The 251,609-nt window shown below is 41.8% G+C and overlaps 1 protein-coding gene and 1 long non-coding RNA gene across 2 annotated transcripts; both read right to left on the bottom strand.

The window, feature by feature from the left end:
• Positions 1-8,146: 8,146 nt before the first annotated feature.
• Positions 8,147-75,135, bottom strand: LOC308669745 (dedicator of cytokinesis protein 4-like; the record flags this gene model as incomplete). Its single annotated transcript, XM_081330620.1, has 15 exons — positions 75,110-75,135; positions 55,705-55,846; positions 54,573-54,739; positions 53,257-53,343; positions 51,239-51,415; positions 47,586-47,669; positions 45,427-45,546; positions 45,076-45,194; positions 44,112-44,232; positions 34,180-34,261; positions 33,864-33,973; positions 19,000-19,072; positions 18,642-18,749; positions 9,217-9,278; positions 8,147-8,206 (listed from the first exon to the last, which is right to left on the bottom strand). The coding sequence occupies exons 2-15, from the start codon at positions 55,784-55,786 to the stop codon at positions 8,147-8,149; spliced, it is 1,452 nt and encodes a 483-aa protein (XP_081186746.1). The 5' UTR covers positions 55,787-55,846; positions 75,110-75,135.
• An 8-nt stretch (positions 75,136-75,143) lies between these two features.
• On the bottom strand, positions 75,144-142,469 carry LOC308670003. Its single transcript, XR_014026904.1, has 5 exons — positions 142,390-142,469; positions 132,930-133,025; positions 107,416-107,509; positions 105,695-105,843; positions 75,144-75,214 (listed from the first exon to the last, which is right to left on the bottom strand). It is a non-coding gene; the product is annotated as an uncharacterized lncRNA (long non-coding RNA).
• Positions 142,470-251,609: the final 109,140 nt, after the last annotated feature.

Here is a 251,609-nt window from a genome sequence, read left to right as displayed (position 1 = left end):
AGGACTCTCGTTTCTAGGGTCCACTGTTTCTTAACCCTAACAATCCCCAACTGTTCTACCCTAATCTCTTTTTTTCTCTCTGCACCAGACGATAATCATCTACCAAATCTTTCAAGCTGTCAAAATTAACCTTATTGCTATTACTGCAGTTTAGTGTGATTCCCTTCACCTTTAGCACTGCTTGGACAAAGCATAAGCATACGTTTTGGGACCGGCCGCAACAAACTCTGTTATCGTAGTGTTTGGAGGAATCTCACTTGTCAGTTGACCTAAATAATCACCCAAAGGTGGTGTCCACGCCCCCTCTCTACTTATAAAAGTGAATGAATCGGTGTCATGGTACAGGCACCTATCGCCCAGTCCGTCCTGTAGCCTGTATAATTCCAGCCATGCATAAGCTGTTGTAAAGCTGGCAATGAATACATTAGTGCATGTGTTTCTGGTGGGGTGGTTCTTGGCTGTTTTCCATGTCACAACGGCTGTCTCCGTATCCACAAACTCGCATGAGGAAACATCATAATAGGGTACAAAAAGCATTAGCAGGATTCATTCTGAAAAGGTTCTTCTTAGCAGATCAAATGGCTCTGAAGGTATGGGTATGACAGAAGCCAGCAGACGTGACTGTCCCAGTAAGGGACATGCTTTTATACAGGCTGTTGATGTCACAAATTAATCCCATCAGAGTTAGTGAGTTCTTCTCACCTTTTGCAAAACTGCCCCCCCTTACCTCATCAGGAAAACTTGATTGGATAATATCACATGAGCTTTGATTAAATTGTATGTTTATGTTTAACACCTAACAAGTTTAAACAGAGGGCCACCAAAAGAAAAGCATAATACATCTTTCATGTGATTTGTAAAGCACATTTTATTACAAATTTAATAGCGTTAACAGTTTCTTGTAATCAATTTCTGTTATATGAACCTCTTCAGAGACAATGGCAATTAGGCTTCAATCTTTGACATTAATGACAGCGGATTACGCATAAGTGCTATACAACGTATAAATTTCTTGAGCTCACCAAGGGAATCCCTGGTGAAATATAAGTTATTCACATTGCCAGAAATACTGATGATGACCCAGAGAACATGAGGCATAGAAAGTCTAAAGCATAAGCTGCTAATAAGCTCTATTTCACTGGTTCCATCCACATGGTCTTCATCTGATTGTAGACACCCCATTAAACAATGGTGTAATATTTTAATGATACACGCTTTCAGAATCTGAGGCATGCTGACATTTTGAGATTCCACCGTTTCTAAAACAGGAAATAAGGTAGAATTAGTCTAGCTGTTTCAACTAATCAAAATACTGTTTTCTTAATTTTTATATTTACTTACCTTTTGATGTTTTGCAGAATCTGCAACAACAAGGCTTTATAAGTTTGTTGTCTTCAATGAAGCCATATAGCTCAGGTCCTTTTCTTATTCTACGCCCACGCTTGGGAGGTTTGAGGGTCAAATTTATATCAAACAAATCTCCATCAGTATTTGCCATCTTCAAAAGACTGGTGGAATTAAATCGCTAGCTGTTCAGACCTGCCTGTACAATCTCCCCCCGCGCATGCTATGAGACGTCCTTGAGCCTTGCGCCTGTCCAGAATCATGGGGTATGACATGCCCAGGCATGTCCCGAACAAGGCCTAACCCCCTTTTTTACTATCAGGCACAAACACGCATACCCGGATCCACAGCCCTAACATGCCCAAACAAGTCTACCTCCCACCTGGCTAGTTGCCTCTTGCGCGCATTTTAATTCCTGTTAATATTCCTTGTCTTTTTGCTGTAGGGGTGCAGAATAAATTTTATTAAGGCCGTGCTTTGTACGGTTACATGTACATGTGGATTTGAGGGCTCAATTGACAAAATATGTGACACTAGATTTTTACAAAGGTAAAAACAGCTGCAGGTTTTAAATGGTTTTTTTCCCCACCCTGCATTCAAGAAAATGATTTAAAAACCTCCTAGAAATAAATACCTTTTAGAAAAAGGGCCTTTTAGGGCCTCCTTTTTCCCTGCTTTTGAGGCACTGATTTTTAAAACTCCACAAAAAGTAAAAGTATTATTAGGCTAGAATGATTAGAAATAAAAAGCATTTTTATTATTATTTCCCATCTCCCCAAAGTAGGGGTTGTATTCCAAATGCACAGGCCTCTATTAATTATTTACTTTATTTAGCTTATTCTGTTTGTTTTGAATGTTCATAGAATTAGTCTGGGGTTAAGCTAATCATGTACCCAGAGGGTTGCCTGCCTTGACATTGATGGAGTTAGGTTCAAGACGCCTTATCTGAAAATAGGGCTGCTAAAAAGCATTTTATTATTATTTCCCAGCTCCCCAAAGTTTTTGTTTCACAAAAGCAGAGCCCTCTGTTAATTATTTACTTTATTTAGCTTATTCTGTTTGTTTTGAATGTCCATAGAATTAGTCTAGGGTTAAGCTAATCAATGACTGCCTTGACATTGATGGGGTTAGGTTCAAGACGCCTTATCTGAAAATAGGGTTGCTAGGGTTACTCTTGCTTATCCTGATGGGCTTAGGGCTACACGTCACTTTTGCTCACCTTATCTGAAAATAGGCTGGTTACTTCCCGCATAGGGCCATGATCTGCTGACATAATCAATACCACGTGGGTTTGTTTACTTTGATGACGTCACTGATCAAAAGTGGTGATAATTTTCATTTAAAAAAGGTATACACTATAACTACTTAGATGGTTGCAGATGGGCCGACATGCACACCTCCCAAATCTCAACTATGTATTGTGTGGAGATATGTGTCTTGCCTACAGATTGATTGATTTGACTTCCTGCTTTATAGTTTGAGTAATATTTGCAGAAGTATAAGTACAACTTTGCAATCATTTCCAAATAATTTAATAATTTAATTTAATAATTTGATTTCTATACCGCCCTTCTCCCGAAGGACTCAGGGCAGTGAACAGGGCAATACACAATAAAAATCGAATACAAAAATTAAAAAGCCATTAAACATCATGCCCATAAAATCAATACATATTAAAGTTAAAACTAGTTTTAAAAACCCAACCCCATCCCGTCAGACCAGGCCAGCTTGTTCAAAAAAGAATGTTTTGAGATCGCGCCGGAAGGAGCGAAGGTCGGGGGCCATCCGGAGCTCAACCGGTAAGCGGTTCCAAAGGTCTGGCGCGCCCACAGAGAACGCTCTCCCCCTGGGGGTCACCAATCAGCATTCTTTGATCGGCGGCACCCTGAGGAGGCCCTCTCTGTGGGAGCGCACTGGACGGAGGGAAGTTGACGCCAGTCGCAGGTGTTGCCGTAGGTAATCCGGACCCATGCCATGAAGGGCTTTGTAAGTCATAACTAACACCTTGAACCTCACCCGGAGAGCAACCGGTAGCCAATGCAGCTCGCGGAGCAAAGGTGTAACATGGGAGTATCGGGAAACTCCCAAGACAACTCGCGCGGCTGCATTCTGCACCAGTTGGAGTCTCCGGGTGGACCTCAAGGGGAGCCCCATGTAGAGCGCATTACAGTAGTCTAGATGAGAGGTCACGAGCGCATGAGTGACTGTGCGCAAGGCATCCCGGTCTAGATAGGGCCGCAACTGGCGCACCAGGCGAACCTGGGCAAAGGCCCCCCTAGTCACAGCTCCAATATGTTCTTCCAAAGAGAGCTGTGAGTCTAGAAGGACCCCCAAGTTGCGGGCCCTATCTACGGGGGGTAATAGCTCACCCCCCATGGCCAATGATAGAATAATCGGAATTTCCCGGGATGCCGGCACGAACAGCCACTCAGTCTTGTCAGGGTTGAGTCGAAGCCTGTTTCTCCCCATCCAGACCCGGACCGCCTCCAGGCAATGGGACATCATGTCGAGGGCATCGCTGGGGTGGTTTGGGGTCGAAATGAAAAGCTGAGTATCATCAGCATATTGGTGATACCCAACTCCAAAACCACGAATGATCTCACCCAGCGGCTTCATATAGATGTTGAACAGGAGAGGCGAGAGAACCGATCCCTGAGGGACTGCACAAATGAGAGGTCTCAAGGTCGATCTCTGCCCCCCTGCCAACACCGACTGCGAACGTCCCAGAAGGTAAGAGGAGAACCACTGGAGAACTGTGCCTCCCACTCCTAACCCTCTGAGACGTCGCAGCAGGATACCATGGTCGATGGTATCAAAAGCCGCTGAGAGGAGCAACCTCTGTCCCAAGCCCGCCAGAGATCATTCACCAGCACGACCAATGCCGTGTCCGTGCTGTACCCGGGCCTGAAACCCGATTGGTACGGGTCTAGGTAATCAGCTTCATCCAAGAACAAAGGGAGCTGCTGCGCCACTACGCTTTCAACAACCTTAGCTAAAAAGCGAAGGTTGGAGACCGGACGATAGTTGTTTAAAATTGCTGGGTCCAAGGCAGGCTTCTTGAGGAGGGGTCTCACCACCGCCTCCTTCAAGGTGGCGGGAAAGCTACCCTGACTCAAAGAGGCCGTAATCACTGCCTGGAGCCAGCCTCGTGTCCCATCCCGGGCTGCATAAGTCAGCCAGGAGGGGCACGGGTCCAATAAACACGTGGTGGAGCTCAGCTTCCCCATGATCTTGTCCACTTCTTCAGGAGTCACAGGATCGAACTCTTCCCAGATTAAATCGACAAGGCCGCCCGTATCCTCTTCGTCAGACTCTGCCCAGTTGGAGTCCAAACCGATCCGAGCGATTTTGTCCGACAGAAATCGACTAAACTCCTCGGCTCGACCCTGCAAGGGTTCCTCCCTCACCTCCTGATTAAGAAGGGAGCGAGTTACCCTAAACAGGGCGGCCGGGCGATTATCTGCGGACGCGATGAGGGTGGCAAAGTGGTTAGACCTAGCCACCCTCAACGCTGCGAGATAAGTTCTCGTAAACGACCTTAGTCGTAACCGGTTGGATTCGGATCGGCTGGACCTCCAACAGCTCTCTAGGCCCCGTCTCCGACGCGTCATCTCGCGGAGCTCCATGGAGAACCATGGGGCCCGTTGAGATCTGCGTCGGGTCAAGGGCCGCATGGGTACAACTTGGTCGAGTGCCTCTGTGGCTGCCCTTTCCCAGGCTTCCACTAGGGCATCGACCGAGCTGTGAGCAAAGGAGGCAGGTGGGGGCCCAAGCGCCATTTGGAACCGCTCAGGGTCCATAAGGCGTCTAGGGCGGAACCATCTTGTTGGCTCACACATACTGTATGTTCCCTGACATTCAGTGACACAGAAGTCTAATGCAGCCTTCAGCTGTCAAGTTTCTTCTTCCCAGAATTGTCATTTCATTGTTTTATATAACCAAATGCTTTTCTGTATTTGAAATATTCTCATCCAAATTGAATTATGCAATTATTTCACAGAATAACAGCAAGAGGATCTTTAAGAGGTGAAATCATTTTTACAAGTATTGTACTGACCGATAGTTTTCTGATCTCAATTCAAAATGCCAGACATAAATTCCTAAATACCATGGTAACCAACCATATCAAAAGATACAGCCTGTGCAGCTGGATTATCCAGAGCCCCTGCTTAATATACCAGCCTGACATAAGGTACATTCGAGGAAGCAGGCCTTCTTGGTTGTACCCCTGATGATACATATGATGCTCCTGGTCCTCAGATGCTAAATACATACATTGGTGGGTTTTCATTTATTTCACACTTAGTGACAATAGAAACATGCTACTTGATTTTATGTGGTTTTCTTGTTATTTATTGCAGTTTTGGACAGAGTTTATCACCCAGACTCATTTGACTAGGGTATCATGAAAATGTTAATAAATAAGATAAATTATGGAATTGTGCTGGAGAGAGGAAACAAAAAAGATATTGGACTTTATCTCTGTTTCTTAAAATCATATATGAAGCTTAATAAAAAATAACTGTCTATTTTAACTTCCTCACAAATGGAGTTATAATGCACCACTCAGCAGAAAATAAAACTGGACAATGAATTTCAATCAATTTTATTTTGTATTTACGGTTTCTCAACAACCAATATCATTATCTGTAAACAAACATTAAAATGTTTTGCTGCTAAGCAGACGTCAGTAATATGTACACATGAGTAAAAATTTTGCTTACTGTCAAATATATTTTTAAAATAGACAAGCAAAATATAATACTGATTCAGTCTAAGCTGAAGCACCAGGCAAACACTGATTTAATTCTAAATATAATATAGGAAGGGATCAAAGTAGATCTGTTATCCAGTTTATGACAGTTTATTTAAATTGCAACATATTTTAAAAGCATAAATATGTAATTAACGATTCCAAAAATGTAGTTATGCAGACAAAAAAAACGTTATGATCAAGCAAGTTCAGAAATCTCAGACCTCAAAATCAGCCACCTATAAACCTAAATTTTATCCCTTTTTCCCAGTTGTAAACACTTTTGCTAAACATAGATTATTTTTGACATTCAAAGTTATAGAATCAATATGGCAGAATTATTGTTAAAAACATATATGTACAAATATTACTCCCTGTGTCCCTGTTCCCCCAATTACATAAAGTATTTGGCATAATTATAACAATCTTACTGCATACACAACCATTTGCTTTCCTCCCCCAAACATAATTGTTCTTCTTATTAAAATTAACCAGTTATGTATAAAAATACTTGAACATTTATTATATAAAACTTCTATAGCTACCGTTAACAGCATATACTTGCTGAGAGTTTCTCATTGAGGGAATAAAAAAATGGTCAATAATGTTCCAGTTAAGCTATCAATAAGGTAAACTGATAAAATCAACACAAGTTTCCCAACAAAACAGGGAGGTAACTTTAATGGTACGATTTAATTTTGTGGGGGGGAGGGGGAAATAAGAAAGAAAAATTGCCTATACGCTTGTTTTTATGTTTAGTTTATACAATTATAGAAGTAAGTGTGAGCTTTCAAAAAACAGGAGCTTTCTAGCAAAATGCCAATTAGGGCTCCATATGAGAGATGAGTAAAAGCACTTTTCAGAAAAAAACATTTGCAGGGTTGGGGCTGAAATCTGGATTACTTTTAGTTGCCAGCAAGTTTTCAGTTTGTGCCCTAAAAAGTTCTCTCTTCCCACCATCTAAACCACTATCCCTTAAATTACTTATTTACTCCACATTTTTCCAGTGGAATATACAGCAACAGAATGGAAGAACTTCTATTCAGAAAGTTTATATATAATTAAAAAACAAGTCTGAATCTTGTCTTTAAATATTTGCTGCTTCAATTAATTCTAGTTGTAAATAGCCTTATTCTCCTGAACCATTTGCTTGCACTCAATTGCTTTCAGCATTTTCATCTTTGAGTCTGACAGTGTTTTTTTTCTTGATTCACAATTAAAATAATGTATTCATTTTGGCCATTAAAATAATCCACAGACTCAGTTTTTGTGTCTGAAATCATGTCTATTTAAAAAAATAACTTTATATTTTGTTACATTTTCTATAATACAATAATTATTAACGTTTATTATCTTCAGGGAAGTGTAAATTGCACCTATCTAAAATAAAATAAAAGGGAGGGGGGAAATTCTACAAGTATGTAAACTAACCATTATCAGAATGCTAGAAAAAAGGTCTCTAAGAGACAAGTATACATATAAATATTGAATAAGATACAGTAACATGACAGTAAAAAGAAAGCAAGCCAAACATTTTTTTTCTGGAAATTCAGCTACAACATCCTTGTAATAGGGTCTTTTCCAGTGCAACGTCATCACAAACCACAAGAGCTTTATTGGATTCATTAACTTCAAACCAAATTTTATTCTATCAGAAAGTACACTGTTGCACTAATATGAGACTGTCAAGGGGAAGTATACTTTGATTTTGTTTAAACAGCTAGGCTCCAGGTTCAAATTTAAATGCAGAATCACATTTGCTGTATGCTATTCTAAATATAGTATTTTCAGTCTCATTGCCTCTAGGTTCTGGCTTTTTAAGCTAGTACCGGTACTTAAAATTAAATACTTAAAGTTAAGAAGTTTTTAAAAATCACCAGAAAGAAAATTTGTGACAAATATTAAAGTGCCTATATTAGATATGTTTTTCATTTTAAACATTCAAAAACTGACTTTTTGACTTTTATTTATAACTGAGAGACTTTTCGTGGAAGAGGTTTAGGTCGAGGGACCTGTTCCATTCTCTTGCTATTCTCCAAATTGCTTGGTCTAACCAACAAAGGTTTTGGGGGTAACGCTGGTGGATCTGTAGGAATGGGAATGGAAAGGCTGTGAGGTAGTGGGACAGGACGCCTCAGAGTCCGCTCATAAACACTATAAGGCGGAGGAGTCTTGCTCTCTTTTCTTATTGGCTCTTCAGAAATGTTGCAATTAGAAAGAGGAACTGGATGTTCATTGATGTGACTTTCAAAACCAGATGTTTCAGATGTGCTACATCGACTAAGTGAAGAAATGCCACTGCTGTAACTTCCAGACAAGACTGGAGAGTTGGAAATGAGCCCTGACAAATGGTAGTCCATAGAAGATGGTGAAAATGATTGAACAGAACCCTGCATTTAGAAAAGAAAAAATCAGTCTGGAAATAGAAAGAAGGGACTAAGAGGGAAAAGTAGAGGAACATACCTTTACATTAGTTCTGGGTCCCTGTTATTGTCCCTGTTATAACAATACTTATAACATAACAGTTCTGTGGCTTGAACATCAAAAATTAAATGGTGCTCATTCACTGATACTATAAAACCTTGAATTACTGTGGTTTGTATCTACTTTTAAATTACAACCTCCCATCTATATTTGTGTTATTTAGTATATCAGACCACAGAAAGCTAATATAATAGACAAGTTAACTATGCAATATTGCTGGTGCCTTCAAAAAGAAAGAAAGAAAGAAAGAAAGAAAGAAAGAAAGAAAGAAAGAAAGAAAGAAAGAAAGAAAGAAAGAAAGAAAGAAAGAAAGAAAGAAAGAAAGAAAGAAAGAAAGAAAGAAAGAAAGAAAGAATCCCACCACTGGATATACTGTTATGTTACATTATAGTGTAGAGTGAGAGAAATTAAGATTAAGATTCAGCCTATTGTCTTTTATGGACCTTTACATGATCTGTTCATTTATCACAACAGAAATGACTAAAAAGCTTAATTCTTTAATCCCATCACACAGCACAAATTGGGAAGGCATAAATACATTATGTTTTGAAGCTGAAAAGTGAGCCACTTAATGTAAATCATGAGAAATAAACAGTGTAGTTCTGCTTCTAAATGTATTGAAGGCAAAACAGTACCTTCAATGGAGATCTTCCAGCAGAAGAAAGGGAAACTGAGGTTATGTGTCGAGCTGGTGATGCTGTAGAGAAAATCATTTTCACATGAATTAACATAGTTTAGAGTAAGTGAGGGCTGTGATGGCTTGATAGAAATGAACAACCTAGCCAAAATGAAGAAAAATGTGTGTGAGAGAGAAGGGGGGGAAGGAAAAAATGCATATGCATTTTACACTCAGAGAGATTTATAAAATACATATCTTATAATATGTTGATAAAGATCTAGAGTGTAAAATTGCAACAGGATTAAAAACATATAGCTTCCCATTAAACCAGTATAGATAACCAGAAAAAATGTCCTGGACAAAATAAACATGAAGCACTGAATCTGAAAATACTTTATAATAATAGAAATATAATCATAATCATAATCATAATGATGATGATGATGATATTGTTGTTGTTGGAAGGGATCTTGGAGGTCATCTAGTCCAACCCCCTGCTCAGGCAGGAAACCCTATACGATTTCAGACAAATGGCTGTCCAATCTCTTCTTAAAAACTTCCAGTGTTGGAGCATTCACAGCTTCTAGAGGCAGGATGTTGCACTGGTTAATTGTTCTAACTGTCAGGAAGTTTCTCCTTAGTTCTAGGTTGCTTCTCTCCTTGATTGGTTTCCATCCGTTGCTTCTTGTCCTGCCTGCAGACACTTTGGAGAATAGCTTGACTCTCTCTTCTTTGTGGCAGCCCCTGAGATATTGGAACACTGCTATCATGTCCCCCCTCATCCTTCTCTTCATTAAACTAGACATACCTAATTCCAGCAACCATTCCTTATATGTTTTAGCTTCCAGTCCTCTAATCATCTTTGTTGCTCTTCTCTGTACTCTTTCTAGAGTCTCAACATTTTTTTTTACATTGTGGTGACCAAAACTGGATGCAGTATTCCAAGTGTGGCCTTACCAAGGCCTTGTAAAGTGGTATTAATACTTCACATGATCTTGTTTCTATCCCTCTGTTAATGCAGCCTAACACTGTGTTGGCTTTTTTGGCAGCTGCAGCACACTGCTGGCTCATATCTAAGTGATTGTCCCTCTCACAGTTGCTACTATTGAGCAAGGTACCACCTATACTATACCTGTACATTTGGTTTTTCTTGCCTAAATGTAGAACCTTACTAATTTCATCATTGAATGTCATTTTGTTAGATAGCGCCCAGTGTTCAAGTCTGTCCAGATCCTCCTGTATCTTAAACCTATCTTCCTGCCAGCTTGGTGTCATCTGCAAATTTGATGAGTTCCCCATCTCTCCCCTCATCCCCTCATTCCCCATCTCTCCCCTCATCCAAATCATTAATTAAAAAAGTTGAAGAGCCCAGAACAGAGCCCCGGGGCACCCCACTACAGACTTCCCTCCATGTAGATAAACATGAAAATAAACATGAACTGAGAGTATCCAGTAGAGTTAATATCTCTATTGGGGGATCTTAGTTAAGATAAGTTCATTCCATTTACTTCTCCCTCATATAAATCTCAAGTAAGAAATAGTATAAGGTAATAATATGAATTATCAAACTAGGGCCAGATTGGTTTGAATTAACCACATAGTTAAAAAAAGAAACCTGTGGAAACTACTTCAGTACTGTAATATTTTAGAAGGTTGAAAAATAGTAATTAGGGGTATATTTCCATCTTATCATAAAATGTAAAATACATTCTATTTCATAACCACTAAAATGTCTTTCCTGAAAATCAGAAGCTAGTAACAGAACTAAATTTAAAAGTGTTATTGGAAAATTAATCATTATAAGGTCTTTCTTCTCATTTCTCTAAAGAAGCTTGGACCACCAGGCCTATTAATAATTAAATTGCACTGGCTTTGCCACCCAATTGCTGAGATTCACAGCAAAATAATAACATCCCAAAGCACTCCTCTCAATCTTTCCCTCAGTTTACTCTCCATGACAGGCAAAGCCAAAAGTATAGCAAAAGCAATAACATACTTATAATGAATGCCAGATCAACTATTTTCCAAATAAAACTGCACAATCTAGGGATCCCAAATCCTTTCAAAGTTGCTTCCCAGAATTATCACAAAACTACAATTTTTAAATGTGGCAGAAAAGAAAGATACTAAAAATCTGAGAAATAATTAAATTCATTGTACTTAATCACTCCCCTTCATGGATTACTGCCTTGTCGTGGTGAAGGAGCTTGCATAATTCAATGAAGCTATGAGCTATGCCGTGCAGGGCCACCCAAGACGGAAAGGTCATAGCAGAGAGTTCTGACAAAACGTGATCCACTGGAGAAGGAAATGGCAACCCACTCCAGTATCTTTGCTATGAAAACCCTATGGACAGTACCAAAAGGCAAAACAATATGACGCTGGAAGATGAGCCCTCAGGTCGGAAGGCGTCCAATATGCTACTGGGGAAGAGCAGAGGGCTAGTACTAGTAGTGCCAGAAAGAATGAAGCGACTGGGCCAAAGCTGAAAGGATGCTCAGCTGTGGATGTATCTGGTGGTGAAAGGAAAGTCCAATGCTGTAAAGATTTTTTCTCCATAGGAACCTGGAATGTAAGATCCATGAATCAAGGAAAGCTGGACATGGTCAAACAAGAGATGACAAGACTGAACATTGACATCTTAGGTATCAGCGAACTAAAATGGACAGGAATGGGTGAATTTAATTCAGATGACCACCAGGTATACTACTGCGGGCAAGAATCCCTCAGAAGAAATGGAGTAGTCTTCATAGTCAATAAAAGAGTAAGAAAAGCAATACTGGGATACAATCCCCAAAATGACAGACATTGCTTTATCCTAAAAGTGGTACTCTGAGACTGTTCCCCCTCAGACGCTCACTCCGACCTGCTCACATTTAGATCACAGAGTGATAGATAAGGAACCGCCACCTCTCCTGCCGCCGAGTACTGTATTTTTCAGACCATAAGACGCACCTGACCATAAGACGCACCCAGTTTTTAGAGCAGGAAAACAAGAAAAAAATTATTCTGAACCAAATAGTACTGGTATACTAAAACAGGGCTTTTCAACCTTTTCATCCATTGTACCACTTTTAGGACAAGGCAATGTCTGAGTACCACCAGTCGCCCAGCAAGGTGTCAAAAACTTGACACACAAACCCCAAAAAAGGAAAAAAAGTGATAAAGTACAGGTAGTCCTCGACTTACAACAATTCACTTAGTGACTGTTCAAAGTTACGACGGCGCTGTAAAAAGTGACTTATGACCATTGCAGCATCCCCAGGGTCGTGTGATTTACATTCGGATGCTTGGAAATCGATTCATATTTATGATGGTCACATTGTTCCAGGGTCATGTGATCGCCTTTTGCAACCTTCTGACAAGCAAAGTTAGTGGGGAAACCAGATTCACTTAACAACCATGTTACCAATTTAATTTCTCTCTCTCTCTCCCTTTCTCTCCCTCTCCCTCTTTCTCTCCCTATTTTTCTCTTTCCCTCTATTTCTCCCTCTTTCTCTCTCTCCCTCTATTTCCCTCCCTTTTTTTCTCCTTCTCTCTCTCCCTCTCTATTTTTCTCTTTCCCTCTATTTCTCCCTCTTTCTCTCTCTCTATTTCCCTCCCTTTGTTTCTCCTTTTCTCTCTCCCTCTTTGTCTCCCTTTTTCTCTTTCCCTCTATTTCTCCCTCTTTCTCTCTCTATTTCCCTCCCTTCTTTCTCTTTCTCTCTCTCCCTCTATCCCCCTTTCTCTTTCCCTCTATTTCTCCCTCTTTCTCTCTCTCTATTTCCATCCCTTTCTTTCTCCTTCTCTCTCTCCCTCTTTCTCTCCCTCTCTATTTCTCATTCCCTCTATTTCTCCCTCTTTCTCTCTCCCCCTCTATTTTCCTCCCTTTCTTTCTCCTTCTCTCTCTCCCCCTTTTTCTCTTTCCCTCAATTTCTCCCTCTCTCTCTCTATTTCCCTCCCTTTCTTTCTCCTTCTCTCTCTCCCTCTTTCTATCCCCCTTTCTCTTTCCCTCTATTTCTCCCTCTTTCTCTCTCTCCCTCTATTTCTCTCCCTTTCTTTCTCCTTCTCTCTCCCTCTTTCTCTCCCTCCCTATTTCTTTCTCCTTCTCTCTCTCCCTCTCTTTCTCTCCCTCTCTCTCTCTCTTTCTCTCTCTCTCTCTCTCTCTCTCTCAGGGCTTGCGAAAAGCGGGGTGGGTGGCTGCTCCTGGCAAATAGGGCAAGGCCGCTCCTGCTTGAAAGCCAGGGTTTGGCAGCCAGCCTCCCCCTGGTGCCTCCAAACCTCCGCATTTGATGAAGGCAGCAGGTCTCCAAACGGGGTGGCGGAGGTTTGGAGAGCTGTGCAGCTCTCCAAACTTCTGCCTCCCCATTTGGAGACCTGCTGCCTTCGTCTGCGTTTGAGAAAAACACAGACAAAGGCAGCAGCTCTCCACCCCGTTTGGAGAGCTGCTGCCTTCGTCCGTGCATTTGAAAGAAACGCTGCCTTCGTCCGTGTTTCTTTCAAATGCATGGACGAAGGCAGCAGCTCTCCAAATGGGGCGGAGAGCTGCTGCCTTCGTCCGTGTTTCTTTCAAATGCAGATGAAGGCAGCAGCTCTCCAAATGGGGCAGAGAGCTGCTGCCTTCATCTGTGTTTCTTTCAAATGCGCGGAGGAAGGCAGCAGCTCTCCAAATGGGGCGGAGAGCTGCTGCCTTCATCCGTGTTTCTTTCAAATGCAGGGATGAAGGCCGCAGCTCTCCAAACGGGGTGGAGAGCTGCTGCCTTCACCCGTGTTTCTTTCAAACGCGCGGACGAAGGCAGCAGCTCTCCAAACGGACTGCTCCTGCTTGAAAGCCAGGGTTTGGCGGCCGGTGACACGCTTGCGCAGGGCACTCCTGGGGCTGGTGGGCCGAATGGGTACTGGCCTCTCTCCGCGTTAGAGCAGTACCCGCAGAGGCGCCCTGCAGCCCGGCTTTCTCTTCCAGAAAGCAAGCTGAAACGGAGCGAGGGAGATTGCCAGGAACGCGAATCGGCCAATCTCGCGCTCCTGCAATCTCCCTCGCTCGCTTTCAGCTTCCCTTGCTACAAGAGAAAGCAGGCTGAAATGGAGCGAGGGAGATTTCCAGGAACGCAAATCGGCTAATGTCGCGTTCCTGGCAATCTCCCTCGCTCTGTTTCAGCCTGCTTTCTCTTGTAGTAAGGGAAGATGAAACGGAGCGAGGGAGATTGCAGGAGCGCAAGATCGGCATTTCTCAGGACGTGCCGATTCGTGCTCTTAGTAATCTCCCTTGCTTTCCACTTGCGGAAGTTGGGGCTGGCCATACGGATCACCTTCAGACCATAAGACGCACCCTCGTTTTCCCCCCACATTTTTTGGGGGAACGTGCGTCATGGTCCGCAAAATACGGTAAATGCCCCTCCCTCTGACCCGCTCACATTTAGATCACATTCAGCATGCAGCAGGTAGAAAAAGGGCCTACTCACCTTTGCAGTCTTCCCATCTCTTCCTCCATTGCCGCCAAGTGCAGTCAGAAGAAACAGAGGTTTGTGTGCAGTCCCACAAACGGCTTGTGGGCGGTCTCACAGACCAAAGTTTAACCAATCAATTTAAACTTTGCAAAAAAAATTTGGTGAGAAGTTTGAATTGATTGGTTTAACTTTTTTAGTCCCATTGGTTGTTGTTTTTTTGGACTGCACATGGCGGAGGACTGGAAGCCGCAGGAGACGGCTGAAAGAGCCACATGTGGCTCCGGAGCAATGGGTTGCCAACCCATGGCTTAAACTGAAGAAAGTAGGGAAAAGCACTAGACCACCCAAGTATGAATTAAATCATATACCTGTTGAATATACAGTAGAGGTGACAAATAGATTTAAGGAATTAGATCTGACAGAGTGCCTGAAGAACTATGGACAGAGGTTCGCAACACTGTACAACAGGTAGCAACCAAAACCATCCCAAAGGAAAAGAAATGCAAGAAAGCAAAATGGCTGTCTGAGGAAGCTTTGCAAATAGCTGACGAAAGGAGGGAAGTGAAAGGCAAGGGAGAAAAAGAAAGATACCGCCCAATTGAATGCAGAATTCCAGAGAATAGCTAAAAGAGATAAGAATGCCTTCTTAAATGAACAGTGCAAAGAAATAGAAGAAAACAATAGAATAGCGAGGACCAGAGATCTTTTCAAGAAAATTGGAGAGATGAAGGGAACGTTTAATGCAATCATGGGCATGATAAAGGACCAAAATACAAGAATGAGCTTAACATCCCTGATAATCACAATGAGGTGGTCACTGACCTCGAGCCAGACATCCTAGAATGTGAAGTGAAGAGGGCCTTAGAAAAGCTGAGCAACAACAAAGCTAGTGGAGGTGACAGTATTCTAGCTGAGCTATTCAAAATCTTAAAAGACGATGCAGTAAAAGTGCTACGCTCAATTTGCCAGCAAATTTGGAAAATTCAACAGTGGCTACAGGATTGGAAAAGATCAGTTTACATTCCAATTCCAAAGAAAGGCAGTGCCAAAGAATGTTCAAACTATCGGACCATTGCACTCATTTCTCATGCTAGTAAAGTTCTTCTTAAAATCCTACAAGCTAGGCTCCAGCAGTATGTGGATCAAGAACTACCAGAAGTACAGGCAGGATTTCGAAGAAGCAGAGGAACTAGAGATCAAATTGCCAACGTACGCTGGATCATGGAGAAAGCTAGGGAGTTCCAGAAAAACATCTACTTCTGCTTCATTGACTATGCTAAAGTCTTTGATTGTGTGGATCATAACAAACTGTGGCAAGTTCTTAAAGAGATGGGAGTACCAGACCATCTTGTCCACTTCCTGAAGAAGTGGACAAGATCATGGGGAAGCTGAGCTCCACCACGTGTTTGTTGGACCCGTGCCCCTCCTGGCTGACTTATGCAGCCCGGGATGGGACACGAGGCTGGCTCCAGGCAGTGATTACTGCTTCTTTGAGTCAGGGTAGTTTTCCCGCCGCCTTGAAGGAGGCGGTGGTGAGACCCCTCCTCAAGAAGCCTGCCTTGGACCCAGCAATTTTAAACAACTATCGTCCGGTCTCCAACCTTCGCTTTTTGGCGAAGGTTGTTGAGAGCGTGGTGGCGCAGCAGCTCCCTTTGTTCTTGGATGAAGCTGACTACCTAGACCCGTACCAATCGGGTTTCAGGCCCGGGTACAGCACGGAGACGGCATTGGTCGCGCTGGTGAATGATCTCTGGCGGGCTCGGGACAGGGGTTGTTCCTCTGTCCTAGTCCTTTTAGACCTCTCAGCGGCTTTTGATACCATCGACCATGGTATCCTGCTGCAACGTCTCAGGGGGTTAGGAGTGGGAGGCACAGTTCTCCAGTGGTTCTCCTCTTACCTTCTGGGATGTTCGCAGTCGGTGTTGGCAGGGGGGCAGAGATCGACCCTGAGACCTCTCATTTGTGGAGTTCCTCAGGGATCGGTTCTCTCGCCTCTCCTGTTCAACATCTATATGAAGCCGCTGGGTGAGATCATTCGTGGTTTTGGAGTTGGGTATCACCAATATGCTGATGACACCCAGCTTTTTATTTCGACCCCAAACCACCCCAGTGATGCCCTCGACGTGATGTCCCGTTGCCTGGAGGCGGTCCGGGTCTGGATGGGGGGGAACAGGCTTCGACTCAACCCTGACAAGACTGAGTGGCTGTTCGTGCTGGCATCCCGGGAAATTCCGATTATTCCATCATTGGCCATGGGGGGTGAGCTATTACCCCCCGTAGATAGGGCCCGCAACTTGGGGGTCCTTCTAGACTCACAGCTCTCTTTGGAAGAGCATATTGGAGCTGTGACTAGGTGGGCCTTTGCCCAGGTTCACCTGGTGCGCCAGTTGCGGCCCTATCTAGACCGGGATGCTTTGCGCACAGTCACTCATGCGCTCGTGACCTCTCGTCTAGACTACTGTAATGCTCTCTACATGGGGCTGCCCTTGAGGTCCACCCGGAGACTCCAACTGGTGCAGAATGCAGCCGCGTGAGTTGTCTTCGGAGTTTCCCGATACTCCCATGTTACACCTTTGCTCCGCGAGCTGCATTGGCTACCAGTTGCTCTCCGGGTGAGGTTCAAGGTGTTAGTTATGATTTACAAAGCCCTTCATGGCATGGGTCCGGATTACCTATGGCAACACCTGCGACCGGCGTCAACTTCCCTCCGTCCAGTGCGCTCCCACAGAGAGGGCCTCCTCAGGGTGCCACCGATCAAAGAATGCTGATTGGTGACCCCCAGGGGGAGAGCATTCTCTGTGGGTGCGCCAGACCTTTGGAACTGCTTACCGGTTGAGCTCCGGATGGCCCCCGACCTTCGCTCCTTCCGGCGTGATCTCAAAACATTCTTTTTCGAACAAGCTGGCCTGGTCTGACGGGATGGGGTTGGGTTTTTAAAACTAGTTTTAACTTTAATATGTATTGATTTTATGGGCATGATGTTTAATGGCTTTTTAATTTTTGTATTCGATTTTTATTGTGTATTGCCCTGTTCACCGCCCTGAGTCCTTCGGGAGAAGGGCGGTATAGAAATCAAATTATTAAATTAAATTAAATTATTTGTCTCTTGAGAAACCTATATGTGGGCCAAGAAGCAACAGTGAGAACTGGACACAGAACCACTGATTGGTTCAAAATTGGGAAAGGAGTCCGGCAAGGCTGTGTACTGTTGCCCTGCCTATTTAACTTATATGCAGAGCACATCATGAGAAAGGGGACAACAGAGAATGAGGTGGCTGGATGGAGTCACTGAAGCAGTAGGCGTGAGCTTAAATGGACTCCAGAAGATGGTAGAGGACAGGAAGGCCTAGAGGAACATTGTCCATAGGGTTGCGATGGGTCAGATATGACTTCGCAGCTAACAACAACAACTTAATCACTGCTGCGATTGTTTCTATCCCATATTCACTGTTTGATTGCAGATCTCAGCAAGTCCCTTCAGTTTTGTTGACAAGTTTTCCAGAAGTGGCTTGACATTGCTTGCTTCCTAGGGCTAAGAGAGAGTGACTGGACCAAAGTCTCCTAGCTAGCTTTGTGCTTAAGGGAAGACTAAACCTCAGTCTCCCAATTTCTAGCCTGGTTCCTTAACCATTACAACGAACTATCGGGTTGCTCATGGGCATGCAGAACTAAGGACCATTACAGACAAAGCTCCACACCGAAAGCTGTGCCATCTCTTTATTCCAGAATTCAGAAATATAATTTCCCTGGCTTTGTTGTTTCAACATGAAACATTAATTGTCCTCCTCAATATTTGTTCCACTTGCAGCATTTTCTCCAAAATTAATTTTTCCTTTCTATGTTACCTCAATCCTCCTTTCTGGTTTCCTGTTCCTATTCTAAAATCATCTGGTATTCTTCTGGTATGTAATAGGAAGCCAAAATCACATCCAAGCAGGATCCAGGGTTAGTTACAATATGTGTAGAGCTACTGTAGTTGCATTAAAAAAAGAAGACTTATGAAATACAAACATACCAGTGGGACGGGGTGGCACAGAAGGAAATTTGAGCTTTCCACTCTCTGACATGTTTTTGGCTTCTTTTCCACTGTCCAGGCTCCAACTACTGGGAGTGCTATTTACAGCTGTTAAGCCATGACAACATAGATATTAATTGTTAAAACTTTTGAGAATTAACATAAATATCAGAAATATATGCAGCATATTTGAGATCACTTAATATATGTTTGGTATTTGAGATACAATATCAATTGTGGCATTAATGGGGAACATAGAAATTACTACATGAATAAATACTGCTTTACATTTGATTGTTAACAGTCTTTTGTACTTTACAAAAAGATAAGGTAGAATATTAAAATAAATGATGCTTACCTTTCTCAGAGGCAGACAAAATAGGGTCACTTCGAGGCAAAGCACCATCACCATTATGATTGAACACAGTTCTCTAAAAATCCAGAATAGTGTTTTTTATGATAGTTAACTTAATTTGAGTTACAGGTTTAGAAACAATAAAAAAGATTAGCTATTTCAGCAGAAAAGTCTCTTCAAAATAAAAAATACAAGAGAGAGAGTCCCATTAGACATAGGAAATGAAATGCTTTAAGAGGACTAATATTCATTCAACTTCAACTGCAAAAATACAGAGACTTTAAAGATGGGTGTTGATGAAAAAAAAAATCTCCTTTTTCCCTTCCTTCCAGAGGACTGAATCTGGATATATCCTGATTTGCAAGTCATGCAGCCATACATGACTCAAAGTAAAATGATGTTTTTCTAAGTGCTCAACAAAACCTGATGCTTCCTTTGACAGCTTATAGAAAGAGTCACACAGCAGTTAATTAATTTTACTAACTTCTTTTAAAATTGTTTCATAGATATATCTGAAAAACAAATTACCAATTTACAGTGAGGGAAAGAAGTATTTGATCCCCTGCTGATTTTGTACGTTTGCCCACTGACAAAGAAATTTTCAGTCTATAATTTTAATAGTAGGTTTATTTTAACAGTGAGAGACAGAATAACAACAAAAAAATCCAGAAAAATGCATTTCAAACAAGTTATAAATTGATTTGGATTTTAATGAGTGAAATAAATATTTGACCCCTTCACAAAACATGACTTAGTACTTAGTGGCAAAACCCTTGTTGGCAATCACAGAAGTCAGACGTTTCTTGTAGTTGGCTACCAGGTTTGCACACATCTCAGGAGGGATTTTGTCCCGCTCCTCTTTGCAGATCCTCTCCAAGTCATTAAGGTTTCTAGGCTGACATTTGGCAGCTCAAACCTTCAGCTACCTCCACAGATTTTCTATGGGATTAAGGTCTGGAGACAGGCTAGGCCACTCCAGGGCCTTAATGTACTTCTTCTTGAGCCACTCCTTTGTTGCCTTGGCCATATGTTTTGGGTCATTGCCATGCTGGAATACCCACCCATGACCCACCATGTTTGATGGTGGGGATGGGGGTCACAGGCAGCATTCCTGCTCCTCCTAACACGGTGATTTGAATTGATGCCAAAGAGCTCGATTTTGCTCTCATCAGACCACAGCACTTTCACTCAGTTCTCTTCTGAATCATTCAGATGTTCATTGGCAAACTTCAGATGGACCTGTACATGTGCTTTCTTGAGCAGGTGGACCTAGCGGGCACTGCAGGATTTCAGTCCTTCATGGCATAGTGTGTTACCAATTGTTTTCTTGGTGACTATGTGTCACTGTGATTTTAGTTTTTGTCAGTAAGCTCGTTGCAGTCTGTTTCTTTGCAAGTTGAATTGTTATCTTATCATTGTAACCATGGTGAGTGTCACATGTTCAGCCATGTATTTTGTTTGGTTTTATATTTATTACTGTGTGCGCATGTCCAAAACAAAAGTTACTTTCTTTTTCCTTTTCTTTGTGCTCTCTGGTGAGATAGACATGTAGTCATGAGTCTTTCTGTGTTTTTATAATTTTCTTTGTAATTAAAAGGTTAATAGTAGAATATATGCTTTGGGTTTTCTTTCTTTTACCTGTTGTTTATCATGCATCAAATGAACCACGGTTCATCACCCTCTGATAGAGTTTTGTTTGATTTACTCTTCTGACATGGTAGCAGAGTTTGGTTGGTTGTTGTTTTTTATGCTGATAAATCAGTTAGTAAGTTCGGTGACTGAGGAATGCTGTGCTCAATTTACTGAAAATGCCGAGACCAAAGAAAGACAGAAAGGAGTCTGACGAAGAACAGACTTTACTTGCTTCTGCCACGCGTCTTGGAGAAGAAGATTTAAGGTCAGTTACACCATCTTCTGATTTTACAGAAAGATTTCACACATGCTGAATATGAGTGGTTTGGTGCCAGACCAGTGTAGGATGTAATTTATTATTCTCCTTGTACCCCTGAACAAACTCTGCCTGAGAAGGCTGTTCAAAGTTATTTTGATCAAATTGAGGTTTTTGAACAGAGGCTGCAACAGGCAAAAGCATATGCCTCAAGGATTAAGCAGCATGAGAGGGACTCTGCTGTTATTCAAAGCCCAGATTTGGCCATATTGCCTTCTTCTTCCAAGACAAAGCAACTCCCACCAGTGGGTGTTATGTTAGACGAAGGGGAACAGAAAGATCAAATGGCACACAAGGCTACAGTGATGCCTGAATCTAATGTTATAACACCATCTGCTGATGAATCCGTTTTACAAGATAGAAATGAATTACTATATGGAATACAGGAGCAAATACAAAGAATGCAATCTGCGTTTACACAGATGTCTATTCATCAATCATTGCTCCAAGCTGATGGTGCTAGAATTCCTATTAATACTGCTACTGTTCAGGTTCCTGTCCCAGATAGAGCACAGCAACAGTCAGCCCAAGTGCAGTTACCACTGAGTTCTCAAATACAAAGGCCAGTGCCAACTGCAGGCCGACTTAATGTTGTAGCTCAAGCGCCAGTGCCTCCTGCTGGCCAGGGCAGAATTGTGGCTCAAGTTCAGCCACAGCCAGCACCGGTACCAGCGGCAGTCCCAATGCATCTGCCCCAATTTTTGGCACAGGCGCCACCGGTGCCTCCTGCAGGTGAAGTCCGGATTGCACAACCTGCACAGCCAGTACCTCAAATGCATGTTCCTCAACAGGCATCTCCTATTGTACCAATGGCTGGTGATTCAAAATTGAAGAGATCAGGACAAAATTACAGGGCATGGGTCAGTGAAGTTGGACTTTTGCTTCGCAGAGAAGGTACCCATTGCATGGTATTTAAGCCTCCTAACCAGCCATGGACTCCTGATATATGGGACTTGAATAATAAAGCATGCACAACATTATTGATGTCAGTGGACACTGAATTGCAGCTTACGTTTTCACAAGATGCAACTGCTCAACAAATTTGGACTCAATTAGAAGCATGTTATCGGCCTACGTCAATTGAGTCTACATGTTTGCTTTTGTCTGAGTTCCATGGCTCTAGATTAAAACCTGGTGAACATATTGGAGAACACTTAACTAAAATGAAAGGAATTAGAAAAGAACTGGGTGAAAAAGGCTATCCTATTGATGATTTTCAAATGATCAGCATTATCATCAATTCTTTGAATCATGAGTGGAAAGATGCTATTACCAAGATTAATCAAGTGCTCGTTGCTCAACACACAGTGGATCATGTATGCAGAATTTTAACTGAAGAAGAGGCACTTATGCAAGCCGCGCCACATTTGAGAGGACCACCTGCATCAAGAGCTCCAGAGAGGCATCCCTTCCATGAAAGTGCCTACGTTCCAAGGATGCCAAGATGTTACATCTGCAATCATGTGGGACATGCCACCCGGGATTGTCCCCAACAATTTCCAGCGCCTGCCATGTACCAGCCCAGAGGAACAGATTCCAGAGGAGGCAGAGGTAGAGGTGGACGACAAGGTCATGGTCGTAGTCCCAGGTGTGATCCGCAAGCTCCACTTGCCACATTGGCTTTAACCAATGATCCACAACTTCAACCAGAGTATGACAGACGACTTCTTTGGACTTTGGACAGTGGAGCAGCATTACATGTTACCTATAGAAAAGAGCTTTATACAGAGATGCACGAGCCTGAACCTGAACTTCGTGAGCTTTACTCTTTTTCAAATCATTCTGTTCAGGTCATGGGAAAAGGAACTGTTTATATTGAAGAGCTTGATGCATTTATTCCTGATGTTTATTATATACCACCAGCTAAGAGTAATTTGCTTAGTCAGAGTCACTTGTCTAGGGTATCAAAATTCCAGGTTCATCATCTTGAAAAAGCAAGTTATGTAGTTAAAGACGGAGATATTGTTGCTGAAACCATGTTGATTGGTGGTGTTTATTACTTAAAGCCAAAGTCTAAGCTGCAAGAGCAGGCAAGTATACAAGATCCAAAAAGGGAAACCGCAGGCCCAGTGAAAGACGTCCCAGAGAGAGATCCTGTTACTATTTCCAAGGCTCCTAAAGCTAACAGGAAGACAAATAAAACACAGGTTGCTCACGGCAAGCCTGAGGTTCCTAATAAACATGCTAATGTTGAGAATTCACTAACAGGTAAACCTTTGCATTACAGGTGTATTCATAAGTGGCATAGAAGATTGGGTCATGCCAGTTTCCATGTTCTGAAGAAGATGCCAGAGTTCGCAAGAGGTTTGGATCTAAAGGGGTGTAAGGTGTTCTTGGATTGTGCTGTCTGCAAAAAATCGAAATCCAAAGCAGCAGCAATTCCAAAGTGTGCTACACGCCTGTCAACACGCATTTTTGATTTGGTACACACTGATATAGTGGGTCCTTTTACACCAACAATTGGTGGTAAGATATTTCTTGACAATTGTTGATAATTACTCTAGATGTGGATATGTATTTCCTATGAAAGAAAAATATGAGACCTTTCAGATCTTTAAAGACTTTGCCGCTTTTTTTATTGAAAAGTTTTACAATACAGTTTTGAATACAAAAACCCCCTCCTCCCCTCCCCCCTCCCCAACCCCCCTCCCCCTCCCCTCTCCCCAACCCCCCCTCCCCTCCCCTCCCCCCTCCCCGACTTCCCAGAGCTGAATACAGGGTATAATAATACAAACAAGCATAATCTAAAATATGCTAACAACAATAATAAAACATTAAATTCTATCACACTAACTCTCCATAGTCAAAATATTAATAAAATAACTACTAACTAATTATACGTCATAAAAATCCGCTACTTATTCAAATGCTAAATGATACTTTTTAGTCCCATATTTATTCTGAATATATTCAATCCATCTTCTCCATTCCACAATGTATCTCTGTTGCGACTGATCTTTCAAATATGCTGAAATCTTTGCCATTTCCGCCAAGTTAGAAACTTTCAAAGTCCACTCTTCTATAGTTGGCAGTTCTTACTTCTTTCAATATTGTGCTACTAAAAGTCTCGCTGCCGTAATTAAATGCAACATCAACTTTGTATCTATAACAGTAGTATCTGTAATAATACCCAATAAAAACAATTGCGGAGAAAACTTTATCCTTTTCTTAAATATCTTTTACATATTCCACCAAATTTTAATCCAAAAAGCTTTAACCTTTTTACAAGTCCACCATATATGAAAATATGTTGCATCCTCACAACCACACCTCCAACATTTGGGCTGGCAGTTCGGATACATACTTGCTAATTTTTTAGGATCTAAGTGCCACCTATAAAACATTTTATAAAAATTCTCTCTTAAATTTTGGGCCTGTGTAAATTTTACATTTCTAACCCAAATCTTTTCCCAAGTGTCCATTGTTATAACTTCTTGAAAATTCTGGGCCCACTTTATCATACAATCTTTAACAAGTTCCATTTCTGAATCAATTTCTATCAATGCATTATATCAAGTTCCCTTCGTCCAGTGCGCTCCCACAGGGAGGGTCTTCTCAGGGTGCCACCGGTAAGAGATTGCCGACGGGTAACACCCAGGGATAGGGCCTTCTCAGTGGGGGCGCCTGCCCTTTGGAACCAGCTGCCAGTGGAGCTGAGGACTGCCCCCGATCTCCGTTCATTCCACCGGGGCCTGAAGACCTGGCTCTTCGAGCTCTCTGGCCCAGGCTGAGGATTAATCTTATTTTAACTGGGGTTTTATTTAGACAGGGACACATATAATTTCTTTTAAAATTTGTTTTTAACTTTTGTATTTTGGTTTTTTAATCACCCTGTAAACCGCCCTGAGTCCTTCGGGAAAGGGCGGTATATAAATGTAATAAAATAAATAAATAAATAAATAAATAAATAAATAAATAAATAAATAAATAAATAGATAAATAAATAAATAAATATCCTTTTTATATGTGCTTGACCTTGATCTCTAATTTGTTTTACCAAATTTTCATCAATCATCGAGAAACCAACTTTCTGGTCCTCTTTCCATCTTGCCTGTAATTGCCCATACTGGAACCAAGTTTGTACAATCTTTTCCTCTTTTAAAATATTATATGGCTTTAATTGCCATACATTCCTTTCTAAACTTAAGATTTCCTTATATGTAGTCTCATCATGTTTAAATCCCACATTTATATTTTCTATTGCATGTTTAGGTATTGCCCAAATTGGTATCTTGTAATTTAACTTATGTCTATACTTTTTCCAAACTCGCAACAGAGCATACCTTAAAATATGTATCTTAAACACATTATCCACCTTCTTATCATACAATAAATATGCATGCCAACCAAATAACAAATCATGACCCTCAAGATTTAATAATCTCCCTTGTGTTAAATTAAACCAGTCACTTATCGATGACAGAGCAGCAGCCTCATAATATAATTTAAAATTAGGCATTTTAAGACCGCCTCTTTCACGCGTACTGTATCTTGCATTATCTTAAATTTAACTCGTGGCTTTTTCCTTGCCCAAACAAATTTATTAATTCCTTTTTGCCATTCCTCCAGATTTAAATCCTTTTTAAGTATAGGTATCATTTGAAATAAAAATAAACATTTTGGCAAAACATTCATTTTCACTGCTGCAATTCTTCCCAATAAAGATAAATGTAATTTTTTCCAACTATCTAATTCTTTTTGTATTTTTCCCCATAACATTTCATAATTATTTTTATATAACTTCACATTTGAGGCTGACAGATATATCCCCAAATATTTAATCTTTTTAACTATTTCAAATCCCGTTAGCTCTTCTAAAACAGCCTTTTGTAATACAGTCATATTCTTAGACAATATTTTGGTTTTTTGTATGTTTATCTTAAATCCAGAAACTTTCCCATATAACATTATTATCTCCATCAATTCTACAACTGAATAATCGGGCTGAGTTACTGTAATAACCAGGTCATCCGCAAACGCCCTCAGTCTATAATCCTGATCTCTTATTTGGATTCCCCTGATTTTATTCGAATCTCGTATTTAAGACTTTGCCGCTTTTGTATATACCCAACACGAAGTCAGCATCGCTATGATGAATATTCCTTTAGCTCAAAGAAGGAAAGGGGGTCCTGCAGCAAAAAGAATCAGATTTATGGGTATTGATGATAATTCAAAATGGAGCAAATACATCGACTCTTCTCATGTAATAGTGATTTCACAATCCGCTACTTTTGAGGAAGATGCTGATTGGTCCAGGATTTATTCTAATGATCCTGGAGTTTATTTTCCTAGAGATGCTGCTGCTAATGCCACACAGCCTGATGGTCAAGACTCACAGCTGAACGTTCCTTCCATGAGTTCTTCTCAACCTACTGTTTTGTCTTTGCAAGCTGCTGATGCTGCCACTGGCGACGATGATGAAGACGAGGACGAAACGGAAGAAGAATGGACGGTTGTTCCGAGATGTTCCAAGAGGATCACAAAGGGAATCCCTCCAAAACAGTATTCGTGGCAAGTAACGAAAGCACCTTTACCTTTGATTTGTAATGTTACACTTCCTCCTGAGAAGTTCACACAAATCAAACATCTTCCTGAATCAGAGCAAGATAAATGGTTTGAGGCAATGCAGGCTGAAATGGACAGTCTAAAGAAACTTCAAATGTTTACGCCTGCAAGCCCTCCAGCAAACAAGAAAGTTCTAGGCACTCGATGATTCTACAGAATTAAAAAGAAGCCAAATGGTGAGTTGTTGTATAAGGCCAGACTTGTAGCTCAGAGTTTTTCTCAACGTTATCCTGAGGACTATACAAATACTTATTCACCCACAGTGTGGACTGAGAGTGTGAAAATTGCCTTAGGCACTGCAACTATCCTTGGTTTAGAGGTTTGCCAGTTTGATGTTGAAACGGCTTATCTACACAATGATCTTGATGAAGAAATTTATGTGAAAGGTCCTCCAGGTTTCCGACAACAAGAAGGGGATACCTGGATTCTACACAAAAGTCTTTATGGTCTGAAACAGTCTGGTTTAATGTGGTACTTATGTCTTTCTGACAAACTAAATTCAATGGGCTTTATTAAGTACGAAACAGACGAATGTGTGTTTACTAAAAGATCTGATAATGGGTATGAGATAGTTCTTGTTTATTTTATTTTTATTTATTTTATTTTAATCCCATTTATATCCCGCCCTTCTCCGAAGACTCAGGGCGGCTTACAATTTAAGCACAAACCAATGTGCTTAGCAATAGCCTTCATTCTATGTATATGCCTGCTTATTAGGGCTTTCGGCCCCCGCCTAGTGGCATTATTACAAAGTCAGCTTATTGCCCCCAACAATCTGGGTCCTCATTTTACCTACCTCGGAAAGATGGAAGGCTGAGTCAACCTTGAGCCTGGTGGGATGCGAACCTGCACTAATTGCAGGTAGCTGGTGTTACTTAAGGAGGCATTAGCCCACTGCTCCACCAAGGCTCTTTATGTTGATGATATTGCTTATATTGGTCCAAATAAGGAGATGAGTGAGATTTTTGCTAAAGCTTTACAAAAGTTTTTCACATTGAAGTCTTTAGACTATATTAACACTTATTTGGGTGTTCAAGTTGTCAAAACTCAGAAGGGGTTCAGTCTCACACCTGAAGATAAAATTGAACAACTATTACATCACTGCAACATGAAGGATGCTAAAACAGTGAGTATTTTCACAACTTGGCACATGAACCAAGTCCTGAGTTCGAAGATCAAACACTTTATCACTCAGTCATTGGGTCGCTGCTGTATATTAGTAGTTGGACTAGACCCAACATTGCACTTAGTGTTAATCTCCTATCACGACACGTAGGCAAGGCAAAACAGTTTCATTGGACATGTGCTAAGAAATTATTGAGATACCTAAAGCACACTAAAAACATGAAGTTATTATTAGAACCTACACATACTATGCAGAGTTATGTTGTTATGCAGATTCTGATTGGGCGAGCGATAAGAAATCACGTAAAAGTACTTCAGGTTATATGATGTTTTTAAATGGATGTCCTGTGTACTGGCATGTGCACAAACAGAATTTTGTTTCTTGTTCATCTACTGAAGCTGAATATGCTTGTGTGTCAGATGCATGTAATTCTCTAATGTGGTTTGATGCTTTAGTCACAGATATCTGGACACAGCCGATTCGACCGATCACTGTGATGGAAGACAATGAATCTGTGGTTTGCATATCTGAAACACGATTTACAGGTTCTAGGTCTAGACAGATTGACATCCATTATCAAAATATAAGACAAGTAGTTAAACAAAGTTTTGTAAAATTGCAGTATGTGCCTACACATGATCAGATTGCTGATATGCTGAACAAGCCACTTCCTGCAGCCCAGCACGAGCATCTGCGTAAGAAAATGTGTCTCATCTGAGTTCTGCCTTACTGACAAAACAAGGGGATGTCACTGCGTTTTTTAGTTTTTGTCAGTAAGCTCATTGCAGTCTGTTTCTTTGCAAGTTGAATTGTTATCTTATCATTGTAACCATGGTGAGTGTCACATGTTCAGCCATGTATTTTGTTTGGTTTTATATTTATTACTCTGTGCGCATGTCCAAAACAAAAGTTACTTTTGTTTTGGACATGCGCACAGAGATGGATGGCGCCCGATCTTCGCTCCTTTCGTCGCGATCTCAAGACGTTTTTGTTTGTACAAGCCGGCCTAGCCTGATGGGGGATTGGTGGGGTTTTTTATTTTTGTATTCTTAATATTATTTTTGGGATTTTATAATTGTAATATATCAATTGTTTTAAAATCGGGCAATTATTTAATTTCTTTTTAATATTTGTAACTTTGTATTTTATTCTTGCCCTGTGAACCGCCCTGAGTCCTCAGGGAGAAGGGCGGTATAGAAATATTATTAAATTAAATTAAATTAAATTACTTTCTTTTTCCTTTCCTTTGTGCTCTCTGGTGAGATAGACATGTAGTCATGAGTCTTTCTGTGTTTTTATAAGTTTCTTTGTAATTAAAAGGTTAATAGTAGAATATATGCTTCAGGTTTTCTTTCTTTTACCTGTTGTTTATCATGCATCAAATGAACCACGGTTAATCGCCCTCTGATAGAGTTTTGTTTGATTTACTCTTCTGACACTATGGTCCCAGCTGCCTTGGGTTCATTGACAAGATCCTCCCATGTAGTTCTAGGCTGATTCCTTACTGTTCTCATGATTATTGGAACTCCAGACCAAGGGAGATTGACAGTTATTTTGTGTTTCTTCCATTTGCGAAAAGCTGCACCAACTGTTCTCACCTTCTCACCAAGCTGCTTGGTGATAGTCTTGTAGCCCATTCCAGCCTTGTCCTTGGACAGCTCTTCGGTCTTGGCCATAATGGAGAATGTGGAATCTGATTGATTGCTTTTGTGTACAGATGTCTTTTATACAGGTAACAAGCTGAGATTAGGAGTATTCCCTTTAAGAGAGTGCTCCTAATCTCCTCTTGTTACCTGTATAAACCTGGGAGCCAGAAATCTTGCTGATTGATAGGGGATCAAATACTTATTTCACTCATTAAAATGCAAATCAGTTTATAACTTTTTTGAAATGCGTTAATTCTGTCTCTCACTGTTAAAATAAACCTACCATTAAAATTATAGACTGACAATTTCTTTGTCAGTGGGCAAACATACAAAATCAGCAAGGGATCAATTACTTTTTTCCTCACTGTAAGCCAAGTTTATTAAGAAAACTAAAAATTTGCATGTGCTAAAAAAATAAAATTTAGCAGAAAGAAGGAAGAATGCTGAGAGAATACTGTAAATTCATTGGTTGCATATGCTAAACTACCCACCTAGGACTCTAATTACTCAGAGTTGATAAATCATATGCAACATTCACAAGAATAAAATGTAACAGCTTTTCAGTGAGAAAATATATAGGACTCAGCCAAAAGAAGTGAAGTCAGTGATAAAACAGTAGAAGCAAATCAACATGTAAAATTGTGAGATATCTAAAGCAAGCAATATATTTATGAGAAGTAATATATTTATGAACTCTTGCTGTACTAAGGAGAAAAAAAGATGTGCAAAGTACATGAAAATGCAGTCAGTAAATGTAAGCATAATTTCACCACAAGGAGAAAACATGCAGGGTTTCAGCATAGAGAATAAACACAAGACAGATTTTGATGATTCAGCCATCTTACCATTTTAAAAAATGTGAATTATGGTTGGTCACACAGTCAACCAGATGTTTAGACTGGATTTGGCATTTTTGTCCACCTATTGAGAGCTTCCCAAGGACCTGGGATAGGTACACATTGTTGTTTATTAATATTAAAGCATTGTCAATCAGAAGGTCAGCAGTTTGGTGGGTCGAATCCCGAGTGCCGCGTAACAGAGTGAGCACCTGTTACTCATCCCAGTTTCTGCCAACCTAGAAGTTCGAAAGCACGTAAAAATGCAAGTAGAAAAATAGGGACCACTACGGTGGGAAGGTAACAGTGTTCCGTGCGCCTTTGGCGTCTAGTCATGCCGGCCACATGACCACGGAGACATCCTTGGACAAGCACTGGCTCTTCGGCTTTGAAATGGAGATGAGCACCGGCCCCTAGAGTCGGAAACAACTAGCACGCATGTGTGGGGGAACCTTTACCTTATTGTCACAGGATGGAAGCTGTTTCAAGTGAAACTGCCTTTTGCAATTGACTGATGGTGTTTTTGTAAATGCCAGTTCTGTTCAAATAGTGCTCTAGATGTTTTGGAATTGCATCAAAGGCAATTATTGGTACTACTTTTGCTTTCTTTTGCCACAGCTGTTCTACTTCTAATTGCAGGTCTTTGTATGTTGTGTTTTTTTTCTAATTCTTTCTCTTCTGCCATCTCCGGGTATTGCAATGTCTACTTCCCAGTCTTGTCTTTCTTATCAACAATTTTCTTTCTTTTCCCCCTTTACCCTACACTTTTCCCTTCCCTTTTTCATTTCCCACTGTTTTCATTTTCTTTTGTATTTTATATGCTGATAAACTTAATTTTTTTAAAAAAAACAGCAACCCAAAACCACCAGTTGTTGTATTGGGAGATTCTTGTCTATTTGAAACCTAAAGTTCCACAGCACTTTACCTTCTTCATTTTCTATTATTTTTCCTGTTTTGTGGTCCCACTAGTTCTTGCTTGCAGGCAAAAGATATTTCTTGCAGATATTCCAGCACACCATTTTTGCTACTTTGTTGTGCTGTTGTTTGTAGTCAGCCTGTGATCTTCTTGCGGTGCTAGCTAGATGGTCCATTATTTCTTCAGCTTGTTTGTGGAGATGACATTTGCTGTCTGGTGCTGTTTCTCAATTCTGGCTTTCTATGTATTTCTTCTGTTTTGTGCAGTCAGAATTAGTCCCTTTGTCTCTTTCTTCAATTTTACTGTTCTTAGCCATTGCCACGCACTGTTGTTCTCTTTGCTTGCTCTTTTTTTTAACGTACTGGCCATGTCTCTTTATTCTTCATTTGATGTTTCTTATAGGCCAGTTTATTATTATTATGGTTGGTCACACTATCAGCCAACACATCTGCCTATCCCAAGTCCTTTAGAAGGACTCAATAGGTGCATACAAATGCTAAATCCAGTCTAAATATCTGGCTGTATGTGATGAACAAGAACAACAACAACAAGAACAACGATAATAATAGTTTTGTGATTAACCATACTCAATAGTATAACATCCCAGCGCATGAATTCAGAGCATAATTAAGTCATACAATATAATATATGGCATCTGGGCAACTAAAGCTGATGCCATATTTTACATATATATCCTTAACAAAAGCTGTGATGTGATTTGATCCTTGTTTTGTGACATGCAAAGTACAACAATAAAAGGTTAGCATGGAAAAAAGAATGACAGAGTTTGATGGATAGATTACTGATCCAAACACAAAAAAGCTGACAGGACAGATGTGTGGCCAAGTCTTGCTCACCATTTTAGCATTCTGGTAGGAATGACTTATCTAACTTTTTTCTTGCAGTGAAATAACTACATTGATCTTGTGTCAGAACTCTAAGAAAACTATATTTCCAAGCAATATCTATGCCACCTTTGACAAAGATATATGCAATTTCAACAGTGTCTCTACTGTAGGTTAACCCAAAAGACCCCATTCAAGTGCTATTTTTAAGAAAGGGACTTCATATAAATTATCCTCATCTCTTAGTTTAAGGTATTAAGGCAAAAATGAACTATTCAAGGCCTAATTCATAAGGCTTGCATGAGAAAAATATTTTGTATTATTTATCCTCCTGGGGGCTACTGAAGATGTTGACACATTGAGAGATTTTCCTGCTGAATGAGCCTGTGGAAGAGCACCCACTGGGTCTACCTGCTCCTCAGGTTCTCTTGGTGAATCTCTTGGTGATACATTGCAGAATGGAACCTTCATTTCACTTGGCAAAGAATTTGCAGGCTGGGAGCAAAAAGTGCACAGTACTTTGTGTGGCATGTCTTAAAAGCCACCACATAGAGATTTTTCTGTGCTATTTCATATTCTAGCTGCTCCAGAGGATGATTTAAAAAGTTCAGGAAGAATTTGGAATTAGTATTTGCCAAGACATAACTGTTACTGAGTAAAAACCCTATTACAGTAACATGTCAAGACTACAAGTAAACATGAAATAAAGCCACAAAACCAACTATAAACCAGTATTTTCTGCCTTGAAAAATGAATTCCTGATATTTAAGTAGGTTTAAGAACAGTACACATTTTTTTAAAATTAAGATCCTCTGCAAGGACATTTTTATATAAACCAACCTAGGATTCCAGAGGTCAAGAGGAAGTGGATCATATCTGATCCAAGTATCAGTATCAGGAATACATTGCTAATTATGTGATAAAATGGAAAGAACTGCAGAGGTCTTAAACATGTGTTAGATTAAAAATAATGTCTTTACTTAGTGATGAGATATGTAAGTGAAAAATGGCCATTCATGCCCAATGTCAGAATCCAATTATATCACATTTCATAATTGTATAGGTAGAACAACGTGCTATTTCTGGGGATTCTGCCATCTCTCCGGGGGGGGGGGGGAGAGGATGGTTACTAAAGCGATTTTCAAACAACAGGGGATGTTTTACTGGGGAAGGGAGGGGGGACAGACAGGTCTGGATTGTATCTTCATTTACAACTGAAAAGGAAAGCAATAACCATAAAACCAAGGAGAGTTCCCTTTCCCATGGAAGGACCTGACACCTAGCAACTGACGACAGCCTGACCAAATGGATGAGGGGAGGGGCTGGAATGGGAATGGTTTATATAGGATTGAAATGTAACTTTTCTCAGATTCCGTCTTGTATTCCCACAATCGATTCCATCCTAGTAAACATTTTCCTTTTGGACTAACTTGCATCCAAGAGTTCTTATTTCCTAAGATGTGGATTGAGGTGGGTCCTGACACCCTTACTTCATTCAGACTGCCTACTTTAAAATAAAAGGTGATTTTATTAACAAAAGAAAGGACATCTTTATTTGATATCCTTAAAGAAAGGACTCAAAAGTTGGTATAGGTAGCCAGAAGTAGACAACCTAGAGGTTTTCATTTTTTCTGAATCTGTATAGCAATCAACAATCAGGGCATCAAAATGAATTTCCTGAAATTACCACTTACTTTATTCGTAAATCCAAAAAGGTTTACTCCTCAGAAGTTTATGAATGTTTGCATGTAGGGTTTTAACAGCAGTATGGACATGGTTTGTTTTTGTTTTAAGTTCCCGCTATAACATGGTACAGCCCCACAAGCCTCCCATCCAAGCACTAATCAGGCCAGACCCTCCTTATACATTGAGATTATAGAACTTTAAAATAATAAGAATCAATAAGACGATCTAAATCATTTGTCTACTACAACAGTTCATTTTCAGAAATGTAGCCCTTTTACTGCATCCTGAATAATGCCTACCTGTGAAGGCTCAGCAGGATTAAGGTAAATAGCACTACAGGGCCTCTCCCTTGGAGATAGGCAAGAATTTTCTCTGGAATGTTTAAGCTTGTCTGATAACAGAGGTGAGCCTGAAATACAAGACAAACTTCGAGAATCAAAGCAATTCTTCAGTCTGCAATATGATGGATTATTTGGGTGGGAGACATATATTGGATAAAGAATTTACAGAGGCCTATATCCAATATAAAATTTCCATATAATATGATTCAGACCTAGTAGTATAGTTTTGATCCAGAAAGATTCCATAAGGATCTTTGTGTAATAAAACACTAACCTCTGGCACTGGATGGAACAGAGCTGGTCACATTAGGTGAAGCAGAATGAGTAGAACTCAGACTTGAGGTAGATGGGCTTGGCTGGAAATACATAAAAGCCACAAACTCTCAGTATCGTGCAAGATGATGAAAAAACAGCAGCAACATGTACTGACTAATGATATGGTACATTATGACAGCAGCTCAATACAAAAACTCTTAGGCTCATGGAAAATGTAATATTTGAAGCAACAATATGGTTGGGTGACACTTAAATGTTTGAGAATACAACCTGATGCTTGTCTATTGCTTATAAGAACAATGGCACAGAAGAACATGTTTATATGATTGCAACCTAAATTCAATTCAGATTATTCCATAATAACCAGGTCAGATTTTGTCTAATTTATTTTCTTTAGTGACCATTGATTGGATTTATAAAATAACTGTAAATCTTATAAAATAACAAAATACTTTTCTCTTTTTCTAAGATTCTTTAGCAATGTTCCTCCTTTGTAACTCTTTCAGAAGAGTATCTGCTATTTTCAGTTAGGTTCTATTCCTAGCTATTAAAAATGGAGGGTAAAAAATGCCACATCCTTTTATTTTGGAGGAATTGTAAGACAGAAGTACTGTCTTACTCAAGAGAAACTAAAGATGCATTAATATTAATTCCAAAAATAAAAACAATATTTTAGAGTATTTGCAGATATTTGAATTTTGCTTCTTTCAAGAATAATTTTTGTCTTTGTTTGTTGTATGCATAACTAGGGCCAGTCAAACATCCTTGTTGTTAGACACATATCCCAAATAATGCTTAATCAGATTTTTATTGAAAGAATTAAAAAAAGGTACCAGCTTAGATGAAAAAGAACTAAATGTTTACATTTCTGTTCACATTCAAAATCCATGGGGTTGTCACAGTGGCTGTGGATTAAGCATTCCTTTAGAGCAGGGGTTCCCAACTCCAGGCCACGGCCCACTATCGGGCTGTGGCCTACTCGCAACCAAGCCATGGGCCAGCACACACATGCGTGCACAGCTCAATTTGTGCGAATAGCGGGCTGGCACACATATGCAAGCATATGCAGCTCCACTTGCAGTTGAGCTGTATGTGCATGCACATATGCAGCAACCCGACACTTATGTGAGTCAAGCTATACACACAGCATGCGTGCCAGCCCACCACTCACACGGCATGGTACCCCTCTCCCCTACAGTTGAGCTGCCAAACCACAAAGATTGGGGACCACTGCATTAGAGAAGCATGTGTGAATCTCACAAAACACAGACTACAATAGGAAAATTATTTTTTAATGCAATCCTATAATGAGGAATCCCAGGGTTAATATATTAAAACTTCACACTTTTTTTTGTTTGACTGATAATCTTATATAAGATTTTTTATTTTTATTTTTTATTTTATTTTAATTCCATTTATATCCCGCCCTTCTCCGAAGACTCAGGGCGGCTTACAAGCTTAGCAGTAGCCTTCATTCTATGTATATGCTGCTTATTAGGGCTTTCACACACACCCCAAGCGGCATTATTACAAAGTCAGCTTAATTGCCCCCAACAATCTGGGTCCTCATTTTACCTACCTCAGAAGGATGGAAGGCTGAGTCAACCTTGAGCCTGGTGGGATGTGAACCTGCACTAATTGCAGGCAGCTGGTGTTACTTAAGGAGGCATTAGCCCACTGCTCCACCAAGGCTCTATAAGATATATACGCTTCCCTGGACTTGGTTTTTCTTGTTGATACATCACTGAAAAATCCTGGCACCTTACTCATTTTTAAATTGTTTCAAAAGATGCATATGTCAGTGTTCTGATTAAAGAGACATATCAAAGAGCACTGCATGATTATTTATTCTAAAAAAGTCTATAATGAGCAGAATGGAGCATCGGCACTCATGGATGGATGCCAGAATCTGAATTCTCCTCCCCTTGACACATCATATCCTACAGAATCTCCCTCCCTTAATTACATGTCATGAATCACATTCACCAATTAGTTTAACACATGAAGTTTCACTTCCCTTGAAGCGCGCTATTTCTTATCTTCTTAAAACGTCTAGGTTGAATCCCTCCCACGCTTTAGTGATTCAAAGCCAAACAGTTAAAGCAAAAGGCTGTCTCTTATATTGTCAGTGCAAAAACATGTCAATGTTTGCAGCATTGACAGCATATTTATACATAAATAGGAATTTAAGCCTGGCAAAACTCTACACTAAGTCTCCAGAGATTCTTGCCTTACATATCAACAAAATCTAAATGCCACATGGAAATTGGTCTATTGTTACAACTCTTAGCAGTATAAAAATAAATAAGGCTTAACCTTTTTCTTCCACCTTCATGGGCATTTACCCATGTCAAGAAGTAATAATCTAATAATTACAGTACTACAGAAACATATCACAAGACTATGACTACATGTCAGGTTTCATACAATCAAAAGAAAAATATATTTAAACTGGCATTAATAATATTATGTCATTGTATATAAAAGTTTTAAAATACTTAATACTCTACAGAGAGTTAGGACCAAATCTCTCACACATATCTGTGGAAACAGGATCCTTGGTGCTCTCTGAGCTTGCTTCTTTTCTTCCAGATATTCCCATTGCCCAAACTAGGTAATATCATCAGTGCTAGTAAGGAGTGATGTTTGCTGTCGGTGTCAGAATCCATTTATATTTCATTTTTAACTATCTCTTCTGTGCAAAACCCAAATCTCATCCTCTCCTGGATTCTGCCATTCCCAAGGAGGAGAGGGAAAAAGCATGGGGTTTTATTGCTTTCACTCCCTTAAATGTAACCTTTTGTTTATTCCGTCTGCCTGCTATCGATCACAATATAATCAATTGCTTTCTCACTAGGCATTCCCTCTCATCTTACAGACAACTAAGAAAGGGGGTGGAAAAGGGAGGAATGAAACTCTCCGAATCTGGTTTGTTTCTCCGAATGAAGTATGAGGGGGGTGGAAATGATCCTGCTGCAAACAGACTGTTATCTCTCCTCTCCCACAATGGGTTTATCACCTGGAGCTTGGCTGATCCAGAACTGAATGAATGAACTGTGGGGTGGGGTTTGCTTGGGGACACTTTAAAAATATTGATCTGTGAGGGGATTCCTCAGATCCTCTATATTATGCCTGCTATCTCCTATTTTTTAATAAAAGTTCCTGCTTGGAAAACCTTGTCCTTCTTTCTTAAGATGTGGGCTGAAGTGGGTTCTGACAGTCAGTTTATATTCTGGTGTCTCACCTGTCTGCTTGGGTGGGGGCAGTCTTAGAGATTCTTTGGTTGGGCTGTTTACTAATGGCTCTTTGGCAGTTTTTTTGCTAAATTGAATGTTGGACTGAAGTTGACTACGGAGTTAATCTATGCTGATCTGAATGCTGATTACTGGTGGAGAGGTGCTGGAGTCTTTTTCTCTTTTGAGCTGATTGTCTTTTTTGCATAGTCTATAGATGTTGTTAATGTCTATGTGTCTATTGATGGTTGATTTGTCAGAGTGCCAGGCTTCCAGAAATTCCCTGGCATTTTTGCATTTGACCTGGTCTAGGATTTTCATACTTTCCCAATTGTAACAATGGGTAAATCTGTCTATATCTTGTGAAATTAAAGAATTTACATCATGCCTGGTACTCTGACAAATCAGCCATCAATAGATATATAGACATTAACTGTCAGAACCCACTCCAAACCACATCTGCAGGAACTTTTACTAAGACATAGATGACAGAGGGTATAATAGACAGGATCTGAAAAATCCCCTCACAGATCGATATTTTTAAAGTGTCCCTAAGCAAAACCCCACCCCTCAGTTCATTTGGTCAGTTCTGGACCAGTCAAGTTTCAGGTGGCAAGCCCCTCATGGGAAAGGCAGAACCATCAGTCCATTTGTAGCACAATCACTCCCTCCCCTTCACATTCCATCTGGAGAAACAAACCAGAATCCCACCACCCACTTTCTTAGTTGCTCATAAGATCAGAGAGAGAGAAAATGCCTTATTGTGATGGGTAACAGGCAGGCTAGATAAACAAAAAGTTACACCTAAGGAGAGGAAATGGAGGCAATAAACTCCCATGTTTATTCCCTTTCCTCTGTGGGAATGGCAGAATCCAAGGGGGGTGGTGAGATTTAGGTTTGCACAGAAAGAGAGTTAGAAATGAAATATAAATGGATTCTGACATCCTGCTCTCCTTTAAAAAAAGGAGAGGTCCACCTATAGAGGAACAAAAATATAGATGTTAGCTCGGTTTGCTGGGATATTCTGTATGAAACTTTGTTAGCAACTTAGGTATTCTAATGTGACATTTATTGGCCCACTCATTTTCTGAGGATGGGAGGTGTTTCCAAGATACTAAGTATTGAATTGGTCCGTGGTGTTTCCTAGAATCTAGCATTTCTTTTACCTTGAAGTGTTGTTCTCATTCAACCATGATAGGAGGTGAAGGGGGTTGGTCGTAGGGGTGACTGTTGTTCCCTTTTTAGTAAACTGCAGTGAAAAATTGGGTGTATCTGTCTAAGATTTTGGGGTAGTTCTAATTCTACTGTTATTGGGTTTATGATTCTTTTAATTGAAAAAGGTCCAATATATTTTGGTCCTAGTTTTTTACAGGGTTGTAGGGATTTTAGGTATTTTGTGGATAAATATACCATCTCTCCCACCCTGAATGGTGTGGGATCAACTCTCTTTTTGTCTGCCTGTGCTTTGTATGCTTGTCTAGCTTCGTCTAAAGTTTTCCTAACAATTGGCCAGGTGTTTTGTAATTGTGCAATCCATTCTTTCAGCAATGGGATTTCCAGTTCGTTTGGGATTAGTTCTGGTATAGGGTTGAAACTTTGACCAGTGGCTATTTTAAAAGGAGTGTAGCCTGTGCTGAAGTGGACTGCATTATTGTAAGCAACTTCTGCGAAAGGGAGTAGGTCCATCCAATTTGTTTGCTGAAAATTAATAAAGCATCTTAAATATTGCTCAAGTACAGAGTTCCCCCGTTCCGTTTGACCATTTCCCTGAGGATGGTGACTAGACGTCAGTCCCTGAGTGGTTCCTAAGAGGGATAAAAATTCCTTCCAAAACTTTGACATAAATTTTACTCCCCTATCAGATATGATGCATTGGGGTGCTCCATGCAGTCTGTAAATGTGCTGCACAAATATTTTTGCTAAGGATTTTGTGGTGGGAATCTTTTGACATGGGATAAAGTGCACCTGTTTGGAAAACAAATCTGTAACCACCCAGATGACACTGTTCCCGTTGCTTTCTGGTAATTCCACTATAAAAACCATGGCTATTTCTTTCTAGGGGCAGAGGGTTTTGCCACTAGTTGTAACAGTCTGGGCAACTTTCGTTGCAGCCTCTTAGCTGTTGCGCACATTTGACAGCTGGCCACGTAGCTTTCTATGTCCTTTTCATGGATGGCCACCAAAATTGCCTTTTAGTTAAGTGTAAGTTGAAGGGACACGGTGGCTCAGTGGGTTAGGATGCTGAGCTTGTTGATCAGAAGGTCGGCAGTTTGGCGGGTCGAATCCCGAGTGCTGTGTAACAGAGTGAGCACCTGTTACTCGTCCTAGCTTCTGCCAACCTAGCAGTTCAAAAGCACGTAAAAATGCAAGTAGAAAAATAGGGACCACTACGGTGGGAAGGTAACAGCTTTCTGTGCGCCTTTGGCATCTAGTCATGCTGGCCACATGACCACAGAGATGTCCTCGGACAAGCACTGGCTCTTTGGCTTTGAAACGGAGATGAGCACCGGCCCCTAGTGTCGGAAACGACTAGCACGCATGTGCGGGGGAACCTTTACCTTTACCTTTTAAAGTTTTTTACAAACCCGAAATGTCCTGCTGATTTTGTATCATGGCACAGTTGCATGAAATTGATCCTCTGGGTGGCAGGTATGTATAATTTCTCACCCATGCAGGGTAGTCCATCTTTGATTGTGCACACATATCTATTTTTCTGGAACCATTCATCAGTTTCCAAAGACTTTCGGAATTCTATTTCAGTTTGGCTATCCACCTGCAGCTTTATTTTAGCTTGGGCCCTGGTGGTTACTGGTGCTGCCAGTTGTTGTTCGGGCATAAGTGGTTTAGAGTCAGTGGCCCGTGTGCTGTTATATTGGGGCATGCGAGATAATGCATCCACTAGGAAATTCTCCCCCCCCCCCGGTAAGTGTTTGAGAGTGAAATGGAATTGGTAGAAATGTTGAGACCAGCGGGCTTGCTTAGGAGTGAGTTTCCTGGGTGTTTTTAGTGCTTCCAAATTTTTGTGGTCTGTCCAGACCTGGAAGGGGATTTTATTTCAAGGAAATGACGCCATGTAAGTAATGACCACCTCACAGCGTAAGCCTCCTTCTCCCACACGACCCAACGTTGTTCTGTCTCCGTGAGTTTCCTGGATGTATATTCACATGATTGCAATGCCCCTCGTCATTTTCCTGTAATAATACAGCTCCCACCATCACATCGCTCACGTCTGCCTGTATTAAGAAAGATTTATCAGGATCTGGGTATCTCAGTACAGATTCAGCAGAAAAAAAATCTCTTTAGCCTCTCAAATGCTGCTTGACATTCCATTGTCCACTTCAGGGGCTGGCTGGGTTTCACTGCCCTCCCCTCATTTTGAACAGGTTTGTGAGGGGCAGGGCTATTTGGGCAAACAAAGGGATGAATTCCTCCGGGAAAGGGCGGTATATAAATGTAATAAAATAAAATAAAATAAAATAAATAAAGTTTGCAAACCGCAGGAAACTTTGCAATTGCTTCCTTGTGCAGCGTGGTGCCCATTCTAATACTGCCGTGACTTTCTCGTGGTCCATTTCGATGCCCTGTGGGGATATGCGATACTCCAGGTAGTCTATTCTTTCCTGGTGGAATTCACATTTCGATAATTTTGCATCAAGGTGGGCGGCCCGCAATTTTTCCAGAAATGCTTTGACTAGATTAATATGCTCCTCTTTGGTCTCAGTGAAGATGAGGATGTCATCTAGGTAAACCAGGACCCCCTTATATAGGTGCTCTCTTAGCACTTCATTAATTAATTGCATAAAAAATGCAGGGGCCCCTTGCAGTCCAAACAGCAGGACTTTGAACTGGTAGCAACCCATTGGACAATTGAATGTGGTCTTCCATTTGTCCCCTTAATGTGGTAGTATGCTTTTCTTAGGTCTGGTTTGGTAAAAATCCTTCCTTTTGATAGGTGGGATAGCATATCCTTCATTAGTGGTAGGGGATACAGATTACTTTCACTTTGTCTAGGATCCAGTCTGCATGTGGTGCATAACTTTATTTATTTTATTTATTTATTTATTTTTATTCCATTTATATCCCGCCCTTCTCCGAAGACTCAGGGCGGCTTACAAGCTTAGCAGTAGCTCCCATCCTCTTCGCTGACGGGCGGCTTACAAGCTTAGCAATAACTCCCATCCTCTTCGCTGACGTGCAGGGAGCTCTCCATCTCTTGCTTCCATTCGGGTTGGTGACCGCCCCGCCTCAGGGTCACGTTCCTCGATGCCTTTTCCCACTCGTTTTTCCTTCCAATCCCCATTGACCACCGCAGTTTGTGTTCGTGTGTCTCCACCACCTCTTCCCTGGAGGAATAATACACTTCAGCTTCCGATAGTTGGTGGGATTTCGGTCAGGGGGAAAGTTCCCTTTCCATGGGGCTTCCCTCCTTGTTGTTAGACATTGTATTTTTTGCAAAGTTCCCTGGTAAGGTTCTTCCTTCCAGGTTGACTCTTAATCCAGATCCTGTCTAATGTCAGAACCCACTCCAATCCACATCTTAAGAAAGAAAGATTCTTAGAGACAAGATTGTCTAAGCAGGAACTTTTACTAAGACATAGATGATAGAGGGTATAATAGACAGGAACTGAAAAATCCCCTCACAGATCGATATTTTTAAAGTGTCCCCAAGCAAAACCCCACCCCTCAGTTCATTTGGTCAGTTCCGGATCAGAGTCAAGTTTCAGGTGGCAAGCCCCTCATGGGAAAGGGAGAACCATCAGTCTATTTGTAGCACAATCACTGCCTCCCCTTCACATTCCATCTGGAGAAACAAACCAGAATCCCCCCACCCCCTTTCTTAGTTGCTCGAAAGATCAGAGAGAGAGAATGCCTCTCATCGATCTTATTGTGATGGGTAACAGGCAGGCTAGATAAATAAAAAGTTACACCTAAGGAGAGGAAATAGAGGTAATAAACTCCCATGTTTATTCCCTTTCCTCCTTGGGAATGGCAGAATCTAAGGGGGGTGGTGAGATTTGGGTTTGCACAGAGAGAGAGTTAGAAATGAAATATAAATGGATTCTGACACTAACAACAATCAGATCAACAATCAAGACCGGCCACCACGCAGACAGGCAAGACACCAGTATATAAACTGACAGGAAACAGCACTCCTTACTGATGATGTTACCTAGTTAAGATAATGAAATATCTGCAAGAAAACAAGGTCAGAGAGCACCAAGGACCCCTCATTTCAACCCTGAGCTACAAATATGCTCCTTCATTGGTACCACAAACAGTTTTGTTCTAATTTTTTGGTGGCAATCATATTTAGTAGATGAGTTTTTGCCCTTTTTTAATCTAATATTTTTGTTTGTTAGAGTTTTTGAATGTTTTGGTGGCAGAGTCACTGAATGTCACATATCAGTTTATGAGCTGTGATGGCACAATGGTTAGAATGCAGTATTGCAGGCTAATTCCGCTCACTGCCAGGAGTTCATTCCTCACTGCCTCAAGATTGACTCTGCCTTCCATCCTTCCGAGGTCAGTAAAATGAGGACTCAGATAGTTGGTTGACTCTGTAACCATTTAGAGTGCTGTAAAGTACTATGAAGCAGTATATAAGTCTAAATGAGGGTGAAGGATCAAGAATACTGGCTGGCAGTCAAATGCCACAATCCCAAATCCTTAATCTTTACTCATACCAACACCAAACAACACCAGATCAATTGGAGCAACACAAAAATCATTGGCCGTGCTACTACCTGCCATACTCTTGAGTTCATTGAAGCCTGGCACTCCACAAGCAATTTCATCAATAGACACATCAATAGCCTATGAACCCCTCAGAATCAGAATCAACTGCACAGCTAACCAGAGACACAGCACCAACCCTCAACCATTCCACACAACCCCCCTCTGCAACCAGCCCTTCACCTCCCAATGACTCTCACCTGATGTAACCTACCCATCACAAGACTCCCACTGATGACTCACATCTGATCCATCACAAACCCATTACAAGACCTTCACTTGACACACCTATACCTGACCCATCACAAGACCCATGACCACACAAAGCCCTTATAAACAGAACACTGACAATGACATCCCCTAAACTCTGCTGAAGATGTTATCTAGCCTGGTAATTAAAGTTCGGAAAACACCTCCCAAGCTTGGAGAATGAACTGTCAACTTCATCCTACACCCAAGCTACAGATATTTGCCAGTATATAAGTGTAAGTGCTGTTGCTATTGGTATTAGTTATCACTGCTTCCTTTGTGGATATTTAAGAATAAGTAGTAGAGCAATTGCCTACATGTTAAAAGTCAGGTTATTTAGTAAAGCAACCATACACTAGACATGCTTGATAAAGATACAGATTGTATCTTTGGGCCTTTACCATAAAAAAGAAACTACTTTCCTCTGGAGATGAATGAAAGAGTTAACTTTTTCCTCCTGATGTATTCATTAATTAGCTTTTGGTTACTGGAACTATGTTTTAAAGATGCATTGTTTTAAACATGCTATTATATAATGACTTACAAGTTAATTTCTGCTTTACATTGTTTACTTTACATTGTTTCAACTATCAGTATTAAATCCAAATCCTCACAGTCCCTTTTGGATTTGCTGCTTTCTCACACAACTTCCCATCCTATATAAAGCCTTAGAAGATGTACATATACCCATCTCAGATGAGGTATCATTTGGTACCTGCATGTTGAAAACTTCGTCTGAGCTCTCAGATTGTCCAGTTATATTGCTGACCTCTGCAGATGCTTGAGAGGACAATGATGAAGAAGAGTATCTGTTGATAGCTGGGTAACTTAATGGACTATTGCAAACAAAGAACAGAACAAATTTCATTAATCCTGACTCTATTTTTAGTTTATCATGTCCTACTTTTAATAGTTTAATTCCACAGGATCCATGTATAAAATATACATCCACAAATAGTGCTCAACTAACTGTTTGAATTTAGAATTTAGAACAGCACTGAAAAAAGTGACTTATGACCATTTTTCACACTAACAGTTATTGCAGCATCTCCATGGTCATGTGATAAACATTCATACACTTGACAACTGACTCATATTTATGACAACTGCAGTATCCCAGGGCCATGTCATCACACTTTGCAACATTCTGACAAGCAAAGTCAATGTAGAAACCAGATTCACTTAACAATTGTGTTATTAACTTAATAGCTGGAGTGATTCATTTAACAACTGTGGCAAGATAGGACATAAAATGGGGCAAAATACACTTAACAACTGTCTCACTTAGCAACAGAAATTTTGAATTCAATAGTGGTTGTAAGTCAAGGACTACCTCTATTGATATTTTTAAACTGATTGTGAAAGATTATGTATGAATGGGTAGTATTAGTTCATTTCAGAATGTTTTCTGACATATCAAAACAAGAGAATAGTCTATTTCCAAATTCTGCAATACAACTGTTTTTTCCCTACATTACCCCTTCCATCACAGTGACCTATCCAATCCTTTTGTGAATACTTCATAACTTCTCTTGGCAGTTATATACAATCATTTTAGAAGATCAGAACTGTTTTAAGTTTTTTGAATACTATCCCATCCCTGTTATACCCTTTATAGAAGATATACCTAAATTAGAACCACAGGAAGCTTTTTTTATTTGTTTGTAGCTTTAACTTACCCACGTCTAGGAATTATGCCCACCTCTGGACTCATGGAAATAGGGACTGAATTTCTAGAAACATATTGGCTTCCATTTGGAAAGTGACCTGGACTGGACTGGATGCATGCAGCAAATTCCTAAATTCAAATTTGACAATAAGAATTACTGTTTTAAAGATATTTTTACATCTTAATATTTTGTGAGAAAAGTTGAAGTCACAAAGTTTTAAGAAAAGCAATATAGCCATGCAGCCAGAAGATGTCATTGTTTATTGCTTAATAAAAATGTTATTTTAGATGCAGACATTTCTGTATTTGGCTTCAAATATATTATGTATTTGGGAGACCTGGCAGCATAAATCTCACATACCTGTATTCCTAAACTAGATTTCATCACGAAAAACTGATCCACCAGTTTTTTATGTAAAGGTCTCATATCCTGTGGGACAAACTTCTCATGTACAGCTAAGCCAAATTCAAGAATCTGAGCCTTAGAACAAAAACCAAAACAAATTATTTGAATACACAGAGAGAGAGAGAGGGGGGTGGGTGGGGTGGGATGGGGGGGAGAGTTCAATTCTACAGTAATACAACTCAGGAATTTGTACTATTAATGCTATATACTCAGTTCATACTGAGACAGTATGGATGACTCATGATTTAGTGATGGGACTAAAAACCAATTAATGTCAGACACTCATTAATCAAATATTAGTACTTCATCTGAACCCTAATTATATTTTTCCTCCAAGAAGGAACTACAAAGTTTTGATGAAACAAGCCAGCTTCCAATGCCAATTGCTAACCAAATCTTACTTCAAATATATAACAGTTAAAATTAACAATAAAGCTTGCTTGATTTGGGCAAGATAATAAGCTATAAATCAAACTGAAAACTTCCAAGATCAGACTTTTTAATACATTAACTCTAATACAGGTAGGCCTCGCTTAACGACCATTTGTTCAGTGACTGTATGAAGTTATAATGATGCTGAATGAGTGGTAGTTAGGACCAGTCCTTAAAATGATGGCCACTACACTGCCTCCCACAAACACAAGATCCAATTTTGGGCTCTTGGTGCCCACCTGCATTTATAACAGCTGCAGGCACTTTCAATCCGCCCCCCCACAACTGCCTATCTCTCCCATCTCTGCTCTTTTGGCCTTCCTGCCCTCCCCGCCCTTGCACCCTGCTTACCTTCACTGATTTCTTCCTCCTGCTGCTGACAAGGTGCACCTGACCTAGGAAGCTGCTGGCCTTCATTATGGCTCAGGGAGGTCTTGCGCAGTGTTCTTGAAGCCCCCCCCAAGCCTCCGGAAGGACTAGGTGTGCCTCAGCAGCAGCAGGAAGTCAGCTGGAGTAGTGGGGACTAGCAGGCTAGATGGCAGTGGAGTACAGGACAGCCAAAACGGCAGTCAGTGGAAATAGCTGGGTGGGGAAAACCAAAGCAAGCACTGCAAGGAAGCATGAGGTCCTTGTCTAATGATGAGATGGTCCTATCCTAACAACCACAACTAGGGCTACCAGAACTGCTGTTGCTAAGTAATGCAATCACATGTTTTTTTTGCTTCATTTTAACAATGGAAATTCTGGTGTCAGTTAGGATCATTAAACAATGTATTATGAGATTTAATCAGAATTCTATCTATTTAATTGCTTCACTTTTGATAGCAGTGTTCAAAGAAGTGCTACTGGCTATTCTGAGCTTCATACAAAGACAATGACCAGATAAGAAACCCAGCACAATTTAGTAAACAGAATAATACATTCCAACAATTGTATAGTACTTTAAACATTTCATTATCAATTTTAGAGGAAGAGAAAATTAAAATTACAAGATAATATTGGAAATTACTTAAATTCACAGCTTTATTTGTTCTTTCCTATCTTCACTAAGCCAGATGGAATTTATTTGCTCTTTATCCATACTTCCTTACAATTGATTATTATTGCAAAGTATATACAGATATTAAGAACAAAACCCTGTCTCTTTAGCCACTTCTTAACATCGCTCTTAGGTTAGTAAATTAGTAAATTGTTAATAGATAGAAGGGACCTTGGAGGTTTTCTAATCCAACCCCCTGCTCAAGTAGAAAACCCTATACTGTTTCAGACAAATGCTGGTTCAATTTCTTCTTTAAAATGTGCAGTGTTATAGCACTCACAACTTCCATAGGCAAAGTCATTCCACTGATTAATTGTCTTCACTGTCAAGAAATTTCTCCTTAGTTCCAGGTTGCTTCTCTCCTTGATTAGTTCCCATCTGTTGCTTCTTGTCCTGCCTTCAGGTGCTTTGGAGAATAGGTTGACTCCCCCCCTCTTCTCTCAAGTCTCTCAAGTATTGGAAGAAGTTATCATATCATCCCTTTGCTAATTAATAACAAGGTTGCTTGTTCTTCCCTGTTCAGTCCTTCTAAATACTTGAAAGATCCTCAATAAAGGATTAGAATGGAAAATTGCTACAATGTAATGCTTTTTCCTAGGTATATGCCATTGATTAAAAGCAGCTTGCTTGAATTTTCTTTTACCTGCTCAAGCATCAGTTCTTTTAAGCATGTGATCTTTTCTCCATCCTCTGGGTGGTTCAGACCATATTCCTTCACAAAGAATGCCTGAGAAGAACACAACCATTGCACAAAGTCATCCATATTACTTCAAAGTTGTGCATATAGTATGGGTATTACAGAAAAATCCTGTTTCTCTAACATTACCTTGACTACTAATTTAGACCATCTATGTCTTGTCTAAATGCACTGAGTTCTATCAGTACCTGTTTAAGATACTTGAATTATACAAAAATTTGCAAACATTCTTATTACATGGAATCACATTCTATGATCTATTTTGAAATCTAGCTACAAGTCTCTTACATCAGAGTTATATATCATGAATTGATAAAATGTATTCATTGATAAAATAGTAAACATGGTAGGTTAATATGGTAACAAAATCTATATCAAAGGGGAAGACTTTCACATTTTGGAATTCTCAAAATCAATGCATTTTTAAAATATCACCCCTATTCTTTCTTTTTATTAAACTAAACGTACCCAATTCCTACAATTGTTCTTCATATGTTTTGACCTCCAGTGATGAATCATCTTTGTTGCTCTTCTCTGCAGACTTTCATTCAATACTATGGGAACTGCAAATTCATGGTCCCATATCCGTAGCAGAAATTAATATTTACCTGCCAGAAGATGAGGACTCCACATTGTCCTTCAGTTTATCTTCCCCAACCCTGACATTTGATTTTGTCCTAAGCAGCATGGTTAATAAAAATTAAAGACAGCTGAGTGACATTGCCCCAGTATTGTCTCTCAATCCAACCCACCTCACAGGTTTTTTTATTGTGGGGAAAATGGGAGGTGTTGAATGTGTTCATCACATTGAGTAATTTGTAAAAATAATAAAGGTGACATATAAATAAATTTTAAAAAATGTTGCCAGTGCATGCATCATAGTACATTGCATGATGACATAGCAAAAATGTATTCTCACAATGTTATTTTACACACAGAAAAAGCTAAAACAATAGTAAGAAAAGAATAGTGCAGGGCTTTTCAACCTTTTCACCCATTGTGCCACTTTTAGGATATGACAACATCCAAGTATCACCAGCCACCTAGCAAGGTGTCAAAAACTTGACCAAAAAAAAAGGAAAAAAGTGATGAAGTACAGGTAGTCCTCAACTTACAACAGTTTGCTTAGTGACTGTTCAAAGTTACAATGGCACTGAAAAAAGTGCCCCCCAAGCCACAGCCGAGCAAGACACCTGCCTGCCCGCCCGGCAGTGCTCTTCCTTCTGTCCAAAGTTTTCATTGTTGTGAGCATTTCTGTTGAGGATTGGCAGTGGGGGTGGGGTGGGGGGTGTTTGGTTTGTATTCCCCCCCCCATCTGCTGAGTGGTTGCAGCAGGTTTTGGTCACTTCTAATGACCCTGGGACACTGTGACCATCATAAATATGAATCAGTTGCCAAGCATCTGAATGTAAATCACAAGAGCCTGGAGGTGCTGCAACATTCCAGCTGATTGGTGCTTTTTCTGGGCTCAGCAAAAGCACCAGGATCAGCGCCAAGCTCCAGCTGGAGCCTGGCACTGATCCTGGTGCTTCCACTGAGCCCTGACAGCACTGAAGAAGCATTGATCCTGGCACTTCCGCTGAGCCTTGACAGCCCTGCAGTTCCAGCCATCTCGCTCAGGCTTGTGCGGTGCTGCCACTGGTTCAGCTCATTTCCCTCCCCTGCTACCACTTTTCTAGGATGGTCATGTACCACCTGCCAGGTGCCAATGTGCCACAGGTGATACCCGTACCACTGGTTGAAAAGCCCTGGAATAGTGTAATAATGAGAATACTATACTAGATAGAAAAATATTCAAATCTGATATACATAGAAATTCACAACTTTCTCAGAATTGTTTTGATAATAATGATGAGGAAACAGAAGCATAATATACTATACTTGTTCTGAGTCTCTTGAAGAAAGAAAGCATACAGGTCATCCTCATTGAACAATGAGTCAAATTGTGGCCTATAAAGCACTTTCAAGCATTGCAAAACATTACACCATTCCCCACAGTCACAGGATCATGATCTGGATGCTCGGTGATTGGTCTGCACTTATGACAGGTTGCCAAGCCTCCCTCCCCCCATGATTGTGATCGCCATTTGAAATCTTCTCTGCTGACTTGCCCAGAAAATCAATGGGGAAGTCAGCAGGAAAATTGCAGGAGATCAAAGAGGTGAGTTGAAATCTTTTGAGGGCTATAGCAATGGAACTAAAATCTTCAGAATTTCAGGTCTGTTCTGACTGCCCCACAAAAGATTTCCCTCTATGCTCAGACAGGATGGAAAATACTTTGGTGGGCTGCAGGAATATTTGAGATCAAAAGGCTATTTTCTAGGAACTGAAGTCTCCAGCAGGCAGACCTTTCACTCTCAGAGCTGTGTCCAAGGAGGATTTCAGCTTTGTATGCAGTTGAAATCCTTTAGCAGGCAGCTTTTTCCCGACCAAAGAGATCACTTAATAACTGTGTCAGAACCCATTCTTTCCCTGGTGGGGGATCTATCTCATTTCTTTCCTAATTCATTTCTTTCTGAGGGTTCTGCCATTCTCCTGAGTGGGAGGGGAGAAGGCTCTGTGGTATGTTATTCTGCTTTGCTACAATGTATCCTTTCTACTGTTCCTACATACTTACTCTTTGAACTGTCTCTCCCTTGATGTTACCTTGAGGTGAGAAAAGGAATGTGCCTCTGGCCATCTGGAAGGGAAGGTGCAAAGACCCAACAACATCTTCACAAGCATGGGAAAGTACCCCATTATCAGCTCCTTTCCCAAAGTGGACTTAACACATGAGGATTGGCCCATTGAAACTGACCAGATGAACTATTGGGGTGGGTTTATGCTTGGGACTTTTAATCTATTGATCTGAGCAGGAAACCCTCAGATCCTGCCTATCATGCCTGCTATCAGCTTCTCCTAATAAAAGTTCCATTTGGAAAGAAACTGTTCCAAGAGTCTTGCTTTCTTGGTATGAGGTTTTGAAGTGGGCCCTGACAAACTGCAATCAGGAGAGCCAGGATTGCAATCATTGAGCACAGCAGTCACATGGGCATCTTATTTAATGACTGCTTCACTCAGTGAATGAGATTCCAATCCCATTTATGATTATTAAACAAAGACTACTTGTATAATAAATATTGCAGATTTGAAAATAAATCGAAATATTAGCCATTCAGATTTTAAGTATTTGTAATTAACCTTTGGCATCTAGTCATGCCAGCCACATGACCACGGAGACGTCCTCGGACAAGCGCTGGCTCTTCGGCTTTGAAACGGAGATGAGCACCGGCCCCTAGAGTCAGAAACAACTAGCACGCATGTGCAGGGGAACCTTTACCTTTTAATTAATATATCAATAAATGTAAATAAAACATTTGCATTTATTTAAATTAGATTTAGTGAATTGGGAGATTAAGAGAACAAAAAAAGTTTTGGCAAGGATGAAGACGCATATAATACTTAATAATATAGTATTCTATAGAACCTAATGGACATCTTAAGGTACCTGAAAGCTATAAAACTACAACTCTTTCCTACTATTACTCCTTAGCAACTAGTATTTGGAGTACTGTAACAAGAATACAATCTAACCCCAACATATATGGAACCACACTTACTTCTTGATACCTGGCAACTCCTCCATTAACTGCTGCATCAATTACACCATTCAAACACATTGTAAGTGGATTGATATTCTGCATCTGTCGAGTTTGGCACTGACTGATCAATGTTCTTAACTGCTGGTTTTTATTTTCCAATACCTCAATAGCATTCTCCAATGGGCTCATTTCCACCTACATATCATTACAAAAATGGCAAAAATAAAAACAAGATAGGTTGATTTGCACCTGAAAGTCACAACAAAACATGATTTTCCAGCTATTTCATAGCCCATCATTCTGAGATTTTCATGTTGAAAATACTAGTATTATTAAATTATCCAAATTCTGGCATTCTTTATGGTTTTTAGAATTATGGATGTAATTTATGATTACCAATTGGCATGTTCTTAAAACCAATATTTGGGGGATTACAAATTACCAAATTATTATTTCAAAGTACTTGATTATTCATAAATGTTACAGTGAATATTTTTTTCCAATCCAGTGTATTTAAACACTGCTATTGTCTTTTTTCCTTTTCTGAATAAATTGTTCACAAATCAGTTCCAATGATATCAATAAATTTTAAGTGGTAGCATATAAATCTGATTTTGGAAAAGTTCACACTTTAGCTTCTAATGTAAGAGGATGAAAGTTACATAGAACTAGAAATGGGTTGATAGCTTTGAAACTTAATTGTATTTATACATCACATGAAGCACATAGTTCATTTTAATCTCATTTTATGAACAAGCCGTTTATTAAATTGTATTTTTATTTATAACATTTGGCTGATCTATTTATTTACTTACTGCAGTAGTTTTATAAAGCCATCCAACTCAAATATGTGACTCTGGACAACATACTGTATCAAAGAAATAAATTAAATCCCATTCCACCCCACATTTAAAATATAAATGTGAAGTACAGAACATCAAATGGTGACCAAGCACCATCATAAAAACAATCAAAAGGGAATTCCACTCAACTGGCTCCAAATGCTCAGGGGAAAAGTCAAATCTCAACCTCTCAAGCAAGGATGAGGCTGTTAGGTCTGTTTCCACATATAAACCCTAACCACAAACTGAAGGATTGTTAGAGAAGCCTTTCTCCAAGTTAAGTTATTCACAAGTCTCATCATTATAACCATATGGCCATGTTAAAGTACAGAAGTATACTATTGAACATTTAACTGTAGCCAAAGTTTATAAAAATAATTCTGACATTTTAATTAGAACATCCAGATGTTATGAATACGTTTTGTTATTTATTCTCACAATTTGTTTCAATAGCTACTCGTAAGCATTCAATCAGCCATACTAAGAAATATAATTACCGGTATATCAGTCATAGTTACATAATTACAATTAAAGTGCCAATTCATCACACTTCTAAAATAGTGATTGTTATTAAATAAATGCCTTAAAAAGGAATTCCAAATACCATAAAACTCTGCAAAAATGGCAAGGTCTGACGAAAAACCCATGAAACAATATATTAAAAACAATATTCAATACACCCCCACCCAGAGTCCCAGTGTTCATTTGAATTCCAGCCAATCCACAGGTGGCATATTGTTTTGGTAATTGGGTTCTTTGGCTCGTTCTTTCAAGATCTCTCTTGCTTTCATTTCCTTCTGGCTCCAAGCACAACCGTCTCTCAGATAAGGGTGATACATTCCATCCCCTGGGGAAAGGGCATAATAGCAAGACAGTGCAAAGCATCCCCAAAGCATCCCCCCTCCCAACAGAATGACAGACCCCAAAGAAAGGTTACAGACACATGAATAGGCATAGGGAAACAATGTATTTCTTTGGGGACCTGACAGCATTAATAATTCTATAAACAAATTTCTTCCTTTCCTTTTCTCTTTGACTTCTTAGAGTAAGTTCAAAATCAGATTTGAACTTTATTGTTATTTGCTGTTTGTTATTCTAATGTAAGCAATTTAAAGCAACATGCAAAATTATTTGGCATCCAATATTTTATGGTAACAATGGAGGGTCATCTATTTTTCCCATTTTTGTACTCACAATTTCACGTTTTTCCACTTCAAACCATTGGGAAATTCCTGGCAAGCTCTGCACCAAGATCAATGTTGTTCTCTCTACCCATAAACTCTGAAATAAAAAATAAAATGCCAATTATGTATTCTATTTCTGGAGTGAGGCATGAAGTAGGTGTCATAAAGTTGGGTCCTGGGACATGTATCTACAATAATTTATGTATTTAACTTTGAATAATAAAGAGGTAGGGGGAATATTTATCAGTTCATTTAAATAAAATGGGATAGTAATTTTCTTGGCAACAACTCAAAAGTCATTTGGCACTGCTTTTTTCCAACAATTTCCCCCCCCCCCAACATTTTGGTATAACCTACAGTATTAGCTAATGGACTCACAGCCAAGGACTAACAAGTCCCAACACTGCTTAAATTCCAAGCCCATTCAATGTTCTTAAAGACAGAAATAAAATTTTAAATCTTGATAAATTAAAAAACCACCAAAAATAACAGAATTCAAGGAATGACAAAGATGTTGGGGATTCATTCTTTGAAGAAAGCTTGAAGGAACTGGAAGTGCTTAGCATAATAAAGATTCAAGGAGTGATGGAAATTCTTGGTCTCAGAAAATTCATGATCCACTTTCTTCTAAACATGGCAAAGTTCATTTGCTTAAGTTTGAGACAACACATACTCAAGTCTCTAGATCAGAGGTCCTCAAGTCCCAGTCTTTGGACTGGCACTAGTCCATGGCATGCCAGAAACCCACCCAAACACAAACAAGCGAAGACCCATCCATGGGATTCAGGCAGCACACGAAACCATGCCTCCTGCAGTCCGTGGAAAAACCTCTCTCCACGGAACTGGTCCCTGGTGCCCAAAAGATTGGGGCCGCTGCTCTAGATGACCCTGCTGCTAGTCAGTTTGACAGAACTGTGTGCCTCTGGCCTCTATTTGGCAACTTAGCTTTAAGTCTTTCATCTTTGCTGGGTTCCTAGGTTCCTTTTCTTTCTTAATAAGCAATCCTCGTTATTATCTCTTGTTTCCATATAAGCTTCTTTAGATATGGCAGATGGCATTATTAGGAATGATTTGTATCCACAAACCCCCAATTTCATACCCTGTTTCTAATCTATGCCATGTGAATTTGGCATATATTAATTCCCTCTATATGATGTGAAGAAAATTAATCTTCATTTTCTAAATAACAAGAAAATTAAAACATGTATTTAATATATACCAAACCCCAGTGAGTCATCTAGTTTTACTTTTCATTTCTATGAATTCTTCTTGGAAACTCTGAAATGAATCAAATACTTGTAAATAAGAATTGAAATGATAATATACCTTAAATTCATTGTCTTTGTCTTTGGTCCCTTTGTGAAATGGCCTGTCATACCGGAATCGCCAAATATGATTTACTTTATAAAAACTTTTGATATTATCTGGAATGCCTTCTCTTTGCAGTACATCCTGGCTTTCAGGAATTGGTGTCACAGCATAGATTTGCAGATCTATGTATAAAATGTTAAGTACTAAGTAAACACAAGAAGCTGCATTTGCTAGATAAAGAAAGCAAGTAAAGTGCATAACAGTTAAACAAGCAATTTGGAATTTGCCAGAGCAAATCTGGAAAACAAAAGAGTTCACCTAATATTTCAGTCCCACTGTTATCTACATAACAGACTGGGAGACCTTGACTTCGCTGTGAAAGAACTACTACTATTCTATGCACCTGACCACAAACTAAGATGTTAAGAACGGAATCTGCCAGACAAATTATCCTGTGTCACTCCTTCATCTTAAGAGTTCATGCAACCTATTTTCTTTTTGCTTTAGAATATCCATGAGAACAATATTCAATCATTAGCCAAGCATTTAAAGTCCAATGATATTATTTTTTGTATATACTACATTTTTTATTTTAAACTGTAAGCTACCTTGAATTTCCATTTTAATCAGGAGGAAATCTGTAATTCAAGTAAATATTTTTGTTGCTATTATTTTTCCTCTTTTCTTTTAGTCCATTTTTCTGTTAGCATGATCATGCTGATCAGTGATTTATTATGTCCCATCAAGTAATTTTCATCTCCTAGATACCACACAGATACCGTGCTTGACAATCTGTCCCTAACTCGCTTTTTAAGGTTTAGTCATCCAATATTGCATCCATTGCTTCTGTAACTGTCCATTCACCTTGCTGCTGGTCATCCTCTTCTTCTCTTTCCTTCCACCTTTCCTTGCATTAGTGTTCTTTTCTGAAAAAACATGCTGATACTATATCACTATTCCTGTATCTCCATTTTCTTTGTAACATCATGACACAGCTTTTGCATGTGCTATCAATACATTTAATTTCCTTTTTCCATTACTACTTTTAAAGTAAATCCATGTATTTTTAATTTGGATTTAACACACACTGCTCCATTTAAAGTTAATCTAGTAGATGTGCATGGCTTTAAAACAATAATAGGGATACACTGTGCCTCTCCTTGAAAGATGGTTTCATCCGGTTGATTGGCATATTGCATAGCAATGGCATGTGGGAACTCATTTAACATCCGCTGTTGAAACGCCTCCAGACGTTCATAATCATGTCCTCGGCAAACAAATTCTTTGTTCTGCATAATAAAGAAAATAAAGCTCTTTCTATAAATAAATGTGGACATTTTCCTCTTGTTCTAAGATTCTTAAACAATGTTCCTCACTTGTAACTCTTTCAGAAGAGAATTTTGTCTGCTATTTTCAATTACTTTCTATTAAAAATGTAGGGTAAAAACTATTCCACCCTTTTATTTTGGAGGAATTGTAAGACAGAAGTACTCTTGAGAAAGAATTCAAGAGAAACTAAAAATGCATTAATATTAATTCCAAAAATAAAAACAATATTTTAGATTACTTGCAGATATTTGAATTTTGTTTCTTTCAGGAATAATTTTTATCTTTGTTTGCTGTATGATAACTAGGGCCAGTCAAATATCTTTTTTATTAGACATATCCCCCAAATAATGCTTAATCAGATTTTTATTGAAAGAATTAAAAACTGAAAAGTACCAACTTAGATGAAAAAGAACTAAATGTTTACATTTGTGTTCATATTCAAAATCCATGGGGTTTTCAAAGTAGCTCTGAATTAATCATTCCATTACAGCAGGGCTCCCCAACTCCTGGGCAATGGCCCACTACCGGACCGTGGCCTATTTACAACCAAGCCGCAGGCCAGCACACACACACATACACATGCAGCTCAACTTGTGCAAACAGCAGGCTGGCATACACAAGAATTTGTGTGCAGCTCCACTTGCAGTCGAGCTGTATGTGTATGTGCACGTGCACGACTGTGCACAGCAACCTGCCGCTTACACAAGTCAAGCTGTGCATGCAGCATGTGCACCAGCCTGCCACTCATCAGCCTGGTACCCCTCTCTCCCCCATCAGATCACCAATCTGCAAAGGTTGGAGACCACTGCATTAGAGAAGCAGATGTGAATCTCACAAAACACAGACAATAGGAAAATGATTTTTAATGTAATCCTATTGTAAAGTTTTACACTTTGCCTTACAATTTCCCCAGCATTACTCAGGAATTTAAAAGAGCCAAAAGAAACCCCTGAGCTGAGGTTTCAGCAAGCAAACAACTTTTATTTTGATCAAAATAGAGTTGGGTGGCCACATCTCTCTTTGTGGCTGGTAGAGAGATGAAGGCAACAACTAGGAAAGATATCTTCCACCTTTTATACCTTTCCAGAACAAAGAGATCTGGTCTTGGTACTAGGAACAAAAAGGTACAGAAAAATAATTCCTAGATGATGACTCATACACAACAACCCAGGTTCCACCATAACTCCTTTTCCCCCTCCCTTTACCATGCTCTTTTCATGTAAGCAATCACCTGTACCTAAAGTATGAAACATTTGCTTTTATATAACTAATTTCCCAATATAAAGCACCTACAAAGTTGCTTGCACATAAACAAATATATATATATATATATATATATATATATATATATATATATATATATATATATATATATATATATATATATATATATATATGATTACAAAGTATCACTACTAATATCAATATTACTAACATCAACCTTAAGCATAATAAAATCCCTTCACTATAATGAGGAATCCCAGGGTTAATATATTAAAACTTTGTACTTTTTGTATGTTTGACTGATAATCTCAGTGGGAAAAGCAAAACAGACACAGATACAGTAGTTCTCTACTTATGACAATTTCTGTCGCTAAGCAATACAGTAGTTAAGCCGGTTGCATCCAATTTTATGAGCTTTTTCACCATGGTCTTCAAGGGAATCCTGCTTCTGATCACATAACTGCTGGCATGCTGCAATGGTTATGAATCACTCTTTCCAGCACCAACATAACTTTGAATAGTTATTAAATGAATGGTCATAAATTGAAGACAACCTGTAGTGTGTTTTCAGGTCTCTCACCCCAGTTCATATATAAAAACAAAACTATGATAAAATTTGAGAGATATTTTACTTATATTAAAGTTGATAGAGCAAATCAATTAGTAAAACATATTTAATCACACAAATAAATTATTCTCAAGTGATTTTACTTATGACCACTTACAAGAATATTGCTAAATCCCACTTTTATTTCAATGCCCATTTATGAATTATTTTTTAAAAAATCAATCCAATAATATATGCTTCACTTGAAGTGTGGTTTTTTATTTACCATTTCTACTACTGTAGGAACATAAATTTGTGCAGTCATAAATAAGATTTCTGCATCTTTGATGTATTGTATTTTTTAAATTGATCACTGTCTGTGTCATGGTTCCAATAAATGAGACAGTTCAAAATATGAGCTATCATGAAATCATAAAGAAAAACACTGAACATGCATGAGGAGAGTAGTTTTGATAAAAGAAAGTGTGCAAGGAAATACCAATAGCACATTTTAATGTCAAGGTTTCGACTGATGAACCCAACCATGTAAACACCTCCAAAGCTTTCTGAACTCTTAATGTAAAACTTTATTGAGTACATCATTTTGGCACACATGTAAGCAAAACCAGCTCTGGCAAAACCCCACCCAATCCCATATAATAAAAGTATAGAATTCTCCCTCACATTGCCCAATTAGGAGGAAAAATATTGTTATGAGAAAAATGTCTCTGGATCTGGCCAGACACCTGGTGAGCTACACATAGTAAGGCCATTCTTCTACCTCTGCTTTCTACTTAGGGGGCCCTGGTTTCTGGGGATGCTTTGAATGAAATCTATTTATTAGGCATTCTGTTCTGATGTTATGGGGTTTGATCCACCTTGCCTTTGCTATTGGAGGGGTTCTTATTTCCCTCTAAGAACTGTCTCCACATCAGTAGTGCCCATTGTACAGCAAAGGCTTCCTTTTCCCATACTCATGTAGATTTCTGGAGGTGAAACCACAATGGCTGCAGGTACCCCTCTCCATTCTTTTGAAGTAGCACTCCCTCCACCGCCACATTCCTGGCATAGGCTTGAATCACAAAAGAAACCTTGGGGTCAGGATGCTTTAGGACTGGCTCAGCTACAAACAGTCTCTTAATAGATAGAATAATAGGAGGTGTTGAAGCCATAGGAACCTTGGGGGGGGGCAGTGATCATGCAATATTGGAATTCAACTATGCAAGCACAAGCAATAGAACATAGTCAAACTAGAGTCTTGGACTTCAATAGAGCTAATTTCAATAAACTTGGAGAGAGGTTGGGAAGGATTCCATGGATGAGAATCCTCAAGGGGAAAACAACTCAAGAAGCTTGGGAAATTTTGAAAAGTGAGATAATAAAAGTCCAATCTAATACAATACCAATGAAGAAGAAAAATAACAGCACTCAAAAGAAACCAGCATGGCTGCATAAAGAACTCTCTGATATGATAACTTTATTGTCACTTTGAATGTACACCAATCGGCATACATCAAAATGAAATTTCGTTGCATACAGCTCTCAAAGGGTCACCACCTCCGATATATACTCCTTGTTCGGGGCCCACTCAAATTTCACATTGTCCATTTTAGTCTCTAGGGAGTGAATGATGGCAAACAGGACAGATGGAAATGGGGCTCCATGTGGATTAGCCCTCAAATTCGCTTGTATTCTGACAACCTCGCCTTCTTTCCTTTTTCTGATCCTGACTCTTCCACCCTTTCCTTAAAGAGGCCTTGCTTCTTTTCGCCCCTGGAGCACACTGCTGCCGCCGCCACCAACTCCTCCAAAAGCCTCTCTCTCTTCCTCTGGGCCTGCCGACAGCCTCATCCAGTTCCTTCGCTCCATAAGCTCCAGGTCCTCTCCTCCTCTGCCTCCTCTGGAAACAGCCCTGATTTGCAGTAGAATCCATCACTGGGCCAGCAGTCAGATCTTGCTGCTGGTAGAACAAATTCAAACAGCGCCAACGACTTTTAATGGTCTCACCAACAGTTCCAAAACAACTAGAAACTCGCCATGCCAGCAAAGATTGTCGGTCATATGTCATACGTTACCTTAGTTCCACCATGTTGCTCAAACACATTAAAATCTTCCTGATCATGTGGCCTATAGCCCTTACTATCCCTCCCAAAACTATTCAACTGAAAGATAAAAAGGACAAGTATAACACCTGGAAAGAGGGGCACATAACTAAGTCAGAATATCAGCAATTAGCCCGAGCCTGCAAAGATGAAGTGAGGAAAGCTAAGGCTAAAAAGGAACTAAGGCTTGTGACAAAAGTAAAAAATAACAAAAAAAAGCTTCTTTCAACATGTAAAAAACAAGAAAAAAGTCAAGGAAATGATTGGCCCATTAGTGGGAGAAAGTGGAAAGAAGGTGACAAGCAACAGGGAGAAAGCAGAACTATTTAACTCAATTTTTTGCATCCATCTTTGCACAAAGGGAAAAAAACAGCCAAACCTATTAAAAACAGTACCGTAAAAAACAGATTAGAAATACAAGTTAAGATAGGCAAGAAAATGGTGAGTATCTTTCCAGCCTAGATGAGTTCAAATCACCAGGACCAGATGGATTACACCCCAAGGTTCTCAAGGAACTGGCAGATGTGATCTCAGAACCACTGAACTATACCTTTCAAAGGTACTGGAGCACTGGGGAACTACCAGAGGACTGACAAAGAGCTGATGTAGTTCCCATCTTCAAAAAAGGGGGAAAAATGGATCCAGGAAATTACAGACTTATCAGCCTGACCTCAATACCTGGGAAGATTCTGGAAAAGATAATCCAACAATGAATCAGTGAACACCTAGAGGCAAACAAAGTCATTACCAAAAGTCAACATGGGTTTGTCAAAAACAGATCATGCCAGACAAATATTATTGCATTCTTTGACCAAGTGACAAAATTAGTGGACCAGAAGAATACTGTAGATATAATTTATTTGGACTTCAGTAAGGCATTTGATAAAGTAGATCACAACATACTACTTGATAAGATAGAAAAATGTGGATTAGACAGCATCACCACCAGATGGATTTGTGGCTGGCTGACTGGCCATACTCAATGTGTACTCCTCAATGGAACCACATCTACATGGAAGGAAGTGAGTAGTGGGGTGCCCCAGGGCTCTGTTCTGGGCCTAGTGCTCTTCAACATCTTCATCAATTATTTGGATGAGGGAATAGATGGGGAACTCATCAAATGTGCAGACGACACCAAGCTGGCAGGAATAGCCAACACTCCAGAAAGACAGGCTCAAGATACAGAAAGATCTTGACAGACTTGAATATTGGGCACTATCTAACAAAATGAAATTCAGTGGTGAAAAAAGTAAGGTTCTACGTTTAGGCAAGAAAAACCAAATGCACAGGTATAGTTTAGGAGGTACCTTGCTCAACAGTAGTAACTGTGAGAGGGATCTTGGAGTCCTAGTGGACAAACACATATGAGCCAGCAGCTGCCAAAAAAGCCAACACAGTGCTAGGCTGCATTAACAGAGGAATAGAATCAAGATCACGTGAAGTATTAATACCACTTTACAATGCCTTGGTAAGGCCACACTTGGAATACTGCATCCAGTTTTGGTCACCACGATGTAAAAAGGATGTTGAGACTCTAGAAAGAGTACAGAGAAGAGCAACAAAGATGATTAGAGGACTGGAGGCTAAAACATATAAGGAACGGTTGCTGGAATTAGGTATGTCTAGTTTAATGAAGAGAAGGACGAGGGGGGACATGATAGCAGTGTTCCAATATCTCAGGGGCTGCCACAAAGAAGAGGGAATCAAGCTATTCTCCAAAATGCCTGAAGGCAGGACAAGAAGCAACGGATGGAAACTAATCAAGGAGAGAAGCAATCTAGAACTAAGGAGAAACTTCTTGACAGTTAGAACAATTAACCAGTGGAACATCCTGCCTCTAGAAGTTGTGAATGCTCCAACACTGGAAGTTTTTAAGAAGAGATTGGACACCCATTTGTCTGAAATGGTATAGGGTTTCCTGCCTGAGCAGGGGGTTGGACTAGATGACCTTCCTGGTCCCTTCCAACTTTATTATCATTATTTTAATCTGTGTCAAACCAGAGTCTTTTTTGGTATTAGAGTAATATTTGCTTCCATCCATGTAGATGGGAATTTAGCTTCTAATAAAAGTCCATTACAAACATCTTTCATCGGTTCACTTATGTCTTGCAGATTTTTGTATAACTCCGCGGGAAGCCCATCTGAACTCGGTGTTTTTCCATTTTTTTGTCTTTTTATGGCCTCTTATATTTCCATCATTGTAATCCTTTCTTCTAACATAGTTTTAAATGTCTCTGGGATTTTTAGAAGATTATTTTCTTCCAGATATTTAACAATTCTCTCTCTTGAAGTTTCCTCTTTATCGTACAGTTCCTTGTAGTATTCCTTGATTATCTTTTTTATTTCTTCATTTTTAAATTGAAAATGGCCTTTCCCATCTAGTAAGTTATGTATCGTTTTCTTCTCTTTCTGTTTTTTTAAGTTTATAAGCTAACCATCTTCCTGGTTTATTTGCATTTTCAAAAAAAATCTGTTTTGCTCTCTTTATCTGTTCTGCCACTTTTTCTGAGTCCAAGAGCTTTAATTTATGTTTTATTATGTCAATTTCTCTTCTCAAAGTCTTTTTTGTGGTTTTCTTTGCAATTCTGATTTTAACTTTCCAAATTTTGTTTTAGTAGTACATATTGCTGTCTTCTCTGTTTATTTTTCTTTGCCATGTAGCTATGCCTCTAAAGCAGGGGTGGTGAACCTATGGCACGCATGCCACAGGTGGCACGTGGAGCCGTCCCTGTGGGCACACATGCCATCACCCAGGAAGGAGGCTGGGCCAGGCTCCTCCCCTCCGCTTCTCCACATGCGCCTGCGCTCTTTTTCTCTCTCTCTGCACTCTTGAGTTGGAACAGATGCAAGAGCTGGGCAGATCAGGGCTGGATGGTCGAAGCAGCTGCCAGCGTGAGTCCAGGTAAGACTGCAGAGTGATTTTGCAGGGGCCCCCCACGGCCAATCTGGGCGGGAGAGGCCTTTTACAAGCCTCTGGAACTTGGATCAGGCCACTGGGGTGCTGCAAAATTGCCCCGTGGCCGTGGATTCGAGCTCAGGAAGGAAGGAAGGGTGATCCATGCAGGGGGTGGAGGTGAGAAAATGGTGGCGGTGGCACAGCGATCCATGCGGGGGAAAGAAATGGTGGTGCCGGTGGTGGCAAGGAGATCCATGCGGTGGGGGAGAACAGCAGCAGTGGCATGGTGATTCGTGTGAGGGGGGGAATGGTGGTGGGGGAAAGGATATCCGTGTGGCAGGGGGGACAGCGGCAGCACAGCAATCTGTGCGGCAGCTTGGGGCAAAAATCTTCCCTCCCCCTGCCATGGCAGGTGGCTACTCACTGCGCTGTGGGCCATGCTTGGAACCCCCAGACAGCCACCGGCTGGTGGTGAGGAGACAGCCCAGCTTCCCCTCATTGCTGCTGGCCGCCTGGGGTCTGTGGCCCAGCACTCACCCTCCCCCCATAGGAGAAAGAGCCTGGAGGGAATGGAAGAGAGAGCTTGGAGTGAACGGGGGAAATGTGCAAATGTACAGAGGAGAAAGAGCCTGGAAGGAACAGAAGAACTTGGAGCAAATGGGGGAATGTGCGAATGCATGGAGGAGAAAGAGCCTGGAGGAAAAGGAAGAGAGAGCTTGGAGTGAATGGGGGGAATGTGTGAATGCACAGAGGAGGAAGAGCCTGGAGGGAACCACAGAGAGAGCTTGGAGCTAGGGGGGGGATGTACAGAGCAGAAAGTATTCATTCACACTTCCCACCCATCCCCTCCCCTTTGCTCCAAGCTCTTTCTGCTCCCTTCATTCACACTTCTTGGGCACAGAGGGGGAGGGAAGGAAGGAAGGAAGGAAGGAAGGAAGGAAGGAAGGAAGGAAAGGAGGGAGGGAGGGAGGAAGGAAGAAAGGAAGGGACAATGGGAGGGAGGAAGGAAGAAAGGAAGGGACAATGGGAGGGAGGAAGGAAGGAAGAGACAATGAAAAGGAAGGAAGGAGATGGGAATGAGAAAGGGTGGCAGGCAAGGAAGGAGGGGACGGGGAAGGAAGGAAAGTGATGGGATTGAGAAGGAGAGAGGCACATGACCCCTGTGGATGCTGCAATGGTCATAAGTGAAAATGGTCATAAGCCACTTTATCCACTGCTTTTGTAACTTCAAACAGTCCCTGTTGTAAGTCAGGGACTACTGTACTTTATCACTTTTTTTCCTTTTTGGGGGGGGGTCATCAAGTTTTTGACACCTTGCTAGGCAACTGGAAAAACCCTGAGTTAGAGTACTCAGATTGCAGCTGCTTTCTTGCAAGTATGTGGAATGGTGTGGGACCCACAGGTTTTGAAAGTTAAGTGAGGAACTTGGTTACAACTTATTAGGAAAGATAAAATAGACAACCAAGAATGCTTGATCGACCATTCTTCATCCAGATTTTATATCAGTTGCATCTGCTAGTACAGGCATTCTGCTTCAGATTTCTGTTATTTTCAGCATCTGGTAAAATGAATGAGTACTTTTCCAACAACCTGTAAAATCCAAGACACTGTGCTTTCATTGTTTAATTCCCCCCTCATATAGTAGTCGCCAAATTGTGGAAACCTTTGGGGAAAAGTGTACAGTAGAAATGCCACCTTTGGTTAAGTTTCCACCAATTTTTCTTGTAATTTCTTTATAACTGTAGCCTTGTTCACTTAATAATACTATTTTACATCGCTTTCTGGGCAACCAGTCAACTCTCTGCACCATTACTTTAATTTTATTACATTTTACAAACTCAATGAAGGAACACAAAAAACACAACCAAATTTATAGTGATCACATAACACACTGACAAAAGTCCTCCTCTCAGCTTCCATACATGACAATAATTGAATCCTACTGTGATCTGATTGGCTTATTGCCAAAACAAGATGAGGAGCCTCCTGCCCACTGTCCCACCTGCCAGAGACCCCCTGGATCTCCCCCAACCATGCCCGGCCCCACAGGCATCCCTCCTCAGGAGCAACATCGAGGTGGCCATGCCCACCCATGCTGCCATGACTACCATAGCCATGCCCACTCAGTGGGCCATGCCCACCTGGCACCCGGCGATGCATAAGTAGATTTTGGGTTGCAGTTTGGGCACTCGGTCTCTAAAAGGTTCGCCATCACTGCTCTAAAGTATGCTTTAGCTGTATCCCATACATTTTGTAATGTTGTATCTTCTTTTTTATTTTCTTTGAAAAAAAATCCATTTCTTTTTTTGCTAGCTCTATAAATTCTCTTTCTTTTAATATAGATTGATTTAAAGTATTCCTTTCCATGTCATTTTCAGGAGATTATGGTATGGCCACATGCCTATCTCTATCTCAATATCCTGTATATTCACCCTCACGTCAGAGGTCATCCAAATCATATCGATTCTTGACCAATATTTTTGGCTGTTTGAGTAAAAGTGTATTGTAATTTTTGGGGTTGATTTCCCTCCAGACATCTTGGATTCCAATTTCCTCTGCCATATCAAAAAATGTCCTAGGTAGTCTTCTTCTTCCGGTCTTTCCTGTTTTATTGTTTTTATAATCAATTTTTCTGTCTACTATCGCATTAAAATCTCCTACTAAACAAATATTTTGGTACTTCATTTCTATTATTTTTTTGTGTAGGTTTTTATAAAATTCTTCTTGATTGTTGTTTGGTGCATAAATTGCCACTAGCAGTGTTTGCTTTTGGTGCAGATATATTTCTACCATTACGATTCTTCCTTCTTTATCCGAATATACCAATTTAGAATCTATTGTCTCTTTAATGTATACAGAGACCCCTCTTTTTTTCTGATGTGCTGATGTGTGATAAAGTTTCCCAATTTTTGGATATTCCAATAATTTATAGTGCTGTTCTTTTATATGTGTTTCTTGCAGGCAAATTATATCTATGTTCAATTTCTGTAATTTCCTAAAAACTTTATTTCTTTTTGATATGGAGTTTAGTCCATTTACATTCACTGAGAAAATTCAATTTTCTTTCTCCATTTCCATTATTTATATTTAGGTCTAGTCAATCTAGTAATCCTCTGTTCTCTGGCAAGTCCTTCGCCCTCTTGTTCATCTTTCTATTTCTCTACTCCTGTCTGTGCAGTTGCTCCTTGGGTCATCTCTTCCATTTGCTTCTGCTCCTTACTCTTCCCTTGTCTTTGTTTCACTCCTTCATCTAGGATTGCTCTATTCCTTACTTCAAAGTCTTCTGCTTTCCAGGCTGAATCCAATCGATATCTTGTATTATTCCAATTTATTAAAATGCCTTCTGGCATCAGCCATCTGAAGTTTATGCCTTTGGCAATCAGCTTTGTAGTTAAGAAATAGTAGTGTCTTTCAGTATCTCTTACTCTCTTAGGTATCTGCTTTAAAACCATGATTTCTTTATTTTTATATTGTATTGTCTCATCTCTGACTTTTCTCAGTACTTCATCTCTTGTTGTTTTCTTTATGAACCTTACTTCTCTTGCCACTTAGTTTCTTTTTGTGTAGCTTGACTTCATGTGAAATATTTCATCGACCTCCATTTGAATTTCTCCTATATCTGCCTTTAGAGCCTCTTCCAGGATATCAATAATCACCACTGCTATATTTTCTTCTCTGTCCTCAGGGTTATTTTGAAATCTCAAATAGTGTTCCGCTTTTTCCATTTCTAGGATCTTAATTGCCCCCTCTAGGTATGATTTACTTGTTCTAATTTTTCAATTTCTTGTAATAACATTTCCATCTGATTTATCTTCCACTTTTTGAATTCTTTGCTCATTTTTAATTATCATTTGATTTTGGGCTTCAAATTGTGCCTTTATATACAGGATTTTTTGACTTACTTTCTCAAGTTTACTTTGTGTCTCTTCATGATTTTTTTTTGTGTCTTCATGATTTCTTTGGATCATCTCTTGAATCAGTTTTAATGAGGTCTGTGTTTCGCTTTGGGCAGTGCTTATTTTCTCACGTTGCAACATTGTTTCTAGATTGTCCTACAAAGGGTGCAGAAGAGGTTTTCTTGATAAGTCTAGTGATGTTTGATGAATCATTTTACAGCTCACAGTATAAAACCAAAATAGTATCTGTTTGGGTTTAGCCAACAGATATAACTAAGTCAACAGATATAACTATGAAAAGTCTTTTCTCTTAAAATCTCACAACAAGGCACTTTTGTTATTTGCAGGTGTCTCTTCAAGGTCATTGTTATGAAAACATTTTTTTCCATTTCCTTCTTTTTTTCCTCATTATTTATTGTTGCTGTTGTTTCTTCTTTCACCACTAGATGTCCTCCTCAGCTTATTTATCAATGTCCAATAATCTTAAAAAACACGTTCCCCTTTTGTAATTGCCTGTTGCTTTTAAATTAATCCTTCTAGGGGTCTTTGCTTTTCAGCTCTTTCCCATCAGGGGTTCAATGTTTTATAATCCACAAGGAGAAGGAAAGAAAATTCTGGTTCACCTAGCCTCAGTATACTGTTGACAGTCAGCTGTTTTGTGGTGCTTCCCTTCTGGCTGGAGACAACTTGGGCTGCCTTGACTCACCCGGCAGACTTTCTTCCACCCTTTCAGAGGGGTTCTTCAGTCCGCTCTGATCAGCCGCCACCTGATCTGAGCTCCTGAAGTGTCCCTCCTTCTTCATTCTCCAGGGCAACTTTCCGACCCTTTTAGGGTTGCTGGGCAAAACAAAACCAGACTGGAAAGCTGGAGTGCCAGCTTCTTTCAACTGTCCCGTCAGCGACCAAACCAGAAGCCAATCTTTATTATTATTATTATTATTATTATTATTATTATTATTATTATTATTATTATTATTATTATTATTATTATTATTATTATTATTATTATTATTATCTTCTCAAACACCACTTGGCATTCCATTGTCCAGTTCAGTGGCTAGCTAGGTCATGGTTTCCTTCCCCCTAGGCCTGTCTTTAATAGCTCCGTGATTGGGAGGGCAATTTTTGTGAGGGATGGAATAAACTGCCAGTAGAAATTAGCGAATCCCAAAAAGCTTTGTAACTGCTTGTTGTCAATGCTGCTAAATCTAGCAATGTAAAAGCTGACAGACTCATTAATAGATTCTATAAGAAATACCCTAACAAACCTAGAGGCAGCCCTTAACCTATGATTTTGTTTGCATTACAGGATTTGTCCTTTTTGTAAGATGTAACACCGGATGTTTTTGCTTTGACAACAGATGGAAATGCAGCCATTTTCTCTATTGCTTTTAGAATTAGTTGCTGCTGGGAGGGGAAATAGGGATGAGGGTCCAGATAGTCATAACAATAATAACTTAGTCGTGGGAACCCAAGGACATTGGGCCCAGAGCTGATAGTGTTTTGGCAGGCTGGAGACTGGGGAGAAAACCTGCGCTTCAAGCTAATTGGGGTGTGTGATTTATGACTGTTTATTGGAGGAGGGAATTGTACTTTGTTACTTTGTATCCAGGGGAGGGGAATTTAGTTTCTGGTTTCAACTATGTAGTGCCGATACTTTGTTTCTCTAATAAAAGATTCTTTAAGGTAAACAATGCCTCAAAGTTCCTTTGAAGAGTTTCATCTGTCAGAACCATGACACTTGTGAGTTCGGGGAGCTTGCCATTCCGGGATGGACTTCACTTTCCCCTGATCCATTTCTACCCCCTTGCAAGACACCCTATAGCCTAGATAGTCTAGACTGGTCTTGTGAAATTCACATTTTGACAACTTGGCATACAGTTTAGCATCCAAAAGCTATTTCAGTACCTGCCATACTAACATCACGTGCTCCTCCATTCTCTTGGAGTAGATGAGGACACCATCACTAGGACAGAGGTCCCCAACCTTTTGAGCACCAGAGACCGGTTCTGTGGACAGAGGTTTTTCTGTGGACCAGAGGGGGCGTAGTTTCATGTATTACCTGCATCCCACAGATGGGGCTTTGCTTGTTTGTGCAGACAGGTTTCTGGCATGCCGCAGCCCGGTACTGGTCCATGGACCAGGGGTTGGGGACCCCTACACTAGGACCTCTTTGTATAGGTGCTCATGCAGCAGTGCATTAATCAGTTGCATAAATACAGCAGAGGCCCCTTGTAGCGTGAAAGGCATCACTTTAAACTGATAGCAACCCAGTGGACAATTAAAGACTGTCTTCCATTCGTTACCTTCTTTGAACCTCACCCAGTAATACGCCTCCCTCAGGTTCAACTTCGTAAACACTTTCCCCTTAGCTAGACGGCCCAGCATGTCCTTCATGAGTGGGAGGGGATACATGTTTTTTCACACACAACGTTTATCCTATGAAAATTGACACACATCTCAGCAAGCCATCTTTCTTCTTTTTGAACAGCACTGGGGCTGCCACTTAGGATTTTGTGGGTTAGATGAACCCCCTAGCTAAGTTTCTGTCAATGTAGTCTCTCAGCTTCTTCATTTCTTTTGGAGTCATCAAGTACATTTTTGGCTTGGAGAGTTTTGCCCCAGGTAAGATTTCAATTGTACTGTCTGTGGGATATGTGTGTGTTTGGGGGGGGGGAAACATCTCATTCTTTTTCACTGAACACCTCTGATAAGTCCCAATATTTTGGGGGGATAGCTGGAGCTTCTGACTTTCATTCCAAACCCCCTTTGTGTTCTTGGGCTTCTTTCTTGCCTCCTCCTGATGCTTAGTTTTGGGGCGCTTTTCCCCTGGGAGTGAGTGGGACAAATCTTTGCCATCACTATACATCTCCTGTCCTTCCCCCAATGCACAGTTGGGTTCCACTTCGCTAACTGGGCTAGCCCAATATCATGGCTTCAGCCATCTTTGGTGCCACCATGAATCGAATAATTTCTTCATGGTTTCCTAACTTCAGGAGCACTGGCTCAGTTAATTTTTAATTTTTTTAAAATTTTTAATTCCATTTATATCCCGCCCTTCTCCGAAGACTCAGGGTGGCTTACAAGTTTAGCAGTAGCCTTCATTCTATGTATATGCCTGCTTATTAGGGCTTTCACACACACCCTAAGTGGCATTATTACAAAGTCAGCTTAATTGCCCCCAACAATCTGGGTCCTCATTTTACCTACCTCGGAAGGATGGAAGGCTGAGTCAACCTTGAGCCTGGTGGGATGCGAACCTGCACTAATTGCAGGCAGTTGGTGTTACTTAAGGAGGCATTAGCCCACTGCTCCACCAAGGCTCTTTAGTTAGACAGTTAGACAGGAGGCAGGCAACCCTGCCCACCCCCCCACTATGGAGCAGTCAACTTGTTTAAATTTCAGATGTTGGTACAGCTTCTGCAGGTTGCGTTCCTATCTGCAGGCTGACCAAACATCTGGTGCACCTGGAGTCTATCAGGGCCTTCCCTTCATTCTCGAGATAGGCACTACAATCTCCATCTGGGCTGATAAGGGGCTGATGGTCTCACTTACTATTGGGTCATCTTCCCCCTCACTCTCACTGTCATAGAGGTTTAGCTGCAGATCCTCCCTAGGCAGAGGTCTTTCCCCTTCACTGCTCAGGGGGTGGAGACTTCAATGACCTGGCATGCTGTGGGAAGTCAGCTCCCCAGAGAAGGAAATATTAAAAGGGCAGGAAAATATATTTCCTAAAAGGATCTTAAAAAGGCAGAAAAGCATGCCCAGTTTTTCTTAATAGCCCCAAGTCTCCCTCCCCCAGGCGGAAACCAACTCTATAGAACTGCAGATGTAAACCATTCAGGGAGGTTGAAGCTAAGAAGACTTCTAAAATCTACATACCCCTGCCCCAGGGAGGTGGGCTGGGACAGACAACCAGCAAGAATCCTAGAGTGGCACACCTAGGCTCAGGACAGAATATGTGACAAAGCTTGAAACAGGAAATAACTCCAGACAATAGAGTCCAGGGGGTATAAAAACCCACTACCTACGTGTGCTCAGTCCTTCCCTTCTTTTCCTGTTGGATCCATCTTTCTGTCTGCCTTTCCTCTGCAATAAACTACAACCTTCTTCCCATAAACATGGTAATATAATATCCAGGGGAATAAACATGGTAAGCCATGTTTATTCCCCGCTTGGAGGAACAATGATGAAGACTTTTCTTCCAACAATTTGGCACCCCAGATGGGACTCCAAGCTAACCTCTCCAATGGACTGAGACTGGTAAGCCCATCCTGCCGGCAGCAGACCCCTTTGTGTCTGTGGATGGATTTTCCAGGCCCTGCCCATGTGGAGTCAGGGTAGTAAAGGGAGTTTTGGCTTTGAGCTCAAGGGCTGCTTTGGAAAGAAGGTGAAGGTGAGTACCTCTAAATTTTAACTTTAAAGCCCAGGGTGGTAAAAGAAATGTGTGTATGTTTCTCTGTGTGTGAGTGAGAACAATGCCATTCATGATTTCTCTTTCCCCTTTTTGGGTGGATTTTTTGGGTTCTGTGAAGTCAGGGCTCCTGAGGTTGCCTTTGGGGTGGGTGCCAGGCAAATGGCTGCTTAATGGCCCTCCTGGCTGCATCAGAAGCAGGGTCCAGGTGTGCACCTTGGAATTTTGGTAGGGCTGGCAGCCAGCATGGCAGGAGGTTTCTGCCCTAACAGAAGTCTCCCTTGGCTCTTCTTTGAGTGGCTTTCAATTCCTCTGTGCCTTCTGTATTCCATTAGGCCTAGCTCCACATTTGTCTCCAGCTGGTACCAGTCTTGGATCCAATCCGGCAGCCCTTGAGGCAATCACATGTGGTGCAGCTCTTCAGGCTGTCCCTGAAGAAATGGACCAAGAGTCGCTCTAGTCAGTGTCTCAGCTTCCCCGCCAGCCTCCAGAACTCTCAAATGTATTCTGCTGCTGGTCTACTTCCCTCTCTGATGGTGTGGATTTCAGATTCTCTCGCCGAACGTGGATGTTGTTTCTGAAGCAGTCCCTGAGCTTCCTTAAGAACATGTAAGGGTCTCTTAATTTGGTGGCTCCCTGGTCATGGCGTCCCATCACCCATTCCACTGCTTCTCCCTCAAAGTTGCACACAATGGCATTCATGCAGGCCACATCGACGGCATACACTGGCCCATACCAGTCCAGGTGTGCCCACACCTGGTTCAGGAAAAACACCAACTTCTCTAGATTCCTGTCAAATGTAACTCTGATCAGTGGGGGTCCCAGAGGTTCTGGTGCACCCCAGTATCCCAGTAGCTACTCTGCCCCCTATGAATAAGGCCAGGGTTGGGCACCTGTGGCCACCAGCTGGGGAGGTGGCTGTCCGGTGGCCCCTTGTTGCTAGGTCGCTGCTTGTAGGAGCCTGGCAGCCCCTTGGACTGGGGCCAGACTGGGTTGGGGGATTGTGATTCTCCAGGGCTGGCTGCTCCCACAACCACCATAGGTCTTATGCTCTGTCGGGGTTGAGGCAGTGGAACTGTGGCGGTCAGCAAGGGTTGGCTGGACCCTGTTCCGTGGAGCACTCTATCTTCCATGCCGGTTCCCCTCCTCACTGTTCAGCCCAAGGAATCTTTCTCTCAGCTGTTCGACCGATGGACTGTGATAGGCCATCAGATATCTCCACTGCACCTGTTCCTCCCATTCTGGTGGTCTCTTTCCTTTCCACCTCAGGACCTGGGCAGATGCTCCCCCAGGGGAGATCCGTGGGAATTCAGCTTCAGCAGCCCTTGGCACCACCATCCATAGCTCCTTCCTTATCTGGCTGTGGCTACCTGCTGTTATGGCCCCATCTCATGCTGTCAGCTGTTTTTTCAGATGGGTTCCCAGCACCTGGGCTTTCTTTCACTGGTTCCACTCTGGCCATCTTTCCCAAGTCTTCACAGCTCTTCCAGAGGCAACCAGACAGGATGCAGGAGCTCGGGACTCCTTGAAAAAGTTTTTTTTAAAGAGTACCGGTTTAATATCAAAGTTCCAACTGATAAACCCAACCAAGTAAACACCTCTGAGGCTTTCCAAACTCTTAATGTAAAACTTTATTGAGTATATCATTTTGGCACACATGGAAGCAAAACCAGCTCTGGCAAAACCCAATCCCATATAGTAAAAGTATAGAATTCCTCCTCCTTCTTCTTGGTCAAATCACATTGCCCAATCAGGAGGAAAAATATACAAATTCCAAGGAGGAGGTAACCAGGCCCCCTCAGGCGATTTGCAATTTATATGCTGTCACTGAGGAGGTAGCAGGAAAGAGATCTCCAAAACCCAAGCCTTGAATATGTTGCACTGGTGGATTCACTATGTGCAATTTTAAAAAAATATTAATAGCCTGGCTTGCATACTGGCTAATCTCAATTGGTCATCACAAACCTGGATGCACTGAACTAAGAACTAAGGCAGGAAACAACTCTTGAAAATGGGCAGTCAGTGGTAAGGTACTGAGGCAAACCATGGCTGTGAAGAATTTTGGAGGAATGTGCAAACCTGATCAGAAGCTCAAAGTAGCATCGAACATCTAAAATAATTGGCACAGAATATTGGACAGTATAAATTTCGTTTCTAGCTAACAGAACTTTTGCCCTGACTTTTAGACCTTTATGGGTTGGAAGCTCCCCTTTTTGGGAGCCACTGCAGGGATCTTTTCTGCTGCCTCTATTAGTGCCTTCCCTTTTTGCATTAAGAGTTTAAAAGTTTATTTATCTGGTCTCCCTGAGCAGATCAATTTTTAATCTTGTACCAGTAAAAGTGTGTCACTCACACTCTTATGGCACAAAAGAGGGACTATTGTAGGAAGAATCCAGAGAAAGTAATATTTTGGGGAATATTAAAAAGGCAGAATATATTTCCCCAAAGAAATAATGGAGAAGATCTTTAAAAAGACAGAAACCAGCCCCCAGAAACCAGCCCCAGCCTTTCTCCCCTGAGTAGAAACTAGGCAAAGGGCAGCTTTTAGAAATGCAGATGTAATAATCCATTAAGGAATGTTGGATCCAGGAAGCTGTTAGAAAGACAAAGACACCTAAAATTTACATACCCACACCCAAATTCTAAGGACACGAGACATAATAGGATTAACCCACCAAAAGGACACACTCAGACTCAGGTTAAAGTACATGACACAGGAAATACAAAGCCTTAAACAGGAACAGGAAAAACCTCAAGAGCCTCAGAAGATAGAAAAGCCCACCACTCCCTGCTACATGAAGTCAGTTTTTCCAGAGCTATCTTTCTGTCTATCTCGCCTCTTCAATAAACTACAACCTTCTTTCTAAAGCAGTCTCCATTTTGATTATTCCTGGCTTGGACTGGACCCTGATGAAGATTTTTCCTTCAACAGTATAATGAGGTAAGGCCAGATTTTTTTTTCATATACTTCATACATTTCAATCAAAACAGCATATTGCAAAAGATTGAATGAAAAAACAGGTATCAGAATCCAGCTTTCTTTTATTAAGCCAGAGATTTGCAAAAATGTAAAACATTTTTATTTTGGAAAATATAATTATTTTTCATTTAAAATATGTTATTTATATTAACATGTAATGGGCTTATTGTTATTTTAAAATGAATACATTTTTTACAAAATTGCTCAATTTCTAATTTGGAATTTATCAATAGATATAACCCACAGAAACAAAATCTTTTTGATGTTCCCAATAATTTTTAAGAATGTAAAGGAGTCCTGAAGCCAAACGATTTGAGGCCTAGGCTGCCTTATTATTCCTGTAGTTATCACAGAACTGTGGAATTCAAAGAGACAATGAGGATTATCTAATCCTATTCTCATCAATTCACAGGAAAATCAATTAAACTGATTATGTGCCATCAAATCATTTTCAATTCTTAGGGAGCACATAGATAGCTTTTCTCCAAGATATCTGTCCCTAACTTGTTTTTTCAAGTCTCCTAACAATTGCACATATAGCTACTGTAAGAGAATCCATCCACCTTGCTACAGGCCATCCTCTTCTCTTTTCTTTCATCTTTCCCAGAGAGGTGGGAATTTGAGCCTGGCCATTTGTGCCTTATGTGGGAACTCTGGGTTGATTTGTTTGATGATCCATTGGCTTGTTTTCTGACTATCTAATTATTCTCAGGAGTCTTCTCCAACACTAATGAACTCAAGGTGTCAATACAATGTACAATAAAACTTCTTTCTTTTCTGGAACTGGAGAACAACAACCTACCTAGGCAGACTTTTCTATGATTTTACAGGCGTTACCAGCAGCATGTTTTTCAGCATGCTGCAACTTTTTCCCAATTTGGGGGGCTAGTCTCTGTGACAATGGAAAATAGTTCCTAGCCAACTTTTTGTCATTCATGAAAAGCCTGTATGAAACAGCATTAATCTTGACAAGGAACAATATAAAGTAGAACAGTATAAGCAACAGAATACTAGAAAATAGATGAAAATTTCAAAGTATATTTAAATACTACACACAATTTTATTAAAGTGCTGTACCTAGTTTTTAATCTGTAAATGTTCTAACAGTATTGGCCTAACATTGTCATGCATGTTAATTTTTGTATAAAAAAAATCTATACTCACACGTAAGAAAAATGGAAACTTCTTTCCATAAAATCCAACTCTGAAAAACTCAGGCTCCAAACGTTGCTGATCCATAATTTTATCATATAAAGAAGCTTCCATCAACTATGTGGATTTACATAAACAAACAAACAAACAAACAAACAAATGAAAAAGAAGGACATTTTGTGTATTTTTGTGTACTAATCAAAAGAGCAAAACAAATAATTCAATTTGATATCCTACACATATAAAAAAATGATTTCAGTCCAATGGTACTAAAAATGGTACTAGAGAGAGTTTTAAATTTATCAAAAGAAACAGCACTTGTTTGGCTCCTTCATTCTTTTCTCTTTTGATTTGTACTATGGTGTTGTGCGGATTCAAAGGTTCAGTTAAGGTACTCCTTCAAAGCTATTTCACAAACTGCAACCCAAACCCCACTTATTTATTGTTGTGTGCCGGATGGGCATGCCCCACTGGGTGGGCATGGCCTACTGGGTGGGTGTGAACTTCCTTCCTTTTCATTCCCATCTCCTTCCTTCTTTCCTTTTCCTTCTTTCTTCCTGTTTTCCTCCCCTCCTTCCTTTCTTCCCTTCCTCCCTCTGTGCCCAGGAAGGAACGAGGGGAAGGGGAGAGGTTGGCAGCGCTTCTCTCAAAGAGTAAGAAATCTTTTGAGATCTTTTGTCTAAGCCCATGCTCAAGCAAGGGCTGTATACCATTCCAGACAATGAAATAATCCAATCTCTACTTAAAAGCCTCCAGTGATGGAGCATCCACAACTTCTGAAGGCAAGCCTTTTCACTGGTTAGTTGTTTTCACAAGTCCTTAGTTCTAGGCTGGTTTTCTTTTTGATTAGTTTCTATCTATTATTGCCTTCTGATGCTTTGGAAAATAGGTTGACCCCTTCTTCTTGGTGGCAGCCATCAAATATTGCTATCACGTCACCACCCCTAGTCCTTTTCACTAAGCTAGACACATCCAATTCCCACAAACATTTGTCATATGTTTTAACCTCCAGCCCCCTAATCAATGTTTACCATTCATTTAGACCAGATGGTCCCCCTGCTTTGGTTATAGAACAGTGGCTATGAACAGAACCTTCTCAGAGACAGCACCCCAATTATGGAATTTTCTTCCAAGGAAAATATGACAATACATCCCTCACCTGTTTAGAGGCAACTCCAAACACTGTGCAGCCAGGCATATGTAGAACAACACCACATTTTATGGTCAAACAGCACTAAGTAAATTACTAATAATATTTTTCTTTTTTAAAATACACACTTTTAATTTTGTAACCCACCCTGGTTTAGATGTTGATTTAATAAATTAGGCAGAAGAAAGAAATGTTTAAATACATCTAAATCCCACAGACCTACGGCCTCCTAGGCGCATACTGCAGAGAAAATAAGGCATTGCATTTATAGCCAGCATAGCCACAGGATTATGGGAACTGTGGTCCATGACACTCAAAAGACATTAGTTTGGGTAAGGCTGGATTAAATTGTAAAAGAGCAGATGAGAGGAAGTAGAAACAAGAAACACTTTACATGTCTCCTGTTATGTACTGGGCTTTTGGAATATCACCAGACAGGACATCTCTGGTCCTGCAATTGTCAACTTTGGGTGGCAAACATGGCTTCAATCCGATTGGTTAATACCATAGGGCCTGGCTATATATTGAAGCAGGGTGACTCCAATCTGTCAGTACAGTTTCTGTTTAAATAAAGTATGAGTTTTTCTGTACTCATCTGCGTGTTCTTGTTCCTGCTCACGAGAGCCCACGACATAATAGTGGTGATGAGGATGGGATCCTGCTTCACCGCCTGAGGGCTGAAGTCACGAGGGGACGGCATTACTCGCTGGAGGGAAGAGGCAACTTCCCCCCCTCTCTCTAGCTGGCTAGTAAACTACACTAGCGGCCGCATGCTCAGAGGACACGTTCCCTAAGTCTAGAAGCAGGATTCAACAGCAGCGCAGGAATTGAGGAAAGATGCCAAAGGTTGGCAAACTCAGAGAATTTGACATTAAACATCCAGAAGATTGGCCGTCTTACCTCTCACAAGTAGAGAATTACCTACGAGCTAACCAGATAGCAGAGGAAGGCCTAAGAGCTGCGACGTTGCTGTGTGTGTGTGGGCCAGTGACTTTCGATCTAGCAGAAAACCTCTTTGCGCCAACGCCCATCGAAGCAGTATCTTTTGCTGACCTTAAGAAGAAGCTGACCGGGCATTTCCAGTCAAAAATGTCGGAGATGGCATGACAGTTTAAATTCGACCAACGAGTGCAGCTTCCTGGTGAGACAGCATCTGAGTTTATCGCGGGCCTAAGGCAGGCCGCTCGTCTCTGCAAATTTTCGAATTTAGAGGAGCGTCTGAGAGACCGACTCGTCTGTGGACTGAGAGATAGAACCCTGCAGCAGAGATTGTTTGCTAGACCAAATCTCACATTCGCTGAAGCACAAGATGAGCTCATGGCTGACAAAGCAGCTGGAGGTGCAGTACAAAGAGTACAGCCCATTAAATCTCCAAAGACAGAAGATTCCGTCCACCACAAGGTCGCCATATGCGGTGGAGAATTATCAGAAGATGAAGAACCCGAAATAAACAAGCTCCAGAGACAGCCAAGCCTGTTCTGTTCCAGCCTACTACCGGCCCTGCAGAAATGTCAGGGACAACCCCTTTTCAATAGTCAATAGGCTGAAAGTAAGCCAACCAAATTTATTTACACAAATGAAATGAAACAGATCCAAAAAAGAGCAAAACAAATACTAACCATGACTAAATCAGAAGCTGTTCAAACAGTTGCCTTCAGCAACCAGCACCTCCCACACATTCCCCTTTTAAACACAGTTTCAAGGCGTGGCTTCACTTTGCCTCCTCCCGAGGTGCCTCATTGCCCTCCTTTGTTCACTACTGCTTGTCTGCCTCCTGCTTCGAGCGTCCTTGAACAAAGCCAGCTGTGAATTATCTTCGTCCAAGCTTTCAGGCTCACACAGCTGGGTCTGAGGAGGAACAAGACAGGAAGGGCCTGGCTGAGAGCTCTGCGATGCCTCAGAACTTTCCTCTGCAGGCTCTCCAATCCCCTCCTCCTCCTCCTCAGAATTGTCCGATTCAGCTGCCGAACCCACAGGCTAACAGTGAATCACAACAAAGCCAATCAGCAAACAGAGAACAATTACAAGGCAGTTCTCTTACCTAGATGTAAGGGGTGTGGAGGCAACCACTCCTACGCAAATTGCAGATTCTGTTCAGCCATGTGTAGAGCTTGTGGGAGGACCAGGCACATCGCGGTGGTGCGCAGAGCTCTCCAGAGAGACAGGCCACCCAAGCACCAGTCAGAGGAACCGACTAGGAAAGGTACTAGGGCCCTGTGTCCAGTCAGTGTGGGGTTCTTCAAGAGCCAGAGAAGCATTTGTCGCACCAGGGCTCATCGCCCCCTTAAGCCTAAACTTAAGCTCTCGGTGGAGCTACAAGGAATTCCATGCAAAATGGAATTGGACTCCGGCTCGGTGGTCTCAATTATTTCACAGAACACATTCAACCTTGTGTGCAGATGCAACAACCAGTGGGCTAAACTAAGACCGTCAGCTATTATTTTAACATATTTTCAGAATGCTCGGGTTAAAGTTAAGGTGAACCCACCTTATTGGTGAAATTTAAAGGGTTTTTGGAGCACCTGGATGTCATAGTAGTAGAGGGCCCAAGAACAAGTCTTATAGGACTTGATTGGTTTGAGGCTTTGGGCATTTAAATAACAGGCATTAACCAGACACAGACAGCAGACCTCAAGGCTGTTTGTGAGGAATTCGCAGATGTTTTTGAGTCAAAACTAAAAACTTATACTGGGTCACCAATTTCCTTTAAATTAGATCCTAACGTTTTTCCGATAAGGGTCAAGCCTCGCAGAGTTCCTTTCACCTTAAAACACAAAATCGACTCTGAAATTGGTAAGTTAGTAGAACAGGGTGTATTTCAGCCTGTTGATGGGGGGAGTGGAAAACTCCTATTATCACCCCACTAAAGTCTAACAGGGAGGTTTGCATTTGAGCAGACTACAAATGCACGTTAAATAAAGCCTTAAATCAACATGCATACTCGGTCCCGATAGTCAGCCATATTCTAGCCTCTTTACAAGGGGGAACCATTTTTGCTAAACTTGATTTAGTGCAGGCGTATCAGCAGCTGCCGGTAGATGAGGCCACAGCCACGGCTCAAACAATTGTGACTCATAAAGGGGCATTCAAAGTCAAACGCTTACAGTTTGGAGTTAGCGTTGCACTGGATATTTTCCAAGGGATTATGGAATGCACACTTAAAGGAATTCAGGGTGTCTGTCCTTATTTTGATGATGTTCTCATTGCCGGGGAATCCCCATAAGTATTGGCCAACAGGCTTAGGGCTGTGTTACAAAGGCTTCGCGATGCAGGCCTCAAGTTAAAGAAAAACAAATGTAGTATTGGGGTTTCTTCAACAGAATTCTTAGGTTTCCATATCGATGCTAGTGGGTCAAAAGTTAAGGCCATCAAAATGGCTGCTAGGCCAAAATCAAAAGCAGAGCTGCAAGCATTTTTGGGCCTCCTGAATTTTTATCACACATTTCTACCTCATAAGGCTGCAATAGCTGAGCCTCTCCACAGGCTACTTGATAAAAAAGCTCCTTGGAAGTGGACTGAATTACATGAAAAAAGTTTCCAGGATCTAAAGGCCCTTCTGTCAGAAAAGTCCACTGTAACTCATTACATTGAGTCTAAACTTGTATGTCTTGCATGTGTTGCATCTCCCTATGGGGTGGGGGCAGTCTTAAGCCACATAAAGAAGAATAGGAAACAAGTTCCTATTACATTCTATTCCAGAACCTTATCTGCTGCTGAGCGTAATTATGCTCAAATTGATAAAGAAGCCTTAGCCATAGTGGCTGGAGTCAAAAAATTTCATGATTATTTATATGGCAGAGATTTCACTGTCTTCACTGACCACAAACCCCTTTTGGGCCTATTCACCACAGATAAGCAAACTCCCCACATACTATCTCCAAGAATGCTGAGATGGTCTATATTTTTGTCTGCATACAAATTTAAGTTAGTTCACAAACCTGGAAAGGAAATGGGCCATGCAGATGGCCTCAGCCGACTACCACTGCCACTAATGGATCCTGATCCAGCTCCTGCTGCTAAAATATTGTCCATTCAGGACTTGCCTGAGTTTCCCCTCCACGCTGGGGATATTGCTGCTGAGACTGCTACAGATAAAATTCTGAGCAGAGTACTGTCATGGGTTCACATGGGCTGGTTGGAAAAAAGTCCAGGCCCTGAGTTCCAAAGTTATTTTGTGAGAAGATACAGTATGAATTGTCTGCACATAAGGGCTGCATATTATGGGGCAACAGAGTCATTATCCCCACATCATTGAGGGACAAAGTCTTACATTCCTTACATGAAGGATATCCAGGCATTGTACAGATGAAAGCCTTAGCTAGAAGGTACCTGTGGTGGCCTGGCCTGGATAAGGCTGTAGAGGATCAAGTCCATGGTTGCTATACCTGTCAGAGGTCTAGGCCTGAAATGCCTCAGGCCCGTTCATAGGTTGGAAGAAACACATACCCCCTGGTCTAGGGTTCATATAGACTACGCTGGGCCTTTCCAAGGACAGCTTTTTATGGTAGTAGTGGATAGCCACTCAAAATGGCTGGAAGTAGTTCCAGTCCCTAATGTGACTACTGCTAGGACCATCCAGGTGCTGAGAAAACTCTTTGCAACACATGGGTTGCCTGATGTTTTGGTTTCTGATAATGGGGCTCAATTCACTGCTGCTGAGTTTCAGGCTTTTCTCAGGGCTAACCTCATCAGACATGCTACGTCTGCACCATTTCACCCCGCTACGAATGGACAAGCCAAATGCATGGTGAGGACAACAAAGGAGGCACTCAAGCACATCATCACAGGTGACTGGCATCATAGACTGGCAGATTTCTTGCTCTGTCAACACACTACACCCTGTACAGCTACAGGAAAAAGTCCTGCTGAGCTTCATTGGGGTAGGCGCTTAATTACTAAACTGGACAGGTTGCATCCAGATAGAGTGGCATCCAAAGCCTCTAAACCAAAACCCCTGAGGGGGCTGCAAAAAGGTGATTGGGTTTGGGCCAGGAACTATGGACCTGGAAACTTGTGGGTTCCTGGTCAGGTGATCAAAGAATCCGGACCCCTATCTTATAAAGTGGGGTTGGAGGGAGGGCGATTGGTCAGAAGACATATTGACCAACTTAGGAAAAGATTCCCAGAACGGTCATTAAGTGAGGACTATGACACAAGTCCCTCCTGAGTTCCTCAAGCTGGCACCCAAGCCAGCTCACACCAGAACCACCAGGGTTTTCCTTCCTCAGTGGAACTTGATTCAGAAGAGTAATATGGCAGCTCAGAAGTGCAACATGGAACCCCTGACTAGGCGAACCAGCCGAATCTCAGTGACCGCTGTGCCTACTCTGCTAAACAGTCAAACTCTGGAGTGGGCCCACTGAGAGAAGCCAGTCAGAGCAATTCAACACCCCTGGACACGGGAGCAGAAGGGGACATGGGTCTACCCAGCCCACCGGGTAAGCTGGTAGACCAAAAAGTGACTGGAACCCCAAGGCGTTCATCCAGACCACATAAACCCCCAACATATCTTACAGACTATGTTGTAAAATAAAGTGATGTGTAATGTATGACACTGTACCACTACCTACAGAAGTTGGGGGTAAAATGTAACTGCTGTCAAGCATGTTCACTTAGATGTTGTTTTATCTCTTTGTAGTTATTGCATTGACAAGCTATTCTTTAATCTCTTTGTAGTCCACTCTACAAGGCACATCTGTAAAGGTTGCGTGATATCATTCTAACTACCTTGGATAAACAAAGCATTACAATTATTATTGTTATTTATTATTTTACTATTTTGGTTGTTGGGAGTGATTAATATGCCTTGACTATTGTCAAGGGTATTATAGCCTGATCTTAGGAGGGAGGGGTGTTATGTACTGGGCTTTTGGAATATCTCCATGTGCGTTGCTGGAGAACGCAACTCAGACAGGACGTCTCCGGTCCTGCAATTGGTCAACTTTGGGTGGCAAACATGGCTTCAATCCGATTGGTTAATACCATAGGGCTTGGCTATATACTGAAGCAGGGTGAAAAAGTATGAGTTTTTCTGTACTCATTTGCGTGTTCTCATTCCTGCTCATCAGAGCCCATGATATAATATCTCTGACAAAATAATTGAGCGGGGGGGGGAGTTGACTCGGTCTTTTAATTTCAACTCACGCCAATTCCTCTTAACTTCCAATTCAATGCAAAGAGTTCCATGATTTTAGGGAGGGGAGGTGGCAAGAATAGACCAGAAAGCCAATATGCGAGTTTGCTCTCTTGCCTGCCTGCACACTACCTCCCTGACACAGCACATGTGTGTGTGTCTCTGTGTGTGAGAGACAGAGAGAGAGATCCCCTTTTTGTAAGTTTGCTTACTCTGCAACACTTTCCTTTCCCCACACTTTTGCTTCCCTGCTGTCTCAATCACTCTCTCTCTCTCTCACCCTCACAAACAAAAACTCTCCCTGCTTTCTCCCCCTTTTGGCCCTTTACCTCCAGCTGCACCTGAACAGAGTGGTAGGAGGTTAAAAAAAAAAGAAGAGGGGAAGAAAGGGGGAAGCTCTCCTTTTTTGTAACACCTCGGCTTCCTTCTCCTCCTCTTCTCCTCCTGGCATTCTCTCTCTCTCTCTCTCCCTCTCTCTCTCTTTCTCTCTCTCTCTCTCTCTCTCTCTCTCTCTCTCTCACACACACACACACACACACACACAGAGACACACACACACAGAGACACACACACACACACACACACAGAGAGAGAGAGAGAGAGAGAGAGAGAGAAACCCTTCCTGCTTTCTCCTCCTTCTCACCCTTTCTCTCCAGCTGCCACACATTGCTGGCCGCCAGCAGTTCCAGGCTGCAGCTCTGCATGACTGCTGCATTCCCCTCTCCGGCCCTACAACGTGGCGGAGAGGGTGAATGGGAGCCAGCCAATGCTTGGCTTGTGCCACTGTGTGCTCCCATCTCTGTGCCTTTCATCCCACAGGCCGGGCATGCCCTGGAGCGCTAGGCTTACAGAACACCAAGGCCCAAGCGAGGAAAGGCATGGTGCAGCAAAGTAGAGCTGGACAAGGAGAGTCCCGGCAAAGCGGGGAATGGCCGGGCCTGACGGGCAGGGGTGGGGTGGGGTGAGGCAAATGAGCTGCACCTGCTGCTGCAAACCACCAGCCCCTGAGTGCTCACCGATTCCTGTGTATGTGCCAGTAGGGAACCCAGCTGGGTTGGGATGGGCCAGGGCTGGGACAGCGGGAGTCAATTCCCTTGCCATTTCTGGGACAGCCCGAGGGGGGTGGGAGTTTGGGCCCTCCCCGGCCCAGCCCCAGCCCACAGGGATTGTGTTTGACATGTCTGAGCTACAGCTTTGGTGGCTCTGTAGGCCATCTTCGTGATGCAAAATGTTATATCATGTTAATTTAACTTTATTTTTTTTTTGCTTTGCACAGCTACAGGAAAAATTAAGGAAGTGCTGATCTACTCCAGACTGTTTGCCAAAAGGTTTAGTGAATTGCCTAAGCATTGAATGTTGCATCCTCTGGTATGCTTGCCAAAGAAGGAAGAAAAATGGTGCCATCGTTGCAATCTTTGACAAGAGTTACAGAGGTCATCTAGTCACTTCCTCCAGGTTGCTTATGCAGAAAAATTGAGCAAGTACTGCAGAAGATGTGCCATTCACCTTCTCCAAACCATTAACTGAAATATTTTGGTGAACATTATAGAAGACATAGCCCACAGCTCCTCCAACATAGTTTGCATCAATTTTTAGGAAGCTGTATAAGAAAACACATTAGTCTGCCTTCTTTGGTTTGTGTTTAGGTGCAATGCCTGAAAAAAAACAACCCTTTCTTCTATATTTGGCAAATGACAGATAGGATGTGGTGAGCAATTTTTTAATCAAAGTAACTCGGATTGATTTTGTCACTGTGGTCTAGACCTCAGATTTCCTAGCTCTAAAGTCACTGATTATCAGATCACTTGTGTATAAAGACAGGAGCCCAGTAAGGTGCTGATCAGTTGCCTATATTTTGTATAGCAAACCACCTTGCCTCTGAAGATGCCAGCCATATTTGTTGGTGAAACATCAGAATTTATGTTAATGAGACAACAGTTGCTAAATCCTGAAGCCCAACACTGCCCAACAGATATCAGCCATGAAAGCCTACACCCATACAGTATAATCCTAGATTCACTTGCACAATCCTAGTTAGTTTATTCATTACATTTTTAAAACCACCCAATAGCTGAAACTCATACAATACTCATAGATACTAAACCTTAAAACAAAAGTCACTATTACATTCTTAGTTTCAATCACAGAAGATGAATAAATTTTATATCTCTATTTGATTATCAAGTATCTGATTCAGCTGGAACCGACAACCCAAAATTAATAAGATAGGCACATTGGGCATCACACAATATTTTTGCCTTTTTTAGGTTGTTATTGTTCTTTTTATCTACTTTTGCTTTAAGGGATTATCTTAAATCAGGGCTGTCCTCGCTGTGGGTAAAAATCTTAGTCTAATTGTGAAAGACTGTACTGTGTGAATAATATTTATATTTAAGAAATTCAATTTCATTACCCGCATCTTGCTGAGATTTCTGTAGTCATAATAATTTTCATATTGCTCAGCAATCTTCCTGCATAAAATAATACCATTTTCCCAGCACTGTAGACAAATAAGAAAGAAAAATTTTTACCAGAGAGAAAAATCTGAAGATTTTTATCTGTTCCAAACAAATTTTCAGTTGTCTCCTGTTAGAAGTTCAATCTCTACCTTAACAATCACTAATATTATCCCAAAGGAAGATGACAGCTGCTTATGAAAATTGATGATACATTAAATATGATTAAATTTCACTCACAGATGCTCAGAACAACTGACTTGCCAGGTACCTACACTGTCTCATTCATGTACTACTGAATATCATTGGCAGAACTGTGCACATAGCCTTATTCAAATATCTGATATATGTAGCATACCACTAATGCTGGTTTAAATCACTTTGCTGCCTATTAGGGCCAAAATTTTAATACACTTTGCTTGATTAGTGTTTGCAACAAGCTGTGTCAACTTCTCTGTCTACATTAGGTTGATTAAAATATGCATGTTTAAGCAGGGGAGTATAGGCTAGGTCCATATGATCAATATTTCTCACAAGACCCAATTCACTGCAAAGGCAGAGTAATTCAATTCTCCTCTACATATAGGGTTTTTAAAAAAGATTCTCATTTTAAAACACCCCAAACAGAGTTTAATATAAAAATAATATTTTTCTAAAGAGCATACTACTAGTAAAGAGGAACCACTTCTACAGAACAAAGAATCTCAAGATCCATCCCACTCTTTGCATCAGTGTGACTGTTAGGGAAGCATAAAATTGCACAATGGTCCAAGAACTGGGAACAGCTGACACAGAAGACTGAGTGTTAGCAGGAAATGGCAAATGACATTACATGTATCATGACATTGTACAAATATATAATAATAAAGGTGGAAGGGACCCTAGATGACCTCCAAGGCCCCTTCCAACTTTATTATTATTATTATATTTGAGTCATGTGATGCAAGTCTGTAACTCACTTATTTGCAAAATGATGGTGTCGTGTTGACACCATTGTGGCTTCTACCAGATCCCTATGCATGGAAAACTATAATATGAAACTGGTATTCATTTATCAATATATTTGTAATAAAGCCTCTACTTATCTACCTATCTCTTCCATGGGAAGAGGGAGGAAGGAAAAAAAAATCAAAGATATGGTCCCACAAACTCTTTCTTATCCTTCACACTGAAAGAGGCCAGAGCCTAGCAATTAACTGTGTAAATTTTATAAAACAAAACTAGATCCCAAGAAAAGGCTTTTAGTTGCAAAAGGTGTAGGAATAACTACAGGGGTTTTCAAACAATTTTGCTATGAATTGCTTCTATAAGATTGTTTAGTTTCAAAAGTAATTCCAAATTAAATTGCACATACTGGCATCAGTTATGTACAAGCCCAAACCACTTGTAGAAGTAATGTGTGACTATTCAATCCCCATTCATCAAGAGCTTAGAATATAGCAGAAATTAAACAACCAATAAAAATATATTAAATCTGTTGTGTACTGGGTTCTTTGCAGCAAGGAGGAGGCGAGACGAGAGAGTTCAGGCAGAAACATGCTTTATTGAATGCAGGAACTGAACTGTTAACCAGGGCTTCTACACAGCTATTTATACTCTGGAACCTATTGCCGCCCTAGAGCCAACCAATGGTGGTCCTGGAGATGGCCTGTCTGAGGAGCCGGCGACCATTACCCAACTCCCTGCTTAAGCAACCTCACAGCATTCAAAACCTATGCGGTACAGTTCAAGTTAAACTAGGCCCAATACATTACATCCCTCCCCCCTAGAATGTACACACATTATAATAAACAATAGTAGAAAATAAAACACAGCAGTGTACAATGTTTGCAATAGTACAAAACAATAGTAGGAAATAAATACAGCAGTGTACAAATGTTTTCAATAGTACAGATACTTTTCCTGAACAGGAGACAAGTACAGTAGTCACACAGCACTTACAATAGTGCAATTACTTAAGGACAAAATCCTGCAAATAAGCTGGAGGCTTACGTGATGTTGTAGATCGCCTGGGGGATCCAGGCAACTCCCGGTCTACCAGCTTGCCTGCCGGGCTGGGTAGACCAGGACCCATGATTCCATGAGAGTCAGACTGACTCGAGTCCCTCTGGCTGGCCATTCCAGGTTGGCCCAAGCCAAAGTCCATCATTGGAGCAGAGTTAGCACAGCGGCTGTCTTGGTTGGGTTGACTTTCCCCACTGGGGGACCGATGTTGCACTCCCGGGCTTTGCCCATCTACGACCACCTCCCCGTTGTTCTGACTGGTAGAGTCTGAGGGCATGTGAATTGCCCCACTTGGCTGCCAGTTTCTGGCTCCAGGAACAGACCCGTCATGAGGTCCTCGCTTTGTGGCCATTCTGGGAACCGCTTCCACAGCTGATCAATATGGCGGTGGACACTCGCCCACCATCCAGAGCCACCTCGTATGAGAGGGGGCCCGAGACCTTAGTAATTTTACCTGGCACCCACAAGTTCCCATGCCCCTAGTTCTGGGCCCACACCCCATCACCCACTTGCAACCCCCTCGGAGGCTTTGGGCGAGAGGCGTCTGCTACCTCCCAGTCTGGGTGCAGCCTGTCCAGTTTAGTGATGAGCCTTCTTCCCCAGCGAAGCTCTGCTGGGCTCTTGCCTGTTGCTGTGCAAGGCGTGGTGTGCTGGCAAAGCAAAAAATCAGTCAGCCTGTGGTGCCAATCCCCAGTCACTATACGCTTGAGTGACTCCTTTGTAGTGCACACCATCCATTCGGCCTGCCTGTTACTTGAAGGGTGAAAGCGAGGCAATGTAGCATGCCTTTTGAGGTTGGTCCTCAAAAAGCTCTGCCGCTGTGAACTGGGCCCCGTTATCGGACACTACGATGTCCGGCAGCCCGTGTGTTTCAAAAAGCTTTCTAGGCACCTGGATGGTCCTAGGAGTAGTCATACTGGAGATTGGAATAACTTCCAGCCATTTTGAGTGGCTGTCGACCACTATCAAAAATTGCTGTCCCTGAAAGGGCCCAGTGAAGTCGATGTGAATCCTCAACCAAGGAGTGTGTATCTCCTTCCATCTGTGAACAGGAGCATGTGGCATTTCTGGCCTGGACTGTTGACACGTGTAACACCCGTGTACTTGAGCCTCAATAGCCTTATCTAACACAGGCCACCATAGGTAGCTTCATGCCAATCCCTTCATCCAGACGATGTCTGGATATCCTTCATGCAAAGATTGAAGTACCCTGTCTCTTCATGAACTGGGGACAATGACCCTGCTCCCCCATAAAATACAACCCTTGTGAGCTGAAAGCTCATGTCTATGTGTAAAGTAGCTCTGGAACTCAGATCCAGGACTGTTTTCTAGCCACCCTGTGAGAATCCAGGATAGCACCCTGCTTAAAACCTTCTCTGCAGCAGTTTCTGCAGTCATATACCTAACATGGAGGGGAAACTCAGGTAAATCCTGAATGGACAAAATGCAAGCTGCTGGAGCTGGAGCTGGATTGATCTGTGGCAATGGCAACTGACTAAGGCCATCTGCGTGGCCCATGTCTTTGCCAGGTTTGTGAACCAGCCTGAAGCTGTAGGCTGACAAGAAGATGGACGATCTTAACATTCTCAGGGACAGGATTTGGGGTGTCTGCCTATCTGTAGTAAATAACCCCAACAGTGGCTTATGATCTGTGAAGACTGTGAATTCCCTGCCATACAAATAATCATGGAATTTCTTCACCCCAGCCACAATGGCCAAGGCCTCTTTGTCAATTTGCGCGTAATGGCGCTCAGCAGAGGACAATGTCCTAGAGCACGGGTCGGCAACCCGCGGCTCCAGAGCCGCATGCGGCTCTTTGAGCCGTCTCCTGCGGCTCCCAGTCGCCCGGTGCGCGCGCACCTCTTCGAACGGGCAGTGCTGCGCGCGCACCTCTCCAAATGGAGAGTGGCACCGCCCGTTCCGAGGTGCGTGCGCACCTTTCCGAAGGGTGGAGGTGCGCGCTCACCTCTCCAAACCGCCGCCGTCCCGTTTGGAGACCTGCCGTGTTCGCCTGGTGCGTTCCCCCCCTCCCCGGGCCTAGACGGGGCTCGGATGTCTGTGCGCGCGCGATAGTCCCCGCAGGCAGGCTGCGCTGAGCATTACCCAGTTCCCCTAGAAACCAGCAAAAAAGAGGTTGGCGGCCCGGCCGGTTGGAGAAGGAGGAGGGGTGGGAGAGGGGAGCGATTTGCCCGCAGTCTTTGCGAACTAGCAGCTTTAGCTGCAGCTTCGCCGGAAGAAACCGACGGGCCCGCTAAAGCGCTTGGCGACCTTTGAGTGCGGGGAGGTGGGGTGAAGAAACCCGACACCGCCTCTGGTCCGGCTTCTCGGGCTCTCTCTCTCTCTTGAGGGGGGGACGATCTCGCTGTGCCTCCCACTCTAAGGACCAGCCGGGCAGAGCCACACAGGTAAGCCCTTCTCCCTCCCTGGTAAAAAAAAAAGAAATGCAGCAAGGAGGTGCCAGGGGCGGACCTTCGGCATCTTCCCTCTCGTTCCTCCCCCCCGACCGTCCCCCGCTCCCGGTGGATTGAGGCTGGAAAGGAGGGAGCCAAAGTCTGGATGTTGTGTAAGGAATAAAGGCGCGTCTCTTGAGGAGAAATTGCATCGCTTTTTTATGGTGGTTCGGAGACCTGCTGCGTTCGTCAAACATGGACGAACGTGGCAGGTCTCCGGACGGGACGGCGGCGGCTTGGGAGAGGTGCGCGCGCACTCTCCAAACCGCCACCGTCTCGTTTGCACAGCTGCCATGTTCGTCCATGTTTGACGAACGCGGCAAGTCTCCGGATGGGACGGCGGCGGCTTGGGAGAGGTGCGCGTGCACTCTCCAAACCGCCGCCATCCTGTTTGCACAGCTGCCGCGTTCGTCCATGTTTGACGAACGCGGCAGGTCTCCGGACGGGACAGCGGCGGCTTGGGAGAGGTGCGCGCGCACTCTCCAAACCGCCGCCATCTCGTTTGCACAGCTGCCGCGTTTGTCCATGTTTGACGAACGCGGCAGGTCTCTGGACGGGATGGCGGCGGCTTGGGAGAGGTGCACGTGCACTCTCCAAACCACCGCCGTCCTGTTTGCACAGCTGACGCGTTCGTCCATGTTTGACAAACGCGGCAGGTCTCCGAATGGGACGGCGCGCACCTCTCCAAAGGGGAGACCCGTCGCCGCGCAGGTGCCTCCCATTTTGCGCATGCGCAAAATGTTTTTTGCGCATGCGCGTGAGTGGACACACACGCGCACACTTTTTGCGGCTCCCACTTTTTTGTTTGTGTGATGGAACCGGTTCTGAGTGGCTCTTTTCCTTTTTCCGGTTGCCGACCCCTGTCCTAGAGTAATATGCAATTGGGACTTGAGTCTCATCAATTCCAAATGACTTAAAACAGCCCCTACCCCATAAGGGGATGCATCACATGCAAGGCATACAGGCAATGACTCTTTAAAGTGAGCGAGCACTGAATTGGAAGACAATAGTGACTTTACTGCCTTAAAACTGTTTTTGTGGACCCTGGTCCACTTCCATGGGGTGTTTTTGTCTAAGAGCCGGTGTAACGGCTCTGCCACTGTGGCCTTGTTAGGAAGGAATGCATAGTAAAAATTGAAGAGGCCCAGGAATGCCTGAAGCTCTCCCTTTGACTTGGGGCTAGGTGCCAGCTGAATGGCCTTCAGCTTGGACTCGGCAGGGTGGATGCCTTCGGCATCAATACGGAAACCCAGGAACTCAGTAGAGGGGACCCCAATGCTACACTTATTCTTTTTAAGTTTAAGGCCCGCTTCGTGGAACCGTTGAAGGACGGCCTTAAGCCTCCTTGCAAGCACCTCAGTGGACTCACCGGTGATGAGCACATCGTCGAAGTAAGGGCAGACACCTGGAATGCCCTTGAGTGTACGCTCCATAACACCTTGAAAAATGCCAGGGGCTACACTAACCCCGAATTGAAGGCACTTTACTTTAAAAGCCCCCCTGTGTGTTAAAATGGTCTGTGCAGTGGCTGTGGCCTCGTCCACAGGGAGCTGTTGATAAGCCTGTGCCAAATCTAACTTTGTGAAAAACATACCCCCTTGCAGTGATACCAAGATGTGGTTAACGACTGGCACCGGGTACGCATGCTGCTTAAGTGCCCGATTAATGGTGCACCTGTAATCAGCACAGATCCTGACCTCCCCATTGGCCTTAAGTGGCGTGACAATTGAGGTTTATTTATTTTATTTATTTATTATATTTTTATACTGCCCTTCTCCCGAAGGACTCAGGGCGGTGTATAGGGCAATAAATATAAAAAACAGAATATAAAAGTTAAAATACAATTAAATATAATGCCCAAATTTAAAATTTAAAACAATAATTAAGAACATGTTTAAAACCCCAACCCTAACCCATCAGACCAGGTCAGATTGTTCAAATAAATACGTTTTTAGATCGCGCCGGAAGGAGCGAAGGTCGGGGACCATCCGGAGCTCCACCGGCAAGTGGTTCCACAGAGAACGCCCTCCCCCTGGGGGCCACCAATCGGCATTCTTTGATCGGAGGCACCCTGAGGAGGCCCTCTCTGTGGGAGCGCACTGGACGGAGGGAGGTTGACGCCGGCCGCAGGTGTTGCCGTAGGTAATCTGGGCCCATGCCATGTAGGACTTTGTAAGTCATTACCAACACCTGGAATTTCACCCGGAGGGCAACCGGCAGCCAATGCAGCTCGCGGAGCAAAGGTGTAACATGGGAGTATTGGGAAACTACCAGTAAAACTTGCGCGGCTGCATTCTGCACCAGTTGAAGCCTCCGAGTGGACCTCAAGGGCAGCCCCATGTAGAAAGCATTACAGTAGTCTAGACGAGAGGTCACGAGCGCATGAGTGACTGTACGCAAGGCATCCCGGTCCAGATAGGGTCGCAACTGGCACACCAGGCGAACCTGGGCAAAGGCCCCCCTAGTCACAGCTCCAATATGCTCTTCTAAAGAGAGCTGTGAGTCTAGAAGGACCCCCAAGTTGCGCGCCCTATCTACGAGGGGTAATAGCTCACCCCCCATGGCCAGAGATGGAATAATCGGAATTTCCCGGGATGCCGGCATGAACAGCCACTCAGTCTTGTCAGGGTTGAGCCGAAGCCTGTTCCTCCCCATCCAGACCCGGACCGCCTCCAGGCAGCGGGACATCACGTCGAGGGCATCACTGGGGTGGTTTGGGGTGGAAATAAAAACTCCAAAACCACGAATGATCTCGCCCAGCGGCTTCATGTAGATGTTGAACAGGAGAGGCGAGAGGACCGACCCCTGAGGGACTCCACAAATGAGAGGCCTCGAGGCCGACCTCTGTCCTCCTGCCAACACCGACTGCGAATGTCCCAGGAGGTAGGAGGAGAAGCACCGTAAGACGGTGCCTCCCACTCCCAATCCCCGAAGACGCCACAGTAAGATACCATGGTCGATGGTATCAAAAGTCGCTGAGAGGTCTAACAGGACTAGGACAGAGGAGCAACCCCTGTCCCGAGCCCGCCAGAGAACATTCACCAGCGCGACCAATGCCGTCTCTGTGCTGTACCCGGGTCTGAAGCCCAATTGGTACGGGTCTAGATAATCAGCTTCGTCCAGGAACAAAGGAAGCTGCTGTGCCACCACACTCTCGACAACCTTCGCAAGAAAGCGAAGATTGGAGACCGGACGATAGTTGTTTAACACAGCTGGGTCCAGGGCAGGCTTCTTGAGGAGGGGTCTCACCACCGCCTCCTTCAAGGTGGCGGGAAAACTACCCTCGCTCAAAGAAGCAGTTATCACTGCCTGGAGCCAGCCTCGTGTCCCCTCCCGAGCCGAATATACCAGCCAGGAGGGGCACGGGTCCAATAAACACGTGGTGGAGCTCAGCCTCCCCATAATCCTGTCCACCTCTTCTGGAGTCACAAGATCGAACTCCTCCCAGATGACATCGACAAGACCACCCATGTTCTCACCGTCAGACTCTGCCCAGTCGGAGTCCAAACCGGTCCGGATCCGAGCGATTTTGTCCGACAGATGCTGGCTAAACTCCTCGGCACAACCCTGCAAGGGCTCCTCCCTCACCTCCCGATTCAGGAGGGAGCGAGTCACCCTGAACAGGGCGGCCGGGCGATTCTCTGCGGACGTGATGAGGGTGGCAAAGTAGTTAGACCTCGCCATCCTCATCGCCACAGGATAAATCTCGTGAAGGATCTTAATTGCAATCGGTCGGATTCAGACCGGCTGGACCTCCAACAGCTCTCTAGGCCCCGTCTCCGACACTTCATTTCCCGGAGCTCCGTGGAAAACCACGGAGCCCACTGGGATCTGCACCGGGTCAGGGGCCGCATGGGTACAACTTGGTTGAGTGCCTCCATGGCAGCCTTTTCCCAGGCCTGCACTAAGGCCTTGGCCGAGCTGTGAACTAGGGTGGCAGGTGGGGGCCCAAGCACCACCTGGAACTGCTCAGGGTCCATTAAGCGCCTGGGATGGAACCATCTAGTTGGTTCAACAACCCCACGATGGGGATTGGCAAAATGGAAGACCAGCCGCAGGAGATGATGATCGGTCCATGACAGGAGCGTAACAGTTGGAGAACCGCCACCCAGATCATTTAACCACCGGCCAGATAGAAAAATCAAATCGAGCGTGTGACCCCCCCATGAGTCGGGTCCTGAATTACTTGCGTCAGGTCCATGGCCTTCATGGAAGCCATGAACTCCCGAGCTAACTCAGATGATCCCCCCAGGGATGGTAGATTAAAGTCACCCAAAATTATAAATCTGGGGAACTCAATCACCAACCCCGAGAGGATGTCGAGAAGCTCAGGCAGGGCTGCTGCTATGCGACTAGGCCAGGGGTCAGCAACCTGAAACAGTGAAAGAGCCACTCAGAACCGGTTCCCTCACAAAAGGAAAAACTGGGAGCCGCAAAAAATGTGTGCACATGCGCATACATGCGCGCATGCGCAGAACAGGGTTTGACTGAAGAGTGGAGCCAAGGCGAGATATGCACCTACCCTGCATATTTGAATTGATTGGTCGAACTTTTTTAGTCCCCCCCTTTTTTTTTGACAGCACATGGCAGAAGACTGGGAGCTGCAGGAGATGGCTGAAAGAGCCACATGTGGCTCCGGAGCCGCGGGTTGCAGACCTGTGGACTAGGCAAAAGGTACAGCAGCAGCAAGCCCAACTGAGCATTAGGGCCACATCTCATGAGGAGAGACTCACACCCGGCTATTTGGACAATGCTGGCCTCCCGCGGACATAAGGTCTCCCTCACTACTACCGCCACACCCCCGCCCCTACCCTGAGCCCGAGGCCGGTGAAGCACCCGGAAACCCAGAGGGCAAATGTCAACCAGAGGGACACCTCCCTCTGGGCCCAACCAGGTCTCCGTAATGCAAGCCAGGTCCGCACGCTCCTCCTCAACCAAATCACGGATGAGAGGAGCCTTATTAACTACGGACCTGGCATTAAAATACACCAGCCTGAGCTCAGGTGGCTGCACATCCCTGTTCCCGGGACCACGGAACGAAACCAGAGGGTCGGAGCGCATCACCGCTTGGATACAGTGGGGATGCACTCCCGAATGTTGATACGGCCCTCTGTTCGAACACCTGCTGCCATTCCCTAACGTCGTGGGAATAGGTAGTCCCACACCCCGCTCCGGGGCCCCAGAGGCAACCCGCCCAAGCCCTGTCCGACCGTGATCTATTCCAGGCCTGGCCTGACCAGCGGATGGTGGACACCCCCAAGAATCCAACCAAAACTGTAAACCCTCCCCCCTCCCTAACCCTATAAAATATTTCGATAAAAAACAAACCAGGAACCTCTTCTTAAATTTATAGAAGAGGTTCCTATCCCTACCCAACCATCTCTCAGGGTCCCAACAATTGGGCCCGTCATCAAGAGGAGAAATCAAAAAACAGGCGGGTAACTCCCAGGAAGGGGGGGGCACCCCGAGAGCAAATAAATCTGTGCTGGAGTAGTGTAAATGAGCCATAGTTGTCTATGAGAGTCCAGCAGAGGCAGACCCATGATTAATAGGAGGATCTTGAATCAGAAGAGGATAGATGTCCAGACCGCCAAGCCAACTCCACTGCCACTAGAGTTGGATAACCTCTGAGCAGGCCGGCCACCATCCTCTCATGACGGTCGCAGGCCTGAACCAGGAAGCGGAATGGAGAATACATCCAGGGTAAGGCCTACCCCCCATAGAGCTCACACCTCAAGGGGGATAGCAGATGGTAGTTCCGAGCCACTCTCTCACAGTGGCTCAGCACCTGGGTCCTTCTGAGTCTTTAAAGGGGACGGAAGTCAAAGAGACAGTTACTGGCATAGATATAAAAGCCTGCTGGATGGTAAAATAAGCAGGTGTCCTGAGTACAAAAGGTCCAGAGAAATTGGGCGATAGGTGGGTACAGCACTGGCTGATAGAGTACAAAGGAGCTATAAAGCCCTCTCTGCCAGTCACAATAGATATTATTGCTGTTCCTCACCATTCCGCCATTCCGCAAGTCGCTCTACACACCGGTTTTCCACACACCGTACCAAGCCGCAGCTCCACCGGCTCCGAAAGTAGCTGGTCGAAGCCATTACATGCCAAAACCAGCTGGTCGGAGCCGTTACAAGCCGCGGCTCTTCTGGGGTCTTCCGGGCCCAACCAGGCCCCTTCGAAGGTCGCCGGAGCTCAGGGAGACAACTTCAGGCTCCACCGCCACTCTGCTGTTCCAAAACACTCCACACGCCGTTCTTCCGTGTGTCACTCCGAGCCGCAGCTCCAACGGCTCCGAAAAATCACCGGTCAGAGCCATTACAGGCCCAAAACCAGCAGGTTGGAACCGCTAAAGCCTCAGCTCTTCCGGGATCTTCCGGGCCCAACCAAGGCCCCTCCAAGGGTCATTGGAACTCACAGGGACGAACCTCAGGAACCTCCGCCGCTCATCAGCTCTAAACGCTCCGAAATGCTCCTTCTCACACTGTTTCTCCAGAACACTCCTCCCTGCGTCGTTCCAAGCCACGGCTCCATCGGCTCCGAAAATCAGCTGGTCGGGCTGTTGGCAGCCGAAAACCAGCTGGTTGGAGCCAACCCAAGCCGCGGCTCTTCCGGGGTCCTCCGGGCCGAACCAACGATCTCACGGAACCAATTTCAGGTATGGAAAGTCATTATCAAACACTCTGCAGGGTTTGATCCTGATAGGCATTACGGCAGGATCAAGTTTAAAGGCTATCGGAGGGCCGGCTTCCGGTGGTGATGCGACGCTGAAGACAGCCATCTCTGGGCTGTCCGCTGCGCAGCTTTGTTGAATCACTGAAAAACAGCGCCGATCAGCTGTTTTGGTGATTCGGAAGCCCCCTCCCCGGGAGAAGAGGAGGGGGTGAGGCCCCAGGTAGGGGTTGAGCTCTCCGGGGCTGCCTGAGCTTTAAGTTTGGGCAGCTGAAGGATTGAGCCCCCCCGAAGCCTGGGTTTGCTCCGGGCTGTGCAGCGTCTCTGCTCTGTGATTTTTGGAGCAGAGCCAAGCGTTAGCAACCACCCCTGACTCTTGAGTATCAAGACGCAGGCAGAGCGGTACAGGAGGTCAAGGTGAAGTGGACTTTTATCTTTACTCTCTAGCTCAACGGATTTTATGGATTAAAAGTGAAAGTGCGCAACAAGTGAAAGTGGGGGAAGATGGCGACGAAAGCCTCTAAAGTTCTTCGGAGTGTGGGGGCTTCCCCGGTGCAACAGACTTCGTTGCAAGCTTTGCTCCCTCCCACACCTGCTCCGGCACTGACTCTTAAAGATTTACAGGATGCCTTTGAAAAGCAAACACAATTAATGTCAGATATGATGGAAAAGCTGGAGGAGAAAATGGAAGAGAAGCTGGAAGAGAAGTTTAGAGCAATGAGGGCAGACATCTTGTCTACAATTGAAAATGTGGTTGTATGTGTGCAAAGCTTGGATGAAAAAGTGGAGGATCTTAGTCAAAAGAACTCTATATTAGAAGTAAAAGTATTAGAGAATGAAAATATAAGGGATAAAATGGATGGAGACTTGAGTCTGGTCCAGTGCCATCAGATGGAGTTTGCTATCAGAATCAGGGGCTTAAAAGAGAATCCTAAAGAAGATTTAAAGCAGCTGATCTCCGAGGCTTTGGAAGTGATACTGGGCCAATCAGCAGCTGAAATTGAGGGAAGTATAGATAAAATCTTTCGTGTGAACTCCTGGATTGCAAGGCAGAGGAAGTTACCTAGAGATGTGGTTGTTTACTTTACAAAGAGAGCAATTAGGGATGAAGTTATTCAAGTTGCTTATGATACTACATTTGTGGTTGCTGAGCAAGAAGTTTTGGTTTTAAAAGAGATTCCTCCAAAGATTTTAAGGAGAAGGAAAGATTTTGCCTTCCTAGCACAGGAACTTAAGAAATGTGACATCAAGTTTAGATGGGAGATTCCAGTGGGCATGGTGGTGATGCATGAAGGTAAAAGATACCGTCTGGTTACAGTGACTCAGGCACGTGATTTTTACAGCAAAGTTTTAAAAGCAACCCCTCTATCACTTCTGGAAGCTGTAAAGGGATATGGCGAGGGAAAGCCTCAAGATGCTGATGGAACACAGACAGAGGAGAATGGTGCTGGAGGGGATCAAATTACAGTTTCATCGGCAGCTGCTGGAGAGCAGAGGATGACACGTGCCGCTTTAAGACGAGTGAGACAAGAGCAAGAACAAGATCAGCAGAAAGTTATGGAACCTCCAAAGTGTACTTACAGTGAAGCTGTGGGAGGGGCGCGGCCTAAGGAAGTTACAGGGGTCCTGGCAGACGTGCTCCAGAAGCTTCGGGATGCCAAGAATGGTGACTAAGTTCCTAACCTGGAATGTTAATGGATTAAATTCACCACAGAAGAGAAAGAAAGTTTTTCAATATTTAAATCAATTTAAGACTGACGTTATTTGCTTGCAAGAAACGCATATTAGGGTTATGGACCAAAAGTACTTGTTGAATTCAAGGTTGGGTACGCAATTTATTGCTTCTGCAATGAATAAGAAAAATGGAGTGGTTATTTATGTTAAGAATACTCTGACAGCGGAACTAATTGAAGTAGATAAGCAAGGAAGATATGTTATGATAGATTTGCTGTTAGAAGGCAAAAAACGCTTTTAGTTGGACTGTATGCTCCAAATCAACAACAAGCTGACTTTTATAGCTCACTACATACAAAGATTACCCAGTTGGATTATAAATCTTTTATTTTTATGGGAGATTGGAATGGTGTCTTGGATGTACAGCTGGACAAATCGGGTTTTTTTAAACATGCCCCGAGTCATGCTAGACTGCCTAAATCTTTTTTTGAAATGAAGGATGATCTGGAATTACGAGACATTTGGCGTGAAACGCATTTACATGAAAAGGATTATACTTTTTTTTCTGATAGACACCAATCTTTTTCTAGGATTGATTTTATATTACTGACTAATGATTTTTTTTCTAGGATTAAGAAGATAAAGATCTGTGCAAGAACTATATCTGACCATAGTCCAGTCTGGTTAGAGATCAATAAGGACAATAGAGATAGGCGCTCCTGGTGTCTAAATGAGAATTTGTTTAGAAATCAGAGAAATGTGGAAGAATGTAAAAAGCAGATGAAAGACTTTTTTGAAATTAATATGAACAAGGATACTTCTATGGACATGGTTTGGGATGCTAGCAAAGCTTATATGAGAGGGGTGTTAATATATATGAATAATAAATACAGACGTAATATGGAAATTAGGAGGAAAGAACTGGAGAATGAAATTAGGGAAAAAGAAAAGGCCCTAATTTTGAATCCATCGGATGTGGCAACTAACTTACGGTTTGCTAGGCATAACACTTTTTGCAATGCCAATAAACCAGGTAGGTGGCTAGCCTACAGGTTAAGGAAAAAACAAAGGGCCTCTAACATAGATAAAATTGAATACAAAGGAAAGGTTGTGTTTCAACAGGATCTTATCAAGGAAGCCTTTGTGGATTTTTATTCTAAACTATATGTTAAGGAGAAGATTAATGAAACAGATATTGATGTATATTTGAAGAATGCTAGCATCCCGGTTCTTACACAGGAACAAAAGGAGGAGATTAATCAATTGATAACAGAAGAAGAAATTTTTATAGCAATTAAGGAATTGAAGTTGGATAAAGCGCCAGTTACGAATGGTCTGACGGCGGTCTACTACAAACATCTACAATTGGAGCTGATAAAGCCATTAAGGGAATTGTTTCAGACAATTCAGAAGGGGGGAAAGGTGCCTCCGTCTTGGAGAACTGCTTTTATTTCTTTGATTCCGAAGGAAGATCAAGATGCTACTCAAGTAAAAAACTACAGACCAATATCACTTTTAAATACAGACTACAAGATATTTGCTAAGGTATTAGCTAATAGATTGATGAGGGTTTTGCAACAGATGATTCATGGGGATCAAACCGGGTTTATTAGTGGTAGACAAATGAAAAATAATGTGAGGCATATAGTTGATGTGGTGGAGTTTTTGGAAAGGAACAACCAGATCCCTGCGGCGCTAATTTTCTTAGATGCTGAAAAAGCTTTTGATCAATTGAATTGGCAATTTTTGATGAAAGTTTTAGATAAAATGAATTTTGGGGATAAATTTTTACAACCAATTAGGGCATTATATCAAAAACAAACTGCCCGAATAATAGTTAACAATAGTCTGACTGAAGTATGCAATATTGAGAAGGGCACAAGACAAGGGTGTCCGTTATCACCTTTATTATTTGTTTTAACATTGGAGATATTATTGATAAAAATACGGAATTCAGAAAAAATTAAGGGTATTCAAATTAGAGATCAGGATTATAGATTGAGGGCGTTTGCAGACGATCTGGTTGTTACGGTGACTCAGCCAGAAAGCTCTGTTGTGGACCTGATGGAGATAATAATGCAATATGGGAAGGTTTCTGGATTTAAGGTTAATGTACAAAAAACAAAAATTTTGGCCAAAAATATGACAATACCGCAAAAGGCCCTTTTAGAAGGATTAACTGGATTTGAGATTGTTAAAAGGGTTAAATATTTGGGGGTGTATTTGTCACCCTCAAATGCAAAGTTATATAAAAATAATTATGAAAAGTTATGGGGAAAAATTCAAAAAGAATTGGAGAGTTGGGAAAAATTGCAATTGTCTTTACTGGGAAGAATTGCAGCAGTGAAAATGAATGTCCTGCCTAAATTTTTATTTTTATTCCAAATGATACCGATTCTTAAAAAAGATTCTAATTTGGAAGAATGGCAACGGGGTATCAATAAATTTGTGTGGGCAGGGAAAAGGCCACGAATTAAACTTAAGATTATGCAGGATACTCGTGAAAGAGGTGGTCTTAAAATGCCTAATCTTAAATTATATTATGAAGCTGCTGCATTGTCAGGAATAAGTGATTGGATTAATTTGACACAAGGGAGATTATTAAATCTTGAGGGCCACGACTTGTTATTTGGCTGGCATGCATATTTGTTGTATGATAAGAAGGTAGATAATGTATTTAAAGTGCATATTTTAAGACAGGCATTGTTGAGAGTTTGGAAGAAGTATAGACATAAGTTAGACTGCAAGATGCCGTTGTGGGCAATCCCGAAACATGCAATAGAAAACATAAATGTAGGCTTCAAACATGATGTGACTACGTATAAGGAGATCTTAAGTTTGGAAAGGAACGTCTGGTGTTTGAAGCCGTACAATCTCTTGCGAGATGAGAAGATTGTCCAAACTTGGTTCCAATATACTCAATTACGTGCCAGGTGGAAAGAAGACCAGAAAATTGGTTTCTCAATGACTGATGAAAATTTGATAAAGCAAATTAGAAATCAGGGTCCAGCACATATTAAACGGATTTATCTCGCATTGATAGATATTGACTCAGAAACAGAACTTGTTAAAGACTCTATGATAAAATGGGCCCAGAATATCCAAGAAGTTATTACAATGGATATTTGGGAAAAGATCTGGGTGAGGAACGTAAAATTCACGCAAGCCCAAAACCTAAGAGAGAACTTTTATAAAATGTTTTATAGATGGCATTTAGATCCTAAAAAGCTTGCAAGTATGTATCTGAATTATCACCCTAAATGTTGGAGATGTGGTGGTGAAGATGCAACGTATTTTCATATATGGTGGACCTGCAAAAAGGTTAAGGCTTTTTGGATAAAAATTTGGTGGAATATGCAGAAGATCTTTAAGCAAAGGATAAAGTTTTGTCCGCAATTGTTTTTGCTGGGCATAATTACAGACGCTACTGTTGTGGACATTAAATTGATGTTGAATTTAATTACAGCAGCAAGACTATTAATAGGTCAATATTGGAAAAAGGAGGAACTGCCGACTATAGAAGAATGGACTCTAAAGGTTTCTGACCTGGCGGAAATGGCAAAGATTTCGGCTTACTTGAAAGATCATTCGCAAGAACGTTATACTATGGAGTGGAAAAAGTGGATTGATTATATTCAGAACAAATATGGGACTAAAAAGTTTCATTTAGCATTTGAATAAGTTTCCTTTTCTTTTTTCTTTTTTTTTCTTTTTATATGTAACATTAGTATTGCTTGTAGCCATTTTATATGAGCTAGAGGGCGATAGAGTTAATAGTTTATTGTTTTTAGCATATGGATGTTTATGATTGTTCTTTGTTTTTATACCTTGTACTTAGCTCTGGGAAGTCAGGGGGGGAGGGGGAATGGGGGGGAGGGATAGGGAGGGTTAGGTAGGGGTGGTGGGAGGGGGGATTGTTAAAGATAAAATGTACTGTAAAACTTTTCAATAAAAAAAAGGCTATCGGAGGGCCCTTGTATGTTCCAAGGCTAGTGTCAAAAACATCTGCGAACTCCTCGCATACTGAAGCTAAGTTTACCATTTGTGTCCGGTTGATTCCGGTGACCTGGATGCCCAAAGCATCAAACCAATCAAATCCTATCAGGCTCATTCGTTGACTCTCCAGTACAATAATGTCCAGGGGCCCTGAAAACCCCTTGAATTTGACGGCCAGTGTGGCCTTGCCCTTGATGGTGACTCAATTCTGGAAGTCGGTCAGGATAATGTCAGATGGCCTGAGCTTGGCCCACCTCTTGCTGCACTTGCAGATTAACCGGAATGTTTCAAATGAAATGATGGACACGGCTGACCCAGTGTCCAGTTCCATCCTGCAAGGGATGCCTTGCAGCTCAACTTGAAGTCAGAATTTGGGCTTAAGGGGACGGCAAGCTCCCGTGCAGCAAATGCTCCAGTGGCTGGAGCAAAACCCTATGCTAAACTGCCCCGGGGCCCCAGTAACTGTTGTGATTCAGGGTCAGCCTGTGGGTTCGGCGGTTGGGTTGGACGACTCAGAGGAAGAGGAGGGGGGTGTTGAAGACCTTGCTGAGGGGGTTGAAGATCTTGCTGATGAGAGCCCTCAGCCAGGCCCCTCCCACTTGGTCACCACGGAGACCCAGCTGTGTGAGCCTGACAGCGTGGATGAAGATGACCCACAGCTGGCCCTGTTCAAGGATGCCCGACGCAGGAGGCAGTCAATTAGGAGTAAACAGAGGAAGGCAATGGGGCTTCTCGGAAGGAGGCAGAGAGAAGCCACGCCCTGAACTCTATATAAGGGGAATGTGTGGGGAGGGCTGGTTTGCTGAAGGCAACCGCTTGGATAGTTCGTGTTTCTTAAAGTTCCTGTTTCTTGGTTCGTGTCTTGTTTGTTTTTGTAGCTATAAATTTGGCAGGCGTAATTCCAGCCTTTTGCCGTTTGTAAAGGGGTTGTCCCTGCCTTTTCTGCAGGGCCGGTAGCAGGCTGGTACAGAACAGTAACTCTCCTGATCGGAATGTCCGATTGGTGGCCCTTCTGGCAATCTCTGCAGACTAAAGCAATATGGCCGGTCTTCCCGCAGGCCTGACATGTGGCTGTCCAGAACCTGCAGTCCATGTGTTGGTGGCGGCCGCCACAACCTGGACATCGAGAGAAGGGACTTGCCTTGTAAGTAGTCCCTTGTTGTTGGTCGTTGTGCCATTGTTGGTTGTTGTGCTGTTGAAGTTTGTCCACTTCGTGGTTGCTTTTGGTGTCTTCTGTGAGTTCAGCGTCCTCGTGGTGGACGGCCTCCTCATGCTGAGTGCTTTTGGCAGTCTGCATGGCTTTCATGGCCCTGCCAGCAGCTTCGTTCACCATGATCTCCTTCAATGCTTCCTGGAGTGAAAGAGTATCTTTGGCAAAGAGTTTCTGCTGCAGCTCTCTGCTCCGAAGTCCACAGACAAGTCGGTCTTGAAGCCTTTCTTCTAAATCGGTGAATTGGCACAGACGTGGAGCTTGTCTTAATGCCGCAATGAATTCTGTGGCTGTTTCACCCAGCTGCTGAACTCTCTTTTTGAATGTGTGCCTCCAAGCTATTACTGAAAGCTTGGGGTGGAAATGGTCGCCGAGCCGTTTCTTCAAGTCTGCAAACGTTACGGACTACAGCTGCACCAGTGCAACCAAATTCTCCACGATGTTGAATGTTGCAGGCCCACAGACGCACAGGAGTGTTGTGGTCTTCAGGCCATCTTTGGCGACTTGGTTGGCGCAAACGTATTTTCGATCCTTGAGATATAAGACAACCATCTCTCTGGGTGAGTGACATCAAATTCTTCCAGCTTTCCGACCTTCGCCATCTCGGGAAGTCTTAGCGTCTGGGGCTCATCTTCTTCCTTGTCCTGATCCTTTGTAGGCCCATGGACTGGTCCGCAGGGCTGGTGGTCACTAGCATGGCTGTGCTAGGCCAACCAAGGGGGGGAACGCTTTCCCTGCCAGGCGCTTTGGTTGGCCTCACCCCCTAGTGACTTTCAGCTCTTCTGAAGGAGCAAGATCCCACCTTCATTGCCAGTGTTGTGTATTCGGTTCTTTGCAGCAAGGAGGAGACAAGGCGAGAGAGTTCAGGCAGGAACATGCTTTATTGAATGCAGGAACTGAACTGTTAACCAGGGCTATTTATACTCTGGCCACTATGCAGTGGCCAAAAGGTTTAAAGGAACCTATTGCCACCCTAGAGCCAACCAATGGTGGTCCTGGAGATGGCCTGTCTGAGGAGCCAGCGACCATTACCCAATTTCCTGCTTAAGCAATCTCACAGCATTCAAAACCCACGTGATACAGCTCAAGTTAAACTAGGCCCAATACATTACAAAATCCATAATCAAAACCTTATATTTTAGCATTACAATTGGAGTTCACAAGCTTTTTAGCTAAGATAGTCAAACCTGAAATAGACTTGGTTTTTATTGATGTAGGCCAGGTGTCAAACTTGCAATGTCACGTGGCATGTTGCGACATATTGTGACTTTTTTTGCCATTGCCAGCAATGGGATGGGTGTGTTTTCGTCATGACGCATCTCGCCCACAGACCAGCAGTTTGACACCCCTGTTGTAAACCCTGTCATTTTAAGAATATCATAGAATTTAAAAATATATAATTCAGCTCATAAATCAGTACAACAGGGCACAGTAGGTACAAATACAGGTAGTCCTTTAGTTACAAGTGTAATGAAGTCTGCCCATTCCACTTGTAACTCGAAAACTTGTGGGAGTGAATCTCGTACCTCGAATGAATTCATTCCATTGCTCTTTAAGACCCACATGGCTTGTTAAGTGAACATGAGGTATTTCAGGGTGGGGAAGGCAATGAAGAGCCTAGTGATGGAACAGACCCCCAAGGCCTTCCTGACCTCATGCTTCCCCCTCCCTTCCTGCCATGCTGGATTTACCTGGAAAAGATCCATCTCCCCTCTGCCATGGTTCCTGCTACCATCCAGATCTAAGGGGAGGGAATGCTTCTACGGCCCTCCAGCAGCCCAATCCAGGCACTGGACACCTTCTCCAGGCTACTGCCACCAAAATCAGATTCCTGAAGATGCTTCTGCAGTCCTCCGGTGGCCTGATCCAGGCATCAGAGGCCTTTTCCAGGCTGCTGGAAACGGGCTGCCGGAAGGTCGTGGAAGCATTCCCCAGCCTCAGATCTGAGTGCAGTGGCCTGGAGAAGGCATCCGGCATCCAGAATGGGCCACCAGAAGGCCATGGAATCACCCCCTGCCTCAGTTCCATTCTCTGTTGCAGAGAGCAGAGGCCTAAAGTACCATGAGATCATGAGAGATCAGTAGTGTGAGATCTTGCCCCACTGATCTCATGTGATCTTGTGTTACTTTAGGCCTCCATTCTCTGTGAATGCACCTAAGGCCTGGAACAGCCAAGAAAGTGAAGGATCTCAATCTTCGCAGGGTGAATATTGAAGGCCTGGTGCCTAGGGAGACCTGGGGTGGGGTGGGGAGAGAGGGAATAACCAGGATGAATGTAGCAGTGCCACTGCGGTCACTTGTAAGGGTGAATGACTGCTGTGGTGCTGCAATATTCGTAATTTCAGAACTTGTTTGTAAGCATTAGGGGGCGCTTATCACGTAACTTCAAAGAAGCGTTAAGTGAACACTCATAACTTGGGGATTACCTCTATTGAATCAAAGATGAATCATCCTTGTTTTAAAAAACAATATTACAATCTGAACTATTTGAACTTATCTGAAAGATATATATTAAATGACAGTGCTTTTTTTGTAAAAGAAAAAGGTGCGGAACTCACACATGTCATACAACCCGCCTTGCCTACCCTACAAGGTTCCATCCAAAAAAGGTGCCGGAACTCCGTTCTGAGCGTTCTATGAGAAAAAAAGTCCTGTGAAATATGTGTATGGGTTACAGGTTGAAATTTTCCCTAAACAGCCAACTTCGGATTTCATACTGTATGAGTATGTGCAATTTAATTTGCATATCAAATATGATGTACCTCAAAGAACAGATGGCAAGCAATATTAATAATTAATTGTTCAAAAGAAGGCAGTAGCAAATAAGAAAAATAGCAACCAAAACTCTCTTACTTTTCCTCTGTCAAAATTCTGGATGATCGTGAGATGAAGAAATTCTTTGCGCTGCCATTCTGTCTGCATGGGATAGTTCAGAAATTCCCGCAATGGTCTGTCAGACCATTCCAACAGTTCATCATATAGTAAGAGTGTATAGGCAGCCTCTGTCGAGTTTTACAAATAAACATGAAACAATTTTAATATATACACAGTAACAGAAAAATATATATTCCAGAAACAATTGATATGTTACTAAATAATTTGCTACTTGATGTTAAGACTGCAACTGCATTTAAATGTCAGGATAAAATAATGAGAATGAAACAAGCTTTGCCTATTCATGTTTCTCTCATTTTCTTTTTTTCTGCAGGAGACTGGATCTTTTGCTTCTGATTTTATTTAACTGTTATTTAGTACTACAAACACTAAACTATTATTAATCCTGATACTGGATTATAGAACCAGAACAGTTTCATGAACTACTGTTTTAAGACAGCTTGTTTCAGATAAATTATAGTTAAGCTTAGGCATATTTTGCAGAGCTTGAGTAACAGTCAATCGAAAGTAGAATTTCTGAACTACAACTCAAAATAGGGATAGCAGGAAGGGAGAAAAAAATGGGTGAGGAAGATGGATGGTTAAAAAGTTTGATATATGAATAAATTAAATATAATATGCTAAATGCAGATGGAGGTTAGTGTAATGGAATATAGGTCAGAGTTGCAAAAGGAGGGCTCTTTCCCAGGAAGCAATGAGACAAAAAAGCTTGGAATCTTTGATATGTAGAAAGGTGTAGCATATATATCTGATAGTTATGCACATAGGTGCTTTAGTCTGGCAAGGTTTCTTTCTGTAGGTGAGCAACAATAAGGAAACTACTCAGAAGTCACTCCTTGTGTCATTCTTCGTTCCTTGGTTCCTAACAGGTAGACTCATTTGCCCCCCAATAAATTATTCTTTTCTGACATAGTTGAAGGCAACATTCATATTTACATATTTATTTGCAGTAAGGATTCTTAACTGTAATGTTATAACCATCATTTACACATCATTTACTCTTCTGGGATGGCATCACATGGTCTCCACTATATAGGGAGGTCAAGGAGCATAGCAAAGAACCAGAAGCTACGTTTGGGAAGGATAGCTGGCCACTCCACCCCTCAGCCTCCCTATATAGTGGCAGTCATGTGGCACCATCCAAGAAGTGGGTGTTATTTCTGAGCAGCCACAATTTATTGCTACTGCTTTCAAAACTGGCACTCATTTCCAGGATAGCGCCACATAGCCTCTGTGTAGGAAGGCCTTGCAGTAGAAAGGCTGCTTCTTGAAGGATATCTACTGAAAAGTGGGAGGTGCTGCAAATGCAGGCCTGGGCCAGCACAAGGCCTCCTAAGATTTTCCCCATTTTGAGGCACCCATGCTCTGCTTAACAACCACAACATGGAGAAGAGGGATTGGAGTTATTAAGCAAGGCTATTACCATCATAACTTGCAACCATAATGGGCAGTCTCCATTACAGTCATAAGTCAAGGACAACCTGTATCATAATGGTCTACAGTAAGACCAACCAACTTATTTTGGTACCTGAAGAATAAAATGTGCTTCTCCCACTTCCTGAGATTAAAAATAGAATAATATATTATCATCCCACTTTTCTAATAACGAGATCTAGGTAATATATGTTTAGAATATTTTCAAAACTATTTTGTCCAGGTTATGTGAAAAAAATATTTACCTGTAAAGTTTTGTGCTTTTAGGTGCAGATCATATAGTTTATGTATGTACCTAATATACATCTCTTCTTTATTCAGTTCTGTTTTATAGAAATTCTGGAACCAAAGGAAATTATGAATAGCATTACAACAGCTAATTTAACTATATTCTACAAATCACTCAGGTCTCTGTCTTGAAAATGATGTGAATGTTTTGTTCACAAATCTTAAACAATTATTTTATATTTTAAAAATTAAATAAAAAAAGAAAGGAATACATTGTATGACTGACATGTACAAAACATATTAAACTCAGAAAGTGAATAAAATACATGTTTAAAAATTTCAGAAGTTTTATCTAAATCTTAATTGATAAATAGGCTACTTTCCTAAGCTTAGGTATTACAACATATTCACACAAACTAGAAACATGCTAATGATATTATCAGAAGTAGTGGAGCTGTTGTTTGCTTGTTGTTCTTCCTTACTTGTCAGCATTTTTAAAGTGTAGCAATGGGAACAGAATAGCCTAGGGAAGGAAGGGAAAAAACCCTGTCTTTCAAAATCATGCCATCTAAATTCAGGAGCAGATGGCTATTTGAATGAGAGGTCAAAGACAGATTGTTAGATGCCTCCCCTCCCTTAACCACCTTTTAAAAAGCAAAAACAATATTTTTGTTCCCAAAAAAAAATCTGCCAAATATGATATTAATGATTGGGAATTCAGGGGACTGAATGCTTTGTCAAACTTTTTGACAATTTTACTGCAGTACTGGACTAAAGCTAATGTTCCAGTTTTAAACAAATTGATTGCTCTTGCAATAAACAACCTATATAGATTTTTGGGAATTTATTTTGTTTAATTATTTGAATAATGAAGCATATATTAAAAGTGCGTGGCATAGAAAGTTCAGCGTATGACTATGCCTACCAAAAGAACTTTTGTTGATATTAGAAACATGTATATCTTGTGTGATGATGATGGATTTATTCCTATCTCTCTACTAGATATAACTTTTATATTTGTCCTAGCAAGGAGATGGATTTTTCAAATAAGAGTCATATTGTAACTAGGAATGAAATCTCCTGCTTGTGGATTGTTCTAGTGCTATTTCCTTTGTGTGTTTTGCATTCTAGATTAGAAGCACACTTATAACTAACTAACGACTGAAATCTATGTTTTTTTCTATCACTTAATGACTGCATAACAATGATTTGCATATATGAATATGCATCATAGAAAAACATATTTCTAAACAAAGTGCTACACATAATTAAATTAAACCTTTGAGCATTATAGCCTTGACTCAATTTCTGTCCATTATAAATAGCTATTTTAAATAATAATGCTATTTTTAGATATGGAATTGTGCTAAAATTATATGTAAAAAATTCTTGAAGCCAAATTTGTCTTTTTGAACTGAGCTGTGTAAAAAGTGATAGAAATAAAGGAAAAGTCTTAAAATTGTAAGAGAATGTAGCTGTAAGAGGAAATTGGATAACAGGAAAAGTAGCTGAATTTGATCATAGGCAAGCCTAAAACTGAAAAACAGGAAAGAATCTATTGTTGTAAGAAGCCATAAAACATCCCAGAACTCAAAACAGACAATTCAGCATGCCTAATATCTTACTGAATATTATTTGACACACCTTACATATCTTACCTCCTATTTTTAATGTACATGTGATGTATGATTTAGTATGTAGGAGGCAGTCGGGAAGAGTGTAACTTCATAGTACCTCAGCCAATGGAGAACAAGGAGGGATGTGGCAGCTGGGACAGGGTTATATAAAAAAGAGAATATTTTGGGCTGAAACTTTGGAGAGAACCAAGCTTTGATAGCTTCTCTCCCCATTTGTTGAAATAAATGAAACAAAAGGCCTTCGCTGTGCCTTGGGTGGTTACTGGTCAGGCAATCTTGCCACTGGTTCCAAAGGAAAGTAGCCAGGAGCACATAACAGAAGGAAATGTAGAAATGTGATTATAAAATTGGACCATAAGATTTAAAGTCAAATAGAATTGTGCATTGAAATGTTATTTGTCCCTGTGATCATTCCAAAGATATTATTCTGACTTTCCCATCACTTCAGCCTATAATATTTATAAAAAATCCACTTCCATGCAGCATCCCTGTGGGCCACAAGCATTGCTGCAATGGATAAAAAATATTCTTGTGGATAGTCAGAAAAGACTATATTAAATAATGTAGGTTAAATAGAATTGCAGAAGAATACTGCAAGCTAAAACTAGCATTTTTACCTTTTAATTTCATGAGCTGAAATACTGGAATTGTCTTTCAAGGGAATAGGCAGGATTGTAAGTCATGTAGAAGGCATGTTCTTCTACATCAGAAATCTAAGGTAAAGTATTTATCAAATGCTGAGTCCATATTGAAAAGAGTAATGAAAGAAAAGAGCAGTGGGAGTCCATGCCTTAGGTAAAAAAAATACCCTGCAATTAAAATGTCACCATGGATTCAGACTCTGGCAAGCTCTTGCTGTTAACAACTATTTGGTTCTTGAAATAAATGGCACAAGTTTGAATGTTTCTAGCCTTTTCTTGTTTTCTTTTAAGAACGAAGGCATTCCAGTTTAGCCACAGCATTTATGGGCTTCCAGCAATCAAATAGCTCTTAGCATAGGTTGGTCACAAAGACATTGGTAGAACAGTTGGCTATTTTTATATATTTAGATGAGGTTTGTCACATTATAAAAATATTCCTCGTATCTAGTTAAAATAAGGACAACTGATTTCAGTTGGGCTTACTTCCATGTAAATTTGTATATTACATATTTATAAGTTTTAAAAGATTTGTTAGTTTCCAATCTAAAGTTAGTTGATATTACAACAAGACCCCTCTCCTAAATGACAGATACCCTGGCCTTTTACCTCTCATTATGATACCAACACGACAACTGATAATCCCATGTACTTGAATAATGTAAAAACTATTACTGTTTCACTATTGTATGTATGGCAGGTATATAAAATATGATACTTTAACTTCTTGAACTTGATATTATTTATTCTTAGGATTCCTTTTGTGTATTTTTAATATAGTATCATATTCTATAAACTGTGTCTCAATAATAGTATAACTGATATACTTAAGGTAGAGTGTGATATATAGTGAGGAAAAAAATTATTTGATCCCCTGCTGATTTTGTATGTTTGCCCACTGACAAAGAACTGATCAGTCTATAATTTTAATGGTAGACTTATTTTAACAGTGAGAGACAGAATAAGAACAAAAAAATCCAGAATAAGCATTTCAAAAAAAGATATAAGTTGATTTGCATTTTAATGAATGAAATAAGTATTTGATCCCTTATCAATCAGCAAGATTTCTGGCTCCCAGGTAACAAGCTGAGATTAGGAGCACTCTCTGTATAAAAGACACCTGCCCACATAACCAATCAATCAGATTCCAAACTCTCCACTATGGCGAAGACCAAAGAGCTGTCCAAGGATGTCCAGGACAGGATTGTAGACCTACACAAGGCTGGAATGGGCTACAAGACTATCGCCAAGCAGCTTGGTGAGAAGGGGACAACATTTGGTGCAGTTATTTGCAAATGGAAGAAACACAAAATAACTGTCAATCTCCCTCGGTCTGGGGCTCCATGCAAGATCTCACCTCATGGAGGAATCAGCCCAAAACTATACAGGAGGATCTTGTCAATGATCTCAAGGCAGCTGGAACTATAGCCACCAAGAAAACAATTGGTAACACACTACGTCGTGAAGGACTGAAATCCTGCAGTGCACACAAAGTCCCCCTGCTCAAAAAAGCATATGTACAGGCTCATCTGAACTTTGCCAATGAACATCTGAATGATTAAGAGGAGTACTGGGTGAAAGTGTTGTGGTCAGGTGAGACCAAAATCAAACTCTTTGGCATCAACTCAACTTGCCATGTTAGGAGGAACAGGAATGCTGCCTATGACCCTAAGAACACCATTTCCACCATCAAACATGGTGGGTCATGAATGAATATTCCAGCATGGCAATGACCCAAAACATATGGCCAAGGCAACAAAGGAGTGGCTCAAGAAGAAGTACATTAAGGCCCTGGAGTGGCCTAGCCTGTCTCCAGACCTTAATTCCCATAGAAAATCTGTGGAGGGAGCTGAAGGTTTGAGCTGCCAAACGTCAGCCTAGAAACCTTAATGACTTGGAGAGGATCTGCAAACAGGAGTGGGACAAAATCCCTCCTGAGATGTGTGCAAACCTGGTGGCCAACGACAAGAAACATCTACCCTTTGTAATTGCCAACAAGGGTTTTGCCACCAAGTACTAAGTCATGTTTTGTGAAGGGATCAAATACTTATTTCATTTAGTTTCATTTTCATTTATTATATTTGTATACCACCCTTCTCCCGAAGGACTCAGGGCGGTGAACAGGGCACATATAAAAATACAGAATACAAAAATTAAAAAAAGAATTAAATAAGAGCCCGAGCTAAAACAATAGAATCATATAAAAATCCACAATAAAAACCCCAGCACATCCCCCATCAGGCCAGGCCGGCTTGTTCAAATAGGTAGGTCTTCAGACCGCGTCGGAAGGAGCGAAGGTCAGGTGCCATCCGGAGCTCAACCGGCAGCTGATTCCATAAAGCCGGGGCGCCCACAGAGAAGGCCCTCCCCCTGGGGGCCACCAGCCGACATTCTCTGACCGGTGGCACCCTGAAGAGGCCCTCTCTGTGGGAACGCACAGGGCGGAGGGAAGTTGACGCAGGCAGCAGGTGATCCCCGAGGTACTCCGGACCCATGCCATGTAGGGCCTTGAAAACCATTACCAAAACCTTGAACCTCACCCGGAAGACAACTGGTAGCCAATGCAGCTCGCGGAGCAAAGGTGTAACATGGGAGTACCGGGAAACTCCCAAGACAACTCTCGCGGCTGCATTCTGTACCAGCTGGAGCCTCCGAGTGGTCTTCAAGGGAATCTATTTCACTCATTAAAATCCAAATCAATTTATAACTTTTTTGAAATGCATTTTTCTGGATTTCTTTTGTTGTTATTCTGTCTCTCACTGTTAAAATAAATCTACCATTAAAATTATAGACTGATCATTTCTTTGTCAGTGGACAAACGTACAAAATCAGCAGGTGATCAAATAATTTTTTCCCTCACTGTAGCAGTTAGTATTGAAGTAGAACTAGGATTGGATTGGGAAAAGTAGATTCAGATCCTAGCAGTGCCATGAAGCTCTCTGAAAGATGGTAAGTTTGGCTAGTAGAATAATCTCTGTTCTCATTTCCATCCTTTAGAAAAGTCTAGTAGCATATACTAAGCTCTCACATATCCCTTTATTCCTAGATTTGCACTTTTTCTCCCGCATACTTCCAAAGACATTGACTAGGTAACTATTAATATATATTCAATATAGCATAAATATTTCAATATTTTAAAATAGGCTTTAAATTTATTGCTGTACATCACTTGTGCAGTAGAATTTGCACTTCTAATTTTTCTGGAAAGTAGGCTGTTAAAGAATATGCTTCTCAACTAATCTTTGATATTTTTAATATGGAATAGCAAAATATCCAGAATCAAAGAGATACACACCAACAAACTGACAGTACATCCAATCTTTTTGCCATCCACTTCTCCCATTTTCATGCAGTCCCTGGACAAGGGGAAAACATTTGAATGAAAAATTATGCAGAAAATCTAGTTTTGCACATCAATTTAAATAATCTATCAAGATAAATTTTATTAAGAGATTCATACACACTACTTAGCTACTGCTAAGCTTGTAAGCCGCCCTGAGTCTTCGGAGAAGGGCGGGATATAAATGGAATTAAAATAAATAAATAAAATAAATACAAAATGAATTTAAAAACTAAAGGAATATATAGCTGCATTCTTTTATCATGCAGTCTTTCCTTATATATTCCAACTTTCATTCTCTCTCTTTCTTTTGCTATTTTGTATATTGCAGACCCTCAAAGCAGTAATGTTTAGTGCCATTTTATGTAATACAATGTATACAAGGAGAACATTCATCATCCACTAAAATCAGAGAACTGTTGGCCACAAAGTAATAAACATATTAAAAATATTTCAATATAATAGAAATCAAATAATCTCACATTAAAATAATAATAATTTTAATGTCTGATTAAAATTGCTTATGCACATTTCTCCCATCACAGATTTGGCCTCTGTATGACAATATAGAGCAGGATTCAAACATTACATTAGATTTTATGCATGTTAGGACTAATATTCTACCTAAAAAAGACTGCTTCTGTAGTATAGATGACGTTCAAAATTTAGTTGTGATATATAGCAAAGAATTCTGCTTAAAGGATGAAATGGACTATTAAATCTATCAAGCATTCCTAATTCCTTGGATGTGCTTCAAGATATAGAACTTTAATAATTTAATTACATTCTAAACATAAAACAGTACAGGAACATTTAATCATCTTACACAGATACAGTGAGGGGGTCAGAACTCAGATTATCAGAACTCAGTTTCAATCTATAGACATAAGTAACCTCAAATAAAACACTGAGAGCAATGCTAAGCAACTGGGCTCAGATATTTAACTGAATACAAGAATGGTACTTCAAAGTAAATGTTTAGAAGATTGCAGTCAGTGTTAGTCATGCCATCTTTGGCTTGATGCGTTGCTGGGATCCTGCCATCAAATGTTAGAAGGGAGGGGGCAAGGGGAATAAGAGGACAAATGGGTAATAAACATTTATAAGGATGTGATGGGAAACAGGGAGTGGGGATGACAGCTTGATGAAGACCAGGAAAGCACAGGTACCAGCTCTCAAGGCCATGTACCCTTAGATTGGAATGTGGACTAGCCCAAACATCTCAGCGTTCTCAAAACACCTATGTGGCTCTTCATTGGCTGAAAATGAACTGGTCATGGGAGGAGGGCTGGGATGAAGAGGAAAATCTGTAACTTTTTTGTGAGGGAAATTTAGTTCTATCCTGACTTTACTGCATCCAGCAGCCTTTAGTAAAAGAACCTATTGCTTCAACCAAATTCAGTCAAGTGTGTTTATTTCCTAAGGGACCTGACTGGGGCAGGTCTGACAGAACTACAATAGCAGCCCACCTGGACAGTTACCTCTACTGTGTGGGCTGTGCAAAGTGTGTCGACTCACAAGAGTGACCAGGAGGATGTTGAAGCCTGGGGGGAAGCAGCATCCTCGAGACCCCATGGCAGTGGCTGGGTGAGATGGAAGCCTGCAGTGACAAGCCAAGACCCCGATAGTCTCTGGAGGTCAGAAAGAAAGAAGACTGGGAGGCAAAGCCATCCAAGGTGACATTAATGTGCCTGAGAGAGCCACACATGGAGATTGAGGAGGAGGCAAACCAGGGCAAAGTAGATCAGGAAGACATGATGCTGGAATGTGTATTAGAGTACCTACAGGGTGCCTTTGGCAACCTCAAGTCATGGGAAGCCCTGGGACAGATGGCACAGCCAGCCACCCAACCAGCACAAGCCATGGGCAATGATGGTGTGAACATACCCACCATGCCCCAGCAGCTCAGACACAGGGTGTCAGAAACCCTTTCCTCTCTTTTTCCTATTCCCTTCTTCTCTTTTTCAGGTTCTGCTTGTATCACCCGGGGAGTCCCTGCCTGCTTTCACAATTGGTGCATCCTGGCCGAGCAGGCAGAGATCGACCAAGCCCAAAACCAGCATTGTTTCGGTTGATCATGGAGATGCTCCCCACCAGAGAGGAAAAGGGAGACAATGAAAATCTCTGCAGAGGTGCCACATTCAATTGCTTGCTTCAAGTGTGGCAAAGAAGGCCATTGAGCTGCAGAATACTGTTTGAAGACCCCAGTCAGGAAGCCAGACCAGCCGGGGGGGGGGAACCTGGGAAAACCCCTCAACACCCAAAGGAAACTGCGATAAAAAGCACTGAGGTCATCAAGTTCCAACCTTCTGAAAAATTGGGAGGGGGAACTCCGACCCTGCAAGAGAAGTGAGTGGAGGCATCTGAAAATGACTCCAATGATGAACCCCTGGTAAGTGGACCCATAGCACCCTTCACCAGGCCCATAGAACTACTAAGCCCAGGGATGGAGGAGAAGGTAGCCCTGAAGGCTTTATTGGACTCGGGCTGCACCAGATGCTTAATGAGGAGACTGAAGAAGCCTATTTGTTTGGCTAGCTAGATGGGTCCATTGCAGGGGGAGTCCCAGCAACTCTTGCCACGAGGCCAGTAGAACTACCATGGGAGACTACACTGTGAGTTTGACTTTTATAGTGGTCCCCGGCATGGAGTGGCCTCTGATCATAGGAATGGTGTGGCTAAGGAAGTGGAATCCCTGGGTGAATTGGAGGACAGGAGAACTGAGATTCCCAGAAGGGAGGCCCCACATGTAAGGTGAGCACTGCAGGGTCAGAGGGAAAAGAAAATCCAAAGTAGTGGTGGCTGTCAATGATCAGGGATTGGAAGCCACGCACAGGGAATACCAGGACCTAGCTGAAGTGTTCAGCGAGGAACAATCCAATAAGTTTCCACCTCACTGCCCCACAGACTTCACCATTGAGAATATTCCAGGGGCTAAGCTGCCCAAGCCCAAATTCTACTCAATGACCCCCTGGGAGTTAGAGGAGCTGTAGAAGTTCATAGAGAAAAATTTGATGCAAGGTTTCATTCAGTGAACGAGGCCAAAAGTGGCCGTCCTGGTGCTGTTCCATGAAAAAAAAGATGGGTCTCTGCGCCTCTGTGTGGATTATAGATTTCTGAATGCAGTGGGCATAAACAATATCTATCCCTTGCCACTCATGAAAGACACACTAGTCCAGCTTTTAAAGGGGAAGATTTTCTCTAAACTGGGCTTGCAGGAGGCATACTACCAGATTAGAATCAAGGAGGAGGATGAGTAGAAGACTGCATTTAACTGTCCCCTAGGATGCTTCCAGTTCAAAGTGCTCCCCTTTGGGCTGCAAGGGGCGCTCACTGTTTTCATGCAGCTGATTAATGAGGTCCTTCATGAGCACTTATACAAGGGGCTTTTGGTATATTTGGATGACATTCTAATTTACATCGAAATGAAAGAGGAGCATGTCAAATTAGTCAGGGCAGTACAGCCCAACTCTATGCCAAACTTACAAAATGCAAAATGCAAGTTCCATAAAGAAAAGATTGACTATCTGGGGTACCAAATTTCCCATAAGAGGGTGGAGATGGATCCAGAGAAAGTGCAGGCTGTGCTGGAATGGGCACCACCATGAACCAAGAGGCAATCGAAAATTTTCCTGGGTTTTGCTAACTTCTATTGATAATTCTAGACTTCCGGGTGGCAAGGCGTCTCCGGAGGCAGCCATTCTTAGGCTGTCAGCCCCGCGGCTCCGTAGAGCCGCCAAAAACAGCACCGATCAGCTGTTTTGGTGGCTTGGAAGCCCCCTCCTTGGGAGAAGAGGAGGGGGTGAGCGCCCAGGTAGGGGTAGAGCTCTCCGGGGCCACCAGAGCTAATAGTTTTGGCGGCTGAAGGATTGAGCCCCCCCGAAGCCTGGGTATGCTCCGGACTGCGGGGCGCCTCTGCTCCAGGTTTTTTGGAGCAGAGCAGGGCGTCAGCAACCATCCCTGCCAGCAAGAGAGAACCTTTGAGAACCGGGATGCAGGCAGAGCGACACAGGACATCTAGGTGAAAGGGAATTTATGATCTTTAACTCAATGGATTTTGTGGAGTTTGAAAGTGAAAGTGCGTAGCAGGCAATAGTGGGTGAAAATGGCTACCAAATCCTCTAAAGCTCTTAGAAGCGCGGGGGCTTCTCCGGTGCAGCAGTTTTCGTTACAAGCTTTATTGCCCCCTCCTCCTGCATCTGTACCTGTACTTGCATCAACTTTTACAGTTAAAGACTTACAGAATGTATTGCAAGAGGCTATGGAAAAGCAATCGAAACAATTAGTTGAGCTTATGGATAAAAAGTTAACAGAAATAAGGGCAGACATCTTATCTGCATTTCAAGGCATGGCTATGTGTATTGAGCGTTTGGATGAAAGAGTGGAAGATCTCAGCCAAAATAATATCAGAATAGATGTAAAAATGACAGAAACTGAAAATGTGGTGGAGGAAATTGATAGTGATTTGACCTTGGTACAGTATCATGAGATGGAGTTTGCTGTGAGAATTAGAGGCTTAAAAGAGGTTCCTAAAGAAAATTTGAAGAAAATAGTTTCTGAGGCTCTGGAAGGGGCGCTGGGGCGACCAGCAGATGAAATTATGGAAGATATAGACAAAATTTTCCGTGTTAATTCGTGGATTGCAAGACAAAGGAAATTACCCAGAGATGTGGTGGCTTACTTTACAAAGAGAGCGATTAGAAATGAGGTTATTCAAGCCTCTTACAATACTAAATTTGTAATTGCTGAGCAAGAAGTCTTGATTTTAAAAGAGATCTCTCCAAGAATCTTAAGGAGAAGGAAGGAATTTGCTTTTTTGGCGCAAGAATTAAGACGACATGATATTAAGTTCAGATGGGAGATACCAGTGGGTATGGTGGTGACGTATGAAGGTATGAGACATCGTCTTACTACAGTGTTGCAGGCACGTGATTTTTATAGTAATGTTTTAAAAGCAGCCCCCATACCACTTTTGGAATCTACAAAGAAGAATGGTGAGGGAGAGTCTCAACGATGCAGAGAGAATTTACAAGGTGCTGAAGGAACAATGCAAATAGATGAGAAAGTTACAGGAGTGGATCAAATTTCAGTTTCATCGGAGGAGGCCAGAAACCAGAGGATGACACGCGCTGCTTCTAGACGAATGAGACGAGCCTGAAGATTTAGTTGTAGAACTGAAGGAGATAATAATGCAATAAGGGAAAGTTTCTGGATTTAAGGTTAACATACAAAAAACTAAAATGTTGTTTAAGAATATGATAGTATCATAAAAGGCTGTTTTAGAAGAGCTAACGGGATTTGAAATTGCTAAAAGGGTTAAATATTTGGGGATATATTTGTCACCCTTAAATGTAAAGTTATATAAAAATAATTATGTTTTGTAATACTTTATGTTGCTTTACTTTAAAAATAATTATGAAAAGTTAACTGGGTAGAATTGTAGTAGTGAAAATGAATGTCTTGCTGAAATTTTGAAGGTCATGATTTGCTATCTGGGTGGTATGTATATTTATTGTGTGATAAGAAGGTGGATAATGTGTCTAAGGTATATATTTTAAGACATGCTCTGTTGCGAGTTTGGAAACAGTATAGACACAAGTTAACTTGTAAGATACCTATATGGGCAATAATGAAACACGCAATAGAAAATATAAACATGATGTGACTACATATAAGGAAATTTTAAGTTTGGAAAGGAATGTATGGCATTTGAAGTTGTATAATATCTTAAGAGAAGGAAAGATTGTATAAACTTGGTTTTAGTATGGAAAATTACAGGCCAGGTGGAAACAAGATCAGAAAATTGGTTTTTTAATGACTGATGTAAATTTGGTAAAGTAAATTAGAGATCGTTTTGTCTGTAATTGTTTTTATTTGGCATTATTATTGACATTACTGTTGTGGACATTAAGCTGATGTTGAATTTAATTACGGCAGCAAGACTTTTAGTAGGGCAATATTGGAAGAAGGAAGAACTGCCGACTATAGAAGAATGGACTGTAAAAGCCTCAAACCTGGCGGAAATGGCAAAGATCTCAGCGTACTTGAAAGACTATTTGCAACAGAGATATATTGTGGAGTAAATATGGGACTAAAAAGTTTCATCTAGCATTTGAATAATTATTGATGTGATATTTATACTGCTTGTAGTTATTTTATAAGAGTTAAAGTGCGATAGATTTAATAGCTTATGGTTGTTTGCATAAGGTAGATTATGATTGTTTGTATTTTTATACCCTGTATCTAGCTCTGGGAAGTCGGGGAGGGGGGAGGGGGAAGGGAGGGAGGGGTGGGGGAGGGCTGGGGAGTGGGAAGGGGGTTGGGAGGGGTTGTGTTTTGTTAAAAATAAAATGTATTGTAAAACTTTTCAATAAAAAAAATAAAAAAATAAAAAGATAATTCTGGTGGCCATCCCTAAAAATGGACATAGAAAGCTATGTAGCCAGCTATCCCATTTGTGCTGCAGCAAAGCGGAGGCAAGGAAAAATGCCTGGCTTTTTGCAGGCGATAGCAAGCCCTTCAGCACTCTGGAGAGAGATTTCAATGGATTTTGAGCTCCGGATGGCGCCCGATCTTCGCTCCTTTCGTCGCGATCTCAAGACGTTTTTGTTTGTACAAGCCGGCCTAGCCTGATGGGGATTGGTGGGGTTTTTATTTTTTTTGTACTCTTAATTTTATTTTTGGGGTTTTATTATTGTATTAATTGTTTTAACTTGGGCAATTATTTAATCTCTTTTTAATGTTTGTACTTTGTATTTGACTTTTGCCCTGTGAACCGCCCTGAGTCCTCAGGGAGAAGGGCGGTATATAAATATTATTAAATTAAATTATTATTATTAAATTTATCATAGAACTGCCAGAGAGCACTAGAAATTCTATCATTTGGGTATTCACAGATCTGTTCTCCAAGCAGGTCCACTTTATACTGTGTCAAAAGATCCCCACTGCTAAAGCTTTAGCCAAGCTGTTTGTGCAGCACATATACAGGCTGCATGGAGCCCTACAGCACATAATATCAGATAGGGGGGTCCAATTCACTTCAGAGTTCTGGAAGGCTTTTTTGGGTCTGCTAGGTACTGGTCAGGGCTTGTCATCTAGTCATCATCCACAAACAAATGGGGGAATAGAACAAACGAACTCAGTACTAGAACAATACTTGAAATGCTTTATAAACTACCAACAAGATAATTGGACTGACCTATTGCCTTTTGCTGAGGTGGCCTACAACAATGCAGTGCACTCCAGTACTGGCTACACCCCATTCTAGGTGGCTATATGACAGAGTTTCAACCTGATGCCTGAATTGCCAGCCAATGAACCAACCATCCCATCCCTAAAGGAGTGTTTCACACAACAACAAAATACATGGCTAGTGGTTAGAAAAGCATTATATGAGGCTAGAGAAGCTTATACAGTGCAGGCAGATAAAAAATGGGTGGAACCAAGGTCTTTCAAAGCAGGGGACAGGGTATGCATTTCTACAAGGTTCCTGAAATTCTTACAACTCTCAAAGAAATTAGGGCCAAAGTTTGTGGGACCCTTCCCCATCAAACACATCATTAACCCAGTCACAGTAGAATTGGAGCTCCCAAAAACATTAAGACAGGTTCTTCCGATGTTTCACTGTAGCCTATTAAAACCAGAGCTGAATTCATCTTTAAGACCAGCTGTGTCTTCCCCACCACTGCCTATTATGGTGAAAGGACAGCAACACTTCAAAATTAAAGAAATTTTAAACTCCAGGAAACACCATGTATCAACCCAATATTTAGTGGCCTGGAAAGACCTCCCAGCCTCCCAGAATGACTGGCTCCATAAAAAACATGTCAGACCCCATTTCCCTCTTTCTCCTATTCCCTTCTTCCCTTTTTCAGGTTCTGCCATTCTATTGGGGGGAGGGGGGCTATAGGTATTCTTTTGCTTTGTTCTTTCCTCTTTGAAGTACAGTATCTCTTTCTCGGGGTGAGAATGGAATGTGCCTCCAGCCATCTGCTTATCTTCAGAGCGGTGCCTTATTGGTTCTTTCCCACAACCATTTCACACCTTTGGATTGGCTCTGTTTGAACTAGCCGGATGGACAGTTGGAGTGGGGTTCGGATTGCAACTTTGAAAGTACTGTTTTGTGCAGGAAACCTTCAGATCCTGCCTTAGTTTTCTTTAGTCAGCATCTCCCAATAAATGTTCCTGTTGAAATGATGCACATTTCAAGAGTTCTGCTTTCTTGAGAGGTTTAACTGAGGCAGGTCCTTACACATGGTCCAGTTCCACAATCAACTGCCACCGCAGCCACTCAGCCAGCAGCACCGGCTTGGGTTGTGCTGCCAAGGAGAGGCCAAAGACCACCAGCTCTTGGGGTGATATACGATGGAGTCCCTAAGCAACTAGGTTCTTCCTGAATCAGGTCTGGATCTACACGCAGGAGGGGTTGGTGTACAACCATGGCACTGGAGGAGACACAGCCAAATGAATGGTTAGCCTCCACAATGGTGATGCCCAAGAACTGCACAACTTTGACCACTTCATAGGGGCACTTGGCTGATCACAAAGTCAGAATCAGGATCAAGACCATATGTCAGGACCCATTTCAATCCCACTTCTTAAGAAAGTAGAATTCTTGGAAACAATTTCTTCCACCAGGAACTTTTATTAAGACTAGTTGATAGCAGGCATAATAGACAGGATCTGAGATTTCCCACGCAGAATGATAGGTTAAGGTATCCCCAAGCAAGACCTCACCCCATAGTTCATCCAGCCAGTGGGGGACAGCCAATTCCCAGATGTTAGGTCCATCATGGGAAAAGGGGAGATAACGTCGGCCCATCTCCGGTTCACACAGAGTGTAGAAATAAACCAGGCATGGAGGTTACATTCCTTATTCCCTCCCTTATTCTAGCTGACAGTTTTGTTGTTGTTAGTTGCGAAGTTGTGTCCGCCCCATCGCGACCCTATGGACAATGTTCCTCCAGGCCTTCCTGTCCTCTACCATCTTCTGGAGTCCATTTAAGCTCATGCCTACTGCTTCAGTGACTCAATACAGCCACCTCATTCTCTGTCGTCCCCTTCTTCTATTGCCCTCCACCTTTCCCAGCATTAGGCTCTTCTCTAGTGAGTCCTTCCTTCTCATTAGGTGGCCAAAGTATTTGAGTTTTAGCTTCAGGATCTGGCCTTCTAAAGAGCAGTCAGGGTTAGTCTCCGCTAGGACTGACCGGTTTGATCGCCTTGCAGTCCAAGGGACTCGCAGGAGTCTTCTCCAGCACCAGAGTTCAAAGGCTTCAATTCTTTGGCGCTCAGCCTTTCTTATGGTCCAGCTTTCACTGCCATACATTGCAACTGGGAAGACCATAGCCTTGACTATACGCACTTTTGTTGACAGGGTGATGTCTCTGCTTTTTAGTGTGCTGTCTAGATTTGCCATGGCTTTCCTCCCAAGGAGCAAGCGTCTTTTAATTTCTTGGCTGCATTCCCCATCTGCAGTGATCTTGGAGCCCAGGAAAATAAAATCTGTCACTACCTCCATTTCTTCCCCATCTATTTGCCAGGAATTGAGAGGGCCAGATGCCATGATCTTGGTTTTCTTAATGTTTAGTTTCAACCCAAGTTTTGCACTCTCCTTCTTCACTCGAAACAAGAGGCTCTTTAGTTCCTCTTCACTTTCTGCCATTAGAGTGGTATCATCTGCATATCTTAGGTTGTTGATGTTTCTTCCGGCAATCTTAATTCCAACTTTTGATTCATCTAGCCCTGCCTTTCTCATGATGTGCTCTGCATATAAGTTAAATAGCAAGATGACAGTATACAGCCTTGCCGGACTCCTTTCCCAATTTTGAACCAATCAGTGGTTACGTGTCCAGTTCTCACTGTTGCTTCTTGGCCCGCATATAGGTTTCTCAAGAGACAAATAAGATGGTCTGGTATGCCCATCTCTTTAAGGACTTGCCACAGTTTGTTATGATCCACACAATCAAAGGCTTTAGCAGAAGTAGATGTTTTTCTGGAACTCTCTAGCTTTCTCCATAATTCAGCGTATGTTAGCAACTTGATCTCTAGTTCCTCTGCCTCTTCGAAATCCTGCCTGTACTTCTGGTAGTTCTCGATCCACATACTGCTGGAGTCTAGCTTGTAGAATTTTAAGCATAACTCTACTAGCATGAGAAATGAGTGCAATGGTGCAATAGTTTGAACATTCTTTGGCACTGCCTTTCTTTGGAATTGGAATGTAAACTGATCTTTTCCAATCCTGTGGCCACTGTTGAGTTTTCCAAATTTGCTGGCAAATTGAGTGTAGCACTTTTACTGCATCCTCTTTTAAGATTTTGAATAGCTCAGCTGGAATACTGTCACCTCCACTAGCTTTGTTGTTGCTCAGCTTTCCTAAGGCCCACTTCACTTCACATTCTAGGATGTCTGGCTCGAGGTCAGTGACCACCTCATTGTGATTATCAGGGACGTTAAGCTCATTCTTGTATAGTTCTTCTGTGTAATTTTGCCACCTCTTCTTAATCTCTTCTGCCTCTGTTAGGTCCCTGCCATTTTGGTCCTTTATCATGCCCATTTTTGCATGAAACGTTCCTTTCATCTCTCCAATTTTCTTGAAAAGATCTCTGGTCCTCCCTATTCTATTGTTTTCTTCTATTTCTTTGCATTGTTCATTTAAGAAGGCATTCTTAATTCTTCTAACTATTCTTTGGAATTCTGCATTTAATTGGGCGTATCTTTCTTTTTCTCCCTTGCCTTTCGCTTCCCTCCTTTCCTCAGCTATTTGCAAAGCTTCCTCAGACAGCCATTTTGCTTTCTTGCATTTATTTTTCTTTGGGATGGTTTTGGTTTCTACCTCTTGTACAATGTTGCAAACCTCTGTCCATAGTTCTTCAGGCACTCTGTCTATCAGATCTAATTCCTTAAATCTATTTGTCACCTCTACGGTATATTGAACAGGGATATGATTTAATTCATACCTGACTGGCCTAGCGCTTTTGCCTACTTTCTTTAATTTAAGCCTAAACTTTGCAACAAGAAGCTCATGGTCTGAGCCACAGTCAGCTCCTGGTCTTGTTTTTACTGACTGTATAGAGCTTCTCCATCTTTGGCTGCAGAGCATATAGTCAATCTGATTTCTGTGTTGACCGTCTGGTGATGTCCATGTGTAAAGCCGTCTCTTGGGTTGTTGGAAAAGAGTGTTTGCTATGACCATCATATTCTCTTGACAAAATTCTATCAGCCTGTGCCCTGCATTTTGTACTCCAGGGCCAAACTTGCCTGTTATTCCGGTTATCTTTTGGCTTCCTACTTTAGCATTCCAATCCCCCATGATGATAAGGACATCATTTTTTTGTGTTAGTTTTATAAGGTGCTGTAGGGCTTCATAGAACCGGTCAATTTCATTCTCTTCAGTACTGGTGGTTGGGGCATAGACTTGGACTACTGTAATATTGAATGGTTTGCCTTGGATTCGAACTGAGATCATTCTGTCATTTTGAGGATTGTATCCCAGTATTGCTTTTCCTACTTTTTTATTGACTATGAAGGCTTCTCCATTTCTTCTGAGGGATTCTTGCCCACAGTAGTATACCTGATGGTCATCTGAATTAAATTCACCCATTCCTGTCCATTTTAGTTCGCTGATACCTAAGATGTCGATGTTTAGTCTTGTCATCTCTTGTTTGACCACGTCCAGCTTTCCTTACATTCCAGGTTCCTATGGACAAAAAATCTTTACAGCATCGGACTTTCCTTTCACCACCAGACATATCCACAGCTGAGCGTCCTTTCGGCTTTGGCCCAGTCGCTTCATTCTTTCTGGCGCTACTAGTACTAGCCCTCTGCTCTTCCCCAGTAGCATATTGGACGCCTTCCGACCTGAGGGGCTCATCTTCCAGCGTCATATCGTTTTGCCTTTTAGTACTGTCCATAGGGTTTTCATGGCAAAGATACTGGAGTGGTTTGCCATTTCCTTCTCCAGTGGATCACGTTTTGTCAGAACTCTCTGCTATGACCTTTCCGTCTTGGGTGGCCCTGCACGGCATAGCTCATAGCTTCATTGAATTACGCAAGCCCCTTCGCCACGTCAAGGCAGTAATCCATGAATGGGAGCTGACAATTTAGGGAGAGAGTTTTGAGAGAGAGATATAACGCAGCAAAGCAAAATGTTACATTGTAGCAGATAGAGGAAGCAGAGGCAATAAACCTGTGGGCACATCCTGCCTCCCCCTTGGGAGTATGGCAGAACCCAGGGAAAGGTGAGATTTGATTTTGGGTCAGAGGGAATAGATAGAAATGAAATAGGAGTGGGTTCTGACATCTTGCCCCCTTAAAAATAGGAGAGATCCACATCTGAAGAAACAAAACAGGTATAGAAGTTATTCACGTTTGTTGGGATATTCTATATGAAACTTTTTTAAAGTTTGGGTGCTCTAATGTGACGTTTGTGGACCCACTCATTTTGTGAGGAGGGAAGGTGTTTCCACGCTACTAGGTATTGGGTTGCCCCATGGTATTTTTTAGAATCTAGGATTTCTTTTGAACCATGATTGGAGGTGGTGGTGGTGGGGATTTTTGGCCATAAGGGCGACTGTTGTTCTCATTTCAGCAGGCTGCAGTGAAAGATTGGGTGTATTTGTCTGAGACTCTTTGGTAATTCTAATTCTACTCTTACTGGATTTATAATTCTTTTAATTGGGAAAGGTCTTATATATTTTGGATCAAGTTATTTAGAGGGTTGTAGGGATTTTAGGTATTTTGTAGACAAATACACCATTTCTCCTACAGCAAAAGGTTTAGATTTGACTCTTTTTTTATTCACTTGTGTTTTGTGTATTTGTCTAACTTTGTCTAAGGCTTTCCTAACCACTGGCCAGGTGTTTTGTAACTGGGATATCCATTCTTTCAGTGATGGGATTTCTGGTTCATTTGGGGTTAGTTCTGGCATATAGTTGAAACTTTGGCCGGTGGCTACTTGAAAGGGAGTGTAGCCTGTGCTGGAGTGGACTGCGTTGTTCTAGGCAACTTTTGCGAAAGGAAGTAGGTCCGTCCAATTCGTTTGCTGGAAATTAATAAGGTAAAGGTAAAGGTAAAGTTTCCCCTGCACATGTGTGCTAGTCATTTCCAACTCCAGGGGCCGGTGCTCATCTCCGTTTCAAAGCCGAAGAGCCAGCGCTTGTCCGAGGACGTCTCCATGGTCATGTGGCCGGCATGACTAGATGCTAAAGGCGCATGGAACGCTGTTACCTTCCCACTGTAGTGGTCCCTAGTTTTCTACTTGCATTTTTACGTGCTTTCAAACTGCTAGGTTGGCAGAAGCTGGGACGAGTAACAGGCGCTCACTCTGTTAAATTAATAAAGCACCTTAAATATTGCTCAAGTACTGAGTTCCAATACAGTATTCAGTTGATCCATTAGTCTGAGGATGATGATTAGATGACACTCCTTGGGTGGTTCCTAAGAGGGACAGAAATTCTTTCCAAAATTCTGATGTGAATTGCACCCCCCTATCTGATATGATGTGTTGGGGTGCCCCATGCAGTCTGTAGATGTGCTGCACAAATAGTTTTGCTAAGACTTTCGCAGTGGGGATTTTTTGGCAAGGGATAAAGTGCACTTACTTTGAAAACAGGTCCATAACCGCCCAGATGACAGTGTTTCCATTGCTTTCTGGTAACTCTGCTATAAAATCCATGGATATTTCTTTCCATGTGGCCGAGAGATTCACCACTGGTTGTAGCAGTCTGGGAGATTTCCCTTGCAACCTCTTAGCAGCTGTGCAAGTTGGGCAGATGGCCACATAGCTTTCTATGTCCTTTATCATGGATGGCCACCAAAATTGTCTTTTGATTAAATGTAGTGTTTTTACAAATCCAAAGTGCCCTGCTGATTTTGTATCATGGCACAGCTGCATGAAAGTGACTCTCTAGGTGGTTGGTATATATAACATCTCCCCTACAATCTTTGATCATGCATATGTGCTTATTCTTCTAGAATCATTCATCTGTTTCTAAGGTTTTCCAGAATTCGATTCCAGTTTGGCTACCCATTTGCAGCTTTACCTTAGCTTGGGCCCTGGTAGTTACTGGTGCTGCTAATTGTGGTTGGGGCATGAATGGTTTAGAACCGGTGGCTCACATGTTGTTATATTGGGGCATGTGAGACAGGGCATCTACCAGGAAGATTCCCCCCTCCCCTGGCAAGCATTTGAGCGTGAAGCGAAATTGGTGAAAATGCTGAGACCAGCGGGCTTGCTTAGGGGTCAGTTTTCTGGGCATTTTTAGTGTTTCCAAATTTTTGTGATCTGTCCAGACCTGAAAAGGGATTTTGTTCCTTTCAAGGAAGTGGCGCCACGTGAGCAATGACCACCTCACAGCATATGCTTCTTTCTCCCACACCGCTCAGTGTTGCTCTGTTTCAGAGTTTTCTGGATGTGTATGCACACAGTTGCAGTGCCTCTTCATCATTTTCTTGTAATAGTACAGCCCACACTGCCACATCGCTTGCGTCTACCTGTATTATTAAAAGTTTATCTGGATCCAGGTGCCTCAGTAAGGGTTCGGCAGAAAAGAGTCTTTTTAAACTTTCGAACACTGCTTGGCATTCTATTTCCATTTCAGTGGTTGGCTGGGTTTCATTGAGTTTCCCCACCTCATTTTTAACAAGTTCGTGATGGGCAGGGCTATTTGTGCGAACGAAGGGATGAATTGGCAGTAAAAATTTGCGAAACCCAGGAAGCTTTGCAATTGCTTCCTTGTGCGGTGTGGTGCCCATTCTAACAGTGCCCTGACCTTCTCGGGGTCCATTTCGATGCCTTGTGGGGATAGACAATAACCCAGGTAGTCTATTTTTTCCTGGTGGAATTCTCATTTCAATAGTTTGGCATATAGGCGGGCAGCTTGCAGCTTTTTAAAAACTGCTCTGACCAGTTTGACATGCTCTTCTTTGGTTTCGGTGAAGATAAGGATGTCATCTAAATAAACCAGGACCCCCTTGAATAGGTGCTCCCTTAGCAACTTGTTGATTAATAGCATAAATACTGCGGGGGGCCCTTGTAGTCCAAACGGCAAAACTTTGAATTGGTAGCATCCCATCGGGCAATTAAATGCAGTTTTCCACTTGTCCCCTTCCCTAATCCTAATGTGGTAGTACGCTTCACTTAGGTGTAGTTTGGTGAAATTTCTTCCTTTCGATAGGTGGGATAACATGTCCTTCACGAGGGGTAGGGGGTACAGGTTGTTCTCACTGATTGCATTCAGGCAGTGGTAATCCACGCACATACGCAAAGTGCCATCCTTCTTTTCTCTGAAAAGGACTGGGGTGGCTATTTGGGGCTTGGCAGTTTTGATAAATCCCCTCTACAGGTTTTTGTCTATGAATTTTTTCATCTCCTCCTGTTCTTTAGGGCTCATGGAGTACAATCTGGGCTTTGGGAGTTTTGCCCTGGGTTTGATTTCTATGACACAGTCCGTGGGTTGGTGAGGAGGGAGCTCATCCGACCATTCTTTGCTGAAAACATCAGCACGGTCTCGGTATTCCTCCGGTATTTCGGGTAACCCCTTGTCCTCTCCCATTGATGCTTTCTCCACTCCTGGGTTTGATAGGGCTCCTTGGGGTGTCGAGTTCATGCGATACCCTTTTGGGAATCTGAGCTCTGCCATTCTCCAATCTACCCAGGGGTTCCACTTCTTTAGCCATGCCAGACCTAGGATCACTGGGCATTCCATGCCTGGGGTTACTACAAAGGTTATGTCTTCCTCGTGGTCCCCCAGAGATAGGTGGATTGGTAAAGTGGCTAGAGTAGCTGGCACCACCCTTCTATGGACCCATCTAGCTGGCTGAACGAAATGGTCTCTTTCAGCCTCCTCACCAGGATGCCCAAGTTCCCCACTAGCGTGGGCCTAATAAGGCAGCAGGTGCAGCAAGAGTCTATTAGGGCTTTCACTTTGACAGGTTCGGGCATGGAAGGGGCTAATATAGTCACTGTCTTGAGGATAGGTGTGATGGGTCAATTTACCAGGAGTTTGTCCTCCAAGTTGTCGTCCAAGGAATCCAGCACTCCTACGGTGTAGGCCGGAGTTCCCTGCCCATGCTGGGCAGAAGGTGGGAACTCTATAGCCTCTGTTGCTTTCATGGTGGGTTCTTGTGGCTTGGCTGGGGACTTCCCTGCTTTTCTAGCGGTTGATCTGGGTTTTGTTGAGGGCTTTTGAGCAGCACTCCACAGTGCGATGCTGCTCTCTCCCACATTTGAAACAGCCTATTGACTTCTTGGCTGTGGCTGGTGGTTTTGCTGGTTCATGCGACGGTTCAGGGGTGAGCGGACCCACAGTAGGTCAATCTCTGCTTCCTCCACCAGTGACATACCATTCATTTAGTCAGTATGGGTCCCCTTGGGGTAGGCAAGCATCATACAGATCATAGTTTAGGCCATCCTTGACGTGGCTAAGGAGGATGTCTTCCAGCCAGTTCTGTTTGCTGGCGATGGCCCGGAATTCTTGCATATATTCGACTACTGGGCGTCTGCCTTGCTTCATGGTTTTGATCTTCTTATGGGCTTTTCGGTCAGCCAGGGGGTCCTCAAATTGCCTCCTCAGTGAGGACATGAAGTGATTGAAGTTGTGGAGCTCTGAGGCATTGAAATCATGCAGGTCCACCATCCAGTCTGCGGCCACCCCTACCAGAGCGGATTGCACAATCCGGATACGGGCTTTGTTGTTGGAGATGTCTCGTCCATATTCTTCCATGTAGCTGAGGACTTGGGTTAGGAACAACCCGAAGCATCGCGATTCTCCCCCGAATTTCATGTCCAGCAGCGGGAATGATTGGATGAATCGGTGCCTTCATCATCAGTGATGTCTCCCATCTCAATCAGCAGCTTCGGATCAATGGGGAGTGGGGGCTGCTGAAGCGGTGGCTGATGTCTCGGTGGTCTCAGTGGACGTTCACAGGACTTCAGCTTCATATTCTCCCTCAGTGTCTCTCTGGCTGCAGCCCAAGGTAATGATGCGGCTGCGGGGTTCAGGTTTCTCATCCCCAAGAGAGCCGAGGATTCTTTTCATCAGGTCAATGGTGGCGCAGTGGGCTAATGCCTCCTTAAGTAACACCAGCTGCCTGCAATTAGTGCAGGTTCGCATCCCACCAGGGTCAAGGTTGACTCAGCCTTCCATCCTTCCAAGGTAGGTAAAATGAGGACCCAGATTGTTGGGGGCAATTAAGCTGACTTTGTAATAATGCCGCTTGGGTGTGTGTGTGTGTGAAAGCCCTAATAAGCAGGCATATACATAGAATGAAGGCTACTGCTAAGCTTGTAAGCCGCCCTGAGTCTTTGGAGAAGGGCGGGATATAAATGGAATAAAAATAAAATAAATAAAAAATAAATATCTTTCTCCAAGATCCTGTTCAAGTGCTTCACATGATCTCCTTCCTCTTTGCTAAGGTGAAGGGATCTCTCCATTTCTTGCTTCAATCTGGGTTGATGCCTGCCTCGTCTCACAGTTAACTTTCTCGACCTTTTCTCCCATTCGGTTTTCTTTCCAATGGCTATTGACCACCGAGGTTTGTGGCTGTGCGTCTCCACCACTTCTTCTTCCTAGGAGTAGGATGTCTCGGATCCTAGCTGGCAGGGTCCCAGCCGGAGAGGGCTCCCCCTTTGCGGCTGGTTCTTCCTTTCCTGCCCTGTTGTCCGACATTGTGGATTTTGCAAAATTCCCCAGTAAGGGTCTTCCTTCCAGGTGGACTGACTGTGAAACTTGAATTACCAAACACCCTCAGAAGCATTCATCGAGTATTTCACTGCAGCCTTCCTACACCCAAAAATGCTACCGCCTCCTGATCCCATCATGATCAAATGAGAGCAACATTTTGAGGTCAAGAACAGTGGACTCTCACACACATCAGGGAAAATCCAGTATTTAGTAGTGAGGAAGGACTTCCCTCCCTCTGAAACTGAATGGGTGGATTCCAAAAATATTATAGCATCCAAACTGCTTAAAAAAGTTCTGTGAACAATACCCAGAGAAACCTAGATAACCAAATAATTAATTATGCATTTTGTGTGTGTCTCCCCTCTGGTTTCTGGTTTCCTCTGCAGAACTGACATCTCTGTCTAGAGGACAGTATGTCAGGTCTGCCTTACTGGCATCCTGCCATCAAAGGTTAGGAGGAAGGGGGCAAAAAGGGGAGGAGGACAAATAGGCAATACAGTAAACATGTATGGGGATGTGATGGGAAATAGGGAGGGGGGTTGACAGCTTGATGAAGACCAGGAAAGCATGGAACCGGTTTGTGCCAGCTCTCAAGGCCACGCACCCCAAGATTGGAATGTGGACTACCCCAAATATCTCAGTGTTCTCAAAACACATATGCAGCTCTTCATTGGCTGAAGACGAACTTTAATAAAAGAACCTATCACTTCAATCAAATGTCTTTCTTTCCCAAGGGACTTGACTGAGGCAGGTCTGACAGTGAGAATCTCTGTGCTTAGAACACTAACAGAACCAGAGTATAGCATGTACATTATCAACCTCACAATAAAGAGACTGAATTAGTAAATCCCAACTTTGGATCTTGTCTCTGCCTTGGACTGACTGTGAAACTTGAATTACCAAACACCCCATTGATCCTTAGGAAACCATCTATTCAGCATCACCATCCACATTTGCAACAAGAATATTTTTGTGACATATTACATGATTTTTAAAATTATAGCTAGCTATTATATTAACATCACTGGAAATGCAAATTAAATTCTTTATCTGTTGTTAAATGTAGGCCTTTCAAGTGCTGCCCAATAACTATTTGGAATCTCTATCAAAAGATTATTGGTAGTAATGAAGCACAGCTTGAAAGATGTAAGAATATAAAAACTATTCCTGTTCTTAGAATTCAGATTTATTCCCATTAGTTGCATGAAGAAATGAAATTTGGGGCCCTTGCAAGAATAAATGGAAGCCAATAGCTTTTAGAGATCAGCAAAGATGTACTATGCCCAGAATTTAGAGCAATCTTCTTACATGGTGTCCTTCATATATGTGGTACAATCCTGTTACTCATTTTAGAAAGCATAGTTAACTGCAACTGGAGAGCATCAGACATGTGAAGAGTCTAAGATGATTCATTTTCTAGATTTCTGCCAGTTGTAGAACTTCATACAGCAAAAATAAAGATAACACTGAATACTTTCTTTATGTGATAAAGGAGCTATCTGACATTGAATTCATTCTTGACATAGGATGATCAAGGATAGGGGAAAACCTTTTTCTTGTCTAAGATAGAAGAGCAAATATCACCTCATTCCCAGTCCCTGCCAATTTCATGTTAATATGCACTGTATCTAATGCCAATCAACTTATTTTCTCATCATAGACAGAAAATTGCACGGGCATTCTTCTCCTAACACTAAAATATAATAATAATAATAATACATTAACTCACTAATTTTCTGCCCTTTCATGATACCCCAAATCAAGTACCACTGATTTTAATGGTACTAAAAGGAAGTCTAGCTTTTCTTGAAATGCAACTGGTATCAAACTCATCTAACAGATTTACATTACTATATGACTTCTGATTACAACTGGTTATACATTAGGAATAATTAGTTTCCATAAATATTTCCTGAATATGCCACTCCAAAATTGGAGGGAAGGGAAGAACTTCCTGAACACAGAAAGATTGCATGTCATTCTGATTCTGCTATACATGTGATATGTAAGGTTTCAACAGATAAGGAGTCGAAGATGTGGGGCACTATTGAAACATAAATTCATCAAGACTTATATGATTACATTTTGTAATGTACAAAATCTACTTTTCTTAATATGCAAAACCTGACAACTTGATTGATATGTGCATTTTTATATTCTTCCCAAAGCGATTCATTTTAGAAAAATGCAGACAACACAATATTTCTTGCTGTAAAGCATGCATCTATTGCTCACCTGTAGTCCAGCAGTCTCTCCATAAGACGGGTTACAGTGGCAATTAATGAAACACCACTTTCTCTCCATGTTTCACGTTCAATTTTCTTCAGCAGGCTAGAAGGAATGAACCCAGAGCAAAATATCAGCATTTATTTTACCAGTCTCCATAACAACCAATTTATACTCAAAGGTACCTAAAATGCAATATCTGTTCATTTTAATATCTGTTATTTTATACAAAACACAACTGCAAATATTGTCTTACCTGGGATAAGGACCAAATAGTGGAATTCTACTCCAGGAAGCATTGACAAGGCAAATTGATTTTTTAAGGTTAGCCAACTTCAATTAAACATACACAGAAATATGTTTATACATACGTGTATGCCTATATGTGTGTTTGCAGGCAAGTATGCATATACAGACTCACACATACAGAAAAAAATCTTATCTATCTATCTATCTATCTATCTATCTATCTATCTATCTATCTATCTATCTATCTATCTATCTATCATCTACAGAGAAAGAGAGGGAGAGATCACACTCTAAAGAGCCAGGATTTTATTATATACCAATCTACTGTACTTCATTAAACCTGCATTTTGACATCAAGGGGGAAAAAATTAACGTTTTATTACCTAGAAGACAGCATTTCCCATCTCACTGCTCCTGTTCGATGAGATTTCAAATCTCAATGTAAGATTCCCCCCTCCCCATATTTCAACCAACAGTAGTTCTGCACCCACTCAATTTACTGCATTATAACTGCCACAGGAAAAGCCTTTTCCTGGGATTTTTTTAAAAATATACTTCCCTGGTATTATTTATGCATATTAATTTCATTTATTTAACCATTAAATAATTGACAGGTTCTTGGTGGTATACATTATCCCAATTACCCTATTTCCCCATTCTCCAGAACAAAGAATAAATACAAAGTTGGTAGAGCCATAACCAATACCCACACATTTATTCAATAATTAAATAATAGATATCAGAATACGCTTTCCCCAAATGTTCATCCCCAAATCTATATGCATGCATGTTTAGCTAATATACAGTACATTCTGCATATATCTTCTTGATTATTGCTTTCCATTTTACAAGATAGAACCCTGAATTTTTAAGTTATCAGACAACAAATGTTTTTAAGCATGAAACAGGGTCATTCACTCAACCAGCTACACTTTTTGAAGAAATTGTATGGAAAAGCTTTAAAATACTGTACTAATAGGTATATGTTTTGTGCAAAAGAAATCCTGGTATACTGGATCAGGGAGAAATGTCCATTGTTTTGCTCATCTCAAGTTACATAAAAGGTACATAAAGGTACATAAAAGACAAATCATCCAACTTTCAATCCAATTATTATAAGGCTTATATTTATCCATCAGGTTCCTTTCAAGTAGTGATAATGGTAAAAACAGGCAAAAATTCCAGATTCAGTTGCAGGGTATAGTAAGGGGGAAAAAAACCAAGGAAAAAACAAAGCATCTCCATATGCTTATATGTAGTTCTACATATGTAGTCCCATATGTAGTTCTTCAGCGCTGCTAAAATAGCATCCAGGAGGCAAGAGATATATATGTCAAGCATATCATAGTTTAGTAATTACTTTTCACAGGCTTTTTCTAGATAGCAGATATCCCGAAGCTGCTAAATAGCTTTCAGGTGATCCAAAGATGTCTTGGGTTTTGTTGTATTTAAACCCCTGAAGCGTCAGCAGCCAGTAACGTAGTTTAACTCTAATCTAGTAAACATCCCAAGTCTGCTTCTATGAATGAATTTCACAGTTATACCCTAAATCAGAGGTCCCCAACCTTTTGGGCACCAGGGACTGGTTCTGTGGAGAGAGGTTTTTCCATGGACCGGAGGGTGCATGGTTTTGTATGCTGCCTGCATCCCATGGATGGGGCTTTGCTTGTTTGTGCGGACTGGTTGCTGGCATGACACAGCCCGGTACTGGTCCATGGACCAGGGGTTGGGGACCCATGCCCTAAATAAAGGAGTGAAAATATTTAGGTGTTGAACATAGACTTACTGTTTCCCTTCCTGCAGCTAAACCAGTAGGCCTGTTTCTTGGAAGAGAGGAATTAAAGACTGCACAGTTGACTGAATTCCAGGATTTGTTTAAAGAATGAAGTAGGACTATTGGAAGTTGCTTCACATTTTATATCTCAAATTGTTTTCCAGGTTCCTATTTCTCTGACTTTTAAGCTACTGAATAATTTTTCAGGTGCAGGAGTACATTTAGACTATTGAGATTATGTAGTAAGTGCTCCCATGAGATTATTATGAAGCATAGCATAAACACAAAAGAAAGCTTTAAATCTGTTCTTTTCATAATACTATGTACATCATCCTCTGGTCTCGGTCCTTTTTACAAACCCTAATTATCTTTTTCTCCTTTATCTTAGCAACTTGACACTGTAATCATCCATTATCTTTATTTTTTTTTAAAAATGCCTGAGATTAACTTCAATAGCAATAGCATTTAGATTTATATACTGCTTCATAGTGCTTTACAACACTCTCTACCCAATATGTCAGCATATTGCCCCAGGCAATTTGGGTCCTCATTTTACTGACTTTGGAAGGATGGAAGGCTGAGTCAACCTTGAGCTAGTCAGGATCAAACTCCTGGCAGTGGGCAGAGTTAGCCTGCAATACTGCATTCTAACCACTGTACCACCAAGACTCTAGATCTTATGGCTTGTTTTCCATTATGCCTTCTTTTCTTTAAAGATTATTTTAAAAAAACTAGGGGAAAGAAAGCCAAGAGGAATCTATGTGAACACTATTGCTCTTGGGTACTGTTTGTTTGCACCTGATTTAGCCTAAAATATTTGAAGGCCTATAGATTAAGAAAAATCATGGAAATATTAATATTAGGAATAAATCCTAGGAAATATATCCTCTAGTCCAGAGGTACCCAACCTTTTGGGCACCAGGAACCAGTTCCATGGAGAAAGGTATTTTTGTGGACTGGGGAGCATGGTTTTGCCTGTTGCCTGCATCTGTAGGTGGGGCTCCACCTGTATGCATGGACCAGTTTCTGGCATGCTGTGGACCGGTGCCAGTCCATGGACCAGGGGTTGGGGACCCCTGCTCTAGTCTTTATAAATATGCCTGGGGAACTTCAGAAAATACATATGGGCCATGAAAAATGGATATAAGGCACTATATTTTTGTGGAAATGATCAGGAATTAGGAAACCACCATAAAAACATTTTCAGGTCTCAAAATTTCTCTATGACAAAATATTAAAAATTACTCAAAGAGATTATAAGGGGGGAAGGAGAGAGAGAGAGAGAGAGAGGGAGGGAGAGAGAGAGAGAGAGGGAGGGAGGGAGGGAGGAAGGAAGGAAGGAAGGAAGGAAGATGGTGAATGAGTGAGTAAATTTATTCAAGGCAGTGGCATTCATCCAGCAACCTTTCAAAGATAATACTTAAAGTAAATATTCATAACAAAAATCTCAAACACTAACCTTAGCTACCCAATATCTAGACAGGTCAGAGAATGGCATATTCCAGCTTTTTTAGCATTCTGCTATGCATATCATGAGGGAAAACCTCTATTGCATGTTTCATTATAATATGATTTATTATATATTTCTCTAAACCTGTTTCTGAAGATTGTTTGCTTTCTAAATACCATTCCTTGCCTTTAGCACTAATCCTCTTAGCATTCAGAGCACACATACAGCATATTGTACAAAAAACTACAGTTTAAACAATTAGGAATTTATTCTAATGTTGGTACAGAAACCAAAGGAGGGTTGAGTGCATTTCTTTTTATTTTCCTTTTTTTAAATACATACAAATAATAAAAAGGATGAACATTTAATCCTTTTTTTAACAAGAAAATTGATATCCAATTGTACCACTATTTGCTTGGATGTAAGTTTCTGATGCTAGTTTTGTTTTCTTTTTCTTAAGCTCTTTCTTCTTCATAGGGGCAACTCTAATCTACATTGGGGTTCATCTAAGTCAGACATGTCAAACACAAGACTCACGGGCCAGATCTGGCCTGATATGTGCTTCCGTCCAGCTCAAGGACCTGCTCTGGAAAGAGCAAAGGACCGGCTCGCTGCATATAAAGAACATATAAAGAAATTCTTAGATTGGAAAAGAATGAATGGCAATTGAAGTCTTTCAATATTCTAAAAGAAGAAAAAATAGTACAAACTTGGTTTCAGTATGGGCAGTTACAGGCCAGATGAAAAGAAGATCAGAAAATTGGCATTTCAATATCAGTTGGGAATTTGGTAAAGCAAATTAGAGATCACAGTCGAGTGCATATAAGAAGGATATATAATACATTGATAGAAATTGACTCAGAAGCGGAACTGGTTAAGGATTGTATGATAAAATGGGCCCAGAATTTTCAAGAACCAATAATAATGGATACTTGGGAGAAAATATGGGTTAGGAATGTTAAATTTACACAGGCACAAAACTTAAGGGAGAATTTTTACAAAATGTTTTATAGATGGCATTTAGATCCCAAAAAATTAGCATGTATGTATCCAAATTGTCAGCCAAAATGTTGGGCTGTAGGGATTTTAGGTATTTTGTGGATAAATATACCATCTCTCCTACCCTGAATGGTGTGGGATCGACTCTCTTTTTGTCTCCCTGTGCTTTGTATGCTTGTCTAGCTTTGTCTAATGATTGGCCAGGTGTTTAGCAATTGTGCAATCCATTCTTTCAGTGATGGGATTTCTGGTTCATTTGGGATTAGTTCTGGCTTAGAGTTAAAACTTGGACCGGTAGCTATTTGTAGCCTGTGCTGGAGTGGACTGCGTTATTGTAAACAACTTCTGTGAAAGGGAGTACATCCGTCCAATTTGTTTGGTGGAAATTAATAAAGCATCTTAAATATTGCTCCAGTACTGAGTTCCTGTGTTCCAATTGACCGTTCCCTTGAGGATGGTGACTAGATGTCAGTCCCTGAGTAGTTCCTAAGAGGGATAAAAATTCCTTCCAAAACTTTGACATAAATTGTACTCCCCTGTCAGATATGATGCATTGGGGTGCTCCATGTAGTCTCTAAATGTGCTGCATGAATAGTTTCATTAAGGCTTTTGAAGTGGGAATCTTTTGGCACAGGATAAAGTGCACTTGTTTGGAAAACAAATCTGTGACCTCACAGATTTCCCATTGCTTTCTTTCCAGGGGGCTGAGGGGTTTTGCCACTGGTTGTAACAGTCCGGGTGACTTCCTCTGCAGGGTCTTAGCTGTTGCGCACGTTTGGCAGCTGGCCACTATGTTCTTTTTCATGGATGGCCACCAAAATTGTCTTTTACTTAAATGTAAAGTTTTTACAAACACAAAATGTCCTGCTGATTTTGTATATGGCACAACTGCATGAAATTGATCCCCTGGGTGGCAGGGGTAGTCACCCACACAGGGTAGTCCGTCTTTGATTGTGCACACATGTCTATTTTTCTGGAACCAGTCATCAGTTTCCAAAGACTTTCCGAATTTGATTCCAGTTTGGCTATCCACCTGTGGCTTTATTTTAGCTTGGGCCCTGGTGGTTACTGGTGCTGCCAGTTGTTGTTCGAGCATAAGTGGATTAGAGTCAGTGGCTCATGTGCTGTTATATTGGGGCATGCGAGATAATGCATCCACCAGGAAATTCTTTCCCCCTGGTAAGTGAGTGTGAAACGGAATCGGTGAAAATGTTGAGACCAGCAGGCTTGCTTAGGAGTGAGTTTCCTGGGTGTTTTTAGTGCTTCTAAATTTTTGTGGTCTGTCCAGACCTGGAAGGGGATTTTATTTCCCTCAAGGAAATGATGCCATGTAAGTAATGACCACCTCACAGCGTATGCCTCCTTTGCCCACACGGCCCAACGTTGTTCAGTCTCTGTGAGTTTCCTGGACGTATATGCACACGGTTGCAATTCCCCCTCATCATTTTCCTGTAATAATACAGCTCCCACCATCACATCACTCGCATCTGCCTGTATTACAAAGGTTTTATCGGGATCTGGGTGTCTCAGTATGGATTCGGCAGAAAAAAGTCTCTTTAACCTCTCAAATACCACTTGACATTTCATTGTCCACTTCAGGGGCTGGCTGGGTTTCACTGAGTTTCCCCCTCCTCATTTTTAACAAGTTCGTGAGGGTCAGGGCTATTTGAGCAAACGAAAGAATGAATTGGCGGTAGAAGTTTGCAAACCCCAGGAAACTTTGCAATTGCTTCCTTGTGCGGGATAATGCCCATTCTAATACTGCCCTGACTTTCTCGGGGTCCATTTCAATTCCCTGTGGAGATATGTGATACCCCAGGTAGTCTATTCTTTCCTGGTGGAATTCACATTTCGATAATTTTGCATATAGGTGGGCAGCCCACAATTTTTTCAGAACTAATCTACTAGATTAATATGCTCCTTTTTGGTCTCAGTGAAGATAAGGATGTCATCTAAGTAAACCAGGACCCCCTTATATAGGTGCTCTCTTAGCACTTCATTAATTAATTGCATAAAAACTGTGGGGGCCCCTTGCAGTCCAAATGGCAGAACTTTGAACTGGTAGCAACCCATTGGACAATTGGATGCAGTCTTCCATTCATCCCTTTCCTTGATCCTAATGCAGTAGTATGCTTCTCTTAGGTCTAGTTTGGTAAAAAAAAATCCTTCCTTTTGATAGATGGGATAGCATATCCTTCATTAGTGGTAGGGGATACAGATTACTTTCACTAATTATGTTTAGGGCCCAGTAACCCACGCAAAAGCACATAGTGCCGTCCTTCTCCCTGAACAGGACCGAAGTGGCCACTTTGGGTTTGGCAGGCTCAATAAATCCCCTTTCTAAGTTTTTATTTATGAATCTTTCCATCTCTGCCATCTCTTTAGGGCTAATGGACTACAGCCTGGGCTTCAGGAGTTTTGCCCCAGGTTTGAATTCTATAGCACAGTCTGTGGGTCAGTGAGGGGGGAACACATCCACCCGTTCCTCACTGAAAACTTCAGCAAGGTCCCGGTATTCTTCCGGTATTTCTCTTCTCCCACTGATGCTGTCTCCACTCCTCAGGTTTGGGGGGGTGCTTTGAGGTTTTAAGTTCATATACTCCCCCTCTGGGAAGTTGAGTTCTGCTGTCCTCCAATTTACCCAGGGGTTCAATTTCTTTAACCATTCCATCCCTAAAATCATTGGGCATTCCATGCCTGAGGTCACTACAAATGTTATGTCTTCCTCATGGGTCCCCAGGGACAGGTGAACTGGTAAGGTGGCTAGGGTAGCTGGTACCCCCCATGCTATGGACCCATCTAAGTGGCCAAAGGAGATTGGTTGCTTTAGTCTCCTCACCGGAATGCCCAAATTCCCCACTAGTGGTGGATTAATGAGGCAGCGGGTGCAGCCAGAGTCTATTAGGGCTTTTACTTTGACAGCTTCAGGCATGGAGGAAGCTAATATAGTCACTGTCTTAAGGATGGGTGGAATGGATCCACTTACCAGGGTTTCACCCTCCAAGCTGTCCTCCGAGGTGTCCACTACCCCTGCGGTGTAGGCTGGAGTCCCCTCCCAGTCCTTGGCAGGGGTTGGGGACTCTAGACCCTCTATCCCCCTCATGGCTGGTTCTTTTGGTTTGGTTGGGGACTTCCCTGATCTCCTGGCTCGTGATGGGTCTGATTTGCACTGAGGGGCTTTTGAGCACCATTCTGGGCTGTGGTGGCCCTCTCTCCTGCATTTGAAACAACCCGTTGATTTCTTAGCCGTAGCCTGTGGTTTCGCTGGTGCTATAGTTCCAGATTTCCCCCCCCCACTGTCTCTCCAGCTGCAGCTCCAGGTGCTGGTGCAGCTGCGGGACTCAGGTGAGCCAAGGGTTTTTTTCATTGAGTCAATAACTTTGTCTAGGATCCAGTCTGCATGTGGTGCATAACTCCCATCCTCTTCGCTGACGTGCAGGGAACTCTTCATCTCTTGCTTCCATTTGGGTTGGTGGCCATCCCGCCTCAGGGTCACTTTCCTCGATGCCTTTTGCCACTTCCTTTTCCTTCCAATCCCCATTGACCACCGCAGTTTGTGGTCGTGTGTCTCCACCACCTCTTCCCCGGAGGAATAATACACTTCAGCTTCCAATAGTTAGTGGGATTTCGGTCAGGGGGAAAGTTCCCTTTCCATGGGGATTCCCTCCTTCCTTGCCTCATTGTTAGACATTGTATTTTTTGCAAAGTCCCCCGGTAAGGTTCTTCCTTCCAGGGTGACTCTTAATGCAGATCCTGTCTAATGTCAGAACCCACTTTAATTCACATCTTAAGAAAGAGTCTTGGAGACAAGATTATCCAAGCAGGAACTTTTACTAAAATATAGATGACAGAGGGTATAATAGACAGGATCTGAAGAATTCCCTCACAGATCAATATTTTTAAACTGTCCCCAAGCAAACCCCACCCCTCAGTTCATTCGGTCAGTTCTGGATCAGCCAAGCTCCAGGTGGTAAGCCCCTCATGGGACAAACAGGATCATTCCCACCCCTCACATTTCATCCGGAGAAACAATCCAGATTCCTGATGTATTCCTTCCTCACTTACCACCCCCTTTCTTAGCTGTCTGCAAGATAAGAGGGGAATGCCTGGTAATTGTTTATATTGTGATGGATAGCAGGTAGGGGAATACACAAAGGTTAAAATTAAGGAACGAAGTGAAAGTAATAAAATCCCATGCTTGTTCCCTCTTCTCCTTGGGAATGGCAGAATCCAGGGAAGGGTGAGATTAGGGTTTTGCACAGAAGAGACAGTTAGAAATGAAATATAAATGGATTCTGACATGGCATTTGTTTTTCGTTGGCATGCTAATATTGTCAAGGTTCCAATGAATGAGACAAATCAAACAAATTGCTGGCATAATTATTTATCTAAAAAGTCTTAGTAATGAAACAAAACATCGGCACTCATGGAAGGATGCCAGAATCTGAAATCTCCTCCCCCCAAACCCATCATAACACACACACAATCCCCACCCTTATCTACACATCATAAATCACATTATCCAATTAGTTTCACATATGAGGTCTATCCTCCCATTCTGTACGGGGCCTTCTTATCTTCTCAAAATAGCTGTTAGAAAATTCCCTCCCTACAAGATTCATAGTGAAGCAGTTTAAACAAAAGGCTGTCTCTTACATTGTCAGTGCAAAAACATGTCAATGTTTGCAGCATTGACAAATACTTTTTTAATGTAACTAAAAAAATGCATAAAAACTGATAATAACTTTATTCCACTGAGAAATGTTCTGAAAAATGCTGTCTTGAAAATAAACATTTCACTTTAAAATATTAGTAATTATTTATGATCTTAATAAGTAGTGTATATTCTAGTTCTAACAATTAAAAAATACCATAATTACTGCTGTAAAAAACATTATACTGCATACATGGGGGCTATACTTCTTTACTCATTCAGACAAATATTCTTTGATAAAAAAACTAAGTCAAAGAATTTTAAAAATACATTTATTACTCACATACTGTTGAAGAGCTCTCTGTAAGTTTCATCACCTTTTCCTTCTGACATCAAGCTATCCAATTTGTCAATCAGTTTTGCTTCCACCTGTAATATATATGTACTCACAAAAATGTTTAGAGGTTTTAAATCAAACTCAAGATAAAATCTACAGAGGAACAAGTATTTTCTAGAAATATGTTCCTTTCATAATGGCTAGATTAAGAGTTAAAAAAGCTAAGGGAATAGATTACTACATTATTTTGTCTCTTTGTACAATTGAAATAATTTCATAGTAATAATTATATATATAACACATACACAATAATATAAATAATATAAGCTGGCTGTAAAATAAATAAAAACAGATTATCTAAGCCCTCTGCTTGGAATCTTCCCCACATCTACAGTACTAATAAAAAGACACATTGTATATGCCTCAGCATAAAACTTTTCCCATTGCTCCCATCATTCTCTCAAGTAGTACATTGCATTATTATAACTTGTATTCCCATTTATGCTATTTAACAGTCTGATTCTATCATCTAACCCCATTCTCCAAAAAGCTTGGTGAGAATAACAGAACAACAGAATGACAAAGTTGAAGGAACCTTGGAGGCCTTCTATTTCAACTCCTCCTCAGGCAGGAAACCCTATACCATTTCAGACAAATGGTTGTTCAATCTCTTATTTAAAACTTCCAGGGTTGGAGTACCCACAACTTTGCGAGACAAATCATTCCATTGATTAATTGTTCTAACAGTCAGGAAATTTCTCTTCAGTTCTAGATTAGTTCTCTCCTTGATTAGTTTCCATCTATTGCTTCTTGTCCTGTCTTCAAGTGCTTTGGAAAGTAGGTTGACTCCCTCTTCTTTGTGGCAGCCCCTTAGATATTGGAACACTGCTATCATGTCCTTTTTTTCATTAAACTAGAGATATCCAATTCAAGCAACTGTTCTTCACATGTTTTACCCTCATGTCCTCTGATGATCTTTGTTTCTCTTCTCTGTACTCTCTCTAGTGTCTCAAGATCTTTTTTACATTGTCGCGACCAAAACTGGATGCAGTATTCCAAGTATGGTCTTACCAAGGCATTATAAAGTGATATTAACACCTCATGTGATCTTGATTCTATCTCTCTGTTAATGCAGCCTAGGACTGTGCTAGCTTTTTTGGGCTGCCACCGCCATACACTATTAGCTCATATTTAAGTGATTGTCCACTAGGACTCCAAGATCCTTCTCACAGTTACTACTATTGAGCCAGGTGCTACCTATTCTATATATGTGTTTTTGGTTTTTCTTGCCTAAATGTAGAACCTTACTTTTTTCAATTTTATTTTCTCATTGAATTTCATTCAGATATGCAATTAATTTGTTAGATAGATAGATAGATAGATAGATAGATAGATAGATAGATAGATAGATAGATAGATAGATAGATAGATAGATAGATAGATAGATAGAATCAATCTAGGAAAGATAAACAGCTACAGAATGTAAATTTGGTAGTTTGATAGCTAATGATAGTTGATTAAATAAGTGTGTAAAAACTGTAACAAATTGTTCTTGTATGACTAACGTTACCCTGGAAAATTCTTTTTTATGAAGTATTGGTAAATATGAAACTTGGGAGAAGGTTTCTTGAAGTGTTATTGGAAAATAAATGGTATGTGAACTCTGTGTCCCTAAAGGCCAAGATGGTTTTCTCCCATCTCCTCAATCCACTGGAGACCATTATCTTGTGATCTCCTTGTGAAAAGCAACTATCTGGAAAACTTTTTACTGATTTCCAATTCTTTCCTTCTCAGGAGAGGAATCGCAAAGAGCCAGTCCATTTACCAGGTCTATCTACAGCTTGCAATCTCAGCAGATTCAGCTTCAGTTTCCTATCACCAACTTAAGATAACAAACTGAGACAACTATGACCTGAATGACCGAGAATCTCCATAGACACTTCAGTTTGCTCTTTCTTCCCCAGTAGTACTTTTCTAATCATTTTTGAGAATTGCTTCTTAATTGCTTTTCATTTAATAGGAACTTTTGGAATGACAGGTTTTACAGCAGTAGGTGAGTCTCCTTCAATCCTTCACAAAAGAAAATTTAAATACAGTTTTAAGGATTTTTTTTAAAAAATAAACAGAAAAGATTAATTAGCATTGATTTTGGAAAATTACAAATGGACTAAATGTCCAGGTTAATTTGAAATAGGATTTCTTAAAAAACTGATAGAATCAAACTTTGAAAATTGGACCCTAGAGGCAACCTAAACAAAATAGTTTGCAGTTAAAGGAAAAGAACACTTAAATTTGACTTACTAATACAAAAGGAGCAAAATACTTTAACTTTGGCCATACTGAAGAATATTTGTGAATCCTGAAAAGTTAATTTTAAGAGTGTCTATCATGTATTTTAAAAAATGTTATAGAAGAGGGAATATATTTTACCAGACTAGACTGATCTGAAAGTAGACTTTAAAATGATAGGTTACAAGCAGGGCTTTTTTTCTCATAGAACGCTCAGAACGGAGTTCCAGCACCTTTTTTGGATGGAACCTTGTAGGGTAGGCAAGGCGGGTTGTATGACATGTGTGAGTTCCGGCACCTTTTTCTTTTACAAAAAAAGCACTGGTTACAAGAATGATATGGAATAAGATGTTAGACTGAATATATAAATGAAACTAGCTAATATCTTAATAATTACAAGGGATATACCAATAACAAACCAAAAGAACAGCATGGGTAACTTTCTTATATTGTTATAAAATAGACTTGCTGAAGTTTGGAAGAATTTTGTGAGAAGGAACACGATAGTTGTTATGATGAATAGGAGAGTAATTTATATATTTCTTTTATTTTTCTTTACTATATTTTTATTTTTATTTTCTATTTTTCTTTTTCTTTTATATTCTTAATGTTCTGCACTTTCTATTATATATTTTTATTCTTTTATTTTTCTTAGTTTGTATTAATTTTTATCTTTCTGATTATAATGTTTAATAAAATTACTATAAAAAGGGAAAATAAATGATAGCTGTCAACTTTTATGGTAATAAATTATGCAGAGAGAAATCATAATGTATGAATACTATATACATGGAAAATAGTCCATATAAAATAATTGTGAATCTACTTGTACAGTGCTGTATATACTTAGCCCTCATAAAAATAACAGTGAATCTACAGAATCTACTAATATTGCACATTCATATGCACATGAACCCTTTCTCCCTGCCCCCCTAATATTGTTGCAAATTTGAGTCCTTTTATTCTGCTATTTCACTTCAACAATTCAGTGCTTTTGCTTTGCTACATTTGAAACAGCAGGAAAAGGAACATGCAGAATACTTTGACACCAAGAAGTAGAATACAAATTGCAATTGCAGATGGCACATTTAATACTTCCTTGCTTGGCATCTCAAAGAGATTAAAATGAATTGGATTTTGGTACAACTTGGCAAACTATAAGGGTCAGATTTGAAAATATGAATATTGCAGCATATTATAATAGATTCTTACTAAAACACTATTGTTATCTATTAGGCTTATGAAACACCTTAAGCACTTGCATAGCAGCCACCACCAGGAGGCACTGAACTGTAACTGTTTTGGCGGGAATCAGTTTCAGTGGGAAAGAGAGGTTCAAACCGATTGGTTGGTTGTGTACCTGGCCAGGTACTGGCCAGGTACACTCCTTATATACCTATATAAGGAGTGCAGGTAACCCCTATTCCCCAGTACGGTCACTTCCACTATTAAAGAGCTGTTATGCTGTACTCATCGGCCTGGCATCCTTCCTACTCTACAGAACCCACTACACAACAACTATATTTCAAGCAATATGTTTCTCAAGGAGTATTTCTTATATTCCAAGTAATCCTGAAATAGGAAATTTCTATACAATTATTTTTTAAAATCAAAAACAGTATTTGTTGAGTAAGAGCCAAATATTTATTTCAGGTTAAATCTTTAGTTGCAGACATCATTCCATGGTATTTACTGTTACTTGAACTTCATTATATGCTGTGAGCATCTTTCAGGAAGAAAAGAAAGAAAGCAGCTTCCAGCTAATAATGTGGGAAAAGATTTTGAGACCAGACAAGACCATTATCAAAGGTCTATAGAGGTAGCATCAGTTGTTGTTGTTAGCTGCGAAGTCGTGTCCGACCCATCGCGACCCTATGGACAACATTCCTCCAGGCCTTCCTGTCCTCTACCATCTTCTGGAGTCCATTTAAGCTCGCGCCTACTGCTTCAGTGACTCCATCCAGCCACCTCATTCTCTGTCGTCCCCTTCTTCTATTGCCCTCAATCTTTCCCAGCATTAGGCTCTTCTCCAGTGAGTCCTTCCTTCTCATTAGGTGGCCAAAGTACTTGAGTTTTAGCTTCAGAATCTGGCCTTCTAAAGAGCAGTCAGGATTGATCTCCTCTAGGACTGACCGGTTTGATCGCCTTGCAGTCCAAGGGACTCGCAGGAGTCTTCTCCAGCACCACAGTTCAAAGGCCTCAATTCTTTGGCGCTCAGCCTTTCTTATGGTCCAACTTTCACTGCCATACATTGCAACTGGGAAGACCATAGCCTTGACTATACGCACTTTTGTTGACAGGGTGATGTCTCTGCTTTTTAATGTGCTGTCTAGATTTGCCATGGCTTTCCTCCCCAGGAGCAAGCGTCTTTTAATTTCTTGGCTACAGTCCCCGTCTGCAGTGATCTTGGAGCCCAGGAAAATAAAATCTGTCACTACCTCCATTTCTTCCCCATCTATTTGCCAGGAATTGAGAGGGCCAGATGCCATGATCTTGGTTTTCTTAATGTTAAGTTTCAACCCAAGTTTTGCACTCTCCTTCTTCACCTGCAACAAGAGGCTCTTTAGTTCTTCTTCACTTTCTGCCATTAGAGTGGTATCATCTGCGTATCTTAGGTTGTTGATATTTCTTCCGGCAATCTTAATTCCAACTTTTGATTCATCTAGCCCTGCCTTTGTCATGATGTGCTCTGCATATAAGTTAAATAGGCAAGGCGACAGTATACAGCCTTGCCGGACTCCTTTCCCAATTTTGAACCAATCAGTGGTTCCGTGTCCAGTTCTCACTGTTGCTTCTTGACCCGCATATAGGTTTCTCAAGAGACAAATAAGATGGTCTGGTACTCCCATCTCTTTAAGAACTTGCCACAGTTTGTTGTGATCCACACAATCAAAGGCTTTAGCATAGTCAATGAAGCAGAAGTAGATGTTTTTCTGGAACTCCCTAGCTTTCTCCATGATCCAGCGTATGTTGGCAATTTGATCTCTAGTTCCTCTGCCTCTTCAAAATCCTGCCTGTACTTCTGGTAGTTCTCGATCCACATACTGCTGGAGTCTAGCTTGTAGAATTTTAAGCATGACTTTACTAGCATGAGAAATGAGTGCAATGGTGCGATAGTTTGAACATTCTTTGGCACTGCCTTTCTTTGGAATTGGAATGTAAACTGATCTTTTCCAATCCTGTGGCCACTGTTGAGTTTTCCAAATTTGCTGGCAAATTGAGTGTAGCACTTTTACTGCATTGTCTTTTAAGATTTTGAATAGCTCAGCTGGAATACTGTCACTTCCACTAGCTTTGTTGTTGCTCAGCTTTTCTAAGGCCCACTTCACTTCACATTCTAGGATGTCTGGCTCGAGGTCAGTGACCACCTCATTGTGATTATCAGGGACGTTAAGCTCATTCTTGTATAGTTCTTCTGTGTAATTTTGCCACCTCTTCTTAATCTCTTCTGCCTCTGTTAGGTCCCTGCCATTTTGGTCCTTTATCATGCCCATTTTTGCATTAAACGTTCCCTTCATTTCTCCAATTTTCTTGAAAAGATCTCTGGTCCTCCCTATTCTATTGTTTTCTTCTATTTCTTTGCACTGTTCATTTAAGAAGGCATTCTTATCTCTTCTAGCTATTCTCTGGAATTCTGCATTCAATTGGGCGTATCTTTCTTTTTCTCCCTTGCCTTTCGCTTCCCTCCTTTCCTCAGCTATTTGCAAAGCTTCCTCAGACAGCCATTTTGCTTTCTTGCATTTCTTTTTCTTTGGGATGGTTTTGGTTGCTACCTGTTGTACAATGTCGCGAACCTCTGTCCATAGTTCTTCAGGCACTCTGTCTATCAGATCTAATTCCTTAAATCTATTTGTCACCTCTACTGTATATTCAACAGGGATATGATTTAATTCATACCTGAGTGGCCTAGTGCTTTTCCCTACTTTCTTCAGTTTAAGCCTAAACTTTGCAAGGAGAAGCTCATGATCTGAGCCACAGTCAGCTCCTGGTCTTGTTTTTACTGACTGTATAGAGCTTCTCCATCTTTGGCTGCAGAGCATATAGTCAATCTGATTTCTGTGTTGACCATCTGGTGATGTCCATGTGTAGAGCCGTCTCTTGGGTTGTTGGAAAAGAGTGTTTGCTATGACCATCGCATTCTCTTGACAGAATTCTATCAGCCTGTGCCCTGCTTCATTTTGCACTCCAAGGCCAAACTTGCCTGTTATTCCAGTTATCTTTTGGCTTCCTACTTTAGCATTCCAATCCCCCATGATGATAAGAACATCATTTTTTGGTGTTAGTTCTATAAGGTGCTGTAGTGCTTCATAGAACTGGTCAATTTCATCCTCTTCAGCACTGGTGGTTGGGGCATAGACTTGGACTACTGTGATATTGAATGGTTTGCCTTGGATTCGAACTGAGATCATTCTGTCATTTTGAGGATTCTATCCCAGTATTGCTTTTCCTACTCTTTTATTGACTATGAAGGCTACTCCATTTCTTCTGAAGGATTCTTGCCCACAGTAGTATACCTGATGGTCATCTGAATTAAATTCACCCATTCCTGTCCATTTTAGTTCGCTGATACCTAAGATGTCAATGTTCAGTCTTGTCATCTCTTGTTTGACCACGTCCAGCTTTCCTTGATTCATGGATCTTACATTCCAGGTTCCTATGGAGAAAAAATCTTTACAGCATTGGACTTTCCTTTCACCACCAGACACATCCACAGCTGAGCGTCCTTTCGGCTTTGGGCCAGTCGCTTCATTCTTTCTGGCGCTACTAGTACTAGCCCTCTGCTCTTCCCCAGTAGCATATTGGACGCCTTCCGACCTGAGGGGCTCATCTTCCAGCGTCATATCGTTTTGCCTTTTGGTACTGTCCATAGGGTTTTCATGGCAAAGATACTGTAGTGGGTTGCCATTTCCTTCTCCAGTGGATCACGTTTTGTCAGATCTCTCTGCTATGACCTGTCCGTCTTGGGTGGCCCTGCACGGCATAGCTCATAGCTTCATTGAATTACGCAAGCCCCTTCGCCACGACAAGGCAGTAATCCATCAGTATCCAGGGCTTAAAAAGCAAGTAGCAGAAAGTTTATAGTGTAAAATCCTACTGTTTTGTATAGATCTGCCTTGGTAAGGCCCTGCCCTCCTTCAAAAGGAGCAACGAAGGTTGCACTTGTGGAGAAGGGGTTTATTTTGCAATGAGTTGCCCTATATGCGGAAAGTATTTCAGGAGATGATTCAGCTGAAATCTCAAATGGTACAATGAAAGGAAATCCAATAAATTAATTTTAAGTGACCAAGAAAATGACCATGAAAAGGGATCCAGTAGCCATTAGGACAGACCTGGGTATTTTACAGCCATAGTCCACATCTGGCCCTTTGGCTGTCCCTGTCTAGCCCACATGATATTAATTGGAAATAAGAAATCAAATGTAAATACATGTGTCAGAGGATGAAGCCAAGCTGGGTCTGCTCTGTGAGTCACTATGTGCTCCTTCAGTCAGCTGGTGGCCATGGGAGGATGAGGAGAGAACGTATTTTTCTGCACTTGTCAGTGTGTAAGAATTTATGAACTGGAATAACCATAGCAATGAACCAACCAATTGGAACTGTTATTTAACTCAGACACGGGATTGGCTGTGAAAAGTATGTGATCCAGCCTAGGTCTCGGTGTGTCTTAGTCTCTCCCTGTGTCCTTATCTTCTGGGTTAGTTGTTGTTGTTCTCTATCATGTTGCCAAGAACTGAACGAAACTGTATGTATCATGTTTATATATATTTTATAAAAAAAAATTCTAAACTATGCCTCCTGCTCATTTTGAATGTGTGCTTATTTTGGGGGCTTATTTTTGCACTGGAAATCTGTAAACTTTAGCAGCACCTATGTAGCACTTCCCCTTCATGGATTACTGCCTTGTCGTGGCGAAGGGGCTTGCGTAATTCAATGAAGCTATGAGCTATGCCGTGCAGGGCCACCCAAGACGGAAAGGTCATAGCAGAGAGTTCTGACAAAACGTGATCCACTGGAGAAGGAAATGGCAAACCACTCCAGTATCTTTGCCATGAAAACCCTATGGACAGTACTAAAAGGCAAAACGATATGACGCTGGAAGATGAGCCCCTCAGGTCGGAAGGCGTCCAATATGCTACTGGGGAAAAGCAGAGGGCTAGTACTAGTAGCGCCAGAAAGAATGAAGCGACTGGGCCAAAGCCGAAAGGACGCTCAGCTGTGGATATGTCTGGTGGTGAAAGGAAAGTCCGATGCTGTAAAGATTTTTTCTCCATAGGAACCTGGAATGTAAGATCCATGAATCAAGGAAAGCTGGACGTGGTCAAACAAGAGATGACAAGACTAAACATTGACATCTTAGGTATCAGCGAACTAAAATGGACAGGAATGGGTGAATTTAATTCAGATGACCATCAGGTATACTACTGCGGGCAAGAATCCCTCAGAAGAAATGGAGTAGCCTTCATAGTCAATAAAAAAATAGGAAAAGCAATACTGGGATACAATCCTCAAAATGACAGAATGATCTCAGTTCGAATCCAAGGCAAACCATTCAATATCACAGTAGTCCAAGTCTATGCCCCAACCACCAGTGCTGAAGAGGATGAAATTGACCGGTTCTATGAAGCCCTACAGCACCTTATAGAACTAACACCCAAAAATGATGTCCTTATCATCATGGGGGATTGGAATGCTAAAGTAGGAAGCCAAAAGATAACGGGAATAACAGGCAAGTTTGGCCTTGGAGTACAAAATGAAGCAGGGCACAGGCTGATAGAATTCTGTCAAGAGAATACGATGGTCATAGCAAACACTCTTTTCCAACAACCCAAGAGACGGCTTTACACATGGACATCACCAGACGGTCAACACAGAAATCAGATTGACTATATGCTCTGCAGCCAAAGATGGAGAAGCTCTATACAGTCAGTAAAAACAAGACCAGGAGCTGACTGTGGCTCAGACCATCAGCTTCTTGTTGCAAAGTTTAGGCTTAAATTAAAGAAAGTAGGGAAAAGCGCTAGGCCAGTCAGGTATGAATTAAATCATATCCCTGTTGAATATACAGTTGAGGTGACAAATAGATTTAAGGAATTGGATCTGATAGACAGAGTGCCTGAAGAACTATGGACAGAGGTTCGCAACATTGTACAACAGGTAGCAACCAAAACCATCCCAAAGAAAAAGAAATGCAAGAAAGCAAAATGGCTGTCTGAGGAAGCTTTGCAAATAGCTGAGGAAAGGAGGAAAGCGAAAGGCAAGGGAGAAAAAGAAAGATATGCCCAATTAAATGCAGAATTCCAAAGAATAGCTAGAAGAGATAAGAATGCCTTCTTAAATGAACAGTGCAAAGAAATAGAAGAAAACAATAGAATAGGGAGGACCAGAGATCTTTTCAAGAAAATTGGAGAGATGAAAGGAACGTTTCATGCAAAAATGGGCATGATAAAGGACCAAAATGGCAGGGACCTAACAGAGGCAGAAGAGATTAAGAAGAGGTGGCAAAATTACACAGAAGAACTATACAAGAACGAGCTTAACGTCCCTGATAATCACAATGAGGTGGTCACTGACCTCGAGCCAGACATCCTAGAATGTGAAGTGAAGTGGGCCTTAGAAAAGCTGAGCAACAACAAAGCTAGTGGAGGTGACAGTATTCCAGCTGAGCTATTCAAAATCTTAAAAGACGATGCAGTAAAAGTGCTACACTCAATTTGCCAGCAAATTTGGAAAACTCAACAGTGGCCACAGGATTGGAAAAGATCAGTTTACATTCCAATTCCAAAGAAAGGCAGTGCCAAAGAATTTTCAAACTATCGCACCATTGCACTCATTTCTCATGCTAGTAAAGTTATGCTTAAAATTCTACAAGCTAGACTCCAGCAGTATGTGGATCGAGAACTACCAGAAGTACAGGCAGGATTTCGAAGAGGCAGAGGAACTAGAGATCAAATTGCTAACTTACGCTGGATCATGGAGAAAGCTAGAGAGTTCCAGAAAAACATCTACTTCTGCTTCATTGACTATGCTAAAGCCTTTGATTGTGTGGATCATAACAAACTCTGGCAAGTCCTTAAAGAGATGGGCATACCAGACCATCTTATTTGTCTCTTGAGAAATCTATATGCGGGCCAAGAAGCAACAGTGAGAACTGGACACGGAACCACTGATTGGTTCAAAATTGGGAAAGGAGTCCGGCAAGGCTGTATACTGTCGCCTTGCCTGTTTAACTTATATGCAGAGCACATCATGAGAAAGGCAGGGCTAGATGAATCAAAAGTTGGAATTAAGATTGCCGGAAGAAACATCAACAACCTAAGATATGCAGATGATACCACTCTAATGGCAGAAAGTGAAGATGAACTAAAGAGCCTCTTGTTGCGGGTGAAGAAGGAGAGTGCAAAACTTGGATTGAAATTAAACATTAAGAAAACCAAGATCATGGCATCTGGCCCTCTCAATTCCTGGCAAATAGATGGGTGTTGTGACTCAGGGCCAGCCTGTGGGTCCGGCAGCCGGCTCAGATGTCTCGGATGACTCAGATGAGGGGGAGGAGGAGTGTGTGGAAGACGAACCGGCTGATGATGGTTTGGAGGCTTCGCAGAGCCCCCAGCCGGGGCCCTCTTCTCAGCTGCGTGAGCCCGATAGTGCGGAGGATGATGACCCACAGCTGGCCCTGTTCAAGGACGCCCGACGCAGGAGGCAGTCGAGCAGGACCAAACAGAGAAAGGCTGTGGGACTCCTCGGGAGGAGGCACAGGAAGGCCACGCCCTGATCTCTAAATAAAAGGAGTGTTTGGGGAAGGGCTGGTTGCTGAAAGCAACCCTTCCGTTTGAGGATTCAAGTTCCAGTGTTTTTGTTTCTTGTTCTGTTATTTGAGTAATAAATCTTGGCAGACGCTTTCCAGCCTTAGACGCTCTCCAGTCTCTACTGTTTGAACAGGGGTTTGCCTTATTGCAAGGCCGGTAGCAGGCTGGTTCAGAACAATGGGGAAGAAATGGAGGTAGTGACAGATTTTATTTTCCTGGGCTCCAAGATCACTGCAGATGGGGACTGTAGCCAAGAAATTAAAAGACGCTTGCTCCTTGGGAGGAAAGCCATGGCAAATCTAGACAGCACACTAAAAAGCAGAGACATCACCCTGTCAACAAATGTGCATATAGTCAAGGCTATGGTCTTCCCAGTTGCAATGTATGGCAGTGAAAGCTGGACCATAAGAAAGGCTGAGCACCAAAGAATTGAAGCCTTTGAACTATGGTGCTGGAGAAGACTCCTGCGAGTTCCTTGGACTGCAAGGCGATCAAACCGGTCAGTCCTAGAGGAGATCAACCCTGACTGCTCTTTAGAAGGCCAGATCCTGAAGCTAAAACTCAAATACTTTGGCCACCTAATGAGAAGGAAGGACTCACTGGAGAAGAGCCTAATGCTGGGAAAGATTGAGGGCAATAGAAGAAGGGGACGACAGAGAATGAGGTGGCTGGCTGGAGTCACTGAAGCAGTAGGCGTGAGCTTAAATGGACTCCAGAAGATAATAGAGGACAGGAAGGCCTGGAGGAACATTGTCCATAGGGTCGCGATGGGTCGGACACGACTTCGCAACTAACAACAACAATGTAGCCCTTGCCCCTTTTCTGGAGTACCCTGAGAGCAGTGGTGGGATTCAAATGTGTGAACAACCAGTTCTCTTTGTGGATGCTGCTTCCGGAAGTACATTCTGGGCCTGGGCAACAAAAAATTAGCTACCGGTTCTGCTGAAGTGGTGTGAACTGGCTGAATCCCACCATGACCCAGGCTCGTCCAGCCACCATTGCCTTTGTTGAAGCACAGCTTGCAGGTGAGTGGGCAGAGGGCAGCTAGGAGCTAGTGAGTAAGCAGATGCACTGTGGTGGCAACCTAACTGTGACTAGGCCTGGACATTCGGTCCTGTGCAGCAGCGCAACAGTTGAGGGGTTCGTGACTCCGTGACCTTCGGCTAAGTTTCTTCCTGTTAGGGGACCCTAAATGGGCGAGAAGCCACCCCAAAGAGGTGGCAAAAAAGGAATAAGGTCCCAGGGACCACGGAGAGATGGCGGTCGACCTGATTGGTCCAGGAGAAGCCTTCTAGAAACCAACAGGAGAAAGGCTAGCCTAACTTCAGAGTCTAGCCCAAGCTGCAAGCAACCAAAGTCAGAAACACTACTTTAACCTGATTGTAAATAGCGTGTTTGAATCTGGGTAAGAACATCGATTTTCTATATCCTACTTATCAACTTTCCTGAAGAAGAAAAAAATCCCAACAAGCAAAAAATCTCCGAGGGGGATTTTTGCCCCACCCTTTGCTAATGGAAGTGGTGAATTAAATCTTATATGGAGGACCAAAACATATTGAAATGAAATGAAATGACTATAAAACCTAAATTTGAATAAGTTTGAAATTACTGAATGATTAAAATTCTCATTTTAAAGGCAAATTGTTCATTTTGAAAATTAAAAAAATAAAACAGTGCTGACATCTAGTGGTGGATAAAGACTATGACAGCTATGGCTTTCATGCAGGACTTGGCAAAATCTGGAAAAAACTAATCTCTACTTGTGACCTTCAAAGCTCTAACAATAAAGAACAGTTGTGACAAAAAAGAAAACAATCTGGGCTGCAGTCAAAGTGAGACTTACAAACTTCAGGGAACAAAAACAAACAAACCCTTTTTTGAACTTTCTGGATTACAAGCATTGATTTAACTCTGACCCCAAAGCTATTTGCAGAGAAAAGAAAATTTTGATTCTTGGTCATCATGGAAATCCCTATAGAAAGAAACTATCAAGAAAAAACAAATACTTTTCAAGAGGAGACATATGATATGTTGCAACTACTTCAAATAACAATGATTTCAAACCACAAAGAAATCCAAAATAAGTTTGAAAATATAAACCAATTCATCTCCAATTTAACTTTAAAATAACAAAAAAAATCCCAGGAAACAACAGAGAAGGAACAGATAAAACAGACAACTGAATACAAATGTGAGGATAGAGACTTAAAGATGGAACCTAACAAAACAAAGAAGTATGCTTTCCAAGTGGCAAAAAAATTACAAGAAATACTGGACTTGGAAAAGACAACTTATACTTTAACACCACAAAACAAATTTGAGGATAAGAAAAAAGATTGGACAAAATGGACTGCAGAGATGCTAGGAAAAGCACTAGACAAAAAATGATAAGAGAAGGAGAAAGAAAAAGAAAAAAAAGATTTTCAACAAAAATGAATGGGTAAAGATATTGTACTTGACTTACATTTATATCTACAGTAACACCTACAAGAATCTGGAAAGATTCTTTGATTCAGCAGAACATATTGATTAAGAAATAAACTGGGCAAAAGAAAAAGGCTAAAGTAAAAGTTAAGAAAATAGACGATGGGGCCTATCAGAGAGAATAATTAAAAAAGAAACCTGTTTCAATATGGTTAAAGAAATAGTATGAATTTGATTTTAAGAGGGAAGAGACTCTCAAGTAACATAGTACTTTTTTCCCTTCTTTCTTTTTATTTTATTTCTTGACATAAGTGGCTTATATTAAGGAAATGTTTTAGATATTTAAAGGTGATTGACTTTAAGAAAATTACAATAGATTAAAAAATCTTTTGAATATGGGTTAAAAGACTAGATGACTAGATTTATTAAATGGAATATTTAAAGATTAAATATATTTTTAATTATGGTAAAAAAGAACAATTTTTTTGGAAATAGATATGTATTAGCTTATAGGAAATAGGGATTTTAAGTAGCATACTATCTTTTTATTTTTTATTCTTACTCTTATTTTTTTCTTTTTTTAGTCTTATTTATTCCTTAAGAAAGGTAAAGGTATTGGGCTGGCTTACATGAGAAAAAATAGACTTAAATATTTAAATGTAATTAACTTTGAGAAAATCTTAACCAGTAAGAATGCTTTGAACAGTGTGGGAAAAACAAATGTAAACAAGAACTGTAAACAGGATCTATATGAGACAACCAGAAAAGGAATATTATATTGATGTGATTATTATCTGTAGAAATATTAAAAAAACTTTTATACTCAATCGTCATTCAATAAAATAACAAGAATTGTATTATCTTAAGGTTGGTAAAAGAGAATATTATGGGAAAAAGAGGAGATCAAGTAAAGTTATTATGTGGATTATAGATTATAGAAATCAACTGTTAGTAAATGTTTCTTAAATGTGAACCCAGACAACACACTGTTTACTGAATATTAAGGTGATTATATTAAAAAATTAATAAAACATATTTTTTTAAAAAGAACTGTAACTAGGCCTGGCCAGTTTCAAATGAGAAAAAGCAAGGCTCTCTGCTCCCTGCTCTCTCAACATGTCAGCACCAACAGCCACGTCTCCAAGGAGCTCAATCCAGCCAAAATAGGGTCAATGAGATCTCTGACAAAGAGCAACAGAAAGCAATTAACCTATTTATTTTTATTTATTTTATTTTTATTCCATTTATATCCCGCCCTTCTCCGAAGACTCAGGGCGGCTTACAAGCTTAGCAATAGCCTTCATTCTATGTATATGCCTACTTATTAGGGCTTTTGATGAAGTACAATATGGACAGATTGAATGAACAAGCTATTGAGGAAATTTTGAAGGTAGAACAGAAATACAACAAACTCCTCCAACCATTCTTCCAGCACAAGTCAAAATTGATCATCAAAATTGCCAACTTTTGGATAACAGCACTTGTCAAACACCTACAAGTATCTGTACTGCTGAGAGAGGAAGATGAAGAAGCATTGCATTATTTGATCAGAATTAGGGTGATGAAGTTTGAGGACATCAAATCAGGTTACTGTACATTGGTTCAGCCCTCCAAATCAATCCCAGTTTCTCATGTGGCTCCTTGGGAAATTTAATTGACCATCCCTGAATTAGGACAACAGGTACAGGAAAAGCTTTTGCTAAGCCAAGGAAAGCAGGGAAGTATTAAAGATCAGAAAGTCTCCAATTCACAATGATAAGTTAAAAAGTATTTATTGAGCTGGCTGAGCCCAAGTATACAGTCCCCAGCAGTTGAATAAAAAAGCCCACACACACCCTCTAAGTTCCACTGGGAGTTCTAAGGAGCCGGCAAAGCCAGGCAGAAGCCAAAACAAAGGCATTCAACAAAGCAAGAGTTTCAAAGGCTTGAATAAGTCCACAAGGCAAGGCACTAGGTCAAGGCACAAACCAGAGGTCCAAAGTTCAACACAAATTCAATGGCAAAACAGGAAACATGGAGCAAGGAATCCATACATGTTATTCCAGCAACATCTCTTTGGGTAGGATTAAATAGGCAAAACTGGTATGGCCCTTCACGATGGGTGAGATTGTCCCCTCATTGTTGTGATTCAGGGTCAGCCTGTGGGTTCGGCAGTTGGGTCAGATGATTCAGAGGAGGAGGAGGGGGGTGTTGAAGAGCTTGCTGAGAATAATATTGAGGCTCCACAGAGCCCTCAGCCAGGCCCCTCCCATCTGGTCACGACGCAGACCCAGCTGTGTGAGCCTGACAGCATGGATGAAGATGACCCACAGCTGGCCCTGTTCAAGGATGCCCGACGCAGGAGGCAGTCAATCAGGAGTAAACAAAGGAAGGCAATGGGGCACCTCGGAAGGAGGCAGAGAGAAGCCACGCCCTGAACTGTTTAAAAGGGGAATGTGTGGGAGGGCTGGTTTGCTGAAGGAAACCGTTTGAATAGCCTGTTTCATGGTTCGTGTTTGCTCTGTTTGCTCTCTTTGCTCTGTTTATGTTTTTATGTTAATAAATTTGGCAGGCTTAGTTCCAGCCTCTTGCCTTCTTGTAAAAGGGGTTGTCCCTGCCGGTAGCAGGCTGGTACAGAACACTCACAAATAACCTGGCTGACCGGCATTGTGCCTGTTGCCTCTCCACCCTGCATGTACCTGGATCAGGAGGAGGTGTGGACTCCACCTCCTCATCTCACTGACTGCAAGGAGCTGCTCCTGTTATTCACCTGAAGCTTCCAAGCTAACTTGAGGCAGCTGTAGTTCCCTCTGCTTGGGATCAGTCTGCTGCCCATCTGGTCATTCTGGCTGTGACTGCTCTGTCAAGCTGAAGCCCTCTGTTCCCTGATCCATGTCTCCACGAACCCCGTACTCGCTTCCCCAGAGGTGCCAAGACCCAGCTCATCCTCCTCCACCTCCTCCTAACTAGCATCTGGAGAGGAGGCTGGAGGCAACTCCATGATACTCACAGGGGGAAGGAAGGGAAGGAAGAGAAAAAGTGGGAAAACTTCTGTTATTATAACTTATCTCAATAAAAAATACTATATGTCATAGTCCCATTCATGGATTACTGCCTTGTTGTGGTGAAGGGGCTTGTGTAATTCAATGAAGCTATGAGCTATGCCATGCAGGGCCACCCAGGACGGACAGGTCATAGCAGAGAGTTATGACAAAATGTGGTCCAGTGGAGAAGGAAATGGCAACCCACTCCAGTATCTTTGCCATGAAAACCCCATGGACAGTACCAAAAGGCAAAAAGATATAATGCTAGAAGATGAGCCCCTCAGGTCGGAAGGCATCCAATATGCTACTGGGGAAGACCAGAGGGCTAGTACTAGTAGCACCAGAAAGAATGAAGCGACTGGGCCAAAGACAAAAGGATGCTCAGCTGTGGATGTATCTGGTGGTGAAAGGAAAGTCCAATTCTGTAAAGATTTTTTCTCCATAGGAACCTGGAATGTAAGATGCATGAATCAAGGAAAGCTGGAAGTGGTCAAATAAGAGATGAAAAGAATGAACATCGACATCTTAGGAAACAGTGAACTAAAATGGACAGGAATGGGTGAATTTAATTCAGATGACCATCAGGTATACTACTGTGGGCAAAAATCCCCCAGAAGAAATGGAGAAGCCTTCATAGTCAATAAAAAAGTAGGAAAAGCAATACTGGGATAGAATCCTCAAAATGACAGAATGATCTCAGTTCGAATCCAAGGCAAACCATTCAATATCACAGTAGTCCAAGTCTATGCCCCAACCACCAGTGTTGAAGAGGATGAAATTGACTGGTTCTATGAAGTCCTACAGCACCTTATAGAACTAACCCCCCAAAAATGATGTCCTTATCATCATGGGGGATTGGAATGCTAAAGTAGGAAGCCAAAAGATAACCGGAATAACAGGCAAGTTTGGCCTTGGAGTACCAAGTGAAGCAGGGCACAGGCTGACAGAATTTTGACAAGAGAATACGATGGTCATAGCAAACACTCTTTTTCATCAACCCAAGAGACGGCTCTACACATGCACATCACCAGACAGTCAACACAGAAATCAGACTATGTGCTCTGCAGCCAAAGATGGAGAAGCTCTATACAGTCAGTAAAAACAAGACCAGGAGCTGACTGTGGCTCAGACCATGAGCTTCTTGTTGCAAAATTTAGGCTTAAACTGGAGAAAGTAGGGAAAAGCACTAGGCCACTCAGGTATGAACTAAATCATATCCCTGACAAATATACAGTAGAGGTGACAAATAGATTTAAGGAATTAGATCTGATAGACTGAGTGCCTGAAGAACTATGGATGGTGGTTCACAACATTGTACAACAAGTAGCAACTAAAACCATCCCAAAGAAAAAGAAATGCAAGAAAGTAAAATGGCTGTCTGAGGAAGCTTTGCAAATAGCTGAGAACAGGAGGCAAGTGAAAGGCAAGGGAGAAAAAGAAAAATACACCCAATTGAATGCAGAATTCCAGAGAATAGCTAGAAGAGATAAGAATGCGTTCTTAAATGAACAGTGCAAAGAAATAGAAGAAAACAATAGAATAGGGAGGACTAGAGATCTCTTCAAGAAAATTGGAGAGATGAAGGGAACGTTTCATGCAAAGATGGGCATGATAAAGGACCAAAATGGCAGGGACCTAACAGAGGCAGAAGAGATTAAAAAGAGGTGACAAAATTACACAGAAGAACTATACAAGAACGAGCTTAACATCCCAGATAACTATGATTGGGTGGTTACTGACCTCGAGCCAGACATCCTAGAATGTGAAGTGAAGTGGGCCTTAGAAAAGCTGAGCAACAACAAAGCTAGTGGAGGTGACAGTATTCCAGCTGAGCTATTCAAAATCTTAAAAGAGGATGCAGTAAAAGTGCTACACTCAATTTGCCAGCAAATTTGGAAAACTCAACAGTGGCCACAGGATTGGAAAAGATCAGGAAAAAGAAAGGAGGGTGGATACAGTGAAAGGGGAAATGGGCAAGCAGCACCCAAACTTACGAGTATGTATTTATGTATTGCGGTATATGTGTTGATTTGTTTGTGGAAGAAATGGAAAAATAAAAATAAATAAATGAAAAAAAGGATTGGAAAAGATCAGTTTACATTCCTATTCCAAAGAAAGGCAGTGTCAAAGAATGTTCTAACTATCGCACCATTGCACTCATTTCAGATGCTAGTAAAGTTATGCTTAAAATCCTACAAGCTAGACTCCAGCAGTATGTGGATCAAGAAGTACCAGAAGTACAGGCAGGATTTCAAAGAGGCAGAGGAACTAGAGATCAAATTGCCAACATACACTGGATCATGGAGAAAGCTAGGGAGTTCCAGAAAAACATCTACTTATGCTTAATTGACTATGCTAAAGCATTTGACTGTGTGGATCACAACAAACTGTGGCAAGTTCTTAAAGAGATGGGAGTACCAGACCATCTTATTTGTCTCTTGAGAAACCTATATGCGGGTCAAGAAGCAACAGTGAGAACTGGACACGAAATCACTGATTGGTTCAAAATTGGGAAACGAGTCCGGCAAGGCTGTATACTGTCGCCCTGCCTATTTAACTTATACGCAGAGCACATCATGAGAAAGGCAGGGCTAACTAAGGCTTGCGACCAAAGTCAACAATAACAAAAAAAAGCTTCTTTCAACATGTAAAAAACAAGAAAAAAGTGAAGGAAATGATTGGTCCATTAGTGGGTGAAAGTGGGTGAAAGTGGGTGAAAGTGGCAAGAAGGTGACAACCAACAGGGAGAAAGCAGAACTATTTAACTAGTTTTTTGCATTTGTCTTTACACAAAGGGAAAAAACAGACCAACCTATCAAAAATAGTGCTATAAAAAACAAAATAGAAACACATTAAGATAGGCAAGAAAATGGTAAGTGAGCACCTGTCCAGCCTAGACGAGTTCAAATCACCAGGACCAGATGGATTACACCCCAAGATTCTCAAGCAACTGGCAGATGTGATCTCAGAACCACTGAACTATATTTTCTAAAGATCCTGGAGCACTGGGGAACTACCAGAGGATTGGAAAAGAGCTGATGTAGTTCCCATCTTCAAAAAAGGAAAAAAATGGATCCAGGAAATTACAGACCTATCAGCCTGACCTCAATACCTGGGAAGATTCTGGAAAAGATAATCAAACAATGAATCAGCGAGCATCTAGAGGCAAACAAAGTCATTACTAAAAGCCAACATGGGTTTGTCAAAAACAGATCATGCCAGACAAATTTTATTGTATTCTTTGACCAAGTGACAAAATTAGTGGATCAGAGGAATGCTGTGGATATAATTTACTTGGACTTCAATAAGGCATTTGATAAAGAAGATCACAACCTTCAGCTTGATAAGATAGAAAATTGTGGGTTAGACAGAATCAGCACCAGATGGATTCGTAGCTGGCTAACCAGCCGTACTCAGTGTGTGGTCCTCAATGGAACCGCATCTACATGAAGTATGTAATGGGATGCCCCAGGGCTCTGTTCTGGGCCCAGTGCTCTTCAACATCTTCATCAATGATTTGGACGAAGGGATAAATGGGGAACTCATCAAATTTGCAGATGACACCAAGCTGGCAGGAATAGCCAACACTCCAGAAGACAGGCTTAAGATACAGGAGGATCTGGACAGACTTGAACACTGGGTGCTATCTAAAAAAATGAAATTCAATGGTGAAAAAAGTAAGGTTCTACATTTAGGCAAGAAAAACCCAATGTACAGGTATAGTATAGTAGTAACTTGCTCAATAGTAGTAACTGTGAGAGGGATCTCAGAGTCCTAGTGGACAATCACTTAAATATGAGCCAGCAGTGTGCTGCAGCTGCCAAAAAAGCCAACACAGTGCAAGGCTGCATTAACAGAGGAATAGAATCAAGATCACGTGAAGTATTAATACCACTTTACAATGCCTTGGTAAGGCCACACTTGGAATACTGCATCCAGTTTTGGTCACCACGATGTAAAAAAGATGTTGAGACTCTAGAAAGAGTACAGAGCAGAGCAAAAAAGATGATTAGGGGACTGGAGACTAAAACATATAAGGAACAGCTGCTAGAATTGGGTATGTCTAGTTTAATGAAGAGAAGGACGAGGGGGGACATGATAGCAGTGTTCCAATATTTCAGGGGCTGCCACAAAGAGGAGGGACTCAAGCTATTCTCCAAAGTGCCCAAAGGCAGGATAAGAAGCAATGGATGAAAACTAATCAAGGAGAGAAACAACGTAGAACTAAGGAGAAACTGCCTGACAGTTAGAACAATTAACCAGTGGAACACCTTGCCTCCAGAAGCAAGTTGTTGTTGTTGTTGTTGTTGTTGTTGTGATGATGATGATGATGATGATGATGATGATGTCCAGATGAATCAAAAATTGGAATTAAGATTGCTGGGGAAAATATCAACAACCTAAGATATGCAGATGATACCACTCTAATGGCAGAAAGTGAACAGAAACTAAAGTGCCTCTTGTTGCGGGTGAAGAAGGAGAAGGCAAAAGTTGGCTTGAAACTTAACATTAAGAAAACAAAGATCATGGCATCCGGCCCTCTCAATTCCTGGCAAATAGATGGGGAAGAAATGGAGGTAGTGACAGATTTTATTTTCCTGGGCTCCACGATTACCGCAGATGGGGACTGCAACCAAGAAATTAAAAGACACTTGCTCCTGGGGAGGAAGGCCATGGCAAATCTAGACAGCACACTAAAAAGCAGAGACATCACCCTGCCAACAAAAGTGCGTATAGTCAAGGCTATGGTCTTCCCGGTTGCAATGTATGGCTGTGAAAGTTGGACCATAAGAAAGGCTGAGCACCAAAGAATTGAGCCCTTTGAACTATGGTGCTGGAGAAGACTTCTGCGAGTCCCTTGGACTTTAAGTTGATCAAACCGGTCAGTCCTAGAAAAGATCAACCCTGACTGCTCTTTAGAAGGCCAAATCCTGAAGTTGAAACTCAAATTCTTTGGCCACCTAATGAGAAGGAAGTACTCACTTGAGAAGAGCCTAATGCTGGGAAAGATTGAGGGCTATAGAAGAAGGGGATGACAGAGAATGAGGTGGCTGGATGGAGTCACTGAAGCAGTAGGCGTGAGCTTAAATGGACTCCAGAAGATGGTAGAGGACAGGAAGGCCTGGAGGAATGTTGTCCATGGAGTCGTGATGGGTCAGACACGACTTCGCAACTAACAACAAATATGTCAGGACATCCGGGTGGCAAGGCTCCGTCGACGGCAGCCATTTCGGCTGCCAGCCACGCTGTCTCCGTAGAGCCGCCAAAAACAGCGACGATCAGCTGTTTGGTGGCTCGGAAGCCCGCTCCTTGGGAGAAGAGGAGGGGGTGAGCATCCAGGCAGGGGTAGAGCTCCCTTAGACCGCCAGAGTTGAAACTCTGGTGGTTGAAGGGTTGAGCCCCCCCGAAGCCTGAGTTTGCTCCAGACTCCGGGACGCCTCTGCTCCACGTTTTTCGAGCACAGCAGGATGCTGCAACCATCCCTGCCAGTGAGAGTGAACTTTGGATTAATTGGATGCAGGCAGAGCGGTGCAGGAGAATTCTGTCAGAGCAAGTATTTTAACTTTAACTCAGTAAACTTTCTTGAGACTTTTAAAAGTGAAAGTGTGCAACAGATTTAAGTGGGTGAAAATGGCTGCCAAATCAACTAAAGTTCCTAGAAGCATGGGGGCTTCGCCATTTCAGCAATCTTCATTACAGGCTTTAATGCCCCCACCTTTAGCGCCCGTACCCGCACCACCTTTAACAATAAAAGATCTGCAGGATGTTTTGCAAGAGGCTTTGAAAAAGCAGTCCCAGCAATTGACCCAGCAATTAGCTGAGCTCATTGAGGAGAAGAATACAGAAGTGAGGGCAGACATCTTATTAGCATTTCAAGGAATGGCTGTTTGTATTGAATGTCTGGACGAGAGAGTGGAAGAAATTAGTCAAAATAATATGAAATTGGATGCCAAAATGACGGATGCTGAAATGGTGATGGAAAAGATGGACGACGATTTATTATTGGTTCAGCATAGAGAGATGGAGTTTGCTGTGAGAATTAGAGGGTTGAAGGAAGATTCTAAGGAAAATTTGAAAAAAGTAGTCTCAGAAGCCCTTGAACAGGTTTTGGGGCGCTCAGCAGAAGAGATCATGGTGGATATAGACAAAATATTTTGTGTTAATTCCTGGATTGCAAGACAAAGGAAGCTACCTAGAGATGTGGTGGTGTACTTTACAAAGAGAGCAATCAGAAATGAGGTTATTCAAGCCTTTTATAATAATAAATTTCCAGTTGCAGAGCAAGAAGTTTCAATTTTAAAAGAGATCCCTCCAAGAATTTTGAGGAGAAGGAAAGAATTTGCTTTCTTGGCAGAAGAATTAAGAAGATGGGACATCCAGTTCAGATGGGAGATCCCAGTAGGCATGGTGGTGATGTATGCAGGCACGAGATATCGGCTTCTCACAGTTTTACAGGCACGTGATTTCTATGCCAATATTTTAAAAGCAGGCCCCATACCACTTCTGGAATCCAAAAGGAAGAATGGGGAAGGACAGCGTCAACCACAAAGTGAGAGTTTGCAAGGTGCTGAAGGAGCTACGCAGTTGAAAGATGGAGAATTCCAGAAAGTTACTGGAGTGGATCAGATTTCAGTACCAACGGAGGAGGTCAGAGACAAGAGCAAGATCAGCAGAGAGCTATGACTGAATCGCAAAAACTTACTTATAGTGAAGCAGTGGGAGGAGCAAGGCCAAAGAGAGTGCAGGTGATTTTGGAAGAGGCGCTCCAAAAGCTTCAGGTCACAAAAGATGGCAACAAAGCTTCTAACCTGGAATGTTAATGGTTTGAATTCACCACATAAGAGAAAGAAAGTATTTCACTATCTAAAGCAATTTAAAAACAATGTTATTTGTTTGCAGGAAACACATATTCGAGTGGCTGATCAAAAATACTTGGTAAACTCTAGGTTGGGCACAGTTTATTGCTTCTGTGCCTGACAAGAAAAATGGAGTGGTTATTTATGTTAAGAATACTTTTACAGCGAGTTTAATTGAAGCAGATAAACAAGGAAGATATGTTATAATTAAATTATTAATAGAAGGCAAGAAAACATTTTTGGTTGGATTATATGCACCAAATCAACAGCAAGGAGACTTTTACAATTTATTACACAGCAAGATTATTCAATGGGATTATAAATCTTGTATTTTTATGGGAGATTGGAATGGCATTTTGGATGTACAAATGGATAAGGGAGGTTTCTTTAAAAGCACACCAAGTCATGCCAAACTGCCTAAATCTTTTTTTGAGATGAAGGATGACTTGGAATTGAGAGATGTATGGAGAGGAAGGAACTTACAAGAAAAAGACTTTACTTTTTTCTCCGACAGGCATCAATCTTTTTCCAGGATTGACTTTAGATTAATAACCAATGATTTTTTTTCTAGGATTAAGAAGATCAAGATTTGTCCAAGAACTATATCTGACCATAGTCCAGTGTGGTTGGAGATAGAAAAAGATAATGGAGGTAGACGGTCTTGGCGTTTAAATGAAAATTTGTTTAGATACCAGGAAAATGTGGAAGAGTGTAAGAAACAGATGAAGGAATTTTTTGAAATTAATATGTATAAAGGTACTTCTATTGAGATGGTTTGGGATGCAAGTAAAGCCTATATGAGAGGTGTATTAATATATTTGAACAATAAACATAGACATAAATTGGAATTTAAGAGGATGAAATTAAGGAAAAAGAAAAGGCTTTAATTCTGAATCCATCTGATGGGAAGATTAAAGAGGTAATTACCTTATTAAGGGGCCAGTTTGATATGTTAATGGCAGATCAAGTGGCAACTAACTTACGGTATGCTAGACATAATACTTTCTGTAATGCTAACAAACCGGGTAGGTGGTTAGCTTATTTGCTAAGGAAGAAGCAGAGAGCTTGTAATATAGACAGAATAGAACATAAGGGTAAAGTAGTGTATCAGCAGGATCTTATTAAAAAGACTTTTGTTGATTTTTATTCTAAGCTGTATGCTAGAGATAAGATTAGAAATGTAGATATAGATGGATATTTGATAAATGTTAACATTCCTGTCCTTACGCAAGAACAAAAAGAGGGGATGAATCAATTGATAACGGATGAAGAAATTTTTCTAGCAATTAAACAATTAAAAGTGGGTAAAGCACCGGGAACAGACAGTTTGACTGCCGTTTATTATAAAAACTTCCAGTTAGAAATGGTGGAACCTCTAAGAGAATTGTTTAAGACAATTCAATTGGGAGGAGGAGTGCCCCCATCATGGAAAACGGCCTTTATTTTGCTGATCCCAAAGGAAGATCAGGATGCTACCCAAGCCAAGAATTATAGACCAATATCGCTTTTAAATACTGACTATAAGATATTTGCAAAAATTTTAGCCAATAGATTAATGAAGGTAATGCAACAAGTGATTCATAGTGAACAAACTGGATTTATAAGTGGTAGACAGATGAAGAATAATGTGAGGCATATTGTGGACCTATTGGAATTTTTGGAAAGAAATAACCAGATCCCAGCAGTGCTGATCTTTTTGGATGCTGAGATAGCTTTTGACCAATTGGACTGGCAATTTTTAATGAAGGTATTAGAGAAAATGGAATTTGGGGAAAGATTTCTACAACCTATTAGGGCAATATATCAGAAACAAACAGCTCGTATAATAGTAAATAACAGTTTGACAGAATCTTGCAATATTGAAAAGGGTACAAGACAGGGGTGTACGCTGTCACCTTTGCTGTTGGAAACTAACATTGGAAATATTACTGATTAAAATACGAGATTCAGATAAAATTAAGGGAATTCAAATAAGGGATCAGGATTACAGATTGAGGGCATTTGCGGACGATCTGGTTATTACAGTAACTCAGCCGGATTACTCAGTTGTAGAATTGATGGAGATAATAATGTCATATGGATTTAAGATAAACATACAAAAAACTAAAATATTGTCTAAGAATATGACTGTATCACAAAAGGTTACTTTAGAAGAGCTAACGGGATTTGAAATAGTTAAGAGGATTAAATATTTGGGGATCTATCTGTCAGCCTCTAATGTAAAGTTATATAAAAATAATTATGAACTCTTATGGGGGAAAATACAAAAAGAATTAGACAGTTGGAAAAAATTACAATTTTCTTTACTGGGAAGAATTGCAGCAGTGAAGATGAATGTTTTGCCAAAATTTTTGTTTCTGTTTCAAATGATACCTATACTTAAAAAGGACTTAAATTTGGAGGAATGGCAAAAAGGGATTAACAAATTTATCTGGGCAGGGAAAAAGCCACGAGTTAAATTTAAAATAATGCAAGATCCGCGTAAAAGAGGTGGTCTCAGAATGCCTAATTTTAAATTATATTATGTGGCTGCTGCTTTGTCATCGATAAGTCGAGATCGACCCCGAGGCCTCTCATTTATGGAGTTCCTCAGGGGTCGGTCCTCTCACCTCTCTTGTTTAACATCTATATGAAGCCGCTAGGTGAGATCATCCGTGGTTTTGGAGTGGGTTATCATCAGTATGCTGATGACACCCAGCTTTTCATCTCGACCCCAAACCACATCAGTGATGCCCTCGACGTGATGTCCCGTTGCCTGGAAGCGGTCCGGGAATGGATGGGGAGGAACAGGGTTCAACTCAACCTGGACAAGACTGAATGGCTGTACATACCGGCATGTCAGGATATTCAGATTATTCCATCTCTTAATATCGGGGGCGGGTTATTACCCCCCGTAGATAAGGCTCGCAATCTGGGTGTCCTCTTAGATTCACAGCTCTCCTTAGAAGATCATATAGGAGCTGTGACTAGAGGGGCCTTCGCCCAGGTTCGTCTGGTGCACCAGCTGCGACCCTATCTGGACCTGGATGCCTTGCGTACAGTCACCCATGCACTTGTGACCTCTCGTCTTGACTACTGCAACGCTCTTTACATGGGGCTGCCCTTGAGAACCACTCGGAAGCTTCAGCTGGTGCAGAGTGCAGCTGCACAAGTGCTTTTGGGGGTCTCCCGATACTCCCATATTACACCTCTGCTCCGTGAGCTGCACTGGCTTCCAGTTGCCTTCCGGGTGAAATTCAAGGTGCTAGTGATGACATACAAAGCCCTACATGGCGTGGGTCCGGATTACCTACGGGAGCACCTACTGCCAGCGTCAACATCCCTCCATCCTGTGCAGAGAGGGCCTCCTCAGGGTGCCACCGGTCAGAGAATGTCGGCTGGTGACCCCCAGGGGGAGAGCATTCTCGGTGGGTGCACCAATCCTTTGGAACCGCTTACCAGCTGAAATCCGGATGGCCCCCGACCTTCGCTCCTTCCGGCGTGATCTAAAAACTTATCTATTCCAACAAGCCGGCCTGGCCTGATGGATTTGGGTTTTAAAATTTTCTCACTTTATTGCTTTATTGTATTCTTACTTTATTGCTCTGTACACCGCCCTGAGTTCTCCGGGAGAAGGGCAGTATATAAAACAAATAAATAAATAAATAAAATAAATAAGTAATTGGTTTAATTTAACTCAAGGGAGATTATTAAATCTTGAGGGTCATGATTTGTTATTTGGATGGCATGCATATTTATTGTATAATAAGAAGGTGGATAATGTTTTTAAGATACATATTTTAAGGTATGCTCTGTTGCGAGTTTGGAAAAAGTATAGACATAAGTTAAATTATAAGATACCACTTTGGGCAATACCTAAACACACAATAGAAAATATAAATGTGGGATTTAAACATGATGAGATTACATATAAGGAAATCTTAAGTTTAGAAAGGAATGGCAATTAAAGCCATATAATATTTTAAAAGAAGAAAAGATATTTCAAACTTGGTTCCAGTATGGGCAATTACAGGCAAGATGGAAAGAGGATCAGAAAGCTGGCTTCTCGATCACTGATGAAAATTTGGTAAAACAAATTAGAGATCAAGGCCAAGCACATATTAAAAGGATATATAATGTATTGATAGATATTGATTCAGAAATGGAACTTGTTAAAGATTGTATGATAAAATGGGCCTAGAACTTTCAAGACGTTATAACAATGGATACCTGGGAAAAGATTTGGGTTAGAAATGTAAAATTTACCCAGGCCCAAAATTTAAGAGAGAATTTCTATAAAATGTTTTATAGGTGGCACTTAGACCCTAAAAAATTAGCAAGTATGTATCCGAACTGCCAGCCTAAATGTTGGAGGTGTGGCTGTGAGGATGCAACATATTTTCATATATGGTGGACTTGTAAAAAAGTTAAAGTTTTTTGGATTAAAATTTGGTGGAACATGCAAAAGATATTTAAGAAAAAGATAAGGTTTTCTCCACAGTTGTTTTTGTTGGGTATTGTTACAGATTTTACTGTTATAGAGATTAAATTGATGTTGAATTTAATTACGGCGGCGAGACTTTTAGTAGCACAATATTGGAAGAAGGAGGAATTGCCGACTATAGAAGAATGGACTTTGAAAGTTTCTAACTTGGCGGAAATGGCAAAGATTTCTGCATATTTGAAAGAACAATCGCAACAGAGATATATTGTGGAATGGAGAAGGTGGATTGAATATATTCAGAATAAATATGGGACTAAAAAGTTTCATTTAGTATTTGAATAGTTAGTGGATTTTTATGATGTATTATTAGTTAGTTATTATTTTATTAATATGATTATGGAGAGTTAAAGTGGGAAAAAATAATTTCATGTTTTATTTTTGTTGTTAGCATATTCTAGCTTATGTTTGCATTGTTATACCCTGTATTCAGCTCTGGGAAGTCCGGGAGGGGGAGGGGAGGGGAGGGGAGGGGGGGAGAGGGGAGGGGAGGGGGAGGAGGGAGTTTTTTTCTTGTACTGTATGTGAAAATGTATTTTAAAACTTTTAAATAAAAAAATAACAACAAATATGTCACAGTTCCAATAGATGAAAAACCATTTAAAAGAACTTCAAGGAAAAACTTTCTTCTTTAGAGAACATTTTATTTAGGAAACAAAATATCAGCATGTACACAGGTGAACCCAAGACTAAAAATCCCCTCCCCTTGGTTACAAAGTTATTATTGCAATTCTCATCCCAAATTGCTATAATAAATTACATTCACCAATTGTTACAAAATGTGGGCTCTCCTCCCAGCTCTTTAGCCTGCCAAATGTTATCAGCACTGACCTTGATTCTCACACATATGAATTGTTTTGGCTAACTGAGAACTACACATCCCCCTCCCCTCTTCCTTCATCTAATATCTCTAAACTAAAATGTGGCAACGAAGGCAAAATGAAAATGGCTTCACTTTGGTTTGTCACAACACTGACATATGACTTCCCTTAAAAGAAAGGAGAAATCCTGCAAATCAAACAAGAACAATAGTTAAGAATCTCCCCTTGGTTTGTTATGATGTTTATCATAAAATTTACGTATAGGTCTGTCAGCTTTCACATCAATACACTTCACCCAGGTGGCTTCTGATAATGGATATCCCTTCCACTGCCCTTCCCTTTATACAATCTTGCATCAAGAATACGCTTCACTTCGTAATGAGTCTCTCCAGCCCCCACAAGCAGACCAGGTGCTTTCTTGGGAGGGTGTTTCAGAGCTGAACCTCTAAAAGGCTTCAACAAACTACAGTGAAATACTGGGTGGATCTTTCCCAACAAACGAGGGAGTTTCAGTTCTACAGTAACTGGGTTTAAGATCTGTACTATGGGAAAAGGTCCCAAGTATTTCTATCCCAATTTTTTACTAGGTAACTTAAGTCTTAAATACTTTGTAGAAAGATAAACCTTTTCCCCCACATGGAAAGACTTTTGCGGTGCCCTTTTCTTATCAGCTTGCTTTTTGTAAGTTTCTCAGGCTTTTTTCAAAGCTTTCTTTCATTGTCCCAAACATCTCTCCAAATGGATACCCATTGATCTAAAGTCTGAGAGGCAGGAGGGTCCTGGGGATAGTCAGGGATCAGAATGAAATCCCTCCCTATGGCCATCTTGAATGGCATAAAACTGGTGCTGCTGTGTACAGTGTTGTGTACACTGTGTACAGTGCTGTGTACAGCCGCCCCATTCATAGAGAGATGAAAAGCCAATGATAGTCCTTGTGTAGAACCAATCAATTTGAGAAAATCTCTCCAGAATCTGGCCGTAAATTGAACCCCCATGTCAGAAATTATCCATTTTGGTGCTCCGTATAATCTGTAAATAAGCTTGAGGAACAACTTAGCCAATTTCTGGGCAGATGGGAGCCCTGAGCAGGCAATAAAGTGAGCCTGCTTTGAAAAAAGATCAATCACCGTCCATATTACCATATTTCCTCTACTTTCTGGTAATTCGACAATAAATCTATAGCGATCTCTTCCCATGGTTGGGAAGGATCTGCAACAGGCTGTAAAAGCCCAGGAGGCTTTCCTGGGATTCTTTTCATGGTAGCACAGACTGTACAGCTTTTTACATAGTTCTCCACATCTTTCTTTAAACCTGGCCACCAAAATTGCCTCGGAATTAAATGTAGTGTCTTTAAGTAACCAAAATGACCAGCTTTTTTAACATCATGGCTGTGTTGGAGCACTTGGAGTCTGATTCAGGCAAATATATTTTACCCCCTTTCCAAGCCAATCCATCCTTATAGGACAGGATGGTTTGATTGTCTTTGAACCATTGATAATTTATCAATTCTTGTTTTAACTTCTCTGTTAAAGGTTTGTTTGGGCTAGGGGTTTTTGTGTGTTGTTGTCTCTGAGGGGTTATTTGAGAAATAACTTGAGATGGTCGCATAAGAGAATCTATGACTTGTTTGTGTTGGCTTTTGTATTGGGGCAATCTAGAGAGGGCATCAGCTAAGAAATTTTTTCCTCTTGGTAGGTATTTTAAGGTGAAGTTAAAGCGATTAAAATATTGCACCCAGAGTATTTGTTTGGGAGATAGCTTACAGGGAGTTTTCAATGCTTCTAAGTTTTTGTGATCACTCAAAAGGCACATTACTCCCCTCTAAGAAATGATGCCAGGTCAGCAAAGCCCATCTAATTGCAAAGGCTTCCTTCTCCCAAACAGCACACCTCCACTCTGTGTCAGTGAGCTTTTTTGAAGTGTAAGTGCAAGGCTGTAAAATTCCCTCATGGTTTTTCTGTAACAGCACTGTTCCCACAGCCACATCACTGGCATCAGCTTGAATAACAAATTGCTCCTTGGGATGAGGGTGTTTTAGAACTGGTTCAGCTGCAAACAGTCTTTTTAAATTCTCAAAAGTGGTTTGGCATTTTAACGACCAGTTTTATCTTTTTATCTTTTCCAGTTTTTAATAGCTCTGTAAGGGTAAGGCAATCTCAGCAAATGAAGGAATGAACTGGCGATAGAAATTAGCAAATCCCAAAAATCTTTGGAGCTGTTTTCAGTTCTGTGGGGGATGCCATTCTATCACTGCTTTCACCTTAGCTGGATCCATTTTAATGCCTTCATTGAAAATTCTGTAGCCCAAATAATCCAAATATGTCTGATGGAATTCGCATTTTGAAAGTTTGGCATAGAGCTTTGTGTTCAGTAATTTCTTTAGTACCTTTTGCACTAAGCTTAAGTGTTCTGTCATAGTGTCTGTATAGATTAGGATGTCATCAAGATACACCAAACCCCTTTGTACAAATGATCATGCAGCAGCTGGTTGATTAGCTGCATGAAAATGGCCAGAGTTCCTTGTAATCCAAATGGCATAACTTTGAACTGATAGCTACCCAGAGGGCTGTTGAAAACAGTTTTTCACTCATCTCCTTATCTTCACACGGTAGTATGAGTCTCTTAGGTCTAATTTGGTAAAAATTTGTCCCTTCAACAGGTCTGTTAGCAAGTCCTTCATTAAAGGGAGAGGGTACATATTCTCCATGCTCACCACATTCAGATCTTTAAAATTAATGCAGAGCCTAAGTGATCCATCTTTTTTCTCCCTAAAAAGTACAGGGGCAACCACTTTGGACTTGGTGGGTTCAATAAAACCCCTCACTAAATTTTTTTCAATGTACTGCCTCAATTCTTCCACTTTGAGGGAGGTCATGGCATACATCTTTGGCTTAGGTAACTTAACTCCTGGTAGAATCTCAATTGCACAGTCATTGGGTCTATGGGGCAGCAGGAGGTCACATTCTGCCTCATTAAATATTTCTGCCAAGTCTCTCTATTCACTGGTGTCATGGAAAACCCCAATGAAAAAGACAAGAGACAGCAATACAAAACAAAAATTCTTACTTTAAGATTCAGAGGTTTATTTTGCTAATAATTTGGAACATAGCATAATAACATAACATCACTTACATTAAAAACTATTGCAATGAGGGCTATATGGTATAGCAAACTCCAATAGGATAGCTATAGGCCAATGGCAAATCAATCAGATCCAGTCCCAACCCTTTCTACCCTTTCTTGTTCTAAGACTGTAGTCAGATGGTCTGCTGATTTTTGCTGACTTCTGCTGACTTTTGCTAACTTTTTACTGACTGCTGACCTCCTGCTGAACATAACTTTCCACATATACCTGTGTACATTGGAACCCACATACATCAGCTACTTTCAGTTCCTCTTCTCCCACGGTTACAATAGTCATGTTCCAAATATACATAGAACTATCTACTTTGCAATTTCATATTGCACAAAGCTCAGCAGATTACAAATAGTACGTTTGTATTGTGAAATAATATAAAATTCAAGTCAAAGCTGTGGGGCCTATCTCAGGTTTGCTCCAGCCTCATTTTGTTATATGAGGAGGGGACTAGATTTTCATCTCCCACACTGGGAATGAGAGGCACTCCTGGCAGGGTGTTTGTCACTGCTTTTAATGTCTCAGATGATGGTTTTGCTGCTCTGCTAGTGTTGTGGGAGGAGTTGGGGGGGGTGATGGTCCTATGGGTAACCTCAGGGTTCTCATTCTTTCCTTCCACCATATCAGGGGTTTCCACTTGTCCAACGAAGCTAAACCTAAAATCACTGTTTCAGTCATTTTTGGGGCCATCACAAATCAGATAAATTTCCAATGTTTCCCCCACCTCTAGCTGCATCGGCTCCATCAGGTGGGTTATTAAGGTTCTGCCCATTAAAGACCCACCTGCCTGCTCAAACTTCATTTTTTTAAAATTCCATTTATATCCCGCCCTTCTCCGAAGACTCAGGGCGGCTTACAAGCTTAGCAGTAGCCTTCATTCTATGTATATGCCTGCTTATTAGGGCTTTCACACACACACCCAAGCGGCATTATTACAAAGTCAGCTTAATTGCCCCCAACAATCTGGGTCCTCATTTTACCTACCTCGGAAGGATGGAAGGCTGAGTCAACCTTGAGCCTGGTGGGATGTGAACCTGCACTAATTGCAGGCAGCTGGTGTTACTTAAGGAGGCATTAGCCCACTGCTCCACCAAGGCTCAATGGGGGTGGAAAGCTGTCTTGCCCTGATGCCTAACTTGAGGACAGTTGGGAGGCTGTTTAGGCATCACGAACACCCAGTCTACTAACACCCGTAAGTCTATTTGGGTGCCCGTCTTGGGGACTATAAGTTTGGCAGAGAGGGAAAAAGGTGGAACAGGCTGACTCATCATTGGGTTATTCTCTCCCTCATCATCACTGTCATATTGAGCAGGTGAGATGGCAGCTTCAGCTGGGGCCTCGACCCTCTTTCGAGTAGCTGACGTGACTTGAATAGCTTGTTCCTGAATAATCCAATTTGATTTCTCTCTAGTGGGTGGTTGGCTTCCTTTTTTCCTTTCTGGTGGAGCTGAGGTGCTTTTTTGCTGAGGGAAAGGGACTGGACAAACTGCCACCTGGTGGCCCGGCTGGCTACATCTGAAACACTTGATCAGCAGTCCCAAAGGTACTTTTGAAGGTTCGGTTGTCCCTGTTGCTGCAGTTCATCGGGCAGATGGACGTCTTGTCTGGTCTGGTCTTGGTCCAGGTCCAGGTCCAGAAGTTGGTGTTTTTTTGTAGCGGGTTAGCTCGATGTCTAAATGCACAGCCAAGTGATACCACTTCTGGAGTTGATCAGGATCCTCCGGTAGACACAAGCCTGGAATAAATCTGGGTCCAGCCATTCTTGAAATGATGAACCAGGGATCGTTCAGGCCACTGCTCAATTCTGCCAGCCATTCTTCAGAATTTACGCATGTATTATTTTGCTGGCTGACCTCTCTGCTTTACATCATGGATATCCTTTTCAGCCTGTAAATCTATAGGTCCGTCCTCAAATCTGGTTCTTAAACTTTGGATGAACAGATTATAGTCCCATAGCTCAGGTGCTTGCTCGTTATACAAACTGTTAAGCCATTCTGCTGCCTCCCCCTCTAGGTTTGCTACTATCATGTTGACAATGGCAGCAAGGTTGGGATAGGCATTGAGATTTCTGTTCATGTGAGAGTGCACTTGGTTCAATAAGAAAGTTAACTTCTTGGGGGCACCATCAAATGTAGGTTTGAATGGAGGGGTTGCTGTGGGCTGCTGTCTGTCTAAGAGAGCATGCAGTCACCCATACTTGCAGGGATCTGGAACCTGCAACACGGGAGCCATCCGCTGGACCAGGAGCTGCCACCTTAGCAGCACCCCCCCCGCCAAACCACAGACAGGGATCAGGATGGGGGCAATACCGCCCACTGCACAGACACTGATCCATTCTAAGACTACTGTCCCTGGAAGCGAAATTCAGGGGAGAGCCACCACGCTTGGGGTTTTTTCATAACCCAAGTCCTCAGCTATATGAAAGAATACAGACGGGATATCTCCAGTGACAAAGCCCACATCCGTATTGTGCAATCCGCCCTGGACAGACTGGCTGCACACTAGGTGGTGAACCTGCATGACTCCAACGCCCCAGAACTCAACGGCTTCAACTGATTCATGTCATCCTTGAGGAGGTGGTTTGAGGGCCCTTTGGCTGATTGTAATGCCCGGGAGAGAATAAAAATGGTGAGGCAGGGCAGACAGCCGGTGGCTGAATATACCCAAGAATTCTGAGCCATTGCCAGGAAGCTGAACTGGCTGGAAGACATCCTCCTTAGCCATTTCAAAGACAGGCTAAAGTAGGACCTGTATGACACTTGCCTGCCTCGAGGAGACCCACACCATCTCAATGACTGGTATGTCCTGGCAGAGGAGGCGGAGATAGACCTACTAAAAAGGCACCACCGGGGAAAACTATGGGGCCGCCCACCACTCGAGCAAACACACAAGCTAGCGAAGGCAACCCAAAAGAACCTGCCATGAGGGGGACAGAGGCTGTAAAGTCCCCAAACCCTGCCAAGGACTGGGATGGGATTCCTGCCTACACCGCAGGGGCGGTGGACACCTCGGAAGACAGCTCGGAGGGAGAAACATTGGTAAGTGGATCCATTCCACCCATCCTTAAGATAGTGACTATATTAGCTTCCTCCATGCCCGAAGCCATCAAAGTAAAAGCCCTAATAGACTCTCCTATTTCTTAGTAAAAGTTCCTGCTTGGAAAATCTTGTTTCCAAGAGTCCTTCTTTCTTAAGATGTGGGCTGAAGTGGGTTTTGACAGGTGAGGAATCAGCCCAGAACTACACAGGAGGATCTTGTCAGTGATCTCAAGGCAGCTGTGACCATAGTTATCAAGAAAACAATTGGTAACACATTACACTGTGAAGGACTGAAATCCTGCAGTGCCTGCAAGGTCCCCCTGCTCAAGAAAGCACATGTACTGGCCCGTCTGAAGTTTGCCAATGAACATCTGAATGATTCAGAAGAGAACTGTGTGAAAGTGTTGTGGTCAGATGAGACCAAAATTGAGCTCTTTGGCATCAACTCAACTCGCTGTGTTTGGAGGAGAAGGAATGCTGCTATGATCTGAAGAACACCATCCCTACCATCAAATATGGAAGTGGAAATATTATCATTTGGGGGTGTTTTTCTGCTAAGACAACAGGATAACTTCACCACATCAAAGGGATGATGGACAGGGCCATGTACCATCAAATCTTGGGTAAGAACCTCCTTCCCTCACCCAGGGCATTGAAAATGGGTCGTGGATGGATATTCCAGCATGGCAGTCAAGGCAACAAAGGAATGGCTCAAGAAGGAGCACATTAAGGTCCTGGAGTGGCCTAGCCTGTCTCCAGACCTTAATCCCATAGAAAATCTGTGGAGGTTCGAACTGCCAAACCTTAATGACTTGGAGAGGATCTGCAAAGAGGAGTGGGACAAAATCCCTCCTGAGATATGTGCAAACTTGGTGGCCAACTATAAGAAATGTCTGACCTATGTGATTGCCAGCAACAGTTTTGCCACCAACTACTAAGTCATGTATTGCGAAGGTGTCAAAAACTTATTTCACTGATTAAAAAGCAAATGAATTCATAACTTTTTTGAAATTCATTTTTCTGGATTTTTTTTTGTTATTCTGTCTCTCATTGTAAAAATAAACCTACCATTAAAATTATAGACTGATCATTTTTTGTTAGTGGGCAAACATATAAAATTAGCAGGGGATCAATAATTTTTTCCCCTCACTATATGACTGTAAGGGAGCCTGGAATTACATTCATAAGTTGTGCCAGTCATTAAATGGGTCACCATGTGATCTATCCAATTTTACGACTTTTTGGGCTGTAGTTGTTAAGTGAGTCACTATGATCATTAAACAAATCCATGTCCTGTGCCAAATCTAATTTGGCGAACACGTGGCCTCCCTGCAAAGACACCAAAATATGGCTGACAACTGGCACTGGGTACACATGCTGTTGAAGTGCCCAGTTAATGGTGCACTTATAGTCAGCACATATGCGTACTTCTCCATTGGCCTTAAGTGGCGTAACTATGGGGGTCTCCTACACCCCACTATCTACAGGCTGCAATACCCACTAACTGACCAGCTTATCCAGCTCTGCATTGATTTTGGGCTTTAAAGCGAAAGGCAATAGATGAGGCTTGACCCAGATTGGCGTTACTAGGGGATCAAGCTTGAAAGCTATCGGAGGGCCCTTTTACTCTCCTAGGCTTGAACTGAAAACATCCGCAAACTCTTGGCATGTTGCTGTTCAGAATCAGCATTCCATGCGTTGATGGCGGCCTCCACAGCCCATGCATCTAAGGCACAGAACTGCCTTGTCAACTGGCCACAGTCCCTTCTCCTGGTGCTTCTGTAGCTTGTCGACCTCGTAGTCAGAGTCAATGTCTTCCATCCATTTGGCATCCTTGTGGTGGACGGCTTCGGTGCTTGAAGTGCTTTTGGAGGGCTGCAGCGCTTTAACGGCAGCTTTGTTTGCCATGACCACCTTCAACGCCTCTTGTAGCAAGAGAGTCTCCTTGGTGAACAATTTCTGTTGGAGCTCTCGGTTCTGGAGTCCACAGACTGAACAATCTCTTAGTCTCTCTTCCAAATTGCTAGCGTCTGCCTGTATTACAAAGGGTTTATCAGGATCTGGGTGTCTCAGTACAGGTTCGGCAGAAAAAAGTCTCTTTAGCCTCTCAAATGCTGGTTGACATTCCATTGTCCACTTCAAGGGCTGGCTGGGTTGCACTGGGGACACTCCCCCCCTTCGTTTTCAACAAGTTTCTGAGGGGCAGGGCTATTTGGGCAAACAAAAGAATGAATTGGTGGTAGAAGTTTGCAATTGCTTCCATGTGCTGGGGGGGCAGTGCCTATTCTAATACTGCCCTGACTTTCTCAGGGTCCATTTCGATGCCCTGTGGGGATATGTGATACCCCAGGTAGTCTATTCTTTCCTAGTGGAATTCACATTTCGATAATTTCACATATAGGTGGGCGGCCTGCAATTTTTTCAAAACTGCTCTGACTAGGTTAACATGCTCCTCTTTGGTCTCAGTGAAGATAAGGATGTCATCTAGGTAAACCAGGACCCCCTTATATAGGTGCTCTCTTACCACTTCATTGCATAAAAACTGTGGGGGGCCCTTGCAGTCCAAATGGCTGGACTTTGAACTGGTAGCAACCCATTGGGCAATTGAACGCAGTCTTCCATTCATCTCCTTCCTTAATCCTAATGCGGTAGTATGCTTCTCTCAGATCAAGTTTGGTAAAAATCCTCCCTTTTGATAGATGGGATAGCATATTCTTCATTAGGGGTAGGGGATACAGATTACATTCACTAATTGTGTTAAGAGATCTATAATCTATGCACAAAGAATGCCATCCTTCTCCCTGAACAGGACAGCCACTTTGGGTTTGGCAGGTTCCATTAATCCCCTTTCTAGGGTTTTTTTAAATGAATCTTTCCATCTCCACCATTTCTTTTGGGCTCATGGCATACATCCTGGGCTTTGGGAGTTTTGCCCCGGGTTTGAATTCTATAGCATAGTCTGTGGGTTGATGAGGGGGAAGTTCATCCACCTGTTCCTCACTGAAAATTTCAGCAAGGTCCCGGTATTCTTCCGGTATTTCTGGTAGCTCTTCTCTTCCCCCACTGATGCTGTCTCCTCTCTTTGGGTTGGGGGGGTGCTTTGGGGTTTTATGTTCCTATTCTCCCCCTCTGGGAAGTTGAATTCTGCTGTCCTCTAATTTACCCAGGGGTTCCATTTGTTTAACCATTCCAACCCTAAAATCATTGGACATTCCATGCCTGGTGTCACTGCAAACATTATGTCTTCCTCATGAGCCCCCAGGGACAGGTGAACTGGTAAGGTGGCTAGGGTATCTGGGACCCCCCCTGCTATGGACTCATCTAACTAGCCAAAGGAGATTGCTTGTTTTAGTCTCTTCACTGGAATGCCCAAATTCCCCACCAGTGTCAGGCTGATGAGGCAGTGGGTGCAGCAGGCATAATAGACAGGATCTGAGGAATCCCCTCACAGATCGATATTTTTAAAGTGTCCCCACGCAAACCCCACCCCACAGTTCATTTGGTCAGTTCCAGATCAGCCAAGCACCAGGTGGTAAGCCCCTCATGGGAAAAGAGAGACAACAGTCCATTCATAGCAGGATCATTTCCACCCCCTCACATTTCATCCAGAGAAACAACCCAGATTCTGGAGGCTTTCATTCCTACCTTTCCAACCCCTTTCCTAACTGCCCGCAAGATAAGAGGGAGAGAGTAATTGATTATATTGTGATAGATAGCAGGCAGGTGGAATAAACAAAAGGTTACATTTAAGGAAGGAAGTGAAAGCAATAAAACCCCATGCTTGTTCCCTCTCCTTCTTGAGAATGGCAGAATCCAGAGGAAGGTGGGATTTGGGTTTTGCACAGAAGAGATAGTTAGAAATGAAATGGATTCTGACATCACCATTCTCATGATCATTGAAACTCCATGAGGTGAGATCTTGCATGAAGCCCCAGACTGAAGGAGATTGACAGTTATTTTATGCTTCTTCCATTTGTGAATAATCACACCAATTATTGTCACCTTCTCACCAAGCTGCTTGGTGATAGTCTTGTAGACCATTCCAGCGTTGTGTAGGTTTACAGTCCCTGACATCCTTGGACAGCTCTTTGATCTTGACAATGGTGGAGAGTTTGGAATCTGATTGATTGAGTGCTTCTGTGGAAAGGTATCTTTTATAAAGGTAAGAAGCTGAGATTAGGAGCACTCCCTTTAAGAGAGTGCTCCTAATCTCAGCTCGTTACCTGTATAAAAGACACCTGGGAGCCAAAAATCTTGCTGATTGATAAGGTATCAGATACTTATTTCACTCATTAAAATGCAAATCAATTTATAACTTTTTTGAAATGTGTTTTTCTGGATTTTTTTGTTGTTATTCTCTCTCTGTTAAAATAAACTTAACATTAAAATTAAAATTATAGACTAATCATTTCTTTGTCAGTGGAAAAACATACAAAATCAGCAGGGGATCAAATAACTTTTTCATTTGATTTGCATTTTAATGAGTGAAATAAATATTTGATCTCCTATCAATCAGCAAGCTTTCTGGCTCCCAGTTGTCTTTTATACAGGCAATGAGCTGAGATTAGGAGCACTCTCTTAAAGGGAGTGTAACTCTAAGACTACCTATAAAGTGAAGTTAGGCCAGGCAAACATTTATAAAATTCACAAACAACTAGGCTATTTTGTAAAACCCATAAATTGGAAACTGATCAAAGAGAGAAGCAACCTGGAATTAAGGGGGAACTTCCTAACAGTGAGGACAATTAACCAGTGGAACAACTTGCCTTCAGAAATCATGGGCACTCCATTACTGGAGGTTTTTAAGAAAAGACTGGACAGTCACTTATCTGAGATGGTATAGGTTCTCCTGCTTGATCAGGGGGCTGGATTAGAAGACCTCTAAGGTCCCTTCCAGCTCTATTCTATTCTATTCTATTCTATTCTATTCTATTCTATTCTATTCTATTCTATTCTATTCTATTCTATTCTATTCTATTCTATTCTATTCTATTCTAGTCTAGTCTAGTCTAGTCTAGTCTAGTCTAGTCTAGTCTAGTCTAGTCTAGTGCTGGTAGTAAATTATGTGTTTGATGATCATAAATAACCTTATTCACTTGTCAAGCTCACACACTTTTTTCCTTTTAACTATTTATAAAATTAAAATATACTAACTCAGGAAAATAATTGATTAGATTATAATTTTAATTGAAACAAGTAAGCAAGCATAACTTAATGATGTATTGTTGTCTAAGAATGATTAGTTTGAAAAATTAATTTATCTTCCCCTAAAATACCTGTTTAAAGTTACCACTGTGTCTTTGCTCCCAGTCCATCATATCATGAAAAATAGGAATCATAACATTCCGCAGGTCAGGCTGAGGTATCAGTGTCACTTCTAAGAAAGGGCCAATAAGTGCTGGGATGAAGTGGATTTTGTGTTCTCCTAAAAGGTAAGGAGATAAATTGAATGAAACTATTCTCAAGAACAAAATACTAGTGAAAAAAACCCTGTAGTTTGATGAAGATTTATGTTTGAAATTATGCTAAGAATGTACAGTCTGTTTTGCTCAGTAGTTTTTCCAACAGTTTTTTCTATAAATGAATACAAATAAAACAACAAATAAGAAAGATGCAAATTAGCTCAACTTACATAGTTATAATAGAAAATGAAAAGTAAAGATTATTCTGTCCATATAATTTCTAGTAGTTTTTGAAATTTCAACTGCACATGTTGCATTAATGTGAAATCTATCTAACTACTTAAAACCATCCCTTACCCAGAATGCATTTCTGTTCACCCTGGGGAAGTTGGGAGATGGAAGCTAGGAGAGATCCTGCTCAATAAAGCTCAGGGGCTGAGAGAAGCAGAACAACAAATAAGTAGGATGGACAGAATTGCTGGAACACTTTTGGTGCTTGGTTACCAGCCTTTAATTACCATGTTTTCTCCAAAATAAGACCTATCCCAAAAATAATATCTATCCCCAAAATATGACCTAGCTTGAAATTTACGTGTGCGCCTAATATAAGTTTTGGGGTGAGGCACACATGTAAAAATCAAGCTAGGGTGGGGAGGGGGGAGTGAAACTGCCCCACATGCCCCACAACCGCTTACCTTAGGACCGCTGCAGTCAGGCCTCCCACACCCCGACACCTGTCACGCTGCTGTCCAAGTTCTTCTGTGACCACTTCTGGCTGCAAGCCATGTGGCACATTGTGTTGGTGCTGCTTGTAGAAAGAGGCCACATGGCTTGCCGCGACAATCATGCCATTTCCACCACTCGCAGCAGCAGGCCACATGAGTTGTCATGCTGATTACGCTGCTATCACCTCTCATGGCAGGAGGACGCATGGCTCGTCATGCTGATTGCACCGCTGCCGCTGATCACAGCACCATCCTGCTGAGAGTGGCGGCAGCGGCATGAGTGGTGCGATGAGGCAGCTGGCTGCAGAAGAACTCGGGCAGAGGCGCAACAGCTGTTGGGGAGTGGCTGCAGCAGTCCTAAGATAAGTGTGTAAGACATCCCCCGAAAATAAGACCTGGTGCCTCTTTTGGAGGCAAAAAAATTATAAGACCAGGTCTTATTTTGGGGGAAACACAGTATACTCATGTAATATGCCAAATTCCCATGTAAGTACACAATACCAATCAGTTTTGGCACATTTTGGCCACTGTGCCTTAGGAATCACTAAAGCCCAGTTTTTGTAGGAGAGAGACTGCCCAGGCCAAGGGAAGAATTCAAAGGAGGAACAAGAGGGCGAAGTCCAACCTTCTTTGAATGCTGTTGAACTTTATCTAGTTTCAACTAGGTGCAAGACATCAATCTGAGGAGATTCCTATATATATAGGCTTCAGCAATGAAACAGCTAATTAAACTCTTCACATGTGAGTTTAGCTATTTGCACCTGACAATTTTATGCCAAACTTCTGAAACTATTGCATATAAGCTAGTATTTCTAATTCATAGGCTGCTTTGCCCACATCCAATGAACTAGGCGACATGAACAGTACTGACCTTTTTAGTGTACTGAATGAACATTTTTGCATAAAACATTTTCTAAACACACATATTGAAAGTCAAACATTTATGCAAATTTAAAACTTAAGCCACATAATTAATCTTACCTATATTTTGCCACATGCTGAAGATTTCACATCCCATTGTCACCCGCATATCACCATATCTGTTACATTTTTTAAAAATCAGATTAGATAATTAATAATCTCACTCTATCATGAAACATACGTTTTGTATGTTAGCAGCAGTTATTATAGAGAAAACAATCCAACAGAACTTTTCATAAATGAAATGAAAAGCAGCTAGAAAACCACAACACATCACAAAAAGAACATTTCTTGAACTATTCAAACACTGTGCCTGCATCCAGTAACAGACAAGCATTTGTGGTAGACAGCTGCAGATATTATTACAGATGGTTTGATGTTGCTCCTTATATGTTCTTACTGGTAAAGAATCAAAGTGATATCAGTTATAAACACCTTTTGTCTATAATGTGGGAATCATTGATGCAAACAAAGCAAAGATTTAATTACATACGTCATCATTTCGAACAAGTACATTCTTCTTAGGGTTTGAATTGATATTTTCAGTGCTTTTTTTCTAAAAAAAAAAAAAAAGGTGCCGGAACTCTCATCTTGTTAATATTTTATTTGTATATTTTTATTTAAATATTTATTTATATAATTAAAAAAATATATATTCAATTCTTAACATAAATTTAATTTATTGTATTTAAGGCAAATGTTCATAGTAAATTCCAAAGTTTTGTCCAATTCTCATCCAGCAAATTTTTGAGCTTTGAGCCAAGTTTAGTTCATAATTGCCTTTAGTTTTTTCATCTGTTTTTGGCTTAGATGAAGTAATGCATCTTTCAGGCATTCACCAAATAAACTAGAATTTGTTGTGAGCATCTCCTTAAATACAAAAAGCTCATAAGCCGGAACTACCTATATTAGCAACCACATTATTGATGGTTTGCACATACCATTTTAAAGATATGATCACATTGGTTCAAGTGAATGAGATGCTCCTATAATCCAAAATGCATGCTATTAATTCATCCCTGTCAAAATAGTTATTTTCATCAGACTTAGTTCATGATGAACTTAGAACACTAAGTTCTGTTTTATCAAATTTATCATGAAGACAGCATAGTAGGCTGCTATAGGGGTGAAAAATTGTGGGATAGCTTTATATACTGCAGGTGGGCATAGTAAAGATGGAATATTATTTTTTTTGTCTACTTGGAAAATGATGTGTTGCACTTTAATTGAGGAGACAACTTTTGCATATATAGTATGACATATATTGATTTCCTTTTGGAAGCACTAGCAGTGGGAGATAATAGAAGTCTAATACAAATGCATATGCTGCCTTCAACATATATGTGTTTAATTGATGGAGTCAATTACTGACAAGATAATGAATTGTAAAGAAATTGTTGTTAATATATAAGTTAAACATTTTGTTTCTATTTCTTTACAACTGCTGATAAAAAATGGCCTGGCTATGTTCAAATTATACACACAAGAGAACAGGCTTAGGTGAGGGGGAAAGTGTTACAATTCAATCTATTTATGAATATGAATAAATATGTCCATAATTGCCCAGTGTATTTTAACAATGATATAGAACTGTGCTATGAGGAGCTTACAATTTACATACCGTATTTTCCGGCGTATAAGACGACTGGGCGTATAAGACGACCCCCGACTTTTGAGAAGATTTTCAAGATTTTTCGTCTTATATGCCGGAAAATACTTACATGCCAGTTGCCAAGTGTCCGACACAAGCCTGATTCAGCCCCGTCTGATGCAGATGGTACAAAGCCTCCCTTCTGAAGCCCAAAGGGGCTTTTCCTTCCACCAACTCTTTGGAATAAACGTAAGAGCTTCATTCACACTCTTCCAGGCCAGACTCTGCAAACGGCATGCCAGACGCCGCAACCACCGTGGGAACTCCGAGTCCCCGCCTTTCGGCAGCCTGCACAGCCAAGCGCAATCTGGCTTTGAGAGCACATTTGCAGATGGAGCAGCCGCCGCATCTGGAGCCAAGCCCCGCCCAGGAGGCGGTTGGCCAGGCGGACCCGGAAGACGCGCTGGAGAGCCGGGCTTGGGGCAGCCATGCCGAGGCTGGCTGGTGAGGGCCACTGCGTGGTCTGTGGGTGAGAGGGGCGCCAGGCTGCCAAGTACCGCTGTCCAGACTGCCGGGAGAGATAGCGGGTAGCAGGGCGTGCTCTGCTTATGCTCAGATGCCGCTTGGGCGAGGGAGAGGGGCTTCCTGCCGCTCCCAGGTTCTGGCGTTTGCAAGGGGGAGGGGAAGGAGCTTAGAGGCTCTTGGGGGTGGGAAGGGAGAGTCATGTTGGAGGGGGGACTGGACTAAGGAGGCTTGAAGTTGCTTTGCAAGAACGGGGGTGCTTGATTGATTTATGTACTATTTTCCGGCGTATAAGACGACTGGGCATATAAGACGAACCCCCAACTTTTGAGAAGATTTTCATGGGTTAAAAAGTCATCTTATAAGGCTGGAAAATAAGGTATCTTATTCTTGGGGAATTAATGACAGAAAGAAAATGGATTGAAAAAAGTAGATGCAAAAGTAACATTAGATAAATATGAGAAAATATAGTTGCATATCCTTAAGTAATTTATGAAAAAAATGCTTAAGATTACCACTTCAGATATATGTACAAAATCTGCAAGAATCCAGATAACCACTAAAATAGTAGCCATGAGACACAGTTCCTGGCTGAGGGAGGGGACCCCCAGCCCTCCAGGCCACACGGGACAATGTGGTCAAACCAGGTTAAGTCAGTGCAGCAGTTCAGGGACAATCTGTGGGAGGTGATATGTCTCCCGCAATGCAAACTGATGGTACAGAGCTTGCAGTCACCGAGCCAGATACCGGTACGGGGTGGTAGGAGGGTGAAGGCGGTGGGCAGGGCAAGGCGGTGGCAGGCATCATGGGCCAGGTGCTCCAGGGTAGCCATGTAGGCATGCAGGGCGAGGAGACGGTGGCGCAGGTCCAGCACCGGATAGGCCACCAGCTGGCCCGGCCCATGGAAGGTCAGCTGCCCACCATGCCCCATGCGTGCCACCTCAACACCCAGCACACCCAGCTACCCCACTAGCACCACCTCTGCCCACCCCATGCAGCCCCATGTAGAGCGGGACCCGCGGCTCCCACAGCACCAGCCGCAATGCACACCGATGGGGCAGAGCTTGCAGTCACTGAGCTAGATGCTGGTGCAGGGCGGCAGGAGGGCATGGGTGGCAGGCAGGCCAAGGTGGCAGCAGGCATTGCAGGCCAGGTGCTCCAGGGTGACCACGTTGGTGCACAGGGCAAGGCAGTGGTGGCGCAGGTCCAGCACCGGGTAGGCCACCAGCTGGCCTGGCCCATGGAAGGTCAGCTGTCCGCTGCACCCTAGGTATGCCACCTCTGCACCAAGCACCTGCAGCTGCCCCACTAGCGCCGCCTCTGCCCCACCGCCTGCCCCATGCAGTCCCGCCATGTAGAGTGGGCCCCGCGGCTCCCACAGCACCATGGTGTTGCCTCTCCCATCTCCAGGTATCTTCAGGACTACCATTAAAAAGAGGTGGAGAAGGAAATCGTGTTCGCCAGGCCTCACCTCCCCATTGGGCCAAGGGTCTCACAGAGGGCAGGGTGGACTTGACAAATGTGAGTTATTTGAGGAGCGGGTTTCTTTGCCACTGTGTTTTCTCCTTCTGACTTTTGGTCAGCCTGGCTGACACGAGGTGAGCACAAGGCAGGTGCACATGTTTTCCGTGCTTCGGTGCCAGGCTCTCCATGCTGGCTGACACGGGTGAGCACAAGACAGGAGTGCACATGGACTCTGCTTTTTTGGCAGGGCAGAATTAAGTGCTGCTCCCCACTTCCCACTCCTGGTCCTCTCTTACTTACAATTAGGAGCTTGTGTAGTTGGGCAGCAGGGAGGGGTGCAAAGTTCCTGCCAACTCCCCTTCGTTGCAGACAACTTGCATGTGCAACGTTTGCCGGCCGGGTCTTTTGGCGCGCTCAGCAGCAATTCCTATTGGCTTTTGAAAGCCAATAGAGGGAGTAGAACAGCTTGTGCAAAAGTTGAAAAAAAGCCATCAAAAAAAGATGCTGGAACTCCGTTCTGAGCGTTCTACAAGAAAAAAACCCCTGGATATTTTCCTACAAGTTATCTCCATTAATTTCAGTGAGCTATAATCATTGGTATGATTATGGCATATAGTCAACATACTGTAAACTAGATAAGATTTATTCAAGAGTGGACTTCCAGTTTGCCGCGCAGCCACCAGGAAGACGAGCTCCGTCTCCCCCCATCCAGTTTCGGATTGCTGGGGGACCCTGAATAGGGTCAAAAGTCACCCCGTAGAGGTGACCAGCAAGGTGGCGCCATTGCTGAATTGTAGGAGAGTGGCAACTCTTCTGCTAGAGCCAGCAAATCCTTCCAGACCGGCAGATGAAAGGCCAACCATAGAGATATGGTCCACCACAAGGCTGCAGACAGCCGAAGTCACAGCTACCACCTGACATTCTTAAAGCAGCATGGAAGAGACTGGGTGAGATCTAACCCTCTTGTATCCTAATTACTTATTTACCTGCATATGCTGCTAAAGTATTCCCCCCCCGTAGTGAGAGAAGTGGATTTTAACCCTCCCTCCAGAAATAGCAGTGATCAATTACCCAGGAGTGTTTAAAACATTGAAAAAATACTAGGATCCTAATTGGAACTCTATTTCCTAAAAATGGTGGATTATAAGATTTTTAATTTTCTATTTTTTACTGCTCTCTGATTTTTATTACTGTTTTTACTGAAGATTTGGGCGTTTTTTCCTTTAAAAAAGAAGAAAAAACTGAAAAGATCAAAATAGCTCTTGTTGTGATTCAGCGTCAGCCTGTGATACTGGCAGCTGAGTCTGATGATTCTGAAGAGGAGGAGGAGGAGGGGTTTGGAGAGCCTTTGGTGTCAGAGGGAGGCTCTGATGCACTGCAGGACTCTCAGCCTGGCCCCTCCCGTCATGTTCCTCATTAGACTCGGCTGTGTGAGCACGAGGTACTGGACGTAGATGATTCACAGCTGGATCTATTCAGGGACGCTAGGAGCAGGAGGCAATCCAGCAGAGTAGAACAGAGAAAGGCAATGAGGCAACTTGGTGAGAGGAGGAGAAGGCAACGAGAAGCCTTGGGACTGCTGATAAAAGGGGAAGGTGTGGGAGGTGCTGGTTGCTGAAGGCAACTGGTTGAAGATCTTCTGCTAGAGTCCTGGTCTGTTATTCCTGTTTAACTCTTGTTTGAACTTTTGGTTTAACTCTTGTTTGAACTTTTGATTTCTTTGTAAATAAATTTGGTTGGGTTTTTCCAGCCTGTTGACTATAAAAAGGGGTTGTCCCTGACATTCAAACAGGGCCAGTCGTAGGCTGGAACAGAACAGCTCTGGGGTGACATCTGCTGGCTGAATTTGAAATTTTAACCTGTTATTGTCAGGGACTTGTCAAACAGGGGCTTGTTGACAGCTTAGAGAAGAGGTAAGATATATTCAACCTTGAAACACCAGCTGGAAGAAATTCAGCTCTGTTTTTCATTTAGTGGACTTTCTGACTGTAAGCTTTCAGATTTAATATACTATAATGGAAGAAAAACAGTAATGGATCTCTCCCACAGAAGAAGAACAGCAACAATCTCTTTGTATCCTAAAAGCAATTTTTCAAACTCTCCTCACAGCTGGAGATGAAATAAGAAATGGCAGGAAAAACAAGAAAGCAGCTTGGACACTCACACTCAAACTATGATTTCAACTAAAGAATCATCTATACAGAAGTCTACAGGAGACTTCCGGTGCGGCGCGGTGCTGGAGACAGCCGTTTCGGGCTGCCCGCTGCTCAGCTGAGTTGTTTTCACCCGAAACAGCGCCGATCAGCTGTTCGGGTGGATTTGAAGCCCCCTCCTCGGGAGAAGAGGAGGGGGTGAGGCCCCAGGTAGGGGTTGAGTTCTCCGGGGCCGCCTGAGCTTAAAGCTTGGGCGGCTGAAGGATTGAACTCCCCCGTAGCCTGGGTTGCTCCCAGCTGTTCAGCATCTCTGCTCTGGGATTTTTGGAGCAGAGCCAGGCGTTTGCGACCACCCCTGCCAGAAGGGAAGACCTTGGAATAAAAAGGAGCAGGCAGAGCGGTACAGGAGGTCAAGGTGAAGAGGACTTTTATTCTTATTCTCTAGCTTAATGGACTTTATAAACCTAAAGTGAAAGTGCGCAACAAGTGAAAGTGAAAAGATATTGACATATATTTGGAGAATGCTAGCATCCCGGTTCTTACGCAGGCACAAAAAGAGCAGATTAACCAATTGATAACAGAAGAAGAAATTCTTACAGCAATTAAGGAATTGAAGTTGGATAAAGCACCAGGTACGGATGGTTTGACTGCGGTTTACTACAAAAATCTACAAATGGAGTTGATAAAGCCGTTAAAGGAGCTGTTTCAGATAATTCAGAGAGGGGGAAAGGTGCCTCCGTCTTGGAGAACTGCTTTTATCTCTTTGATACCGAAGGAAGATCAAGATGCTACTCAAGTTAAAAACTATAGACCGATATCACTTTTAAATACAGATTATAAGATATTTGCTAAGGTATTGGCTAATAGACTGATGAGGGTTCTGCAACAGGTGATTCATGGGGATCAAACTGGGTTTATTAGTGGTAGGCAAATGAAAAATAATGTGAGGCATATAGTTGATGTGTTAGAGTTTTTGGAAAGGAACAACCAGATCCCTGCGGCGCTAATTTTTTTAGATGCTGAAAAAGCCTTTGATCAATTGAATTGGCAATTTTTGATGAAAGTTCTAGATAAAATGAATTTTGGGGATAAATTTTTGCAACCAATTAGGGCATTATATCAAAAACAAACTGCCCGAATAATAGTTAATAATAGCTTGACTGAAGCTTGTTATATTGAGAAGGGCACAAGGCAAGGGTGTCCGTTATCGCCTTTGTTATTTGTGTTAACACTGGAGATATTATTGGTAAAAATACGGAATTCGGAAAGAATTAAGGGTATACAAATTAGAGATCAGGATTATAAATTGAGAGCGTTCGCAGATGATCTGGTTGTTATGGTGACCCAGCCGGAGAACTCTGTTGTGGACCTGATGGAGATAATAATACAATATGGGAAGGTTTCTGGATTTAAAGTTAATGTACAAAAAACTAAAATTCTGGCCAAAAATATGACAGTATCGCAAAAGGCCCTTTTAGAAGGATTAACTGGATTTGAGATTGTTAAAAGGGTCAAATATTTGGGGGTGTTTTTGTCACCCTCTAATACAAAGTTATATAAAAATAACTATGAAAAGTTATGGGGAAAAATTCAAAAAGAATTGGAGAGCTGGGAAAAACTGCAATTGTCTTTGCTGGGAAGAATTGCAGCAGTGAAAATGAATGTCCTGCCTAAATTTTTATTTTTATTTCAAATGATACCGGTTCTTAAGAAAGATTCTAATCTGGAGGAATGGCAGCGAGGTATCAATAAATTTGTTTGGGCAGGGAAAAGGCCACGAGTTAAACTTAAGATTATGCAGGATACTCGTGAGAGAGGTGGCCTTAAAATGCCCAATCTTAAATTATATTATGAAGCTGCTGCGTTAGCAGGAATAAGTGATTGGATTAATTTGACGCAAGAGAGATTATTAAATCTTGAGGGCCACGACTTGTTATTTGGCTGGCATGCATATTTGTTGTATGATAAGAAGGTAGATAATGTGTTCAAAGTGCATATTTTAAGACAGGCATTGTTGAGAGTCTGGAAGAAGTATAGACATAAGTTAGATTGTAAGATACCATTGTGGGCAATTCCAAAACACGCAATAGAAAATATAAATGTTGGTTTTAAACATGATGTGACTACGTATAAGGAGATTTTAAGTCTGGAAAGAAATGTCTGGTGTCTGAAACCATACGATCTCTTGAGAGATGAGAAGATTATTCAAACTTGGTTTCAATATATTCAGCTACGGGCCAGGTGGAAAGAAGATCTGAAAATTGGTTTTACAATGACTGATGAAAATCTGATAAAGCAAATTAGAAATCAGGGTCCTGCACATATTAAACGGATATATCTTGCATTGATAGAAATTGATTCAGAAACAGAACTTGTTAAAGATTGCATGATAAAATGGGCCCAAAATATCCAAGAAGTTATTACAATGGACATGTGGGAAAAGATCTGGGTGAGGAATGTAAAATTTACACAAGCTCAAAATTTAAGAGAGAACTTTTATAAAATGTTTTATAGATGGCATTTAGATCCTAAAAAGCTTGCAAGTATGTATCCGAATTATCAGCCCAAATGCTGGAGGTGTGGTGAGGAAGATGCAACATATTTTCACATATGGTGGACTTGCAAAAAGGTTAAGGCCTTTTGGATAAAAATTTGGTGGAATATGCAGAAGATCTTCAAGCAAAAGATAAAGTTTTGTCCGCAATTCTTTCTGTTGGGTATAATTACAGAAGCTACTGTTGTGGACACTAAGTTGATGTTGAATTTAATTACGGCAACAAGACTCTTAATAGGTCAGTATTGGAAGAAGGAGGAACTGCCGACTATAGAAGAATGGACTTTAAAGGTTTCAGACCTGGCAGAGATGGCAAAGATATCGGCTTACTTGAAAGATCACTCGCAAGAACGTTACATTATGGAGTGGAGAAAATGGATTGAGTATATCCAGAACAAATACGGGACTAAAAAGTTTCATGTAGCATTTGAATAAGTCTTCCTTTTTTTCTTTTTTCTTTTTTCTTTTTTTATATATTTAATAGTAATAGTGTTTGTAGTTATCCTATATGAGCTAGAGAGTGATAGATTTTAGAGTTTGTGGTTGTTAGCATTTGGATGTTTATGACTGTTTTTTTTTCTTGTTTTTATACCCTGTACTTAGCTCTGGGAAGTCGGGGGGGGGGAGGGGGGAGGGGTAGGGAGGGATGGGTATGGGAGGGGGAGGGGGGATTGTTAAAGATAAAATTAAAACTTTTCAATAAAAAAAAAAGAAGAAGTCTACAGAAAAAGTGGAACAATTAAATGCCACAACAAAAGATTCAACTATTCAATAAATACAGATAATGGAAGATACAGAAAAGAAATTGATAATAGAGAAAAAAAGAAAGGACTTTTCTTATAAATCAGAAGGAATCTGAAGATTCAAAAGAAAAACAGATGAAAGAGAAGATAAATACTTTAGGACAACTACGTCCAGATGGGAAAACAAGGAGACAACCTGCCAGATCAGCTAGTCCTCTTAAAAAAATGGCAAGTGGATGGTCCTTTCAACACCAAACAATAGCTACAACAACACAACACAAAACAAGGAGATCTGCTTGACGACTTAAAAGCAAAGACACGGAAGATGATTTGGCAAAAAAAGAGAGCTAGAATTAGACTGAAAAGAAATAGGGTTTTGATTTACACATGAGATCAAAAGTAGAATATATACAAATAAATAAAATATATATTCTGAACATAAAACATTGTAATGGTGTGAGATAAAGAAAATTTGGGCTATGCAAAATTCAGAAGTATAAATATTAAAATAAGAATTTTATATTGTTTTATTAATTTGTTAAGGTAGATGATAAGAGCCTATATATTAGATGTGTATCTTAAATACTAGATTTTGTGAGGAATGGAGATAAAGGAATTATGGATAATTAAAATTTAAATATCAAGGGAAAATTAAAACTGGGAAAGGCTTATTAGGTCACTGATGGGTTAAAAGATTGACTGTTAAAAACAATTAAGATTTGAATATAAGATATTGTGATGAAATAAGTGTGGCAAAAGTAATCTTGGCTATTAATATTGGAGATTTTAAGAAACCTGAGAATTATTAGAAAATAAGAATATCATCTGTATTATTAATTAGTTGATGGTGAGTAGTTTGTATAGATAAGAAGTGTATTCAGAACTTCAAACTCTGGGGGAATTGTGATAAAAATTGGGGTCACTTAAAACTTGGAAATGATGAAGAATAATAATAAAGGGGGAAACAGAGGGAATTAGTTATTGTAATATTTTGAGATTTGTATTGATGAAACTTAAATGTAATGGAATTATTGTACCCAGTCGCCACGTTTCTTTTCAAATATGTTAATTGTAATATTAGAAAATTAATAAAATATTTTAAAAAGAGATTTATTCAAGAGCACTGTGCATGTTGTCAGGTACATCCCATTAAAACATACTTAAGAAATCAATTGTACTTCAAACAATTCTGCCTTGAAAAACAACATTCTGTCTCTCAGTAATAATCAACAGCAAATCTCACATAGTTTTGACAACTTTCAATCTTAATAAAATTTTGCATAGAAAAGATAAGTGATACAAAGATTTTCTCTATTTTTTAAAAAAGCCAACAATTATACTTACTTTTCTAGTACTTTTTTCTTTTTAGAACGTGTGAACATTTCTAACTGTAGACACAACTGATTTATAAATATGACAGCAAGGTAAAAATAGGAATCCCAAATCTGCAAATAGACAATAATTTAATCATTGTGTTTCTTTTAAAGATACTATTAGTATATAGCTAAATCAAGGCTTTTCAACCAGTGGTACGCGTACCACCAATGGTACATGGGCACCTGGCAGGTGGTACATGACCCTGCCTAGCCTAGACAAGAGTAGCGGGAGAGGAAACAAGCCAAAGCGGTGCAGCACAGGACTTGCCTTGAGAGAGTACTTGGGAGCTGCAGGGCCAAGACAAAGGCCCCAGGATCAGCACTTCTGGCACACCCGGGAGAGAAAGGAGGAGGAGGGAGGGTAGAGACTGAAGAGGCTATAAAAGGAGGCAGTTTTGGCTGGAAAGGTAGGGGGGGAAAGACTCCAGAGAAAGAGACAGAAGAGAAAAGGCTTTTGTTAGAGAAGTGGTGAGGAGAAAGAGAGAGGGGGGGAATGCTTTCTGGGAGAAGTGTGTGTGTGTGAGAGAGAGAGACGGGGGCTTTTGCGAGCGAAGGGTGAAAGAAAAAAGGAAAAAAGTGAGGGGGAGAAGAGAAAAAGAAAAGGCATTGACTTCTGACTTTCTCTATTGCAGTAGAAGGAAGCATTAATATTGAACCTCAACTTTGTACTTTTTCATATTGTAAACTAGCCATTTCTATAACAACAAATGAATCTAAGAGTACAACCAAAAATCCCCCCTTTTTTAGTCATGTTTTTGACCCCTTGCTAAGCACTGGTGGTACTTGAATATTGTCATGTCCTAAAAGTGGTACAATCTCTGAAAAGGGTGAAAAGCCCTGAGCTAGATAACAGATATTTATCTTACATACCCAAGATCATTTATAAGTTGAAAGATGGAATTAAATAGAATTCAAAAAACCTACCACACAAAATTCAAATATTTATTTTGACTTATCTATGTTGGTTAAATATGATTCATCAAGTGATATCAGGAACAAACCACCAGTCCCCCACATGCAGAGTTTGATCTAACTACTTTTTTATGTTTTGCCTATGATTCTGAAATTTCCCCAATCTGACTTCCAACTCCTGGGAACAGCCGACTTCTAGATAAGGCTCCAAGAATGGGGCATGTCACTCCTAGCCCTTTTGCATTTGTTCAGTGACTACAAGCTAACTCTACACTTGATCCCTCCTCTGTGCCAGGCTGGGTGCTTCCCAAAAAGTAAGTAAGTTAAGAACTGCATTATCAAAGGAATAGCAGTTCTTAAATTACTTAATGAATCATATTTAACCAACTTATAGATAAGTCAAAATAATATTTGAACAGAACAACTGAAAAGCGTTAATGAAATAATGAGAATATCAATGAAAGAAGAAACACCAGATTTACATTTATACTCAGAGAAAATTGGTACAAGATATTTTACTTGGTGTATTACTCTAGTAATTATTGCCAAAATAGATAATTCATTTTCTAAAATTTGTTAAAACTGCAAAAACTAGTTTGGATCATTCTTTCACGTTTGGTATCAATGTTCTAAGGACCAATAATTCTGGTAAATATTATTGCATTGTATGTATTGTGTTGTGTTGTGTTGTGTTGTATTGCATTGCACTGTGTTGCATTGAATTACATCACATCACATTACATATAATAGTTTTGTCTTGTATCCAAATTTGAATTTCTCCAAGGTTATAGAATCTAACTTTTAACTTCTCACTTTTTTCTGATTTGTTAAATTTATTAAAATTTTCAAGTTAGACACAACTTCATTTCTAATCTAAGTTCATCATGTATAAATGAAATCATATTATAAATAGCTGTCAATGATTATACAATAATCAGATTATTTTTAATACTGATTCCAATTTTGAAACTGTCATAAAATATATTGATATGTAAATTTATATCAATGTCATTTTGATTTTTTCTAATAAATGTTACTGTGTCTGAAAACAATTTGCTAATTTTTGCTTTTTATTTCTTTCACTTATTATATTTGTAAATGTTATTTTATTTGTTTATATTTCTCAGTGTGCTTCAAAAATGACTGGTGAATATTTATTTGTTAGAATTTTATCCCACCATTATTATTTTCTGTAAATAACTCAAAGCAGTGAATATATATCCTCCTCGTATTTCCTGCAGAAAACATCTCTGATGGATTGAGAGAGAGTGACTAGTCCAAAATTAATCAGCCAGTTTTCATGCCCAAAACATAACTAGAATTCATAATAACCTGGTTTCCATGTCAGCATCTTTACCACTACAGAAAACTTGCTCTCTTATTATAAACATTAAATTATATTATTATAAATATATTATGTTGTATGGTATTGTATGGAACAGAACAGAACAGAATAGAATAGAACTGGAAGGGACTTTGGAGGTCTTCTAGTCCAGCCCCCTATACCGTTTCAGACAAGTAACTGTCTAGTCTCTTCTTAAAAATCTCCAGTGATTGAGATTTCTGGAGTAATTTCTGAAGGCAAGCTGTTCCACTGGTTAATTTTCCTAACTGTTAGGAAGTTTCTGCTTAATTCCAGGTTGCTTCTCTCTTTGATCAGTTTCCAACCATTGTTTCTTGTCCTGCCTTCTGGTGCTTTAGAGAATAATTTGACCCCCTCTTCTTTGTGGCAGCCCCTCAAATACTGGAATACTGCTATCATGTCACCCCGTTTCTTCTTTTCTTTAGACTAGCCAAACCCAATTCCTACAGCCATTTTTCATATCCTTTAGTCTCCAGGCCTTTGATCAACTTAGTTGCTCTTCTCTGTATTGTATATGACCATATTATAAAGACCATATCTTATTATAAAAGCAGAGCTTAGGACCAATATTATTTCCAGTTAAAAGGAATTAGATGATGTAAAGACAAATATTCAATAAAATCAATTGGGAGCTCCCCAGAGTTTGGTATAAACTTTTATTATATAAATGTTTTAAAATATATAAATAATAAATTTTCTACAACCAGAATTTTCCAGATGTCTGTCTCTTATTATATCATACAAGTCTGGAGAACTGTTTTAAAGTACAAGTCCAAATCAAAATTAATTCTAATTCATCATCACTCAAATATAAAATATTAAATGCAAAGCCCATTTTAATCAAATGTTAGATATATCGAGATATTTTCTAATCTCTGTTGTAGAATAGCTGCTACTGCTGACACATAAACTGGGGTAAGATGCTTAAACTGGAGAAACAATTTTAAAAAGCATTTGACAAGAAAGAGCTTCATAATTGATTGTAAGGCATCTAGAATTTGGTTTAAGATGGGAGACTATAAAAATGCTTTAACTAAAAACATGCATAAAATAATGCAAACCAACTGCCAGCTTACCTTGTAATCAAAATTTTCATTTAAAAAGTTTTTGCGAAGGGCATCAGAAAGATATAACACTGTTGTAATAATAACACTAGTATAAAAACAAAAGATAGATTATATATTTAATTGTTCACATACCAATATACATATTATTTTATATATTTGTTCTGATTTTTTTATTAATATAAGAAACCGTTTACAGAGTACAAGCTACACAAATATGAATATTTAAAATATTTAAAATGGTGTGAAATAGGAGTCTATACATTTTATAATACCTACTTTGAACCTCACTCTGTAAAGATTATGAAATATTCTCAATATATTTCTTAAACTCACAAAATGTATTAGGGAGAACAATGGAATAGAATTAGTTAACACATAGTGTGTATTGCTAGGTTTGTTTGTCCCAACTGTTTTTTTCTTCTTCTTTGGCATGAAATTGCTCTCTCTAATGCTCTCTAATGCTCTCTCTCTCCCTCTCTCTGTCTCTCTCTCTCTTTTGTTCAAAATCACTGACTGCTATTAATATCATCAGAGCTTTTGCATAATTGAATTAAAGTTTAAATACCTGGGCATTCTCAGGCAAATCCATTTTTTGCAAAGATTTTTTCTTGTGCTTACCCAAATATTAACTCTGTCTTGCTCCCTGAACTGGATTATTCTGCAAATACACTACATGATCAAAATACCAGAGGATTTGTGGAGATGGGGTAGGGATCGGGGAGAAGTAGACCCAGGAATAATAAATATGCTTTACTAACACATTGGAAAGACAATTAATTGCAGTGGTATAATATAATTGAACTAACATCTAATTAGCATGAAAGTATGATGAGTATTATTCAATGGTGGCATACAGAACCAGTCAGAATTAAAGCAGCCATTTTTGCTACAATCCCAAAGGTTGATCATTTCATTCAGAAAACATTGTTTGTAACTTGCATTGCAGTATTATTTTGTTATTGTTGTTGATTAGAAAAATGCCCCACTGCTTGCCCCAGGCTTTAACAGAATAGCAGCAGGAACTGGTCATAGCCTATTGCTAATGGGGAAAAAACAATAGATATTTAAAATAATTTGACTCAATGAAAAAAAGGGAAGTCGGAATGATTTTGCTGAAAAAATGAATAGCTGAAGCTGTCTAGGCATCTCCCCACTCCATAGCAGATTTATTTCAAATTATAACAAGATCTTGGTTTCAATTTGGATGTCACCTAGATTGCACCTCTGTCATCTTGAGTGCTTTTTTTGCAATCATACTATTTGTTTGTTGTGTTATATTGTCAAAGAATAGTTAGGCAACAGTGTTAAAAAAAATCTAGTTTGTTGATGACCCTGAGGAAACAGACAGGCATTTCATTCTGTCTAAATACACAATATTCAAAGTTTTGACTCATGAGAATGCTGCCAACTTGAAACTTATTGATGGGACAGTTTTATGCTGATTTTAAAAACACTTTCAGTTTAATGCACGTCTTTTGTTATTCACTAGAGGATGGGAAATATTTAAAGTTTAACTAGAATAATATAGAGGTCTCATTGGTAGTCTCATTAATCATCAATTATAAGCACAATAGATGATAGATAGACAGAAAATAAAATAGTTATATTCAAATAAGATCATAAGGTTAGAAAAAGCTGTGAGGTTCCTTGGCTGTATTATAAGGAAATGAAATTTGTTGGCATTTTGTAAACAGAAAGTAATAAGCACACAATCTCAATAAAAAATAGACCCATATTATGATTATATTTGTGTTTAAGAAATCTTACTTGTTAGCAACTAAACGCATCACTGTCCAATCTTTTGGAAACATTTCTGGCTGTATTAATATTCGAAAAACAGTAAATATCTGTAACAAGAAATCCTAAGAGAAACAAAAAGCCTAAATTATTTTTTAAGATAAAAATATATACTTTTAGCAAATTTCTTTAGCAAAAACATTAGAAAAATTTCAAATCAAGAGAAAATTATATTCTAAATGGAAAAAAGACAATTCCTTTTGCCATTCTAAAACAAATTCAAATAATATCACAGTGATTTAGCTGCTTTTAATGAGATGGAGAATGGAGAAAAAGAAACAAACTTTGATTCAAAGATCTATTTAAAAAATCTTTAAATTCATGATAACAGATTGGTCTCAAGCACTACTACCAGAGTGGTTTCTTGCACTAATTGAATTATGTTAAGTACAAATGCTTTTAAAAGTCAATGAGGATAATTTCTATTGGATTTCTTACCTACTATAATCCTCATCAAATTACATCACTGGAAAATTCTACATAATAGATTCAAATGAGAACAAGTTCTATCTGGAATCATATGAGTAATAATCACCTCCACTTCAGCAGTTTGCATTTTAAGTAGCATGCTCATTCCAGAATGCACAGCATCTGCTTTTTTCCTAAGCAGGGCACTTCAGATGAGAAGCGAAATGTCTTCAAGCAAAAACAAAGAAAGTCTAGTTGCCTGTTCAAAAAGCACCTTTGGACTATTGAAAATAATATTAAACCATGGGGTCAATCAGATTTACTGTCACACTGCTTATAATTCTTCACACCACTAAATATGAGCCAAGATGGCAGCAGCGTAAAAAGCAGTATCAGATCACGGGGAGAGAAGTTACTAAGCTAAGTAGGAAGGTACAAGGAGAGGGGAAAAAAGGGAGGAAAAAGGAGCAGAAAGTTAGATAAGTAAGATAGAAAGGATAAAGGAAAAGTAGAAATTGGGGTAAGGAGAAAAGCACCAGCAAAACAGCAGCGCAGCAAATGAATGGCTACACGTGGAGCCAGAGGCAGCCGGCAACAGAGAATGACAGATCCAGCTAAGGAGCCCAACTAAGCAGCCCAATGCTGGAAAAGAGGTAACTGAGAGCAGCAAACCGGCAGCTGAACAGCAGACAAGATGGGTAGCACAGCAGCAGCAACAGAGGAACATCGAGTTAGAGAGCTCTGATCTACAAAGCTGAGTGGCCGGCTAAGCAGAGCAGACCAGACAGCAGAGGTGAGCTGACTGGAAAGCTGAACGGCAGGCCTGACCAGAGCAGAGATGAGGCTGAAAAGACCAGAGCACAGAAAGACAGAATGGGGCTGGCAGAGAAAATGACAAGAGGCCAGAGCAGTGAACAACAAAAGTGAAGACAACAATTAAGTTTGAGATCCCAATAGGAAGGGAAGGAAGACCCCAGTAAAGAATAAAAATAAATACAGGACAGAAAATAAAAAAATAAAAGGCAAATAATAAGGACAAGACTGGAGCGTTAGAAATCAAGGAAAAATAGGACTAATAAAGAGGCAAATCTTAAGGCAAATCTTAAATAAGGGAGGAATTGGAGATCAAAAAATTTTAAAAAATAGAGGAAAGATAAGGATAAATAAAACTAACATAATAGTAAGAAGGCTAAATAAATAACAAGGAAGAAAAACAAGCACAAACAGGCAGAAAAAAGGTTAGGAAAAAAATAGACATAATTACCTAGAACAGAGAAAGTTGAAAGAAGGCTAACAGCAAAGCACATCCACCAACCAAAAAAGAAGGATTTTCAAACAACAAACTCCTGGAACAGATGACTGATACTATTGTGGCATGCAATACATGTTCCTTATATGTGGTTATGCCCAAAGAACACTCAAATTACACATGCATTTAATGTAAACTATGTGAATTATTAGAGGAAAAAGTAAGGGATTTAGAGGCAACTCCAGCCAAACTCCAACCTACACAAGAAAGCTATACCCAAACCGAACCAAATAAAGAACAAATAATTCCCAGAGAATTTGACCCTATTGATAAACCCGTGAGGAAGAAAAAATGGAGGTATGTCACTCATAAAAGGAAACACAATAATCAAAGAAAGAAGCAACATAGATCTAATAAACCCCTACTGCCAACTTTAACCCACCCAGAAGAAGACCCATTAAAATGAGCAATCAATTTCTCCCCTAGATGGAAATATACAGACCCACAACCTCCCCCTCAAAGAAAACATGCAGACACCTAGCAAAGAAACATCACCAAATATCCCTAAAAAAGTCACATCAACAAATACACCTGAACTAAACAGAAAAGCACTCCAGGCTGCACGCCCCCAAAAAAGGAAGACGGGTATTGATAATACAATATTCTATCCTTAAAGGAACAGAATCAGCCATCTGCAGACCAGACATAAATCCAGGGAGGTACGTTGTCTCCCTGGAGCAACAATCAAAAAATGTGGCTGAGAACCTAACCAAAATAATTACGCCCACAGATTACTACATTTTCCTCCTCCTTCACATTGGGATGAATGACACATCAAAGAATCTGAGTACAGTATTAAGAGATTATTAAGCAACTAGGCAATAAATTACTGTTAAATCTACTGTTGGAAGAAAAGTCTTCATTGTTGTGTACTGGGTTCTGTGCTTGATTGAAGAGATGAGGCGAGTGAGTTCAGTAAGAAGCATTCTTTATTTGCTTGCAGGAACTGAACTGGGGAACAGGGCTGCGAATGCAGCTATTTATACCCTGGCCTCTAGATTGCGGCCAATAGGTTTAAAGCAACCTATTGCCGCCCTAGAAGCAGCCAATGGCGGCGCTGGAGACAGGTTGTCTGAAAAGTTGGGAGCCGTTAGCCAGCTTCCCTGCTTAAGCAACCTTCCAGCAATTAACCCCACATGATACACTTAGTAAGACAAAACCCAATACATTACACCCCTCCCCCCTAGAATGTACACGCATTATAGCAACAAAAGGAATGATTACATCAATTACAGAGTTTGCAGGAATACAAATAGTAGTATGCATAAGTACACATTGTTCCATATTTTGCTAATACAGAGGCTCTCCTGGCTAGCAACAATTCAGTGACAAACACAACATTACAGCTCAATTATTTTGGAACAAAATCCTGGAAGTACGCAGGAGGTTTGCGAATCCTTGTAGAATGCCTGGGAGAGCCAGGAATCTCCCTGTCTACCAGCTTGCCTGCCGGGCTGGGTAGACCAGGGTCCTTGAGTCCAAGAGAGTCTGGCTGAGTCGAGTTTCTCTGGCTGGCCATTCCAGGTCGGCCCACCCCACAGTCCATTTCTTCCACAGAGTTGGCTGTAGTGGCTGTAGTGTTCTGGTTGACTTTCTCCATCTGGGGACCCATGTTGCACTCCCGGGCTTTGCCCCTCTATGACCACCTCCCCATTGCTCTGACTGCTAGGGACCACAGAGCATGTGGATTGTTCGGCCTGGCTGCCGGTTTGAGGTCTGTTGATGGGACCTGGGACAAAGTCCTCGTTTTGTGGCCGTTCTGGAAAATGCTTCCTCAGCTGATCGATATGGTGGCGAACGACTCACCCACCATCTAGGCCTATTTCATATGAGAGAGGGCCCAATGTTTTGGTGATTTTCCCTGGCACCCACAAGTTCCCATGCCCATAGTTCCGGGCCCACACCCCATCACCCACTTGCAACCCCCTTGGGCTTACTACTGGTACCGGGTACGCATGTTGCTTGAGTGCACAATTAATTGTGCACTTGTAATCAGCACAGATTCTGACCTCTCCATTGGCTTTTAGTGGCGTGACAATTGGGGTTTCCCATTCACCCCCATCTACAGGCTGAAGTACCCCCTGTTCTACGAGTTTGTCTAACTCAGTGTCTATCTCGTGTTTAAGAGCAAATGGCATTCTACGAGGTTTAATCCTGACCAGCACTACAGTAGGATCTAGTTTAAATGTTATTGGCAGGCCCGTGTAAGTCCCAAGACCTGAGTCAAACACATCTGCGAATTCCTTGTATACTGTTGCTAGACTTGCAACTTGCGTCCAGTTGATTCCGGTTACTTGGATGCCTAGTGCATCAAACCAATTGAGCCTGATCAGGCTCGTTCGCTGACCCCCTACTATGAAAACATCCAGGTGCCCAGAAAACCCCTTAAATTTGACAGCCAGTGTGGTCTCACCCTTGACTGCGACTCTGGCATTCTGGAAGTCAGTCAGTATAATGTCAGATGGCCTGAGCTTGGCCCATCTCTTGTTGCAATTGCAGATGAAATTAAATGTCTCAAGTGATATAATGGATATGGCTGAGCCCGTGTCCAGCTCCTTCTTGCAAGGGACCCTTTGCAGCTCAACCTGAAGTCTAAACTTCGTCTTAATAGGGCGACGAGCTCCCGTGCGGCAAATGCTTTTGTGGCTGGAGCAAAACCATATGCTAAACTGCCCTAGGGTCCCGGTACCTCTCCTAATTGGAATGTCTGATTGGTGATTCAATTGCTGGTCCCTCTGGAGACCTCTGCAGACAGTCTTCCCGCAGGCCTGGCACGTGGCTGTCCGGAACCTACAGTTCATGTGTTGGTGGTGGCCACCATACCCTGGGCACCTAAGGAAGGGATCTGCCTTGTAAGTCACCCCTTGTTGCTTGTCACTTGACGTTGTTGGTTGTTGTGCCTTTGTAGTTTGTCATCTTCTGTGTTGTCTTCGGGATCTTCAGCATGTTCGGCATCCTCGTGGTGGACAGCTTCCTCATCCTGTGCTGTTTTGGCAGGTCACATGGCTCATACGGCCCCACTGGCAGCTTCATCTACCATGATCTCTTTCAGTGCATCTGGGAACAACAGAGTCTCTTTGGAGAAGAGTTTTTGCTGTAACTCGATTCCGGAGGCTGCAGACAAGCCACTCCCAGAGCCTCTCCTCTATGTCGGAGAACTGGCACAGGCATGCAGCCTGCCTCAACGCCGCAATGAATTCCGATGCTGTTTCACCTTGCTGCTGAACCCTCTGTTCGAATGCATGGCGCCAAGCGATTACTGATAGCTTGGGCTGGAAATGGTCACCGAGCCGTTTCTTCAAGTCCATGAACGTTACGGACTCCAATGGCGTCAGTGCGAACAAGTTCTCTGCAATGTCGAACATGGCTGGGCCGCAAACACAGGAGCGTAGCAGCCATCAGGCCATCCTCAATGACTTGATTGGTGCAGAGAGTTCTCTATCCTGGATAGATACGAAGACCATCTTTCCGGGTGATTCTTCCAGCTTTCCGACCTTCACCATCTTGATTGGTCTTCATGGCTGGGGCTCGTCTTCTTATCCTGTTCCTCTTTATGCCCAGGGAGTGGTCCTCTGGGCACGTGGTTGCTAGCGTGGCTGTGCTAGGCCGACTGTAGGGGAGGGGAATTGCTTTTCCTGCCAGGTGCATTCTGGCCTCACCCCTAGTGACTCTCAGCTCTGTTGGAGAAGCAGGATCCTCATCGCCAGTGTTGTATACTGGGTTCTGTGCTTGACTGAAGAGACAAGGCAAGTGAGTTCAGTAAGAAGCATTCTTTATTTGCTTGCAGGAACTGAACTGGGGAACAGGGCTGCAAATGCAGCTATTTATACCCTGGCCTCTAGGTGGCAGCCAATAGGTTTAAAGCAACCTATTGCCGCCCTAGAAGCAGCCAACTGGAGATGGGTTGTCTGAGGAGTTAAGAACCGTTAGCCAGCTTCCCTGCTTAAGCTTCCCTGCTTAAGCAACCTTCCAGCAATTAACCCCACGTGATACACTTAGTAAGACAAAACCCAATACATTACATTCATCATAGTTCCATCCAAGCCGGGGATAAACATGGTGACTGCTTTGGGAAGAGGGTTACAGTTTATTGCAGAGGAAAGCCAGACAGGAAGATGGATCCAGAAAAAAAAAGACTGAACACATGTGGGTAGTGGGTTTTTATACCCCCTGGACTCTATTGTTCGGAGTTATTTCCTGTTTCAGGCTTTGTATTTCCTGTGTCACGTATTCTATCCTGAGTCTAGGTGTGACTTTCTAGGAATCTTGCTGGTTGTGGGTATGGTATGTCTTTGTCTACCTAAGCTCCTGGCTCCAACCTTGATGGTTCACATTTGCATGTCTATAGAACTGGTTTTCTGCTTGGGGGGGAAGGAGACCTGAAACTATTAAGAAAACTCAGCATGCTTTCCTGGTTCTTCAATTTCTTTTTAGGAAATATATTTTTCTGCCCTTTTAATATTTCCTTCTCTGGGGAGCTGACTTCCCTCACTACAAAACTATTTTTGGTTACAGCCATCTTTCTTCTGTTTCTTTGGCTTGCCACAGCTATTGGGGGGGGGGGAAATGCATTCTTCCAGTTCAGTCAAAACAATAACTGTCTTTTGGGAACCAAGGTCAAATTGTTCAAATATTTGGCAGGCTAGAATTACTGTTAGAGAATCCGCCATAGGTGTTAATTGGTGAATGTAATTTATTACATATTTAATGGATGGGGAGTTTACTTTTACTTTGTAACCTTTTTTGGGGGGGACTTCCAGTCTTGGTTTCACCTTTGTTCATGTTGATATTATATAGCCATTAAAATTGTTCTTTGAGGAAAACAAATGCCTCAGAGTTCTTATTTCTTCTGGTCTCATGTATTGGAACTATGACAGTTACGAAGCTAGGAGCACAAGTAATGTTCTCATCAGTACTCCCAACGAAAGGCCAATACCCATTGAGGGGAAAAAGAACTCTAGAAATAAATCACTGGCTAAAGGGTTGATGTTGGCAAGAAAACTGTGGTTTCCTGGACCATGGACTACATTTCCTATGCAAAAGACTCTTGGCAAGGGATGGGCTGCATCTCACAAAAACAGGGAGAAATGTACTTGGAAAAAGACTGGCCCAACTCATCAGAATGGCTTTAAACTAAAATTGAGGGGGGAAGGGTGTCCAATCTTTAGAATCTCTAGAACACAAAACATGCTGGGGATATTGCTACTGAGACTGCTACAGATAAAATTCTGAGCAGAGTACTGTCATGGGTATACACGGGCTGGTTGGAAAAAAAAGTCCAGGCCCTTAGTTCCAAAGTTATTTTGTCAGAAGACATTAATTGTCTGCACATAAGGGCTATATATTATGGGGCAACAGAGTCATTATCCCTACATCATTAAGTGACAGTCTTACATTCCTTACATGAAGGCCATCCAGGCATTGTACAGATGAAAGCCTTAGCTAGAAGCTACCTTTGGTGGCCTGGCCTGGATAAGGCTGTAGAGGATCAAGTCCATTGTTGCTATACCTGCCAGAGGTCTAGGCCTGAAATGCCTCAGGCCCCAGTTCATAGGTGGGAAGAAACACATACCCCCTGGTCTAGGGTTCATATAGACTACGCTGGGCCTTTCCAAGGACAGCTTTTTATGGTAGTAGTGGATAGCCACTCAAAATGGCTGGAAGTAGTTCCAGTCCCTATTATGACTACTGCTAGGACCATCCAGGTGCTGAGAAAACTCTTTGCAACACGTGGGTTGCCTGATGTTTTGGTTTCTGATAATGGGGCTCAATTCACTGCTGCTGAGTTTCAGGCTTTTCTCAGGGCTAACCTCATCAAACATGCTACGTCTGCACCATTTCACCCCGCTACGAATGGACAAGCCAAATGCATGGTGAGGACAACAAAGGAGGCGCTCAAGCGCATCATCACAGGTGACTGGCATCATAAACTGGCAGATTTCTTGCTCTGTCAACACACTACACCCTGCACAGCTACAGGTAAAAGTCCTGCTGAGCTTTGTTGGGGAAGGCGCTTAATTACTAAACTGGACAGGTTGCATCCAGACAGAGTGGCATCCAAAGCCTCTAAACCAAAACCCCTGAAGGGGCTGCATATAGGTGATTGGGTTTGGGCCAGGAACTATGGGCCTGGAAACCTGTGGGTTCCTGGTCAGGTAATCAAAGAATCTGGACCCCTATCTTATAAAGTGGGGTTGGAGGAAGGGCGACTGGTCAGAAGACATATTGACCAACTTAGGAAAAGGTTTCCAGAACGGTCACTAAGTGAGGACTATGACACAAGTCCCTCCTGAGGTCCTCAAGCTGGCGCCCAAGCCAGTTCACACCAGAACCACCAGGGTTTTCCTTTCTCAGTGGAACGTGATTCAGAAGAGGAACATGGCAGCTCAGAAGTGCAACATGGAACCCCTGACCAGGCGAACCAGCCAAATCTCAGCGACCGCTGTGCCTACTCTGCTAAACAGTCAGACTCCGGGGTGGGCCAACCTGGAGAGGCCAGCCAGAGCAATTCAACTCCCCTGGACACAGGAGCACAAGGGGACATGGGTCTACCCAGCCCACCGGGTAAGCTGGTAGACCACAAAGTGACTGGAACCCCAAGGCGTTCCTCCAGACCACATAAACCCCCAGCATATCTTACAGACTATGTTGTAAAATAAAGTGATGTGTAATGTATGACACTGTACCACTACCTACAGAAATTGGGGGGTAAACTGTAACTGCCATCAAGCATGTTCACTGAGATGTTGTTTTATCTCCTTGTAGTATATTGCATTGACAAGCTATTCTTTAATCTCTTTGTAGTACACTCTACAAGGCATGTCTGTAAAGGTCGCGTAATATCATTTTAACTACCTTGGAATAACAAAGCATTACATTTTTTGTTTATTATTATTTTTGTATTTTGGTTGTTGGGAGTGATTATTAAGCCTTGAGTATTGTCAAGGGTATTATAGCCTGATCTTAGGAGGGAGGGGTGTTATGTACTGGGCTTTTGGAATATCACCATGTGCGTTGCTGGAGAACTAACGGTTCTTCAGCAACTCAGACAGGTTGTCTCCGATCCTGCAATTGGTCAACTTTGGGCGGCAAACATGGGTTCAATCCTATTGGTTGCTACCATAGGGTCTGGCTATATATTGAGGCAGGGTGACTCCAATTTCTCAGTACAGTTTCTGCTTAAATAAAGAATGAGTTTTTCTGTACTCATCTGCGTGTCTTCGTTCCTGCTCATCAGAGCCCACAACATAATACCAGCCTTACAGGAATTGTTTGAAATAAAAAAAGTATTTTTGGTAAGATATTCATTTTCACTGTTGCTATTCTCCCCAGCATTGAAAGTTGTAAGTTTTTCCACTTTTCCAAATCCAATTTTATTTGTTTTAGAATCTTACATAATTATCTTTTATTGTTATGCATCTTGCTGTTAGATAAATTCCCAAGTATTTAAGTTTTTTATTTGAAGATTTGTTTTTTTTTACTAGTTGGTTTTTTTGTTTTTTTGTTAGCACTTTAGTCTTTTCTCTGTTTATTTTCAACCCTGCCACTTCTCCAAAATTTTCTATTTTCTCCATAAGTTTAGTGCTTGTTTCAAGTGGATTTTCCAATATAAAACCCAAGTCAACTCCAAATGCTTGTAGTTTATATTTTTCATCTTTTATCTCCAGTCCTTTAACTTCTATATCTTGTCTGATGTTTCTATTCAATAATTCCAGTGTTAGTATAAATAATAATAGAGATAGTGGGCATCCCTGTCTTGTGCCTTTTTTAATGTTAAAGTTTTCTGTAAAATCTCCATTTACAATTATTTTGACTGTTTGTTTACAATAAATTGTTTTAATTACATTTATAAAGTTTTCTCCAAAGTCCATTTCTGCTAGCTGCTGAAACATAAAGTGCCAGTTTACATTGTCAAACGCTTTCTGTGCATCAAGAAATATTAAAGCCATCTGTTTCCCTGGATGAATTTCATAGTACTCTAACACATCAAGAATTATTCTTAAATTATTTTTTTATCTGTCTTTTAGGTAGAAAACCATTTTGGTCTGTATGTATAAATTCGGTCAAAATTTCTTTAGTCTTTCTACTATTATTAAGGCGAAAATTTTATAATGCCCATTTAATAGCAATATTGGTCTATAGTTTTTTTTTTATTTGCATTAGATCAGAGTCTTCTTTGGGTATTAAGATAATATTGGCTTCAATCCATGTATTTGGTATTTTAGCTTCCCAAAGTATTTCATTACACAGTTCTTTCAAACTAGGACTTAGTATATCTTGTAATGATTTATAAAGCTCTGCAGGTAATCCATTTGGACCTGGAGTCTTTTTATTTCTGCCTTTTTGTAGCCTCTCTAATCTCCATCACTGACATTTTTCTATTTAATATATTTTGAATATTCTCGGAAATTTTTGCTAAGTCTGCTTTTTTAAATACTGCTGTATTTTTTCTTTTGGAATTTCCCCTGCATTGTAAAGTATCTCGTAATAGTCTTTGATAATTTTTTTAATTGTATCATTTTGAAACTGTAATTCGCCTTTTGAATCTTGCAGCTTATTTATCAGTTCTCTTTTTCATTTTTCAATCTATATGCTAACCATCTCCCCGGTTTGTTGGCATTTTCAAAAAAGTTCTGTTTAGCCCTTTTAATCTGTTGAGCCATTATTTCCCTCTCAGCTAGATTTAATTTGTGTTTTATTATCTCCATTTGTTTCTTTTGTGGGTCTATTTGTAATTCTGATTCTAACTTTCTGAATTCTTCCTTCAACTTTAACTGTTGTTTCTTTTCTTTATTCTTTTTAGCAGTATAGGTTATAACCAACCCTCTGAAATATGCTTTAGCCGTATCCCACACATTTTGAAGTGATGTTTCTTCTTTCTTGTTTAGTTTGAAAAAAAATCTATTTCCTTTGTTGCTAGTTGTATAAATTCTTTTTCTTTCAATATAGATTTGTTCAAGGACCATCTTATTTTTTTCTTGGTTCCTCTCCAAGTCATCTTTATTGGGTTATGATCTGCCCAAACATTAGTTTCTATCTCAATTTCTTGTATCATCGTATTAAGTTCCAGAGATGTCCATATCATATCAATTCTAGACCATGATTTATGTCTATTTGAGTAAAATGTGTATTGTAATTTCTTTGGATTTTTCTCTCTCCATATATCTTGGATACAGAGTTCTTCTGTCATTTTTGAAAACATTTTAGGTAATATATTTCCTCCTTTCCTCCCTTGATTAGCACTTTTATAGTCCAAAGTTATTGCATTAAAGTCTCCCATTGAATGTTATTGCTTGACATCCCATTATACAGAGATTTTGATAGTTCAATTCTAATATTTATTAAAGTATTTTTTTGTAAAATTGTTCTTATCATTTGGTGCATATATTGCTACCATCAGTATCTGTTTTTGATCTATCATTATTTCCACCATTAATATTCTTGCCTTGGGGCGCTAGGCTTACAGAATGCCAAGGCCCAAGCGAGGAAAGGCATGGTGCAGCAAAGCAGAGCTACCAAAGCAGCAGATGGAGCGCTGGAGGGTCTGGGAGGGAGGGTGCTAAGTGGGCAGGTGTGCCATTGGCAAGAGCAACACGTCAAACAGAAAGCAGCCTCGGAACAAGTGGGACAGGTAAGGAAAGAAATCCTTGCTTCCCCCAGAAATTGCCTTTCTTTTCTTACCTGACTCCCAGCCCTGTGCTGTTTCTCCTTCGCGATCTTTCCTTGCCATGTTCAAGGAAACAAAGGAAATTTTTTTTGGGGGGGAAACAGTCAATCAATCAATTCCAACTTCTTGTGAAAGATCACAAAGCTGGAATTGATTGATTGACCTTTCCCCCCCAAAAAAACACCTTCCTTTGTTTCCTTGCATACGGTGGGGGCAGATCGTGAAGGAGAAATGGCATGGGGCTGGGAGTCAGGTGAGTCAGGAATGAAAGGCAGTTTCTGGGAGGAGGAAGGATTTCTTTTTCTTAACTGCCCCACTTGTTCCAAGGCCACTTTCTGCTCATATGCATTGCACTTCTCACAAGATCTCAAGAAGTTAGAAAGTCTGATGGAACTTTTTTTAAAACCAATAGTCCCACAAACATGCAGCGAAGGCTGAGAAACAAAAGGAGAAACGGAATGCAGCTGAAAGGCAGTTTAGTAAAAAAAGCACTTGGGGGAGGTGAGGGCATCTGGGCGGGGGAGGGGGCGGCAACCTTGCCATGTGCAGCTTTGGCAGGTGTCTGGCAAGGAAGGGAGGCAACTGGTCTACCACCATGCTAGTGCTGCATTGCTTCTCCACCCCATGCACAGGCCCTGCCTCACCCCTCGCACAGAGTGCCCTGCTCCCACAGCTCTGCTCCACCCCCACGCAGCACCTTCTTTCCAGCTCAAATGCGTCACTTCCTCCGCTGCTATGTGGGACTAAAAATAAAGTTCAATCAATCAATTCCAACTTTGCGAGATCTTTTTTTCCCATGAGAAGTTGAAATTGATTAATTGAACTTTCTTTTTTTTGCACATGGCAGTGGAGGCCTAAAGCAAAAAGGTTTTATAAAACCCATCTTAAAAAGCCACTTGCCCAGGAAGATTTTGATGCAGGTTGCTCATGGATGGGACTGAAGGCCTAGGACTGGGGCGATGGCATGCATGCCCACAGAGAGGGCTCTGCCTGCCACCTGTGGCACCCATGCCATAGGTTCGCCACCATGGTAGTAGACAGTTATTCCTAGTGTTTGGAAGTGGCACCAATCTCATCGATGCCAACAACCAGGGTCATCCAAGAGTTGCACCAGCTGTTCGCCACACATGGTCTGCCAGATGCAATCGTGTCCGACAATGGGGCACAATTCACAGCAGGAGAGTTTCAATCTTTCCTCAATGCCAACATGATTCGCCACATAACATCTCCATTCCACCCCGCAACCAACGGTCAGGACCACAAAGGAGGTGCTCAAGCAGATGGGGACTGGAATCACCACCTGGCAAACTTCCTCCTGTGTCAACACACAACTCCCAATACAGCAATAGTTCACAGCCCAGTGGAGCTGAGGTGGGGCCGTCGGCTCACCATGAAGCTCGACTGACTTCACCCAGACAAAGTAGCGGCAGAGACAGCTCAACCAAAGCCCCCTAGGAACTTACAGATGGGTGAATTGGTCTGGGCCAGGAAATATGGAAGTGGGGCACCTTGGGTGGCAGCTAGGGTAACTAAGATAACGGGGCCCTTGTCATACAAGGTTATTCTGGAAAATGATCGTATGGTCAGACGCCACATTGATCAGCTATGGCGTTGGCAGGCTGGGCCAGTCCTGGGTGAGGATCCTGAGGTTTTATCAGACACACAAGAGAACTGTTTTCCTCCAAGTTTGCCTACATCACCCATGGGCCACCTCCAGGAAAATGGAGGTATCAAGGGCCATTGAGCCACCACCACTCACGGGTGACCTAAACAGCCATCATGACTGTTCAACTAGAGATGGATAATATTCCACTTGAACAGGACTGTCCAATAACATTGCGGCAGTCCACCAGGATCCATAGGCCCCTGGACTATCTCAAAGACTATTAATATTGAACAGACTGAGGATGATAACTATCCTAGGGGAAAGGGGTGTTATGTATTGAATATATATAACGTGTTAATCCCTACTAAAGTGAAACTAACTTAACTCCAACTGCTTGTGAAGCTAAAATGAAACTAACCTTTAGATGACCCTGACTGTTAACTAAAACTGTTTTGGAGGGAAACTTTGAACATTCATATTTGGGCAGGTTTTTCAAGTATTCTGATTGGTTAAGGCCTTGTGGGTTCAGAGTATAAATTACAGGCAATTGCCTGCAGTTCTCCAGTTTTACTTTGAGTCAATAAATGTTATAACTATGCTGGTCTGCTCCTTGCCTACTGAAGCCCACTACTCAATAGCCGCAATGTGAGTAGCGATTGCCTCTTGAATTGCTTGTAACATCGCTTGAGTTTCCTATTGAAAGTTATTAGCCTTTTCTTGTTGGAGCAAGAAAAAAAACCTGGGGTTTGGGTTGGAGTGTGGCACTCAGTCTCTAAAAGGTTTGCCATCACTGTTTTAAAATAAATTGAATCCTCTTTCTCTTTAATCTCTAAAGTTAATCTGTCCATTTCTGCACACTCTAAAATTGTCTTGATTAAAATCTCCTCAGTTGGTAGTTTTTCATTTTTCCAGTATTGGGCAAATGCTATTTTTGCTGCTGTCAATACATCCAATATTAGATACTCATTCTCCTTCTCATACATAGCTCCTAATATTCCTAACAGAAACAATTCTGGTTTAAATTCAGCCTGTATTTTAGTCATCTTTTCCAACCATGTATGTATCTTAAGCCAGAACCTTTTTGCTTTAGGGCATACCCACCAGATATGGTAGTAGGAAATTGGCCTTTGTTTACAGCAATTATTCAAAGTATTTTTAAACATTTTAGCTAATCTTACTGGTGTCATATGCCATCTATAAAACATTTTATACACATTTTCTTTATATGAAACTGCTTTAGTCAATTTAATATTTCTATCCCATAATTTTTGCCAGTCTTCCAAAACTATGGAATATTCAAAGTTTTTTGCCCATGTTATCATTGTATCTTTTATTTGTTCTTCTTCCATCTTCAAGTTTAGCAGAAATCTGTAAAGTTTCTTAATCAGGTTTTCGTCTGTTTTTAATAATATTTGATCAAATTCTGTCTTTTCTTTATAAAATCCCATTGTCTTTGCATCTTTTCTATATCTTTTCTATATCTTGTTTGAATTTGCAAATATGGCCACCATGCTAAGTCAATACCTTGTCAATGTAAGTCTTGTCTGTCTGTCAATTTTCCTTCCTTATCTAGAATATCTTTGTAGGTAACGACTTTGTCATAGTTAATTAAATTTGGGTAAGCAAAAGCTTCCATTGTTGAAAGTCACTCAGGTAGTTTAATATAGATTTTCTGCTTTATTCTTTCCCATTCTAAAAGAAGTACATTCCTTATAAAGTGATTTTGGAAGTATCTATGTGTTTTACTTTTCTCGTACCATAGAAAGGCATCCCAACCAATTTGTAAGTCATGCCCCTCTAGGTACAATAGTCTTTTATTTCTCAACGTAATCCATTCTTTAAGCCATGGTAAAATGGCTGCTTGATAATATAGTCTTCAGTCCAGGAGTCCAACTCCTCCACTATTTTTAGCTTCTTGTAACATTTTCACTTTAATTCATGCTTTCTTCCCTTGCCAGATAAATTTCAATATTGTTGCATTTAGGTCATCAAAGAAAACTTTTCCCAATTTTACAGGGATCATTTGAAATAGGGAGAGTACTTGCGGTAAAATATTCATTTTAACTGTAGCTATTCTTCCTAACAGCGACAGTTGAAGATTTTCTACTTTTCCAAGTCCAGTTTTATTTGTTTCAACAATCTTTCATAGTTATCTTCTTTTAATGTTATACATCTTGCTGTTAGGTGAATTCCTAGATACTTAACTTTTTTAGTTATTTGTAGGTTTGTCTTTTTTGTAAGTTGAGTTTTCTGTTTGTCTGTTAGGTTTTTTGTTAATACTTTAGTCTTATCTCTATTTATTTTCAAATCTGCCAGTTCTCCAAACTTTTCTATTTTCTCCAATAGTTTAGTAGCTGTTTCAAGTGGCTCCTCCAAAATAAAAACCAAGTCATCCACAAAGGCTTGTAATTTATATTTTTGTTCTTTTATCTCCAATCCTTTAATTTCTATGTTTAAGTTTAAGTTTAAGTTTATTAAATTTTTATACCGCCCTTCTCCCGAAGGACTCAGGGCGGTGAACAGGGCATATGAATAAAAATACAAAAATACAAAAGTTAAAAAAGGATTAAATTATTGCCCAAATTAAAACAATCAAAATATAAAAATATTAAAACCCTAACTCCCCATCAGGCCAGGCCAGCTTGTTCAAATAAATGGGTCTTTAACCCGCGCCGGAAGGAGCGAAGATCTGGTGCCATCCGGAGCTCAACCGGCAGTTGATTCCACAAAGCCGGGGCGCCCACAGAGAAGGCCCTCCCCCTGGGGGCCACCAGCCGGCATTCTCTGACCGGAGGCACCCTGAGGAGGCCCTCTCTGTGGGAACGCACAGGGCGGAGGGGAGTCGACGCCGGCAGCAGGTGGTCCCCGAGGTATTCTGGACCCATGCCATGTAAGGACTTAAAAACCATCACCAAGACCTTGAACCTCACCCGGAAGACAACTGGTAACCAATGCAGCTCGCGGAGCAAAGGTGTAACATGGGAGTACCGGGAAACTTCCAAGACAACTCTCGCGGCCGCATTCTGTACCAGTTGGAGCCTCCGAGTGGTCTTCAAGGGAAGCCCCATGTAGAGAGCATTGCAATAGTCAAGACGAGAGGTCACGAGCGCATGAGTGACCGTACACAGGGCATCCCGGTCCAGATAGGGCTGCAACTGACGCACCAGGCGAACCTGAGCGAAAGCCCCCCTAGTCACGGCTACTATGTGGTCTTCTAAGGTAAGCCGTGAATCTAGGAGGACTCCCAAGTTGCGGGTCCTATCCACGGGGGGTAAAAACTCACCCCCCATAGAAAGCGATGGAACATTTTGAATGTCCCGGGATGCCGGAATGTACAGCCACTCAGTCTTGTCATGGTTGAGCTGAAGTCTGTTTCTCCCCATCCAGACCCGAACTGCCTCCAGGCAACGGGACATCACAGCGAGGGCATCACTGGGGTGGTTTGGGGTCAATATAAATGTTAATATAAATGGCAGTGGAGATAATGGACATCCCTGCCTTGTTCCTTTTTTGATATCAAAGTTTTGTGTATAGTCTCTGTTTAGGATTATTCTAGCCTTTTGTTTATGGTAAATTGCTTGAATTGCATTTTTAAAGTTTTCCCCAAAATCCATTTCCATCAACTGCTGGAACATAAATTGCCTGTTTAAGTTGTCAAAAGCTTTTTGCGCATCAAGAAATATTAATGCCATCTGTTTTCCTGGATGATTTTCATAGTACTCTAAGACATCCAAAATCATTCTTAAGTTGTTTTTTATCTGTCTTTTAGGTAGAAAGCCATTTTGATCTACAGTATATGTATGAATTCAGTCAGGAATTTCTTAATTCTTTCTGCCACTATTGAAGCAAAAATTTTATAGTCCACATTTAATAATGATATTGGTCTATAGTTTTTTATATGTGTCAGATCAGTATCTTCTTTAGGTATCGAAGTGATATTAGCTTCAGTCCACAACTTTGGTATTTTAGTCTCCAAAAGGATTTCATTGCACAGTTCTTTCAACCTCGGACCTAATACATCTTGTAATGCTACGTAAAATACTGCAGGAAGTCCATCTGGCCCTGGAGTCTTATATTTCTTTTGTCTTTTTATGGCTTCAGTAATCTCCATCATTGATATTTTCCCATTTAATATATTTCTGATTTTTTGGCAAGTCTGATTCTTTTAAATATGACTGTATTTTCTCTTTGGGAACTTCCTCTGCCCAAACATTAGTTTCTATCTCCACCTCTTGTATTATCATTTTCAAGTCAAAAGATGTCCATATCATATCAATTCTAGGCCACGATTTATGCCTATTTGAATAAAATGCATATTGTGGTTTTTCTGGATTTCTCTCTCTCCATATGTCTTGAATACACAATTCTTCTTTCATTTTTGAAAGCGCTTAGGTAGTATATTTCTTCCTTTTCTTCTTTGTTTATGGCTTTTGTAGTCCAGAGTCACATCTACTATTGCATTAAAATCTCCCATTATACAAAGATTTGGGTAATTTAACTCCAATATTTTCTTGTGCAGTTTTTGGTAAAATCGCTCTTGCTTAACATTAGGCACATATATTGCTACCAACAATATGTTTTTGATCCATCATGATTTCCACCATTAATATTCTCCCCTCTTCATCTACATAAATTTGTTTGGAATTCATCTTTTCTTTAATATAAAGGGCTATTCCCCTTTTCTTTTGAGATACGAGTGTAAAGTTTGCCCATTTTCAGTTGTTCTAGGATTTTAAAGTGTTGTCTCTTAATATGTATCTCTTGGATGCAAATTATATCCATTTTTAATTTCTGTAGTCTTGTAAAAAAAATTCTCCTTTTTAAAGGAGAGTTCAGTCCTTTTATATTTATTGATAAAATTCCAATCTCCTCCATAATTTTCAATTATATCTCAGTCTCAGTCTTCTAGTCGATCTAATCTGTCTCTGGTCTCCTGGTCTTGCACCTTCTTCTAAGCATGTGTTTTTATCTTCTTTCTCCTCTGTTTGTTTGGCCGCTACTTCAACTACCATTTCCTCTTGTTTCTTGGGTTCAGAATTGCCTTTTTTGAAGAATGTTCTGTGAGTGTCAAAAAATTCCATTCCTTTAAGCAGGGTGTCCAGTCTATATCTTTTCGTATCCCAATAGATTAGGATCCCTTCTGGGATCAACCATCTAAAATTGACTCCTTTTTCAACCAGTTTCCTGGTTAAGAACTGATAATCTCTTCGAGCCTCTCTTATCCTTCTAGGGATTTGTTTGAGCACAACTTTCTTTATCTTTCTATTTTAATGGTTGATCTCTTACTTTTCTCAGAATCTCATCTCTTATGGATCTTTTAAGAAATCTAACATGGACTTCTCTAGGCACTTTATTCCTTCCAGCATAGTTTAACTCTGCGGACCTGATCCAATTCTCCTTCCATTTGGGTCTTCCCAATTCCTAGAACATCCGCAAGTAACTCAGTTATCTGGTCTAGGTCTTCCTTGGCTTCCATTAAATTTTGAAATCTTAAAAAGTACGATACCCACTCCATCTCTATCACCATGAGAGAATCTTCCAGTTCTCCATTTATTTGGACCAATTTTTCATTTTCATCTTTTATGGATTGTAATTTCTGGTCAACTTCAACTGACTTTTCTTCCATTTATTGGATCCTTTGCTGATTATCTGTAATTGTTTGTTTAAAATTTTCAATTTGAGAATCTATGTTAATAATATTTTTATTCATTTTATCAAGATCATTTTTCAAGTCTTCATAGTTTTTTGTCAAGGATGCCGTCTGGGCTGCAATCACCTGCAAAATGGTCTGAGTGTCTTTTTGTTCAGCATCCATTTTTTCTTGCTGCGGCACTGTCGTAATTGATTTTTGATATACTGGACTTGCAGAGGTTGAGGCAGGGGCGGAAGATCCTTTTTTCCCAAGTTTAGATAGGTTTGAAGCGCTCATCTTGGTCTCTATATCTTATATTGTAATCCACAGGGTGGCCAAATAGCCTGTTTTTATAATCTAATAAGCTCCTGTTGGTACGAGGAAAAATCCACAAGAATAGGTAAAAACAAAAAGAAAAGAAAAAGGTAAAAAATAGCTACAAGAGAAAAAAAGGGGGAGGATAATGAAAAAAGAGGAAAAAAATGGAAAAAATGAAAAAACTCCCAGAATAAAAAGGATAAAAAGAAAAAGGCAAAAATATCAGGTTTATAGTCCAGCAAATTCTATTCAAAAGAAGAAAGAGGGGAAAAAACAAATTCTTAATTTCCAGTTCTTCTAAGACCGCTTGTTATAGTTCCAAAACACAATAGTTATAATCCAAGGGAGCAGATGGCTCCAAGTACCATTTATTTATTAATATTATATATTAATATGTTTTGTAAGGCTAGATAGAGTAAAAGCAAATCTTTTCTCAGAAAAGTTTCAAGGTCTTAGATAAGGAATGTCTGTCTGGCTATACAGCCAAACTTCTAGGCTAAATCAACACCAGACAGATGAGAGTGAAAAAAATTTCTCAATGTACCCACCAGGTGACACAAAATGTCCATTCCTGATACGTTTGAAAGGGAAAAAGAAAAAGGAAAAAAACCGGCCAAAAGAGAAAATGAGCTTAATAGATAAAAAATACAAACTGATGTGGCTTCCAGCAAGAAATCAAAAAACAAAAAGCTTCTATAAGAACAATCACTTCCCAGAAGTTCTCTTGATGCTCAAACAGCTTATTATATGAGAAGTTCTTATGTTGCACAAAAGCCTAAACCACGCTAGAGTTCAGGAGGGGGAGAAAGGAATTCCACCCCCTTCCTAAAAATGAAAGGCTTTGCTCTGAGCTGTAAAAGAGCTAATTGCCAATAAATCCACCTCTACTGAGAAAGAAGACATTCTCACCTGGTTCTCACCTGGTTCAGCTGTTTGCTGTCATTCTGAGCTCCTTCTCCATCTCCAGCAATCAGCTGGTAATGGAGAATCACATGAATGCGGTCGTCCTTTCTTCTGCTGATGCCAGGGGCTTCTTTGGCTCCAACAAGCCGGCTACCACCAGCCTGTGGTCCCCAAAGCTTCACCCCTTGGTGGCCACCTCTCCAGGGTGGTTTTCAGTCCAAACGGACCCACCAGCAAGGGAAAATCAGACCTAGGGAGAGGAGAGTCTTTGCCCTGGGTCTATTCTCAGTGACATCACTGAAGACACTCCATCCCTCAATTATCTTCACAATATTGTTATAAGTCAGTTTTTATTTCCCCAAAGCTGAAACCACTGCTTATAGTTCAGGAGGGAGGGGTAGAGCAAACCCCCCCCTCCCTAAAGCTTGGGGATTTCTTGCTTTTGAGTGCTTTTTTCCAGAGCCGGTATTCTTTGCTTGTAGAGAGGTAAGGAAAGTAGTCTCACCCAGATCAGCTGTTTTGCTTTTCGCTTGTTAGTATTCTTGTCTCTAATTATCAGCTCCTTCTGGCTGACCACATTGGTGCAGTCAGTCTTTCTTCCTGATGGTCCCTAGGGCTACTTTGGATCAAGCAGGTCAGCTACTGCTGGCCCATGATCTACAAAGTTTTGCCCTTTGGCCAGTCCCCTCTATGGTCCTATTCAATCCCCCAGCTGGTAGAAATTGGGCTTGGGGAATGGAGCTTCATTCCCCTGTGCGCATGTTGCAGCGACGTCACTGGAAACTCATTCTATTCTATTCTATTCTATTCTATTCTATTCTATTCTATTCTATTCTATTCTATTCTATTCTATTCTATTCTATTCTATTCTATTCTATTCTATTCTATTCTAAATGCATTAATGTCTCACATTGTGAAACAAATCAAAGGTAAACCTATATGTAGATTATATCACATCTTACTCCAGACAGGAGAGATTTTATGCTTGAATATTTATTCCTTCACAGATCTCTCCCTGCCCATCCCCCAAATGTTTTTACATTATTATTTTTTGTCAAATGGCATAACAGCACATCTATGTAACAGAAAAAAATATGTCATTAGATCATTTAGAGTCCCATACAACGTGCTACATTTTTGCTTCATAGTAAATTTGGGGATTCTAGTAAATGAGGTGGATTACTATCTTATTTATTTATGAGAATATGAAATGCAGAACAGCAGACAAAGACCTGAAAATTTTTGAGATGTAATGGTGAGAAGGCACACAATTGAACAGGGATTCATATGAATGTTTCAGCATATGAGACAGACTTCAGCATTCAAATAAGACATTCAAGCAAAAATTCTCTTTCTTTCTATAAGCTACATGATTATTACTATTTTCCCTACAGCATTTGTCCATTTTTTAAAATGTGGGTTTTCAAAAATATTGGTAGAAAGAAATTGATAATATTGTTGATTGCCTCATTTGAAACAGATAAGGTGATGAATGTAAAAATGATATTGGATTCTAAATTCCATGAAAGTTTTGTAATCAATCATCTAGCAATATTAATTCCACTTTGTAAAATAAAAGAAAGAATGCTTTACTTTAAATGCTTTTTGAAAAAAAGAAAATAAATTGTACCATAGTACTGAGTACTATTTACTCTTTCTTCAAGTTGTCCTTATTTGCTTTCCATTAAGCATTTCTTGTGACCATGTATTTATTACATGTATCTGAATCAATGTTTGTGCTGAATTTAAGATTCCATTCCCACAAGACAGTTATAAAGAAATTCTCTATATATAGACAAAAATGCAGTAGAAGACCTAGAGTTCCAAAACCAAAGTTGAAATCAGTCCTGAAGACTTTCTTTTCTCCAATATATATATAGATAATCAATTATGCCGTGCAGGGCCACCCAAGACGGACAGGTCATAGCAGAGAGTTCTGACAAAACATGATCCACTGGAGAAGGAAATGGCAACCCACTCCAGTATCTTTGCCATGAAAACCCCATGGACAGTACCAAAAGGAAAAAAGATATGACGCTGGAAGATGAGCCCCTCAGGTCGGAAGGCATCCAATAAGCTATTGGGGAAGAGCAGAGGGCTAGTACTAGTAGCGCCAGAAAGAATGAAGCGACTGGGCCAAAGCCAAAAGGACGCTCAGATGTGGATGTATCTGGTGGTGAAAGGAAAGTCCGATGCTGTAAAAAGATTTTTTCTCCATAGGAACCTGGAATGTAAGATCCATGAATCAAGGAAAGCTGGACGTGGTCAAACAAGAGATGACAAGACTGAACATCGACATCTTAGGAATCAGCGAACTAAAATGGACAGGAATGGGTGAATTTAATTCAGATGCCCATCAGGTATACTACTGTGGGCAAGAATCCCTCAGAAGAAATGGAATAGCCTTCATCGTCAATAAAAGAGTAGGAAAAGCAATACTGGGATACAATCCCCAAAATGACAGCATGATCTCAGTTTGAATCCAAGCCAAACCATTCAATATCACAGTAGTCCAAGTCTATGCCCCAACCACCGGTGCTGAAGAGGATGAAATTGACCACGTTCCATGCGCTTTTGGCGTCTAGTCATGCCAGCCACATGACCACGGAGACGTCCTCGGACAAGTGCTGGCTCTTTGGCTTTTAAACGGAGATGAGCACCGGCCCCTAGAGTCGGAAGCGACTAGCACGCATGTGCAGGGGAACCTTTACCTTTACCTTATGAAGCCCTACAACACCAAAAAATGATGTCCTTATCATCATGGGCGATTGTAATGTTAAAGTAGGAAGCCAAAAGATAACCGGAACAACAGGCAAGTTTGGCCTTGGAGTACAAAATGAAGCAGGGCACAGGCTGATAGAATTTTGTCAAGAAAATACGATGATCATAGCAAATACTCTTTTCCAACAACCCAAGAGATGGCTCTACACATGGACATCACCAGACGGTCAACACAGAAATCAGATTGACTATGTGTCTGCAGACAGAGATGGAAAAGCTCTATACAGTCAGTAAAAACAAGACCAGGAGCTGACTGTGGCTCAGACCATGAGCTTCTCCTTGCAAAGTTTAGGCTTAAACTGGAGAAAGTAGGGAAAAGCACTAGGCCACTCAGGTATGAACTAAATCATATCCCTGACAAATATACAGTAGAGGTGACAAATAGATTTAAGGAATTAGATCTGATAGACAGAGTGCCTGAAGAACTATGGATGGTGGTTCACAACATTGTACAACAAGTAGCAACTAAAACCATCCCAAAGAAAAAGAAATGCAAGAAAGTAAAATGGCTGTCTGAGGAAGCTTTGCAAATAGCTGAGAACAGGAGGCAAGTGAAAGGCAAGGGAGAAAAAAGAAAAATACACCCAATTGAATGCAGAATTCCAGAGAATAGCTAGAAGAGATAAGAATGCGTTCTTAAATGAACAGTGCAAAGAAATAGAAGAAAACAATAGAATAGGGAGGACTAGAGATCTCTTCAAGAAAATTGGAGAGATGAAGGGAACGTTTCATGCAAAGATGGGCATGATAAAGGACCAAAATGGCAGGGACCTAACAGAGGCAGAAGAGATTAAAAAGAGGTGACAAAATTACACAGAAGAACTATACAAGAACGAGCTTAACATCCCAGATAACTATGATTGGGTGGTTACTGACCTCGAGCCAGACATCCTAGAATGTGAAGTGAAGTGGGCCTTAGAAAAGCTGAGCAACAACAAAGCTAGTGGAGGTGACAGTATTCCAGCTGAGCTATTCAAAATCTTAAAAGAGGATGCAGTAAAAGTGCTACACTCAATTTGTCAGCAAATTTGGAAATCTCAACAGTGGCCACAGGATTGGAAAAGATCAGTTTACATTCCAATTCCAAAGAAAGGCAGTGCCAAAAAATGTTCTAACTAGTGCACCATTGCACTCATTTCACATGCTAGTAAAGTTATGCTTAAAATCCTACAAGCTAGACTCCAGCAGTATGTGGATCGAGAACTACCAGAAGTACAGGCAGGATTTCGAAGAGGCAGAGGAACTAGAGATCAAATTGCCAACATACACTGAATCATGGAGAAAGCTAGGGAGTTCCAGAAAAACATCTACTTCTGCTTCATTGACTATGCTAAAGCATTTGATTGTGTGGATCACAACAAACTGTGGCAAGTTCTTAAAGAGATGGGAGTACCAGACCATCTTATTTGTCTCTTGAGAAACCTATATGGGGGCCAAGAAGGAACAGTGAGAACTGGACATGGAACCACTGATTGGTCCAAAATTGGGAAAGGAGTCCGGCAAGGCTGTATACTGTCGCCTTGCCTATTTAACTTATATGCAGAGCACATCATGAGAAAGGCAGGGCTAGATGAATCAAAAGTTGGAATTAAGATTGCCGGGAAAAATGTCAACAGCCTAAGATATGCAGATGATACCACTCTAATGGCAGAAAGTGAAGAGGAACTAAAGAGCCTCTTGTTGCAAGTGAAGAAGGAGAGTGCAAAACCTGGGTTGAAACTAAACATTAAGAAAACCAAGATCATGGCATCCGGCCCTCTCAATTCCTGCCAAATACATGGGGAAGAAATGGAGGTAGTGACAGATTTTATTTTCCTGAGCTCCAAGATCACTGCAGATGGGGACTGTATCCAAGAAATTAAAAGACGCTTGCTCCTCAGGAGGAAAGCCATGGCAAATCTAGACAACACACTAAAAAGCAGAGACATCACCCTGTCAACAAAAGTGTGTATAGTTAAGGCTATGGTCTTCCCAGTTGCAATGTATGGCTGTGAAAGTTGGACCATAAGAAAGGCTGAGCACCAAAGAATTGAAGCCTTTGAACTATGGTGCTGGAGAAGACTTCTGCGAGTCCCTTGGACTGCAAGACGATCAAACCAGTCAGTCCTAGAGGAGATCAACCCTGACTGCTCTTTAGAAAGCCATATCCTGAAGTTGAAACTCAAATACTTTGGCCACCTAATGAGAAGGAAGGACTCACTGGAGAAGAGCCTAATGCTGGGAAAGATTGAGGGCAAGAAAAGAAGGGGATGACAGAGAATGAGGTGGCTGGATGGAGTCACTGAAGCTGTAGGCGTGAGCCTAAATGGACTCCAGAAGATGGTAGAGGACAGGAAGGCCTGGAGGAACATTGCCATGGGGTCGCGATGGGTCAGACATGACTTCGCAACTAACAACAATCCTCAATTACAAGCACAATGCAGCCCAAAATTTCTGTTGCTAGGCAAGGTTGTTGAGTTCTGCCCCATTATACAATTTTTTTTGCCACAGTTGTTAGGTGAATCACTGCAGTTGTTAAGTGATTCATGCAGTTGTTAAATGAACCTGGCTTCCCCCATTAACTTTGCTTGTTGGAAACCAGCTGGAAAGGTGAAAAATGGTGATCATATGATCCCAGACCCCAAGACAGTGCAACTGTCATAAATGCATACCAGTTTTCAAGCACCCAAATTTTGATCATGTGACCATGGAGTTGGTGCAATGGTCATAAGTGTGCAAAACGGTTATAAGTCACTTTTTTCAGTGCCATTGTAACTTCAAACAATCACTAAGCAAATGGTTGTAAGTTGAGGACTACCTGTATGCATGTTATATTTGTATATCAGTTCATACACATACACGCATACATTATTGTCAAAAGGCCCATGTCAAAAAAGAGCAAAAGCAGAACAAAAACAAAACAAAAGCTATAACTAACTGCCTGGAAAATAAGGCAATTCACTTACAATTGTAATTGAATTGGCATATGTCAGCCATCTGCCCCTTATACAAATACAACAAACCATTCCCAGAAGTACACAAAAATTCTCCTCCCCCTTTCCAGCAGAAACACAGAGAAGAAAGGGAGAAGGGAGAAGGAGCTGTAAGGAACAATTGTGGATGGATGTGATAAATCAGAAAGAAAATGAGAAAATAGGACAAGACAGAAAAGAAAAGGAAGACCTGTTTAGGCATTTAAAAGAGATAATTCAGCAGACAAGTAATCACATGGTCATTAAGTGAATCTGGCTTCCCCCATTGACTTCGCTTGTCAGTGTCTAGGAAGATTGCAAATGGTAATCACATGATCCTGGAACAATTCAACTGTCAAAAATACAAAACCAGTTGCCAAGCACCTGCATTTTGATCATATGACCATGGGATTGCTTGCAACAGTTGTAAATGTGAGAATTTGTCATTAGTCACCTTTTTCACTGCTATTCTAACTTCGAATGGTCACTAAATGAATAGTTATAAGTTGAGGACTAACTGTATGAAATAACTAGCAATAAAAAGTCCTTAAATAAAATGTGAATAGTTTTTATGTTTTGTTTCTATCTTCTACTCTTTCATGTCTGCTTTATTTCATCTGTGCTTTCTTGCAAATGATCTCTGCATGGAGTAGAGTTGTGCAATTTTGTGACTTGCAAAGAGACCATGCATACTAACTGAAATTAATGCTCAAGATAAAATAGATTTAGTGAAGGGAGACAGGCAGACACACATGGTCCCTAACACTTCAGCATCCAGGAGGTTTCATTTACATTGCATATAAATTGAGGTATATTACAGTTCTCCATATTAATTCATACCTAAAGGATTCCTAGCTATGGAACATATGTACCATTAAGGACAAAGAAATGGACATCTAGTATATGATCATGAACTGAAAATGCTGCACAACATGAAGGACTATTGAAATAATAAAATGTTGAGGCAGCAAGCCAATATTACTATAGCCCACAGGTCTGCAACCCGTGGCTCCGGAGCCTCATGTGGCTCTTTCAGCCATCTCCTGCGGCTCCCAGTCCTCTGCCATGTGCAGTCCCCCAAAAAAAAGTGGGACTAAAAAAGTTCAACCAATCAATTCAAACTTCTCATGGAAAAAAAAGCACCTTGCGAAGCTTGAATTGATTGGTTGAAGTTCTTTGGTTTGTGGGACTTCCCACAAGCTCTTTGTGGGACTGCCCACAAACCTCTTTTCTTCTTCGGACTGCACATGGCGGCAGCAGAGGAAGAGACAGGAGGACTGCTGGAAAGGTGAGTGGGTCGGTCAGATGGGGCATGCCGGGGAGAGGGAGTTCTCTCTCTCTCTCTCTCTCTCTCTCTCTCTCTCTCTCTCTCTCTCTCTCTCTCTCTCTCTCTCTCTGTGTGTGTGTGTGTGTGTGTGTGTGTCCTCTTCCTTTGGGCCAAAGACGGAGAGCACAGCGGCTACCACGCCGGCCTGGTGCACCTCCAGCATCTCTCAGCGAGTGCACTAGGCCACCCCAACAGCAGCAGCCATCGCCGGAATGATTGCTCAGCCCTTGGGGCCCGCTGCTGCCATGGGGGTTGGCCCACGAATTTGTTTCTGTGGGGGAGGCGGAGGCTGACGAAGATGCAGCAGACCTCCAGCGTCTCTCTTGCCGCCACCTCCACCGCTACTGTCGGCTTCCACTACGGCCGAACCCAGGCAGCCTCCTCCACCCCCAGCAGTGGCATCCAGAGGTTTTCTGGTTTCATCGGAACCAAGCAACAAGTGGAAAATTTAGCAGTAGCAGCACTACCGGGAGCGGTTTCAATCGGCCCCTTCATTGCCAAGCATCCCCATAGAAGTCAATGGAGGCGCCGCGGCTGGCCTTTCGAGTGAATGAGAGCGAGAGAGAAGCTTTTCCAAACAAAACGTGAGTGAATGAGAGTGGAGGGGGCAGTGTAGGTGCATATCTTGCCTTGGCTCCACTCTTCAGTCAAACCCTGTTCTGCGCATGTGCGCATGTAGGCGCATGCGCACACATTTTTTGCGGCTCCCAGTTTTTCCTTTTGTGAGGGAACTGGCTCCGAGTGGCTCTTTCACTGTTTCAGGTTGCTGACCCCTGGTCTACTTGCATATATGACAGGAGATATTTAAGAGAGGTTATGAGGATTACTTGGAAGAGGGTAAATTATTACATAGGTATAGTTTGAGATAAACAGATGTGTCAGAATTCTGCTGTAGAGAATTATGCAAAAACTCAATGCATGGTAATTCTTCATAATTTGCTTCAGTTCTTTCAAAGAAACCACAAAACCCCACAATATTTTCAATTGTGCCAATTGACTCCTTGTCAGAAAAATAATGCATATTTCAAAAAAAAAATATTAGCCAGCTATGTCTGCTTGTTTCAGATAAGACAAATAAATAAATGTTGTTCTTAAAATCATGCTTTGTTTTTTTAAAAAAGGAAGAACTGAAAGCACTGACAAATTCTGTAGTTTAAACTCTTACACAACTTAAAGGCAATAAATAACTACTAATTGGAATCAGAACTTAGGAAAGCTTCCTCTGATTACTCAACACCCACTATTTGTAGTTCAGAAAAGTTTCTTTTTCTTTAACTTGGTCAGTTAAATCAGCCTTTATATAGTTCATTCTATCAAAAACTGCTTGGCCCATCATCACTACATAAACATACTAACTCCAGAACTACTTCAAAATATGCTCAAAAATGTATTAAGACTAATATCTAATGAAATGGAAATAGTTCTTCACAGGGCATGATAAAAATATTTTGAACGTATATGCAACCTACCACTGCAGAAGTCTTATTTAGACTGTTCACAATTATCTATATTTTTTTCATTCTGCATATTTTCAAGAATGCATAAAACATTAGTTAATTAGGCTTCAACAGATGTGAAGAATGTGAATGTACTACAAAACACTATTAAAAGAAATTGCTAGTTCTTTTTTCATTTACCTATCACACATTTTAATATTACTGTGTTGCAATTTCAAAACAAAATATACAGTCTTCTGATGAGGTTTATGGAAATACATATGCTTATGAAAGTCAGAAAAACAGATAAATATTCTATTCAGCCAAAAAATTCTAAACAGTGTGCAATTCATGTTTTCTTCTTTTTCTGCAGAGAACTATAGCTATTAAATATACAGTAGGTTGAGAGTCAAACATATAATTTCCAGGAGTTGAATCTGATTCAAAGTAGTTTTTTTTTACTTATAGACAATTTATAATTTTGTTTCTTTAAATATGATTATATGGCAGAATAATAAAGAACCAGCAAGGGACAGATTGTTAGAGGAGAAATTGGAGGCATCTACACTGTATATGCTCCACAAACTACACTGGGACCACTTATAAATATACACTAGTAGGTCCAAGTTCTATTTCATGCCGAATAATGTTATGTGGAAAACTGGGAGTAAAACAAGCTTTTCTATTCTGAAGATTTAGTTTTTATGAATGGTTTCTTCTATTAGAGATAAGTACAAATCATAGGTGCAAAGAAGAAAACAAAATATATCAATTGAGATTGACCTGTGACTTTGAAGAATAATCTCAAATATTGCATAGAATTTTAAATGATTATATAGGATATACTTTAACAGCTGACAAAATTCAACTGTGATATATCCAACTAAAACTGATTTTTTCCAAACTTCCCAGTAATGCATTTGCTAGACTTGAATGTCTACTTATTGTTTCACTGATTTAGTACAGGAGAACCTTCTATATAGGGTCACTGTCCTAAACTAACAAGTTTGCATTCCCAGTCTAAGTAAACAACTCCAGACATTCATAATCTTATCACTGGAATGGTCCTAAAAATCCTCAACCTATGATCACAATTGGAATCAGAATCTGGGTTGTTGAGTAAAGAAGTTCTCAAATGAGACATCATGTGACTGCTTCACTCAATGACCACAAAACCTGGCACACAAAACCAGTTGCAGTTGTTAAACAATCTCATCTGTCTTTGTCAATGGAGTCTCAGCAAAGGAGTGCAGCATGACTCAGGGAGGTAGGGGAAATCCTGAGAGGCTTTGCTCTGGTGCTGAAACTCCTCACTGCATGCAGGATTTTCAGCTCCAGAGCAGAGAGACATGTGCATGAAGCCTGCAGTGCGTCTCTCCTTATATTACACTGCTGCCTCTCTACTCTGGCACCTGCTGAAATCCAAGCACACAACTGCTTAGAAGTGGTAGAAATTTACTGAAGTAAGTTTGCAAAATAGCCTTGTTTCCCAGAAAAGAAATGGTTGGATTGGATTATTTTTTTCAAAAACTATTGCTGTGTGGTGCCAATTTCTCTCTCCCCCACATACCCGCGGCTCCGGAGCCACATGTGGCTCTTTCAGCCGTCTCCTGTGGCTCCCAGTCCTCTGCCATGTGCAGTCCCCCCCAAAAAAAAGTGGGACTAAAAAGTTCAACCAATCAATTCAAATATGCAGGGTAGGTACATATCTCGCCTTGTTCTGCGCATGCGCACATGTACACGCATGTGCACACATTTTTTGCGGCTCCCAGTTTTGCCTTTTGTGAGGGAACCGGTTCCGAGTGGCTCTTTCACTGTTTCAGGTTGCTGACCCCTGCCCTAGCACAAGGGCTGGCAACCAGAAACAGTGAAAGAGCCACTCGGAACCGGTTCCCTCACAAAAGAAAAAACTGGGAGCCACAAAGAAGGGTGCGCATGCGTGCGCATGTGCGCACATGCGCAAAACAACAGGCTCCAACTCTTCCCTCCAGGAAACAAGAGGTTCGCGGACCGGTTTTCACGCCGAGTTCCAGCTGCTGCCACTACTGCTGCAAACTGGAAAGGGCAATTCGTAGCTTCGGAAGCCTCCCAAGCAGGAAAGCATGTCCCAATGAAGCCTTTTCCTACCAGGCTTTGCTGCAAAACCCCACATCGTCCAGGGCCCCTGTGATCACCCAGAAGTGACCCAACAAACAGCACACGTTTCTCGGCCTGCAAAATTCCACAAGCGCAGCAAACGCCCTCTCCGAAGGGAACCAGGAACCTTCCGCTCCCTAAACCCAACGATTGGCGAATGGCGTTGGCTGGTCTTCTCGCTCCTTTCCCTCCCTCCCTCCCTCTGCCGCCGCCGCCTGCCATTCCCGCGTCACCTTTACTCCTCGCCTTTACCTTTGCTAAGCCTGCCTGTGATGAGTTTGAAGAGGGTGCGGGCAAATTTCACGAAGCTGCGCTTGCACCGCTTCCCACACCTGCTCATGGCTCCCGAGGAGGAAGGGCCCGGCTTCTCTTCTGCTAGCTAGCCCAAAAAGTCCTCACCAACTTCAAGAGCACAAAACTCCCAACTGAAGCTGGGTGGGGGGAAAGGGAGGCGGCCCTTTCGCTGCCGCTTCCCCGGATGCCGGGCTTCCCGCACGAAGTTTGCAGCCTCGGGAGGCACCTGCGCCGCCTGTTTGGAGATTGGCCACCACCGTCAAACATGGATGAAGGCAGAAGGCAGAGCGCGCAGCTCTCCAAACTGCCGCCCCCCGTTTGGAGAGCTGCTGCCTTTGTTCACATTTCTTTCAGCCCCGAAAGGCACCAGCTCTCCAAACCTCCGCCTCCCCATTCTCTCAATGGGACTTTTTTACTCCCACTATTTTTTTCCAGAACGGCGGAGGACTGGGAGCCGCAGGAGACGGCTTAAAGAGCCGCATGCAGCTCCAGAGCTGTGGGTTGCCAACCCGTGCCCTAGGAACAGTATGTGTGGTATGACAGGTATGGCAGAGCAGGAGGGAACTAGAGAAAAAAAGTGTGACAAAGCTCACTTGCTCCCCCTTCATTTTCTTCTTCTGTCTTTCTCTTTTTCTTCTAACTGGTCTACCCCTCCTTTCTTTTTACCTCACTTTTTTCTGCTCTTCTTGCTTACTCTCAAACATACCCCACCTCTCTTTTATACACACACATACACACACACAGACTTTCTTTTCCCCCATTCCTGTAGAGATTCCTAGAGCAGCAGGCAGCACCAAGCTGATTGGCTTAGCTTTCTGAGATCTAAAACCATGAAGCAGATTCCTAGACAGGAGGATCTGCTTCTTCTCTAGGAATCTGTTTGATGAAAATGTTCAGTTGTAATGGAGGGGAGTGTGCAATATTTTTGCAATGGCCATAAAGCATCCTTTCTGGGGCCATAACTTTAAAAGTCATCAAATGTCCAGCCGTAAGTTGGGGACTACCTGCAAAAAACTCTTCCTCATTGCAGAATCAAGAAGTCTTCTTGTTTGCTATTTAGAATTGGACAGAACAGCTATCAGAGCATAAATTACTGATCCCTAAACTTTCAGAATATAAGATTGCATCTGTATTCAAGGGTGGACATAGAAGATTAAGGTTAAGAAATCAGAACCATCTGTTGAATAGGCTAAGAGTTTGGCAAACAGAAAAAGGCAATGGGAAGAATAAAGTAAAAAAATGGGTGCTGGGAAACTTTCAGGAAGTATACCATGCATACACACTTGCAAACTATTGGAAACAGCCTTCACATCACCTGTATGGAGCTTTCCAGAAGACACAACTGCTTTAAATGTTTTAAGGTATTTAATTCATGCTAACATATATTATAATGTACTTTTAAATGCATAGCCTTGAAATACAATGCAATAGCAAACACAAATTTGACCCCAATTTTAATATCCCAAAAATAATTACATAATAGTTCATATCTGCTTACTTTTGTCTAAATTAAAACAGTAATGAACGCTGAGTGATGGGATTCCCTGCATGTAAGAACTCCTCTTTTATTTTTTACTTTTTATTTTATAATATTTTATTAGTTTTCTAATTTTACAATTAAACATTTAAAAAGTAATGTGGTGACTGGGTAAACAGTAATTCCATAACATAAATCTTTAGCACAGATCTCAAGTTACATCATCAGATATTTCCTCTCTTTTTCCCTTAATATCTTGTTGTTGTTGTTGTTAGTTGCGAAGTCGTGTCCGACCCATCGCGACCCTATGGACAATGTTCCTCCAGGCTTTCCTGTCCTCTACCATCTTCTGGAGTCCATTTAATATCTACTATCTCATATTGAACTAATATAGTTCTTATTATCAACTAAGTAAAACCATCTTTGTTACATTTATCAATAATTTTTAACTTATGCACATCTTAATTGTATTTGCATTCAATCTTTATAATCGCCCGGCCGCCCTGTTTAGGGTGACTCGCTCCCTCCTTAATCAGGAGGTGAGGGAGGAGCCCTTGCAGGGTCGAGCCAAGGAGTTTAGCCAACATCTGTCAGACAAAATCGCTCGGATCCGGACTGGTTTGGACTCTGACTGGGCAGAGTCTGACGGTGAGGACATGGGCGGTCTTGGTAATGTCATCTGGGAGGAGTTCGATCCTGTGACTCTGGAAGAGGTGGACAGGATTATGGGGAAGCTGAGCTCCACCACGTTTATTGGACCTGTGCCCCTCCTGGCTGGTTTATTTGGCTCAGGAGGGGACACGAGGCTGGCTTCAGGCAGTGATAACTGCTTCTTTGAGTGAGGGCAGTTTCCCCACCGCCTTGAAGGAGGCGGTGGTGAGACCCCTCCTCAAGAAGCCTGCTTTGGACCCAGCTGTTTTAAACAACTATCGTCCGGTCTCCAACCTTCGCGTGGTGGCACATCAGCTTCCTTTGTTCCTGGAGGAAGCTGATTATCTGGACCCGTACCAATCGGGCTTCAGGCCCGGGTACAGCATGGAGACAGCATTGGTCGCACTGGTGAATGATCTCTGGCGGACTCGGGACAGGGGTTGTTCCTCTGTCCTAGTCCTATTAGACCTCTCAGCGGCTTTTGATACCATCGACCATGGTATCTTACTGCGGCGTCTCAGGGGGTTGGGAGTGGGAGGCACCGTTTTATGATGGTTCTCCTCCTACCTCCTGGGACGTTCACAGTCGGTGTTGGCAGGAGGGCAGAGGTTGGCCTCGAGGTCTCTTATTTGTGGAGTTCCTCAGGGGTTGGTCCTCTCGCCTCTCCTGTTCAACATCTTTATGAAGCCGCTGGGTGAGATCATTCGTGGTTTTAGGGTTGGGTATCATAAATATGCTGATGATACCCAGCTTTTCATCTCTACCCCAAACCACCCCAGTGATGCCCTCGATGTGATGTCCCATTGCTGAGTGGCTCTTTCACTGTTTCAGGTTGCTGACCCCTGCTATAGCCTAACTAAATTATGACATCATAATGGTCTATTAGGGACGCGGTGGCTCAGTGGGTTAGGACACTGAGCTTGTCGAACAGAAGGTCGGCTGTTTGGCAGGTCAAATCCCGAGTGCCACGTAACAGAGTGAGCGCCTGTTACTCGTCCCAGCTTCTGCCAACCTAGCAGTTCGAAAGCACGTAAAAATGCAAGTAGAAAAATAGGGACAACTACGGTGGGAAGGTAACAGTGTTCCGTGCACCTTTGGTGTCTAGTCATGCCGGCCACATGACCACAGAGACATCCTCGGACAAGCCCTGGCTCTTCGGCTTTGAAACGGAGATGAGCACTGGCCCCTAGAGTCGGAAATGACTAGCACGCATGTGCGGGGGAACCTTTACCTTTACCTTTTAATGGTCTATTAAAATCAGTTTCTAGTTTGAATTAGACAGTAGAAGTTATACTAGAATATAATATTTACTCATTGTGTATACAGGCTTTAATTGATTGATAACTATGATTTATAAGGTTGCTTGAAATACAGATAAGAGTGCAGATGTGAGTATTTAACTATCAGTCTGAAGAAGCTTCTTGGATGAGAAGTAAAATATCTTCAAGGGAAAAGAAAGTCCACTTGTCTCTTGAAAAAAGTATCTTGGGGACAACCATGACATGGATGACTGAGAATCTCCCCAGACATTTAGGCATGTATTTTTGAATATATACAAGCTAATATATTATTGTTTATCATTCTTAGAGTGACTTTCCAAACATGTTATCTGCTACTAATTATTTTGACCATTATATCAAAGCTGTACTGGTTGATACATTATATCATTGACCCTATGTCAAGAAAACATATAAAATATAAAATAAATAATAATCAATCCTAGGGGGAAAAAGACTTACTCTCAGCATGTCTCTTGTCTTGAATCTGTCAAAGAGTTGCTGGTAATGTCTGTCAGTCATTTGTCGCAATAATGATAAAAGACATGAAACAAACTCCCCCTAAAAGAAATAGAAAAGAAAATCTTTATGGTCTGAAGAGATGAAAAAAGATTTTTTTCCTATTGATTACTAGTTTTTTTTATTGCATAAGTAGAAGAAAGCCCCCTTTGAAAGATTCTGCTTAATCCAAAATACTTTTCCTATTTTGGTGTTCTTAGGCTACACTTCTAAACTGACGTATTTATCACTAGGCACATTAAAGGAATACTTTGATTTCATAGGTACAATTTCTTGTTGAAGAAATATTCATGTGTTCTTATATTCAATATTTTAAAATGAGATTACTCCACGGAATGGAGTAGCTGAAAAAAAGCAATTTAAAATAGCCTAACAACTATAGGATTTAATCTGATGAAGAAAGAAACAGTAGTTAGAAGGAATAATTATATTAACATATGTCAGATACTTCCAAGGCCAGAAAGAGAATGTCCAAATAACTTTTCACACAGAAAGACAGGAGGAAAAATTCTAGAATTTTAATTAAGGGACTCAGACTTTTATAAGGGCTTTAGTTTCTATATATTTGGTGAGAACAAATGCATAGCTTCAGTCTTGCCTGCAATAAAAACAATGGTCTTGTGGGATGCCCATGGTTCTCCCCCCCCCCAAAGTAAGCCAACTCCTAAATAGCAGTTTAAGGGACAAGAGCTTAGAGCTATGCCTATGTGAAACTTGACAGCGTGATTTGCCATTCCTAGTCCTATCCATGTAGGAGGAAAACCTTTCTCTAGAAACTAGATCTTGACTAAATACCTTCTTGCAACTCATACTCCAGTATCAGACTGAGATGATGAACCAGCTAGCCCAACCAGCTGTAAGTGGATCAGATCTTATCATAAACCAGTGGTTTTCATACTAATCTTGGCCCATGACCTGCAGCAACTGCTGCAGCAGCCATAGCTCTGATAAGAATCCATGCAAATTTACATTCTTCCTCATTCAACTTGGACTATACATTCAATGTGACCCAATAATTGAATTTGTAGATTTATAATTTATCTAATGACTAATTAAGAATGGAAAACTGAGCAACCCCTTCTCTCATTCAAAATAGCCCTGACAAAGCCAACTGCATTTATTCTGTGACATGACTAAAAGTTAACTTTGAGAATCCAGTTACTGTGAATGATGAAATCCAGTGCCTCCAACATTCAGCATGGAAGAAAGCTGCTGAGTTTCATCTGTTAGATAATAAAATGTTGCAAGAATAAAACCAAATTCAGGGAGCACCATGATCCTAACATTTCAATCCCAAGCTATACATATTCTCTATTACTACTATCAGACACTCTAAATGGCACAAAAATGGAAGAAATTTGGATGCAGGCAAACTTTCACCAGAGAACAATTATAAGCTGCCACACATAAAATGTCTTTTCATTTCAACATTTTGTATGGCTAATGGAAAACGGGGAGAGTGAATCTATCCCATTTGGAATTCTGGAATGGGAAAATTCTTGAAAAGTTAGAGGATGGCTGGTGTCAGGAGGGAAGCAGATAAAAGCCTGAAAAGGAAAGATCATCAATTTGAGCTGAATAAAAAAATAAAACTCCCCTTTCCCCTCCCACACATATACACATATACACTATCTTCAGTTAGAACAAGAAGCCTCAAAGGTGAGAGCTCTTGTCAGTTCCAGCCAGTGGAAAATGGAAGGAGAGGTACACTGCCCTTCAGATAAGCATAACCAGAAATCAGTGTGTTTGTGTGAGGGGGCACATGATGTGTGCACATAAGCATGCACCCGTATACAAAAACACCTCCAGAAAGGGGAAAGAGGGGGAAAGGTGGTGTAAGAAATGAAACTGGTGATTTCCAGGCTAGAGAAAATCATTAACACTGAAGAAGTGCCTTCCAAGGAACTCAAAACAATGAGAAAGACATTGAAAAGGTAGGAGGAAAAAACCCTAGAACTGAACTGCAGGAGCACAGACTTATATAACAGTTTTGATTTTTTTTTAAAAAAAACCATTCATTTATTTTCAATGTACAATGTCTGCAATAAAGAAGCTAACAGCAAATTTGTGTTTATGAGTAACCCAACTCCTAAAAATAGATTTTGTTCTGGATTTTGCACCTATGTGAAACCTGACATCTACTGGTTTTAGGCTCTTTACATTATAGTTGTATACATCTATATAGCTGTATTTTTTAGCCTGTAAGTCCAATAAAATTTGTATGTGATTTAAATGGTATTTTTCCTATTTGAGATCTTATAAATGAAAGCTTATGGGGAAAAAATGCTCATTTCATTATTTGTTTTAACTGTCACACTGATATCACTATAAATTATAACAGTTTATTGAATGATATTGGCAGTAGTTAGCTAAATACATGAACTACAAATAAACCATATTGATATGTTTCTCAGTATATAACTTAGTTCTGTGCTGTTTTCATTTCATTTCATTTCATTTTATTTCATTTTCCTTTTTTTTCCAGCTCTCAGTTGGCATTTCATTTTTTTTACAAATTTTATTAATTTTCTAATATTACATTCATATATTTGAAAAGCAATGTGGTGATTGAGTAGCATTAATTCAATTACATATAGATATCATTAGTACAGATTTCAGATTGCTACCATTGCTAACATTTCCTCTTTTTCCCTTCATATATACTGTCTATTTGTAAAAGACAAGTTTTATCTTATCAATCACATAGAAAATAACTTTCTTACATATATCCATAGTTTTTAATTTACACATATTCTAGTTGTTTTAAGATACAATCTTTTAGACAATCAATGACCTAATAGATTTTTCAATTTTAATTTCCACTAATATTTAGATTTAATGTTTGATATTTATCATTCCCAAAATTTTTAATATACTCCCAATTCATCTCTCACAATTCCTCACAAAATCTAATATTCAAAATACATCCAGTCTGCTTGACTTCTCACCCACTATGTCAACAAATTAAGAATACAATATATCCTTCCTTTTTGCTAGTTTTCAGTTTTCTTTTTAAGTAGTAATCAAAATTTCTTTTTATTTCAGTATTTAATACTTCCTCTCTTTTCCTCTTTCTATCTGCTATCTCTTGCTTAAACCAATAATTTTCATTTTTAACGTTCCATATAGACCTATTTATTACTTTCAACAATAAGTTTTTAGCTTATCTACATTATTCACCTTTACATGACCTTTATGCACAAATCAATATTCAAATTAGCTATTAGTATTTTTACTGCTAAATTTTAATGACCAAATTTTTTTCTTTATCTCAGTTCATAACAATATGTTGTGTTCAACGTGCACATCTTATCTATTTAAGTACATTCTGTTTTAGATAATAATAATAATAATAATAATAATAATAATGAAGAAGAAGAACAAGAAGAAGAACAACAACAAGAAGAAGAACAACAAGAAGAACAACAAGAAGAACAACAAGAAGAAGAAGTAGTAGTTGGAAGGGACCTTGGAGGTCATCTAGTCCAACCCCCTGCTCAGGCAGGAAACCCTATACCATTTCAGGAAAATGGCTGTCCAGTCTCTTCTTAAAAACTTCCAGTGTTGGAGCATTCACAACTTCTGGAGGCAGGTTGTTCCACTGGTTAATTGTTCTAACTGTCAGGAAGTTTCTCCTTAGTTCTAGGTTGCTTCTCTCCTTGACTAGTTCCATCCGTTGCTTCTTGTCCTGCTTTCAGGTGCTTTGGAGAATAGTGACTCCTTCTTCTTTGTGGCAGCCCCTGAGATATTGGAACACTGCTATCATGTCCCCCCTCACCCTTCTCTTCGTTATACTACACATACCCAATTCCAGCAACTGTTCCCTATATGTTTTAGCCTCCAGTCCCCCAATCATCTTTGTTGCTCTTCTCTGTAGCCTTTCTAGAGTCTCAACATCTTTTTTATATCGTGGTGACCAAAACTGGATGCAGTATTCCAGGTGTGGCCTTACCAAGGCATTGTAAAGTGGTATTAGTACTTCACGTGATCTTGATTCTATCCCTCTGTTAATGCAGCCTAGCACTCTGTTGGCTTTTTTGGCAGCTGCAGCACACTGCTGGCTCATATTGAAGTGATTGTCTACTAGGACTCCAAGATCCCTCTCACAGTTACTACTATTGAGCAAGGTACCACCTATACTATACCTGTGCATTTGATTTTTCCTGCCTAAATGTAGAACCTTACTTTTTTCACCATTGAATTTCATTTTGTTAGATAGTGCCCAGTGTTTGAGTCTGTCCAGGTCCTCCTGTATTTTAAGCCTATCTTCTGGAGTATTGGCTATTCCTGCCAGCTTGGTGTCGTCTGCAAATTTGATGAGTTCTCCATCTATCCCCTCATCCAAATCATTGATGAAAATGTTGAAGAGCACTGGGCCCAGAACAGAGCACTGGGGCTCTGTTCTGGTCACAACTCCATTCTTCTTGAGACTTATTCTGGCTTTTTTCCTTTGCCAAATCATCTTCCATGTCCTTGTTTTTGGGACATTGAACTAGTCTCCTTGTAATACCATGTATATTAATTGATATTGGCAAAACCATCCAGTCGCTATTTTTTTGAGAGGACTTGTAGACCTAGTGGGTCATCTCTTTATTCTTCCATATCAATGTGGTTGTTCTGAATTGTTTATCTTCTCATTCAACTGTTCTTTTTCTAAATCCTGTAGGTCCTTCTGAGTTGTATAAGAAACCTTTTCCTTTTCCAAGTTGTCAATGTCATTTCTGGATTTTCAAATGTCAATATTTGTTAAATAGTAGATTATTCTGTCATAGTATTTGAATATTTCATTTTTTCTATTGTATTTTGTATAGATGGTTCTTTAGTTGTAGTCAAAGTGTGGGCTTGCATATGTGGGCTGTCTTCTTGTTCCTTCCCATAGCCTCTTAGTATTTCATTGGTTATGGTAAGAGTTTGAATTACTATTTTCAATGTAGAGAGAATTTGTTGATCTTCATCCATGAGGAAATTTTGTTCCTGGTCTTCTTCCATATTGGTATTTTAGACTAAAGGCTTTACACTTAGAAAATCCAAAAGAGAGAAAAAGTTTTTTTTTCTAGATAGGGAACACAGAGCCTTTCACAGCTGTTGTTTCAAAATTCTCAAGGTTAGGTATCTTATCTACTTCCCTGGGCAGTCAGCCAGGCCCCTTTTAAAATTTCCCTTTGACTCCCAAAGTTATTTTAATCTTTTCAGTTTTTCTTTTTTTTAATAAGAAAAAACCCAGATTTCCAACAGAAGTAGATAATGAAAAATAAAAAGTAAAAGATCTTTCAGTCCAGAAGCTTTGAGAAATAAAGTTCCAATTGGGATTCAGTTACTTTTTCAACATTTAAAACACCCCTGGGTAGCTAGTCTCCACTCTTTCTGGAGGGAGGGCTAAAGTCCCCCTTCTCTCACTGTAGTGGGGAGGGGAAATGCTTAGCAGCTTAAGGAGGTACAGAAAATAATTAGGGTGTAAAAGAGGTAGATCTCACCCAGTCTCTTCCACGCTGCTTTAAGAGTTGCCTGATGGAAAATGTGACTTTGACTGTTCACAGCCTAGGGACAAGCCATAATGGCTGGTCCTTTCATCCACCGGTTTGGAGGGATCACCAGAGCTAATGTGAGAGTTATGTCTCTCCAGTGATCCAGCAAGTGCCCCTCCTTGCTGGTCACCTCTTCAGGGTGACTTTTGGCCCTTTTCAGGTGCCCCTAGTGATGCAAAACTGGACGGGGGAAAGAGAGCAAGTCTCCCAGCCATCCATAGTGGCTGTGTGGCAAACCGGAAGCCAGTTCTGTGCTGTTTTCACTGAACATGTGATATAAAGTTTAAGAGAGAAGCATTATGCTACTGAAGATTGAGAAACTTCTTGTTCCTTAGGTTCATCCTATATCATTGGTTTCTGAACTTTGGATGGAAAGTTATAATTTCTGTATACATCCACCTATGTGTCCTTTAAGAGACTTGTTTCATATTTCAACAAACACAGAAAGGTTTCCTGAAAGCACATGAAGAGGGAACCTGCCACCTACATTCAAATTGAGTGGCATCTTTTTTCACAAATAATTCAAAAGCATGTGGTTCAGTATGTTGCCATAAGCAACTACAGTACTGCATGAACCTGCTATATCACAGTGTATAAATGCCTTATGCTGTGCAATGTGTCACATAAAAATTAAGCAATGTACTAATTGAAACTTTGTCATAGAAGGGCTTACACAATATTGTGCAAGGACCCCCAAGAACCTATTCTTCTACACTGAAAAGAATGTAGGCCTTTATACAATTTTGTAGAAAGTGAACACAAGTGTAAACTGGGTTTCTCAAAAGAAGAATTCCATTAAAATGAAACATGTTCAGTTTAAATCTTTACTTAATTGCCCAAGATTTAGAAACAACTTAGGATGTGTATTATTAAGAGCAGCGGTGGCACAGTGGTTAGAATGCAGTATTGCAGGCTAATTCTGCCAACTCCCAGCAATTTGATTCTCACTAGCTCAAGGTTGACTCAATCTTCCATCCCTCCAAACACAGTAAAATGAGGACCCAGATTGTTGGGGACAATATGCTGGCTCTGTAAACCACTTAGAGGGTTGCAAGGTACTGTGAAACAGTATATAAGTCTAAATGCTATTGCTATTACTATTACTATTATTAAGCTAATGTCAATAGACTTTTTGGATGAATTTTTAAACTGTATTGCTCAAATCTATCAGCATTACAAGTACTTTAAAAAAGTTGAAGATTTAGGAATATTACAATTGTATCTTGGAGTTACAGCAACATAATTTACATATAGGCTATAATATTTATTGTTGGTAGAAAATGATATAATCCAGACTTAGGTCTATAAAATATTTACTAATGTTCAGAATGCATTGCAGGCATCCATCTTCCAGTATAATTACAGTAAAACTTCTGAAAGGTGACCATCCAAGGGACTGAACAAAAGTGGTCAATATATGGAGGTGGTCAACATATGGAACAACTGTCAAATCCCCGTCTACGCCGGTGAACACGAGCAAAAATGACAACGTAGAACGGTTGACTGCGAGAGTACCTTTACTAGCAGGATATCCAAGCATTTGCAAAGTCAGCGTTGGGAGTTGCTCACCCCCAACGCGCCTTTTACACTTTGCCGGTAATTGGGCAACAGCCCCACCCATTAACCCCACCCTCTCCCCACGCAGACCAGCATCCGCCTGAGCTGCGTAAATACCCCGCCCCTACCCCGTCACCCCACGCCCTGCCTCTTCCCCTGCTGTCGAGGACCACACAACCCAAAGGAAGGTGTAAGCCCAGCACCCCCCTCCCCCATAACCCAAAGTCCCCGTTGTGCTCCCCTCCACCATCTCAGCGTCCCGTGCTATTCCCGCAGCCCCTTGGCAAGCCCCGTTGTCTAAGTGCAGCTGTAGAGCGCCCTGCGCTGCTGAGGCTCCGTAAGCCCCGCGTGGCCGCTGACGATCAATCCCAGCCGCCGCACAGCTGATCACTGTGAAGTCCCGTAAGGCCCGTGCGCCCGCCGGCAGTTGTCCCTAGCCGCAGGTGTTCCTGGCCGCCCCCCAGCCGATCGAGCCGCGCGACCGCCAACAGTCATCTCCGGCCGCCTCCCAGCTGTTCGTGCCGGCGCGGGCTCCCTGCGGCTGCGCGTAGTTGCCTTTGGCCGCCTCTCAGCTGTTCGCGCCAGCGCGGGCTCCCTGCGGCTGCCCGTAGTCGATTCCGGCCACCTCTCAGCTGGTCGTGCCGGCGCGGGCTCCCTGCGGCTGCTCGTAGTCGATTCCGGCCGCCTCTCAGCTGCTGGCGCGGCTACGGGTTCGGCGTTCGCCCGCCGGACAGCTGGTGGGTGTGGGCGTGGCTGGGCCTCCTGTGCAGGGCGGGTGCTGCCGTTTGTGCTCCCCTGGTCCCCTCTGTGATGTCGAGCCCGAAGGGCTTGACAGTCGGCCCCTCCTACCAGGGCTCCTCCTGGAAGGCAAGACACAGAATTTATACATGCACCAGGAAGAGCAGCAGATTCCCTCCGTCCCCCTCCCGAGGGTTTACTGGGGTGCTTGTGGTGAAAAGCCCTAACCAGCCGAGGGGCCTGAACGTTTGGCTCTGCCACCCACGACGCCTCCGTAGCCGGATACCCCTTCCATAGCACTAGGTACTGCAGTCGCCCCCTCCGCACCCTGGAATCCAGAATCTCCTGTATTTCATACTGTCCATCCCCCACAGGCCCCGGGCCCACTGCCCCTCCCCTGACAGGAACGGGGGCTGGTTTCAATAGGCTCCCATGGAATACGGGGTGCACTCTGCCAAGGAACTTGGGCAGTCTGAGGCGCACTGTGACCGGGTTGATGATGCGAGTAACCTGAAAGGGGCCTATGTACTTAGGGCCCAGTTTCTTGCTGGGTAGTTGCAGCCGCAGGTATTTCGTCGACGGGTACACCCAATCCCCAACCCCTGGGGTGTAGAACGGCTGGCGCTTCTTGTCTGCTTGGCCCTTTACAATGCTGGCTTGCTTGTTCAGTGCCTCCTTGGTTGCTGCCCATGCCTTCCTGATTTGCAGCATCCACTCCTGGGGTTGACAGGGGGAGGGCGATCCCTGGTCGCACTCAGGAACAGGAGGGAAATCGTAGCCAGACACCACTGTGTATGGTGGGAGGCCAGTGCTGCTGTGCACAGCGTTGTTGTGGGCGATTTCTGCAAACGCCAGTAGGTCTGCCCAATCCACCTGCTGGTACGAAACGTAGCTGCGTAAATATTGTTCCACTGCGGCATTGGCCCGTTCCGCAGCACCGTTCGTGCAGGGATGGTACCCTGAGCTTAATCCCTGGGACGACCCTATAAACCGGAGGAATTCACGCCAAAACCTGGCAGTAAACTGTACTCCCCGGTCCGAGATAATGCGTCTAGGCGCCCCGTGTAAGCGATACACGTGGGTTATAAACAGCCAGGCCAAACGCCGGGCTGAAGGCAAGCCTTTCAACGGGACAAAATGGGCCTGTTTGGAAAACAGGTCAATCACGGTCCAGATGACAGTGTACCCCCGGCTCTCTGGTAGGTCCACGATGAAATCCATCCCGATGTCATGCCATGGCCGGCTAGGGTCTGCCACTGTCTGTAAAAGCCCTGCTGGTTTCCCGGGTTGGGGTTTGGCCATAGCACATGTGTGGCAACGCCGGACATAATCCTCGACCTGCCGCCTCATTCCGGGCCACCAGAATTGATGCCTGGCGAGGTGCAGGGTTTTTAGGAACCCGAGGTGTCCGGCCTGCTTGGCGTCATGACACCTATAAAGTACAGTCTCACACAAGGTCTGCGGCACGTACATCTTACTCCCGTACCATGCTAGGTCATCCCGTCGAGTTAGGAGCCACGGACGCTGCTGTAACCAGCTGTCCCCCACAAGAGCCACTTTCAGCCGCTGTACGAGGTCATCCACAATCTTGTTCTGTACAGCTCGTACCGCCTCTGGGCCGGGAGGAGGGATAAGAGCTTGTACCACCTCCTCCCGCTGGTTGTCATACTGCGGAAGGCGTGAGAGGGCATCCGCCAGGAAATTCCTCCCCCCTGGAACGTATTTCAGGGTAAACCTGAACCGCCTGAAATACAGGGCCCACCGTACGTGTTTAGGGGCCAATTTACGTGGGGATTGTAAGGCTTCTAGATTCCTGTGGTCCGTCCACACTTCGAAGGGCTTTTCTGCCCCCTCCAGGAGGTGCCGCCACGTCTCCAACGCCCACCGAACGGCGTAGGCCTCCTTTTCCCAGATAGCCCAGGCGCGTTCGGTGGCCGATAGTTTTTTTGACCCGTAAGCACAAGGTTGCAACGCGCCTTTACTGTTGCGTTGCAAAAGAACAGCTCCGACTGCCACGTCGCTAGCATCCGCTTGCACGACGTATGGCGCCGCTGGGTCGGGATGCAAAAGTATGGGTTCCCGGGTGAACAAACCTTTCAGGGTCTCGAACGCCCGCTGACACTCTATGGTCCACGCCACACGCAACCCCGGTCGTGGCTTCACCGCCAGCTTCTTGGTTTTAAGTAAGTCCGTCAGCGGAAGAGCTACTGCAGCAAATGATGGTATAAATTGGCGGTAAAAGTTGGCAAACCCCAGGAAGCTCTGCAACTGTCGTCTGGTCCCTGGGGCTTGCCACTGCAGTATGGCCTCCACCTTCTTTGGGTCCATCGCGATCCCAGCCGCCGAGACCCGATAGCCCAAGTAATCTAGACGAGAAGCGTGGAACTCACATTTTGACAGTTTCACGTACAGCCGTGCGTCGAGGAGCTTCCGCAGAACCTGTCGTACGAGGGCAACGTGCTGGTCCATTGTCTCCGTATAAATCAGGATGTCGTCAAGGTACACAAGCACCCCCCTGTACAGGTGTTCATGCAAAACTTGATTTATTAGTTGCATGAACACTGCAGGGGCCCCCTGGAGTCCGAACGGCATCACGCGAAATTGGTAGCTGCCAAGAGGGCAGTTAAACGCCGTTTTCCACTCGTCTCCCCTCTTAATACGCACTCGGTAATAGGCTTCGCGTAAGTCCAACCGAGTAAACACCTTCCCTTTAGCCAGGTGAGACAACATGTCCTTCATTAAGGGCAGTGGGTATAAATGTTCGACACACACTGCGTTGACTCCCCGGTAGTCCACACAAAGACGCAGCCCCCCGTCTTTTTTCTCCCTAAAGAGAACTGGTGCTGCCATCCGCGAGCGAGCAGGTTGTATGAACCCCCGTGCAAGGTTTTTGTCGATGTAACTACGGAGTTCCGACATCTCCCGCGGTGTCATGGCATACATCCGGGGCTTAGGAAGCTTGACCCCCGGCTCCAGCTCGATCGCGCAGTCCGTAGATCGATGGGGAGGCAGGAGATCGCATTCCTGCTCACTGAACACTTCGAGGAATTCGGCGTACTCTGGCGGCACCTGTACCTCTACCCCAGCCCTGCAACTCTCCCCCGGCCCTCCGGGCGGGTCGGCCGTACTCAGCTGTTCATGATCGGGGGGCTGGGGCCCAATCCCTAGGCGCAGGTGTCGACAACCCCCCTCCCACCAGATGGTCGGCCCCCACCTGTCCAGCCACGTTAGCCCCAGGATCACCTCCTCTGTCATGGAGGGCACCACGATGAACCGCAACCATTCCCAGTGCTCCCCCATATCCAGCCGTATGAGCTCTGTGACGTGGGTGATGGGCACCCCCCCCAGGAGAGACCCATCCACCTGCTGGAAACGTATCGGATTCCTCAGCCGTACCACCCCAACACCCAGTTTGGCCACCACCTTCCGGCTAATGAGACACCTCGTGCTACCAGAGTCGATTAAAGCCCTAAACCCCATCACCTCCCCCGTGGTGGGGTTTGTTAATGTAACCGGGACTGAAAACGGGCTAACTGGAGCACTTACCATGGGGTCCTCCTCTGGCCTATCACCACACTCGTAAAATTCCACGTCCACATCGATTGCACTGTCTTCCTCCGTCTGGCCGCTTCCCCCTGGTGTTGACTCCACAGCCTGCCTGGAAGCCTGGGAATGCTCCGCAAAGCGCCCGGGGTAGCGCCCCTTGCTGGGGTTGCTGCTGCGACCACCCGGGATGCGGGTATAGGGCAGGCGGCCACGCGGTGCCCTGGCTGATCGCACCGGAAGCAACGCAGAGCGGACCGTGTTGGTTGAACGGCGGGCCCCGGCGACGGTAGCGACGGCTTCTGCACCTGGCCCTGCGACCTCGGCGGGACCTGTCGAGAGTCTCCTATGGCCCGCACGCGGCGTTGGCAAACCCATAAGCCAACGTCCAGCTCGACCGCAACCCGCAGCCACTCTTGAAGCCTAGGAGGGATTCCGCGGATGATACAGGCCCGTAGGAGATAATCGTCCAATCCGGCCCGGAAATGGTGGACTAGCATCCTCTCTGGCCATGAACTGAGCCTGCCGGCCACCCCTCGAAAGTCCTGCACATACGCCGTAGCTGGACGGCCGTTCTGCCGCAAGCCTATAATCTCAGCCTCCGCCCGGTGCGTGCGTGACACATCCTCGAATCGTGTGCGCAAAGCTTCGAGGAAAAGGCCGACGTCCCCCAGCTCACGGGCACGGTCGCCATAGAGGTTCGCCACCCAAGCGGCTGCCTCCCCTTGTAATGCCGTAGTGACGGCCATCACCATCGCCCACTGGGATGTATACAAAGGACCATACTGGTCCAGATGATGGATGGCTTGTCCGAGGAACAGGGCCAAACGATCAGGGTTGCCGTCAAAAGTCACGGGCAGCGGCGGCGGGCCCCAAGCCACGGGCCCTCCCCATGGACCCGCCGGGCCTCCCGGTCCCTGTGCAGCCCCTGGTTGCTGCCACCCCAACACCCCTGCCGGTACATCACCACCTGGCCTTATTCCACCAGGCCCTGCGAGGCCCAGGTCGGGAGCAGCCGCCGGACCCGGCGGTGGAGGACTAGGGACCTGCGGGGTACCAGGGCCCTGCGGAGCCCGAAAGCGGGGACTCGCCAAATGGAACCGGGTCTGGCTCCTGCGCTCCGGGTCAGCCCTGGTTTGTGTCTATCTGCCGGTCTCCAGGTCGGAATCGGTGGGGGTCCATGGCCGAGGCTCCCCAAAATGGTCCTTCAGGACGTCCATGGTGTAACTGCCAGGTGCCGTGGTGTAACTCCACTCCTCTCCGCCCTCATCGGTGGCACGACGCTCTCTCCATTCCCAGAGGGACCCCTTCTGCCTTGATGGTTGATTTCGTCCAGCCACCGTCTGACTCAAAACAGGGCTGAGCCACCATTCCCCAGGCTTCTCCTGGACAGCTGTTTCCGGGGCCTCGGCACCCTTTGGTGCTGGACAAAGTTCCCGGACCTTGGGCCGGACTACTGGTGGGGCCTCTGCCAATTCCCCCACCTCAAGGGGCACAGCAACCCCAGCTGGCTCTTCCCCCCCTGCCACGGGCACACCACCTTGAGTCCCCTCAGCCATGTTGGCACGCTGAAGGCAAGAGCACGACAACAAGGAGCGCTGCGCTGAATGAACGCTGACTTACTGTCAAATCCCCGTCTACGCCGGTGAACACGAGCAAAAATGACGACGTAGAACGGTTGACTGCAAGAGTACCTTTACTAGCAGGATATCCAAGCATTTGCAAAGTCAGCGTTGGGAGTTGCTCACCCCCAACGCGCCTTTTACACTTTGCCGGTAATTGGGCAACAGCCCCACCCATTAACCCCACCCTCTCCCCGCGCAGACCAGCATCTGCCTGAGCTGCGTAAATACCCCGCCCCTACCCCGTCACCCCACGCCCTGCCTCTTCCCCTGCTGTCGAGGACCACACAACCCAAAGGAAGGTGTAAGCCCAGCACCCCCCTCCCCCATAACCCAAAGTCCCCGTTGTGCTCCCCTCCACCATCTCAGCGTCCCGTGCTATTCCCACAGCCCCTTGGCAAGCCCCGTCGTCTAAGCGCAGCTGTAGAGCGCCCTGCGCTGCCGCCGGTGGAGGCGGCTGAGGCTCCGTAAGCCCCGCGCGGCCGCCGACGATCAATCCCAGCTGCCGCACAGCTGATCGCTGTGAAGTCCCTTAAGGCCCGTGTGCCCGCCGGCAGTTGTCCCTAGCCGCAGGTGTTCCTGGCCGCCCCCCAGCCGATCGAGCCGCGTGACCGCCAACAGTCATCTCCGGCCGCCTCCCAGCTGTTCGTGCCGGCGCGGGCTCCCTGCGGCTGCGCGTAGTTGCCTTTGGCCGCCTCTCAACTGTTCTAGCCAGCGCGGGCTCCCTGCGGCTGCCCGCAGTCGATTCCGGCCGCCTCTCAGCTGGTCGTGCCGGCGCGGGCTCCCTGCGGCTGCTCGTAGTCGATTCCGGCCGCCTCTCAGCTGCTGGCGCGGCTACAGGTTCGGCGTTCGCCCACCGGACAGCTGGTGGGTGCGGGCGTGGCTGGGCCTCCTGTGCAGGGCGGGTGCTGCCGTTTGTGCTCCCCTGGTCCCCTCTGTGATGTCGAGCCCGAAGGGCTTGACAACAACTATATTGATATGTACACATGCCTCATTTTATTGTACAGCTTTTATTAGAGAATGTCATACAGAAGTACACATAGTGAAACATGGGGAAATCATTCATACAATACTGTATCATATAAAATCAATACATTTACATATTATTGTTTTCTCATGGTTTAATTCTTTCTGAAAAAAAGGGTCAATTTTAGAATATTTCTTATTCTTGTTATAAAGGTAAGCGGAGAAAGCACTCTCCAAGCTGGCTATAGCATTCAGCATACTGGGTATTTTTCCACAGCAAATTATTTTAATTGCATTATCAAGTGACTGACATCTCCTTCTTTCAGAATATCTGCAGTGTCCTCTTCACTTAATTCTTCTGCTTCATCAGTTATTTCCAGCACTTTTCCACTGGGTTGTATCTTGGTCAATACTGATTGGAAAATTGCTTCTGGGTCAGGTTAGGGTTAGGATTTTGCTTCTGCAGACAGATCATAGATTTGCATTTTAGCAATGACCCACTGCAGCAGTTGGGCTCAGTAGTGCACTTTGAAAATTTTGATTATGCCTTGATCTAGAGGTTGAAATTTCGATGTAGTGTTGGGAGGCAAAAATTTCAGTTTCACATTTAAGATGATTCACTTGGGGATGGCTAGGATAATTGTTTACTACAAGCAGAACAGATTGTTTCTTCTTCATTTCTTAGTCAATACCTCTCATCCACCCCTCAAATAGGGCACCAGTCATCTATGCAGACTTGTTAGATTTCCAGGTGATGAGAAGGTCTTTGGGCTGCCAAAGCATCTAGCTCCTCTCCAGTTAAGCTAGCGCACAGCACAACTGTGAAATGTTCTTTAGAAAGTTTTCCACTCTTACATTTGTCACTCCTCATAACAAGGCTCCTGTCAGGCATCGCCTTGAAAAAAAGCCCACAATCATCACGTTAAAGATGTTGTCATCTTTACTGCCAAATGAAAGTCAACAATATTGTATTCTTTGATATTCTTCTTAAAAGAAACTCATTGCTACTAATTCTGCATTTCACTTTTCTTGCCCTTAGTGCAGACTGGACTCAACTGGTCAAGTTATAGAAGTAAATTATTGTGCATCGAGCACCAGATGGTCAAGATACAACTTACAGAGGTGGTCACTATAGAGAAGCTGTCTTTCTACTGTGTACATATAGTATATGCCCGGGGTACGAAAATTAGGTTAACTTAAGGAGGTGGTCAATGTAGGGAGGTGGCCAACTATGGAAGTTTTAATATATATATATATACATATATACTTATATATACATATATACATACACACACACACACACACACACACACACACATATATATATATATATACATATATATATACACACACACATACACACACACACACACACACACACACACACACACACACACACACACACACATATATATATATATATATATATATATATATATATATATATATATATATATATATATATATATATATATATATATAAACATGGGAAGAATCAGACTAATAAGACAGCACATCAGAGAATGAATGTACAAAGTATTTCCCTAAATTAACTGCCCCTAAGAAATGTTTATACACTTCATGCGTTCTAGAAAGCAAATATGACAAACAGCTTGAAAATAAAGTATAACTAATAAAAGATAATGGCATGAAATGTAAGCTCATAGAACGTTTTCTTTTTTCCTCAGTTTTAATCATTCCAACCATTTCAACATTTTAAGAACACAAAAGATCGCAATACCTGTAATTATAGTTGCCTAAATAAACACATTACCTCTATGGAAGGTTGAAACAGGAACAACATTTCTGAAGATAGTGTATGTCAGATCCACCAGCTTCAGCTTGGCACCTTGCCAAGGTTCTGTCATCAGTTGGGTAGAAGAGGGGGAAACAAACGGACAATAAAACTGTATACCTTTATGATGGGAAACATGGAGTGGGGAATTGGCAACTGAGGAAGAACAGAGCGCTTTGGAAACTGGTTCATGTTGGTGCACTGGGTTCTTCAAGGCTGCTAGCCCTAAAAGTGGAATTTTACCAGCCCAAAGACCTTAGCATTTGTCAAAGTATCTCAGTGGTGCTGGATTGGCTATGCACAGACGGACAATGAGTGGAGGGCTAACGGGAACCAAGGGTTTAGCTCTGTATTGGAATGTGGAAATTTCAGATTCTGCTTTACTTTACTGCATCTAGCATCTCTTAGTAAAAGTATCTTTTCACTTCAACCAAATGGACTCAAGTGTTTTACTTCCTTAGGGGATCAGACTGGGGCAGGTCTGGAATCTGCAACCTGGAGAGGACAGCAACTCCAGAGTTGGGATGGTGCACACTATGTCAGTTCAAGGAACCGACCAGGAGGAGATCAAATGCTGGGGGGAGACTTTGTGCAGGCCCTCTCCCAGGCTGGATCTCTTTGAATGAATGAGAGATGCAGAGAGCTGCAGCCATCCAGCGAGCCCCAGGTGGTCCCTAGGTGTCGGGAAGGAGGAGGACTGGGAAGAGAAACCTGTGAGGTGACCTTTACCTGTGGAAGCCACAGCACTCACTAACAGAAACAGAAGATGTTGCTGGAGGAGCTGGAGGAAGAGGAGGAAAAGATGGGCAGAGAGCATAACCAGGCTGATTGGATGATAGAACAAGCCATCAAGTTATGCAGGGGGCTTTCAGAAATCTGAAGGAAGCCCTTGCCCAAGCCTCCCAGCCAGATGACCAACCACAACCGGCCTCAGTAACTGACAGAGCTGTCACTGCGTTTTTTTCTGTTTATCAGCTACACACGTCTCACTCTGTTTTTTCTGCCAGCTGCATTGTAATCTTATCAATGTAACCAAGGTGATTGTCACATGTCCAGCCACGTTATGATTTCATGTCTAGATCTACTATGATGTGTGCATGTCTACAAAAAGTTTTCTCACTTTACTTTTTTCTTCTCTTTGTATTCTGTCTGATGAAAGGATGTAGTCAGTTAAGTTCTTCCTTTGCTTTCTAATTAAAGTTTTATATACAGTAGAATATGCCTCGGGTTTCTTTATTTTTACCTGATGTTTACCATGTGTCAAATGAACCACGGTTCATCGCCCTCTGATAGGGAAGTATTAATTTATATCCCTGACAATGGT

Source organism: Vipera berus, assembly GCF_964194415.1.
Source record: "Vipera berus genome assembly, chromosome: 6".
Classification (NCBI taxonomy): domain Eukaryota; kingdom Metazoa; phylum Chordata; class Lepidosauria; order Squamata; family Viperidae; genus Vipera; species Vipera berus.
Note: the sequence above shows the minus strand (reverse complement) of the source record. Positions and strands in the feature narration are given on the sequence as shown.